The sequence below is a fragment of the Musa acuminata genome, chromosome BXJ1-2 (genome assembly GCF_036884655.1).
Source record: "Musa acuminata AAA Group cultivar baxijiao chromosome BXJ1-2, Cavendish_Baxijiao_AAA, whole genome shotgun sequence".
Lineage (NCBI taxonomy): Eukaryota > Viridiplantae > Streptophyta > Magnoliopsida > Zingiberales > Musaceae > Musa > Musa acuminata.
In genome coordinates this window covers 21,256,676-21,480,000 of record NC_088328.1, presented here as the reverse complement: position 1 = coordinate 21,480,000, position 223,325 = coordinate 21,256,676, and the positions used below count along the sequence as shown (strand labels likewise).

Here is a 223,325-nt window from a genome sequence, read left to right as displayed (position 1 = left end):
AGAGATATTAAATCATGGATATAGTCAATCTGGTATCCTGGGAAATGTTGAATCTACATCAAAGTTGAAATTGTTTAAGAACAATCCGTGGAAGGCTAAAAATGAGGAGCTTCTTCCGTTGAGGAATGGGTTGTCATATTACCTTGACTCAAAGGGAATAAGGTGGTTTGCTCAGGTAATATCTATTTCCATCCAAATGCACTAAATGGAGCCTACATTTAGTGTATTCTTGTGTCACCATTGCATTTGATGATTTGTTCACATATATATAGTAGTTAAAGTAATATTGAGCTTTCTGTTACTTTGTGCTTCTATCCTTCTTTGTGTGTAAACCGAAATGCAACAATAGCATTTTATCTGTATCCATTAACCGTCCTATATTTCTTGTCTTGGCTTGTAGAACATAACCGAGGTATCATGTTTGAGCAAAAATTTAAATGCTTCTCTAAACGACAGAGATATTTTACAGAAAAATAGTAGTACCTCAGAAGTTCTTTTTGTCTTCTCTCTGAATGATAGAGATTGATGCTGTCGTCTTGATGTGTTTGATCAGGGAGTTAATGGTTTTACCGAGAGAAGCAAGAATTGTTTTAGCCATGGCGGATTCCAAAGGAATATATTGGGATCACAACAACAGATGCATTTTGTGCATTCCCTCCGAATTGCTTTCTTGCTCATGTTGAGTTTTATTTTAGTCGGTAAGTTTAACACCTGGATTGCTGGCACTTATTAATGTCTCTGTTGCAGCAAATTAGTGGGTTTCTGCAATAAAATATAGTGAATTGATGGAGATATAATACATCCCTATATGAACTTTACATCTAATGGGGCTCACATGTCAAGAAACAGATAATATGCCTTTCCTCACAAAGTTATGTTGAAACATATTTACCAATAATATGCCTTTTCTTTGCTCACTAACTTATTTAGCTTTGATTGGATTATACTAAGACTCTTCTTGTACTATGCAGTACCATTTGTTCTTTACTCCGCATGAAGAGATCCTTGGTCATTAAAGAAGTACGAGGTACGTCGGTTGTCGTAATAGCTTTCAGATCTCTCTTTAATTTTAAATGATAAAAGTGATGACAGAATTTTAGATTGTATCTCTAGATGTTTCATAAGAACATCATTTTGGCCAAGATCCCAACGGAGACCAGATGATATACAAATTCAATCGACAACATATCTGGTGTAAGCTCAAAAAATAGATATGCACAGTGTGATCCAAGTTTTGGAACCTTGCACATTATATATAGTCAATAGCATGGTAATTTTTCCTACATCAACACAAACATACATGACAAGCAATGTTTTTTTTTTTTTGTGTATATTGTTTTTGGGTACATGTTTTTTGTTATTGTTGTTTTTTTTTTTTTCTATCAAAGGGAGGAAAATTTAAAAGAGGTGTATATTTCGTTGACAAAAACAATGAAGCAGAAATTGCAAGGATGCTAGCAGACACTAAGATCTACCAAAGCCACCATCTACATACAGTACTCATTAGGCCTTCACTTCTTGTTGAAACCCAATCTGCCATCCAAGGATTTGGCTTATTGGATGAATGACTATTTTAAAATGGCAGAATAAAAGTTTAGTGTCCTGTGAAGGCAAGCATGGTATATTACTTCTCGAAATTAATTGACTTTTGTTGCGTTGACTCGGTTTGCTTCCTGGTCTAGAAGTGGAAGTTTCGCTGACCAAGACGACGATGGCACACAAGGTTAGATCAAAGATGGGATAGCAAATAGCCAACGGCCCTGATCTCATCATCAACAACACAACAGCATAAATTTCCCTGCAGCACAAGTTGTGTTCTCATATTGCGTCAAAAGCGAAAACAAAAATGAAAGGATTAAACGCATTTCTTTGCCGGCCAAGATATGTTTTAGACTTGAAATTAATGAGATTAGGATGATCGAACCTTACTATTAGACAGCGAAGGATTTTATGGAGAGTGCCATTTTGTGTTGCAATCATAGTAGGCACAGACAGTAGGAAATCGATATCATTGGTAAGGAATCGATGATTGATAATGATGCAAAATAGTCATTATATTCGCCACAGAAACAAACACTTGCCTCGTCGCTTTCATGGAGTCATGATACTCAGGGAATGGCACTTTATATGAATGGATGAATTAATATGACATATCTTTTACCACTTTATAATGAATGCCAAATCGTTGGCTTCGATAGCCTGCATTTGCTCTTCATTAAGAATTATCTCTATAAAATCTTGCATAAATTTTAGCGATCCACTAAATACTGAAAAAGACTGTTCACTGCTGTCTAATCTTAACGGTCTTAAACGATCTTCCAGAAACTAAACGCGTATCCACCTCTTCTAGAGACAATCTAAAAGTACGATAATACCCTTCTCGCTTTCCGTCTCGTGTAGTATATGACGCCCCACGACGCTGCTTCACCACCGCGTAACCCCTACAGCAGCAGCAGCAGCAGCAGCGAACCCTCTCGTACCTCTTCTCTGACGTCGTCCTATTGATGGCTGACTCCGACAACGCCTTCGAGTTCTCCTTCCTCGCCCGCCACCCGGCGCCGTCTGCCATGTGCGCTGCCGACGACGTCTTCCACGGGGGAATGATCCTTCCTCTCTGCACCGCTCCTCCGCGGAAGGGAACCGGAAGAAGTGGCACCCGACGGCATCCGGAAGACTTCGCCGAGGGCTCTCCACAGCACCACGGGTTATGGGGCGGGAGATCAGGGAAGGGAGAGTATCACAGGCTGAGGAGCGCGTCAGGGCATTCTGACGCGAAGGCACGCCCGAAGCCGCGCCCGAGGTGGCACGTCTGCGTGCTCGGGTCGGCGATGGTGCCGCCGACGATGGACATGGACGACATCAGGATCCGGCAGCGACGCCTGGCTCCGGCGGGGGACTCCGGCGCGTCGGGCGGTGGCGTGAACCGAGGGGCGTGGAAGCTGCTGCGCTCGCTGAGCTGCAAGGGAGTCGAGAGCGCGGGCGTGGCGACGCCGCCGTTGGGCTTCTTCTCGCACGTGGGCATTTTGGGAAAGACAAATACCGGTGGCTGAAGTCTGACGTGTAGATCACGGCACCCCGGAATATGTTCAGAGGTGATTCACCGGTCTGGGCAAGCGAGCGCGACGCTTCATAACAGTTTTGTGCTTGTTTTCATTTCTTTTAGTAGTTAGAGAAATACTGGTATTAGAAGCTACCGTCGACGTTATAGAAAGGGAATGGCGGCTCCACAAGGGAACAATTCATCCACCACCGAGCGGGGTTTGACACTACAGCACTGCGACACGCAATAAGAAGACATTTTGATGCATGGTGACTTGCTTGTAAGATTATACTATGTTTGCATTGCACGAAACGACTACCACTGTTTCATATTCTCACAAGCAGGATCAAGATAAATGGTAATGACAAAAAGAATCAACGTACACAGAAGATTAACATAATAAAACCATTGACATGTATCACAAGCAAAGGGCATACATACAGCATTGGAAAGTATCAAGAAACAAGCCTAGGTGTTGATTCTCATGTTCCGAGTTCTTCCACTATTTCCCCGCCCCTTCCTACGTATATATAGACTTTTCCCGAACAAATTTGCCTACTAATTAATACAAATAAGGGCATACATTACATGAACAAAAAAAAAAAAAAACTTGTTAGATAGTTAAAAGAATTAGATGATTGAAGTGTTGCCCAAAGGCTATACTTGATCTGTGGCAGAGGTTTCTGAAAAGAGAGTCCCTGCATGAGAGCACTTCCAGGAGAAAAAAGAGAACCATGCAGCAGCTCACCAAACATCCCTCAAATACCTTCCATCCATTTGCAGACCCTTCACCATGCTTTCAGTCTTGGAGCTATCAAGAGAACCCTATAAAACATATGAATTGGCTCAGCAAATAATGGAGTTCATCCTAAAACAAGGGTTTTTGTTTGAGACATCCAGAATCATGAACCAAGGTTTTTAATTTCATATCATACCGGTCGGTACGGGTGATATATACTGGTTCGCTAGTCTATCGGCACACGGACCGCCCACTACTAGGCGACACCAAATATTTGGCCCTGTATCGGGCAATACTGGGTTGTACCCCGAGCGATAATAGTTGAAACCGAATATTATTGATTTATATCGGTTTTAAAACTGTTAATTTGACCATCAGAGGCATCCTAAAGGGTTTTTAAGCAGATGCTATAGAGCCTACATGACGTAGACACAAAACGAAGCTCATCGTATTCACAGTCGTCGTATTATAGAGAATCCTACGGCCAATAGTAGTAGAGTGATAGTTGGTCATACTTTTCCGAGCAATAGTATGATACGGAGCAACAGATCAGTAACGAAAGTAGATGTTCTGACATTTACCAGTACATGCCTTAGGAGTCACCTCGAACACATATGATTCACGACGATCAATCTACGACTATCATCATATTGATACACCAATAGCATACGGTGTATCAATATACTATCGTGGGATCAATTCCAGGATTGAGTCTGATAAACATATCATATTGATATACAGATACATAGGATCGAGAACCTCGATCCACCACCCGTAGAGTCCTATCATTCGTTTTGATGATAAATTCAGGTAAATCTACAGTTCTACACATGTAATTACTTAATTCATTTGAATCTTAAAGTTTAAGTTGCATGCAAAATAATCTAACAATTTTTTTTTTTTTTTTGCAGATATCTCAATATTAACTGAAGGACGATTTGGAACGGACCGAAATTACGAACCTTATACAAGGCTATTATTCAAAGCTCAAAAAAGATATATGACACTATTCTTACCTAATTTACATTAGTTTTGCTAAAACTATACTAAATGTATATTTATTTTTAACTTAAAAATCCTATCCTAGCTTTTTTTTTTTCCAGATATCTTCATAGGGTTTTATGCGTATTTTAAGCATACCGTCAGTACACCTTGGTATGTACCATATCGAGCAAGGCTCGATACGCTGATACGGTACGAAAATGTGAACCTTGTCTCAAACCAACTATAAGCTAGTTTTTCTTGCCTGTAAAACCAGATGGTAGAATTTGGAAGTCGAGAATTTTTGAAGGGATGTGACAATACAAACAGAGTTTACCTGTCCCTGAATGATGGTATGAAGAGCTCTGTGGACATCTTTAGCCATACCCTTAGAATCACCACATACGTATATATAACCACCTTGAGAGATGATATTCCAAATGTCCGATGCCTGAGAACACGAAGTGACATAAATTGGATCGAACTTAAAAGATGAAAATTTGACAGACTAAAAAGGTCTAAGAAATTTCATAACTCATCAAATAAGAGAAGCAGGAGCTTATGTAAACCTTTTCAGCCATCTTATGCTGCACGTATTCCTTTGTCGGACCCTCCCGGGAGAAGGCAAGAATCAGCTCAGAAAGTGCCCCAGTTCCAACAAAATTTTTCAGCTCATCCTCATAGATGAAGTCCTGAAGAAGTCTCATAAAATACATAAGAGTGCACTGAGACAAAGACTAGAGGCTACAGCAATGTAATTTGCTAAGTTCTACTCTGTTACCATACCATTTTGCGATTCCTGCATCCAAAGAAAAGAGTAGCATGACCAAGTTGCATTCCGGCCTCCATCAAGGCCAACCTTTCCTACAAAAGCAATAACCAATACTGTTAAAGCCATATCCTCCTGGAATGTTTTAATTTAACGTGATAAAAAAACAGAGAAATGCATATGCAGAATATGAAAATTTACACAAACCTGCAAGAACCCCCTGAACGGTGCCAACCCTGTCCCAGGTCCAATCATGATAATTGGCAGAGAGGGATCTGAGGGAAGTCTAAAGTTTGACCGTCTCACATAGATAGGAGCCCAGCTACATTCTTGACTCTCTTCAAGTGGAACAGAATGCTGTAAATAGGAGTTGCAGTGTCACATAACATGAAAAGACACCAACTGAAGGACCATTTATTAAAGACAGCAACACACCATCTAAACTTGCTTCAGAATATGCTGGGTGTACCAATTATTCAGATAATAAGAAAAAGGGAAAAAAAAAAAAAGATATTGAAAGTATACAATGCAATATAACCTGTCTTTTCTGATATGCTATACAAATTGCAAATTGGCATTCAGTTTGACAAATCATATCCACCAATTATTGGTCCCACAGCTAGATAAGCTTAACACAGATCTAATTATGAAAATCAATCCTATCAATTCTACTCCAATGACTTTGGTGATCCAATGAAATACAGCTGATTCGATAGATAAAAAGAGTATGCAACATATTCCTCCTCTGTTAGCGTACTTTGGGACTGAAAATCAAGGTTCCTTATATGCTACTGATGCACAGCTACAGATGAGATTTTGCATGCAGTGGTACATGAAATATGATCCAATTGTAGAATATTTCACTAATTATGAGTTCAACTCAAAATAACATAAAATGGTCGGAAAGTAATAAGGGAAAAAGTACCTTCATCCAAGTTGAACAGACCCCTTTGTGAATCCTTCCTGTTGGTGTTTTTTCATATACTAGAGCACAGGTCACATGGATTCTAGTTGGTGCCATCCTACAAGAAATGAAGTTTATCAACTAAATTGTCATGGGGAAGCATATCAAGTATAGAGCCAGTTATGCTGCCATCAAAGTTAAAGCATCTGTCGGCTCTAGTGAGAGGTCAAGAGTTTGATCCAATCCTCTACAAGTTGCATAATTTCCCACAATTATGGTGGATGATTCCACTTGGTGGTTGAGCTTTAATAGGATTAATGGATCTTGTACCCAGCTTATGGCCTATGATAACCATGTGAGGCCTTGTGATCAGTTTGCGTGGCCTAAAATCCATTCACAATTAAAAAAAGAAAGAAAAAAAAGTACGGAACTAGTTATTACTTTGGAGAAGATGATATTGAATAATATCTTGGCTGGAGACGGGGTGCAACTGCAGCAAAGAAAACTCCTAGTGGAGGCTTGGCTGAAGAGAATACAGACATTACTTCAAGAAGGCTCCGCTGACTAGCCACAATCCACTGAGAATATTCATCCTGCACCATGACAAATGTGCATGAACCTTAATAGATCAAAATGAACAGCCAGAAAATAATACCAATCAACCCTTTCCAGCAGGAGAAGCCAAAAATCTAAGTCGCTCTGCTTCACTTGGATCAGATGCATACTTAGCTAATGCAAGCAATGCACTCTGCATAATTAACAAAAGAAAAAAAAACTTGAACTTAGTATTAATAAGAAACTTAAGAAATGCTAAATGTAAATTTAAATAAAATGAAATTTTCACCTTTTTGGGTGAATTTAGAAGATCTGCATATCGGGTAAGTGCAGTTCTTAAGGTGCATGGAGATGAGAAAGGAGGTGACAAAGAACCACCACTAAGTGGTGTACCATCCTCTTTGTCAGCATGGATTGAGAAATATGTGTCCGATGAATAACCTAACAGTCTTTCTGCCTCTTCTACTGTATCAGTGCAATTCTCTGTAAATACACCAACATGGTCTCCGGTTTCATACCTGTCGAAACAGCATCATGATAGTGGGTTGAAGAAATCAACCATCACAGAACTCTCCAAAGATAAGTGGAGAGAAGAAAGAAGGTTGAGAATAACATTCAAGTGACAAACACCAATATCAATTCTTAAACAAGCATGCAACTGTCAACTTCAAAAACCACACAACTAAACTTATCAATAATAACAAAAGAAACTCAAATAAGCAATGAAAAAAATGTAATACAGGAATCCTCAAACTAAAAGGAAAAGAGAAAAAAGATCAACAGGTTTATACTATGTTAAGCAACAAGCAAAAACATTTACTATTGAAACAGTAGAAAGATAATACGGATTCACACAACTATGGGATCTTATATCTGACACTTAAATATGATATATAACCCTAATAGATATATGTGTTTCAATTCATAAATAAAAGAAAAACTATTAATTCTGACACAACTGAGATTGTATCCATACAGTTAAGAAAAACTAGTGAGATTTTGTATTATAGAAAAATGAAAGCCAAGAAAGTATGCAGAGCATTATTAAGCTATTCTTCTAAGTAAAATTAATCAGTCACGATATAGTACAAGCATGAAAAATGAAGGCACTTATATGCCTGGAAATGCATAACAGGTACCATTGCTCTTTAACCAGGAGGCAAGGGAGCAACGTGACAATTTGCAGGAGGCAAAAGTCTCAGTTTTGCACTTCACAGTGCAGTTTTCTTACAGGGAAATACTTCTGTTGCGTATTTTTGAACTTATATAGCATGTTTTGGAGAATCAAATGGACACAAACAAGAAATGACTATTTATCAGAAGGAAAAGCAAAAAGAACCGCAAAGCTTGAAAAAGGTTAATTGAGGACCAAAGAATTTGCAAGACAAAGGAGTACCTAATGTTTAAGGGAGGGCACACAGGATTTCATCACAAAGGAACAGCAGATTTCAGCTAGAAATATGACCAGGTAAAAGGAAGCAATCAATAGCAACAGGATAACTGAAAGGAAAACTGAAAAGAGGAGCCTTTTCTCGCACAGACACATTGACAAGATATGTCTATTCATGATCTGGTCACAAAGTCTTTTGTCAATGGCTGCCATGACTTGGTAGGAGAGTGCCAGGATTTTCTTTATCCAGAGAAGACATGTATATAAATCTATACTTGTGGAATCTGGAGAAACCTTCTAAATTAACAAATTAGACCATGCAATACCCCCTTAAAGATGCAAACATAGCTAATTTAAACAAAGAAATAAGAAGCATACTACACCTCCAAGAACCGAAGAGTAAGAAACTTACACAAGACCGGTGCCAGCAATGCCAAACTCCAGGTGGATGCAGGACCTATCTGAAGCTGGGGTATGGAGCTCCCGACGCACAGCCACATTAGCTCTTGCATGTCCACAATGTACAAAAATCAGCCTTGTTATGCATCCAAAGACTGGTGTTGATAAATAGAACTTGCCAGTAAAATAATGACTACCTGCATGGATGTTGCATGTCATGCACTGCATGACCATTTGCAAGACTCCAACTCTTCTCTAAGTTTGCCACATCTTCACGGTTTATGAAAACTACTCTGTATTCAGGAATAGCAACTGTATAAGGAGTAGATGCACCAGAAACATTATCTTCATCCCGAAGCAACTGATCTAACTCTGGCCATAGAAGCTCTCTCCTGAAATAGTAAAGTTGTTGTCAGCATGAGAAAATAAAATGCAGCACATACTGCAATATCTATTGAATATATAGCTGAAATTTGTACCATGCACTAAAGTCATCTTCGATACATTGATCATCATCTCCAAGTCCCACAGAGAGAAGGCGCTTCGCACCTAAATTAAATGAGAATATGAACACACCTTTAATGTGTTGTATTGTCTGCAAATGTCACAAAGTTAATGGCGTTGCTATAGAGGACAGACAATTACAAAAACCATGAAAATAAAAAAAAACAATGTTATCTAAATCGATTTCATCAACAATATGTTCCAGGTTACTGACCTCTTACATGAAAATCAAAACATTGAAACAGAATATGCAAAGATAAAAGATTTGCGTATGTTCATAATATTTCTAAAAAGAGATGCATGTCATGATCCAACGTGGAGAACATATCAAATTTTACTTAAGTTGAAAAAAAATCAGGAAACAACAAATCATTCAAAAGGATGTCATTCATTACATAGTAGCATGTGAAACTAAACAACTCACGATCAGATTCAGCAGCGGTTGCCCATATCTACCAGCCACCAAAAAACAAGGACTCAATGTATGCATGACCATCATAAAAAGAATATATACATTAAGCATCCATTTAACACATGGATGCTAGAAAAACATAATAAACATAAAACTAGACAATACAAGCCAGAACATCAAGCAGTAGGCCAGCCCACTTATCTGTGACAGAACAACTAGCTCAAACACTTCAAGTGTTGTGATGCTAGAACCAGATGTGGAACTGGAACTTTTACCCATCAGAATAATTGGACCAATCAGAATGCAATCAACATGCACAACTTTGAGCTCAGAAATTTGTTAAATTCAGTTTATATGTTTCAGCAAGAACTTGGCATATTTTCCTAATTAAAGCTAAAGGCTATCACATTATAAAAATCATTATGTTACAAGCTAAAGTGCAGATTGTGGCAAGAGAATCAAAACAATGCAAAAAACAACCATATAGCAAGGTTAACTAGATAAAATAGACTACCCTGATCAGCGAGGATCTCATCCACCACCTTCGCAACCTTTCGATATGAGTTATGCCACAGAAGAAAATAAGTCAGCTGAGGGATGGATCAGTTGAGATCTCAAAATTTCTACAATAATGGCAAATAAAAACCTTATTGAAATGCTCATACTGCCTGTTGCCTAGACCAAACACAGAATACTGAAGATTCTCTAACCAGTTTCCATGCTCCTTACCCTTTGATACCAAATACAACAATTAGACATCAGCAGAAAAAGGAGCTATAATATGATATGGATTTTGTTTCTTCAACCTCTGTAAACCATTTATAGAACCGAGCAGCATTATCAGTAGGCTCCCCATCTCCATAACTGTAGTCTCCAAACAAAATATGATCAAACTACAACTGAAAGTGTAATTTGAAAGAAACACGTCAAGGAGACAGAGAAGCTCTAACTGACGTAGCCAAGAAGAACAAAGCTAGAGTCTCTTTCTTCAACTTGTCCTCATACTCATCATCATCAGCTGCATAATCGTCCTACCAGACGTCGCAGTCGTCAAAAGCAAGCCGTTAAAGATCAATCAAACGCATGAGGATGCTTCAATCATAACAACAATTGGAGTGGGGAAAGGGGCGTTACCAAATCAACGACTTTAAAGGTGGCTTTATCGTATCGAGCTTTTGCCTCCTCCGCAAGCGCCTAAGTCGGACAAAATACACGGTAAGAAAAAAAAGCTAAGTTTATAGAGATTCAGATTCAGATTCAGATCCGAAGCCAACTATACCAAACCTTAGCGAAACCCTCTGCGGTGCCGGTCTGCGTGCCGAAAAAGATGGTGACCTTCTTCCTCCCGTAGTCGGCCTCCGGCTCACGGTCTACCTTCACCGACAAGGGCTTCAGCGGCTCAGCCGGCTTGCTCGCCTTCTGCACGGACGACCGCCGCCAGAGGAAGATGAAGGTGCACCCAAGGAGCACAGCGATGGAGGTGGCGAGTATCACCGCCAGCTCCGCATCCGGCGGCGCGCCCTCGCCTCCGGTGAGGATCGCCGAGATGAGTTCGAGCGGCGAGGGATTCGCCCGCTCCGGCTGCATCTTCCCGCCGGCGGTTTCCTTTCGAGCCGAGATCGAAGCGGGTCCCTCGATGGATGGAGAACACACACACACACACTCTCTCTCTCTCTCTCCCTTTCTCTTAGGGGTCGATTATTACTTCTTCTGGTTAGTTCGCGGGGAGAGAAGAGGATCGGTGGGAGAAGAGCGGAGGATTGGTGTGATCGGTCGACCACCTTTCGCTAACCAAATCACCACCGGCCTCTTACCGCCTACCCGAACCAGTAACCATGGTTTGAAGAATATGCCACTTAGCGAGGCCGAATCAGCCATGGAGGAAGATGACGTGCCGCTCACCCAGGTCAAAATCTCGGCACCCATGTCTTAACAAGCGACTAACGTTACGAATATCTCACGATTCAAGATGCCGTCTCAAAAAGCGTCGGCACGATCAGCCTGAGATGAGAGGTAAGCTAAATCGAATCTTAAGTCGGGGAACGGTTACTCTCCCAATTAAACTGTAGGGGCTTATACATGTACATGTAAAGGGAGGTGAGACGTAAATCATGATTTAAGTCGTGGAATTCGCGCCTTCCGTGGCTCTCGATCGTAGGAGTTTTAATTAGAGGTGAGAGGTAAATCATTATTTGTCATTTTGAATTGATTGTAGGAGTTTTAATTTACATAAATCTATAAGATTTTTTGGGACATGTAAATAGACCTGATCGTAATTTAAAAATATTGGTTCCAATTTTCAGATTTTGAGAATCGAAATCAAATCATATAGGATTGATTCTGGTTCCAACGATATCGATTCCAGCTTGAACCATTAATTTTTTCTAATTTTAATAAAATAATTAAAAATGAAAAAATTTTAAAAAAATTCATAAATACCGATTTCGATTCAATTCGAAACTAATGAACCATCAAGTTAATTTGATTTTAATCTAAATCGAATCATGATCTAAATTTTAACAAAATACTTTGTATAAATTAACCTCTGTTAACATTTATTCATATTAATATATAGGAAATCAAATTCCTCCCAATAATCTCGTGTCTCGTGAACCAGTGATCGTTCTCCTATTAATATATAGGATTGATCCTCTTATTAATGTATAGGAGTCTCTTTGATTCTCTATCTGTTATGATAGTTGACACTTTACAACATATATTATGAGAAAAATTATTTTTTTTAAAAAAAAATACTGATGGTGAATATAAATTTATATAGATTACAAAATATGATAATTATATAATTTTCTCAATGAATAATAAATATAAAATATTTATTAAATCATGAAATATCTTTATTATTGATTGAATCATGATAATATATTATTATAAATTTTATGATTAAGAATAATGATAACATAGTATCAAAATATTGAAATGATCAAGATAATTTTATCATGATTTATTTTTCTCAATAATATCTTTTCTAATATACCTCCACAAGATGATGCTTCTATCGAAGACACCAATCTTAAACCAAATATAAGGAATTGATGGTGAAACAAAGACTTCATAAGAGCATATGCAAGTTGACTAGAAGATGAGATTGAAAGACACATGGTTTACCATTTTGAATCTTGTCACAAATAAAGTGAAAGTTGATTGTTATATATTTCGTTTGAGAGTGAAATACATGATTATCACATAAATATGTTGCTTTGATACTGTCATAATATATAGATAAAAGATTGTGATAAATAGTTTATGTAGCAATGATTGAATCTAATAAAATTCAATAGTTATAGAAACAATTGCTCAATATTCCTCTGTAAAAGATCTTGCAATACAGAGTTATTTCTTGAAACTTCAAGAGATTAGATTATGACCGAGAAATACATTATAAGCACTAGTAGATATCCCGTCATCCTTATTATCTGCTTAATTAACATATGAAAATGTATAAAGTAATAGAGAAGAGTCCTTTCGGAGAAATAAGTCATGATCAATAGTATCCTTTAAGTACCGAAGAATATATTTAACAATTGTCTAATGATTAGAAGTAAGCTTATACATAAATTGAGATAATTTATTTACTGTATATATAATATCTAAACGAGTAAATATCAGATACTATATATTTCTAATAACTTAACGATACTTAGTGGCATCGCTAAGATTAGCACTATCAAATAGGATAAGAGGAATATTTATAGAGATTGGCGTATTAACAGTATTAGCTTCAAGTATTTTGGTGTGATAAAAAAGATCATAAATATATTTTTTGTGAGAAAGAAATAGACTATTTACCATGTAAATTACTAAACATCAAGAAAATAGTCGAGGAACTTAATGTTGGATAGAAAACTTGTTACCAAGCTGCTGAATAAATTGATTAATTATTATTGATTTAGTATCAATAATAATTAAGTCATCCACATAAACTAGTAAAAATATGATTATAAGAATAAATAAATAATAAATTATCAAATTGAGAAATATGAAATCCAATCGAGACTAAATATGTTTGAAGCTCATGATACCAAGCACGAGGGGCATGCTGGAGACCATAAAGAATCAAGGGAGATTATAATTAATAAAGCATAAAGGTTGTCTCATGAATATATCCTTGAAAGACCATGAAGAAATATATTATTCATGTCCAATTATCAAACTACCTACAAAAACAAGACATAAATGAGTTATTGGTGGCTTTACAATTGGGCTAAATATGTCATGGCGGCTTCGACGTTGATAAAATTCTTTTGTAACAAGTCTTAAATTCATTTACATCCTATAAGTTATTGACTATATTCTTTAGACATTGCTGTCGAAAATTTTGAGGACTTGGTTAACCGTCAAAGGCTTAAAAATAAATTTTTGGGATTGTTTTATGAAAATAAAGTAACGTTTATTTGGTTTAAATACTTGATTTTTTTGGATCCGTCCATATCGTGCTATAATTACCTCTCTCTCCTCTTAAATCATTAACTATACAGCCTCTACAATATACTTTTGTGAAATGTGGTCCAAGCTTACAACAATATATGCTAACTAATCTCGTGGTCACCTCATCAACTTCAAGAAACTTTTGATAGTTCTATATCTTTTGAAGAATTTCATGATAAGCTTTCTAACTATGAAGCTTATCTTAAATGAGAGTTATCACCTTTTGATGCTACTTCTATCACCGTCAATTTTATTAACAAAGCTAATTTTTACAATAAAGGCAAGATCTACAATACAATCATTCAAACAATCATTTTGAAGACAACATTCAATAATGTTACAATAAAAGTGTTAACAAATCTGGTCAAGAATTCAACAACAAAGTTACCTATCAAATATATGACTTGCAAAGCCATGTTTCTAAGAAATATCATCTCATTTGAGTTGTTATTCCATGGATATTTTAGCTTTCATACCCATCTTATTCTACATATCGTGCTACACCACCTACTCGGATTTTGTTATCCCAACACCGCGTGCTAACTTTGTTGCTCAATCTTTTCAACCTTTATCAAACTAGCTTATTGGTTTCGAGGATTCTCATCGTGTCATGTCTTATTTGAATAATCTATCTCCTAATTTATATTATGATGGTTTAGATAATATCATAATAGGTAATGATAAATGTCTCAAAATAACTCGTATTGGTTTTATGAACCTTTCCCCTTTCTCAAAAACATTTTTAGTTTCTAATGTTCTTCGTATTCGAAGTAGAACCCAATATTTATCTTTAAATTATATTCTTCTAATAATAATTTTATTGAATTCTTACATTCTTCATTTATTACGAAGGATCTCAACGTATAGAGGCATATCTCATGAAGGAGCTAAATAGAGATGGAGTTTATAAGCAGACAATTGTTGCACTATCCAAATCTATCTTTGCTTTGGCCACAATCAAGGCTTCATTTCAAGAATGGTACATTAGCTTAGGGCATCCTTCTTTTTTAGGTTCTAAATTATATTATTTGAATTTATTTTTATCATCGTCATAAGATTAAAAGAGAATAAAATTGAATATACCAAGAGATATAGTTTGTGGATATAAGTTTTATAGGAGCTTGAACTACACCATTAATGAAAATAAGAGTATTTTCATAAATAAAAGAGTTATGAGATGAGTAAAAGTGGAGAAGAAAAAGATTCAAAATCGCTTACAAGGAGGAGGTACAAAGCAAAAGTTATAAAAAAAAGAGATACAGTAATAAAAAATTATCATACTACCTTTAACCACAAGAAAAAAAGGTCTAAAGTAAAGAGGTGTAATACCTTCCGAGCACTATTAATCAATAATAATAAAAAGAGGATTGAAGAAAAAAAAAACTCAACAATTATGGCTCTTATATGACAAAGAGATTACAAAATATAATAATTACGTATTTTTTCAATCAATAATAAATATATAATATTTATTAAATTATTTTATTTGTGAGATCATATTCAGATCACGATAAATCATGACATAATAAATTTTATGATTTAAAATTATGATAAAGGATCATGATAATTTTATTATTATTATTTAATAATATTTTTCTTAATATATTACACTAGAACGACTGTAGAGGGAGAACAGTAATACACCCTGAAAGATTGTGGAGAGAGAAAAAGATAGAAATGTTTTCTGTTCCCTTCAACATTGGAAATGAAGGGGACGAGGGATGATGGATGGTTGGATGTCGACCAACCATGTCAGATTGGACTTCGTTTCAGATTGCTCCCAATCCACCCCAAACCACATCTCTACGCTGCATCTCCTCTCTCACTCTCTCAATGGAGGGAGCTCTCTTCTCGAGCCGTCCAGCTTTCCCAACACAGACATCGAAAACGCCGAGAAAACCCTCGACCAACCATCCAAAGTTCAACCCACCACCACCTCCTCCTTCTCATTCCGTCCCCTTGGACTCCCTCCTGCACCATCTCCAGCATCTCACTCAAGAGACCTCCACCACTCTCCACCCTCCTCAACCAACCAATAAAAATCCCAACTTTCCTTCTTTGCGCCTCGCTTCGACCACAATTCACCGCGAGAAGGCAACTCCGGCGTCGCGCCCACGGCTCGCCGGCAGCGAAAATGGTGTTCTGTTCCTGCGGGACCCTCGCCTCGGCTTCCTTTCCGGCGCAGGCAAGTCTTTGCTTAGATCCATCGTCGAACAGCCTCCTCTTGATTTGGTGTCTCTGCTGGAATCCAAAAAAGATGAGATTTTTGGCGTGGATTGGGTCAGCCTCCTGAAGGCGCTCGAGATCTTGGGCAACTGGGAGAAGGCTCTCGCCTTGTTTGAATGGGCTGGATCCGGTTCCAATGCGGAGGGATCCAGGTTAGACGCCCCGGCGATCGAGGTGGTGATCAGGGCGTTGGGTAGGCATTCGCAGCACTCGATCGCCTCGAAGCTGTTCGACTCTATTCCTCTGGAGGAATACTGCCTTGATATCCGCGCTTACACTACCCTGCTTCATTCCTTGTCTCGGACTGGCAAGTACCGCAAAGCGGTCGCGTTGTTTAAGCAGATCAAAGCCAAAGGGTTATCGCCTACCTTGGTCACCTACAATGTGATTCTTGATGTATATGGCCGTATGGGGCGGTCTTGGAGTAAAATTTTGGAAATTTTGGATGAAATGAAGAGCAGAAATGTGGGTATTGATGAGTTCACCTGTAGCACTGTCATATCAGCCTGCGGAAGGGAAGGTTTGTTGGAGGAGGCTTCCATATTTTTTGAACAATTGAAGCTGCAGGGCTATGTTCCAGGCACCGTCGCATACAATTCACTGCTCCAGGTGTATGGTAAAGCTGGAAAGTATCCGGTGGCCATGGGGGTATTGAAGGAAATGGAGGACAATAACTGCCCAGCAGATGCAGTTACCTACAATGAGCTCGTGGCGACCTATGCTAGAGCTGGCTTTTATGAAGAAGGGGCAGCAGTATTAGACGCAATGGCTAGTAAAGGAATCATGCCTAATTCTGTTACCTACACCACTGTGATTAGTGGATATGGAAAGGCGGGAAAAGAGGATGAAGCTTTGGCTTTGTTTGATCGGATGAAGAAGTTGGGTTGTGTTCCTAATACTTGTACATACAATACGATTCTTGGAATGCTTGGAAAGAAATCAAGGACAGGGGAGATGTTGGACATACTCTCCGACATGAAGTCTAATGGTTGTGTCCCAAATAGGGTCACATGGAACACAATGTTGGCTATGTGCGGGAAGAGGGGAATGGAGAATTATGTCAGCCAAGTATTTGATGAGATGAAGAAATCAGGAGTTGAGCCGGACAGGGATACCTTCAACACCTTGATTGCTGCATATGGCCGGTGTGGGTCTAGCACCCAAGCTTTGCAGATGTATGATGAGATGGTCAAGGCAGGTTTTAGTCCTTGTACCACTACATACAATGCACTCTTGAATGCAATAGCTAGGAAAGGTGATTGGATAGCTGCGGAGTCTGTCATATTAGATATGACGAAGAAGGGCTTCAAGCCTAATGAACTTTCATACTCTTTGTTGCTTCAAACTTATGCTAAAGGAAGGCATATAAAAGGGATACAGGCAATTGAAGAAGAAGTTTATGATGATAAAATATTTCCCAGCTGGGTGATTTTAAGAACACTTATTATTGTCAACTTCAAGTGTAGAATGCTAAATGGCACAGAGAAGGCTTTTGAGGAGCTGAAGAGGAATGGTTACAAGCCTGACTTGGTAATCCTTAATTCTATGCTTTCAATTTATGCAAAGAATGGGATGTACGATCGTGCTCGTGAGATGTTTGACTTGATTCATCAGTTTGGATTGCGACCTGATCTCATAACTCATAATAATATTATGAACATGTATGCAAGAGGTGGAGAGTGTTGGGAAGCAGAAGACATACTCAAGCAACTTGAAAAGTCAGGACTAAAGCCTGATGTAGTGTCCTACAACACTGTAATTAATGGATTTTGCAAGCAAGGTCTCATGACTGAGGCCCTAAGGATTCTATCAGACATGATGGCTAAAGGAGTTACCCCTTGCATGGTCACTTACAACACCTTCATTTCTGGTTATGTGAGCAAGGACATGTTCAAAGAAGCTGATGATGTTATTAGCTACATGATACAGCATAACTGCAGGCCTGATGAACTAACCTACAGGATAATTGTTGATGGTTACTGTAAAGCCAAGAGATATGAGGAGGCTATGGAGTTTGTGTCTGGGATCTTAAATATGGATTCATCTTTTTCTGAGCAATCAGTGAATAAGCTAACTCTCCGGGTAGAAGAGAATAAGTCTCGGCATTGATCCGTGCTCCACCATTGCTGTTTGCATATTCTGGTAGTGGGTCACCCCAGTTTATGAGGATCACTTTAACATCCATATGATAGGCTGCCAGTGTTTGTTGATATTTAAATGGAGTTCCTTTAATGTTATATAGTCTTGCCTGTATTTGGGTCAAAATATCACTCATTTCTTATACCGATTAATTCTATCACAATTTTGTCATTTGTCCATTGTATTTCAGAAACTTCATGCAGATTAATTGCTTCTGTAATTAATGTTGCAACATTTAGAATCATGGGTTTCTGAAGCAACTTAGTTATAGGCTTTTCATTTAAAAGATTAAAGTAGAAATACATGTTCTTTATGCATAGGATGACTTATTTTTCTAGTTATAGTTTCCATATCACATAGAGGTGAGGTTTCCTTTTCGTGAAAGCATGGTAGTGAAATTATGTTTTCTTTTTTTTTCCTGAAGATTACTTGAAGAGCATAGAGAACATAGACTATAAGCTTTGCCTTTGCGGAGCATTTTGGTTCAACTGGGTGATGTTTAAGCTGTATGTTTAGGAGCAGAATTTCAATGATGTAGGCTTGGCGGCACCATGAGTATAGCTCTAGGCGAGGAAGGAAGCAATATATTGGTAGCTGACTTTTCTATCTACTCTTCCATCTACCTACTGTTTTCCATTTCTAAACAACAACCAGCCCCTCGGAGCAGCTAGCTATTTTTTCCATCATGTAAGAACTCTAGAAGTTTACAGTATGCTTTTTTCATGTATTCAATTGTTTTTACCTATTGTTTGCCTTTCAACGTATACTGTCTGAAGAGTTACCTATTTAATTGCATAATTGTCTAACATTATTGAGGTACATGCATCTGTTTTTTTTCTTTTTTTGCTACTGTAAAGTGTTGATTGAGGAAATTATGCCTCATATCAAAATGCACAAATATTGTCATATACTTCATAATTATGTTATATCTGCTTGTTACCTGAGGTATATGTAGTATACTTACCAATATTTTGCACATATGCCCCGAAAGGTAGTTGTTTCCTTTTGTACTGCCTTCAAAATTTTACAATTTTCTTGTATACACTTCTAACATAACATTTCATATTAACACTTCTTCTGGACATGGGCCTCTTCATTGCATGCCATAATTTCTTTAGACTTATTGCAGATGCTTTGCACACATTGGTAGGCAAGCAGGAAAGTTCATCATTAAACAAATTCAACCACTTCACTGGAGATAATTGTTTCTGGCTATTGACTAGTTTTAGATAACCTGATTTTGAATCACCATTTGGATATCTCAAAATGAAGAGATAGCTAATTACATCCTTTGAGGTCTGCTTAGACCATCAAGTAAATCAGTCCAAAAGGGCAATACAGGAGAAGGATGTCCTGTTTAGCTTGAGTTTACTGGCAACTGGACAAGAGGCAGTCCCTGATCAAAACCAAAAGGGTGTTATATGGTTAGTTTCCCACTGTTTTTTAAATTGGGTGAACACCACCTATGTAGAAGATTCCACACTATAGGTACAGCAGCATGCCCTGAGTCTCAATGTTGTATAAAGTTTCCCCTATGCATTATAAATGTTAGAAAGAAGAAAGTACAAGCAACACATAAATTTCAACCCAAGTTTATATAAGGTATGACAGGGTAGCATTTTTAGTGCCGAATCATTGTGACTATTTTGTTATCACCTTTTCTTTCTCTTTACTCAAAATATATCACATATGCTTCAGCAATTCTACCATTTTCTGGGGACAATTGGAGAATTGCTGGAACAAGGTTTAGTTGTAAGAATCATTCAGATGATGGTTTGGTCTTTATCTGGTGCACTAGACAGCAATGTTGTTAAGTTCACTTCCATGAAAGTTTGAGATTATTGAAGAGCAGCAGAGTTTGGGTATCGCATTTCTTGTGACTTCTATTTGATGCACTTGTGTTTGTCAATCTATGATCTACTTTACTAGTATTTAGTAAATGAGGCTGCACAGTGGTTTGTCTTTCTCCCTAGTTCCAATTAAGGTGACCATTATCTGATGTTCCTGAAAAATACAATATCATTTCAGTGCACAATTTCACCTTTAATTCATGTAGGTTTGAAGTGCACGCAAGATAATAGGCTGTGTAAATTAGGTCTTGTGCTTGTCTGTGTACCAGTGTAGCACTTGAACTATATTGGTTGTGTTTGAACTACCTGATATGGTGATTGCGCATACCAAATTGCCCTTCTCAACTCATATTCTACAAACTTCTAGTACTAAGATAAGGTGAAACAGGAAGACAGGGTATAGATAGATATGCATGCAAGGTTGGCCAGTCCAAGATTCCCCAATAGTACAATATGGCAAAAAGTGGGAGGAATGATATAGGGGAAGCCTAACAAAGCATTGTATCTTTTCTCTTTTTCTCTTGTGGCTACACAAGGCCAGTCCTACAAGTGATGCCTTTGATGACTTTACAGGTTCCCAAGGTGCTTGGATTTGAGAGGAAAGACCAAACAGGAAATGGGTGTTGCATATCTAAAGCTAGTTTAAGACATTATTTTATTTCATTGCCCCATTAATTCCATCTACTGGGGCCTTGCACCACAAACACTGAATGCCAAGGCAACTTTTCTCAAGGTATTCTTCTCACTAAGTGAACAGGTCTAAGCCACCAGAACTTGCTTTCTCTTCTGCAAAGCTTTTACTTCTAACACTACTAATTCATGTGAAGACTTTTAATTTGCATAGTCTCAGTCCTTCCGAAGATGTGGATATGGATAGAACTTGAATAAGTCTCTTGGTGGTGGTTGGCTCCATTAATAACATATCATCATCTTCTGTTATAAACATAACATATGGATTTTATGGATCAAGTTCACAGCTAAAGCATATGAGCTACTTTCAGTATTAGCTTTCCAGTTTTTGTTTTTTGGTCATAAAATGCACTTCCAATCTTGTGTTTATGTGTTCCTCTCCTGAATTGTAATTTTTGGTGATGGTGGTTTATGATTTTGGTATTGGAGTGTCATCATCCCCACATCTTGTTCTTTTGTAGCATCTGTACTTGCCAGGAATGGTTTCAGAGCATCATGGATTTTGGAACAGTTGCATACTGGCAGGCTTTTTCCACAACATTTAAGACTCTGCTCATGGCTTGTCAGCAACAGCTAACTACATTACTAGCACGCTTCTTATTTGGCTGTCAACCTCAAGTTGATGTGCCAATGAGCACAAAGGACTCAATAGCATGCAGTGACTGATATCACAGTTCTTTTTGCCTTTGGGCTACAAGATTTTTCTGCACCATATTAACAAGGACCTTTGATGCTTGACATGTGCTGTCCCCATTCACCAGAATGCAATGGATTTACATGAATCACTATCTGATATCATTTTGATGCATAACATAATGTTCAGCTGATTGAGGTACACAGTATCACCATAGAGTTTTTTTTATGTTGTTGATGTTATGTTGAGTACATAAAAAATATTTCAAAGATGCTGTCTAGAAGTATTGCTACCAGATCAGCTGATAAAGATAGATACGTGGGGCATAAATCATCCATGTTGACAACTTGTTCTCACAGTTTCAAATGCATGAGAAAGAAAGCAGCCTTCTCCTTCATTTGTTTGGCAAGCAATGAAGCCAATTAGTACACCAGCAGAGGAGATGCACCCCCAGTGGGTGAAAAGAGGTAAATGTGTTTGGATTAGATGATTTGGCCAAGCTTCTTTTTCTCTTTTTCTCCCACCCACTTTTCATTTATCGTGTCTGGTGCTGCTGGTCTTTTGTGAGGTCAAAAGGTGGTTTTAGGAGAAGAGTTTCATTGAGGTTCTTCACAGGTTGGTATTCTGATTCAGCTTGTACTGCCATAGCATGCACCACTCATTTTGGTTGAGTGGAGTGTCTATGTCATCTAGTGCTTCTGATATTATTAAGATGCGTACTCTTTGGTATCTGACAAATCATGAAGATATCTTCTTTTAGGTTCAACGTCTCATATTCTGCACTTTATGTTTGTGCAATGAATAAATTACTCAGCCCATTTGGTCTGCACACAGAGAAAGAAAGAGAGAGAGAGAGAGAGAGAGCATGATGCTGCTTCATTTCTGTACGACCGAAGGCATCCTTTCAGCTAATGTAATCCAAGTGATGATACAGAAAGGCTTCATATCAAAAGATGATTGAGCTTGCATTGCATCATAAAGAAAAGGCACCATTCAATCATGGATCATAGTAGAACAAAACTTTGTTTATCTTAGAAAAAAGTTATAACCTACTACTACTACTATGTCCTTGATGAGAGAGTTCATCTACATGATCATGATTCTGCTTGTTTCAGGAAGAGGCATCCCTTCCTCTATTGTAAGTTCAAACCCTTGCCGGTTGGTGGCTTCTTCGCAGAGGACTTGCACCTTCTAATTTTCCTGTCACGGTTCCAACTCTGCCAAGGGTTTCTCAACAACACCCTTTGTTGCTTAAAGTGGGTGTTGCCTGACTCACACACCACCGAAGAGTAGGCAGCCTTTGCCTGCATGAACAGGCATGCTCATCACCTGCCCCAGGTCTTGTTCAACCTGCCATATGATGTGCATGAGCTTTAAGCAGTGGAGCGGTAAAGAACCTTTGCTACACATTATGCCAGGATGAAGATGGAGTTATTCTAATCCTCTTTCTTGCTTTCAGCAGCCACATGAGTGATGGATGCATCAGACCTTCGAGTGTCGACGATGCAGATTTCCTGCGATGGTGATAGCCGTGGAAGCATGGATCTCGCTTGCCTTTTGTCTCATGCTGCTTGCAAGTGATAACTACGGTCCAAGATGGAGAAGACGCATCCTCTCTCATGCTGCAGCAGTGAGAAGCCATGAACTGTGCGACCTATCTGCATCGAAGAGGATCTGTCACAAAACGTAGAAAGTGAATATCCCACAACCTTTCTCGGATTCACGCAGACGTTGACCACTGGATTGCCTAACTTTGACTTGCGACCAGGGTCAAAGCGCTTGTGCTGGCATCGAACAAAGGACACAAGTAAACTACGAAATATGCCTACCGCGACTGACCAGATCCCTACTCCGGGTTTCAGCGGTGCACATGGGACTTGACGGATTGAGAGCCGAACACCGTCGGTGAGTTCAAAGATCAAAGTTCTCCATTGTCCTTGAACGGCGTGTCATGCATCGAAGAGAAGAAAGAACGATACCCTCATTCAATTGGCACGCGTCCCTATAAACATTTCAATAATGGTGGCTAATCCGATTAAACATTTCACAACATTAATCGTATCAATATCATCATCATCATACCTCATTTCATGCACGTTGCCCATCAATGCATCGGTCACATTTGCAAGCTATTAATTATATGTACATATGCTAAGCAACATAATATAAAATATATTTTGACCTTGTCTTATATCCTGGTCTAATCTTCTCAAGATGCCCTTTGGCTCTTCTTATCTAATAACAAAAAGAAGATGACCTTTGGCTCATACATAGAATTTGGAAGAAGATGAGGATGGCCTTTCTTCAGTCTATAGTCGATTAGGACATTTGTGGACGCTGCCATCCTTTGGAAGGGCAATCTTTAAGACTACACATATAAAGCTTAGAGATAGATGCATACCAATTCAGCATCTTATATGGATCACATAATAATTGCCTCATTTCTGGTTTGGAATGTGTCCATATATATATATGGTATGATGTTCTCATCATCATCATCATCATCATCAATATCATCAGCACTATATTATGTAAATTTTTTTTATTAAATACCTAAAATATGTAAATTTCACATATTTCAAAAAGGTATGATGGGCACATTTGTGGTCGGTAGATCACATTTGCTCATAAAAAGAAGAAACATTCAACATAATATATGCTAGCTACATTGCCCCCATTTCCTTATTTCCAACTATTGATATGTGATGTTGAAACTTGTATTTAAATATGGTCTTAAGATGACTTTTTTCCTATTAAATAAAAAGGGTGGGACCCGGCTCCATGTGTATCGGGTCAGATTCCAATAACGTGGACACATGATCACATGGAAATCTTTAATTAGTGTTCCAAAATAACATTAATGACGGCAATAATAATAATAACAACAACATACATCGAGCATCGAGTTGATACTTAATGCGGGACGATCGGACGACGCCCGGCATCACCCTGACGAATCAACGGTTCTGATTCGCCGCGAGACGGCGGACCGCCCTCCCATGAACGTCTCAGACGTCTCCTTGTCGAGGAGACCATCGCAATTATTGCATGATTTCTTACTCGCCGAACCGCCACTTCTATAGTCGCACGCGACCGCGCCCCCTCTCAAAGTCAAATACCAGCCTATAGGTCTGGCCCCCAACTGAAGACCAACGCGGCGGCACCACGTGGCCTCGCTTGCCCTCGGGCCCACCCGCCGCGTAGGGTCGGCCCGCTTTATTTCCTCTAATTAATTTTCCTTGTACCAAATCCCGTGAATGTGTTCGCTTTGCGTAATATGTATAGAATATCACAACCGTTGATTTTAGGTCAAGTTGATCTGAACGGTTTAGTTACGGTCGCAGAAAACAATCCGTGCGGGGAAGGAGGAAGCGATTTTACCGATAGGTGGCGGTGCGCCCCTCGAGGAAGGGCGCCGCGGGCCACCGACAGGTCAGCAGGTAAAACAAGGCAAGCGGCGGGGCCCGCCAATTTTGGGGTCGGGAAGGAGTATAAAAGGCAGCGTCGGAGTCCGCTCCACTTCACCATAAGGGGAAGTTTCCCTTCTCTCTCTCTCTCTCCTCTTTCCGCTTCGCATCTCCTCTGTGAAGTTGAGGGAGGGAGTGAGCGAGAGGGAGAGATCGCTCGTGCGCGAGGGCTTTGGGTAATGGTTGCTTCTTCGACGTCGTAGGGTTTCTTCTCGTGGGGTGGTTGTTGTTGTAGCGTTTCTCCTCGTGGTCGGTGCGCGTACGTCGTGGTGGGAGGAGAGATGGCCGGGGACAAGGCGATCAGCTTGGAAGAGATCAAGAACGAGACAGTGGATCTGGTGAGCGACTCTTACTCCCCCTCTTCTCTCTCTCGGTGGTTCGGTCGGTAGCTTTCGGTGCCATTTTAGGTCGTATATGGGCTTATTTACAGAGCTTTTGATCTTTTTCTCTCTGTTTCTTTCCCTGTAACGATTAGATGATGTTTCCTTGCTTCTGATTACGAAGAAGGGTTTCTTTCTCATTTGTGCAGATCTGTTGTTATCGTAAGGTTACTCTCCGTATTCGACCGTATTAATGAATTTGTTTGACTTAATATTCTATTTCAGATTCCGACAAACTCTCAACGATATGTTTTATTTATTATCATCTTTGCATCGATTTCCACCCCCCCCCTTTTTATGTCTTTCCAAACATACGTCATTTGAGTTCATATAGTTTGAAATCTTGTATCCGCTCTTGTGTTCTTCCTTTGAGATTTCCAATTTCTTCTCCTCCTTCGATCAAGACACGAAAATACGGTAATATTTGTTAAGATTTCATGGTTTGATTTCACTTCTGGGACTCTTCTCTCACTCTTTGAATAAGTTAGTAAGATAAAAAGAGAACTTTCACTGTTACTCTGCTGCTCCTCGTTTGGAATCCGGAGATTTCAAGTACTCCAGTTCGTTCTAGACAGTCCGCTCGTCCGTCTCTCCGCTGACACCTTTGAACTCACATGTCAGTGCTAATTGCGGTTCCCAATTATATTCGGGCGAATTTTTAGAAAAAAAATCTAAATTTTTCGTAGAGTATCGTAATTTTAAATCCCTTTCAGATATTATTTTTTTGAATGATCATCCTATCCTTGGTATCGCCATTCACCTCGTTGGCCGCCACCCTTCGCCCCACCGATTGCCTTTCTGATCACGTACGACTTCGTGTACGGCTAGCTCTGTTGGTGGCCCCGTCCCCTCTCCTTTCTTATCGCCAGTGTTTCTGTGCACGAGGTGGCTCTGTCGATCGCTCCCCTCCTCATCAGGGCAGGTCTCATTGGCTGCCTGTGCCTTCGCACATAGGTTGTCTCGTCGGTCACTTTTCCCCGCGCACAGGGCCTTGTGTTTGGCGAGGGCTGCTCGGACTAGTGTGGGCGCCCACACCCGTGCCTGCGACCCGTCGTGGTGGCGATGTCGGTCCCGCGAATGTAGGGATAAAATAGTTTTTTTATGTGATTAATACAGAATTTTTTAAGTTAAAACGTTCAGTAAAAAAATTTCAAACTTGATTTTTTCCGAGGTTTCGCCCAATATCTTGGAAATAATCTCTTTTCTTGTTCTCGAGATATGATCTTACCCGACTCCCCGTTCGATCCTCGATCAACGTTATGTTCTTTGTTTCGTACGTAGAAAGCCACCGTCCCACAATTAAGACAGGATGGGCCATTATTTGAGATTATTCTTTTTTGGACGTCTGCAATGGACGATTCCGTGGACTCGTTTACAGTTCCGTATCGGTCAGGTTTAGAGGGTCTGGAAAAGATAGGTAAATTAAGAGGCTTTCTGCTGTTGGATGACGCGATTTTGTCTTGAGAACTTTTGCCAAAAAATTATTACGGAAAATTCACTTTTTTTTTTGTTTTGGATCTTTTGTTTCGATTTTGGTCGATGACTTCTTTTCCTTCGATCTCAGGAACGGATTCCGGTCGACGAGGTTTTCGAGCAGCTGAAATGTACGAGGGAAGGTCTCTCGTCAGCGGAAGGAGCCAACCGGCTTCAAATCTTTGGCCCCAACAAACTCGAAGAGAAAAAGGTCGAAATTTTACTCTCTGCTATTGAGTTCATGTTCCTCGAACTGAGAGCTGAACGAGTTTTTTCTGATCTGCAGGAGAGCAAAATCCTCAAGTTTTTGGGCTTCATGTGGAATCCCCTTTCGTGGGTGATGGAGATGGCCGCTGTCATGGCCATCGCCTTGGCCAACGGTGGTGGGAAGCCCCCCGACTGGCAAGACTTCGTCGGGATCGTCGTGTTGCTCGTGATCAACTCCACCATCAGTTTCATCGAAGAGAACAACGCAGGCAATGCTGCGGCCGCCCTAATGGCTGGTCTCGCCCCGAAAACAAAGGTATGGACTGGTTTGAAAAGACGACCTTTTTACATATGATGCTAACGTAATGAGCTCTCTCTGGTTTTTCTTCTCGTTCATCCATCCTGTTGATTTGACGGCTGCAGGTGCTCAGAGATGGCCGATGGAGTGAAGAGGACGCAGCCATTCTGGTTCCTGGTGACATTATCAGCATTAAACTCGGAGATATCGTCCCCGCTGATGCGCGCCTCCTCGACGGGGATCCTCTAAAGATCGACCAGTCTGCGTTGACCGGAGAGTCGCTCCCCGTCACTAAGAATCCGGGAGACGAGGTGTTCTCTGGGTCGACATGCAAACAGGGCGAGATCGAGGCTGTTGTCATTGCCACCGGTGTGCACACTTTCTTCGGAAAGGCAGCCCACCTCGTCGACAGTACAAACCAGGTTGGCCATTTCCAGAAGGTCCTCACGGCCATTGGTAACTTCTGCATCTGCTCTATCGCGGTGGGAATGATCGTCGAGATAATCGTCATGTACCCGATCCAGCATAGAAGATACAGGGATGGGATCGACAATCTCTTGGTTCTCTTGATCGGAGGTATACCGATCGCTATGCCCACCGTCCTGTCGGTGACCATGGCTATTGGGTCGCACAGGCTATCCGAGCAAGGTGCCATCACAAAGAGGATGACCGCAATAGAGGAGATGGCTGGCATGGACGTTCTCTGCAGTGACAAGACCGGCACACTGACGCTTAACAAACTGAGCGTTGACAAGAACCTCATTGAGGTCTTTGCGAAGGGTGTGGATAAGGAGTATGTGGTCTTGTTGGCAGCAAGAGCCTCGAGGACGGAGAATCAGGATGCTATCGATGCTGCCATGGTCGGGATGCTTGCAGACCCAAAGGAGGTCAGTCGATGGATGTGGTTGATGTGTCTACTGCTCACACTTTCTAGTTGACTATGCTGGTTTTGACCTCTACTATCTAATGTACAGGCGAGGGCTGGTATAAGGGAAGTACATTTTCTCCCCTTCAACCCTGTCGACAAAAGAACTGCTCTTACCTATATTGATGCTAATGGCTCCTGGCATCGTGTGAGCAAAGGTGCTCCAGAGCAGGTAATTGGTTCTTGGTATCGTCTTATTAGCCTTTGCTTCTCAAAGTAATCTTATTGGTTCTATGATTAACTTCTCCAATCGGATTAGATCGTTACCCTCTGCAACTGCAAGGAAGATGTCAGGAAGAAGGTTCATGCTATTATTGACAAGTTTGCTGAACGTGGGTTGCGATCACTAGCTGTTGCAAGACAGGTTTACTTTTTCTTCCGGCTATTCAAAATGACATCGGAGTCGATTCCGCAAGACTCACAACAAATTTTTGCCTGTGCTGCAGGAAGTTCCAGAGAGGCACAAGGAGAGCCCAGGGGCGCCATGGCAATTCGTTGGACTGTTACCTCTATTTGATCCCCCAAGGCATGACAGTGCAGAAACAATTCGCAGAGCTCTCAACCTTGGTGTCAATGTGAAGATGATTACTGGTATCTACTTTTTCTTGATTATCATTATATCAACTTGTTTAGTATACTTCTCCTAACATAATTGTTCTATCCTCAGGTGATCAACTCGCTATAGCCAAGGAGACAGGTCGAAGGCTTGGAATGGGAACCAATATGTACCCTTCCTCTTCATTGCTTGGCCAAAATAAAGATGCATCAATTGCTGCACTTCCCGTAGATGAACTGATAGAGAAGGCAGATGGGTTTGCAGGAGTATTTCCGGGTAGGCTTGACCATTTCATTTTTACCGGAATGACAGTTGTGATTCTCGATCTCGGGCAACATATCAATCTTCTTTCATCCTGAACAGAACACAAGTATGAAATTGTGAAGAAGTTGCAGGAGCGGAAGCACATTTGTGGAATGACGGGGGATGGAGTTAATGATGCCCCTGCCTTGAAGAAAGCTGATATTGGAATTGCCGTTGCTGATGCCACAGATGCCGCTAGAGGTGCTTCTGACATTGTCCTGACCGAGCCTGGGCTTAGTGTGATCATCAGTGCTGTGCTCACCAGCCGAGCTATTTTCCAGAGGATGAAGAACTACACAGTCTGTACCGATCAATCAATGATATAGCACCTTTAATTCTCATCGTGGTTTTTACATCACTGACTTGGCTTTATGATCTTGTTCCCCTGCAGATTTATGCCGTCTCCATCACCATACGTATTGTGGTAAGTATTTTACATTGCCACCATGGAGCATGTAATTTTTCGTTTTCCTGATTCATTATGTCCTTCTCTTTATGTTTGGTTCTGATTAGCTCTAAATCCTTGCAGCTCGGTTTTATGCTTATTGCACTAATATGGAAATTTGACTTCTCACCTTTCATGGTTTTGATCATTGCCATTCTAAATGATGGTAAGTTTAGACGACAAACATAGCTTGTTTCATTCTCTTCTTGTTTCTAATCAGAATTTATGTTGCCATTTTGGTATTACAGGTACAATCATGACAATCTCCAAGGACCGCGTGAAGCCATCTCCAATGCCAGATAGTTGGAAGCTGAAAGAGATATTTGCTACTGGCATTGTTTTTGGCAGTTATTTGGCGTTGATGACTGTTATTTTCTTCTGGGCAATGAAAGAAACTGACTTCTTCTCTGTAAGTAATCTTCTTCATCCTCGTCTCACTTGAGAATAAAATGATGAATAAAGTTTTATTATAGCTATGCAGAAGTATGCAATGTGAAATTTGCTTCTGATACAGCAGTCACTGGAAATAAATGGTAAGTATAACATGATCTTTTGGTATATCTTGGCAGGATAAGTTTAAGGTGAGATCGCTGAGGCATAGTGAAGATGAGATGATGTCGGCTTTGTACCTCCAAGTCAGTATCGTTAGCCAGGCACTTATTTTCGTCACTCGATCACGCGGCTGGTGTTTTATTGAACGCCCTGGGCTTCTCTTAGTCACCGCTTTCATAATTGCTCAGCTTGTAAGTTTTTATTTTTTTCCATGTAGCTTTTTTCAGAACATTAATCTCTTAGCCATTCGTGATTTCTGAGCATGTAGTGCTCTTTTTTGCTCTTAATGCCTTTGTCATCAATCTGCTTTTAGGTTCATATTCTAAGATGTATCTTTTGATGCCTTTGTAAAAGGATTATATCTTACTGCGCAGCCTTTTTTGTCACAAGATGTATCTTAAGATTCCTTAGTGTGAAATCATATTTTCTTTGATTGAGGAGCACCATGTGTAGTATAGCAATAAGGGGAAAAGTGCAGCTGGCACAAGCCGGAGACTAAACCCCAAACCTCTCTCTCTCTCTCTGAGGAAGGAGGTGCAGAATTTTCCACCTAGCATGAGAGGCCAAAGAAAGCTTTGATACTTGTGTGTGATGCAAATGCATCATATTCTAAATGTATTATTTTCTGGAACCAATTCTGATCATCCGCGTGTCTGAACTCCTTGCAGGTTGCAACTCTTTTAGCTGTCTATGCTAACTGGGCCTTTGCAAGGATCAAAGGTATCGGATGGGGATGGGCTGGAGTTATCTGGCTTTACAGCATCGTTTTCTTCTTCCCTCTCGACTGGTTCAAGTTCGCTATCCGCTACGTTCTCAGTGGAAAAGCTTGGGATAACCTCCTCGAGAACAAGGTACTAAAATTTCTCGATTTGTATTTGAAGCTGCTGTTTAATCTATATTGTGTCCCTTCGTTGTTGCCAAACTCGTCCAAATTTGCAGACCGCCTTCACTACCAAGAAGGATTACGGTCGGGAAGAGAGGGAAGCTCAGTGGGCTATGGCACAGAGAACTCTGCATGGACTCCAACCCCCTGACACTGCCAACCTCTTCCCAGAGAAGAGCAGCTACCGAGAACTTTCAGAGATTGCTGAGCAAGCCAAACGGCGAGCTGAGATTGCAAGGTACGAGCATGCGCAGAGTAATAGAGTCGGAAAACCTCAGCATGATGCTGACGCCTCCCATGTTCATGGTCATTTGCAGGCTGCGTGAGCTGCACACTCTAAAGGGACACGTGGAATCGGTGTTCAAGCTCAAAGGGCTTGACATCGACAACATCCAGCAGCATTACACAGTATAAGAACCCTACCTGGAGAGCGTCGAATGATGCGAAACGTGCAGATGGAAGCAGGCGTTCTTAGCGTGCGTAGGTCGGAAGAGGAAGATCCTTCATTCATCATGCAGTTGTTGTACTCGTTTTCGCTTTCGAACAATCTCCAACTGATGTAAGCCATGGAAATGGCGTTGCTGTTTGTCAAGATGCAGATATAGATGCAATAATCCAAATCTGCTTCTCTTTTCTGCTTCTGTCACAATCAATCATATTGTTTTCAATTTTATGGAATGATTAAAATATTTTAGATTAATATACAACACGTAAATATAATTCAATTATTTGGGATTTGGTTTTATGGGATGTCGGATTAATAATGCTATTTTACTAGTGGCAGCCTATTGGGCCATGAAATGGACCAGACTGAGGGCTTCCGTGCGATCTCACATTTCTCCCAGTGAACCATAATTCATATAATTATATATATAATCATATATATATATATATATGATTATATATATAATTATATGAATTATGATCTGTACCGTAGATTATGAACGATCTGAGACTTGTTAAATCCTACGACTGATATTAAATCTATCTGTTCGATCTAAACCCCAACGGAGGAATTGAATCTCCAAGCCCTTAGCACGAAGAGACGATCTCTGCTTCTACAGCCAGCGACTCTCTCCAAAGATACGATTGGCGACGGTTGGTGATCGACGCCCCAACACCTCCCCCTTACGCTCTCTCGATCTCTTCCCTCCTCCCTTTCCCGCTGTGCTTTCCCCTCTTCCCTTCTATCATCTCCCTTTCCTAACAACTGACGCTACTCCTTTCACCGGCAACACAACCCCTTTCTTCTTCTCCTTTTCCTGTCTTTCTCAGGCAGTCCCTCCCTCCCTCCCTCCCTTCCTCAGCCGCCACCGCTTGATAGCTTTACTAACTTGTACTTTGAATGGATTACGTTGCATTTCATCCTTTATTTATGTGCATATAGCGTTCTGAGTGTTCTATGTTTGCCAACAACTTTGTATGGACTCTGTTTCCAATAGCTTGGTGGTGGATAGCTTGACCGTCAATAAGCAGATTCGGGTCAAGAACAGTAGCTGTAAGTTTAAAGCATTGATTCCTTTCTGCTCCATCTCTTCTTCTTGCTTGTTTCATCTTAGATCAGATTGGTTGGACTTCAGAGTAGACATGTGTATGGGTGATAGAATGTTTATGACAAGTTACAATCTTGATGCAATTTAAACTTCTCTAACTGATGGGAGAACTGATATTGTTGTTCTAGAAAAAACTTCTATTAGATTTAATAATATGTTCATTAGATCTTAATGTCACTTTGAATGGCATGTGAGAGTATTGATACTACTTGTTTCGAGTGTCTTAGATGTTAATTATACTAGACCATGCTTGATGTTGACTAATGTTGCATTAGATGTTAATACAATATCATTACACTTGTCTTTCCCTCTGATATTTACTTCTCCATTGGTAATTCGGTGTTCTTGTAAACTGATTTTTATGTTGTGTTGTGACTCTTATGCCCCCTCACGCTGAATTGTTTGATGTCACTGCCATTGCTCCATAAATTTTGTGCACTTTTAATGCATGATACTATTTTCTATATTATTACCCTAGTAAGAAGTATTAGTCCTTGTTCTCAACATCAACAGAAATTAAGTTGGACTGAATTTTTGTTTTCTAGATCTTTAGCATCGTAAGATAAGTAATTAGTGCACTGTATATCTTCTTGTACACGTTAACACCTTGTATCTGTTATGAGGTCTCATTCATCTTCTTCTGCAATTGACTGATTAATGCACTGTATATCTTTCTTTGTTCTATTTTTTTGTATCGTTTAATGGTTCTTGTTGAACATAGCCTGGCCATATTCTCGAACCACCCGCCATTTTATAGTTTAATGCACTGTATATCAATTAAATGTTATTATAATTAACATAGGATTGCTTGATCCTAAGGTCGAGTTGAAAAAGTATAAAAAAAAATCCTAATTGTCTTACTCTTGCCTTTGCCATCAATGGAATACCTTGGAGAAGCGATCAATCCTGCTGTTACGAGATCTCATTCTCTTCATTTTGGAGAAAGCAATGAGCCATCTTGCTGTTGATGAGATTCCTGTAATGGCTTTGTTTCACAAGTTCTGAACGGTGGATTACAGATAAGAGGTAGGATCAAGATCCCTTTAATGGCTTTGTTTCATGAGTCAAGCGTGGATTACTGAGAAGAGGTAGGATCAAGTGAGCAAGTTTATTGAGCAGAATATGATGTCTAGCCTTTTTATTAATATGTTTTGTTCACTGGTTAATTATTTTCTTGGATCGTTATAATTCTCTGCATGTGGTTTCTTTCTTATTTAAAATCATGATTTAGGGTTGCTTCTGAAGCAAAATTGTCTATGAATCTCTTCGGTATTCCACTAGAAACTTCTATATATCAATGGACAGATACAAGCACACCTGAATGCAATCATATGGTTGATGCAAATTGATGTTCTCTTTTTTCTTCAAATTATTGTTACTATATTTAAGTAGTTTTAATTGTCGCATGAAGTTTGGATCAAATGGCTGGAATTTGATGATGCTTCTCCTGTTAAACACTTGTTTTATTTGTGTAAAGCCATGATCGTCCATTTCTCTTTGTTGGAGCGCTTTCAGAGCCTAGAATCTGGACAACCTATTGGAACAAGAGTACATTGTTACTAACTTATGTTGGCATGCATTGGATGCTTTGTTTCTCAAATTGCTTGTAAGATGGTATCAAAAATTTACGAGGGCATGCTGATATATGTAGAATTTCTATGACTTCTTCCTGAAATTTTCTACCAATCCATACAGTTAATAGTAAAATAGGTTGCTTTAACTTCAGTTTCAATTTAATACTATTGCTAAGATATTTTTCTTTTTTATATTTACATTATTCATCTTAGTGTGCATGAAGATCTATTATTATTTTTTTATAATTTGTTTCTTACTATTCATATTTTATATGCATGAAAAATTTGTATCATGCAATGGGACACGCTTCATGATCCAAAAGTTATGAACTATTGAAGATGAAGAGGTAAGATTCTTTTTTGTATTAACACACTAAAAAGGAAGAACAAACACATTGGTAGAGAACAATCCAAGAAAATAATGGGCTGGTTACCGGAATTGGTGTTTCTTCAATGCATCTTATGCCTAACCATTCACTATAAATGGTCATTATTGTTTGTGGACTCTCATACAAGAACTTTTTGTTAAGTTGTAGATCACACGCAAGATTTGCTACTTCTTAATTGCTCATGTTTTATCTGTAATCATTTATTAAATATTTTATTTAATAATAATGTAACCATTTTCATTAAGTTCATCATTCATTATAATCAATTTTTTCATTTATTGTGGTTTAAATATTTTTATTTTTCATTCTAAACAAATTATTATTATTAAATATTTTATTTAATATCATTAAAATTCTTCATTATGATCCAAACATTACATATTTGAATTAATTATTGAATGTTATGAGTTGATGATAATAAATGTTCTTGATGTGAGAACATCTATATAAACGAGAGTTTTGACCCTTGGGCTCAACATCTCTTTTAAGTTTAAAGGATTTCCTACACCATCTAAAGCGAGAGTTCTGAGTCAAGAAGTGTCAAAATTCAAGAAGAAACCGTTGTTGGAATTTTTGATAACAATGGCTGGAGGCACACAATTTTGTTTCCGCATTAGTTTTTTCTTGTGTTTCTATTATAATGGTTTAGAAACATATTTTGATATCAAAATTTTTAATGGTTGGTATCAGAGCCAATTGACCTTTGCCTTGATACGAAAGAGTTTTTAATTTTATACCATGAATATGATTTGATTTTGGTTTCTTTTTGAAACTTCTTGATATATTTGATGTTGAAAATATTGATGATATAATATTTTAATATTTGGAGTCGATAAAATGCTCACATTATATATGCATATTTGGTTATATTAATTTATGCTTATGAGTCAATTTTATATGTCCAAAATGTTTAGTGATCCATATAATCTTAATTAATTAAGAATTAGTCACAGCATCCTTAATTAATTAAAATTATATAAAAAGTTAAAATAAGGATCACATAAGTAAGTAGACACCATAACTGATTATATTCAATATAATAATTATTATCCCATAGAATCTTTTATTATATTCATATAATTAATCAGGATAAAATATTATATTATTTTCATAATTTACCCACGGGAATTATGAATTGGAATATAATTTGATAGTTTTATCATAAAGATTATTTGAATATATTTGAATTAAAATTTTAGCTCACATACAATTTTTATGTCATGAGATTCATATTTTTGGCATGTTTCACATTGGTTAAACATGCAATTTAAACTATTAAGCCTTAAATTTTAACATAAACATGTTTGATTTTATACAGTTTCTCAAACTGTTAATTTCTCTGATATTCGATGTGATATTTCCGAACTTAGTTGTGATAACTAAAAGATATTGAAGGAGAGGATTCTTCTCCATTTACGGTGGGTGGATATTGATTATGCTATTAGGAAAAACGAACCACCTACAGTCATTAATATCAGTACTCCAACTGAGGTCGCATTATATGAGTGATGTGAGCGATCTAATCGGCTCAGCGTAATGTTTATTAAAACTAAAGACAACTGCTGGCATATGTGGTTCTGTTGACCAACATGAGAAGGTTTGAGACTTGCAGCAAGCTATCGATGAACAATTCGTCACTTCGGAAAAGGCACTAGCTAGTACCCTAATAATGAAATTCTTATCTCTTAGACTCACCAACATAAAGGGTGTGCATGAGCATATGATGCAAATGCGAGATATTGAGACTCAACTTAAGAAGCTTGAGGTTAATATGTTAGAATCTTTCCTGGTGCACTATATTATGAACATCCTTCCATCTCAATACGGGTCTTTTAAGATTTTATACAACACACATAAGGACAAATAGTCAATCAATGAATTAATGACCATATGTGTTCAAGAAGAAGAGAGGTTAGTGATGGAACTAGGTGAGAGTACATTGGTGGTAACCATTCACGGGAAGAATAAAATCGACAAAAATCAAGCTAATCAGAAAGCTCATTAGTAACGAAAATGTAAAATACCACCCCAAGCTAATATTAAGAAAGAAGCAAAGTATTTCTTTTGTAAAAAAAAGGGACACATGAAGAAAGAATGCATAAAAGTCCAACAATGACTTGAAAAGAAAGGTAAACCAATCTCGTTTATGTGTTATTAATCTAATATGATTAATGTTATATTAACACCCGGTGGATTGACTCTAGATCAATAATCCATATTGCAAACCCGGTGGATTAATGTTATATTAAAAAATTTCAAACTTGATTTTTTCTGAGAATTCGCCCAATATCTTGAAAATAATCTCTTTTCTTGTTCTCGAGATATGATCTTACCCGACTCCCCGTTCGATCCTCGATCAACGTTATGTTCTTTGTTTCGTACGTAGAAAGCCATCGTCCCACAATTAAGACAGGATGGGCCATTATTTGAGATTATTCTTTTTTGGACGTCTACAATGGATGATTCCATGGAGTCGTTTACAGTTCCATATCGGTCAGGTTTAGAGGGTCTGGAAAAGATAGGTAAATTAAGAGGCTTTCTGCTGTTGGACGACGCGATTTTGTCTTGAGAACTTTTGCCAAAAAATTATTGCGGAAAATTCACTTTTTTTTGTTTTGGATCTTTTGTTTCGATTTTGGTCGATGACTTCTTTTCCTTCGATCTCAGGAACGGATTCCGGTCGACGAGGTTTTCGAGCAGCTGAAATGTACGAGGGAAGGTCTCTCGTCAGCGGAAGGAGCCAACCGGCTTCAAATCTTTGGCCCCAACAAACTCGAAGAGAAAAAGGTCGAAATTTTACTCTCTGCTATTGAGTTCATGTTCCTCGAACTGAGAACTGAACGAGTTTTTCCTGTTATGCAGGAGAGCAAAATCCTCAAGTTTTTGGGCTTCATGTGGAATCCCCTTTCGTGGGTGATGGAGATGGTCGCTGTCATGGCCATCGCCTTGGCCAACGGTGGTGGGAAGCCCCCCGACTGGCAAGACTTCGTCGGGATCGTCGTGTTGCTCGTGATCAACTCCACCATCAGTTTTATCGAAGAGAACAACGCAGGCAATGCTGCGGCCGCTCTAATGGCTGGTCTCGCCCCGAAAACGAAGGTATGGACTGGTTTGAAAAGACGACCTTTTTACATATGATGCTAACGTAATGAGCTCTCTCTGGTTTTTCTTCTCGTTCATCCATCCTGTTGAATTGGTGTTTAACTTAATATATGTTAATTCTAACTAGTTTCACTCACACTTATCATTAATGGATTTTTTGAATGGGTATTTGACTCAATATATGTTATCTTTTTTTTATTTTTTTCAGGAGTTTGGATGTTTCTTGTATTTAATGCTTCTCATGTGTTTATGGTCATGGAATTCACCAAGTAGTATGATAATAATTGCAGTTCAAGTTTCTCTTCTATAAGCTTCATTAGGCAAATGTTAAATAAACTCGTGAGAAGGTTCAATGGATCCCACTGTTCTATTTCTACCAGTCTGCATGCAATTTAGTTGATCCAACTCAATGGACCAATCATCAATCATCTTGTTAATGTCATTTTGTGATCATCTCCATCTCATCATACATTTTTAATTAATACATCATTGTATAAAGGAGAGAGCCCCAAGTGTAGCAAAATCCACTTGTACGTATAAGTCTGGAACCTTATTATAGCAGTGTTAATTTGATACCATAGCCAAACTTATAATTCGGAGGAGGTCCCCCAGTGGAAGAGAGCCGGAAGCAAAACACAAAAGCAAATATCTTCTACTACATCAGCAGCACAGCACATGATATAGATTTTTTGGATCTGATCTACTTGGTGAACTCTATGAGCCAAGCATAAATAGATATGTAAGTGGCTTTGAATCCTACGAACCCAGCTTCTTTCGCCAGTGCCTCTAACTCATACTGTGTCCTCTCTCTTCCTCCAGTGTACGTCATCATTCCCATGTCCAGTTCAAAGATGCCTTGCGAGTTTGAGTATTGCTCCGGACTCATGGGAAGTAGGTATTCCACAAGTATCACCTTCCCTTTCTTTGGAAGTGCCTTCCAACAGTTCTTCAGTATTCTGGCGCACTGCTCGTCAGTCCAGTCGTGAAGAATCCACTGCAATTTCAATTTCATCCCGAGTTATCATATTTTAGTGATGATAGGATGCTAAACCTATTGCAAATTGATGACGATGATGTTCGTGTCATGTGAACATAGATAGCATACGTCTCAAGTTATTTCGAGTGTGTTTGCTTTTATAAGCAAGCTTCAATTGTTGGATATTATGTCTCATGTGATTCCAAGAGTGTTTTTTTAATAGCTACGATCTCAAACATCGAAATGTAATTAACAAGTAACCTTCATGAAGATGGCGTCTCCTCCACTCGGAACGCTCTCAAACATGTCGCCACTGACGTGCTCTACACCTGAAGTCGATGCATCCCAAGTATGTTAGTCTACCTACTAGGTAGGTACTGTAATAGTATCATGTGTCATATAAATGGCGGACGACCTGGGTAGGGTGGTGCGCCGGATATGACGTGAGGGAGATCGAAGTTGATGCCCTTGATGTGCTGATGCCCCGAGGTGATCAAGTGGAGCGTGGCGCCGGTCCCGCCGCCGACGTCGACGAGCACTTTGACGTCGTCGAAGCCGCGGTAGGTCTCCAGCAGTTGCTTAATCAAGATGGTGGAGTGGTTCCTCATGCTGTCATTGAACAGCTTGTTGTACCGTGGATCTTTGCCGTGGTGCTCGAACGCCGTCATCCCGTGAGCCTTCTTGAACGGGATGCCGCCCTCCAACACCGCATCCTTCAAGTAGTAACTGCGAACGTTGACCAAACAAAACCAATCAACTGCGCATTCCTTAATTCTACAAGAGAAGAAAAATACGTGAATGTTGTTGTTGTTGTTGTTGTTGCCTCCTTAGATTACCAGCTCTCCATGGTGATCTTATCATGCATCAACAAGGTAAAAGCGGCCATGGACACGCCGTCCTCGTTCGTGGTCAAGTACTTGCAGACAGGCGCCGCACCGTACTTGCACGCGGGGCGGCCATCGACGCCGCTGGCCTCGACAGACCAACTGAGGATGCCGTTGGCGGCGAGCAAGCGGAGCATCCGGTCCACCATATCGGTCGCCTGAGGGTTTTCGGTGGGCAGCCCCGCCGCGATGTCAGCGGGGCTCAGCATGGTGCCGGGGCCGGCCTTGACGATGGTCTCGAGGAGCTCCAGCTCGATGGCTACTTTAAGAGTCAAGGGAAGGCAGTAGCCCATGGCGAGCCTCATGGCGAACCTGCGCGCTTCCTCCTCCTCCTCCTCTGCGGTCAGCTGCAGCACGTCCTTGGCGGCCTGCATATTGCCGGTTGGAGTGGCTTATAAGTTGGGAGACAGAGAAAGAGTAACAGAGGAAGGGTATAGTCCTTGAATGTGAAACCGGGGAGGAGGAGGTCTATCTTTATACCGTGCAAACCCCTCTGCTACAACAACCTCCATTGAATCCATACCATAATTAGATTAGATGGCAACCTCGGTCGAGTATAAGATGACGGGCAACACACACTCATCTACGCCTTAATATGGCATATATGCAAACCGTGGTCGAAAAATTGTGTTTCGAGGGCATGACAGTGACAGCATGTTCTAGTCATCGATATGTTTCTGCATGATGTTTACCACGAGATATGACATGGTAAAAGGACCATCTTGTGATGACCCCCATACGCCGTCTCTCGAAAATGACTTCACCTCAGGAGCTGCGGAGATAAATACTTCAGGCTTTGTTTTGGATAAAGAACACCCAAACATTTCAGCATTTAATGATGCGTAATTACAAGTATAATGATCTGTATGATACATGCTGCAATCCTGTCTACTTGCTGAGCATAAAGAAGAACACAGGGTGTTCCATTAGATCATCACCTCCGACTAGGAATACTTATCCTCCTCAAGATGACTGACTGCCTTCATAAAATTGCATGGTTTCGAAAAGTAACAGTGTTTGGGGCAAAGGCGTAACAGTGTCGCAATACGTTATGACGGAGAGAGGTGACCGAGCACGTACTTGTCGCCACCCCTAAGGGTTGCTCTTATCGTTAACATTTAAATGCATGCCTATCCATGCTGCATTTCATTACCTGAGAGCGTAAGAAGTTGGTCAACACGTCCACGCCTGCATTAAATGAGACATTTGGTCATCTGCGTGATAGTCTGGCCACCTCATAGCCATGATCAGGAGTCGTGAGCCTCTCTGGTCGTCTCCTCCTGCAGGCACCTGCACATCAAGGGCATCAACTTTGGCCACCCTGTTGTCATCTCCGGCGCACCACCCGCCCCGGGTTCGCCATTTATTATCAGGCATGCGTCACTGTCACAGTGCCTACCCTCTTACATGGAAGCAAAAGAATTCATAAACTTGGAATCCGTTGACTCCACGCAGGCGTAGAGCACGTCAGCGCATTCGGGGTGGAGGAGACGCCATTTTCGTGAAGGTCGATACTTACATTCTGCTTACTGATTTGATGTTTTAGGCATTGGTTAGGCGTCAAACCAAACTTATCAAAAGGACACGCCTGGAATCATTTGAGAGACATGACATCAAACAATTGAAGCTTATAAATGAAAGAGAACACTCTTCAAACTACTCGAGACATATCGACCAAAAGAAGAGGGCAAATCGAGTGTATGCCATACATACTGTCATCCACGTTCCAGTAATCACCATGTGAGTGGCAATCCGACTGTTAAGTGAGCGGGACTGGCCACATACGAAGACTGTAAAGTCAACTAAATATTTAGGTCATCAATCGCACTCGGTAGTAAAAGCAAGTTTCCAACAATATTTCGTCACTGCCATTATCGTAATATAATTATAATTTTTTGTTAATTTTCACAAGCCTATCCTTTAAAAAGATTATATTTTCTATTTCAAATTTTCATACAATATGTGTCTCGCCACATATTAAGATTCTCTACATATATTCATCCGAGTGACATCCATCTGAAAATTCAAGATTAATTACTTAAAACTTCAATATGTATCTAGTTAGTTCGAGTTAAAAATAGACACAAAAACCTTAATATTTTTTCAAGCTACAATGGTATTAACAACAGTTATGCTTTTAACTGACAGTCAAATGACGTATTAACTAATGAAGAAATATAGAGGAAGAAGATATGTTAGACTAACTAAAACGATGGGAAAAAATTATATAAAGAAAGAAGGAAAAATGTCTCAATCCTCGGTTACAACATAGGAGACATATCATCCTCATCGTCCTCCTCCTCCTCTTCATAGATGGAGTTATCATCTATTTACGTTTGACATCCATATTAATCTTTATCGAGATAAATTTATAGTAGAATTTTCATGATTGGACTTACAAGCAATTGTAAACATAAAAATCACACTATTACGTGAAAAATTTAATGTTAAATTTTAAAATCAAATAATAATAAAGTTAATTTATGATACGTACTTTTTAATAACATTCAGAAAATTTTTATCTAATCTATGAATCGTCATCGAATCCAAAAGATACAATGATGTTAATATGCAACAAGAACTATACTCGTCTTGATAATACTAATAAGATTGCAAAGTATTTAATATATATTTTTATTTTTATTTTTATTCTATACCATGCTCATGTAGATTGATTCCTTTTTATTTAAATTATTTTAGGAAAATGAGCCCTTTTTTATTCTTTTTCTTAGACATAAAACCCAACAAAGAAAAACACTTATTTTAAATTATAAAAAATGATTAATTAGCGAGTTTGAAGAGTCGAAAACATTTAATTTATGGATATCGTTGGAGTGATGACATCTCTAATGATTAATTAGAGAGGTATTAGTGAACATGCATAATATGATTAAAATATAACCTAAATTTTTAGCACAGACATATTCTTTATGATTGCAGTGATTCAAGGACTTGAGGTTAGGACATATTTTTTGGGATTCATCTTAGTTAGTGTTGTCTATTGCTAGACATGGTACATAACGAACATTTGCTTCCATATTACAATTGATGTTATGATTTTTGTCTAACATGATCTATAAACTTGTTGGTCTTTACTAGTTTTCCAATGTCTCTATATGATATAATCATGACATCATGAGGAGGAGGAGGAAGCGCACAAGCACCCCATGAGCCTCACCTCCCATGAGTCCTAAATAGCCATCGAATAGACCCAACATTTAAATCGAACAAAAATAAATAATAACCAATAAATTAAATAATAGATACATTCATAAAAATAAAAATAATCTTAAATTTTTAATATAAATATTATGAAATAAAAAAATAATGACATAAGTACAACCTTATAATTTCAACTTAAATCGATCGAAAAAAAAAAGAGCTTAGTTAATCGAAAATACATCTTTTAGAACAATTGTTCGACTAAGGCCTCATTAGATACTTTCAATGCTTCATAAAAATTTTGATATTTTTGGGTGATAATAGACCTAAGTTACACTATTTTTGAATGGGATCCAAAAATAATGTAACACATTAAAAAATAGTGTAACTCACATCCTAGCTTTTAAAAAATATTCAGAAAAATCTTACAAATAACTTAAAAATACATAAACGAACCTTTTTTTCATTTTGATGCTATTAAAATAAATATTTCATTTATTTCAACCCTTTAAAACTGTGAGATTCTGATTTTTTTTTATTTTACCCAAGTTAAGGTGAATTTACAATGCTCTACGGACAAAAATCACTTGAATATTATTATGTAAGTTTTTTTATGTTTTAAGGATGCAAAAAAATTTTAATGACATGAGTTGTACTGTTTTTGAATAAAGCTACACTATTTTTGGATCCTATTCAAACAATATAACTTCCATCCCATCATTTTCAAAAAAATAAATAAATTATTTAAAAACCTTAGAAATAACTTTCAAAGGACTCAATAATCAATTTTCTATTTTGAAGGCCTTAATATATATATATATATATATATATATATATATATATATATATATATATATATATATATATATATATATATATATATATATATATATATATATATATATATATATATATATATATATATATATATATATATATATATATATGTGTGTGTGTGTGTGTGTGTGTGTGTGTGTGTGTGTTAAAATCCAATGAAATCAATAACAAAGTAATTTTCTGTCAAGACATGCATATACACGGCATGCAACTTAGTATAACTCATAAATGAGTCTTAGTTCTTGCACTACAATGATAGGAGAATCAAATATATACAGTTTTATCATATCTAATGAACATATTAATTTTTTTTTTTTGCTTTGACATAGATTCATATAATAATTTTAATCTTAACATGGATTCATGAGAAAAAAAACATAAATTCATGTGGTTTTACTATGCCGAAAGAACATCAATCAAACATGAAAAAGATATTAACAATTAAATTCATGTAGCTTTACCATGCCAAAAGAATATCAATCAAATATGAAAAAGATATTGGCAATCAAAAGAGGAGGATGAGGATGTAGGAAAGTTAAAGTTCCCTACCTTAAGCTTTTGTAAGTGATCCTCTAGTGTCTCCCCTCCTCCTTTCTCAATGACTACTTCGTATCCCATGAAAAGAGGATGGTGACTATAAATTACGAGAGAGGTAATCCTAAGTTTCTTATTATATCAAATTATAATATTATTTTTTAAAATTAAAACTAGGGTATTACATTCCCCGTATTTACAATATTAATACTGATTAAAATTAGAATTTTACATTCCCCTTTGATGTCGGGATGATGATGATTCATGCACACTGGGGGAGAATGAGAGGACGAAGGAGGAGTGTGAGGCTGTAGCGAAGAAAGCAGGGTTCAAAGCCACTTACGTATCTGTCTATGCTTGCTCATGGGGATCACAAAAGTAAGATCAAAATCTGCCGTCGTGCCACTTATGTGGTAAATAATTTCTTCCTTTTTGTTTTCAGCTCTCTGGTTGACCGGCAGACCTCTGAAACATGCACGCTATGATCTGAAACTAGACTTGGCTACACAGCTACAATAAGATTCCCAAAGCTGTATGTTTAAAGGGATTGATTCCTTTTGTTTTCGGTAGGGGTGAGGCATGCTCGGGATTGACTTATTGGTCAACATGATAGCTGTTGAGTCGGATCCACTATTAGAATATAATTACCGCAGCCCGATACATCAAACCCTCGTTTATTTAGGATACCAAAAGTGTAGAAAGTAGAAGCACAAGAAGCAGCACCGATTCATGTTTTCCATTCTACTTGGTGAATTCCATGACCCACGTATCTGCAAACAAATGAAGAGCTTTGAATCCGGTAAACCCACCGTCCTTTGCCAACCCTTGGAACTCCTCCTCCGTTCTCTCTTTTCCTCCGATGTTGTAGGTCGCCATGCACAGATCTAACTGGAAGATGCCTTGGTCTCTCGGAGTCGGCTTTGGAACTGCTGGAAGAACACATTCCACCACAATCACCTTCCCTTTCTCCGGCAGAGCTTTCCAACAGTTCTTCAATAGCTTTACACAATTCTCATCGCTCCAGTCATGAAGAATCAACTGCACTTGCACAACAATCCACGAGTAACTCGTTATTTGCAAAAAGAATTTGAATGAATTACTTGTGACCGCGATCCGAAGAGACCTGACCTTGAGAAAAATGGCATCTCCGCGGGGAACAGCTTCGAACATGTCTCCGCTAACGTGCTGCACACCTGCAACCGCAAACAATATTAGCACGTAAGCCGAGATCTAATAGAGAACAACCCTCCTTCTCAGATAAGACATGGATCAAGAGCGAACCTGGCAGGGGTTGTGCTTCGGAGATGACATGCGAGAGGTCGAAGTTGATGCCCTTGATGCGGGGGTGCTTGGCAGTGATCATGCCGAGGGTGGTGCCGACGCCGCCGCCGACGTCGACCAGCACTTCCACGTCGTCGACGCCGCCGTAAGTGCGGAGCAGTCGGCTGATCATGATGGTGGAGTGGCTTTGCATGGCCTCGTTGAACACCTTGTTGAAGCGTGGATCGGTGCCTTGGTACTCGAAGGACGACATCCCGTAGGCGGCCATCACTGGTTCGCTGCCGTCCAACACTGAATCCTTCACGTGGTGCCTTGTCACCCAACGCATCAGTGTTAGTTTACTGAACCAAGTGAAGTAGATCCTCCTAAACTATATCTAGCTAGCTAGAGAGAGAGAAAGAGAGAGAGAGAGAGAGAGAGAGGGAAGAGGGTTACCATAGATCCATGAAGACTTTGTCATGATGTAGCAAAAACATTTTCACAACAGAACGATCGTGATTCTTGGTGAAAAACTTGGAGATGGGTGTCATGGCGTACTTCCGCGAGGGGCGGCCGTCGGCGCCGGACTCGACGGTGCAGCCGACGATGCTGTTGGTGGAGAGCAAGCGGAGAATCCGATCGACCCAGATGGGTGCCTGCGGGTTGTGGGTGGGCAGCCGAGCGGCAATCTCCTCTGGGCTCATCACCTTTTCTGGGCCAGCCGTGACGATGATCTCGAGGAGCTCGAGCTCGATGGCCACCTTGAGGACCATGGGGAAGACGGCGCTGCATGAGAACTGCAGAGCCCGAAAGAACACCTCCTCATCATCTTTGTCGGGTGTCGGCTGCCCCACGTCGTTGGTTGCCTGCATTTTGCTGGTTCGGTTGATAACAGAGGAGACTTGTCCTGAATTTAAAGTGTGCAAATCGAATAATCTTTTAATTGATTGAATAATCCTTTGATTGATTTGATCACGATGGAAAATATTTAATTTTTTTATAAAAATAATAATTCGTTTACAAAAGAAACAGTGTGAAAGGAATTATTCCTCTCTTTCGATTGAGATTCAATCATAAGAGGAAATAATCCTTTGATTGATTTGATCACGATGGAAAATATTTATTATTTTTTTAATTAATTCGCTTACAAAAGAAACAATGTGAAAGAAATTACTCTCTCTCTCTCACTGATTGATTTGATGATGAAAGAAAACATGTATCGGATTTATTTTCTTATGCTTAAATTTAAAGCGGAATATATATATATATATATTTTTTTTTGTTTATTATTAATGTTCGGGTTTTACTTAGTACATACACCACATTGTTTATTTTATGTATCTCATCTGTTCCAAGTGTGGAGAGGATTACGATTTCAATGTCATAGGAGTCTTACTGAGCCTCATATGGGATTCTCGTTCATTAAAATTAGACTGATGCACATACAAAAATACGTTTAGGAGATATAAAAGGATGATTTTGGTACCAGAGACTAATATCTTTACATGCCTAAATATGATTTGATCATGTTGAATCCATGGTTGCCGTAACTTTCATTTTGTGTAATAATAATAATAATAATAATAATAATAATAATAATAATAATAATAATAATAATAATAATAATAATAATAATAATAATAATAATAATAATAATAGTGATTTTTTTTAAAAAAATATTTTTTAAATTTTTTTCTAAAAAGTATCCCACATTTTGCTTTTTATATAATATTCTTATTTTTTATAATCCAATAAGTGTCCTTTTTCGTCATCACCTCAATCGTCTTTCTAAATGAAGATTTTTTTCTTTGAAAGTTAACTCTTGTGTATTTACATGTTTCATGATTGGAGCGATCAACATTATACAAAAAAAAAATTATGAAAACTAAATGATGAAGAAAAGATTCGATCATAAGATTTTGCAATAAACAATCTCAGTACATATTGATTCTATACATTTCAAAAGATTTTTACTTAAGAATAATCTATAATACAAAAAATATTCAATCAGGATTGAAATCTAAAATTATCATAAACGACAATATTATTGAATCGAATATCTCGAACATCATCGTAAAATCTTTGCATGAGGATGTCGTAGCATTCATTATATGAGCATGGGGAGAGATAATCTTAATAAAAATTTAATTTACACCTTTGATATATTTTATCTTAAGTGATTGGACCATCTAATCTAACATCTTCTTAAAAAAAATTAAATTCATTTTGAATTCCACTAACCTGTTCATCACTCTATGTCACCTTGAGCTTTAAACATCGAGCCCCCACTGAGATCTCCATTGTTGCAGCATGCCATTCAACACTCCATCGTCGACCAGCAAACGATACCTACCTGTAGATTGGATTGAATGGTGCATGCATTTCATATCGATTGGAAGTTTGTCAACCAACAAGTATCGATATCACATGCACTACTTGCATGTCAACCGTACCATATCAAATTCGCATGTACTAAAGCAACTTCACTTGTCTCCTATGTCACTTCAATGGTGGGTGAGCGTTGCGGTACTTATCCAATCCCAGAGATCCTTTGATACCACCAGCTTCATCATCTACTTTGCAGCTGGTGCCAAGTATGGGATCCATCAAGGCAATGTACGCTACGAGCCCCGATGAGGACGAGGAAGCGCGCACGTATGCTGTGAGTCTGGTAATGGGAGCCTGCCTCCGCGTGACTCTGAAGGTGGCTATCGAGCTCCAGCCCCGGGAGATCATCGTCAAGGATGGCCACAGCGCCCAGCTCAGCCCCGCCCACATCGCCACCCAACTGCCCACCGGGAACCCCCATGCGGCCGATATGGTGGATCGGATCCTTCGTCTGCTCGCCACCTACGGTATCTATAATTCACATATAAAATAAGTTTATCATCTAGATTATTTTGACAGCTAAAAGTTTTTTAGCTGAAATAAAGACTTAGTTATAAATAATATTAATCAATTTTTTTCAATCTAATTTATACTGAAATAATTTAATAATAAAAATAGTAATCATAATATTTATCAAATATTAATCAACATAAAAAAAATTAATATGATAATTGTAATCATGATAAAAAAAATAAATATTATTTAATAATTTCAAATATATACATGGGACTAATCAAACAAATATCTAAGAATAATAATAAATTTTTTAATTATTATATATAAAATTTTATTAATATGTTATATGAGAAAACTATAAAAGAAAATCATAATTTATATTTAAATCGATCAACCTTATTGAGTAGGCTCAGACTATCCAAATTAGGCCGATAGATTTGAGCCAAACAATTACTCAATTAAACTCATCAAAATTAAAATTGACCAAAGTAAAAAATAATCAATATTTGACTTTTCTAGAATTCGATTAAAGCATTATTGATCGAATATAAATCCAATCAAGCAGTCAAAATATAATCACGATCAAATATGATTAAAATATTATATTAAAATAACTCAGATTAATTAATTTTATAATTAAGGACATAAGCTAAAAAAATTAATTTATAAGGGGTAGAACTATAATTTTGCTTAGGATATACAATGAAAATATTCAATTTCTAAAGGACATAATTGAAAAGTAAAATTTAAGAACGCGGATTTTAATTTTTTTTATTTCTAAGGGGTAAACAATTTTTTTTTACTAAAAAGCCTAATTCTCATGTTGTAGTCACCATCGCGTTCCATCGTGCCCATGTGCACGAGTCTTATCGGCAATCAATCGACCATCTGCATATAGTGGCGTAACTCTTCTCACATCCCGACCTCATCGATCGTCATGCCTTGCTGTCATGTTCCTCATCGGTGGAACACCTCCGTTGTGCACTTAAGTGTCACCGATGGATCATCATATTGCGTGACCGTGCACATGCATCAATCAATGACCCCCACGATCATCGCAATGCATGGTTATGCCCATGTGTCCGCTACACAACCATTAGGTACCATGGCTTTCGGCTTCCAATTGAAGCCGGTCACAACCAGCAAACGTCGTTGTGTCGTTGCTGTATCGTCATAAGCAATGATGATCACGACAACTACCATAGTCGAGGCGCTATTGCAGTTGTTGCACATAGTGGTACTATAGTAGTTACTTGCAACCAAGGTAGAACGATCGCCACAAGGCTGTTGCAACCTATAGTACTTTCGTTATGTATGTAGTCGTTGCTCACGACTAGGCTGATGATCACCAAAAGTCAATGCCTTCAACAATACTATCGTCAATAGCAAATTGTCGATAGTGGTCCATCGATCAACCACAAGGAACCTCACATTGCTCGCAAGCGGGTGATAGGACGGATTAGATAAAAAGCAGATCGACAATACAAATAGATCATTCAAGCATCGTAAATTAAAACCGAGTAATATCTTTTCATAAACAAAAAGTGCTAATAAACAGATCTAAATATAAAATAGATTTGAAATACTTTTACGATCTAAAATATTCGATTTCAAAACATAATTTTAATACTAACTTTAAGCATAAAACCATGATTATGCTATTGTTATGTAAAAAACTTTAATGTCAAAAATTAAAATTAAATAATAATATATGAAATATATGATGTATATCTTTCGATGTCATTTAGAAAGTTTTTATTGGATCTAAAAACATACCATTGTCAGATCCAAAAGCTTCAACGATATCGATTTACAAGGAGAATTAAATTATCCTCCTTTTTTTTTATCTTTCATAGGATCGAGCATAAATTAGACAACAAGAGATGAAAAAAGATTTATAATCTTTCAATGATTGTTTTCTCCCTAATAAATCATATCCTTTTATAAATGAAAATAGAAGATCTAGGATAATAATTAGAAAAATCTCTCCTATCAAAAAAATTCTTAAAGAATCATATTATAATTGAATTTTTTTTCTATTAATCAATAACTGTAATCAAAATTTAATCATATATATAATATATCTTGCTAAGTTAGACACGATCACAAATCTAACACATAGTACACCTCAGAGCCATGCCTCCTTTCACCAATAATCCCCACAGGAACATGAACCATCCTTGAAGTGATGAAACCTGTTAATATCCCTGACCACTATCTCGCGCTCCATAAGTTTAGATATAAGCTTTGTCGCCGAATGGCAGTTCACACATGCACGAAGGTTCTTCATAATCCTGATGGTTGTTCCCGGAGCAGTACTGATCAAGCCAAAAGCAATAGCAATTATCTCACTGTGATGGAACATAGAGTTTTCCCTCAGCTCAGAGCTCAGATGAGGAGCAAAGCCACATTCCTTCAGCTTCCTCTCCAGTTCAGCAATTACGACAAAGATCTCCTCATATCTTGGGTGTGACATCTCCCCTGCACGGAAGCAATGAAGCTTACCGCTGATATGAATCTCACTGCAACCAATTGCTTTAGTCACACGCCTCTCTTTCATCAACACCCTGATCCTTGCAACATCACGCCACATGCCAACAGACGCATATATGTTGGAGAGCTTCACATAATGCCCGGCGTTGAGAGGCTCTAGAGCAAAAACACGTTCAGCTGCATACTCCCCCAACCTCACATGACCATGAATCTTGCATGCATTCAGTAAAGCACCCCAAACAGTTAGCTCTGGCTTCATTGGCATGCTCCTAATAAACTCGAAGGCCCCGTCAAGGTGCCCAGCACGAGCAAGGAGATCCACCACGCATGCATAATGCTGATGCCGAGGCTCAATCCCGTAATCTTTCATGGAGTTGAAATAATTCCAACCCTCCTTCACAAGGCCTGCATGGTTGCAGGCTGATAGGAGCCCGACGAAGGTGACATCATTTGGCCTAACCCCAGCTAGCTTCATCTCATCGAAAAGTCTCATAGCTTCATGTGCACGGCCATGCAACCCATACCCCATTATGATTGCACTCCAAACAACTACATCCTTGTTCATGATGCGCTCAAATATCGCATGGGCACGCGCTATGTTTCCACACTTGGCATACATGTCGATTAGAGCTGTGTTCACAAAAATGTCATCTTTCAACTCGCTGCTGTTAGTGTAGTCCTCCATCCGCCTAGCAATTTCCAAGGATCCGACCTGCGCACAAGCCAAAATTGCGGACCTTATCGTGATTGAATCAGGTCTGATCACCCTCGAGATCATCTCATGGAAGAGCTCTACAGCTTCACTGGCATGGCCATTCTTCGCATACCCAGAAATCATTGCATTCCACAGAATCACATCCATGGAGGTGACCCTGTCGAACAACTGCCTTGCAACAACAACTTGACCGCATTTTGCATACATTGCCGTGAGCACAATGATCAGGTCCGGCTCATCCTCAAACCCACCTTTGATGACCAAACCATGGACAGACCTTCCGTGCTCCAAGTCCTCCTCGTCCATGTAGGACTTGAGAACACTAACGAGGATTATGAAATCAGGGCGAGCATCGGATTCCAACCGCATTCTCCTGAATAACTCAAGAGCTTCAAGAGGGAATCCATTCTGAGTACAACCTGATAGAATCGAAGTCCAAGAGACCACATTCCGAACGCTTAGCATGTCGAAGACGGTACGGGCACCGGCAATGTCGCCGCACTTGGCGTACATGGCGATGATCCCATTTTGGACGAACACGTCGGCTTGGAACCCGAGACAGAGCACCTGGGCGTGGACGGTACGGCCGGCGGCGTGAGACGGTAGGCCACCACAGGCCTTGAGGACGGGCGGGAGGGTGAAGCCGTCAGGGAGGATGTTGGAGCGGAGCATCTGGCTGTAGAGACGGAGGGCGTCATCGAAGGCGTTGTGGTGGGAGTGGAGGCGGATGACGGCATTGAAGAGGCGGGGGTCCTCTGGGTAGGGAATTTCATCGAAGAACTGGCGGGCGTGAGTGAGTCGGTGTGATCCGGGGGCCGAGAGCAGGAATTTTGCGGCGAGGAAAGGGGAGCGATGGAGGCCGGAAGAGATGAGAAGGGCGTGGATCTGGGCGAGGTGGGCGGGGTGGGCGGCGAAGGAGAGGATGGAGGCGACGCGGTCGATGATGTCGCCGCCGTCCACGACGGTGACTGGGTGGGCGGAGGTGGTGGCTTTGGAGGACGAGCAGAGACGGGGAAGGAGGTAAAAGCAGGTCGGTCTCCGGCGGGCCGAGAAAGTCGCTGTCATTACGGCGCTGGCATGGCGGCTGTACTATCAGTTCTCGTCTTCCCTCCGGTGCATAGCAGCTATTTGATTAAATTCCGACTCTTGGTTCCGCGAATAAGAGTTGCAGTTGGGTGGGCTTTATATCAGCTGGACCCGAAACCAAACCCAAATTTGGTGGATTGGGTGTTGTTGAGGTCGAGGACGGTATACTTCCGCCAACTCCCCCCGCCGACGCAATGGTCGCGTCTTGAGTCGTACTACAATATAGGAGCATTTCTGCGTCCATTTGATGTCTGATTAATCATCAAAATCAGATCATCTCAAAGACACCTATTTCGACACGTGGTCGGTGTACATCCTGCATTAATTTTCGCGCATCCATTTGCCTAGTATTCATGTAATCATTTAAATATACAGCAGCAAAATGCAAGCATCGAGTAATGACAAAAACGATTGCACATTTATTCTTTGTTGTTTGATAGCAGTAAGTCTCACAGCACTGGCTATTTTTATCTTAGGGTCATGTTTAGCGAGCCTACAGCAATACAAATAAGAAAATATCTCTTCGACATCACTCGATCAACATGGATCATAACTTAGTGAATTCCAAGGCCCAAGTATAAAGAGTTACGTACCTGGCTTTGAGTCCTCCAAACCCTGTTTCCTTTGCCAGGGTCTCAAAACTCTTGTTGGGTCCTCTCTTTACCTCCCAGCACAGCCAAAAACACCTTGGGAGTTCAACCTTGACTCAGGAATTGACGGAAGGATGTATTCCACCACTATCAGCTTCCCTCCTTCGGGCAGTGCTTTCCAGCAATTCCTCGATATTCTTGCACACTGCTCGTCATTCCAGTCATGAAGAATCCACTGCAGTTGCCAAAGAAGCACGGAGAGTAATAATCTCTGCGGATTACAGAGAGTGATCTTGCTTAAACAATGGCAGAAGAACTAACCTTCAAAACAATGGCGTCGCCACTTGGAACGCTTTCAAACATATCTCCACTCCTGCATGCAACTTGAACCATTCCTTTATATTCCAAGGCATATATATACCTATCATGGAGAAACAAAAGAAAATTGAACTGTGGGGGACCTGGGAAGGGTGGTGCCTCCGAGATGACATGGGGGAGGTCGTAGTTGACGGCCTTGATGTGGGGGTGCATGGAGGTGATCATGTGGAGGCTGATGCCGACGCCACCACCGACGTCGACGAGTACCTCGATGCCAACGAAGGCGCGGTACACCGCGAGCAGCTTCTTCATGATGTTGGCGGCGTGGTTCCTCATGAACTCATTGAACAGACTGTTGAACCGGGGATCGGTGCCGTGGTATTGGAACGCCGGCATCCCGTAGTCCTTGTTGAAGGGGATGCCACCCTCCAACACCGCATCCTTCAAGTGGTACCTGGCGTTGTTACGCTCATTTATGAGATATATATAGTCTCTTTATTACCACATTTCCATGAGGAACTTATCGTGGCCATACACACACTGAGCGGCCATGGAACCACCATCGTCATGCTTGGTCAAGTGCTTGCAGACGGGGGTTGCGCCGTACTTCCTCAAAGGCCGACCATCAGAGTGGGTCTCGATGGTGCAGCTGACGACACGGTGGGACGCGAGCAAGCGGAGAATTCGATCTACCATGTCGACCGCCTGCGGGTTCTCGGTCGGCAGCTGGGCCACAATATCTGCGGGGCTCAGCTTGGCGCCAGGACCGGCCTTGAAAATGATGTCGAGGATCTCGAGCTCGACGGCCGCCTTTGGAGTCATGGGGAGGATGCTGCCCATCGCCAGCTGCAGGGCGTGCATTTTCGCCTCCTCGTCTACGTCGCTGACGGATCCCATTCTTGCCACGATTTGCACAGGAAATGATGCAGTGGTGGTAATGATAGTGATAGAAATGAAATAGAAAGAAAGAAGATCGTATTGTTTGAAACAATACACAATACTCATTTTAGAAGGAAGAATTTTCTTCAACAGATAAGGATTTTCCTTAACAGATTTACGGTATAGTTGTAAAGTGGCCAACTTTGTTGTTTGAAGCCCACAAGTGGCCAAACCTTTATTGATAGATTTGTTATACCATTTGTTCTTCTTCTTAGATTTTTAACTGACTTGAGCTGTGATTGATGGTCCTGGCAACTTGTCCTCACACTTGAGATATAACTCATAGTTAGTCAACTTATCATAGAGTTCTTCAAATGACACTGGTGAATCACATGCATGTATTGCTGCTGCTAAGTCTTTGTACTTGTCTCGTAGGCCGTTGAGGATATGGACAGTAACTTCTTCATCATTAAAAAAATAACCTATCAAGGCTAAGTTATCGATGATAATCCTTATGTTATATAGATAATCCCTCTATCGTCATGAGACTAGACAGAAGACTAAGCTTGTGAGTGCGGGAACGATTAGCTAGGGTGGTTTGCAACTTGCACCAAGCTTCGGCAGCAGTGTCACATGAAGAAATGAGCGGGGCGAGGGATCCAGCGACCAAGGCTTGAATAGCTTGAAGGATGAGACGATTCTAACATAACCATAATTTGTGGTCCGGATTTGATATTGGACTAGGTGTGCCTAGGATGTTGAGCATCGCCGATAGACAACGAAGAGAACCATCAACATAGCCTAGAAGATTATAGTCAAATAGTAGATTAGAGAATTGAGCACGTCAGGATGCGTAGTTGCCACATTTGAATAATTTAAAGGGGACGAGGGTTGCTGCATTTATGGAGATAAGGCCTATATATGGGAAAGTACTATAGTTCCCTGCAAGAACAGAAATGGAAGCATCAGAGATAGATTATGAGTATTGACAATGATCAATATTGTGTAAAGCTGCAAATCTCTATGCAGTAGTGCTGCAGTCTCCGTGCAGCAGTTTTCTGTAGTCTTTGTGCAGTAGTTTTCCGTAGTCTCTGTGCAACAGTTTTCTACAGTTGTGAACTTAGAAATGGTTCTGAATGCTGCTTGTCGAGGTGAAGAAGGTGGACTAGGGGACAGCAGCTTAAGAGAAGAGCATATCACTGCTGCTACAGCTGCTGCTGCAGAGAGGGCTGTTGCAGTTGCTGTGGCAAAGAGGGATGCTGCCGCTGTAGCAGAGAGGGCTATTGCAGCTACTGCAGCTGCTGCGACAGTGAGGGCTGCTGCGACCGTAATAGAGAGGGTTGCTGCAGTTGCGGCAAAGAGGGCTGCTGCAGCAAAGAGGGCTTCTGCGGCTACGGCAAAGAGGGCTGCTGCGGCAAGGATGGCGGCAGCGGCACTTCTCGCTCGAGCGAGATGCGGGAACTAGGAGGAGAGGTCGCTGGCCTGGGAGCAATTGCGAGGCTGCATCGGCTCTGCTTTCACAGGAAGAGGCAAAGGAAGGGCGATAGTAAAGAATGCCATCGGCCGAGGGAGGGGAAGAGGGCGCGGCGTGGTGGCCCTTGTTCAACTTCGAAGGAGGCCGACACAAAGATCCTGGAGGACGTCCGTGGAACACGCTGCAACGATAAGAGCTCGACGGAGGAAGATGCTGCTGTTACTGTCGCCTTTCTCCAAGGAAAAATGCCGCACCTGATTGACACGGACTTAGCTGGTTTTGCCTAAGTCGTGCGGCACCCTTGCGTGTCCGTCCGCAAAGGTCAGCCTCCCCAAAGCCTCCCATTGTCCCTTAAGACCACCAAAAGAGAGAACGGGTTAGAGAGAACGCCTCAATCGGGATCCACAAGCAAACATCTCCGAAAAATACTTTATAGACAATGCAAATTACAAACAGACTTTACAAGCTCTGAACAGTGGCACAACAAAGGGTAAAATGGTCCATTACAGACCGAAAGCTCTCGCACGTGTCCACATGACACAACCTTTATTTACAAGCCTAAAGAGGCCACCAACACAACTAAAGTGGGACTATTAAGCCTTCGGTCCCCCCTCTATATTCTGTACAAGGCATGAACATGCCAACAGACACGGACATATATAAGCATTACATCAAACATCCTGTTTCAAAGTTTGTCCGTGACATTCTCCCCCACTTATCCCTTCGACGTCCTCGTCGAAGCCTTTGTGAACACTACAACTCTTCGCCTTTGCTGAGTCTTCAATCTTCCGCTCCAGCTGCAATGCGCCTCCTGGCTCCCAGCTGCTCTCCACTGCTGTTTTTGAGTAGTCGAACCTTTGATCCGCCATGTTGCTTTAACTCGCCAATGACTCTGACTCTGGTGTGGGGTTGGCTGAGTTGTGTTGATCCTCGTTGATTCCTGCGGATCCACCAAATGAAGGAAAAGACCATCCTTACTGCGCCAGTCTCTCAAAATTTCCACATGCTGCTTGAACTGGGTGGATGCTTGTTAGAGCTTTAACGAGCATCGCCTCGCAAACTTCTGAAGTTTTGGGTCCTTCCTCCACAAAATCTGCTCATTGACTCTTCTTTCAGTTAGTTGTCACATCCAAGTAGGTTCGCATCACTTCCGCTTTCGATTGGCATTTCGTTGGGAAATGAAGCGGACAATCTACTCTCAGTAGCATTGATCACCGTTGGTGAGGATTTGACAAATATTGTCTTCCATTATCTTCGAAGGGTCTTTGAACTTGTGCAGAGCTCCTCTGCTGGATAGATAAGAGAATTGGGGTACTCGGTTTCGCCCATTCTCTTAAGAGTTGAGAAGGCAAAGGTTACTTGACTTCGCCCGCCTCCTCGAGGTTGTACTTCATGCATCGAGCTGGTTACTGGCCTTCGTCTGCTCTTTGCTCACACTTCTGAAGCACTTGAAGTGTTTGCACTCCTTGCGTTGAGTTAGCTACTGTGATTCACCTTCTCAATGCCATTGAACTTCTGGAATGCAGGAAGTTTTCACCCCAACTTGGAGTAATTCTCTGATAGATGAGGTCGACTCTGGGATTGTACCGTCTTCTCCATCAACCCTGTCGCCTACTCCACTGAGTAGCAAAGGTACAGCACCGCGTACTGCCTGCTTCGTTCCTTGGTCGTGCACTCTTTCATGACCCGAAGTCCTTCACTTACGGCTATCTTGATGAGAAACTTGTTGACACCGGTCTTACGAAGTTTCTTGGCCTCTGCCCTTCAGCCTTGTCTCGGTACTTGGAGATTGCCTCCGCATGCTCCACCTCCTCGGCCCCGTTCACGACCAAGCGCTCTCCCTCCGTGAGAGCAAGGGATCAATGATTTTCACGGAAGTCCCGCCTCTGCGGTACCATGGCGCTGTCATGCCCATGGCCCTACTATCCGTCGCCTCGCATATGCATCCCTTTTCTTCACGATCAGTAGATGCCTCCGTGGCACTCCTCTGAGTCCACCTCCATTCTGACTGATACTTGATTTTGGGTAGCTAAGTCCCTCTGGACTTGTCGTCGCTTCCTCGCCCCTTTCGACCCCCTGCTTCAACACCTCTGTGTTCTCCAAGCAGTCTGTTTGGTCGATGGAAAGACAGACTGCAACTCCAATGTATGGCCTCTGCCATCACGTTGTAGGGTTTGCACCGATTCTGTTCTCCTTAGCTTCCTTGGTAGCAACGTTCGCTTAGTCGACCTTGTCCTCTGACTTGTCGGGCTCCCTTAAGCGAATATGAGCTCTGGAGCAGTCCAACTCTCCAGCTGCTTCGATCATACCTCTGCATGATCAAGTTCCTCCCATGGAACTCACTGGTACTTGCATTCGAACTTTTCCCTTGGTGGAACCCAGCCCTCATATGTTGATGACCAAGGTTTTCATCCGATGCAAAATTCGGTGCACGCCCTGAAGACCCGCCTCTGCGGTACCATGGCCTTCACTCCTTGAATCCATAGCCCTTCTTGCCGTCGTGTTATTCACCAAAGCGGAGCTCCCAGTAGCTCCCGATCATACCTCCATATGATCTCATCCCTCACGGGACTCAGTCGTGTGTATCGCATTGCCACGAACTGTTCCACCACGATCCGCTGCACCATGTCGCCTCTTGGTGACATCTCCATTGCATTCTGATCCTTGTGGAATAAACTCGAATTGTGAACCTTCCATGTGTGGCCTCTGCCAATACATCGCAGGGTCTCCTCCACCTTCGATTTTGTTCTCTCCTTTGGCAATCGACCTTCATCCACCCACTCCTGGGTCACACCTAGATGAAGCACCGCTCTAGGACAGTCCGTCGCCTAGTAGCTCCCGAAGTCCACTGACTTCACTATAATTTGTGCACCGTTGTCTGGATCCTGGGCCTCTGCCCCTACCAGCACAATCTCCGCTGCGCACCGCTTCCTTCATGGCAACTTGAATGGCAACACTGTGGCATATTCTTCAAGAGTACCCGCCTCTGCGTCCTCTTGCCCCGTGCTAAGGCCTTCTGTACCCAACTTCGCCTCCGCAAATTGAGTCGCCTTAGTTCCTCCTTCAAATGCTTCTCCGAGATAAGGTGCATGTGCCCCGAAGCTCCCTTCGTCTTTGGCACCATGCAAGATGAGTCTGCTCCGTCAGAATGAAGGACCCATGGAACAACATGATCCTACTCTTGCCTCTACCAGAGCTCATGTCCTTGACCTCTGTCTAAGAAAAGCACTGTGCCTCTACTCCATGTTCCAACTTCTCTACTGGCTCCCTTCATGCGGCTTGGGAACTTCGCCAAGTTACACCCAAGTTGCTCCGCTCCTCGTTTTCGCATTGAGTCGATGGTGGTCCTCGCTCCCACCATTCCACGGGTCAGCCCTCCCTTGAGTCCGATCTTCACATCGACTCCAAGTGTGCCTTCATTTAAGTTGCTTCAGGTCGCTCCCCCACTTGATCTCCCAATGCATCCACCAATGCATTCTCTCGAGCGAGATTATGCGACGACTCCTCGCCGCTTGCTCAGTCCATCGAGCTTCGTGGAGTTGTTGTTTGTTGAGGTACTCCTCCTCAACTTGTGAGGTCCGTCTCACATGATTCTCCCTCCGGAGAGCCGGGACTTATCCCTCCTGGATAACTGTCCCATTGGAGCAACATCTCTCTTCATTTCGGAGACCACCATCCCCTTGGACTACTCTGATCTGCTGAACAAACTATGCATTGTTCTGCCTCCTGCAAACACACTTGCTAGATTGCGACTCCCCGTCAATACAGCCCCCGCTGCACCCCTCAAGGCCTAGCAACATGCTGAACTCTTTGCGCACTTCAGCCTCCTACGGACGTATCCTTCACATGCCGAAGAGAAAGTTTCAATGCTCCATGGCGCCGAGTTTCGGTCACCTTGGGATGGCCACGAACATTCCATCGTCCGCATACAAGCCCATACATAAGTACCAAATTCTTCGAGTTAGCAATTCCCCTCACCTCTGTGAGCTTTGCATAACTCTTTTGGTCGATGAGCAACTCATTCCACCTTGGATGGTCTCATTCTTGCCAAGCGCCTCACTTGCCTAGAGCACCATCAAGTATAGTTGTCAACGTTGAGCCGTAGCTCAAACTCAGCCATCCCAACCTTTGTGCGCTCCACATTCTTCCAAGCTTGCCTGTTCTCGTGGTGCCTCTTGCGTGAAGGGTTGGCCATTCCTCTGAATGCCAATCTCAGATGCCCGCTCCTCTGAGCGACTCCTTTTCCCTACATCTCCATGCCCGTTTTCCCGCAAACGGTCGCGCGTGTGCTGACTGCCCTCAACGCAACCCCGCTAGGTCCCCCACGTTTGTATGTAAAGTGTTTCTATGAGTGCTTGTCCCGCTCTGATACCATATGACACGGACTTAGCTGGTTTTGCCTAAGTCGTGCGGCACCCTTGCGTGTCCGTCCGCAAAGGTCAGCCTCCCCAAAGCCTCCCATTGTCCCTTAGGACCACCAAAAGAGAGAACGGGTTAGAGAGAACGCCTCAATCGGGATCCACAAGCAAACATCTCCGAAAAACACTTTATAGACAATGCAAATTACAAACAGACTTTACAAGCTCTGAACAATGGCAAAACAAAGGGTAAAATGGTCCATTACAGACCGAAAGCTCTCGCACGTGTCCACATGACACAACCTTTATTTACAAGCCTAAAGAGGCCACCAACCCACCTAAAGTGGGACTATTAAGCCTTCGACCGCCCCTCTACATTCTGTACAAGGCATGAACATGCCAACAGACACGGACAGATATAAGAATTACATCAAACATCCTGTTTCAAAGTTTGTCCGTGACATGATGGCGACGCCAGGTGCGGTCACGGCGGGAGCAACGACGGAGGGGGGGGGAGCGACTTCGAGATGTTTAGAAGTGACCTTCACAGTGAGGAGGAGCGACTTCGAGATGTTTAAAAGTGACCTTCACGATGAAAGTTCTGATACCATGATAGAAATAAAATAGAAAGAAGAAAGATTATATTGATTAAAATAATACACAATACTTCTATTTATATATGGGTCCTCTCATCATGTAGTTGGGGAGATCTTGACTATTGTTAAGATTATTATCACAGGAGATTTATCAGACGGAGGACCAGAAGGATCAGAGAAGGATTTGAGCTTTTGGAGTAGAACCCGAGAGACCTTAGGAGATTATGTTCACCGCACTCTTTAGCTTCAACATTAGAAATGTGTAGTTCCTTCATGATTTATATTGCACAACCATTATATGGAGGTAGGTGGCGATGCCCTCAAAATTCCTCATCCACAAGTATTTTAACGGAGGGGCTCAACTCATGCACCGTCTTCTTCTGATCAAAACTCTCTTAACGAACGAAGACTGCTGGCCACAAATCTATATATCCACAAGCTCTGCAGTCATGGTGAAGAAGGCCACCAAGGAGCCACCCACAGCCCACAGTATTGATGTTCCACTAAGCCAGTCCTCGCCCGCATATTAATGCACAATAAACTAGCGAGACCACACAGTCTTTTGCTCCCCGACAACATGTGAAATCGACATTAGATTATTTCTGCTCATATCGATCACCTAACAAGTCGTCTAAACCGCGGTATCGGCCACTTTCTTTTAATGTCTTTTCCTCGGAAAAGGTAAAATACTAGAAGGGGAGCACGAATTCCAAAGACACCACCGCGGTGGCTTTCTCTTCGACCTTATCCTTACTTCTCGGTGGAAGGAAAGTCGGAGGGAACCCTACGGTCATAAACTACATTATTCTTGATCCATTTGCTCACAAGAGTGCGCGCCTTAGGCCTTTATTTAAGGCACATCCCACCGTCCTCCACTCTTCACACCCTCCTTCCATAGCTAGCTCTCGGAGAAGATGGCCGCCATGCTCGGCACCACCCTTCTCGCCCTCTCTCTTTTCCTTCTCAACGTCGCCGTCAGCCACGGCGCGCTTCAGTTCGGGTTCTACACCGGCAAGTGCAAAGGCACCGACGTGGAGACCGCCATTAGAGGCATCGTTGCAGCGCGCTTCGCCAAGGACCCCACCATTCTCCCTGCTCTCCTCCGCATGCAGTTCCACGACTGCTTTGTCAGAGTAAGCTCGTGTTAGCTTAAACCGGATCGTGAAACGATCTGCACGCAAGCATTGCATGCGTTTGGAGCATTTCCACCTTCTTCACCTGTATATATCTTCCTCTTAAGGGCTGCGATGCTTCGATACTACTGGATGTGCCCAACAGCGAGAAGCAAGCAGGCGCTAACCAAAGTGTGAGAGGCTATGAGCTGATCGATGAGATCAAGGCAGCTCTGGAAAAAGCATGTTCTGGGGTGGTTTCTTGTGCTGATATCATTATTGCGGCTACAAGAGACGCTGTGGTCTTGGTAAGTGACAAAGAAAGTATACTCGATCTGCTGGTGTTGAAGATAGCCATCGTACTAAAAGTTCATTTTCTTGGACGAACTAAGGGTGGTGGACGGCGGTACGAGGTCCAAACAGGGAGGAGGGATGGCACCATCTCCCGTGCTTCAGATGTAAATCTCCCGGGGCCTTCCATATCAGTCTCCGACGCCATTGGGCTGTTCAACGCCAAAGGACTTACTGCAGAGGACACGGTTTTACTCTTAGGTAAGAGTTTATCTCCAAGCTAAATGTAGGATTTTTGCTTTAGCCAAATTAATCGGGGGATTAATTATAATGATGTCATGCAGGAGGTCACACGGTTGGAGTCACCCACTGCTCATTCATCTTGAGTCGCCTGTACAACTTCAACGGATCCGGCAAGCCCGATCCGACCATGGACCCTGCTCTTGTGGCCACTCTGAGGCGCCGGTGCCCTCAGAATCTAGTAGTCGACAGCCCTGTCAACCTGGACCAGAACGCTTCCAGCGCCAACACAGTGGACGACAGCTTCTACAAGCAGATAGTTGCGAAGCGGGGCGTGCTTCAGATCGATCAGAGGATAGCCTTGGACGCTGCAACCGGCGCCACCGTCGCGCTTCTTGCCGGCGGGCGGATGGACTTCTCCACCCGGTTCGGCAGTAGCATGGTCAAGTTGGGCGCCGTCGAGGTGCTCACCGGAACGCAGGGAGAGATCAGGAGGTCCTGCCGAGCCCCCAACAAACGGACGCAGTCGCTTGGTGGCGATCCATTTGTGATCGAGCCGTTCGTCCAAGAACAACTACAAAGCAGTGCTGTCGTCCCACAGTGATGGTTTCAGCTTTGTTTATCTTGCGCCGTCCAATAAAATCTTTTGTCGCCGATCCAATCGTCGAATCCTACGAGCTGTTTGTTGCCTTGGGCGAGCCGAACCTTAACAGGAGAAAAAGATCAAACACCTGCAGCAAGCTTTTCGTGCATCGGTCTGATTAAAGATTTTTACCATTATTATTAAAATAATATATTTATTGAATTAAAATTAATAACTCTAAATGTTTAAAATCAATTTAATGTATTTATTGAATTAAAATTTTAGATTTTTCATCCCTATTAATCAAAAGAGAATTCCGTAGGCACAACGAATCCACGAGATGAGAGAACCTCAAAAAAAAATAAGAAAAACTATTTCACGATTGTCTCGAATATAAATCTACTCTCGATGACATGAATAAGAATGACAATAATTTATTTTTATCGCTAAGATATTAGCAAGAGTGGAGACTACGAGTTAAGAAATTATGTAAAATATTAGTTGAAGCAAACAAAATATAAAATTGATCAGTCAATTCAAATTCAACCGAACGAAATTAATTGGTCAATAAATTAGAATGGAATTTTGTATTATTCAATCTACGTAGCCAACGTTAAAGCTGGCACAGTCACAAGTCTCCTTCCTCATTTAATTCTCTCTTTTTTCTTTATCCAGGCTGAACACGAGGATACAACCGAATGTCATACCAGTCAAACATTTCCGTTCTAGACTTAGCGAAGGTCAAACACATCATATCACAGCGGTGGTCGACCGCAGGCTGCCGCCGCCAGCAACAACGAGACTTTTCCCGTCACAATGAAGCTATTTTTTTAGATACACTGGTCATGTTCACGTCCAACTCGAGAGTCCGACGACATGGCCTACGTCAAGTAAAAGACTAACGCGCTCATACGTAGATCGGCACTCTCGACGAAAATCTAGCGCTGTCCAATTTCGATTTGTATTTTAGATGGAGGGGGCTGTACGTTACCCTTACAAAATGATACTACTGTTTATGGACTCAGAATGCGATTGTCAAAGAGATAGTTACTCCATCAATTCCGTATCCTATACTTCAATATTTTGTAGAACATTACCTCGTTGTTAGTTACGTTTCCCATCCAAAATGTTGATTCCGTCACGCTATCATTTTGTAGTTTTGGTCAAAGAACATTAGTAACCTATGACTAGAATTATTTGTTTATCATAGCCTTGCATCTTGCAGAATCGGTAAAAGACTTCCTCGACTAGTAACATTTTGATTTCAATGCATCATGGTAGGTGAGGTCTCCGACGCATATAAATTCCCTTCCAAACCCTCTTCTCTCCCCACTCCAAAGCTCGAACCCTCCTTCCTCTCCTGCTCCGCCATTGTCACCGCCTCGCCAACGCTTCCTCTGCAACCCTTGGGGAGAATGGGATCCATCAAGGACGTGCTGCAGCTGACCCCCGAGGAGGACGAGGAAGCACGCATGTACGCCATGAAGCTGGTGATGGCGTCCTGTCTCCCCATAACTCTCAAGGCGGCCATCGAGCTCGATCTCCTCGAGATCATAGTGCGGGCCGGTCCCGGCGCCAAGGTGAGCCCCGCCGACATCGCCGCCCAGCTGCCCACCGACAACCCGCGGGCCGCCGATATGACCGACCGGATCCTCCGCCTGCTCGCTGCCCACGACATCGTGCGCTGCAGCGTCGAGACCAGCGCTGATGGCCGGCTTTTGAGGAAGTACGGCGCAGCGCCGGTCTGCAAGCACTTGACGAAGAATGAGGACGGTGTATCCATGGCTCCCATGTGTGTGTATGCCGTGGATAAGGTCCTCATGGACGCGTGGTAATTTACAGACGCTATGTATATATAAGGTTCTCGTGTCGAGTCGAGATCTAACTAAATGAGATCATGGCAACAACAACGGCAGGTACCACATGAAGGATGCGGTGTTGGATGGCAGCATCGCCTTCCACAAGGCCCACGGGATGGCGGCGTTCGAGTACCTCGGCATCGACCCACGGTTTAACAGGGCGTTCAACGAGTGCATGAGGAGCCACTCCACCATCCTCAACAAGAAGCTGCTCGAGATCTACCGCGGCTTCGACGACATCAATGTGCTCGTCGACGTCGGCGGCGGCACCGGCGCCGTCCTTCACATGATCACCTCCGTGCACCCCCACGTCAAGGGAATCAACTTCGACCTTCCTCACGTCATCTCCGAGGCGCCACCCTATCCAGGTCCATCATCGATTACCTTCTTTTGGTATCAAACGTAAAGACCTTTACTCACTGGGTGGGTTGGTCTGCAGGAGTGGAGCACGTAAGTGGAGACATGTTTGCTGGTGTTCCAGTAGGCGACGCCATTATTCTTAAGGTCAGATTGAACTGCTACATCGACTTACCGTGATACGTAATCAATTCTGATGCCATGTGGAAATTATATTGCAGTGGATTCTCCACGACTGGTCTGACGAGGACTGCACCAAAATATTACAGAGCTGTTGGAAGGCTCTGCCAGAGAAAGGGAAGTTGATACTGGTGGAATACGTGCTTCCAATGATTCCCGAGCCAAATCTGACCTCGCAGAGTGTTTTCCCCATGGACGTGGGGATGATGATCAACTTCGGAGGGAGAGAGAGGACTCAGAAAGAGCTTGAGGAGCTAGCAAAGGCGGCAGGGTTTGCAGGATGCAAAGCCACTTATATAGCCATCTATACATGGCTTATGGAGTTCACAAAGTAGATCAAATACTTCTATATATATATATATATATATATATATATATATCTTGTTCTACCGTCGATGCATTTGAATTCATGTTTGCTTTTGTTTTTTTTTTATATTTTTGGGTCTCTAAACCATCTAAATAAATTTTTGTAAGGGATGAAATTAAGATTTTATTCCACTATCATAAGACTATTTGAAAAGGGTATATAAAGTGTACCTTTCGATATTATTTATAGAGTCTTTATCTAATCTATAAGTGCATTATCATTAGATTCGAGAGCTGCATCGATATTCATATGCAACAAGAACTATACTTATTTTCTTCTCTTTTATTATCCTTCATATGATCACTATAAATTATGTATTATGTATCCATATTAAGTTCCTTAGAGGTCTTATCTATTTATAAGCAATAGCAGAAGGTTTAGAATAAAAAATTTTGAGAGTTTATCATATCAAATTCATCAAGTAAGGAATTCTACTATTATTTAACTTACTTTATAGATAATATCACATAATCTAGCATCTTTTTGATGCGAGTAATAAGCTTAGCGAGGAACCAAAAAGTGTACCGAGATTCAACAAGACAAACTGATTCTTTAGGTTTACACTCACGTACGTCTTCTTTATACTTGGGTCATGGAATTCATAAAGTTGAGACATCTCTACCTTTTGTTAGTGAATATTATCTGGTATCCAAAATAATCTTCCATCTCTATCTTGTGTTGCCAATATTATATTATCCAAATTAATGCTTTTATAAGAGTCAGACGCATTGCAAACTATCCTTTTTCGTTATATATATGTATTAAACAAAAAGAAAATCCCACAGCCGTGTTTCTCATAAAGTTGTTAGATTGATAGGTCAATTTATCGTGTCTTATTCTTATAAGAAGATAAATAGCTCCTACTTCTTCTCCTTCTTTTCCCTTGGGTCAAACTTGAAAGCTACATCGACTTATAATGACGACGTCATGTGCTTATAGCTAATGTCACAGTTCGAAGAAACATTTTGAGCCAGATGCCACACGTCGGTGGGTGAAATGGACAAGTCAACGGTGACCGATCGCCATTCCCGCTCGAGAATAATAATATTCAGGGATGTGATTCAACATCCGCTTCAACAACCGTCTTATTAATGAGCCATGTGCTGCCATGTGATGTGCTGCAACGATGTATAGAGTCTCACGGGTTGATCATGGATGGCATGTACCGTATGAGCCCCTGCACCATTGGGTCACCAAGCATTTCACAAGTGCGTTGTGGGCTGTCGCACACATTCCACCACCTACGCGTCTTATCTCAACTCGACGGGAGTAATCATCATATTCCCCTCGGAAGCATTGTGACTTGACGCCCAATCACCGAAACTAACAGCGGCGCAGCACCCGCCACGTCTGCCATCACCGTCATAGGCCAGGATAATACTTCACATCCGACGGCTCACAGGAGCTGTAATAGTCATTTGGGAGCTAAGATGATGATCACATGTAATAGAAAATAAAAATATAAATGAAGCAGTTTGCCAATGTGTGGGCCCCATTTCGACGGGAAGTGCGTCCCATCGTCAGGCGCCCATCACAGCCTTGAATGCCTGATTCCCCACATAAATGTCATTTAAACCCATGGAGAAAGGTGAGCATAAAGAAGAACACGGAAACCTAAGATATATGCTTTGTAAATCGTGCAGATACTAAGCCTTGGTAAAGGATACAACGGGACAACCGTGACATTGCCCTCTAAATTTGAACGTTACAATCCGATCCGAAACGTAAATTTAATTCCTCCGCACGATTCTTTTTAATCCATTTCTTTTTTACAACTGTGCCTAATTATGTAAGCAAAGGAAATACGAGACGATTGCGGAGGGCAAGAGCGTCATTTGAGCCTGCCCAAATCGGCCAGCTTCCTTGACCGGTTCGGCGCCAGGACGGCTGGGTTCCTGTGGTGGATGGAATTCGCCGGGCTACGGAGGTCGCCGGAAAACACCGCCTCTGCAGGATGGCTTCGCCGTGATTCGGGCCCGAAGCTGACCAGCGGGCTCAGACACACAGAGAAACCTGAGACCGAGCTGACGCTGCGGTGGTCGCGATGGGTCGCCGGGAACCGCCGGATCGGCATCGGAGTCGGCCGACGCCAGTCGTCACTGAAGTACCCGCTGCAGTGGTCCTCGTCCTCGTCCTCCATCGCAGGCGACATTCCCCTCCCCACCGGCCGGCACGACCTCCGCACCCTCCACGGCGGCTCCTCCTCCTCCTCCTGCGCGCCCGAGGAGAGCTGCGTCGTCTTCTTCTTCCTCCGACGGCCGCGGATCAGTGCCGAGAACCAAGAGCCTGATGCTGATTCCTTGGGAGCTCTCAATCCGGGCTCCGCCGCGTCCGATCTACTGTGCCCAAATAGGGTCCTAAAAATGGAGAACCTGTGCCTGCGGCCGCCATCGATCTCCTCGAGCCTTTCGCCACGTGAGGCGGCGGCGAACGTGGGGCCGATCTGGGGGGTGCTGAAGAACCGCTGGTAGTGGTGGAGGAGGCGGAGGTGGCCTGGCGAGGAATCGGATCCGACCGATCGGCGGTGGGAGATGTAAGGGGAGACGGGTCGGTGGAATTCGTGGGGATGCCGCAGCGGGGAAAGGTCAGGCCTCCGGCGTACGTGGTAGCGGTTAGCGGAGAGCTCGTTCTGGGCGACGATGAGGGCGAGGAGTCGCTCCCGGAGGCAGGAGGCGCAGACGCCAACTCCGTACTCGTTCGGGTGACTCTTGCACTTCATCGCCTAGCCGCCGTAGCCACCTCGCCAACGCTACTCCCCCTTCGCCCGCAGCCTCCTGCATCGGCGACGCCCCTTCCTACACCCTAACCGAATCCGGAGCACCAGCTTCGGATACAGCGAAACGGCACTCTTCCTGGGTCGTCCGTTTCACGAATGCCAATAAATCGACATTTTATATTCAAACGGTCGTTGACGTTATCCGACGTAGTAGTTTAAGACGTACGACAACCACAACTACGGAAGTGGAGCCACTACGTGAATCGTAACCTATTGGATGACTTGTTCAGGATATACAATAAAAAAGATGTACCCGAGGATCAGAATACCTCCGATCGATGTGTCACTCGTACTAAACTGGTAAGTGACTGACGGCCGGAATATTAGAAATAATCTTCTACTCGTTTGTAGTGTCCCAAAACCAATACCTTCTCATGAACGGACAAAGGGCATGGGGGACGAGAAAAAAAATCCAATAAGATATGGAGGGTATAGATGCGGGTAATCGTTATTAGTTAGACGTCATACCAGGATACATGTACTTCTCTCAAGTCGGGCTAAATGTACCTAAATGCCCTTCCGGTCGTGGGGTGGTGTTCGCTGAAGGCGAGGGTATTACGGTAATACAAGGCAGTGATATGATATCCATCAGATGTGGAACGGACGTTAGGGATGGGAAGAATAGAGGTGTGGTGGAGCGACACCGAGGAGTCACGATCTGCTAAGGAAACAAATAATAAATGGGTGGGAGGCAGGACCGCGGCCGATTTAATTCTGCTGCGGTGGCAGCACCTGTCGCTGACGTTGCAAGTCGCGGGGAAAACAATAGGGGGAAAAATAAAAGATAATATACGTGTAGATTCATAATATATATATAGCTGCATTATGCCAATAAAGCATATCGTATGTACGCCTACGGATATCGAACGCGTCATCCGCCGGACCGCTGCCTTGTAATTCCTGGGCCGTATGTATGTATGGTTTGAATTAAGGGATAAATTCACTTCGAAATCTTTCATAGTATGGCCAGACGAGTTGGAAGAAATGAAGAATTTTATAATGCGCTTTGGCTCCAAACTCATCGGAGCAATGGGGCTACGGCAGACGATGAATCCATGGAAATCCTTCTTATGTAGTGGTTGGTGCTGAGCGACGGCAAAAACTAGCAAGATTCACGTAAGAGGAAAATTATAAAGCGATGAGATCGGAATGATAAAGCGAACTCATCATCAGAGCTTAACAGCGCATCCGAGCAAACGTTGCTATCGCAGCCATGTCAATCATTGAATATTAAATAATCCGAAGATAACTGAAATGAATGATAAGAAAATGATATAATTTAAATAATTTATTTAAGTTATTCTTGCACTACATAGAGACAAATACAAAAGGCATATGGTTTCAAAACTTCATGAATGTTAAAAAAAAAAGTCGTTGATGTCTTGGTCGGTCCAACGTGATTAAAACCCATATGTATAATGTTACTCGAGGTACTTTAGAAATGAAAACATTGAGCTCTTGATATGTCATTTGTATAAAAATCGAGGTTGAAAGAGGTTTATCGACTCAATCCATTCGACACCTAAGTTAGTAGCCAAAGGTATATGAGTATGAATGCAAGTGGTTAAAAAGTGATCATCATTTTTATTATGTTGAAGATGAGATTTTATATATAGTCATAAATGGATGAAATATTTGATGAAATATTTTACAAGGAGATAATATCTAATCACCTCCAACAATCTCTCTTAGCCTTTTATTCATGCGAGCAACAAGAGAGGGGACACTTTATAACCGTTTGGCTTGGACCCTTATCCACATGGGCAAACAAGCGAAGGGTGAGCTCTATCTTCCTCTTCTACCCTATACATCATATGGAAGTGACGTGTCGATCGATTACTAGATGATGATACTCTTTCTATCATTTATCCCCTCTCCCAATGAGTGTTTTGAGGACTCTCGCAAGAGAGATCCGAAGTGCAATGTCTAGTTCATCCGACACGTTAAGCTTAGACCTCATCAATTATTCTCTGACTTCGAGCATTAGGCAAACGCTGATAGGGTTGAGAGGCATCCGATCTGCGCCTCCAATTGATGACCTTCGTCCCTCGGTAAGGGGTAATCCCTTGACTTATATTTTGTTCTCTTTATCGTTTATTCCCCCTCCAAGGCATGCTTCAAGGGCTCTCATAAGAGGGATCTGAAGTGCGATATCTAGTTCAACCAACACATTAAGGTTGGACCTCCGTAATTATTCTATGACTTTGAGCATTATGTGGACGTTGATGGGGTCGGGGGGTATTTGATCTATGTCTTGAATTACTGACCCTCGTCTCTCGATAAGGGGTCGTCCCTTTTTAACAAGCTATCTTTAATACTAAATCAATCATTACCGATGTGAACTCGATCTTCCTTAGCATAGAGGTTGGAAATGATGAGGATCGATTCTCTAACCTTCGCGGCTCAATGGTAACGAGAAGGGAGGGTCGAGTGCTCGGCCCTCAAATCTCGGGTGGAGTTAGAGGCCAGGTTTCCTAACCTCCATAATTCGAGTAGAGGTGGTCGAGTTTTATAACCTATCTAATTCAGTGAGGACTACAAACGAGAGGTGCGAGGGCTACTATCAGGTTTCCCAACCTCCACTCAAGTGGAGGAGGGGGTTTGATTTCTCGATTGCCATGCCTTAGAGGAGGAGGGGGGTCATTTCCCAATCTCCACACCTCGGGTGGAGATGGACGAGATTTTTTTACCTTCATATCTTGGGTGAAGTTAGGGGTCAGGTTTCTTGATCTCCATGTTTTGGGCAAAGGAGAGACCCAGCCTCCATGACTCTGGTGAAGGAGTTTCCTAACATCCATGCCTCGGGCAAAGGGGGTTAGGATTTTTCAACATCCATACATTAGGCGGAGTTATGGGTCGGCTTTCTCGACCTCCTTGGCTTAGTGAGAACTACAGTAAGGGGTGCAAGTGCTGCTAACGATGGTCCATTGTCGACTTGCCCCTCTTCATATGCTCGCTGTCGAGGCGGGCAATGAGAGAAGCCAAGGTACGTAATAGGTGATGCGGAGGTAAGCTCCTCCTCTACTCATCCCCAAGGGACCCACATTAGACATTAGGTCCATAACAAGGACATTGTGAAGCCCTTTGTAGCCGACCAACTTATCTTCTTCTGCTCGTTGTGAGGTGGGCTATGAGAGGAGCCGAGGCGAGCACCAGACTAGAGGTGAGCTCCTCCTCTACTCGTACATGAGAAACCCACAATGGGCAATGGGTCCACAATGGAGATGTTATGAAGCCCCCCATTGCTGACCTACCTCTCTTCTTCCGCTTACCTTGAGGTCGGTTGTGAGAGGAGTCGAGGCAGGCTGCAAGCAGTGCTAAGGTGGGCCCCTCCTCTGCTCATCCTCGAGAGACCTATGTCAGGTAATGGGTCCATAGTGGGGATGCTACAAAGGCCGCATTATCGATCTGCCCCTCTCATCATCGAGGGAATCACGTCATATAGCAAGCCTATAATTGAGATGCTATGAAGCCCCTCGTAGTTGACTTGTTCGTCTTCTTCAAGTCATCATGAGGTATGCTATGAGAGGAGACGAGTTTGGTTGCAGGCGGTGTGAAGGTGGGCTCCTCCTTTGCTCATCCTTGAGAGATCCACATTTTTATTACACAAGATGAGTTTTCGCGATATATGCCTCGGACATATTTTACATTATGCCTCCTGTCATGATGGATTTTCTTGTTATGTAGGTTAGCTTTCTCGACTCACGTGTCTAGGACACATCTTACCTTATGCCTCTCATCGTGGTGAGTTTCTTATTACACATGTTGGATTTTTCTGGTTCATGCACCTCGGGTACATTTTGCCATGTATCTTACGCTATGTAGGTTTTTTATTACGTAGGTTGGGTTATTTTAACCCTTTCACCTCGGACATATTATACCTTATGCTTTCTACCATAACATGTTTCTTATTATGTGAGCCGACTTTTTCTAACTCATGTATCTCGGGCATATTTTACTTTGTGTCTCCTATTATATTGGGTTTCATCTAACATGAATCAGGTTTTCCTCAATCATGCACCTTGAGCATATTTTGTCTTATGTCTTTCGTCACAATTGGTTTTTTTTTACGCGAGTTAGGTTTTCTCATCTCAAGTTCCTCTAGCACATTCTGCCTTTTGCCTTTTGTTAAAGTGTGTTTTTTCTTATGTGGGTTGGGTTTTTCTAACACATGCCTCGAGCATATTTTACCTTATGTTTCTCACCACGGTGGGTTTTTTATTATACGGGTTAGGTTTTCCCAACTCAGGCCCTTTGTTGTCAAGGCAGAAGTTTGACACTTGAGGCATAGCCATCTCGACCCGATCCTAAGGGATGCCTCAAGAGTATAACTTTCTTAAGTTCATAATATGTCATGCCCTTGACAACACCACCCTTTTTGTTATTTTGAGGCGAAAGGTTCCGACCTCTTGTTCATCAAAAAAATTATCACCATGTGGCAGGTCGACACCATCACTCTCAATTTGTTAAATGTGAATATGTCTTTAATCATATTATACATCGAGGGGATATCCACTACAATGAATTCAGTTAATATTATGTTGATATAATGTTCATCACCAAATCTGATATACAGATTCATAATCTTGAGAGGCATGATAAAGTCTTTAGTAAACCTTATAAGTAAAGAAGTCATTAGAGTAAGATTATTAGTTGACAACTCTAAATTTTTAGAAAATATCAAGATAGAAAATATCAACGGAGCAAACTGTACCAATCGTAATCCTATTCAGTCAAACATTGATCATCCTCTTAAAAACAACTAAGACATCACCATGATTTCGATCAAGATACTCTATCTTTTCCCTCTTGAACGTTATCTCCGAGTCATCATCTGTTCATGAGTGTTTTTCAATGGTAACTCAATGATAAGTTTTATAACCCAAAAAGTTGTCCTCTCCCCCCCCCCCAAGGCAAGTCCATCAAAGATAACATTAATCTACCTTTCCATTAGTCTGGGGTGCGAGTTTCTAATGCTTTCGGACGAACCGCTTGAGGTGTCTCCTCAATCTACTCCTTTAGGTTAAGACACTCGTTTGTATTGTGATCGTAATTTAATAGAACCAAAAATATTTGAACATATCTCTTTTCACCAATAGGATCTTTATCGGGTGAGTCTTTTAAGAGTCTCTTCTCTTTTACCTGTAAAAAGACTTCAGTTTTAGTTATATTTATTAGGGTCAGCTCAAAACTTGGGTGAAGTAACTAGGGTCATTTGTTTCTCTTTCACCGCGGTGACCTCAGGCTCGGGGATGATTGTGGTCATTCCTACTTTGGTCTTTTGCGTGACTCCTTATGCTTACCCAAAACTATTGCCTTTGTGGTGATGCATTAATTGATCCTTTGAAATGCCTCTTGTATAATTACCAGTGGTCTCTTTATCAATGATCGAAAGAGGTAGGACTTTAGCTATATCATAAAGGTCTATATTATTAGTATCGGATGGGCATCTAGAATGTATCAAATCTCGCTCGTGAACCAAGTGACAAAATCTACAAATATTTCTTCCTTCGCCTACTTAAGACCAAAGAGTATTGCTACTAAAGGCCACGAGCATATGTTCCTAAATAAGTGAAGTTCAAACTTCCTCGTAAATTGAGCAAAAGAATTGATGGAAAGTAGCTTCATGCGGGTGTTCCATTCTCATGTTAAGCCTCTTAATATAATCCAAAAGGTGTAACATTATAAGGCATTCGAAGTATTATACAATAACATTTGGGCACAGAAAGCTATAATATGCTCTGTTAGGTTGGCATTGTCATCAAATGCCTCCAAGGATGGACAAAAGCTCATTGGAATTTATTCCTCCTGGATTTTCTAAGTGAACAACGATCAACCCGAGGTAGGGTCTACTAACGCTTCCTCTTTTGATTATTAGAACTCTCATCATATCTCCAAATGTTGGACTATCTGTCACAGTTAGTTCCATAGGGAATCCTTTTTCAAATTTATTGATCGAGCCTCAGATTCAGACAGGGTAGAGTGGAGGTGCGGCCTGCTGAATTCCATGGTTTGGGACCGAAGTACTACATACATGAAAACTATGGTAGAAAGAGGTTTCTTAATCCAATCCCTCCAACGTCCAAGTTAATAACTCGAGGTGGGTGACTGTTAATGCGAGTTATCGAAAAGTGATCATTCCTTTCATTGTAATGAAGATGAATTTTAATATTTAACTATGAAGGGACGAAATATTCAATGGATTGTTTAATGGGTCGATAACCTCTAATCGACTCAAACAATCTTATTTTAGCTTTTTATCTAGGCGGGCGACAAGAGAGGGACAATCTATAACTATATGTCTTAGACCCTTATCGACGTGGGCAAACAAACGAAGAATATTATTTATTTTTTTCTTTTATCCTAGACATCATATGAAAGTCACCAATCGATTGACTGCTTACTATAGATTAGATGCTCTTCTTGTTAATAATAATAATTATTATTATTATAATTATATCACTCGGAAGATACTATTTATCGGGCGATTCTCGATCCTTGTGAATCACCAAATTAAATATGCTAAAAGGGCTACAATTGAAAGAGGGAGTCAACGGAGGAAAATTTCTTTTTTGCTCCCAAACAGTGATAGTGTTGGTACTATGTCTTCCTGAAGTATGCACCAGACAACCTCACAATTGCGAGACTGCAAAAACACGATAAATCATGTGAAAGGATAATCTTATCGCTAATTGAGTAAAAATACGATATGAACTTTTAGCCAAATCTTGAGTATCCAAAAGCGGGTCATGGCAAACGTACGAGGGAGATCTAAGAACAAAATTAGCCACCTCATGTCTACATTATTCTCCAAAAGCAACCTCTCTCTCTCTCTCTCTCTCTCTGACTCTAACGTAAAAGAGTTGCTCAAAGAGAAAGATAGAATGATACCTAAAAACTGCATGGGTGCAGCAAACATAGACTTCTCGACGCAATAGAGCAAATCAGTAAAATGGTTTCGAGAAAGAATAAATGCTGCTTGATTTTTACTAACACATTTCCGGTTCAAGAACTGACAAAACAACATAAAGAATCGTTGAACTTGAGCGACAAGAAAAAGGCAACATAAAGAACAACATAATGAGAGTGAGAATTGACACATGAACAGCAACAAAATGAATGGTCTCAACTACTCAGCGAAGTGGAATGAAAGGATGGGGAAGTAATACACCACAGGAGAAAGACTGAAGCTCGGGGAGTGCATCGCAGCCGCCAGGCCAACGACGACAGAGCAATTCCCTATCAAGAACAGAAGAATGGGAGTAGTGAAATTAATACTGCAAGTTCAAAAATATGCATACAATAATGAACCAAGAAAAAAGTTCCATGATAGTGGATTATAATTCAATTAGACAACCCATCCAGTCCATGTTTGTTATAATAAATGGAGAATTTTGGAGAAAAATCTTGTTCTAGAAGATGATTTATTTATCACGCAAGATAAAATCTAAAACACTCTATCGTCCCAAGTTACCTTTGCAAGTGAGGGATTGGTCGTGCCTAAAAGGATATCTACTTCATTCAAATCATACTTGGTGATAATGTCGCGTATGCTTGGGGTCATGAGAATACTCGACAATATCATATCAAGGAATGTCATTATGAGATCTCAATGACTTAACTAATATTCATCTCTGCATACAAACTCGTACATTAAATATCTACATGAAAGAGATAATTAGAATCGGTTCAAAGTTTTAATTGATCATTTTTCTCTAAATGATAATTTTCTTTAAAGTAAATATAACAGAATATAAATATTTAAAGAACAAAAATGACAATGTTTAGCAAACCAGTAAAACTATGGTTCTTAGTAAGACTAAATACTGCTTGATTTTTTATGAAGACAGTTCCAATTCAAAATCTAACAAAATAACATCAAGAATAGAAAGAACAACGATATGATCTAACCAATACAGATCTGATAAAATGTATCACGATGTCGAAGAAATTACTGATGGATATCCGAAACCGATATGATCTTGTTTGGCTCCAAATTGCCCTTGAGCAGCATGCATGTTAAGTAGTAATGAGCCATTTACTTTGTAAGTTAATCTGTAATCATCATTTATATCCTATGTAGCTCTATTATTAAGGGAAGTTGATGTTATTTTCAATATCTATATTTTTTTTATTGATCAATTTATTTTTAATGCAGGGATTATTCTCTTGTATTCCTTCTATATAAAAACATGTAGACTATGTCTCGTTTCCACCATCAGTATAAGTTTTTTTGGGTGTAGAAGGGCCTTTAATTAAGATAGTTGTGGCAGTACAATGAGAAAGTTCATTCAATTCAGCTGCATTTTCCCATTTGTATCACCTGAGATGTATGATTGCATCAATTACCATACCAGCTTACTGGTTTCAGTAAGCTCTTGGTGTTGGTTCCAATAACTCCACCAAAAATAGAGGAGTTGGCCTTACACTCTCTACTACTAATTTTACGTGAGGTAAATGAGAGACCATTCTTTTGTTCGCTTCGGTGTGCCAACGTGAAGCCAACTGCTACAGGCGTCATGATTGACACCAGTGCTATTATAAACATCGAGACACAACCTTTCGATCCGACGGCAGCGGTGGTGGGTCAGGAGCATCGGACGGCGTGACGCGATTGGACGGTGGAGGAGGAGGAGGACGACGCCGCAGTGGGTCCTGCTCTGGTTAACTGTCGCCACGCCTCCTGCGGAAGGTGACCGCATCGCGGGACCCGCGGTCGGCACCACGCGGCGTGTTGCCCACGGTTCGGTACGCTGAACTCCGTGCTTCCTTGATGATTCGTGCGAGCATCGGATGGATCAGCGGGGTCGAGCCCACGTTGCGGCCTCTCCATCACAGACGTCGGTTCGGACTCGGATATGTTCTGGCAGCTTCCGATACGCGGGGCCCGCTCCCCTTCCTTGGGAGCGCGCCACGCGTGGTGAACAATGTTTGAGCCAACGCAGCGGATCTCCACCACCACCCATAAGAAACAATATAAATCCCCCTTCCCCGTCGGAATCAATCGATAGGCGAATCCAATCCGCAGGCAGATCTGGAGGGAAAGGTGCGATTCTAGTCCTCCAGATTTACTCCTTTCTTTGACCGCAGGATACAAATGTTTTCGATCTAGTCTTTGTACCCAAGTTTGGAATCGAGCGATCGGAATATTACCCTTTTCTCTTTTTCTGTTTGGGGGATTACGAACAGTTTTTTGAGGATGTCGTTTGCTTTCACTGTTAATTACTGTATCCAAGATTGTTCTTTCGTTGTTTATTCTTGTCTTAAACATAATATACGTATATGCTCTTAATTCTGTTAGAAAAAAAAGGTAGATCAGCGTTCTTTAGTGACATCGAGAGGGATTCTTGAGTTGTGTTAAAAGTTCGCCAGAATGAATTGATTGAATTATATCATGTAGTATTGATTACGTACAATTGAATTTTGAATAAATAGAGAAATTGAATGAGGTATAAATCATATAAATAACTTTTGCCGATCTTTTTATATTTCAGACGAAAGAGGGATTTTCCATCAAAAATTTGGTTTTTGTTAGAAAATTCATCAATATGGCTATTTGTGTACATATATTAGGAAAATGAAATCTGGGTAAAAGATTCATGTAGCCGACAGTTGGAACTTACGAAGACTTTTGTTGTTGTTGTTGTGAATCTGATTTAAGCAGTTGCTCCTCATAAAAGGTAGCTGAGTCTTAAGTGTCCCCAGTATGACTTGAATGCTCTCTATGTTTAGAGCAAATAAGAAAACAATATAGGCATATCTATGCTTCAGACACCACCTACATTTGTTTCTTCTAATTCCTTTGCTTTTGATCTCAGGATACTTCTTTGGTTTCGTTATGCCATATTTCTTCTGCTGTTGTTGAATGGTGCTCCTACATGTCCTAGAACTGAACACCACCACTAGTTAGTGTAATGGGTGAGATGATGGATATAAAAGTTCCTAAGGAGGTTGCCAAGCCCATGACCGTCTACGTATGGGACATGGACGAGACGCTTATACTGTTTAAGTCCTTGTTGGATGGGACGTATGCAGCGGCCTTTGATGGTTTGAAGGACACAAGAATCGGTGTTGAGATTGGGAAGCGTTGGGAGAACCACATCCTTCAAGTTTGTGATGAACATTTCTTCTACGAAGAGGTTAGTTTGTCTAAAGCTGCTACTTTTCTCTCGTTTGCTTTTACTCTGTAGATCTTGCTGTCTCTGTCCATGATTTCATTAGGATGGAACCTTGTTTGATCGGTCACCATGGACCCTCGGCATTCCTATCAACTTATTGGGGCACTGACTGATTTAGAGGGCCAAGCAACATCTTGATGGGATGTACGAAACTCGAAATGGCATACATTTAAGGGCTGATCTAGTAGTTAAAAATTGGCAGCTATAAGAGTTCAATTTGAAATTACGAGTGTATAAAATAGTTTTTTTCCTCCATTTTTTTGTGAGCACACTGGTCTTAATCAAATTTTGATTTCCTATCCAGCTAGCCCATGCCAACGTCAGCACACACGTCACCTTTTATGTAGAATATGATCTATGAATAAGAAGTTTAGTGTTTGTCTCTCTATGTTCCTGGCACTACTCATATTCTTTCTCACTTATGTGTTGCAGATTGAAAACTACAATGAGCCATTTCTTCATTCTTTGAGTGAATATGATGATGGGCAAGACTTGTCGAATTATGATTTCAACAATGATGGGTTTTGTTTTCCATATGATGATTCCAACAAAAAGAAACTTGCATATCGACATCGCTTAATTGCACAGAAGTACTCACAGGTGTTGAAGATAGTTTTTATTTTTCAGTCCTTTTCATATAAAAATGTCAAAATGATTATTACATCTGCAATACCTCTCTGCATGTCAACTTTCATTACAAGTTTCTGAGAAAACAAAGATAAGGATAAGAGTTGCAGCACTTCAAAATGCTCTTACAGTACTTATTAGGCCCATCTTTTGAGGAAATACTTTCATAACACTTAATTATGCCTGATTTTTCCTCTTTTACTTTGAACATTTCTTGTAGTTTGCTAAAGTTGTTCCACCTTAGACTGATTGATTCAACTTCTTAGTTGAACTGTCTTGTCTACGGGTTGTCGCCTCTTCTCTTTTCTGAATATCTTTGAAGCAGTGTTCTATCTGACTCTTCTTCACAGAATTTTTGGCCCGCAAAAGCTTTTGATATCATGTAAGGACTTTCTATTGCTTGTAAAATGCTAAAGAGCATGAACAGAGTTTTAATACTGTGATGTCTTTGCAATCCAACTGTATTCACCGTATTGTCACGGACAAACTTTGAAACAGGATGTTTGATGTAATGCTTATATCTGTCCGTGTCTGTTGGCATGTTCATGCCTTGTACAGCATGTAGAGGGGCAGCCGAAGGCTTATAAGTCCCATTTTAGTTGGGTTGGTGGCCTCTTTAGGCTTGTAAATAAAGGTTGTGTCATGTGGACACGTGCGAGAGCTTTTCGGTCTGTAATGGACCATTTTACCCTTTGTTGTGCCACTGTTCAGAGCTTGTAAAGTCTGTTTGTAATTTGCATTGTCTATGAAGTGTTTTTCGGACATGTTTGCTTGTGGATCCCGATTGAGGCGTTCTCTCTAACCCGTTCTCTCTTTTGGGGGTCCTAAGGGACAATGGGAGTCTTCGGGGAGGCTGACCTTTGCGGACGGACACGCAAGGGTGCCGCACGACTTAGGCAAAACCAGCTAAGTCCGTGTCATATGGTATCAGAGCGGGACAAGCACTCATAGAAACACTTGACATGCAAACGTGGGGGACCTAGCGGGGCTGCGTTGAGGGCAGTCAGCACACGCGCGACCATTTGAGGGAAAACGGGCATGGAGATGTAGGGAAAAGGAGTCGCTCAGAGGAGCGGGCATCTGAGATTGGTATTCAGAGGAATGGCCAACCCTTCGCGCGAGAGGCACCACGAGAACAGGCAAGCTTGGAAGAATTTGGAGCGCACAAAGGTTGGGATGGCTGAGTTTGAGCTACGACTCAACGTTGACAACTATACTTGATGGTGCTCTAGGCAAGCGAGACGCTTGGCAAGAATGAGACCATCCAAGGTGGAATGAGTTGCTCAACGACCAAAAGAGTTATGCCAAGCTCACAGAGGTGAGGGGAATTGCTAACTCGAAGAATTTGGTACTCATGCATGGGCTTGTATGCGGACGATGGAATGTTCGTGGCCATCCCAAGGCGACCGAGACTCGGCGCCATGGAGCATTGAAACTTTCTCTTCGGCATGTGAAGGATACGTCCGTAGGAGGCTGAAGTGTGCAATGAGTTCAGCATGTTGCTAGGCCTTGAGGGGTGCAGCGGGGGCTGTATTGACGGGGAGTCGCAATCTAGCAAGTGTGTTTGCAGGAGGCAGAACAATGCACAGTTTGTTCAGCAGATCGGAGTAGTCCAAGGGGATGGTGGTTTCCGAAACGAAGAGAGATGTTGCTCCAATGGGACAGTTATCCAGGAGGGATAAGTCCCGGCTCTCCAGAGGGAGAATCATGTGAGACGGACCTCACAAGTTGAGGAGTACCTCAACAAACAACAACTCCACGAAGCTCGATGGACTGAGCAAGCGGCGAGGAGTCGTCGCATGATCTCGCTCGAGAGAATGCGTTGGTGGATGCATTGCGAGATCAAGTGGGGGAGCGACCTAAAGCAACTTAAATGAAGGCACACTTGGAGTCGATGTGGAGATCGGACTCAAGGGAGGGCTGACCCGTGGAATGGTGGGCACGAGGGCCACCATCGACTCAATGCAAAAACGAGGAGCGGAGCAACTTGGGTGTAACTTGGTGAAGTACCCAAGCCGCATGAAGGGAGCCAGCAGAGAAGTTGGAACATGGAGCAGAGGCACAGTGCTTTTCTTAGACAGAGGTCAAGGACATGAGCTCTTGCAGAGGCAAGAGCAGGATCATGTTGTTCCATGGGTCCTTCATTCTGACGGAGTGGACTCATCTTGCATGGTGCCAAAGACGAAGGGAGCTTCGGGGCACATGCACCTTATCTCGGAGAAGCATTTGATGGAGGAACTAAGGCGACTCAATTTGCGGAGGCGAAGTTGGGTTCAGAAGGCCTTAGCACGGGGCAAGAGGACGCAGAGGCGGGTACTCTTGAAGAATATGCCACAGTGTTGCCATTCGAGTTGCTATGAAGGAAGCGGTGCGCAGCGGAGATTGTGCTGGTAGGGGCAGAGGCCCAGGATCCAGGCAATGGTGCACAAATTACAGTGAAGTCGGTGGACTTCGGGAGCTACTAGGCGATGGACTGTCCTAGAGCGGTGCTTCATCTAGGTGTGACCCAAGAGTGGGTGGATGAAGGTCGATTGCCAAAGGAGCGAACAAAATCGAAGGTGGAGGAGACCCTGCGATGTATTGGCAGAGGCCACACATGGAGGGTTCACAATTCGAGTTTATTCCACAAGGATCAGAATGCAATGGAGATGTCACCGGGAGGCGACATGGTGCAGCGGATCGTGGTGGAACAGTTCGTGGCAATGCGATACACACAACCTGGTCCCGTGAGGGATGAGATCATATGGAGGTATGATCGGGAGCTACTGGGAGCTCCGCTTTAGTGAACAACACGACGGCAAGAAGGGCTATGGATTCAAGTAGTGAAGGCCATGGTACCGCAGAGGCGGGTCTTCCGGGCGTGCACCGAATTTTGCATCGGATGAAAACCTTGGTCATCAGTATATGGGGGCTGGGTTCCACCAAGGGAAAAGTTCGGATGCAAGTACCAATGAGTTCCATGGGAGGGACTTGATCATGCAGAGGTATGATCAAAGCTGGAGAGTTGGACTGCTCCAGAGCTCATATTCGTTTAAGGGAGCCCGACAAGTCAGAGGACAAGGTCGAGTAAGCGAACGTTGCTACCAAGGAAGCTAAGGAGAACAGAATTGGTGCAAACCCTACAACGCGATGGCAGAGGCCATGCATGGGAGTTGCAGTCTGTCTTTCCATCGACCAAACAGACTGCTTGGAGAACACAGAGGTGTTGAAGCAGGGGGTCGAAAGGGGCGAGGAAGCGACGACGAGTCCAGAGGGACTTAGCTACCCAAAATCAAGCATCAGTTAGAATGGAGGTGGACTCAGAGGAGTGCCACGGAGACATCTCTACTGATCGTGAAGAAAAGGGATTCAGATGCGAGGCGACGGATAGTAGGGCCATGGGCATGGCAGCGCCATGGTACCGCAGAGGCGGGACTTCCGTGAAAGTCATTGATCCCTTACTCTCATGGAGGGAGAGTGCTTGGTCGTGAAAGGGGTCGAGGAGTTGGAGCATGCAGAGGCAATCTCCAAGTACCGGGACAAGGCTGAAGGGCAGAGGCCGAGGAACTTCGTAAGACCGGTGTCAGTGTGCTTCTCATCAAGACAGCCGTAAGTGAAGGACTTCGGGTCATGCAAGAGTGCACGACCAAGGAACGAAGCAGGCAGTACGCGGTGCTGTACCTTTGCTACTCAGTGGAGTAGGCGGCAGGGTTGATGGAGAAGACGGTACAATCCCAGAGGCGACCTCATCTATCAGAGAATTACTCCAAGTTGGGGTGGAAACTTCCTGCATTCCAGAAGTTCAATGGCTTTGAGAAGGTGAATCACAGTAACTAACTCAACGCAAGGAGTGCAAACACTTCAAGTGCTTCAGAAGTGTGAGCAAAGAGCAGGCGAAGGCCAGTAACCAGCTCGATGCATGAAGTACAACCTCGAGGAGGCGGGCGAAGTCAAGTAACCTTTGCCTTCTCAACTCTTAAGAGAATGGGCGAAACCGAGTACCCCAGTTCTCTTATCTATCCAGCAGAGGAGCTCTGCATAAGTTCAAAAACCCTTCGAAGATATTGGAAGACAATAGTTGTCAAATCCTCACCAACGGTGATCAGTGCTGAGAGTAGATTGTCCGCTTCATTTCCCAACGAAATGCCAATCGAAAGCGGAAGTGATGCGAACCTACTTGGATGAGACAACTAACTGAAAGAAGAGTCAATGAGCAGATTTTGTGGAGGAAGGACCCAAAACTTCAGAAGTTTGCGAGGCGATGCTCGTTAAAGCTCCAACAAGCATCCACCCAGTTCAAGCAGCATGTGGAAATTTTGAGAAACTGGCGCAGTAAGGATGGTCTTTTCCTTCATTTGGTGGATCCGCAGGAATCAACGAGGATCAACACAACTCAGCCAACCCCACACCAGAGTCAGAGTCATTGGCGAGTTGAAGCAGCATGGCGGATCAAAGGTTCGACTACCCAAAAACAGCAGCGGAGAGCAGCTGGGAGCCAAGAGGCGCATTGCAGCTGGAGCAGAAGATTGAAGACTCAGCAAGGGCGAAGAGTTGCAGTGTTCACAAAGGCTTCGACGAGGACGTCGAAGGGATAAGTGGGGGAGAATGTCACGGACAAACTTTGAAACAGGATGTTTGATGTAATGCTTATATCTGTCCGTGTCTGTTGGCATGTTCATGCCTTGTACAGCATGTAGAGGGGCAGCCGAAGGCTTATAAGTCCCATTTTAGTTGGGTTGGTGGCCTCTTTAGGCTTGTAAATAAAGGTTGTGTCATGTGGACACGTGCGAGAGCTTTTCGGTCTGTAATGGACCATTTTACCCTTTGTTGTGCCACTGTTCAGAGCTTGTAAAGTCTGTTTGTAATTTGCATTGTCTATGAAGTGTTTTTCGGGCATGTTTGCTTGTGGATCCCGATTGAGGCGTTCTCTCTAACCCGTTCTCTCTTTTGGGGGTCCTAAGGGACAATGGGAGTCTTCGGGGAGGCTGACCTTTGCGGACGGACACGCAAGGGTGCCGCACGACTTAGGCAAAACCAGCTAAGTCTGTGTCAGTATGTTATTCCAATCTTATGCCCAAGTGTTCTGTCATACAGCTTTGGAATATTAAATTTTCAAAACTTGGTAAGGCATCTGTCTGTGATTGTCTTGCAGAAATATGATGTGGTTATTGGTTGACTTTGCTACTACTTATGATATTGTTTACTCTTTCTAAATTTCCTTCTTTTTTTTTAATTAGCACCTAATTCTCTCATCAAATAAAGATTTTTTAGTCATGAATAGATGCAATTGGCTCTGATTAGGGTAGTGTCTTGTCAAAAGCAAACTATACCTTATTTGGTTAAGCTTTGAATTGGAATTATTGAATTATGGACCTCATATGCGGTCAAGCTTGGCCCATCTTGGACTTTGGTCCTTTTTTTATGGAAAATGAGTACAACATGAATTACATGGGTTTTCTTTTGTCATAATTCTTACTTCGATGATATGCTTACTGCTACATATCCAGAAATATGCAATTTAATTTGTTTGATTAATGTAACTGTTTTATCCCTGTTTTTATGGATAGGACATCTTAATGTATTTGATAGTGGACTCTCGGTTAATGCAGGGTTTAAATAAGGTACTCGACCAAGAGATGATTAAGCTTTGGAATGATTTATACAAGTCGACTGATAACTATACAGATGGTTGGCTTTCTTCTGGTATGTATTTTGACTACAATGTTCTTCTTAATGTACATACAACTATCAATTGATCATGGTTTAGTACTCTTTTATGTTTGATCTCATTATGTTTGAAATATCAATCCACCTAATGCAGGACCGAGTAGAAAACTACTAATTTATATAATGTTGTAGGAGAAAAAATTTTAAAAATTATGAACCTTTTGTGTATTGAGTGTTTTTTCTTTTCAAGACCTATGTTCCCAGAGAATGATGAGTATCAACTTGGATATTCAATATTATTATGTTCTTTGTGAACATATTATGAATTTTGTTAATGTAGCTGCCTGTTGCTGGCAACTTTCTATAAAAAGATTTCTGCAGCTAAGGCCATTAAAAAAGTGAACTATTAAAGCACTAAATCTCGACTTGATTCTTCAATTTCTAATAATAAAAAAGATCAGAATCTTCCACAATCGCAATGCAGTAGATTTTGCTGTCTTGTGCTCACCAGTTTTCACGATATTGATGCTTTTATCTTTATCAGCTTTTACACAGTAAAAGAAATTTTAATTTTTTGTTCATTGCAGGACATGCATTGTTGGAGCAAACTATGGGTAAAACTAGCTTTTCAGCTAGTGATCTTCCGTCAGATATGGAACCTGGATCTATCACAACCAAATGTCAAAATATCAATGTCTTAGTCACTTCAGGAGCCCTGATTCCCAGTCTTGCCAAGTGTTTGCTTTATCGGTTGGATGATGTAATCTCGGCTAATAACGGTAAGTGTTTTCTTTTTTTTTTTCCTTTTTTTTGTTGCTTATTTCGATATGGATAACTGTATCAAGTTTTGTTTCATGGTTCAGAAACTTAGGGGGAAAAATAATAACAATTTAAGGAGAAAAAAATTGGAAAAGAACGGATCAATGTGGGTTACAGCATACTGGTTGACATATGGAAATTGCTGAATCTGAGTTATTAAATTGGCTATACTGAAGGCCATAAAATTTAAGTGTGTGCATATTTTTTTATACTTTCTGCATGAGATACACATCTTGTAAACTAGGTCTATTTGTTCTTAGTTCAGAAAATTGAGATTGTTCAAGGTTTCTGGATACGGTATGCATATGCTCAAACTCATAAACTCTGGTCTTGTTAGCCCTTCTCCGGTCTTTCTTAGATGGATAACTTGGTTCTCCCATGGAATGGCAATATAAAATCCATTTATGTGCCTTATGTTACTAAATGCATATTGATGTAGTAAATCGAATAATCACATATAAGATTTGCACTGCATGGGAGAACTATGTTTAGCGCTGTTTAATATGTGTGATCATGTTATCCCATGAATCATGATTATATCTCGGAGCATAATCAATTGTGTATAGTTGAATGTTTCCGTAAGAATTGCTAAAATTTACATTGCTCCATAGTTTACAGCTCCTGGGAAGTAGGGAAGCTTCAATGCTTTTCATGGATCAAAGAGCGGTTTGGTGGCCCGAATGTCCGATTCTGTGCAATTGGAGATGGACCTGAAGAATGTGAAGCTGCCCAAGCGATGAGATGGCCATTTATCAAAATAGATCTGCGACCCAGTAGCCCTCATCGGTTTCCAGGTCTTGATATGAAAATGGTTGGGAGCTATATTGATGTGATATACGGAGCAGCAGATGCTGGTGCAGAAGAAGAGAAAGAGTAATTGGATGCCACACATCCACTGAACCTGTCCCTTTGTTCCCAAACTGTGACCAACTCTTCTGCTTTCTTCCAACTATGATCTGAATGAACGAATCATGGATTCACGAGCTTTTTCCTGCACATAAGGATTTGAATAGAGTTGCGAGGATAATTCTCTGTAAATAGCCATCCTTTTATTGGTTTTTTCGAGCTTTATGACCAATGCTAGCTGCTTACTCGTGTAGTTTATGTAGCATAACTATCCATTGCTCGAATGGATGGTTAATTTTGTATAATACAGTAGAGATCTCATTGTGAAACTTTCATATTATATATTATATTAATATGACTTGAAACTTTGTAAATTGAAAATTTTAGGTCAACCATCTTTCAAATTACTTCTCCACATTTATTGAATTGATGTGACTCTCACATAAAAGGGAGATTGATAGAATGGATGAAAGAAACATTGTTCCACAGGGTCAATGAATCAAGCCCCAAGCTTTGCTATATGTACATTAGATATGGGTCCAGGTTTCTGTGATGTGGAGTGCAACCACTCTGAGGATGAGATTTGATTCTTAAATTTTAATTTAGTCATCTAATAATCAAAGTTTTAACTAATTAAATTAATTATCATTCTTCAAAACTTTAACCTTTGGTAACCCTAAAAAAGATGAGGAGGAATAAAATGCTATGACTGAGCTATGTTGAGTCGACCTTTACGTAACCACATGGAACTAAACTAACAAAAATTACTGCACACGGTTATGTTGAGTCGACCTATCAAAAATAAAGCTCTTATTTATCCTCAGAATATGGAAATTTACATAAATAATGAATAGACAATGCTAATATATTATTGTGTGACAATATTTCTATTTTATCGATTAGCAAAAACTAATTGGTTGCCATCAGCCAAGTCATAAGCTTCTCTTGCCTGTGTATATTTACTCACACTAATGAACAATCTTGCAGACTCAAAGTAAGGGAAATATCGAATTATATCGACATTTTGGCTCTAAAATCCAAGCTTAGCTGATTGAAAGAGAATAAGCAATAAACCTTATATTTTCCCCCCTTTTTTAATGACCATGACAACTGCAACGTCAATAAATTTTAATGTGAACAGTGCTGTTCCTAAGTAATTCTCTTGCATACAGAGGTATAAGGCAAAAGATTGAACAAAAGTAAACAATAATGATAATAATAATAATGACAAAACTTAATGATTTTCAAGCGATCATCTTAAGAACAATTCAATCTTGTTTGCCTTAATCTACAACCTAAAGAAATCTGAAAACATCCTACAGTCATGACAGACACCATATGAATCTCTTGTGCAGGAGATTAGTCAATTAGAAAATAAGATGTTGGCTATTCATTTATGTGCAGGCAGATGCACATCAAAGATCTTTAGGACGTCAGAGAGATGTTGGTTCCAATAGAGCATCACAAGATAGAATCAACACTTAAGGTTAATGTTTCAATAAATTGACATTATGAACACATAGCATGATTTCAGTGACATCTTGCATGCTACCTGTTGCATGCCACTAGTAACTTGCCTTGATATCTGAAGAAAGAGGGTTATCAAGCCAATGTTTCATCATTTTCACAATGTTATGTTATTTTTGTCTGAAATGTTGATCTTGGAACTATCAAAAATGAAGAGGAAAAGAAAAAGAGCAGACATCAAAATGCATACTTCAACTCAATAGCTTCCATCTGTGGTACATCTGAACTCTTGCAATTAAGATTACCATGCTAATTCATGCAAAACCTTATACCAAACTTCATTTGAGGCAGATGCAGAAAGAAAAGGGACAAATTTATAAAGCATGTCATAGAATTTGCATCAACCAATCAGCATAATGTTTATCATCTTTCAATGGACTTGTTTAAAGCTGCCAAAGCTAAAAGTCCAACTAAGTCATGTCATATTGCTAAACTTTAAACAAGGAAAAGAGACAAATCATTTGTATGTTTATATACGATGTATGAACTGAGTGGGAATGTTGCTGAATGGGTTTCAGTTTTGTTGATCCACTGAGGATACAGTGACGGAAGAACAACTCACATCAACTTTCTTGTGAACATTCATGATCAAACATACCTCAGATGTGATCAGAATAAAACAGATTTAGCGAGTTCGACGCACATATATAAGCACTCGAGAGAAAGCTAATTATGTATTAATCCAAAAATGATTGTCTCTGAAGCAAAAGAGAAAAAAAATTAAGCTTCTGGCAAAAGCATGAATAAGAATTTTAGACAACAATTAGGTGACAAATCATAAAACACCTAATAAGAGCAAAGATATCACCTATACAACACGCATTCATCCCCAAAACACATACAAAAGAAAAAGGAGCGAAGATAATAACCCAAGAAAGAAGAAAGAAAGCATAGAATGGAGATCATGCCATATGATGTACTGCAACTACATGACTTTAAGTAGCAACAGTGCAAAAAGAAAGGAAGTTTAAGACGATCTAATGTAAGTGCCAAGCTTTGCAATAAAGTGGTTCTTGATTTCTCTTGCTTAATAACAAAATCTGCAATGATAAGTCCGAAAACTATCCCAAATGTTCATATTTTTATATGTCACATATTTTAATCGTGAAAAAGAAATGTTCAAGGACTAATTGATCTTCAGATAAGAAAGAAAGAAAGAACAACGACATATCTACGGACGAAATGAATAGATCGAGTTCGAAGAGTACCGATGTCATAGGTTCACTACAGACTCAACATCTACTTCTTGTTGCCGTCAATGGGACTTGGAATCTAAGGTTTTGTCATGTTCCAAGAAGTTTAGATTTCCCATGCAAGGATATATACATTATATAGTCCCTCTGGAAAACAACAGCACATGCACACGTGAAATCATTTGAAATCCACCGGATGGAAGAAATAACATAAAACAACACAAAAACTCTATCAGAACATGGCTTTCGGTGATCAAAATATTATAGAACACCTTAAACATGATCGTTTGGTGAAGAAGCATTATAATTTAGGAGATGAGAAGAGAGTATTTTAAGTCCATGATTTGTGGAAATAGAGTAGACTTTCGATGAAGAACAGAAAATGACGGCATCGCAATAAAAAAGATATGCACATATGTTTTATTGAAGAGACATTACAGTTTAGGAGATCGAAGGAGGAGGGAGAGAACGATAGCTTAGCAGTAGTTTAAAGCCCGTGATAGAGTAGAGTTTCCATGAAGAACAGCAAACAACATGGTCTTAGGGAATAGAAGACCACACATCCTCGTACACTACCTAACATAGCAACGATTCCACTCACAAGTCTCCGGCAGATGTTGATCTAATGGTACCATGACCGGCGGATCAGTACGGCGGTCGGCTCGGGACGGCACTCCCGGGCCAGCCGCCGTGTCCGTCCACTGGCCAGGGCGGCATGCTGAGCGGCAAATTGAAGAACTGCAACCCTGACGAGGGGTCTCGAAAGGAGGCGCCGATGCCGGCAGTGGTTGCTCCACCAACGGTCGGGCTCTGAGACATGGGAGGATGTATCTCTAGCTGCGGCTGCTGCTGCGGTGGCTCCTCCTCCTCTTCGAGCGGCAGCCGCTCGTAGGCGACTTTGGTAAACGTGGCGCCGATCACTATCACCGGTCCGGCGGCGATGAGCTCTCCGACGACGCTGCCCCCGATGACCTGCCCCTGGCCGCCGACCAGGAAGATGGTGAGGCTTGTAGCGCCAGGGGGGGCGGGCGGGGGGAGGAAGGAGCCTGAAAGGGACAGGATCTCGTAGTGTCCATGGAGGGAGACGATAGGCGTCCCCGCGGAGGGGGGCTGACGGAGGGTGACGTTGGTGACGGCGCCGCTTCCGCTGAGGACGGACACGCCGCGTTGGCGGCGGCAGGCGTAGGTCGCGATGCAATCGAAGACGTCGCACCCACTGCCGACCTCCAGGATATGCGCCCGCAGGGTGTTGGCGCTCTCCCGGGTGATGATCACCGGCGGCTTCGGCCTGTTCTTGGAGCCCGGCGGTCGACCGCGGGGGCGGCGCACGACGACGTCGCCAGGGCCAGCTGGGGCCGCGAGCTCCAACCCCTGGGATCTCGGCTCCTCAGAGGAGGCGTCGCCAGCCTCTTGTGCAGGGGGAGATTCGTCGGGGTCGGGATTGAGGTGGGGAAGATGGAGGTGGAGGGGATGCACGAAGCGGGAGGCTGTACCGAGGTCTAACCCGGCCATGCCCGGGCGGCAGAACAAAGTAGTGCAGGTCAGGAAGCTTTTCTGTAGTAGATTAAGGTGGAAAGGATAAAAAATTCTTCATATAGGTATAATACTTTATATGTATATGTATGAGCGAATCAAAAGGAATAGAGTAGGGAATTTAAAGTTGTGGAAGAGGATTCTATCTACATCAAATGAACCTAAAGGCTACAAGAAAGGTGTGAAGAGAGGTGGAGCGGTAGAAAGAGAACTACAAGAGAGCTGAGAGCTTGACAGAGTCAAAAGGACTTCAGAGACAGAAAAGGAAGCTGGGGAGTGACTACTGCATTGGAGTTGATGATATTTGGACAGGATGGTGAGGGCCGAAGGGGAAGAAAGAGAGGTGGGGGTGACATTTTGGTGTCTGATATAATGCCACAACGTGATGGTGATGTCTATGTTTGCGGAGGGATTATATTAATGGTGGAATAGTGTTATATTGTTTGTAGACTGGGACTTCAAGGGAAGGATTAAACTCAGGGTTCAGAGAGAGAGAGAGTAATAATAATCTACAGCACTTGGGTTGATGCGATGACCATAACATCTTGAGGATTGACTTGGCTTCGAATGAAGGAGTATACCACACAAGTTCTTGCGCAAGACTTCCACCATGTCGATGGTTTTGGGTTCTTAGCTCTGTTTGGAATGTTTCATGTTTTATTGAAGTCTAAATTAGGTTGTTTTATTTGCTGGTTTCAAACATAGCACGCACCAAAGGATAAATGGGAAACGTTCTTTCTCTCAAATCTATCCATTTACTGGAGGAAGAAATCTGCTCTGAACTTAATCTGATTTGACCTACGAGTGATGCCTCAACCAACTTGGAATCTTTCATATTAAATATTTCAGGCAATTTGTTTGATATTGACAGTCACAACCTTCTTTCTTTTCTATTACATCTTCTTATCTTCGTGTCTAACATATATAAATATTATGACGTTGCACTAACAAGCAATAGTTATAAAGACTAATTTTCCAAGAAGATTGAATTTATTGTTACTTACAGATGGAAGATCAAAAAACCCCTCTTTGTTATTTCACCAACTATATTTTTGGTGCAATTAAACGCAGAAAGAGAGGACGGGTTTTGTGCATGAGACTACAATCTAGAGAGGATCAATCGGACAGTCTTCCAAATAGAGAGGGCTATTCTCGTGCCTCTAACTTTGATCGCATAGTGCCATGTGTTGGGACAACATCACGTGGTAGCGCTAATGGTGTCAATCATTACGATGGCAGACAACAAAAGCTCAGATGCGTAAAGCTAATACAGGAAATTAATTAGGCGTTAATAAAAGGACAGAGGGATAATATACAGAATTCCAACTCGATCCAAGGAAAAATGGATTACATTTAGATTCGCATTAGATCTATCAATAAAATGCACCAATCTTAAACATTCATTATCTTAACCTCCCTTTGAATCATTGAAGTCTGCAACTCGGAGGAGGGACGAGGAGAGGCGGCTGAGAGGGAAAAAGCTGGTGCAGGGCGAGAGGATGGTGGTAGCAGTTCACGTGCACCTCCGAGTCAAGGCAGTGGCGGGGCAGAGCCACCGTGGCCCTGTCGGCCACGAGCACAGCCCGTCGCTTTCCTCGGGAACGCCTCTATCTCCCCCTTCCCCATGCAACACGCATTGAGAAGCGTTAAGCGGAGAGGGAGACGGTGCGCGCCCGCAGATCCCGGGCAAGGAGTGGAAGGGAAAACACAGTGTGACTTTGTACTTCAGATGGATAGAAGTAGCAGGTGATCGAAGTACATGCTATGATAACATTCAAAGAGATCGTCTCATAGAATGTTTCAGCTGAGAGAGCATCCTGAAGCACTTTTGGACTGCTCTCGCAACATCGATTGATGTCTTCGATACAAGTGAAAGGGAAAATACTGGACATGTCAACACTTCAAACAGTCGTCCGAAGCAGAAATAGGTCGTCTTATATTATAATTGCTTCACAACAAACTGGACACGCATACAAATCATATAGTACGAAGGAAAGCAGCTTTACATCTCGTGGTTTGCAAAGAAATCAAGAGTTAGAGGAGGACGAAAGGGTGGCAATTAGCGTTGTACATATACTTTTTCACCTGCTCTTCATCAGCTGCTAACACTACAAAGCGCAAACATGTTGATGTGAATGGCATTCTTTTTATTTTTCGGATCAAAGCACTATTGGTGTGGATGTGACGAGATTCTCTTCTTGTTCCTCCGACTGGCCGTCACGAAGACCATGGCCCTCACCCTCGTGCTCGTTGCTACACTCATTCGCCAGGATTCAGATGACCGGGGCCAACGGCGATGGTCCGACGAAGGTCCCATTAGGGGTAGGGGTAGGTACCTTGCACCATCATAACTCCACCTCACATGTCAATCGTCAAAGGGACAGAAGACGAAAGCTTCTTCTTGTTCAAGATAAACAGCCCGTGAAATCTACTGTCAAAGAGGACTGTCATCTCGATCCATCTTTGGGCTTGGAAAGATTCGCCAGATACATTAACCTTCAAAGAGGAGGCACCACCTAACTTCCTTCCATCATTTATGGTGCCTAGATTTTGGGAATATGCTCGAAAGAAAAATGATGACTTCCACAGAATCTTGAGAAAGCACCTCTCACTGGATGATCTCAATCTAACCTGGATACTAGTATCAAAAGGTCATACGAAGAAAAGGAAATCTTGCTGCAAAAACAATTCTCCATGGATTACAAAAGGCATTATAGCTATAATTAAAGAAAACATATTATATAGTATCAAAGAACTGTATTAGAAAATTCAGACTAACTACCGATCAACTTACCGTTCAGCAAGCGAAGAGACATGCTTAATTAGAATGGTAGAGTGAAACAGTAGAATATTGTGCTGTCAAGTGTCAACTGGAGATTATTATTGCTCCAGATACTGAAGATGTCTGCATTTTATACGCATGTTAGATAGCAACAGTGCATAAAAGATAGGGAGTTTAATGCATCAGTTAAAGACAAAAACGCAAGCATATGTGAATGGATTTATAACTTAGTAAAACAAATTCAGGGATTTTTCGATAAAATAAGAACACATGACTAGCGATATTGAACTAGGAAGATTGTGTGTGAATCTTGTGAATAAACCTACTAAGGCATCAAAAGATCCAGCATAGAAAAATGAAAACCTGTCCGGGAAATAGCATTATCACGTATTCAGTTTACTGCTTGTATGTTATGGTAAATAACTTTTTTAGCCGTGGCCTCGGGGTCGTCCCGACTTGGTTTGGGTCCGGAAGGCGGGGATCTCCGTGGGGACGCTTCTCGGGGTCTCCCGGCGGCCGAGCACGGTGGTTCGGGTCGGGAGGTCGGGTCGGGAGATCGTATCGGTAGGTCGGGTCGGTAGGTCGGGTGGGGAGGAAGCTCCGCCGCAGCCCCGGGTTGGTAGTTCGGGTCGGGAGGAAGCTTCGCCGTAGCCCCGGGTCGGTGGTTCGGGTCGGGAGGAAGCTCCGCCGCAGCCCCGGGTCGGTAGTTCGGGTCGGTGGGTCGGGTCGGGAGGAAGCTCCGCCGCAGCGCCGGGAAGAGTCGACCCCGTCTGGCACCTGCACAAAGGTCGGGCCGAGGCGCTCGGCCCGACCCCTCCGACGGCCAAGTTAGCGATGTGGAGGGGGTTTCAGATGAAGAAGTGTTTGGAGTCGCCCCTTAGGCGTTGTCTGTCTCCCCTCTCCCCTTTAGCATGCGAGGGTATTTATAGGGAAGCTTACTGTGCTTGATGTGCCCCCTTGCAGGGGCAGGTAGCGTCTGACACTGGCATTGGCGTAGCGTGCGAGACCGAGCCTGAGCAGAATGTTTAATGTGCGTCGGTCGACATTCTGATCCGTTTAACCAGGTGTTGAGGCGTGATGCGTCATCTGGGACAGGTGACGTCAGCCCCAGTCTTGCCGCCATTATTTCCCTCATCAGTTGGTACTTAGAATCATGAAGGAGAACTCATTTGGATCGAATGACAATGTGCCTTGTAATTAATTGATGAGGCGTATTGATAGGAAATGATAGCTTCAGTATGAAACAAGCAATTCCTTGAGAGACAATGTGTCACCCACCATTCTTTTGTTCTTGATTTACTCGTCCACGGGAACTCTAATATGTCCTATGATTTGTCATTGTCTGACCACACCAAAATTTCCTTGAAAGATACTCGTCGCTGACATTTGACTTTACATGTGATCGCATCAGCAATGAACAAGCAATTCCTGAATCCCACGATCTCGATGAACTTGGTTTAGAAGGGAAAAAAATCTTCTCTTCTTCCCAAATACTCGCCAAAGAGTCAATGATGGTGGCGTGTGAGATCCACCTTCTAATGCGAAACTAGTTATACTTTCTAATACGAAACTAATCAAAATAGTTGAATCACGTCTAATATATTATTATATTTGTCTAACATTGTCAACACGATTAAGATTTGTTCTTCCAATTTTATTAGTAATCCTCGTGATATCTAATTTAGATTAAGACATTGTTTCCTTTATTTTGTTGTACTCAGCATCAATGTCTCTTTCCTCTCCCCCCCCCCACTCTTCATTCTTTCCTCTTCCAACATGCTCTTTCTCCCCTTTTGTTTTTACTCATTAGCCACTTTTGCTTCCTCTGCCTTTGGTGTGCTTCCTCCTCATCTATTTCCTCCCCCACCTCTGTCTTCTTAGTCTTCTGTTCCTTTGCCTCCTCCCACCTCCTCCATCTTTGCCTTATCCCTCTACATCTTCTCCCTTAAAATTTAAAAATTATTAAAAATAATACTAATTATTTTAGAATTATGTCATAATAGTCTTATTAAAGTTTTTATTGGTTTAATATGAAGTTGACTAAGGTATAACTTGAAATTGAACTAAGTTATACTTGGATCGTTGAATCTCTTAAATAAAAAATTAATTTTAATAATTATTTATTATAAAATTCCTTCAAAAACTAAAAAAAGGATATTAATCCTACTAGAATTATATTCTTATGGTTATGTGAAAATTTATATTAGTTTAGTAGAAGTTGATTAAGTTATGGTAGAAATTTAACTAAATTACACTCGATTGTAGTATTTATTTAGTAAATTTTATATTTTGATAATCATCAAAAACTAAAAAAGTGGTACTAATTATGTTATATCACGTGCATGAGTTAACGTGTGTAGATGGAGCCGTTGAGAATTTTAGCTAACGGCCGGCTTAAGCATGCATGCAGTAGCAGTTCCCTCCCACTGAACAAAAAGAAAAAAAGAAAAATAAAAATATAAAGAGGAGCCTTCGACGTTCCTATAATCTCACGCACTCGGGTCCCACGCGGTTTTCTGCCCTGTGGGTGCCGATCAGTTCGTAAGCACCCGTTTAATACCCGTGTTATTATTGGAAAGAGAACTCCACAGCCTCCCATGCCTATCGGGAGACCAGGTGGAGCCCAACGTGGAACCAAAGCCAGTCAAGGCATCACCACACTTAGAATCTTTTAATGGTGAAGACACCTTTTCTTTTTTGTATAAATTGTTTTTTTAATTCAAACCTTCGAGAGACCGACCCATTTCTCGCATTTGTCGCCGAGATCCGCGTTCCTCTCCTTTGTCCCCCAAACCCTAAATCTTGATCCCCATTTCCGGCTAAAGCTCGCTCTCATTTCCTGCCAATCCATATCCGAGGACAAATCCGTCGTCCCTGCTGCGGGCAATCCTCGGGTTCGCCTCGTCGTCGTCCGCCATGTCGCGGGCTAGGGTTCCTCGCCCCTCTCGCGGCGCTCGCGGGGAGGGGCGTTCGGTATACGACAACTGGGAGCGCCTCGTGCGCGCCACGCTGCAGAAGGAGCAGCTCCGCACCTCCGGCCTGGGTCCCGGTGGCCGGCCCGCGGAGGGGATCGCCGGCGCCGTTCCCCCTTCGCTCGTATCCACCAACATCGACCATATTCTGCAGGCCGCCAACGAGATCGAGGATGAGGATCCCAACGTCGCCAGGATTCGTGAGTGTTCTCTTTCTAGGATAAGAATCTTTAAGTGCTAATATTTTAGGTGGGGATTTGCGTTTGTGCAGCCTGTCTACCTGTTCTTGGAAACCTGTTTCTAGGGTTCGTTTAAATTCTTTCTAAAGAATATAGATGCAACGATCCCGTTAAAACAGCTGGTTGCTCTATATCATCAGAGGCTACCATGTGCTACTAGTCGTGTAACATCCAAACTCTGTCTATCTTCATGTCCCATTCTTGACATTCTGTAAGCTGGCTATTATACCCGCCTGTAAGGTCCCAAAATTTGAGTTCCCAAAGTTTAGCTACAACTTCTATAAGTTTGAAAAATAACACGCTCTTAAGAATCGTAATGATAATTAGCAAAATTCTATTTTGTCATATTGGATATCGTCTTTGTTGATATTGTCCAGTAACATCATATAGTTGTTGTATGTTAGGCTTTTCTGGTCATTCAAAATTATTCTTTGCAGTGACAAATGTTTGATAATTTTATTTGTTGTTTTGGATAAAATCACAATATACCTTCATGATCGTGGACTCATCACATTACATCATTCTCTTCTTAGGCTATGTTGTTGTCTTCTATCTTCTAACTTGTCTTCTTTACACTATCTTGTAATTTGCTTTGGTCTTCCTTACGCTTTGTAGTCTAAGTACTTTTAAGTTACATCAACCTTCCCTTCATTTGTTCCTTTGATGTTCACATGTCCTTCTCTCTTTCCTAAATTATAGAAGGATCCTTTCATGGAGAGTGGTCATGAAGTTTTGACTGGAAAGTTACAGTGTTAAATTTATATGAAACCACAGGTTTTGAGTCACGTACAGTTTGGTTACCACAGAACCTTGATATTAAGGGGGTCTATTGAGTTATTGAGACCTTAGCTCAGCTGTGGAATTACCAAATGTTTGACATTGTCTGTTAATGACGATTGTCTGGTTCAATTATTCAGATGGCCTTAGTAGGGGATGCCACTAGTCTGAAGTAAAACTGGGTTCACCTGGTGTCCTTGGTCGTTTTGGTTTCAGGGGTTCGTGGTCTGGATTTTCCAAAATTACCTTTGTTTCTCTTTTGGGTTAACAAGATTATTAACACAATAATTTCTTCTTGATTTGATAAACTTCTATCATCATCTTCATTATTGTTTCTAGGTACATACGATGTTTCTAGGTGTATTACCCTGTGCATGTAGTTTCTGATAATAAGTGATGTAAGGTCACTTTAGTAGGAACTGAAACTCTTTTAGGCCAAGAGTACATTCCTCTAGTCTGTAGATGTTATTAAAGTAATTTTGCTTGTATTCAATGAAAAGAACTTCTGTTTGGAGGTTTAAATATATTGTCTTCTCTTGTCTTTAATCTGTTCTCTTATCTTGTCTTTTACTTTTGTACACCTTGTATTTATTTATTTTTCATTACATGTGGCCCATGATTCATTGGGTAATGAGCATTGTTATTTATTGTGTTTGTAGACTCTGTTTTGCATATTTTGTTTCTTTTAGCTGATTTAGATCTTATTTATTGCGGAAGGATGTATTAGTAATAAGAAATGAACAGCTAAATGTCTTAAATCAGAGTGTGCTCAGAAGCTAATTAAACGGGTTGTTGTGAACATTCCAAATTAAACAACGCGAAAGTTCTATAAATATTTTATTCTTCTTGAAGTCTATGCAGAATAATTCTATGTTTAGTTTCTGGTATGATTTGTCTGCATTTTCAGTTCACTTGGGATACATTGTGTTCAAGTTTCCACTTTCTGAAGGTCTAGAGTTGGGAATATTGCTTCAAGTGTTGAGATGTGCTTTTCTGCTCGTTGGTTTATGTTATTGCTTGGTGAATTTCCTTTATGGTTCCTTCTGTCTGTGTGCTCTATTTCCAAGACATCCATTGTTGTTCTTGTGGAAGGAGGTTTTTGAATCTCATGTTTTTTCTGCTAACTACATTATTTATGAATTATGATTACTGTTATCTCAGCTCATGTTTCATTTTATGCTCAGTTTGTGAACAGGCATATACAATGGCACAAAATCTGGACCCTAGCAGTGCAGGCAGAGGTGTCCTGCAATTCAAAACTGGTTTGATGTCTGTTATCAAGGTAGATAATAGTATCTATATGGAATTTGGTTGTTCTATTTGGTTGTTTTCCAATCACGTATATTTTCTATCATTTTAACGTCATTAAGTTTTAATTTGCTCATGTTCTGCAATTCTGTGGATTTGACATGACCTATTACAGCAAAAACTTGCCAAAAAGGATGGAACTGCAATTGACCGTGGACACGATATTGATCTCTTATGGGAGTATTATGTGAGGTTTAAGAGGCGTCATCGAGTTGATGATATCCAGAAGGAGCATGAAAGATGGAGAGAATCAGGAACCTTCAGCACAGAGTATGAATTTTGTTATCCCTTAACCTCTAAAAGGCTCAGTAATTTTTTTGAAACTAATAGGCATGTTTTTCCAGTGCTTATGTACTCTCCTCGTTTAAAAATTGTCCTGACACTGCTTATCTATTTCTTTCATTCCCATGATGATCAATTTAGTAGGTTGTTTTCTTGAAATCCCCTTTCCATATTTTCATTTTACATGTAGCTCCAGAATATGTAATTTAATTGTCGTTTATCAACTTTATCTTAACTTTGATGGCATAACTCTGGTAGATAGTGTTTCACAAACAGTTTAATGAATTATCGAGGAAGAAGGAAAGAATAGTTGCCTATTTGCTGCCTGCTTGCGGTGATGGAAATATGTTACTGTCTCTAGGATCATAAATTTAGATGTGAGAAATTGATTATCTTATAAAATAAGTCTTTAAGGACTGATCAGACTTTCTGTTTTCCTTTCTTCTCTGATCCATGTGTTCAGGTTATGGTTTATTACTCCAATTTCTTTAGTCCTTTTCTCTTTTTTTTATTACTTTTTCGATCTGTTATAATGTCAGTTTTACTATATGCAAAAGTGTCATGTAGCTGGGATGACTGACACCAGTTCATCTGCAGTTATCAAAAAACTTTTGAATGACTATTAATTGTTTTAATTTTTACTAATTAGAAACTGTGTATACTTTGCAGTATTTGGTGATTCTTGTCGAAGCATGCTAATCATTTTCTTCAAAAACAGGATGGGAGTGAGAGCTGTCCAGATGAAAAAGGTTTATGCAACTTTGAAGGCTTTACTTGATGTATTGGCGGTGCTTGCTGGAGAATCAGCTTCCGATGGTGTTGGTAGACTTGTTATGGAAGAGGCAAGTAAACTTTTATGTCATAAGGGTTGATTTGTGCATTCTATCATATTTTTGTCTAGAATTAAGAATTTGCTACCTCGTTAGCTAGTAGGTTATAGCAAAACATAAATGTCAGGGGTTGAATTTTGACTACAAATTTGTCAAATGCTCTGATATGCCAATTCATCTGGTGTTGACCTGTGACATTGTCTCTTGAATTAATTAGTCATGTTGCCATCAATAAATCTGAACTTTGAGAAAAGGATTTGTGTAGCCGATCCCAGTTGTTAGGGAAAAGCTGTTTAGGATATCACTGGACACTGAACTTCTTGTTTCTGAGTTCTGAAAATTATTTAAGAGATTTATTTTGGTTTATCAGGTGATTATATGTTAGATTATCCTTGTTGCTGTGTAATTCTTTTTTCTTGGATTGTTTCAGGTGAGAAAAATTAGGAAATCTGATGCAACATTGGGAGGGGAACTAATGCCCTACAATATTGTACCTGTTGATGCCCCCTCTTTAACCAATGCTATCAGTTTTTTCCCCGAAGTATGTATACTCTTGTACTATTATGCCATGATGATTTATCAATACAAAGAGCAACCTATTTTTCTTTGTTAATTGAAATGTTTTTCTTTTGTGAAGTTAATGACTAATGAAAAAAGTTAGAATGCAACATCATGGTTGTCTTAGTATCCTTATCTGTATTGTAGTCATAAATGATGAGCTGGATAGAATTGATGGTGTGAATTAATTATTATCTTCTGCTTTATTCTGTTATAGTTTATGTTGGTTGCTATTAGATCGTAGCTTTTATTCCTATTACTATCCAGTCTTTAAAATATTTAATAATAAATGATCAACCTGCTAGAAATGATGGTGTGAATTAATCATTTTCTCTATAGTTCATGTTGGTTGCTGTTATTTATATGGTTTTAAATGCTGCAGTACAGGAACATATGGATCAATATTGACATCAAATTTTTTTTCTTGTTGGTCTACTGAGGCATTCCATACTCTACTGCTCGATATGTACTTGTCTGCCATGACTCTGGTATGGTTTGGCGTACCATTAGGCAAAATCAAGTAATTTTTTGTTATTAGTTGACATATAATTTATCCAATGTGATACCTCTCAAAGTTGAAGGATGGACAAGGAAGAAGTGGAATTAGAAAAGAAATGATGTTAATACTCATGTATCTAGTAATAGGTATCATACACGCAAAAATGTTGTCACAGCCACCAAGACACGTTTAGAAGACAGTAACCATATAAATAGCCCATCATTTCTTGGATTGGAACCAATAAATATTTTAGTTTAACTTATATTATTTTTTTAACTTGTTTGATTCTTACAACATAAATTTAAATGAGTAAAATATTCCAAACACTTGATAAAGTGATAGATAAAAGCTTTTAATATGAAATATATTTTTCCGCTGAAGTGCTATCAACTTTTTTTCCACTTTGCAGTTGTAACTAAAGTTCTTGTTGCACTGTAACCATGATTCATCATCTTGAATTTGTTTTGGATTTACACCTGTGCACATAGAGATTAAGTTCGCTGGAAGTTCTCTCAACCCAATGTAATGCAATCTTCACAATCAACATTTAGTGGACGCCTTGATCAGTGTAGTGCAATCTTCAGAATCAAAATGAGATGGCTAGGCGAGAGAGGTTATTGGAATTGAAGAACAGAGATGGTGGAAAGAGGGACGTAAGAGTCAACGGAAGTGGAAGTATGATGTTCTTCGTAAATTTGATTTTTGTCAGAATGAAGTGTACAAAGCTGAAATGGTGGGCTTTGCCGAATTCAAAAGGGAGAGAGATATCAGTTTCTCCACAGAAGGATTTTTGGTTACGTAAACTTCTGGTATTAATAACTGAAAAATAAAAAAAAAGACCTTCAGATTTTTAAAAAAGGACATCTGGGTTTACAATTTCCATACAATCATGGTGGAGTTAGGAATGAGATACCTGAGCTGAGTGGAATATGACATTTAAGAAGAAAGATGCTAGAAAGTCAGAGGATTTGATGAGATAAGAGTGATAGAAAGAGTTGGAAACTGATTCAAAGAGTGAATATATACATTTGGTTTGTTGGAAAGATTTGAACATGATAGAGGATAACAAAGTTTTCATGTCTTTTTTTTCTATTGATGTTCTGGCATTGGTACAATATATATGTTGGGACATCAGATGAGATGATCATGAGATTAAGTTTCAGTAGTAGATTGTAGGAGAGTCTGTTGTTCATTTTGAGAAAGATTTGGTTGTAGATGAAGAAATCTAGAGAGAGATAAGAGAAAGAGAATGTGATTAGATGTTTTTAAGTGTGCTGTATATTATATTCAGTTTTTGGTGGTTGTAGATGCTTGAAAAATTAGATGAGCTTCTTGTAAAGCCTAGGAACCACTGTCACCCATAAATCCTTATTCTTTCAATTTTCACATGAAAACATAAAAAATTCTCTCATCACTGGTTTTTGCTAATTATAGTAGATAGATTGATATTTCTTATTATTTTGATAGATTGATATTTCTTGTTTTCTTCTTCATGTTGCCATTCTGTTGTCATATTGCATAGGTAGGTGCATGAAGATTTTGATATATGAAGCATACTTGACGAACTAGAAATTTAACTGATGTTTGGCTGTAGACTATTGGATACTTGACAATGAATTTGTTTCAAACCTCTGATATCCCCACAATAATATGTTTTATACTGTTTTACGTGCACACTATATTCCATATTCCTTGTTGGAAAAGAAAATTAATCTGGCTACTAAATTCATTATCGTGTTGTAATTCGTGCAGGTTAGAGCTGCAATATCTGCAATTGGGTACCCTTCAGAATTCCCTCGGTTTTCTGTTGATTCTCAAGTTTCTCAGCAAAAAAATCAGGATATGTTTGATTTGTTGGAATTCGTTTTTGGCTTTCAGGTTTATCCTTATTCTTTGGCCACTTGGTAGAATTTTTTTAATCACTTGAGAAAGGATATCCGTCTTGTCTTGCAGATGTGTCTACTGTCTAGTGCACAACAAACTCTTACTTGACTTTGGTTTTTTGGTTTATTATGAGTGTTTGGTCTGGGGGTTAACAACATGAAGTAGGTAGAACTTCATTTTTTGCATAGCTAGGTTGCACGATAATATCTTAATTTGCAATGTAATATGTCTTGTGTAAGAAACTATATGTATGATTTGCATTTTGTTTTATTTTTGCATTTTGTTTGATACCATCAGTTTCTGGAAAATGATCTTGTAAGGTGGTTTACTTTTAACCATCTTGTCATTGTCCAGTGATTGGAATATGGGTGCCACCTTTCAATTATCTATATGATCTTGAAATACTTGTTGAAGTTATTGTTGTTGAAGTTGAGAGTACCTTGAAATACTTGTTGACTATTGCACTTGTGCATCCAATTCTTCTGTATGTATCCTTTTCTTTTTTCACACACCTCAAGTCCTTCAGCTTGTCAAGGTCACATGATGATTTCTTCAAACATCAAAGGTATCAATTAATACATGGTACTTTGTACCGGTGGGATAGGTGCAATGGGAAAACAGGTACTGGGTTCTCCTCATGCTAGGCAGTGAGGATGCGGACAGGTTTATTTTCCTTGCTGGGGACTTTTGCCATTTAGTACTCTTTTGAGCTGTTAGTGGCAAACAAATTAATTGCGATGCTTTTGAGCTCTATTAGAAGCTACGTTGAGCTTCTTGAGCTTGGAGGAGAAATCTCCCTCCTGCTGACATTCTCTAGGTCCCTCCTATTGATTTTCTTTTGAGTTTCATGAGCTTTTCATATTCGCCATGAGATCTATTCAATTTATTGAAGAAGCTTAATTGCTAAAGGAGAAGCTTCAATTGAATCTCTTCAAGATTAGGTAAACCTGCTTAATCTTTGTTTAAGACTTAATTCAGGGGCTTCATTATATTATGAACTAATGACTTAATTAGAACTTGATTCACGGTTATTTATGGCTTGTTCCTTATTGATTGAGCCTAGATCCACAAGGTTTGAGGCTTGATTTGTATGAATGGTGCCTCATCCTTGCAGATGGAAGCTTCAACCACGAGGATGAAAGCTTGATCTTGTGGGTCTAGGCTCGATATGCAAGAATAGGCTTGATCTTTGCAGATGGAGGCTTGATCCTTGCAGATTGGAGTTTTGTTGGTTTGTGGTCATTCTCATATGAAGATTTATCAACATAATCAAATTCATAAATTATAAGAATAATTAATTCTTAACAAATAAAATTTGATCCACGAAGGTGTATAAAGGATCTAGGACCTAGCATAAATCTGGGCAACATCTATACAGATCCAAGCGGAACTAGCCTAGATCCATTAAGATCAATGGCTAGATTCATGCCTTTATCCTTGTAGATCGAGCCTCCCAATCTATAAGAATCAAGCCCCATCCATAAGGATCAAGGCGCTCATTGAGCCTAGACCCATATGATCGAGCCTTCATCCTTGCGGACGAAGCCTCGATTTGCAAGGATGAAGGCTCCATCCGCACGAATCAAGCTTCCTTCCTTGCGAGTCTAGGCATGATCCATAAGGGATCATAAATGGTCATGAATCGAGTTATAATTAAGTGGATTTACCTCATGTCTTCAAATTGAAGTGTCCCCTTTGTTAATCGAACTTATTCAACAAATTTAAAAATATTTTAGTAGGAGAGAAAATGTTAAGAATTTGGAAGCTCAAGACACTCAAAAGAATATGAGATGGAGGGACTAGGAGAATATCAGTAGGAAGATCTCTTCTCCAGCTCAAGAAGCTCAACCGAGTTTCTGATAGAGCTCAAAAGCATCTCTTTTGGGCACGGGGTGGTCTGGGTTACTGTTCCTCATTGGATTGACATGTACTGCCCAGTACATATGGGGCTGACCGTTACAGTGTACCATGGTTTGGTGGACTAGTTATTTAAGAAAGTTTTTAGAATAAAAAAGATCCCCAATGAATGAAGAATTTTCTCTTTTGATGGTAACATATAGAAGGAAAATATAAAAAGTTACTCTAATCGTGAGAAATTGACCTAATGAGCCATAGTGTGCAACTTATAGAAATAGTAATTGAAGTATATTAGGAGTACAAGATGGGTATTTTTGTTAAGCAACTTATTTTTTTTTGTCGAAAAGATCGACCATAGGTACTATTTATTCATTAAGACATATAATGAAAAGAATATACAAAGAAGAAATACTTCAACATGACATCTATTCACATAAAAAACCTTATGATATGGTTCCTAGAGATTTGTCATGATGGCTTTTTTAAGAAAGAGGGCAAAGGAGTATCCTGTAGTTATATCGGTACAACAAAAAATATGAATGATAGTGTTGTGTTGCCATTATTATTAGGGTTGTAGGTTTGTGTTGTTTCTATGATCTCAAAGTTACCCGAATAAACTGTTCCAATTCTTCTCTTTTTTTCACATTGGCAATGGATGGATATACTAGCCATTCATATGATTGTTCTGCATGGTGTATGTTGTTGTTGAAGATATTTTTTGACTGGTAGAGAGTTCTGCTGGATGTAAATCTGGATTCGATTCATGACACCATATTTCAGAAAATAAAGTTTTAGACCAAGTAGGACTATGTTTAAATATATTAAATGCAATTAGCAGTGCTAAAAAAAGTCTGTAGTGTGTCCTGAAGACATATGGAATGTAAGTTATTGTGCATTGAAGTTTTAGTTATATTGGATGTATTAATCAATGGAAGAAGAGACGAAGATGTTGTCCACAGAGTTAAATGGGTTTGTTAAAATGGAGAGGAACATGAAGTTGAGAGTTCTTCGTGATTATTATGTGCTTCATAGACAAAAAAAGTTGTGAAATAATTGTAAGACCAGTCATTTACCGTTGATCATAGTGCTGATTTATTAAAAAATAACATACAAAAAGCTAATGTAAATGTGATGAAAAATATTGAGGTTGACGTTTTAAGTTATTGAAAAAGATATTATAAGAAATGTTTTCATTTGCAAACACTTAAAGTGATGAGGAGCCATTAAGATGTTATATGTTGAAAGAATACATGCAGATTGCCTACTTAGATGTGGTGAGTCATCTGGTGTAAGTTGTGTCATAAGAAAACTCTAGCTGAAGCATAAATTGAGACTTGATTGCCCTTAGTTTAATTAAGAATATTGCCAAAGCAGAATTCAATAGCAGTCTGTTCAGTTAATTTCAAATAGTTGGGACGTTACGGCTTGTTATTGTAGATAAAGTTTCAAAAGCTGGTGGGATCAGTATGTGCGAACAGGTATTTATAGGTCTGACCAAAATACCGACATCGAAACATATATCTTGATTTCAGTACATATACTGTTTTTTTTTTTTTAAATTTTTTATGTAATGATATAAACTTATAGATGAATGTACCACTCGAAATAATGGTACTATATTGGTCTGATAGGTTTGTGGAATTGCTATCTTTTTAGAACCTTGGTATGTAAAATGATGAACAATGTACCATAAAACTTGTCTCTATGGACCCTGAATGCTAGTAAATCTGAGGGGTAGAAATGACAAAATATTGCCCATTGTTTATTTTAAGGTGCAAGAGTTGAAGTCACCCTGATGCTATTAACTTTGGTTAGCAAGTAGACTTTTAGTTCTTTCCTTGTTCTGTGGTGCTGTAGCTTATCAATTATATGCGTGTTTGTTACTTTGTCTATGGTGAAATGACAAACACATATTTTTGTTTTACAGAAAGATAACATCCGCAATCAGCGAGAAAATGTCATTCTTGCATTAGCAAATGCTCAAGTTCGGCTAGGCTTACCTGCTGAATCAGAACCAGTGAGTAATTTTATCGTCTGATGTTATGACAAGTTGAATTTGTTGCTGTTTGTTTCTTACGTTCTTGAATATTGGATACATATTACGTAATTATTTTGTATATGAGTGTATGACTGGTTTTGTAAATCGTTTTTCTTGTGCATTCATTAGTCAGCTGCCAAAATTTATTGATGCCTATGAAAAATGTTCTAACTCACTACTTCATGCCGCCAAGTTGTTTCATCCCCCCAATGAACCAATGATTGTTTGGCACAAACGAAGGTTTTGATAGATGCAGTGTTCCTATAAGTGCTAGGGACTATAAGGCATCAAGGTTTCTAATGGCCCTAAGTGTTCACCTAAGCAAAACAAGGCATATACCTTATAAAAACTATAAAAGTATAATAAGGATAAATGTAATCATTTAGATAAGATTTTCAATCAAAACAAGAACCTCATATTGTTTTGCCAGAAATATTCCACCTTGGGTAGTTTTCTCACAGAACATGCAATGATGATACCAGAGATCTTTTAGTTGTACTTCCATCCAGAATTCTTTTAATGTTTCTTGATGATTTCTCTGGCGTATTTTAGTTGTTCGTGTACTTTAAATGTAATTTGGATTGCCATGTTAAATTGATTAATTAAGACATGGAGCTCGGGAGAGAAGAAGAGGGAGGAGGAAGGGAAGATAAATTGGAGGAAGGAGTGGAGGATAGTGATGACTACTATTTTTGGCTGTAGATAAAGGAGATAAAAGAGGGGAAAGAGGAAGTCAGAGAGGGCAACGATATCTGGTGCAAGGCTTTAGAGAGAGGAAAAAAGAAGATGGTGGAGGCAGCAGGGTGCTAGTCACACATAATGGAGAGGGGTAGAGAATAATGAAGAAGAGAGAAGCAAGGATGGTGATAATGGAGCATTCACAAAGGGCGTGGAGAAAGTAGGGGAGGAAAAATGGAAGAGGGAAGAAAAACGAAAGGGAAGGGAGTGATGAGAGGAGTACAGGTCTCGAGTGGGCTTGAGGAGGGACTAATTGCATTGCTTGGTGGTACTAGGGTTTAGATTGGTTCAGAATTGAGATGCTGACCATCTTGGGTTTGGGTTGGGTTGACCTCACCCCAGGTGAGTACTAGGACCCCAGTGCCTCAGCTAAGGCGCTTGCCTAGGCGGCATCTAGTTGGAGGTGCCTTGCCCAAGGTCCATTGAGGTGTTCAAGTCTCACTTTGCCTTGCTAAGCGCCTAGGCGAGCACCTGAGAGCCTCTTGACATCATCGGTTGGACTATTTGTAGGTGTACCCATTTTTTGCCGTCACTTTTGCCAACTGTATAGTCAGATGAGGCCTTTGGATTGGGTCAATCTTTCTGTGCTATTTTTGTATTCATGGGTTTTGTTTTATCTTGTTGCAAAGGAAACATACACTTGCAGATTTAATGATAGAAAATGATAAAGAATGATGATAACCATCAATTAGCAATATTTATTATCTTGTTGAAACATTGGTTTTCAGCATTTATATGTTTAATTAATTCTTTTGAGATCATGAATAATCTGGGTGTAAGAAAATATTCCATTTTTTTTTCTATCAACAAGCTCTAGTTAGATCTCTTAGCAACGTATGCTGAAGGGAGGATCAGAATGTTTGGTAGTTCCTTCTGTATATGTTTGTTCTAAAACATTTAATGGCACTGTTTCATGGAGCTTCATTGTTGGACTACATGCATAGGCAGATGTTGTTTTTTTACTCAAGTGGATGAAGATTCTTGCTTTTTTTTTTAAAAAAATTTGAAGAGAGAAATTTCTGTAACTTCTCGTCAGGACATTTGGTCTCTTTTGGTGGATTGTATTGCAGGTATAGGAAATTGAGCTATGGTTATTTTTGTATGATATACCTCTTAGACATGTAGAGATTCTAATCTGGTCATATTGACATTTATTCATGTAGATAAAATGTCTTAAGCTAGTTTTTCTTTAATGGAGAAAGTCGTTGGTCTGTTTTCCTTATATCTGAGTCATAATATTTGGATTTGATGAATACTAGGCAACTTTTAACTGCACTATTATGGTTGGGAGTATGCCTAATTTGCACGGAAGAAGAAGCTTCATTATAGTGGTTGGAGTTACTAGAATTGTGACTTCAAGTACAATTAACACAATTTCCTTCCAACTTGTACATAGTTTAAGGAAAAATCTGAAGACATTGGAAGCTCTGTATAGATGTTTTGGTTAGAAGCTAAGAAAAATATTAGACTTAGGTGTGGACATAAATCACATAATGCATAGAGAAGATTGATACTAGTGATTACAATAGGCGCTCGGGCGAGGCAAGGTGAGGCCCGAGCGCCTCGCTTCATTTCCAGGCGGCGTGCTTCAAAGAGGCGCTGCCTGGGCGCTCGCCCGAGCCCAGGCACCGGGCGCTTTGGGCGAGCGCCTGGGTTAAACCAGGCGACCAAACCATATTTTTAGGTCTGGTTGGTCTCCGGTGCTTTAGTTGGTTCAATCGAATCAACTAAATCACCGATATCATGCTTCCTCTCGTGATTTTTCCGACTTCCCCAACCCAACACTCGCGATTTTGCCATCGAGATTTCTTCTCCGCTGTCGCTGCTCTCTGCAGCCGCTGCGACTGTCACTGCTCGCCGCTACTGTCGCTACTCGCCGTTGCCACAATCGCTCCTCGTCGCTGCTGTCGTTGCTCCCGCTGTCGCTTGCATCTCTCACTCCCATTCTCGCTGTCGCTCGCCGCTCCCCCTGTCGTCGCCACTCCCACTCCCACTCGAGCTACCGCTGTCACCTGCTACCGCTACTGTTGCCTCAGCAGCCTCGGTCTTCTCACACTCTTCTCATTATACTGTTAACGGTATATTAACAGTATACTGCTAACTGTATACTAATAATAGTATTTTTATTTATTGGATTAATAATATATTATTTTGATTTTAATATTATTATTATTTATTTATTTAAAATTATTGTTAGGTTTCAGAATAAATGGCAAGTGTACAAAGTAATTCAATAGATTTGATGTAAAATTTTATTGTTTTGATTTTTGAGACTTTTTATTAATGTGACATTGTGATTTTGTACCTGATTTTCTTAATTTAATAACATATTTTTATTTAAATAATTATATTTATTAATTATATTATATATTTTTATATTTTAGCGTCTTTCTTCGCTTGGGTGAGCGCCTAGCGCCTCGGGCGTTTTTGGACCTTAGCGAGGGAGAGTGACATTGGCATACTGGTACAAAATCACTGATTGATAGGTGCTATATTGTTGCCGTACTAGTTTGAGAGAGAGAGAGAGAGTGACATTGGCATTCTAGTGTTTGATGGAGTTTCTGTTGTTGATTCCTTTGACTTTTTGCTCCTTAGGTAAGGTGTAGTTGATTTATTGTAGGTGGATTGATGTAGGAGGGAATCAATCAAATTTATGTGGCTTGCTCTGGTTATTTGCGTAACTTGTCATTGCTCTTTCCCATAGTATCTTCTCTGCATCATTAGAAGCCGTCAGAATTAGTAAAATTAGACAAGAAAATGTGGAATTATTAAATTTAACCCGACTAACATAACTAAAGTGGTTCCAAGAATTTTCTTGATTTTTGTGGCATATATTGTAACATCATTGACGATTTTCTGATCTTGTGTTTGTGCCTTCTCCATTTTTGAGAAACATTTTTCCTCATCACATGATTCACTCTTAACCTTGTGTATGCTAATCTTGTAAAAGACATGCATCAGGGTTGTCTTCACAGTTCTTCCTTCTGTTGCCAAAAAAATTCAAAATGTCAGAGCTCATGAGGTCTTTGCTATTGTACTCTGTCCGGTTAATTTGTCTTTCAGTTTATACAAGTCATTCTAGGCTTTGGAAAGTAATCCCTGCGTTTTGCTTTTTATATCTAGGCATTTTCCCTGGAAAATTCTGTTTCCATTTCCTAACATGAATTTCAATTGCTTCATTGTTGGTGGATATTACATCGTTTGAAAAACACCCTGCATGAGGGTTCCTATTGGGCATTGATTGTATATTCATAGTGTAGAAGCTTTATGAGCTTACTGCTGACTTTGCTTTCTCTAAACCTGGCACTATGGTTGGTGCTTAACATATATCTATTACTGACAAACATCCTTACTCTTGATTATATTAGTGGTTGCAGCAATTGGCTTTATGCATTTCTTCATGTCGATAAACATATTGACCAGATTGAGCATTTTACAGATCCTAGCATTAAATTGGATCTTTTTTCTTTGAAATGTAGAAAGTTGATGAGAAGGCTGTCACTGAAGTTTTCCGCAAAGTGCTAGACAACTATATTAAGTGGTGCAGGTACTTGGGTGCGCGAATAGCTTGGAACAGGTAAGTCTAAATTTGATTTGCTTAAGATAATATCTGTCCCTGGGAGATCGACTAGTATCAAGCTTTTTTGCAGTCTGGAAGCACTTAATAAGAACCGGAAGGTCATCTTGGTTTCTCTGTACTATCTTATCTGGGGTGAGGCTGCTAATGTCCGCTTTCTTCCTGAGTGCATTTGCTACATATTTCATCATGTGAGTATCTTGGACTTGTAGTACTTTGCTTTGGTATACCTAATTGCTTAATATTTGCATGACTTATGTGATATGAACCAGGGTATCTATAAATAGCTCTCACTATATCAAGAACCACTGATTGTTGATGTTGAATAAATGTTCTACAATATACAGCAATGTATTTGTATCTCTGTTACTGATGCCATTTCTATTGGCATGTTCTAAATAACTTCTTTTTGATTATCTTTCTATTATGTTCGTTTGAAAGGTTTTATTTAACTATTTTGATCATTTGGCATGTAAAATTAAGTCATCTGATTGGGCGTTATGCTTGTTGACGAGTTCCTTTTGTGTCTACAGAAAGTGCTTCATGGTATTACCTAGGGACAATGAGAAATTATATAGAATTTAATATTTTTGGTCCTGCACATTAGTGGTAGGAACTTTTTGGATCAAAATGAAAATTTCATTTCTGTGTTTGTTGTCTTTTTCTTGCGTGTCTTATTAACTATTTTATATCCACATTTAGATGTTGTGCCAACTTTTGATTTATGTTTGCAGATGGCAAAGGATTTGGATGCAATCTTAGACTCCCAAAATGCTGTTCCTCCTAAGAGTTTTATTTGCGCTGATGGTTCTGTATCATATCTTAAGCAAGTCATATTTCCTATTTATGAAACTATGGCAGCGGTGGGTTCCTATTAAAGTGACTTAAAATCTTTATTTTACTTCTGTGGTATGATTGAGCAGAATCTATAGAGTAGCAATATTTTTTGACTGGCTTATGAAATGTAGATATGAAGGATCTCAAAGTTTAATAATTTGTTGCATGCTTGACTGTACACTTGTAAACTTGCTTAATTGTTGAATATTGTTGTCAATTACTGTATAGCTGTCTGAATTGTATTAATTGTTGAATTAATATTGTTGAATATGGTTGCTTAATTGTTCATTTGAGATTGCACTTTTCTATAGTTTTTAATTGGCATGTGTTTGCTCTGAGATTTAGAAGTTTTTAATAATTCCATATGTATCATGTGATACATAAGTGTTGACCTGTACTTTGTGAATGATTTTGGATTTGCCCTGGTATGGTAGGCCTTTATAATAATTACCACTTGTGGCAAGACAAGCATGACAGTTGCGCATTTTTGAACTGCTTGTCCTTGTGTAAAAAACTAACGGGTTGAGTTCCTCCTGACAAATTGCATGAGGCCTGAGCAATCTGGTTCACTAATAACTGTCAATTATTTGTTTTCTATCATTTATCACTTTTAGTTTCCTGGTAAAGAAGATGATTTTACTGGTCAACACCCCATAGTAATTATGCATTTTTAAATTATGTCACAAATGCTGCAATGTTTACCTATTTACTTCTGAATTTTAAATTGGGAAATACACCTTGAAATTTTGCTTTCAGTTAATGATTCAACTTTGATTTATTTGCAAATTTTGTTTGATTGGCCTTTGAGCTTCGTAGTTTGAACTGTTTGTTTAATTTTACATGCTTTTCACATGGCAAGAGATTCATGAACCGCGTGTTATTTGAGCTTCTTCCTAGTTCTGGTTTATGCAATTCTGTTTGAACATGAATCATTGCCATGAAGAAAAGGATTCATTCACCTCATTCCTGTTTGTTTGTTCCATAAGGTGAAGTGAAATTATAAATTGTTCTTATTTGGAATTTTATAGTAATCCCTATGTGCTTTTGTTTCTTTGTGGTAGTCATTAACTGTATAGCCATGTGTGCTGCGTGGTAATGAGCATCATAACAGGGGAGTATTGCATGCATAGATTTGGCAAAGTGACATGTTTGTCCTTGCTCTATAAATGAATCTTTGTTTTCTGTGAACTTTAACTGTAATGGCAATAATATTAAATTTTAGTTTTCAGCAATTGTGAAGGTGTAGATTTCATGTGCTACCTATTATGTTTAAGATTATCCACCTGGAGATTGGTACTAATAATAAGAATATGTAAATTCCTAAAATACTTGATTGAAACATATGTGCATAAATATATGGTGACTAGTACAATAAGCATTTACGACCACGGTCTGGGAAGTTATGTTGGTAGGCATATTCTTGTGTTTCTAGATGCTGATTTGTTATTTGAAGTTTTGAACTAATGATTAGTAGGTTTCTGTAGGCTGTTAACAATTTTAATGCTGAACCAGACCTGCTTTTTGAATAAAGAAATATCAAATTTATTGTTCTGATTAAACTTAGTTTTTATAAACTGATTATGTAGCAAGCTTCGTGATCACTTGCTTGGTAACCATTCTTTAGATACATTCATATGTTAACACCTTGATGCAGCACAAATATATATTCATGCCATCATTCAGCATACCTTAATTAGATTGACTAGGAATATACACAAATTTATACAGCGAGGTATAGAACCAAAGAACTTGAAGCTGTTAGTTGATATAAGGAGGAGCAGAAAGGGGTTAAATTGGATAATAACATAATGAGATGGGATAACTGGTTCTTGAACTTGTTAAAATTCTCATTCCAGTATACTGAGTAATTATTATGACGATGACAAGGTTTGACTACATTCTATGCTTTATTTAGACCGCCCCTTCTAAGCTGTTTGCCTGTCATAATTGAGAGGCTTAACTGTATGATTAAATCGAGGGGCTAAATACTCTTTTTAATTTTTTTTAATTTATTGTTTGTTCTGGCAACACACAAGGTCATCCCAATGCCTTAAACGTCTTTTCAAACAAATTTTGAATTGTATCATCTATAATCATCAGAAGTATTTGATGACATTTTCAGTCTTGTTTTCTAATGTGCGTACTGATATTCAGGAAGCTGCTAGCAACAATAATGGAAAAGCTGCGCACTCTGCTTGGCGGAATTATGATGATTTTAATGAATATTTCTGGTTTTCTTTCTTTCTTGTTGTTTATTTGATTCTATCAATCATTATTCGTTGGTGGTGTTTTTATTTATGCTGAACCTGTAGGTCTCCTTCTTGCTTGGAGTTAAAATGGCCACTAAAAGATGAGTCTTCATTTCTCCTCAAGCCAAAGAAGTGGAAGAGGGTAAACCCTAAATGCTATTCTTTCTTATCGCATTCAATATCTGTAGATTGTGGGTATCTAGCAGAATAGTATTAAATTAGATGTATCTCAAGTCATGATAGAACCGGCTTCTTTCTGCGTTTTATCTGGTTCTCAAATTGGATATAAACTTAGGCTGTAATTGGATCTTGGTTCTCAAATTTGTTCATTTCATTTGCATTGCTATTTGCCTTATGTAGGCAATAGAAATATTTTTGCCATTTGGTTCTTATAATATTCAGGAGTCTTCATTGTTTTCACTTTTCAGAAAATTCTATTGGATTCATGTTTAAACTTGTTCGCCATGATTTAATTTCTAACTGTTAGGCCTTTGCTTCCCATGATTGTATTCCTGTTCAGTTGCCTAAGTATTTGAAGTATATACTTTCTACTAAACAAGTTCTGTGCTCTTGATTTGCTTAAAGTGCTACACTTGTTGTTCAAGTAGCTATGTGTGCTTCCTTGGATCTCACCGTATATCTTGTTTATGTCCTATTTTCCAAACCATTTTTCTGATATTGTATGTCTGTATACCTTTGTTTTAGCTGAATGCAGCTTTTATATCATTTATTTATGTGCTTGCTTTTAGCGACTGTGCTATTTTGTAAATCTGTTTATAAGCTTTATCTATGAATCTTGTTTTTTCATCTTCCTGGTCTGCTTTTTGTGAATTTTGTTGTATATTAAGTCTGTGGTTGCCTTCCAGTCTTTTATTCTTGTGAGTAGACTGAGTCGATGGGTGTTACATGGTGAAAGTTGTTTTGCTGATGCACATAATAAATTCTCTGCTTCTTGATGTTATATATGCCAGTGATTGCAAAAGGCGCTCGGGCGCTCGCCTAGGCGCTCGGGCGAGGCGAGGCGAGGCCCGAGCGCCTCGCTAATGTCCCAGGCGGCGCGCTTCAATCAGGCGCCGCCTGGGCGCTCGCCCGAGCCCAGGCGCTGGGCGCTTCGGGCGAGCGCCTAGGTAAACCGAACCAGAATTTTAGGTCTGGTTCGGTCCTGGTTCGGTTGTTAGTTGGTTCAATCGAACCAACTAAATCGATATAACCCCAACCCTAACCTGCTGTCGCTGCCGATCCCGATCGCGATCTCGTCGCTCGCTGCCGCTGCTCGCCGCTGTCGCTGCTCGCGCCTCCCGCGAGCCTTCCCGATGCTCGCGCCTCCCGCGAGCCCTCTCACTGCTCGCGCCTCCTGCGAGCCCTCCTGCTGCTCGCGCCTCCCGCGAGCCCTCTCGCTGCTCGCGTCTCCTGCGAGCCCTCCCGCGAGCCTTCCCGCTGCTCGCGCCTCCCTCGAGCCCTCCCGCTGCTCGCGCCTCCCGCGAGCCCTCCCGCTGCTCGCGCCTCCCGCGAGCCCTCTCGCCTCCTGCGAGCCCTCCCGCGAGCCTTCCCGCTGCTCGCGCCTCCCTCGAGGCCTCCCGCTGCTCGCGCCTTCCACTCCCTTTCCCGCTGCCGCCGCTCGCCGCTGCCGCCGCTCACCGCTGCTGCTGCCGCTGCCGCCACTGCTACCGCCGCTCGCCGCCGCCGCTCACCGCTGCTGCTGCCGCTGCCGCCACTGCTACCGCCGCCGCTCGCCGCTGCTTCCTCGTTTCTCCGTCAGCAGGTTTATACTGTTAATGTGATTATATTTATTAATTATATTATATATTTTTATATTTTTATTTAAAATTTTAAATAATTATATTTATTAATTATATTTTATATTTTTATATTTTAGCGCCTCGCTTCGCTCGGGCGAGCGCCTAGCGCCTCGGGCGTTTTTGGACCTTGGCGCCTTTTGGCGCCTAGCGCTTTTTAAATCACTGATATATGCAAGGAATAGCATGAGAAACTTCTTCATGATTTAAAAGTTCCATAATGTATTTGAGATTGTAAGGTCTATAGTAGGTTTTCAATTAAATTGTTCATAAAGGTTGATGCCATCTTTGTCTGCTCTGTCGATATTATGTTATCAGCTGTGGGATTTTATCAGGATAATTCTCTTATGAAAGGTGTGAATTTAAGAATCTTTAACTAATGTCTCTTATGGCACTCTTTTTTTATTTATATTGTTTCTTGTTTAATGCCTTTATTTTTTCTTTAAAAATATGATAAAGTCTTGATTGGTTATAGTGGCAGTCTTGATTGTTGATGTGGTAGCTTCTAACCTTTATATTCCCCAGTGGGTTATCAGACTGTTGTCACCTTGTCAATGTAATTTCATGGGCAATTTCTGAAGGTTATGATGAGTTATGTGTTGAAACACATCCTCATTAGCTAGTCATTTATCCACTAGATATAGCTTCATATGGACCTAGGAATTATACACAATATGTCTTGTTTGTCTTAGTGTTTGTTGCATATGATAAAAAATGCATTATATCTATGGCTTAGATGACAGTATGCAGTTTGCTAAGCTCCAGCATTTTTGTTTATTATATTATCTTTATAACTCATATCTTTTTCTACTTGAAGATTATTGTCAATATCTCTGTACTACATTATTTTTATATTTCAGCATTCTGTAATCCTTTTGCAATGTAATCATTTGTTGTTTTCTTTGCTTCTGACAGACCGGGAAAACTGGGTTCGTTGAGCACCGTACCTTTTTGCATTTGTATCGGAGCTTTCACCGGCTTTGGATTTTCCTTTTCCTGATGTTCCAGGTTTGAGAGCAAGGGATTCCTCGAGTGGTTGCATTTAAATTTTTTTAAGAATCTGTATAATAATTTAATCCTGTTTGTTCTATCATTTAATGCAGGCATTGACAATTATTGCTTTCTACGATGGGCACATTAACTTGAATACCTTCAAAGTAGTACTTAGTGTAGGACCGGCTTTTTTTATCTTGCACTTCATTGAGAGTATGTAACTCTTTATATACCAAATTTATGTGGTTTCTCTTATCTTCCAACATTTTTCCTTAAAGTTTAATTTTAGCAAGTGCTTGTGTTTTAGTTATTTGTGTTATGTTGTTTCTTAATGTTTGATTTTTTTTTAAAACACTTTTGCAATTCCTCATTTTGCTTGTAGGCTGTCTGGATGTCCTACTCATGTTTGGGGCCTATAGTACAACCAGAGGCTTTGCTATCTCAAGATTGATTATAAGATTTATTTGGTTTGGCTGCAGTTCTACAATTTTGACATATCTTTATTTGTAAGTTATGTGAATTTAGTGCTGCAAACAAATGAAGTTTGTTAACACCAACGGGCAAAAACTTGCTCATACTTTTTTGATTTTCTAAATCTGAGTTCAGGAAGGTTTTGGATGAAAGAAATAATAGGAACTCAGATTCAACCTATTTCCGCATATATACCCTTATTTTGGGTGTTTATGTGGTTATTCGTCTGACGTTTGCGGCATTAGTCAAGATTCCAGCTTGCCATACTCTCTCGGATATGTCTGACCGGTGGCCTTTCTTCCAATTCTTCAAATGGATTTATGAAGTAATTTTATTTTGTTTCTTTCCAATATGATCATTTATTTTTCAATCCTGAAGATGAATCTTTATATGCGTGCATTTATTTGAATTGTTAATTTTCAGGAACGATATTTTGTTGGGCGTGGTCTTTTTGAGAAGACAAGTAGTTATGCCCGGTATGTACATATTTTCTTCGTAGCATAGTAGTTTATTGTTTACTAGGTTGAGCTGATTTGACACATCAATAATTTACCAGTGAGGCAATTTAGGCTTCATGAACAAGTATAAATGCTCAGCAGTTTTTAGGGTCTAATGAAATTTGTTAGTTAGGAAAAACAAATGAAATTGGTTTAAGAAATTTTTTTGAAGATGATTCTTGTTCTTATGTTTGTGAATTGTGATTACTGCTTTTGTAGTTATTTAATTTTGTCTCTTCTCTTTTTCTTTATTTCTCTCTTAAAGTTTCTCCTCGTGATTGCATCAGGTATGTGTTTTACTGGATGGTCATACTTACCTGCAAGTTTTTGTTTGCTTACTATCTCCAGGCAAGCAGATTCCTATCCATTTATTTTTGTTGTTAGTATGAACGAGTTTTATTGTTTTAAAGAATTTTATTTTCTTGTGTATCTTCCTTTTTCTCTTGACAATGTCTTCCAACTTTACTCAAATTTTCAGATTAAGCCGTTGGTTGATCCAACAAAAGTAATTGTTGAACTGAATGGTTTGCAGTACTCCTGGCATGATCTTGTGTCAAAGGGTTAGTTTACTGCCTGAAGATTATCATGTGTGTTGCCTTTCTCACTTTCTCAGTTGTTTATAGATGATAAAATTTGTAAGATGTTTCTCACTAAAAGAAATACTGTCATATTGTTATAGTTTCTCACCAATTTGAGCCAGATAAGTCATTCTCATTTGGTTTTAAGGAGTGTGCATTGTAGGTTGGATATGTGCGTGAGAAGAACACCCATTTTTATTGGTGAAGATGAGGCTTAAAGCCCCTAAGATATGCAATTTTGTTTGGCCTGCATGATTTTAGGTTTCATCTATCTGAAATAGGGAAACAAGAGCTTATTACTACATTTGATGTATAACATTATAACCACTCTGTTGCATCTAAAACTTGAAAAATCAGAGAAATTAAAACAAAACTAGGAAGGAATTTGTGTTTCTGTCGTGCTTATAGATGACTGTGTTCAAGATATAAGAGATTATACATAATCCTATACATAACAATGGCTTGGAGGATTTGCATAACCTAGTATCGCAAGCATGAAATATAATAGAAATAATAGAGTCATGAAGGTTTAAGAGGGTGGTAAAGAACACAACCAAGCTTAATAACTTGAATAATGACACAAAATAGGAGATTCAACTGGCCATTTAAAGGAGTATCTATTCATTGATTAAAATCTGTTATGCTCGCAGAAAGTGTTCAACAACTTCCATAAGCTTCAAAAAAATGCAAAAAATGAAATCTATGAATTACATTTTTAAAAGGTATAATCACAATTATGCTAATAGTTTAGTCCTAATCATTCCATATGACGTTCTATGAGTATTGAGATATGAAACAAACCTAGATTTGCATAGTGAATTATGCTCGATGCTTTAAGGTCATGAAAGACATGAAAATCTCATCTCATAAAAAACCTAACTATTTGGATTGTTGACAGCCAATTACTATGGACATTAATCCTAATCACATCATTATGACCTTTTAAAAGAAAACAAAATAGGATGTAATATCCCAAATGATAAAAAATTACCACTTTGACCAATTGGTTTGATGGATTCTTGAACTCTGAATAGTATGAATATTTATCTTCTTTCTTTTTGTATCAATGCATTTTTACAATGAACAATCAGGACCTTTAAATTATAAATCATCTAGAATCCTTTGTTTGATCTTTAATTTTTGTTGATGCAAACTGCAAACCATTTCTCAGACCATACGAGGCCTGGCTGTTAAATATGTTTTTCTCACCACCTCTGACTTGGATCCAAAATTGTCCTGGATGGTAAATGATACAGTTGGTACCAAAATCATAATATGCTTAAAGTTTGCTGTTTAATTTGGCACTTATGTCTTACAGCATGTGATGTCTGATAAGTAATTGACTACATGCATAATTGTTCAAGGAATCAAGAACCAGTACATGCTGGCCATATCAATTAACATGGCTTGATTTGACCCTATACCCTTATACTGGCATGTGGTATAATGGCAATACCGATGTATGCTGCCACTTCAACTATCTCTTCCGATGCTTTTATCTTAACAATATACTTTTACATTCCATGCCATTCCTGCCAATTAGTGCCGATTGACATGGAAGTCCTTGCTTGTGTTTTCTGTCTATTGACCTGACAACATCATTTGCACAATTGCAAATGATGGCATAACACATTGCTAATTGTTTTTGTTTTTGTTGTTGTATCCATTCAGGTAATAGGAATGCTCTGACTGTCCTTAGTCTTTGGGCGCCTGTCTTTGCTGTGGGTTTCTATCTGCTTTGTTGGGATGCATATTTGTTTAGCCTTCTGAATATGTAGTTGAATTTCTCTTTTCCTTGCTATAATAAAATCATTTTAATGACTTCTAGATTTATCTAATGGACATCCATATATGGTACACCTTGTTGTCTGCTCTTGTTGGTGGTTTATTGGGTGCATTAGGTCGCCTTGGTGAGGTATTCTTTCATTTTAGTGATTCTTGTCTCAGAAATATCACCATACATGCATTGGACTTTAACTTGCTTATGATAATGGTATTTTTGGCAACATGACAGATACGGTCTCTCGATATGTTTCACAAACGTTTTGAGAGTTTTCCAGAAGCTTTTGTGAAAAATCTAGTCTCATCCCAAATGAAAAGGTTGCAACTCTGAGCCTCCTACTAATTTTTTGAGTACATATTTACTTTATATTGTGGTCACTGATTTCCTATTAACTTTTTGTAGAAGTATTCCAAATAGACCGCCTGCTCAGGTAAGATATTTCTTTTTCCCTTTGTACAGGTAAATGGTATCAGAATGTTTCTACAATGTTTTTACTGATTTTTTTTCTTTTTTCTTGTACCAGTTGTCCACATATTACAATATATTTTTTTACTGTTTATATTTTGCTCTTAGTGGTTTCTTTGACAAATATATATTCTGTATGTGCACTTTTTTAGTAAGAAATTCTTTTGGTAATTTTGTTTTCTGTCATCCCCTCTTAGAGTGATGAGTTAGTTTTTTGAATTTTAAACAACTTGAACACCTAAATATTGCCACTTCTGGGCATGAAAGTATACCAAAATGTTTTTGGCAGATCACAATTTTGTGTTGTGCTGGTTGGCATGCCCTTGCCGCTGACATAGATTAAAAAAAAGCCTACCCTTGTATCAGTGCCTCTAGCATGAATTAACATGGTACGGTTTGGCTCAAGCTGACAATGGCAATAGGCACATCAATCCTAATCATTTATAACAGTACTCCTTGACAAATGGATCCCGTCAATGAAAGTATGTATTGTAGTTCTATTTGGTCTTTTCGTTCTCAAGCAGTAAAAATCTGTGATGTGTAACTAATTAGCAGCACATTTTGTTATAAATAATCCTTGGAAGAAGTCTTTGTCATGTTTGTTTGCTTGTTGTGTGTGTGTGTGTGTGTATATAGGGATGCTTATTATAAGAAAAAGTAAAAAACAATGTGACATATTACAAATATAATGAATACAAATGTTTGTTCTTTTGGCTTCTCCATCTTTGTGGATTTTTATAGTAAACCTTCTATATGTTGATGTTCACTTTTATGTCTGTGTGTTTTTGCAATGTAATGAATTCCCTTTGAAAGCAGATTATTATCAAACTTGTTGTGAAATTGATCTGTCATGAATATTTTATAGGAAGTTTCTGTAATTGAATGAATACATTTTTGTGTAAGGTTCTTGAATGATACAATTACTTATCCTTTGCTTTTTGAAGCTACTGTTTGTTCAGAAGTTTTGTGCCTTTTCTTGGGAGTCAACATGATCATGATATTTGTCATAATATTGGATTTGTATAACTATATGCTTTCACTTTGTTTGGAAGTTTGCTAATATATGCTAGTGAATTGGTTTCATGGAAATTCATTTGTAATTGATTCAATTAACCAATTTTCTAATTGCTTTTGTGGGAGATACATATGGTAGGAACCAAGGTTCGAAATTTCATACCGTACTGATGTATCGAGCTTTGCTCGGTATGGTATGGTATGTTATACCGAACGGTATGCCTAAATAAATATATATAATTAATATAAAAATATAAAAAATATTTTTTAATAAAAAATATAAAAATTAATATGTAAAATATAAAAATAATATAAAAATATAAAAAAAGGTGTATGCAGCCTTGGCGATGTCACCTCCTCTTCTCATCACCTCATCTACGACATTCGGCGAAAAAGGCGACGAAGATGTTGAAGGCCGCAGACGTCTCCGACCTTCGGTGAAGAACGCGGTGAAGAAGAAGGCTGCATAGTCACAGACGAGAAAATGAAGGAGACCGCCTCTTCCGTTGCTATAGCCATAGCCTTCTTTGATCCCCGCGCCTCCATAGCCTCCTCTTTACGACTCTCCTCGTCGTTACCTTCTGGATCGGGATCATTGAGCGAGGGCAGTACCGGATCGGGATCGAGAAAGGGCGTGGAAACAAGTTCGTGCCGAGGTTCTCCCGATTCTCCCTCTTCTTCGAACACTTTCTCCTTCTTCCTACTTCGATGCTTCTTCCTCAGCCTCATCGCAGCCAGGCCGCTATATCGAGTGGACTGCCCGGTAGCGGGCGGTCCGCGTACTGGTTCATGGGCGGATTGATACGTATTGTCCGTGTCGGGCGGTACGATTCGAAATCGTAAACCTTGGTAGGAACAATGTCTAACTCTGCTACTTCATATGAAGTGGAAGTAGAAGTCTTGGGAGGGAGAGGGAACATAGTTAACATGCATGCTGCTGTATCATATTAAAAAAAGCCTAATCATATGCCCGAAGGTTAGAAGATCTTGCTTTAATATGTTAGTAAAGTTTATAATCTTTGTCTATCAACATGAAATGAAAAAAAAAAAAAAAGATTAGGCAAAATTTGGCTTCTCAGGTACTGCCAGATAGTAAGAAGGCCGGTTGGCCTATTACTTGTCAGAAATAGAGGTTAGTATGCTCCTGTTCAAATGACTTTAGATGGGTCAGACTAGGGTGCTTCAGGCAGGCTGAGTAGGCTTTGGAAGATCCAAGCCATCTGTATCATGACAACATTATGATGCTGATCCACTTCAAAATTATCTTTTTCATGCTGGGAACTTCAAAAAATTAATGTGATGCAGTAGCTATATATTTAATACTTTTGCCACAGTAACTTTATCTTTGAAATTTACTTATTAAACCAATTCTTGTTTCCTTTCAATATTGATTGGTATACCTCAAATTTTATATTAGTTTTAGGTGGTAGGGAGAGATGCCATCCTTCCCTAGTATCCAACCATAATGTGACTAGATATGTGAATCTTCCGAAATGGCCTGCAATAGATGTTGTTAATTGGTTGTGCCAATCTGAAAGAGCTAGAAACTCGTCAATTCTTTGATTCCAAAGCTGCCTTATTTGCGTTGTTGGCTATTTTCTTTATCTTTTTTGTAATGATATGGTGGGACCATCTACCCGCATTTCATTTTGTAAATAAAATAAAGGGAATTGGTAGGCTTGCCTGCAGATCAGATATGGCCTGATTTCATCTGAAGCTTTGTCTAGTTTAAGTTGGATATGGTTTAGTGTTTTGAAATGTTAATCCCTTTGGTAACTTCAAGCCATTACTTGATTAATAATTGCATAAAATATGAACCAATCTTGATATTATCTGTTTATGATCCAATCACATTAGTCATATGATAATTTTAGTACCATCATGTGATTAGTGGTGGCATGAAAGCAGTGATTTAAAAAGCGTTAAGTGTGAAAAGGTGCTAAGGTCCCAAAATGCCGAAGGTACTAAGCGCTCGCTAGAGCGAAGTGAAGCGCTCTAAAATATTAAAATATAAAAAATATAATATAATTGATAAATATGATTATATAAATAAAAATATGACATTATTAAAAAGATCTAAATTGTCAAGTTATATTATCCATATTCTAATAACAAAAATGTCAAAAGACTCAAAATAATAAATTTTTATATTAAATTCAATCATCATTATAATCTACATCGTCTTTCTCAAATATATCATAATCTTTTTCTTCCTTTTATTCATCTTTATCAAAATATGTTTTCTTCTCTTCGACAATGGCAGGAGATGAACTGGAGACTTTTGCACTCATTTTTTCCTTTGTCATCTGCATTGTATATGTGTCACATCCTGAAATTTTTTTTTTCCTTTCCACACATTCAGGCTAAGTAGATAAACATCACTTTATTCATTATTCATAAGCCTTTATTACAATTCATTTATTGATCAAATCACAAATATAAAAGTAAACATAGTGGTGCTAACTTCAAGAATCATCCTAGCGGCTCTACCTAGCGGTAGAGGAAGGTCAGCCCTCCATTGGAATCCGATTTAGTGCTAGAGGGAGGTTGCTTTGAAAATAAAATACAAAGAAAATTCAGCAACGCTGAGTATGAACCCCAAAAGTCAACTCAAAATGAATACATGATCAAAATTCAATCATCCCATTGGCGTATATCAAATACCCGAAGGAGCACTCCCCCAACAGCGGATGGAGAGGCTTTATTCTACAGGATGAGTTTGTGTTCTCCCAATAGCGGATGAAGGCAAACTCATATCGCACTCCTAATAGCAGATGGAGTGGTGTCCCGCACCCGCCATAGTGGGAACACGTTCCTCCTAACAGCGGATGGAGGAACCATCCAGCCGCCACGTCTGACAGCTCGCTAATCCTCGAAAGGAATCGCCCTACCTGCTCTCGGCAGGAAAATAACATAATCTTACACTGGTCATGTCCATATCGGGATGAAATAACACAATTAAAACATCTCTTTCAAATATCATCAATATCAAATAATATAAATTAGCCCTCAATTGACTTGAACCCTAGTTCAATCGAGCCAATTGAACTTAAGTTACTAGAACCTAATTGAACTGATCTTTAATCCTCATTTAACTGGTCTGGAACCACCCTAGACTAGTATAATTTGGACTAGATTAGGTTCAATTTAGGTTAAACTGACTTGAGTAAGTCAATAATTCGGAATCACCCTGAATCGATCTAGACTAATCAAGTTTAGTTTAGTTCAATCAATATTTGGGCTCAAATCCAACAATAATATTTGGCTGAATTGGGCCAGCCACCATCTACTGGTCATGTGCATTATATATGACTAGGCATGTATCACATAAAGCTGGCCCAGCTTTGGCCCATGGATTGGTCATGTGCATCGCATGTGACCACCCATGATGGTTGGGTTTGGTTAGCCTACGAGCCAAATCCTGACCTGTGGGTTGGGCCTGGTCTACGGGCTAGGCCTGATCTACTGACTGGGCTTAGCCAGTGGGCCATGGCCTAACCTATGGGTTGGGCCTGACCTATAAGCAATTTCAATCCAATTAATATCTAATTTCATACCACAACATATATTTATTAGCAATATAAACAAAAACATAATAATGTATTAAAAGATAGATAAGGAGATAAGCTTTAATACAAGGAAATAACATTCTAAATTTGAATAGAAATCATAACATATTAAAAGATAGATCGGGAGATAGCTTTAATACAAGGAAATAACCTTTTAAATCTAAATAGAAATCATACTTTCAACACATGTATAATTTCAACATATTATAGTCAAATAAATTTTAAATCATTTATAATAACACATTTTAAATTTCAGATCAAAGAATAAAAAAAAAAAAATTTAGATAACATATTTTAATCTAACAAAGATTTTAATCTAGATAAGATTAAAGATAAACTGTAATGCTAGGAAATATCATATAAAACATATAAATTTTTAATATGTTTAAATATAAAATAAAAGTCTTAAGCAGGATTAAAAATATTATAAAAACTTCAGTAAATTTTAATGCAACAATATGATTTTGACATTTAAAGAATTGATAAATATATTTCAAACTACAAAATATTCAACATTTAAAAAATCAAAATAAAAACTAAAACTTTTATTTTCAAGGAAGGTAGAAAAACCTACCTCTCGTCAGCAGGGTGTAACTCCTCTTTCCTGCTGCTGCCAAGCTCGACTAGGTGATGAACGAAGGAGAGAAATCCCTCCCCTTAAATAAGAGGAGGTGAGCCTCAATTAAAGAAAATTTATTTTAAATTTTGTATTTATTTAATATAAATTATTTTCATTTAATATACTAACAAATATGATATCACCCTATTTGAATGCTCAATAGTTATTTTCTAATTCGTATTAACAAACAAGGAAATAGATTAAGATTTCCTTAAATTACAATGACAAGTAAGGAAAAAATTAATTCCTAACTTAAATATTTAATGTGATTACAATATGTCTGTAATTCTCCAACACCTGAGGCTCTTGTCATATCTCTCTATATTAAGCTGTCATCTTTGAATACATTCTCATCTTTGACATCTTGCAAGTTTGCACCCATTCCTCCCCCCAAACCACTCATTTAAATCATCAATGTCTTGTAATGAGATTGGATCAATGTTATTTCGCAAATCATGACGAGCCTTTATTGCTTGATTATACTTTATATAAATAAGATCATATAATCGTCGATGCTCTAACCGATTTTTTCTCTTCGTGTGAATCTGTCATATTATATAGTTTAAAAAATATTAATATATCTATCTAAAAAAGAATAGATTAATTGAAACAAAAATATTTTGTGATCTTTATATGCTCAAAGACACTTCAGTTTCTCTCACAACACGTAGAACTACAAATCAAACTAAGAATTTTTATAGCCAATTGTTACAAGTTCGGGATGAAATTTCCAGATAGACTCCACCATTCTGTAGCAAAATTTACTTTGTTATTAATAATAACATACTATACATAAAATTAATTATATAAATTTATTAATATCGGGGATGTAGTTGTCCTTGATCAAACTGTCATTGAAATTCCAAAAAGACCATTGATATCCTTGTATAAAGATAATTTACTTTTGATCTTATCTTGCATCTTAAGGTTTGGAACCAATCTTGTAATGCACTGATATAACCCATTTACAATTTCTGCATCAAACTCAATGGATGTAAAAGAATTATGGAGCTGTATCTGTCCTTGGCTTGACTCGTAGTACCAGTCAGTACTGGTGTACTTACACATGGTACATTGGTGTTTCAAAGATGGAGGAGGAGAAGAGGAAGGAAGAATAGGAGGCGGTGGAGGAAGAGGAGGAAGAGGAAGGCGGAAGAGAAGGAAAATGTGGAGGAAGAAGGTGGAAGAGGAAGAAGGAGAAGACGTAGTAAAGAGGAGGGAGGTGGAAGAGGAGAAAGGGGAGAAGAGGTGGAGGAAGTGTAAGGCGGGCGGTGGTGGGTGGCGACGAGCTGCTGAAGAGAAATGTGAAAGGCTCATGTTCGGGGTGAAGAGGGCTTGCACTAATGTTTGTTTTTGAATTTTTTTTAAAAGGTCAGGACCGGACTGTGCCAACTGGAGGCGGTCCGCATACCAGTTCACCTCAGACCAGTGCGTACTGTCCGTTTTCTATCGGTCCGAGCGAAATGTCAATCACTAGACATGACATCTCGGTGTGGTTAGTTAATGCCATTATCTGCTCTGCATCTTGACCAAATATATCATCTGTTGCTTCTGTTTTATCGTTGTAGTAGTTAACTATGTTGGAAGTTTATTGTGATGTCTTGATTAGCCTCACATTTGAAGTGGATGATCTGTTGTCTACTATTAGCAACATGGGCTTAAGGTGTTCGGCTACATAGTATGAGGTTTGTCTGCAATTTATTGGCTAGTAGACCTTTCGGTTTTGTTGTGACATTATCAGCCTCAATTTATAGCAGACCCTTCTCCTACTTTCCTAATGAGTCAACCATATCAGGTTATGTTCAATGTTGCAATATTCATTGGCTTATACAAGGCAATGCAGAGAATTCATGTCCAGTACAAGTTTGATGCATCAGTTTGTTATGCTTCTTTTCTTAGCGCCCGTCTAGCACATCTTTCATGAAATGTGCACATTTCGCCCCCAAGAACTAGTGTCACTCTTTTGGTCCTCTTTTTTCGGTGCCATCTCATCTGGCATTGTAACTTCTTGAACCTTCTAATACTTTTTTCTGATATGTATGTTTTACTTAGATGACGGTTGAGGTAAGTGTCACTGTATCAAATTGGTAATTGCCGCCACAGGAGCTGAAGATGAGGGGAAGGGAGGTGGAGAAAACTGTAGAAATGTTTTCGAAGTGGTGATGGAGTTGCATCTGATGGAGCAAAAGCAATGGTAGTGTGTCCTGTAGCATTATTGGGTCAATGGGCTCAGACAGAGTGAGAAGATATGGAGATTGTGGAGCTGACAGTGGAGATGCAATGATTTGTTTGAGGCAGTGGAATGAGGTGGCAAATGCTGAAAAGCAGAAGGCATGTGAAGGTGGAAGATTATTCAGAAAAGAAACAATAGCAGCCATCTCCTGTTGAATAATCTTGATTTTCATAATCAACAAATTAGTATTCTTTGATTTAACCATCAATAGTGTATGATATTAGAATCCCACATTAACCTGAAGATCATACATAGATCTACTGGCATATTCCATGCCTGTTCTGCAGGTTTTTTATCCAAATTATGCTGAGGAAACCACATTCTACTTCCATCAGGTTGTACTGCATCATAGGTTTGTGACTGGAATAGGTTATGTTCTGTGTCAATCTCTACAACTCACAATGGAAGTTCTCTTTTTGGTGTTTTTTGAAAAAAAATCTTGTTCAGGTACTAATCAAGAAATCTCTATCTTAGAGGTGAGTAGAAAGACATGTTTTGTCTGAGTTCACCAATCTCTGAAGTATGAACCACTGCAAGTTGTAAACAGCTGAACTGTTTCAATTTTCCTGATTCTTTTGTCATTATAAGCAGTCACTACTTTTGGTGTTGTCATGTTCTTAAAGCTCCAAAATTTATTTGATTAAGTTACAACCCATAATTAATTTATTTGCAAAAAGAATATTTTATCCTTTTATTGATATATGATCTTATGATGCCTATGGTGTTCCTCCATTGTTTACCTTCAGGATTCTAAAGATATGGACAGGGATTTTGCAGCGAAGTTCTCTCCCTTTTGGAATGAAATTATCAAAAGCTTGCGGGAAGAAGACTACATAAACAACCGGTAAATGCAATTTCTAAGATGTGATTCTACTTGCTATGGAACTTCTGTTTTGTGAATGCATTGAGTCTCTAATTTTTTGTCGAACTAGTTAAGGCCTTAAGGGCCATTTTGTTTTCATGGTTTTTGACAGAGAAATGGATTTGCTTTCTATTCCAAGCAATTCCGGGACCTGGCGGTTGGTCCAATGGCCTTTATTTCTCCTGACCAGTAAGGTTTGTTGTCAGTAGTAATAGTTCCTACTTTCAAAACCCTATTGCAATTATTTTTCAATTGATTCTAAAACCTGTTTAATGTTTATAGATACCATTGGCAATTGACGTGGCTTTGGATTGCAAAGATACACAAACTGATCTATGGAGCAGAATCTCAAAGGACAAATACATGGCATATGCTGTTAAGGAAGTCTACTACAGTATGGAAAGGATTCTGGTTTCTGTAGTTGATGGTGAAGGGAGACTTTGGTATTCTATTGCAAATTTCTTATTTCTTTTCAGAAATGCATAATTTTATTACACGCGAATCTTACATATTTGCTTGATGGCAGGGTGGAGAAGTTATTCCAAGAACTTAATAACAGTATCTCAGTGGACTCACTGGTAGTAACTATAACGCTTAAAAAGCTGCAACTGGTGTTGACAAGGTTCTCTGCCTTGGCTGGGCTTCTTGTGAGTCATCTGAGAACTAGTCCATCTGCCTTACAGTTGGTTGCTAGTTCATGTAAAAGAAACATGAACTGCTCATTGTTTCATCTATCACCGTCTCTCATGTTCTGTGATGTTCTAATCTTGCTTTATGCCTAGTTTTGTTACATTAATTTGGATGCTTATTGCTAGGGCATAAAACTGGTGACTGTAAAATTTAAGAAGAATTGTCAAGGATGCGATAAATGATTTAACCCACAAACTTGAAACAAATTGAATGTATTGCAAAATTTGAAAATTTTACAGCATACAAATCCTTTGTTTCAGGGCATTTTAAGTATCCCACATGTCAAGTTTTGTATTTTGTTACATGTTGATCTTGTAGTTGTTTGTCTATGAATTGTGATGCTAGCATAAGGTTTCTATCACAAAACAAGTTACGAAAAACATACGAAAAACAAAGCACATGATAGTCAGATTTGTTTTTTGTTATATGCGCTTGAGGGTGCGTAAATTTTGTCACTACTGTCCTAGTCCCATGCTGATGTCATTATTCAATTGTGCCTGCACTTCTTAACATCTTGGTCTCTGTCTAATATATTTGTGTGTTAGATGCTGTTTGATAGCTTGTTTTCACACTCCTTTTTATTTTCTAGTGGTTTTCTTCATAAAAAGAAATATTATGCAGATAAGAGATGAGACTCCTGAACTTGCCATTGGTGCTTCAAAAGCTGCACATGAATTATATGATGTTGTCACTCATGATTTCTTGACCTCAAATTTGAGGTACCATTGATCACTTGGCCATTATAGTGACACGTAATATGCTTGTGGTATCCATACAAATATTGCCTAGAATCCAATGAGTTTGTTTATCCTCAGTGAGCAACTCGATTCTTGGCAACTTTTAGCGAGAGCAAGAAATGAAGGTCGCCTCTTCTCTAAAATTTCATGGCCCAGGGACAAAGAAACTGTATGGAACCTTCTTACAGTTCACAAGTTAGTGCTTATTATCAATAATATATATTGCTGGTTTACTTTGTATTTTTCTTCAGAGAGAACAGGTGAAACGGTTGTATCTACTTTTAACTGTAAAAGATTCTGCTACAAATATTCCAAAGAATTTAGAAGCCAGAAGGAGACTGCAGTTCTTTGCAAATTCATTGTTTATGAACATGCCGTCGCCGAATCCTGTTTCTGAGATGATGCCTTTTAGGTATTTGTTAAACATGTTGGTAGTGTTGCAAATTTTCAAAGCATTTTTAGTGTAATTAAGATTTTACTTGTTTGGATTGTAGTGTTTTTACTCCATACTACAGCGAGACAGTACTCTACAGTTATTCAGATTTACGCGTTGAAAATGAAGATGGGATTTCAACCCTTTTTTATCTTCAGAAGATCTTTCCAGGTGATCCTTCAGTTCTTCGTGAGAACTTTTATGATTTATGTGGTCTGGCGTATATAATTTTTACTGAATGGCAGTACAAAATTCAACTTTATATTTCAAATCCATTGTTTACTGTAAGTTTAGAATTTATACTACTAGTAATACTTGCGATTTTGGACTTTGAATCAGGGTTCTCAATTTCGATTTGTACCGTCCAATATGGGCGTACGTACCAGTCCGAGACGATACTGGTACACGGATCGTCCTCTACCGGGCAGTACCAGTGTTTTGACCGGTACCGAGGCGTATCGACCGGTATCGAGACGTACCGATCGGTACCACCCTGGATATTGACCGTTTCTAAGGCATACCGATCGGTATGCCTTGGCGTGATAGGTGAATGTATTTTTAAGGTTTTAGGGTGTACCATCGGTACGCCCTAGCGTACCGACGGTATATACCGGTACGTACCGTACCGATTAGAGCTCAGTACGTCGATACGGACCGGTATTCAAAACCTTGCTTTGAATAATTCGTTGTAGATATATGGTTTACGTGATCTGAGGAGTTCCTACATGTGTTTTACAGGTAATCCTTGTTTTTTCTAGAGAATTATTTAAGTTTTTCATGATAATTTCTAGCTTGCTTATCAGCTTATCTAATATTTACATTTTAGGAACAATTTGATCTGGCTTATGCTCCTACTCTATCGACCATATGATTTTCAGAGTTTGGGTGAATCGATATATAACACATTTTAAATGATATGCTTATTGGCTTATTGCTACTGATTGTTAAGGTTCTGTAGATGAAAATTCTTTGTGACACCATTGTTCCAAAAGGTTGATATGATGGAGAACATGATTGCCATTTAATCCCTAATTTCACTACACTATGAGTAGTCACATACTGGTACATTATTCTGGGTCATTGTTAGCACCATATCAGCTGTTGTTAAGATGTTCCCTAAGCACCATTTTTTCCTATAAATTGGTCTTGTTTACTGGTCTATGCATTGCCTATCACAATATGGTTATACTGGTTGCTCTTTGCAAATTGGCTGATGTAGGGATATATGTTGATGTGGCCAAAGATTGATTTTCCATGAATAGAGGTATGTTGAGGTTAGCATTCTCATGATAAAATTAACATGAGGATTTTTTTTTTCTTCCCCTAAGGTGTAACGGTTTATTCAACACACTATTGGTGTAGGGTAAAGATGTCTAGGTGCGACTCTTTGGAACTGGAGTAACTCCAACTATCGTGCTCTTATTTTGGTCTCTGTTTTACTACTGCCATTCTTAAAACTAAAAAAAACTAAAAAAGTATTTTTTTTTGCTTTAATCCTCATCTACTCTTTTATCTTTGTTTGTTGGCTTTTCAAAAAAACATAGCTGAAGACCCTTGCCTTTGCTCCAAATACTTTCTGGTTTCCAACCCTCAGAAATTGAAACAAAAAAATTCCTAGAGCTTTGAATTCCAAAAGGTACTATCTTTTTAACCATAACCTATAGATCCAAGTTGTCTGAAGCAAGATTGTAAATGTTCGTCAAATACTGGTTTCAACAATTTGTCAGAAGGATACAATACCAACATACTGAGTGGTACACTGAGTTGTGTTGCTCAGTATCAAGGACTGCTGTACCGCTCAAAACGATATGAAACAGGCAGTGTGTACCGTCCAGGCGAAGGTCGGTTCATGGTCCATCTTGTTTTGGGTGGCCTGATTAAAATAAAAAAAAGAAAAAGTGGTGGGACTCATCCAACTCAGCGTTAAAAAAGAAAAAAAAACCAAATTAGGGCTTGTGAATGTGATTCCTCTTCTCGCATATGATGCTGTTGTTGCCGCCGTTGCTGCTATTTCGTGACGTCACTGTCGCCACCGTTGCTTCCTGATGTCGCTGACACTACCGTTGCTTTGCGAATCCTTGGTCGTGCTGTTGCCGTCGCTGCCAACACCATTGCCCTGCATTCCTTCTTCTTGATAGGGATGCTCCCACGTCTTCTCCTCATCTTCTTCCTTCTCCTTCTCCAATACTTCTTCCTTCTTCATTTCCTTTCTCCTTTTTTCTCCTGTATATCTCCACCTCTCCTTCCTCTTCTCCCTCTATTTATTCCTCTGCCAAACACCGGTATATACTAGTGTACCATGTGTCGGTACATAGGTACTGACCTTTGCGTACCTATGCGACAGATCGCCGAAATGGGCCTGGTACCCGAAACGATGATTGTTGCTCAGTATTACTGGAAAAAGAATAAAAAAGTGATTTACTGATTCATATTATGTTGTATGGTCTATCACCGGCCTTTAGTCAGATCAACAATGTACCAGTCTGACCAATATAAAGTATATTAAATTATGGTGTGGAGCAAGTAGCATCCATCGTTATCATCAGAGCCCCTTTAAATGCTTTGTCCTACATGATTGCCAAACTGCTCTGTGCTGATGCAGTTTGCCTTTCCATGGATTTTGTGGTGCGTGGTAGCCCATGTCTGACGTTTGATGTGATATCTGGTTCTTAGCCTACTAGCATAGATGGTAAGATTACATTTGATTGGGAACAAGGCATGACATAGATGGTGGTGTGACAGATCATGGTGCATTTTTGTGCCTGTATGTTATTTATTTTATACGTAAATGCAAAAATGAATCATTTGAACTAAACACTGTGATTTTCTTTTGGCCTTTGAATTGGTTGTTGACTCATTGAAAACAACCTGAAACATGCTTACTTCCAACTTACAATGATTCAATGCGTATCAGCCTACCGTTTTAACATTTATGAATTTTTGTTTTGAAAGTTAATTTTGTTTGTTTTTTATGCTTAAACTAGTGAGTTGGTAATTGACACCTTCAAATTATGCAGATTGATTGGCTAATGACCTCTAGCATCTAGCAATTTTCTGAAGTAATGGTGTTTGTTCTCAAGTTAATGTAAATAGTAGATCACTTTAAAGCTAGTCATGGCTTATCTGTTTTCTGCTGCAAAGCCTACCATGCGTTCTGCCTTTGGTTTACCTGCCAAGATCATTCTGCTGGTTATTAGTTATCACATAGAAATCAGTTCCTTGGTTATGATTATTTGGTGTTGTGCTTCCACCTCATGACCACATGTTGTGGTCCTTCACTTCTATCACATGATAGTTGCTTTGTGTGCAAGCATCCTTGTACAAACATTTCTGTGCACATGGCATTATCTTGTGCAGATAAAACATCAACTTCTAGAAAGTTCTTATGCTTCGATTGTGAGATATTAGTTTTAGCTGGCATGCTCATTGGGATGTATTCACTCTATGTTGATTCGCTTCAGATATTCATATGTCCTGTATGACATTAACATGAATTCATTTACTGATTCAGTTATCTTGCCATGTTAGTTTTATTAACAAATGTGGTATGGTGATTCGTCTGATTTTTTAAAATGTCATCTACATTAAATAATTTCATTTCTTCATCAATCTTACATGATCAATTTGTTATTTTAGATGAGTGGGAAAACTTTCTAGAGCGAATTAAATCAACTGCAGATGCTGTTGAAGATAATGATAACCTTGAATTGCGGTTTTGGGCATCTTATCGCGGCCAAACATTGGCAAGAACAGGTTATTGTGTTTCTTTGCTACCTGAATTGCCTGTTGGCAATCGTCTCCTTTTTTCCCCCTTGTTTCTTTGACTTCCAAATGTTAAGCCTCCCTTTTATTAGCTCATCTACTTCAGCTGCCATATCATGGCTATTCTGTTGCTTTCTTCTTTTGCTCATGTGCTATTAACAATTTCATGGCGTGATCATGTAGTGCGTGGTATGATGTACTACAGAAGGGCCCTTATGTTACAAAGTTATCTAGAAAAGCGCTATCTTGGAGGTACTTTCTTGTTGCTGTTCATCTGCCAATCTTTACCAGACCTGTAATCTTTATTGTGATATTTTTCTATATATTATAATGTGATATTGCAGGAATTGAAGATGGTTATTCTGGAGCTGATTACATGAGTACACAAGGATATGAATTGTCTCCTGAATCGCGTGCCCAAGCTGATCTGAAATTTACGTATGTCGTCTCATGCCAAATTTATGGTCAACAGAAACAAAAAGGGGCTCAAGAGGCAGCCGATATTGCTCTCCTTATGCAGAGGTTAAATAAATTCTTATCTTTGAAACAAAGGGTTTGCCTTTGATATAGGCCGTTGAAAGTCATAAATGTTATTGATATATGTTAAAATTCTCTGACTTTTGTTGTCATTATGGATTTTATAATTGTGAAATTTTGGTTTTCAATTTGACAATTTGGACATTGTAGATTTGCAAGCCTCTAGAATTTTTGTAGGAATTACATGCTGCAAGATATTGATTGTTTCCAACTGCTGTTATGAAGGTCCATCCAAGGTGCACTTATGTATGATTAGCATGGATACTCATTATGGAATCCTCATTTTGGTCTGGTTTCATAGGCTTCAATGAGTGCGTATTATCTTTCACGTGTTGTGGGCTATTCGAAAATGCTATGGCAACTAAGAGATGCCTATATATTCTAATGCATACATCTTTCAAAACTTGCTTTCTTTTATCAAAATCAAGTCTGCCTGTTTTCAATAATTGAATTTATGTGTTGTGATGCATCATAATTGAGCTGCCTGTCAGTGGGGCTAACTGTTCGTTGGGATAGAACGAAAAAACGCCATTGCTATCTTGATTTATTCGTCTGCCTCTTTTTCTTTTCATTTGTTTTTCTTGCTCTGGTTTCCTAGCTCCTATTACTGTCCTTTTATGCAGGGGTTTGATGTGTACTGCCCGGTACGGGTGGTACATATCAGTCCGAGAGGATACCGGTACGCGGACCGTCCTCTACCAGGCAGTACTAATGTTTTGACTGGTACCGAGGTGTATCGACCAGTACCGAGATGTACCGACCGGTATCACCTCGGATTTCGATCGTTATCGAGGTATACCGATCGGTATGCCTTGGCGTAGTAGGTGACTGTATTTTTAAGGTTTTAGGGTATACCATCGGTACGTACCATACCGATCAGAGCTCGGTATGCCGATACAGACTGGTATTCAAAATCCTGCTTTTATATTGTTGCTACTTTCAATTACATGTTTTTTCTTCTCTTTGTTTTCTTTCTTAATTTGTAATTTCTTTTCTCCTGCCACTCTTCAATTAATCATTGCTTTGTGTTCTTGGTTTTTCCATAATGTTACTTTTGATTCCCCTGTCCGTTCCTTTTTTTTCATCTTCTCTGTCATCTTTCGGTTTCTTTGCTCTTGAAATGAAGTATCACGATTTCACCTCAGTAGAAAAGAAAGGATGCAGAGGAAGGATAGATGCCTTGTCATCATATTTCTATATGCTCACCATCTGGCATAAGTTGAGATAGAGTGGAGATTTCCTAGAGGGAGAGGTTATAGGAAAGAAAGTAGCTTTTGCCTCTAAGGGCGATATGGATGTCATGTTAAAGAATGGAAACGCAATGTAGGGCCAAAACAGGGCCCATTGCTTACTTCAAGGCTGTGGACAATTTTCTTTGCCTTTGCTGTATTACTATAAATATAATAGTCGATAACTGCCATATTATCTTTGTATGTTGTTCTTTATTTATTTTCAATAATCTTATTGGTGATTTACTCTTTTTTTTCTCTTATATTAAAATCTTATTTTTCATATTTGATATTTTATTTCCGTATTTCTTTGAAAAGATAGATATCTTATGGAATATGAAGCTAAAAGAGTTTTTCTGGCATTTATATTCAGTTTTTAAAAATTATGCTTTTGTTTTTGAGCTATTTTATCTTGATCCACCATATCTTATTTATCTAGTTTCTCGTCTTTATCCTACCGTCCTCTTGTTTTGGTTCTATTTCTCCTAGCTGACTCATTCCTAATTCACATTTTGATCCTGTATATGTTGGTTGAAGCTACTTTAATTTCATCCAAGGATCCGTTCCTTTGCTGTCTGAATGTAAATAGATAATTTTCTGAAATTTTGTTTTTGGAATATCTTATCATATCTTTTTTATGTTAAGCAAGTGACTAAGGTCCAAAGGGTCTCTTATATTAAATTTTGTTTTTCTGAAAGTTCGCCCTGTGCCTTGGTTCCAAAGGGTCTTGGCTCTTAGTGTTCCTTGAGCCTTTGAAAATTTTGGTCCTTGTGCCTTAATGTTCCTTGAACATTTTGGTCTGTGAACTATGGATGGCTGTAACTCTTTAACTTTTTTTGCAGTATGTCAAAGTTCTTTTTTCTTTGTCTTATTGTGTGTGTTGGTTGTTGCTGTGCTGAATGATTATTGCCCTGTCCTGTTGCTTGAATTCCAGAAATGAGGCTCTTCGAGTTGCTTTCATACATGTCGAGGAAAATGCATTAGCTGATGGAACAATTTCTAAAGATTTCTACTCAAAGCTTGTCAAAGCTGATGCTAACGGAAAAGATCAGGTGCACAGGATACCACATTAATGGTTGAATTGGTTTATCTTCTTTTCCCATTGTTCATTTTTTCAGCGAAGTTTTTATATTTCCAAGTTATTCTTGTATTTGTTATACTTAATAAGGTGCAGATTAATTGTCGTGCTTTATTTCATTATTTTATCATCTGTATAATATTTGAAAAAAACATATTTTGGTACAAGTATTGACAAATTTGTTTATTGCTATTTTAGCCTGGTTGCTGAAATCTGTCCAAAGCATGATATGCAATTTCGAATGGTATTGTCCGGTACGGGCGGTACGTATCGGTTTGATGGTATACCGGTACGTGGACCTCTCGCTACCGGATGGAACGTGCTACAGGGCTACAGTATTATACTGTAGCAGTGCTACAGTACTACAGTAGAGAGAGAAATATTTAAAATTTGGCATACCGCTTGGTATACCCTGGTGTACCGCTCAGTACTTGGTACCGTATCAAGCCAACCTCGAAACACTGGTATGGTACGGTATTGCATATGTTGGTCCAAACTCCAAAGGATTAATGATTGTGTGTTTGTAAATTATCTGATTGAACCATGAACAGAATAATTTTGCTGCTCTATGATAATGTGTTTGACATTTCTATTTTGTTACTCTTGAGGACTAGCAGAAATCAAGTGTGAAGTGTGCTTATATGGACCTCTTAACCATCCCAGAACTTTTAACCGTTGAATATCCAAATGTAGGTGTGGGCTTTTCAATGAATACATAGAATTACTTTGCTAAACAACAATATGAACTTGAAAATGATCATGCAAATGAAAATGGGAAATGATATGTCTTCTGTTTGTAAAAAAGAAATCCCTCTTGTTGCTTCCTTTTGTACCTGGAGTGGCTATTTGACAGGCTATTGTACCGACATTAATATATTCAAATATGCAATTTGTATGCCCTGGAACATCTTTTTGTTAAGTCAGAGAGAAGCATGCTTTAGTTGAAGATTTAATATGATTTATTTTTCTCAAGCCTTCCAATTTTTCTGTTGGAAAGTTGAGTCTTGGATGAGTTTTGATGTGGCCACTAGAATATCAACACAAATTCATTTTCTTTTTTCCAAATTCAACGTAGCTTCATGTATTGATCAATGGGTCTTTGCATTTCGTGATTGTGACACACTTGGACTGTAGTTCATTGATATTGCTTTTTGTTGTAATAAAATTTGAAATTCCAAATCACAACTTTGACTAGGCATTTTGAGTTTTTGATTTTGTTCTACTCAACATAACTATGCAATTGTTGCAACTTGCTATCATATGCTAATTGGCAGTTGTCTTTCAAATGCTTTACAATTCTATTTTAGGTCAAGTGTAACTTTTATTACACCATGTAATGTCCTTTCCTTTTCATTATAGTCATAATTTGTTGTAATTGGCTGGAGAGTTCTTTTTCAAAATATTTTCTATCATTGATATTTTGTTTTCGATTTGTTATTCTTTAATCATTTTTTGTGTGCCTTAATACCATCTAGGAAATATATTCAATCAAGCTTCCTGGAGATCCCAAGCTCGGAGAAGGGAAACCTGAAAACCAGAATCATGCAATCATCTTCACCCGTGGGGATGCTATTCAAACTATTGACATGAATCAGGTTGCTTTGTGATTCATATTATTTCAGACTAGTTCATCTGCCACTAAATTTTAATTTTAATCAATTTAGTTTTTAAGTTCTTAATGAAGGTACTAGGTTATATAACAGAGAAGGCAAAAGAACTAAGTCAGGAAAGTAACTAGTACCAAGGTTTCATATACCAGTTGAACTGGTACATATTGTTCTGACCACGGACCACACCATGCCATATAGGTTGGTACTGCTGGTATTTAGATCTTTATTACTTTACTAGTGAGACCAAATTGTACAAGGCGACATACTGCTTGCGTACCAGTATGACCAGTTGCCTAATGAGGTGTTGGTCCGAAATTTGAACTCCTTGCATAGGACTATATAAATTTTAGCGTATGTTTTATTTTTCTTGTTGAGTGTTTAGCAGTAAAATAATATGTACATCTCCTTTTTTGTCAGATTTTGTAATTTCATTGAATTAGAATGCAAGGGTAGGTAGGCAACACTATATTAAAAATCATGTTAGCACTAGTTGGCCCTGTTGTTGCTAGACATAGTCTTCTTGGAACTTACAAAGGTCAGATTCCATAATAAGTGCGATACCGTACCCTTGATTACCGACTACTTTTGGATCAGCTGTCTGCATGGCTACTTTTCTGATTTGGAATATCTCAAAGCCATGGTAATCAACTCTTGGTCTTCCTTTTCTCATCATGATTCTCAAGTTTGAACTTTTGCTGTGTATTACATAATACATATATTTATATATCAATTAAATTACTGTTCTGGATATAAGTAAATTGCCTCAAGGAATTAATTGAAGAAACCCTAGATGACTCATCTTCTAGGAGAGTGCCTCATAGAATGCAAATATTACCAATTTAGACTAATGGGCTGTCTATTTGCTGAAAAATTAAATGGCTTGCACCAGCAAAATTTTCGACCTTGCTTGTTTGTTGCAACCGGTTGTGAAAACTGGTTTAACCAGTGTTTTCGGTATACTACTGATATTGATATGGAGCATTAGTTCTGGTTACCATACCTGTGTGCTCAAACAGGAGATAAATTGACTTCACAACAGTAGAAAACTAGCATGTGTTGCACTAGTTAAATATTTTAATGCTTATTGATAAACATTTTTAGGTGGTTACTTTTATGTTTGCATGAATTAATCAGTTTAGTCACATGTTTGTCTATGTTCCCGACCTGTTATCAATCAGTAAATTCCATCACATGATGCAGGACAATTACCTAGAGGAGGCTATGAAAATAAGGAATCTGCTAGAAGAATTCAATGGAAAACATGATCTTCGAGCTCCTACTATTCTTGGTGTGAGGGAGCATGTCTTTACAGGAAGGTTGCTGTCTCCAGCTTGTCAGAATTCCCTTTTTTCTACTGTTCTAATTCTAGCTTCTCTAAGTATGTTTATTATCTTGTCAGTGTTTCATCGTTAGCTTGGTTCATGTCCAATCAAGAAACTAGCTTTGTTACATTGGGACAACGCGTTTTGGCATATCCTCTCAAGTAAGTTTTTCCATTTGAAGCTCTTGTTAGAGCTTACTTTCAAATTGCAAAATTTTCAGATCCTCAGAGAATTCCATTTTTGTGTTTTTGTGGGTCAGATGATGTTTGCCATGTTTGTTGAGCTAATTGATGTGGAACTGTGTAGCTGATAGAAATAATTGATGTGGAACTCCACTTCACTTTCAAAACCGACATTTTTCTGCTTCAGCGCTCGATAGAGATTAAATTACCGTTTAAGTATTCTTTAAAAAAATTATTAGAATATTTCACTTGCTAATCATATTTATATTACTACCTATTTTATTATCTGCTTCATAGTTAATGATGGCTGGTTAGTTAGAAGAGATTGATGTATCTATTGTGATTTCAACTACCATGATGCTGTCAGCATATTAGCATTCAATAACACCAACATACTTATTTGTATTAGTTGGTGATTACCTTTTTTGTGTTGGTGTATTGATTTATACTAAAGTTTGCAATGCTGCTTGGTACGGTTTGGTATCGATGGCATTTGCAGATCGGACAATCTGCCAGCTCACAAACCTGGGTAAACTGGCAGTACACTTGATACAAAGCCTGTACTACCTGGTACAAGGCTTGTACTGCTTGGTGACTTCCTTTTTTTCATTTTCCAGTCTTTTTTAGAATGCATCCTAACTCGGTTCGTATTGGTGTATGGCACAGTATGTCAGTATGACTCGGATCTATACTGGTCCCATCTTAGATCGGTATGGGACTGGTATTTGAGATCGTGTGCCTTGACGCATACCATATTGTATTGATAGGTATGTAGCTTATCAAGGTTCATGGAATTTTGTGTATGTAGAAGATTTTCTTACAACTTAAGGTGAAATCTATGAACTAGAGTCTTGTCTAAAGAAATTGATGTTGTCAAATAATTGAGTTTGGTATAAATTTGTGAATTTATAATTTTTTTTATCCTACAATTCGTATAAAATTGTGGGTATCTTTTCTTGTATACATCTTCCGTATATCTCAATATCCTACATTCTACCCTAGCATGTATTACAATGAATGTTTAAAATCTTGATCTGAAGCCGATCTAACTTTGGCAGCCGGAGCAGTATGAATCCGGTACAGACCGGTGTATTGACACTTGTACGGGTTAATACCATCCAGACTGAGAAAGGGAGAGCAGAGGGGAGGAGCAGTGGAAGAGGAGGCATGTCAGAGAGTGGCAACTCTTATGAGGAGGAAGTGGTAACGGTGATGCAGCAGAGTCGCGGAGAATGGAACTGACGAGGAAGTGGTGCAGCCATGAATGAGGAGATCCTGCTGTGTGAAAGAGAGGAAGAAAGGGAGCATGATGGGAGAGAGAAAATAAAATTTAAAAAGGTAAATCGGACAATTGTCAGAAGTTCTGAGAAAATAGGGATACCGGCAGTAGGCTTATTATTAGTGGTACACCCAATAAGGTAATTGATCCGAGAGAAAACTGATGGTCCATGTACTGCTTCCTGATTGGACCAGTAAGTACTGGTTGGTGGCAACATATATGATCGTTTTAAAAATTTTGATTACAACTGCATCTGCACGTCAGTGAGATGTGTCACTATGAAGGCCTTCCACTTACATGAACCTAGAAACCCATATATAAGACCACCTATAAATCAAGGTAGATTACACTAGGGACAAACAGATGTGCCACTATGAAGGCCCTCACTTGCTGTCCTCTTAAAATATCATGGTCAACTTGAAGCACCAGATTTAGATCCTCCAATCATGAGAGAGTCGGTTTTTCCTAAAGCTTCTCTCCATACAGATCTTATCTACATTCACATGAAACATAATAGTCTTAATGTGAAACATATTAGTCTTAATCTTTGCTTTAAAGCACTTGTTCAATCAATATACTATGTTCTGTTGTTACATTTTGGAAAAAAATTATGAACTGTTAGTATGGATCTATGACCTTCTCATTTGTTTGAGTTTTTTTTAGGCAAATTATATGCAGCAGCGTGTCCAATATCATTTCACTAGGTAAAAGATATTAGGGGTTGTTTTTGCAGGTTGGTAGATCTTGTAACATTAGTGTCAGATTTCCTTTTACCTGTTACTCCTTATGTCTTGATCTTCACATTTGCTGATGTTCACTTTTAGAGTGATTTTTTATTATGAGACTCGGTAGTCATCTTTTTCACTCTTAAATTGGATCTTCTTGTTCATACATATTTGTTCTGTAATAAAATGTATGAGATCATTTGGTTTAACATCCTCTTTTCTCATTTTCTTTCTTATCTTTTAATAGGGTTCGTATGCACTATGGACATCCAGATGTTTTTGATAGGACATTTCACATAACTAGAGGTGGCATAAGCAAGGCATCTCGTGTAATCAACATCAGTGAAGATATATATGCTGGTTGGTTTCATGAACATTTGGCATCCTTTACCCTACAGTTTACACGAACTCCCTTTTTGCTATTTCTTTTATGTACAGTAACAAATTAGAAGTGCTTTTTTATTTGTTTTTGGATCTGCAAATCAACATAGTTTTCAAGGTCTAATGCTGTTATGCTGCCAACTTTTTTAGATTTGTTTCGTCTGCCATTGGATTATGCTGCCAAATATACTAATGTATGTTGGATAGGTGCTGCTATGCTAGTTCCTGTAATATCTTTTGGTTAGATACTAGTATTTGAATTATTATTATTATTAACAATGTTGAAAGTATGTTGCCAGCATGTAATTGTTATCTTTCTTGTATGCAACTAAGACTTGCGCTATGTTTGCCAGAAAACCCAAAATGGATTCTATAAATTTACTTAAAGAATCTAATTTGACTTTACTGTAAGGATATTGAGGTAGCTATAGTTTTATTCATTTGACAAATGAACTATTTGGATGACCTAGATTAGCTTGCAAGTTGCAGAAAGTTTTAAATGATTTCAAAGGCATATAGTGATACCAAGGTGTTTGTTGAATGATTCCAGACTACTGAAGTTTCTCCTGCTTGTACCAATGCTTTTTCGGTTTCTCATATTGCCACTTAATCTTTTAAGGGCCACTCATCATAATGAGACATGGTGGCATGGGCTTTGTTACTATTGATGCAAGTACAGGTCCTCCTAACTTCTTGTATTCAAGGTTCAATTTGCAGCACGGAATCTTCATGAATGAGGATAGTAAACAGAGACTGAAAGGTGGTAGAGAATAAATCTGAAAGGAGGATTAGAATTTGTAGAAATGCCATGAAGGATATGGAAAGAAGACAACTATGGCTATTGAGCCATAAAGAAGCTTATTGTTTCATACTAGTTTCATCTTTGCATATGATAAAATATTCACAACTTATAACTAGCCTCATATTTACATTAAAAGGTGTCTTTAGAAAAAGGAAATAGAGATTAGAATTAGGTAATTATATCTTTTCCTTTCAAGATGTTTATTATAGCTTTCAGTTTCTTTGTTTTCTGTTGAGAAGTCTTAATTTTGACAAATTCAAGGTTTGCCTTATCGGTGTACCGATCGGCCATTGGTATGGTATGTACCGATTTATATCAACGTATTGCATGTCGATATGGCAACACGTACCAATGGCACGAAAAATGATCCAAAAATTCTTGAAAAATAGAAAAAGATAGATTAGGATTTTTAAGTTGAAAATAAATATAAATTTAGTATAATTTTAACAAAAATAATCTACATTAGTAAAGAATAATGACATTTTTCAGGCTTTGAGTAGTTTTACGGTATGTTCCGAGTCGTTCTTTCGTTGATATTGAATTATTTACAAAGAAATGATTTGAATTGTTAGATTATTTTTTTAAAAATTAAACTTTAAGATTCAAATAAATCTAGTAATCAATCGATGGATATATCCCGTTCTTTCACCAAAAAGAACGATGAGACTCCATAGGTGGTGGATCGGGGTCTTCGATTTTATGTATATGTATATTAATTTGATATGCTTGTCGAATCCAATCTTGAAATTGTTCTCACGACATAGTATACTGATACATTATATGCCATTGGTGCATCAATATGATGATGATTGTAGTCTAATTGTCATAAACCATATGTGTCCGAGGTGGCTCCTGAGGCAAGTATGATTGTGGCATCTGTTGGTACAGAGCACGGAGAATATCATAACTTTTACTTTTGCCATTGATCTGCTATTTCGTATCATAAGATCGAGCACCGTACTATTGCTCAGAGACGAATGACCATCACTGTGCTGCTGTTAGTCGTAAATTCTCCATAATACGATGGCTGTGAATATGATGAGCTCCGTTCTATGTATATGTTGTGTCGGCTTTGTTGCATCTGCTCAAAATCATCCACTGCTTTTCCTTTCGCCTTCCATGTATAAACTTGATTAGTACCTCGTCGAGTTCCATGATTTGAATCTTGGGTGAGTTTTAGAGAGTGAAAATATTTTGTTTAGTTAATCCTCAAATTTGATTCAATCATCTAATTTAAGTATTAATCCTCCTAAATTAGCCTCCTAAATTTGATCTAATCTACAAATCGTAGTTTTGTTGAGTTTAAGAGAGAAATTGTGAGAATGAGAGAGAGATGCGAGTGAGAAAGAGTTTGAAAGAGTTGAAGAGTTTGAGAGAGTGAAATGGGTTGAAGGAGGCGGGGGGAGGAAAAAAACCCTTTCCTCCCGTTCAAACGATCAAATAGACTGTTTGAAACTTGGCAATCTTAGCCCTTGATCGGTATCGGCCGAAATCTAACCATTACTGATCAGAACGATTGGGTTTCGACTATTCCGACTGGTATAGATCTGGTATCGCTCGATACAGGATCATGTAATGTGTACCGCACGTTATAGTACGGTCCACATACCGGTCTCTTGTCGGACTAGTATGTACCGCTGATTCCGGGCACTTTACCATGGTGCAGTGGACTTCGGACAGATTCACTAATTTTGAGTCGTTTCTGGTGTTTGAAAATTTTTAGTTTTTTGACCATGCTGGATTGTGATTAGCAGTTCTAAACCCAAAAATTGTTGGAAATATTCTTTTAATTAAAAGATTAATGCCTGGGATATAATTCGATGGTTTAGCTTGATTTTTGGCAGTCTCAGCCCCAAAAATCTATCCAGACTGTTACTTAAATTCATAGGCATTTTCAGACTAAGATAGCTGATCCCAATTTATTTAAGCTTGTCTAGAATGAGTTATGTGGTCAGTTTTGTAATGGGTGATTTATCTCCAACTGGCATACTTAAACCTCTCTTGAGAATCCTACAGCAATTTTGTAAGAGTAAATGAATAAATTCTCTCCAGGCAGTCAGTGCTATTAATTTATTTTTCTAAAACAATATTCATCTGCTTGTAAATGTTTAGACTAAGTGTTTGGCCAGGAAAACATGTAGATGAAAGCATTGACTTGCAAATTAAGAAAATCTGAAATGAGTGAAGATAAATAATGTTTTCCAATTGATTCAAGAAATTATATAGGAACAAGGATAATGCATTATTGAAGTGATAACATTTTTGTAAAATGTAAAATTTTAATAGTAGATTATTCAATCACATGGATTCTTTGATGACTGATTACGATGTTTGTCAAGTAGGATGTCTTATTCTATGGTTTATCATTGAACCTATTGTTGGAATGCCTAAGTGTTTTAAGGTTTCTTGCAGGGTTCAATTCCACATTGCGACAGGGCAATATTACACACCATGAATATATTCAGGTTCTGCTTGTGCTATCTTTCAGTGAATTATAATGGCATGTTTGCTGAAAACTTTGTCTTGTAATAGGTTGGAAAAGGCAGAGATGTTGGGTTGAACCAAATTGCTCTTTTTGAGGGTAAAGTAGCTGGTGGAAATGGAGAACAAGTGTTGAGTAGAGATGTTTATCGACTTGGGCAGCTTTTTGACTTCTTTAGAATGTTATCTTTCTTCTTCACAACAGTTGGTTATTATGTTTGTACTATGGTACTAATTTTCCCTTTATCTTTCTGTGTGCCTTATATGAATTTTTGAAATTATTTGGACTGTGATCTATGGAACTTCCCTTCTTTCTATGCAGATGACTGTTCTTACTGTTTACATTTTCTTGTACGGAAGAGTGTACCTGGTAATTCCTGGCTCAATTATCAAGTATATCTTATTGAGTTACACAGAAACGATTTATTATTAATTTAATTTTTCATTTTTTTACATATTTTAGTGAATTTTTTTTTTATCATAAACAAATTTTGTTTTTTTTTCTTACTGGTCAATTATATATTATAATCCTTGTTTACCCTAAATCAAGTCGTCTGAAACTTTTTAGGCACTATCTGGACTAGATTCTGCAATATCAACGAAGGCTAGGATGTTGGGCAACACTGCACTAGATGCTGCTCTAAATGCTCAGTTCTTGGTTCAAATTGGAGTTTTTACAGCAGTACCAATGATAATGGGTTTTATATTGGAGCTTGGATTAATGAAGGTCTGCCTGGCTATTTCTGTAGTTCTTTTCCCTTCTTGAAAAATATTTTAATAAATTTTGTGGATTTAGTGTTCCTAGTCTGCTTATGCAGTACTGTTCTATAGAACTTGTTGTCATTAGTTGCCTCTTCATTTTATTATAAAAGATAATTAAGGAGCAGTTACCTTCCCCATTAAGTAATTCAGGAATTGGCTACAAGAATTATAACATGCACAGCCATTTAGTATAGTGTTCAAGATACAAAATATAATTTTGTTTGAAGTAATGGGCCAATAATTTCAGATTGTAGTAACTTGGAAGACTGTCAAGTTTGAATCTATGACCATTCGGAATGCTGACTTTTTTAATATTGGTTGAACTTTTTGATTCATGTTGAAAACCATGCAGGCTGTCTTCAGTTTTGTTACCATGCAACTCCAGCTTTGTGCAGTTTTCTTTACATTTTCTCTTGGAACCAGAACCCACTATTTTGGTAGAACGATTCTTCATGGAGGTGCCAAAGTATGTACTCTTACCTGTTGAACTTTTTGTGGTGATTCTGCCTTCTCTTAATGCATAATACTCATTGATTTTAACAGTACAAGGCAACTGGTAGAGGCTTTGTTGTTCGTCATATCAAGTTTGCTGAAAATTACAGGCTTTATTCAAGAAGCCACTTTGTTAAGGCGTAAGTTCTATTATCTTCCAATCTTCGATGTACTTTTGTTTGCTTCAGAGGAATCTTTTATCTTAATATACATGAATGGTTTTGATTTTTGCAGACTTGAAGTTGCACTTCTTCTGATTGTCTACATTGCATATGGATATACTAGAAATGGTGTATCTTCGTTCATTCTTCTCACTGTCAGCAGTTGGATCCTCGTGATATCATGGCTATTTGCACCATATATTTTCAACCCTTCTGGATTTGAATGGCAGAAGTAAGTTTCTCATGAAATTAATTATAAATGTGATATTTTCAATTACTTTGTAATTTGCAAGTATCTTGATTTTTTAAAGTCCTTTTTCTTAAGTTGAGTTTTCTATGTTTGTTTTTTATGAATGGTACTGTTTGATATCTGATTACCAGAACTGTCGAGGATTTTGATGATTGGACTGCTTGGCTTCTGTATAAAGGTGGAGTTGGGATTAAGGGAGAGAATAGCTGGGAATCTTGGTGGGATGAAGAGCAGGTATTTTTTTTAGTTTTCTTGAAATGCTTAATATGCATTTGTGCTTTATCATGTGGACCCTCTAATCTCCTTCATCATGTAATATATAATATATTCGATTATATCTTATATCCTGTCTCTTTGGTTTTCAGAAAATTAATTATTGAACTGGAGCTGCAGCTCGTCTTGCAACATTAGCTGTTTTTGAATAAATTATTTTAAAAAACTAAATGGTCTTAAAATATCTCTTACTAAAGATATTATTTTGTTGTTCTGGTATTTTCTTTTGATGGTCTTTAAACTTCAGTGCTTGTGTTTTGTTGATTTTGGTATGGTAGTATTTGGCTTAAAGTGAGCCTCTTCTGGCCCTTTTCATGTGTCCTTTAAATGATGACATTGTCTTAAAGGAGCATGTCTTATTAGGTTGATAGTGCTGTTTTTGTTGTAAATATTTAATGGGCTTTTTTTCTCTATTTATTTATCCTGTCCTCTTAGTGGGGTCAAATTCGCTTGTTCCATGTCTTCTGACAATGGATGGCGTTGATTGCTGATGGCTTTACTTGCTTCTAATAGTGTGATCAAATGGTATGGTGAGTGATGAACAGTGTATATTTATTTACCATGACTAGTAAGGTCCACTCCTTAAGTTGACTGGTTAACAAAATTACCAAATTGGTTGATACGAAATAAGTCTGGTTTGTATATATGACTCGTTAAACATTTCTGTTGGATTGAATTATCGGTTCATCTCTCCTCATCTCAGATTATTTATGTTCTTCAAACCTAGTGCAGTTTGTTGGACATGGCATTTCAATTAATCCATGTTTTGTAGTTTGTTTAGGATTTTGGCTTTGATGTGTTCTTGCAGATTATCAATCTTGTACTGAGAGCTAAGAAGTCAAAATTTAGTATTGAATGATGTTTACTATCCTATAAAGATTTCTTTAACCATGATTAAATATCTTCTTAATTTTAGTTATATTTTGTTTATGAGTCATATCAAAATACTTATAGGGAATATTTTGGAAATGTTTTCTTAATTTGTAATATATTTTGTCGTGTAGAGTCATATCCAATTATAGAGGGAAAATTTTGGAAATTTTTTCTTAGCGTATCTGATATTTTGTTCTGTAGAGCCACATCCAAACACTTAGAGGAAAGATCTTGGAGACTATCTTGAGCCTCAGATTTTTCATATTTCAATATGGAATTGTCTACAAGCTGCATCTCACTGGAGCTGATACTTCACTCGCCGTAAGTTTTATCCTCATAACTACTTGACTATTAGCAATCGCTGGGACCAATTGAAGTTTTATATTAGTGGTTCTACTGCTATCTTTATCAACAAATTAAGAATATGACTTTCTCATAGTGTGTATTGTTTCAGTCTTGTACAGATTTATAGAACTGCTTGCTTCATGTTTTTAATTATCTCATATGCACCACCTTCAAATAAGTACTCATAGTTTTCATATTTATTCGATTATTACTGCTGAATATTTGGGCATAATTGTGGTGGAAGAAACCATAATTACTAGTAGATGATAGAAAAATGTAAAATTTTCAGATTAGAGATACTTTTATTTGCATTATTAGGTACTTGTATTTGCATAATTAGGATATACATCTGATAATAAACTGTGGCACTAATAGTCAAATGCTAGTTTTCCATGGTATTAAGATATCTTTTATAAGGTTTTAAATATTAGTACTGGTACTGGCACCCATAGTAGAATTTTACCAGGTTGATATGTATCTATTGGTATGGTATGCTATGTCTACAGATAATACACTAGTAAGAAAAAATATTTAAACTTATTGTATTTTTAGGTACATTGTAATATCAGGAAGTTATGAGGGTGTAGTTGATGTAAATAATATTTGAAACCTAGTTGTCAACATTGAAAGCTGAGGCACCTAAGATAGTTGGGTGAATTTGAGTCCAAAAGACTTCAGGTAAGAAAAAGTGAAAGCCCAATTGAGCTCAATATCTGAGAAACCCAAAAATTAAATCCATCCTATATCAACAGATAAAATAGCAAACTTATTGTGTGAAACACAAACGAAATACAGAGAAAATGCAAACAAATGAGTCATTGTCTGACAGAATCTTACCAGGTGATATGTATCTAATGGTATGGTATACTTTGCCTTGATATAGTACACTTGTAAGAAACTAAATATTAAAGATTATTGTATTGTCAGTACATTGGTATATCACGAAGGTAAGAGGGGTGTAGTTTGTTATAGACAATATTTGAAACCTAAGTATCAACAATGAAAGCTGAGGTATCTAAGATGGGTGAACTTTACTCCAAAATACTTATAAAGTAAAATGTCAAAGCCCAATTGAGCCCGATATTTGAGAACCCCAAAAGTCCAATCCATGATATCATATATCAACCGCACAAATACCATATTCAATGTATGAAAGCCAAAGTGAAATAAAGAGAGAATACAACAACAACAAAACCATAAGTCTCAATTATTTGGGATTGGCTACATGGATCTTTTGTCATCACTGAGATATGTAAAAAGCCATATGTTTAGTTAAGTTCAGGATACTTAAATATTTATTTATAGTTTATATTAAAGTAACTATAAATACTTATTGAGCCCTTTATCTTGCCTGTTCCCCTTATCTTGGGAAGAAGGTTGAGATGAACATAGACTTCTGCTTCCTAGATTTCTCCTTGTTTCCAAGCATAAAGTTGAACCTTTTTCAAGTCGATGAAGTGGGAAGAAGAAATGTTGTTCCTTGATTTTGCACTAGAATAAGATTACAGTCACAAGTTTCATATAAATCTCTTACATTGGCAAGTGTCGGACTGCCACATCAATGTCAGTGGTTTCCAAGCATGTTAAAAGAAGGCTCACTTATGGTCAAAGACACTTGCAATGAGGCAAATGAGTAGAGATGGTAAAATTGCTGTTTTGGTTGTCTCAGATTGACACGGAACTTCCACGAGGGCAGGAGGCCAACGGGTAGAATTAGTAAGGATTGTTGCGATAGTTGGAATAAATTGGCTTTTATTGTCCTAGAGAGGAATTGTGATGCATCATGCCAACCTTTAATACTGTTGCTGATGTATAGAAAGGTCAATCTCGGGCCCATGTCGATCAGCACTAGAATCTGCAGATAGAGTGGGGTTGAAACGTATGGTGCCTTTAGGCATCAGTATTTGCCTGTCCATGGAATGACAATTCTTGAGAAGCTGACATTTGTTGGATATCCTCTAGGTCCTAGCTTATGTCCTTCAAATGTAGCTGGATGGCCAATGTAGTTACTAGGCACCAATCTCTAGTACTATAGTGGATGATTGCCAACAATAAAAATCAGGTGGCTAACTTTGGATAACTTCAACCAACACCAATACTTTTACCAATTAACATCCTAGAAGATTTCACAAATCCCTTCTCTCTTAGTTTTCTACTTTTCAGAAATATATTGGTTGATGAATTAGTAGTTGTCATTTTTGATTCTTTAGTCCCTTCAGTATTTATATACCTGTTATGTTTCTTGGCTTATTTACAAATGGTATTCAAGCTCTTATTTTTGCAAGGTAGCCACGACTTATATAGGTGAATCCATGGAGGGTCATCATTGACTAGCTTTCAAAAAAGTCTTTTTTATTATTATCCCAGCTTATGGAAGCTATTGCACACTTAGCAATCAATTGTAGCGTCTATCTGTAGATTTCTAGTATATTGCATTCACAACAAATGCATGTATGTGCATCTCTGTCGAGCATAGTTAAGGATGCAATGCCTAAGTTCCAGTGCCTATGTGAGCCATCCAAGGTGGTCATATGCTTCATACGTTTACAAATTTGAAAAATGCTTGCAACATAGGCTTCTGAATTTGGCAACTTTAGCTCATATATCCAGTATTTGGATTGCACCTCTGTTTCCATCCATCCCACAACTAGACTCATTGATACTAGGGCATGCAAACAGGCTGAATCTCACCAACCGATTATGAAATATTTTGTTGAGCTACACATCACCTGTCACGTAAGCTTAATGACACTAATGTTAATTTTACTGTGAACATTGGGTCAATGGATGACCCTTTGCTTTTTGCAAAAAGTTCAGCCAGAACTTAACCTTGTAAACTTATCCTTTTGCACTTTTGTTTTTTAGCTTATTATACTTCAAAATGATTCAACGAGCAACTTTGTTTTACATAATTTCCAAAGGACATCACTGGCATGCAAAGCACAGGGTTTCTGCTCACTGGTGTCAATGTCATGTCCGGCAAAGTGTGTCAGCACACCCTTGGCACAGCATGTATCTCAACACCAATGCTGCGCTAACATGGGACATTCCATCTGGTATAAGCCAGCATGTTCACCTTGTGCAACCCTTGTAAACTATAGCAGCTTGTGTGACATAATATTATTAGCAAGGAGTGCAGTTTCGGTTACCGTGCTGGTCCATAGCCTAACAGGTACAGGTCCAACATACTGTAATACCATTGGGGGAGGGAGAGGAGGAGAGGAAGAAGAAGGAAGAGGAAGAAAAAGAAAGGAAGAGGAGGAGGTGGAGGAAGGAGGGAAGGCATACTAAAGTGAGTGGAGCACATCGACAGTGGCAAGAGGCGACCGTATGAGCAGTGGTGGGTGAAGACCTTGCTAGGAGTCGTGAGGAGTCAGGTCTGGCTGAGCTCTAGTTAAAAGGGGTGCGTGTGTGTGTGTGCTGGTTGGACCAATAAATACCAGCTGAACCTGCTGGTTTAGCAAACCATGATTGATAGTTTTGTTTACTACACTTGCTGTGTTTCCTGTCATCAACTATGATTCTCTTGTTTGCCCCTCGAAGTGTGCCCTTGGTAGGGGTTTTAACATTTGCACAATTTAATCCAAAGTTAGCTTGCAAGTACTGGTATTATCTGCAAAAAGATAAGGTATCTGTATTCACCATCATCAATATTTTTTAACAGAATTTGAAATGGTTACTTAGTCCATATCTCTTTTTTCTGGTGCTGAATGGTTCCAACTTGTCTTTCCAGATTTATGGTTTTTCATGGGTAGTTCTGCTTCTAATCGTCATGATATTCAAGGTGAGGAACAACATGCCTGCTTTAAAAGTGAAGAATTAAGTTGCATTGCATTATGGTTCTTATTTTGCCTTGCAGGTTTTTACCGTTAGTCCAAAAAAGACACAGATTCAGCTGATGATGCGATTGACGCAAGGAATCGCTGCTATAGGACTCATTGCCGGACTTGTTCTAGTTGTTGCCTTGACAAATCTGACAATTCCTGATTTGTTTGCATGTGTGCTGGCAATTATACCAACTGGCTGGGCCATATTGTGTGTAAGTCTAAATTGATCACCAATTTTGTATCATGATTTTTGCCTGTATAGCATATGCATTTGTGTTTAATACTTTGCCTCTCAAGAAGTCTTTTTTATGTGATTTTAGCAAGCACTAGGTTCCAGCGAAAAGGACCTTTTGTTGTGCATCCATTTTTAGTTTTGTTATTTTGAGTGTTACTAATGCATATGACTCCTATCTGAATATATTGGAATCAGTGGATTATTTTAACATTAGGATTTAAGTTTCAAACTATAACAGGTGTTTGTTTAGGATTTTGTCAGACTCCAAAATTTTGAAACTAGGTATATTTTATATGGAGTCCTTTATTTCAAGAAGCTCAATATCAGTAAGAGTAGTAGCAGAGTTCTTTCGCTTGAGAAGGTTTTGGGCTGCCAAAGTGTCTGAGACTGAGCTATGTTATTCTGTTTTCCCATCTGTGTATTAAACTTTCTTTAGTTTGGTGGCCCTTGACCTTTTTCTATCTGTGTTCATGATTCTGTTTATTTTCCTCTTATTCTAACTTTCTACTGAAGATGCATTTCAGCTGTTGCTATGTCACTAGGCTCTCTCAAAACATTGGGTCAGTTTATTAAATCTTAATCTCTGTTTGTAATAATCAAATTGGACTTGCCACTGAGGTTATATTGGTGTCTGGTCTAATCCACCTTAATTTCGAAATCTGTTACTCTCAAGTTTTTAATGCTTATTTGAAGGATCATAGTTACCGAGAACATGGAATGTTTTGGGTTGTGTTACTAGTTAAGGGAATACTACTTAGTTTGCTCCATTATTCTTGAGGGTTCATATCAGTTGGTTTTTTTCTTTTGGGTTTGTTGTGTATAAGAGCAGCACTTGTCTACTTGCTGTGCTGATTAGATATTTTGATTTCAGTGGGTAGCACTTGTCTATGCATCTGATTAATTTAATAATAATGGTAGAAGAAGTGAAAGCTATGAACTCTTTGTTTCTTATTAATTGTTCAGTGTTATCTTGATTTGGGCTTTTCATGGTAGCTTGCAGTGCAGGAATGCCCACAGATTTATTTGTCTTCATTTGGCTTATATCTAGAAAACACAGTTGAAAGTATTGGATCCTCAATTTCAGTATTCTGTATGGGGTACAATAATCATTGAAGATGAAATTTTTTTTTACTGTGGTTAGGTATAGGTTACCATAATTATCTAGGACCTATGGTTCTATATAGGATATCATAGATATCCAAGACGAATGTATCTTCAATTGAAATTAGGTAGTGGCTGCAGTTCCAACCAGCGATTTCAATAAGCGCTCGGGCGAGGCAAGGCGAGGCCCGAGCACCTCGCTTCATGTCCAGGTGGCGCACTTCAAAGAGGCACCACCTGGGCGCTCGCCCAAGCCCAGGCGCTTCGGGCGCTTCGGGCGAGCGCTCGGGTTAAACCAGGCAACCCTCGTGCTTTAGTTGGTTCAATCGAACCAACTAAAGCACCGATATCAGCCTCCTAGCATCCCTCTCTCGGCTTCCCCAACCCTAACCCTGCTCGCGATTCTGTCGACAACATTTCCTCTCCGCTGTCGCTGCTCTTCGTTGCCACTATCGCTGCTCGCCGTTGCTCCCGTTGTCGTTGCTCGTTGCTATCATTGCTGCTGCTCTCAGTTAGCAGCATCAGTCTTACTCTTATGTTGCGCTCTCGCTACCGCTGCACGCTGCTATCGCTACCGTTGCCACTATCACTGCTTGCCGCTGCTGTCGCTGCTTGCCATTGTTGCCGTTGCTTGCTGTTGTTGTCTTACTCTTACACTTCTCAAATCAACTCGATAGTATACTGTTAACAGTATATTAATAGTATAATGTTAACTGTATATTAGTAACAGTATTTTTTATTTATTAGATTAATAATATATTATTTTAATTTTAATACTGTTAATTTTTATTATTTGAAATTATTGTTATTGTTTTGAATTTTGAGACTTTTTGTTAATGTGATATTGTGATTTTACAAGATTTTCTTAATTTAATATCATATTTTTATTTAAATAATTATATTTATTAATTATATTATATATTTTTATATTTTAGTGTCTCGTTTCGGTCGGACGAGTGCTAGGGCATTTTTGGACCTTGGCGCCTAGCGCTTTTTAAATCACTGGTTCCAACATGCATGGAGGGTTCCTGCTAATTATGAGAAAAATAATAATTTTTATCTTACTTCATGTTGATTATTCAAGTTCCGTTATTAACTAATAGAGTCTAGCACATATAGCTTCCACTTGTGTGGGGGGTCTAGGGTGGGTCAACATATGTATCTTGTCTTTTCAAAGCAAAGAAGCTTTTTCTGAAACTTGAACCTTGGTCTCCCAAGTTGCAAAGTATCAATTTTGCTATAGCACCAAGTTTCACCCTCTACCTTTCTGCCTTTGGATTGTAGACCTGGGATAAAACACCAATATGTGGTAGTGTAAGTAGCTCAGTTTGAGCATCAAGATCTTGAAGTATGATCCTATCAACTTTCATCTGTAATTATGGGAAGCATCTTATTTTGGTGTAGGTTGAATTAAATTGCAAATCATTTATGGTATAGAAAGAACGGGACAAAGTTATTTATAAATAGGTGAGATGAACTATATACAAACAGCTTGGAACTTTCCTGCAACCTCAAATGAGAGTTATCTCAGGGCAGTACTGAAATTGTGTAGATTCTGTAGTTAATAGTTGTAGAATGAGCCACTCATGATTAATTCTCTCATGTATGATGACTTAATATCTGAGGAATCTGAGCAGACCTTGAGCAAATCAAGTTTTACATACTGAGCGTATAATGGAGTTTTTTAGTTGCCATCTTCCCCTATACGAGAAAAATTGGAGTTGATAATCATTTGTGCTAGATATGGGTATCTGAGGCAGAAATATTAGCATTGTTCACTCCTTTGGTAACATTTTGTTCTCCATTTGGTTGACTTTTCTTTTTTTTCATCTTTTTGTTTAACATGTCAATCTTGTTTTCTTTTGCAATTCTTTTTCTTGTTTTTTTTATTCTTCATTATGTGTTTATTTGTGTCCAAATGAGATATGTTAGACTGAATTTGCACTATCTGGAACAAATTCTTGTCTGAGAAATTACATGTTCAGTGCAAGCTTAAAGAATAGTAGTTGCTGAAATGTTGTTGTACTCTTGAAGGCCATTTGCTCGATTAACTTCGCATTACTATTGGAACCCGTGTAGTTTCAAATGGTTAGTAATCTGTTGCATAGGTCATAGGCAGCTCACCCAGCACTAGGGCAATGCTGAGAGCTGCGGCTAGGAAGGGGCATCTGAGGCCATTGTGAATTGCTAACTGTCATAGATTCATTTATATATTGCAGCTTTCTTGCATCAATAAATTTGCCTCTACCACTTATGTCTCCTCTGCTTGGCAGCTGGCTATTGCATGGAAAGGCCTAGTCCGAACTCTGGGATTATGGGACTCTGTTCGTGAAATTGCTCGAATGTATGATGCTGGGATGGGCATGGTTATCTTTGCTCCTGTAGCATTTCTATCATGGTTCCCATTTGTGTCTACCTTCCAGTCTCGGCTTCTATTTAATCAAGCATTCAGCCGAGGGTTGGAAATCTCCCTCATTCTGGCAGGGAACAAGGCAAACGTTCAGGCTTAAAAGAATCTTTTGGGTGTCAACAATGAGATTAAGGCATATTGATGTTTCAAAAATATTAATTACCTTGAGTTGTGGCTTGCACTCTAATCTGCAAAATGTATTGCACTAGAGCAGTGGTGTTACCAATTCGAACCCCAAAAGCGGTCTCATCAATTGTCCTTGTATGTTATTTCATATTTTCTGGTGCAATGTACAGTTTCATTTTCTGGTGCAATGTTAATTTTATCTTTTTATGATGTGCCATTTATGTCCCTTTGAAGGTACTGATGGATTGAGTTCATAATGTATTTTATTAAAATACACTTTTTGACAACTGATGGATTCATCGTCATCTCCATTATGTATATGATTTCCTTTGGTAAAATTCTGTGTTCCACATGCTCTGGGGCTTTCATGCTTGAATCAGTTTCTTGGTCCTGATGACATTGCTTTTTGGATTGCCATGCAGAATGTGGCATTCAATGTTGAATGAGGCTGTGTTTATTGATGATACATGTGTAAGATGACATGCATTGATCTAAGTTGGATGAATTTTTAATGTAGTATGGTACGGTTGTGGTATCGGTCTGGCTAGTGTTTGTTACATGGCAGAACTCTAATGCTCGGTTTCCTTGTAGGTTCCGTACGGTGATAATGGATTATATTATGTGGAGTTTGTAGAATATGTTGTGTGGATTATATTCTAATGGGGTTTAGTGGAGTTGGGTACATATTCCTCGAGGTTCATTGTTGTGACATTACTTTTCATACTTTTTTTTTTTTTTTTCGATCAGTATCTTTTGATACTAAACGCCAAGAGGTAATCTTTATGTTATTCTTTCAACTTGTATATACTAGTGTAGATTTAGAATTCACTTTTTCAGATCGATGCCACATCTCGATGTTGATTTTGTTCAAATTTTAGGATGCTTAGATTGTAGAATGAAATCAGAATCCTAGTGAATACGAGACCACGGGTTGATCACATCACGAAAGGGCAACAGACAGGAGAAAATAGAAAGAAATACAAGGCGTTTCTCATGTCCTTTCCTCTAATGTTTTGTAAGCTCTAAAGCATTCTTAATCATGTGTCATTTCTGCTCTTACAATATTTTATCTTTTGAGACAATCGTATTACTGGTGATAATGCTGCTTATGACAAGTTTTTCGATGCATGTACATGGAACTCTAATTTAATCATACTCTCATCAAATCGTATCTTCTGACACGTTCATTGGTCTGTGGTCTGTCCTTGAGGTTCCTTTGATCTCATCAGCCAAACTGGAGACAACATAGAAATGGTCGATGAAAGGTCTTTTTATTAATCCTTTTGATCCTCTACAGAATTACTTCTCCGCAAGTCATCTTACGGTGGCAGGTCAGTTCACTCGCAAAGAAGTAAATCATTTACGACGCTTATACATGTGAATAGACTGACTCTATATAATAACATAAATGGACTGGAAATTTAAGATACAATATGATGATTGGTTTACGAGTCAAAATTATGATTTGGATATTATATTCGTCGATCTCATGTGCTGCTTCATTAGACCAATCATCAATCAGGTCATCCATCGTACTCTCTAATCTCAGTGGCAACTCCAAATGGCACCAGCCGATTACACCTACAAATTGCTACTGCCAAATATCCATGAAACTTCCCTAAGTGGATCCCACGAAGCATGAGCAGCAGGTCCAGGGGTGAGCTGGAGACCCAAGGAAAACACATGTAGGAAAGAGATGGCAAAGCGGATCACATCCATATCCATGTGCGAGCTATCCTGTTGCTGGCCTCCCTTTGTCTCGGCCATGTCCTCCTTCCTCCCCCTTTCTTTTTACCCACATCACTTGGATCATCTCAACCGACGTCAGCGCTCTGTAATCTCCATGGGGGGGGGGGGAGACAGTCGTTTAGATGCTTCGTAGGGTTGTCCGGGAGTCCAATATGCACAGGATTACCTTTTATTTTACTTTTGCGTGATCGACCTGTTTTCTAACAACCCCAGAAATGTGCTTTCAAGCCACCAGCATCATCACTTTTTATGCCAACGAGCTTATTAGCTGAAACAAGTCGATGAGACTAATTGTTTTAGCTTTTCATTCAAGTAAGTTCCCTAAGGTCTTTCTCCCACCCCCAACCCCAACCCTCCTCATCTGATCCATTTAATACCTGCCCCAGAAACAAACACGAGGCCGAGAAGCCAACGAAGGGGCCTGTTGGGGTAACCGGACAGCGGCATCTACCTGAGTGGGACGTCACAAACAAAATCCAGCACACCCACTGGCCACCACCACTCTCTTATGTTTTCAGCTACTAAATTACCCTCTCTCTCTCTCTCTCTCTCTCTCTTGGTTGCAGACTGCAAGTGCCTTTAAATATCCTCAGGAAAGTGGCAAAACACAGCTTACTCATGATAGAAAAAAAAAAAAAGTGTGATCACATCATCTCAAATGTCTCCTTTTATAACTTCGATCTTTGTCGGATTGGAGACAGAAAGAAAAAATCAAAACTCTAGCTACTATATTGAGGACTACCTCTCTCTCGGCAGCAGTGTCTTGAGAAAAAGAGAGTTATTACGGGACTCTTCTTACGATTTACGACCTCGGAAATAGAGAAAGAAAAAGATGGGGAGCGATGTGTGCTTCTTGTGAGGTGGGGTGGGGGGTGGGGTGGTGGGGAAATGGGACTGTTGATCTGACACCTAATGAAACTATTACTCGCCTCATTACTTCCTCTCGGCCTTCTTCTCTACCACCTCACTCTTTTCCATTTTCCTTTTGTGGTGGTGTGCGGCACGGCATCCACCGCGTCCTCCTTCCGCCCTTTACCCTGAGCTCTCCGGCAGCTCCCATTGGTAGCGTCTCACTTGCATCTCCCTAAGCCACTAACTACTATGTTGCCCGCCAAAGCCAAGTAAGCATCCTTTTCTCACCAGATCTGTGAGAGCTTCCTTCTCTTCTTCTCCTCTACTTCACCAAGCTGCCGCCTTTCCTAGTTTCTTAGGGGTTTTTTGGTACGATTTGCTTTGGGTTTGTTTTCAGTATGGTTTTTTTTTTTTTTGTTCTTGTTCTTGAAATGCTTTCTCTTCTGAAAACCGGACCATTGATGCTGTGATCAAGATGCATTTTTTAGCGTAGGTAAAGCGGTACCTACACATGCTGCAATCTGACCGACTCTTGTTAGATTGGATGCTGTTTGCTGATTTGTCTGATCTAAACGTGGATCTTTAGGCCATGTTTTGCTGGATATTACATGGGCTTGAGCATCAAGATTCTTCTTTTATGGTTCGCTATTGCATTTCTACATTTGGGCAACATAGTAGTGATGTATGCAATGCTATTAGGTTCCCGAGTTCGCTGAATATGACATTTGTTGACTGATTTAGCTGTGGCTCCTAAGATAGCTACTGATTTATGCGATAGATTCATACACTTTTTAGGATGATCTGTATCGGGGATATCTTGCATTGCTTTCCTTTATGTAGTGGTTTTATAGTCTGGATGAAAGAAAGCTTTGGTAAATCTGACCTAGCGCAGATCCGGCCTATCCGAGGCTTCGAACGGCAAGACTACATCGGCAACCCCCAAGGTCAGCAAGGTACCTAGTAGAAATGGATCCACCAAGTCGGACTCTGGTTCCCCTTCTCCGGCACAAAAGCCATCTTCTCCTGTGCCAAAAGTATCTCCGTCTGTGGCAAAGCCATCTTCTCCTGTGCCGAAGTCACGCTCTTTGCTTGAGCGGTCACCCAAGTCGGCGGAGTCCAAGCCGCCGATTAAGAACAGTACAACTCCTGAGGTAAGAACACAAACAAAATTTACATGTTAAGTCCAGGTCTTCTTTCTGTGAATCTTTTTAAGATCATGATTTTTGGTTGTAGAAATCAAATCGAACTTCAAAAGGCTCAGAGCTGCAAGCAAAGTTGGATGCCATTGAGGAGGATTTGAAGAGAGCAAGAGAGCGGTTGGCTTCAGCCGAGCAGGAGAAGACCCAGACTTTCGAGGAGTTGAATGAAGCTAAGAGATTGGCCAGTGAGATGAATGAGAAACTCGAAGCCGCAATTGTTGCTAAGAAGATGACCGAGGAGATCTTGGAGATTGAGAAATTCCGGGCTGATGAATTGGAGCAAGCAGGCATTGAAGGCGCACAAAAGAGGGACGCAGAGCATCAAAAAGAACTTGAAAGCATCCGAAATCAGCATGCTTTGGATGCTTCGACACTGCTTTCTGTGACTCAGGAACTCCAGAAAGTGAAACTTGAGTTAGCTAGTGCCAACAGTGTGAAGAACACTGCGCTGAGCGAAGCTGATGATGCAAAGAAGATTTCTGAAGTGAATGGAGAGAAGGTGGAGGCCTTGTCCAGAGAAGTGATCCATTTAAAATCCTTGCTTGATTCCAATCTGGATAATATGAATACAGAAGCAGCAGAAATGATTAAGAAGTTGAATGTGGAAATGAATTGTTTGGAGCTCGAACTTGAAAGAGCAAAGACAGCTGAAGAGAAACTACCCAAGATGGAATCATTAGTTGAACAGTTACAAATGGAAGTGACTGATGCGAGAAAGGCTGAATCAGATGCTTGTGAGCAAGTTGAGGAGTTGAAAAAGGATGTGGCATCATTCGAATCTAGACTTAAGGAAGTCAACCAATCTGAGAAGTCTGCAACTGAATCTCTTGATATCACGAGGAAAAAAATGGAAGAGTATGCCACTTTACTGCAAAATGCTGAAACTGAGATTGCTGCTCTTCAAGGAAAAATAGAATCCATGGAAATTGAGGTAGCTAAGTACAAAAATGATCTCAAGGAATCAGATAGGAAGCTTGATTTAACACAGGAAGAGACAGTAAGCCTCAGAAAGACAGTTGAACTGTTAAAATCTGAGGTTAAGAAACTGGAGGAGGAGAAGTTGCAGGTGCTCGACAAGGACAAGATTGCTGCTTCAGATATCGAGAGACTGTTGGAAGAGAAAAACAAACTCGTTCACGAACTTAATACTAGTAGAGATGAAGCAGAAAAGGTTAAGAAAGCAATGGAAGGTTTAGCTTCAGCATTGCATGAAATGTCTACTGAAGCCAGGGAAAATCAAGAAAGGCTTTTGGCAAAGCAAGCTGAAATTGAAGATGCCCAGGTGCAAATAGAGCAATTGAATTCAGCTATCAAGAACACTGAAGAGAGGTATGAGGTCATGCTAGATGAGGCAAGATATGAGATAGTTTGCCTCAAGAAAAGTGTCGAAAATTTTGAAACAGAAGCCAGCAATTTGAGCACCGAGTGGGACACAAAGGAGCTACACTTTATTAATGCCATCAAAAAATCAGAAGATGAACTTTCTTCCCTCAAGATGGAAATGGCAAAGTTTGTTGACTCGCTCAAACTAGCAGAGCAAGAAGCACAGGCAGCAAAGGCAGATAGCGTTGAGATGTTAAGCAAGTTGAAACAAGCTGAATCTGCAGCCACTGCAGCTTATGAAGCAGCAGAAGAAGCAAAGGCTGAGACTTTGCGGCTAAAGGAAAGGTTGTTGGACAAGGAGAATGAACTGCAGAGTATCACTCAAGAAAATGATGATCTTCGGGTCAGGGAAACAACTGCCCTGCAGAAAATCAAAGATTTGTCTTTGCTGCTTGAGGAGGCCACAGCCAAGAAAACTGAAGAAAAGATTAGGCTTTCAAAGAGTGAAAAAGAATATGACGTACTGCCGAACATGCCTCAGGAAATAAATAGTCGTGAATGGGTACTAAATTATCACTCGGATGACCAAAAGCCAAATGTAGAGAACAAGAAAGGAAACCAAAATGAGGAAGAGGAAGATCCCATGGATATCGTGTCAAAAGGTTTAGCATCAGAAAAGGACTATGAAGCAGAATCAATAGATGACGATGCAGATTCGAAGTTGGACAGTGGTAGCTTTGATCAGATAAATAGCATGACAGAGAGCATGGACTATGGAACAACCTCACCCACCAAGAACCAGGAGCAAAAGAAGAAGAAGCCTTTTCTACATAAGTTTGGGACTCTGCTGAAGAAGGGCAGCCATAAAACCCATAAGTAGAAATAGGAGCTCAATCGCAGGTAGTGTATCACATTGAGTCTCACATACTACATATCGTGCTTCTTCGATGCTTCAGTATCACTTGGATTTTCTGATGCTTCATCAAGTGCTTGTCTGAAATCCTGTAACGAACATAAAGATTTTAAGGGTATCTTCAGTTCCATTGCCAGATTTTAGTTGAGGAGAATTGTACTACATTTTCCTTTGCGCTTATAGAGAAACGGTATATCTTTTAAACCCATCACATATCCAATGAACTCAATGTAATTATTTTATAATGCCGAACTATTTTTATTACATGTGAGCTAAAATTTTCTTATCATTCACTTCATGCTGATTAGTGACTCTGTCTGCTGTTACGATATGTTAATCCTCTAATTTTTCTTTATGTCTACCATTTGACACATCTTGATTGTGCTACCACTGGAATTGTTTAGGTACAGCATAAACACCAAATTTTTAGTGATAACTTCGTGGTTATATGTTAGGCACAAGTGAAATAACTTGTTACTGTGCTGTGGCTAAGAGTACTTACAAAGCTGCATACTGTGCATAATATTTGTCTTCTATTCTCTCTTTCAGAAGCTTTAATATACTAACTAGATCACAGCAAGTTTGAGTCATTGCATTTGCTCCCTGCTACAAATCCTCTGCTCCATGTGCCCACGAAGAGTCTGTGACTAAAGACACTTCTGTAGCCAGCTTGTTTGCATCTTCTGTTCTCCCATGGAGTTTGTGGCCGGAAACAATGTCAGCATTAGAATCTACCGAAGACATTACCACACAATCAGATTTGACGAAGCTTCCTACTATTGGCTTTATGGAAGTTTGTAGCTGTGAGATGGTCAATATGATGAGTCCTTTTTTGGCCCTTCTTTGACTTCTGCTGCCAGCCACTTCAACCGTTCTTTCTGTTTGTTGTGATGCTCTAAAGATTCCCCATAGCAACTTTTCTTTCATGGAAAGAGGTAAAACTCAGATTTGCTTTGATATATCAAATGATCAGATTTTAAATTTTTAATATGGCTGCATATTTGATTTTTTTTATATTCGAATATAATATAAGGAATCATATGGTCACTGAACAATTCCCACAGACTTTTGGATAAGAAAAGGCACCTCATTTTGTTCCTTGATCTCTGAGATTTCAGTTTAAGACTATCTGGTGAACTAAAACATTAATCCAAATATTTTGGAGCTCTGTAACTCTAATGCTTGTCTCTTTGGTGCTCTGGATGACTTGTCTCTTTAATCAAGGTCAAACCTTCAAATCTATCTTCTCAATAAATTAGCAATCTCCAACCCAACCAACTATTATCGAGTTCATCAAATGTCCCAAGCTTTCAGCTGCACAATCCTACTTTCTCCTTTCAGCTCCACCAAACCAGAGATTTGTTAAAAGAAGATCATGTATAGCATCTCTAGTCTTCTATACATTTTGAGTGGGAAGAGAAAACTGTGCTTATGTATAGCAAGGCTTTACATCAAAAAATGATACCTCAAAACCTATCAAACAAGTTGAAGTTTATGCATTAGGCCATGGCATTTGGCTGCAAACACACAAAGAAAACTTGTCAATATATCCATTGCGTGTAGGTAGAAATTAATGTGGAAAGAGAAGATTAAAATGCTTACTCTTGTATTTCTTTCCAGCCAAGATCACTGATGAGGCTATCCAAGTTTAGGTTTTCCCAAGCCTCAAATGGTGTGAAGGACAACGAATTCGCGTATGTACTATCACTTAGCTTGAGCAGGTCAACATTCTCTGCCTCGGAAGAGGCTGAAGCGAAGAGCGGAGTAGAATTTGAAGCTGGCGATGAACTGGCGCTCTGACGCTCTTCTGTTCTCGAAGCACTCCAAGCTGTAACCCCTCCTTCATCCATACAGAAGCTGGAGTCCGGAACAGGTTGTGAGTCCTTGTTCCAGTAAGGGATCACCGAAGCTGAATTCTGAAGGTTGAATGAGCCGCCGAGGCAGCCGTCACCGGCTTTGTAGTTTGTGTGAGAAGGTGATCCGAAGAGGTTCATCAGGTCCATGTTTGAAGTGGAGCTGCTTGTCAGGGCTTGAATCAGGCTCTGCACCAGGAGTGCAGCTTCTGCCTGTAGCTTGAGAGCGGTTTCCAAGTGGCTCGTCGTATAGCCAAGATTACCAGCGGAGAGCAAACTCGAGAGGCTCGTCAGCAGGCTGAGATCCGTTGTCGGCCTATGGGTCACCGGATCGATCCCCATTCGCATGAGCTTCTTCCTCAGGTGCGTGTTCCAGTAGTTCTTGATCTCGTTGTCCGTCCTTCCAGGTAACTTCGTCGCGATCGACGACCACCTTCGACGAACAATCGTGCTCGGTTACATCTTCTCACACAGCCAATATGTGAAGCTAATGAAGAAGAAGATGGGAATTCATACTTGTTTCCGAGAAGGGAGTGGAGGTGGACGATGAGCTGCTCCTCTTCCTCGGTGAACTTGCCTCTCTTGATATCAGGTCGGAGGTAATTGGTCCACCGGAGCCTGCAGCTCTTGCCGCAGCGGTTCAGGCCGGCCAGCTTGGGGATGCGATGCCAGTGCCCCCGCCCATGCTTCTGCACGTAATCAATGAGCTTCCTGTCCTCCTCCGGTGTCCATGGCCCCTTCTTCACGCTGCCCATCTCCTCGTGACTAGGAGACCTCGCCATTGCTGCTACAATACCAAGCAGTCTCTTGGGTTGTCTGAGAATATATAGGACAAACCCGATGATACAGAGAAGTAAACGCAAAGCAAACAGCCGACAACACCGACATTAAATATCGCTGGCTTGGCTTACCAATCGATGTATATTTCTGAAGAGAAGGATATATACTGTGGAATTCACGTTCTTTTAATATCTCCATGCATGCATCTTCTGATCACGTAATCAGGGTTCTCATTTGGAGATTGAAGGAATACCGAGGACTGCTTGTGATGACACCTCTGCAGGAGAGTAGCTGAGGATTAGGTTCGCCATGCCACTTGACAAGGGTTAGAAGTCAAAGAAGGCAGTGGATTCTGCAAGGCAATGCCGAGGAAGATTCATACACTTGTTTCCCTCTGTTTGACACGGCACTCACTCTGCATTTGATTTGGGATCAAGAACTGAATTAAATGATCAGGAAATGTCTGATTTGGCAAGGAGAACAGAAGTAATTAAAATAACACAAGTAATTAGTCGATAACAGTGCTGCTGTAATGATGCTGAACATCTTTTTCTTCGAGTTTCTAAATCACTAAGAGCATTTGAGTCGGATCGGAAGGCGAGAACAACATTCTTTGAAGTGTTGTAATGGGTGATTCAAGTGAAAGTGGATGTTCATTGTGTGTTACAAGGAATTCTAAATCTCGGTTAGAGAGCAAACTGACCTAATTAACCAGAGCAAGTTAGTGGTTTAAGCAAGCTGGGAGATCCATTGTCAGGTTTTTACCCACAGAGAATTATCTTTGCAGGCTGATCAACTTGCACTTGTTTTTGTTGCCGTATGAAGTGCTGCAAGTGCCTTCACGGCTTGGTGTTCTTATGCCTGCATGCATCAGTAGTTAGAGGCATTTTATATTGTATCAGCATGAGAAACCCCACCCCACCCCACCATCATAATTGTTCAGCTCAAACTCTGTAAGTGACTGAGAAAGAATCAAGAATAGCAGAGTTCTGGTTAATGATTTCCTTTTCAGTCTAAGATTCTGTAGCAGTTGGATCAGAATGTCCAAATTCTGATTGATCTACATCTGAACCTTTTTTCTTCTGCTCAGAATGAATCAGTAGTTTGATGAAGAGACAAACTGATCTCATGCTATTCTCTCCATCAGATCTTTACTAGGGTAACTACTTCATCTTGCCAAGTAAAACCAATAATACTGCCTTAAGAAATCCGATTTAAGTTTGCTCTGCAGTCATATTCTGCAAGTTGTAGTGCAGTCAGTGTTTGGTTTCTGAGATGCATAGGTCAGATTAGAATACACTGCTGTGATGCTGCATCATCATCTTTGCAGTGTACTGCCACAATAACAAAAGCAAAACTAAGTGTTTATCTCATTTTTCAGTGGTAAACATGAAACATCCACATTGCTGTTGCTTCCTTGTTACAAGCTGTCTTCTTCCACCAAGAAATGGTGCTGCCAACTATCTTATTTCCACCTCATAAACATCAAAACCATGAAGCAATTCTTTAATTTTCTCTATCATATTAGATGACCATCAACTCTCAAAAGGCCAAGATAAATCAGAATGATGAAACATTATGAAGAGTGGAGGAATTTTTTTTTTTTTTAAATTTGAGGAAACGAACTTATCACCGGCCAATGCATTCATCTCTACCAGTTATAAATCCTTCAAGAAAAAAATTCTGCAACTCAAGAATGCCATTGGAAAGAGTTTTGTGCACATCAATCACCATGAACATCTGAAACAACTAATCTATTGTGTGTTAGACCAGTATAGTCATGAGGAGTTTAGCATGTGGATCAAGCAATGTGTCACCCACCACTGACCACTCCTTGAAAAGATATGTGAACTATTCAGTCATTTTCATGTTAGCTGTGCCAACCATTTATCAACCATTTGAGATGTAATCAATCATTCAGCAGCATATCTCACCCTCCCACTGGGATCCACCTTAAAGCCATCACCAAAAGCTTGTGTAGATCTTCTTTTGTGTCACCACTTTCGTCACCCACATATCAACCTCATAATGTATATATATAATAATATTCAAGCAACTTTCATTTTTCTTTTCCTGATATGAAATGAGGAGGCAGTCTTCGGTTTCCTCTTTGATCCCGCTGTGCTGCTAAGCTCCCTCAACAAGCAAACTATAGAATTCCTACGTGCGTTTACTTGTCCAACAACGATAAAGAAATCACCTTCTCTTTTGCTGCTCTGAGGCTGATGCCATCCACAGTTCCCTCTCAATCAGCAGAAATGGCTGAAAACATCTTTGATTTGGGAATTACAACGTTTGGAGAGCCATATCTTTCATTCTCCAACGTGAAGTTTGCATCATTAAGCAGTGAATTCTTCTTTGATTTTAGCTATTCTAAAGAACACAACTTTCTTTGTTTTGAACTCGGATTTCCATTGCATTTGTACAGCCACATTTCTTTTCTATACGATCGAACTCACTGAATTTGGTTTCATTTTCCGAGGATCAAAATGAGAGCTAAGCTTGTGATTTATTTTGTCTCCTTCCACATGGTTGGGGTAATTCTTGTTGGCATGCTAAGATATGCTTCTGACATTTTTTAGTGTCATGAACAAACACCGAAAGCCTCGTACCGGCAATCACGGATAAAATGCGTCGATCCATTTCGGTAGGTCATCATCATGATCCATCCTTTCAACAAACAAAGTTGCTCTGATTAACATGTTTTTGCTGGTTCTTCATATTGAAAGCATCCTCAATTCCTCATGATCCATCCTCTGAACAAACAAAGTTGCTCCAATTAACATGTTTTTGCTGGTTCTTCAGATTGAATGCATCCTCAATTGCTCATGATCCATCCTCTGAACAAACAAAGTTTCTCTGATTAAGATGTTTTCTGCTGGTTCTTCAGATTCCAACACCATATTGAATGCATCCTCAGCCACAACAAGAAATCAAGTCAACCACAACTGGGGAAATCTATTCAGGAGCTCAAGTCTTAGGATTTGGAAATAGAAATATGAATGCATCCTTAGCCACAACAAGAAATCTCAAGTCAACCTCAACTGGAAAATCTATTCAAGAGCTCAAGTTGTAAGAATTGGAAATAAAAATATGAATGCACCCTTAGCCACACCAAGAAATCAAGTCAACCTCAACTGGGGAAATCTATTCAAGAACTCAAGTTATAGGATTTGGTAATGGAAATTTGTAAGAATTAGCACTTAATTTCTCCAAAACAGGGGAACCACTCTGGTAAGAGCAATCTTAATTGCGTTGCAGCTTTGAGCACTCCTCTGGTTCATCATGACACTGTTTCTTGGCAAACAAGGACTCAGTTATTATAGTATATATGCTCACTAGATGTGTTCTCGGTAGGTATGAGTTGCTGAGAACCGATGCCATCAAGTTCCAACTTCAAACGCACAAAGACTCTGTGCAGATACAGTGAAACATGCCCTTCACATTGTCAATTCTTTGACTCAAGTACTTATGGTACATCTTCCTTTATTGACTTCAGATCAATACAACTCTCTTTCAACTAAAGCATGCATCTACTGTCATTCTTCTGCAATATTTCTTGCTTATCAGTCTCTTCGTTGCTTATCATTATCTAACATTTCTGCAATATTCACTCTATTCTCTTTGTTGCATATCATCCATTCTCTTGGAGGACAAAAGATGAAACTAATTTTTCTTGCCTAACATATTATGAGATATTATCTTATCTAACATTGTATCAGGGGAGAAAATGAATCTTTAAGTCCAAGGAAAAAAAGATTAAGGGCAGTCTTGGTTGATACTTTTAACATTTTATGTTTTTTTTACTCCTAAGGAGTAATGTAGTCCTAAGGGTTTCTGCCTTCAATGTTGTTGTTTACTTATAACATAGGATTATAATTTACTCAATCAAAACCTAGGAGCATAAAGAAATCTGGGCAGCACACAAGGAACCCAAACAGTACATCACAAAAACCTGTACCATAGGAGGTTTCACAATTAGCAATTAGCTTTGAATTTTATTTAGAAAGACAGTCAATGGCTTCATAATTACACTTCACATTACATTATTGGATGATATAAGACCAGTTAAGTAGAAAAAAGAGATCAGCAGCTTCTGCATCAGCAGTTAACTTGAAGTCACAAGCTAATGCTTAACCTATGCAACCAACCCTAGTTAATGAAGAGTCAAAGTCCTGTAAATTGATTTAATGTTCATTTTTGTGGTTCTTATTTAAATGATTTAGTTCTATGTTAAAAGCATGAAAATGACTTGATTTTCTTGGTTACCACTAAACAGGACACTTCAAACTAATTTTCTTCATAAATACTTTTTTTTTTTACAAGCTATCATCTATAGTATTTTTCACTCTTTTCTAGAAATTATTATATTCTTACTCTAAAATGTTGTTTAGAGTTCTTTAATTGGAGAATTAAATAAATAGCATAGAAAAATATGGATCTGGGTGTTTACAAAAATGAACTTACAAGTCAGAAAACATGTAGCATTTTAGAGGATGTTGCTTAGAAGGGAACCACTGTAACATTGTCATGCTTGCACAGATGAACAAAAGAATAACTCATGTAGCATTGGAATCATTATCCCAACATGACATAGTCTTGCTCATCATTTGCATGCAATCTGAACACTTTCCTGTTCTTGTTGTGATTGTAAGAGTACAATCCAACATGCCTAGGCATTATTCTAATGGTGCCAACATGCAACATCATACGAATCCAATATAAAATCTCACCAACCTGCATACCCTTTGCTGTTCTACCAACTCATCAATTGCTTCATTAGTAGGTGCTCACATAAGGAAGAAATGTAAAGATTTAGCAGTTTGCTTTGCATGTATTTTTCATCCATCTTGATGACTAATGCTGCTTTGTAGCCGCAGCAGGAAGCAATTTAGACAGATTTTAGTCACAATGAACATAACAATTCACCTTGTCTCTAGTATGCATGCTGTGGGCATAACTGATGCACATTGGTGGCCTTCTGATGCAAGAGTTTTAAGATTCATACGTGAAAGGAGGTAAAATGAACACCAAGATAGTACTAGTGTGTTCATCAACTCAGGAGAATGAGAGGAGCAGCAAGCCACAGAGAGCACTTGAACACTGAGAATAACAAACAGACATAAGACATTCCTCTTAGAATCGCATTGCATGAGTTGACCACCATCTTAGTTTGAAGACACATTACACACTTGAACATGTAGAACAACAACCATACATAGAACATCCCCATCAAAATTCCATTGCATGAGCTGATCACTACCTTAGTATTAAAATATTACAAGGTTCCCATTTGTTGAAAGAGGTCCTGATTTCCATTAACTTACTGAGTTCTGGGACCATATGTCTGCTACAGAGAAACCAGGTATTGATGCATTTGGATTCTAGTCTATCAAAATAGGTCTATCGGAACTTAGACCGTTATTAAGACATTCAGCTGGGAGATCTCCTCTAAGAAGTTGAACCCGAAATGTAAAATTCGTATCGTCCATGAGTTCAAAGAAGCAGCAATCTCCAATCTTCAAATTGTTATCATTCACAAAATGTTTCCATCCACCATCGAATCTTCTCTGGGCTCGATCTCCGTAATATCTCATCTCCCATATCTTCTTCTTGAAGTGAAGTGTTAAAGGGACACAGGTGTTTGGAAGATGTGGCCAAAATTTCTTTGGAATTGCCTATAAAATTTAAAAAAAGATATAAAACGGTATAAATCACCTGTGTGGCATCTAATGAACAAAGCAGCAGATTCACTAGAAATTAAAAGAAGCTATATTCAGGATTCTGGTACACTGAAGCACCTTGGAAGCTGTAAGAACACATTTCAGCAACTCCCTAAAAACAAATAGGTTAAATCCAAGATAGAACTGATCACCAATATTAAATATTGTCACGACCTGAGTCTGATGAGCCAACTAGCCAATAACTCCATTTTGATCCTTCAACCACGGACTAAAATGCTTAAGCAAGAATTGTCATAATACACTCATCAGACCCATATAAGCCAATCATAGTCATTGCCCACTTCCGATGTGGGACTAAGTAGGGTGTTACACTATCCCCCACTCAATTAGCCCTGCCCACGTGCCGTGATGAGTTCTTGCTAGGTCGGCTCTGATACCACGCCGTGATGAGTTCTCTGACTCCATCCATGGGTAACCTTTTCCTACTCGAGCTCTCTCACCCTGCCCAAATGCTAGGTCGGCTCTGATACCAAATATCACGACCCGAGTCTGATGAGCCAACTGGCCAATAACTCTATTTTGGTCCTTCAATCATGAACCAAAATGCTTCAGCGGGAGTTGTAGTACACTCATCAGACCCATATAAACCAATCATAGTCATTGCCCACTTCCGATGAAGGACTAAGTGGGGTGTTACAAATACTGCCTCTTCCATCGTGTCCACAAGCACAAGGCTTAGTTCACCTAAGGATTTTTATTTGTAGTTGGACTTCTATTAGAACTTTGTCAACTGGTTGAGCAAAAGAGTACAACTGAACTCACTCTTAGTTTTTATCTGATGAAAAAGTACAGAATCATCAGATCACCATATGATAGTAGCTAAGACTGATAATCGCTTTAGCTCCTATTCTCTCAATTAATATAGTTAGGTCACTGAAATAATTGTTTCAGGATGAGAAGGGTAGTAGCTAATAATGACAATCATTTTAGTTCATATTCTTTCAATTAATATGGTTGGGCCATTGAAATAATTGTTTCAGTATAAAAGGGTATTGAAATGGTTGTTTTGCTTCAAATCAGTTCAAGAGTATGGCAAAAGTATGACATATCATTAAAATTATTCAGAGTTTGACAGAATGCAGCAAGACAAAAAGATTCTTAGATGTTGGAGAAAATTTAGAAGAACCGCATACCCAGGATTAATATAAAAGGAAATTACCAGTTGATATGGGCGCTGGACTTGAGACTTTGACATAATGATTGAAAAGAAGGGTTTTCCAGAAAGTGGAACAGTTTTTTCTTCTGCATCAGATATATCAGGTTCTGATGGACTAGGGGAAGAAACATCATCTTCATGATTATTCTCTCTATTTGTGCTGCAGTTCGATACATGGTGTCCAGCTGCATGTCCAATCTCAAGGTATCAGATGTTGAAATCAAAATTTACAAATTTCTCATTGCAAATCAGCAGAAAGAGATAAAAAAAGTAGGAAACGAAAATTCTATATCACTGCAATATATTGTTATCTATAGCACCTTATTTTGGATAATTTGAATTGCTATCAACCATCGGATTCACTATCAATGCATGAAAATGTAATAAATCACCTACACTAAATTTTTATCTATCTAAATCAACATTTGACAAAAGATTGCTACATCATTCACGAACAAGCAGATTATTGAATGACTTTTTAGTATCGCCAATTGCGATGCATCTACAGAAAATCCGACTGCTGAGAGTAAGATAGTATAGATAACAACTATTTAACAGTGGTATAGAGTTTCCCTTCCATATCTTTTCATATACCTGAGCTTTCTTATTTATAAGAAAGTTACATAACTCAATATGAAACTATAGAAGTCAAATTCATTAAATAAATAGAAAAGAGACATGGAGATGTTCTACCCGTACGCAACAGCAAAGAGACTTGGAGGATGTATATACCTGGATGGTTATTTGATTCTTCAGATGTAAGGCTGCATGCTGCCAGAACTACAGAAGAGTCTGACTGAAAAGATGTTAAAAAAGAATCAAGAATGAAAATGGTTAAAGATACAAGTGTCATGCTCTTTAGTGAAATGTAAATGCCCAATATGAACGGTGTGTCCTCATATTTTGTCACAATTATACATAGGACAGAACCCTAATACATTCAATGCAAAGATCCCTCTTTGCCTGCTTCACTTACCGAGCATGAATATGATCCATAAGGGAGTTAAGAACCAAAGATTTAAGTTTCCAAAGTTTGGTACCAAACAAATCGAAATTTAGTTACCAGATTGTGCAAATTAACCGTAGATCTCCTTGCCTTGAGTCCTCATAGCTCTCCAAGAAAAGAAAAGTTTCCTATTCTAAACACTGTGCCATTATAAGATGTTGAACAAATTCAGCAAAACAATACAAGAAGATTGATCACAGCTTAGCTAGTTTGACTTGTGGGATAGAACGCGTACAATGCATGTATTCAGAGGAAATGATATCTGGCCAACAAAGATAAGGGAATGTTGATCAATTTAAATGGATCTTACAAAAGGTGGATCTTGTCAGACATAGTCTACTCACACCAGCAATAACATACAACAGAAAAACAAGAGCTCAAAGGAAGAACACCAAGAAAGATAGGACGTCTTCATTAGATGCATAAGGTGAGTTGACTTTAGTAATGAGTGTCAAAAGATAAACACAATCGTATTGGAATACTTGCATAAGCTACATCAGAATGGATTCGGTAAGTTTAGTGGCTATTAACTACGAAAAAGTGAGATTAAGAGAAGAAAGATCCTTCACACCATGCGCCACCTGCACACTTGTTTTTGCTTCCTTAATTTCTAAAGGAAGTCGCATTAATTTCTAAGCCTTAGGACAGAAACAATAATAACAACTAAGAAAGTCACGGAGGAAAACATGAACATGTAGACTACTAGATTTCCCAATGATTTAGTTTAGGAAGCACAACAATGAAGAAAAAAGGTCTCATTTATGCACGCTTAAGTGCTGATCAAACTACAGCAAGCATCAAACAAAGCAAGGAAAAGAGGAGCATTTAGAAATAGGAGGTAGGATAAAGCTGAAGAAGGGCAGGAAACGCGAGCACTCGTCACCATTGGGCCTTCGGAGGCGGAGATTGCTGAACAAGACTCCACTACCACCTCCTCTAACAAGAGACCGGCCCCGTTTCCCGGCCATCTCGCCGGATTCCAGATGTATTGTCCGGCTGCAGTAACTTCACAGCCCTCGAAACCCGCGCTACCGCAGTCTTTGTAAAAGTTGAAGTATCCCCTGCGCATCTACCTATTTTGTGATTGGAGGACAGAGTGGGACCCGTGAAACATCTTCTCCAATCATACGAAACGGGTACATGAAAAGACGTAACTTTTGGTTCTCGGATTGGTCTTAAGACGGATCACGTGTCCGACTTCATTACCGCTAATATTCAGGCATGTCGGCCTAAAAAAGAATTTACTATTGGGCTGAGCCCGTTAATGGCCCATTATGTCATGCGTTCACCATTAGCTTCCTTTTATTGAATTACCCGCTTCCCCGACTCGACTCACGAAACCAATACAAATGCTGTCGACGCTGAGCCCGTTCGCTGCTGCTGCTGCTCCTACTCTTCCCAACCCCTCCCACTCCCCTCCCCATTTCTCCCCTCGCCTCCTCTCCCACCCTTCCTATCTCCTTCTCGATCTCTGCGCCGACCGCCGCGAGGTCCGCCTGTTCCTCCCCCAAGTCGTCAAGCGCGGACTCCACCTTGAGCACGTCTTCCAAACCAAGCTCGTAGCCCTCTTCTCCCGCTTCGGTGACCTGCACGATGCCACCCTCGTCTTCGGCTCCGTTGAGGACAAGACCGACGAGCTCTACCACTCCCTGCTCAGGGGCCACGCCAAGCACTCCTCCCTCGACGACGCCGTCGCTTTCTTCCGCGCCATGAGGCGCGCCGGCGTGCGCCCGGCCGTGCACAGCTTCACCTACCTCTTGAAGGCCTGCGGCGACCGCTCGGACCTGTGGCGGGGCAGGGAGATACACTCGCAGCTGATCGCCAGTGGCTTTGGCTCCAATGTGTTTGCCATGACCGCCGTCGTAAACATGTATGCGAAATGTCGCAGGATCGAGGAGGCGAGGAGGATGTTCGATAGAATGCCTGAGAGGGACTTGGTGGCGTGGAATGCCATCGTTTCCGGGTATGCGCAGAACGGGATGGCAGAGAGGGCTTTGGAGATGGTGATAAGATTGCAAAAGGATGGTCACAAGCCTGATTCAATCACCCTCGTCTCGGCTTTGCCTGCCTGTGCCAATGTTGGATCTTTGAAGATCGGGAAAACCGTTCATGCTTTTGCTATGAAGGCTGGCTTTGATTCTTTGGTGAATGTCTCAACTGCTCTCGTGGATATGTATTCAAAGCGGGGGGCAATTGAGACCGCAAGGTTGGTGTTCGATAGTATGCGGCTGAAGAATGTTGTCTCGTGGAATTCTATGATCGATGGATATGGGCAAAATGGGGATGCAGAGGAAGCCTTGAGACTGTTTAAGAAGATGATGGCAGATGGTATCCAGGCCACAGATGTTACCATAATGGGTGCTTTGTATGCCTGTGGTGAACTGGGGGATCTCGAGGAGGGGAGGCATGTTCATGAGTTGCTTACAAGAACTGGCTTCGAGTCTGATGTTTCTGTTCTGAATGCACTCATCACCATGTATTCAAAGTGTAAGAGAATTGATCTTGCTGAAGATGTTTTTGAGAACATGCCGGTAAAGAGTCTTGTGTCTTGGAATGCTATGATCTTGGGCTATGCACAGAATGATCGTGTTGAGGATGCTTTGAGACTCTTCAACAAGATGCAATGGAAGAATGTAAAGCCAGATTCATTCACTATGGTTAGTGTAATTCCTGCACTCGCTGACATATCTGTCTTGAAGCAGGCAAAATGGATACATGGCTTGGCTATTAGATTGTGTACGGACAAAAATATATTCATCATGACTGCTCTCGTAGATTTGTATGCCAAGTGCGGGAGCGTTCGTATAGCACGAAGACTCTTTGATGCAATGGAGGAGAGGCATGTCACGACATGGAATGCGATGATAGATGGTTATGGGACGCATGGTTTTGGGAAGTCTGCAATTGACCTGTTTGAACAGATGAAGAGGAGCTCTGTGAAGCCAAATGACATAACATTGCTGAGTGTTCTTTCGGCTTGTGGTCACTCTGGTTTAGTCCAGGAGGGGAAGAAATACTTTGCCAGCATGAAGGAGGACTATGGCTTCGAGCCTAATATGGATCACTATGGTTGCATGGTGGACCTGCTGGGCCGTGCCGGGAGGCTTGATGAAGCTTGGGACTTCATTCAGAAAATGCCAATCAGACCGGGTATTAGTGTTTATGGTGCCATGTTGGGTGCTTGTAAGATCCACAAAAATGTAAAGTTGGGAGAGGAGGCAGCACAGAGATTGTTTGAGCTAGAACCGGATGAGGGAGGGTACCATGTTCTATTGGCTAACATCTATGCTGCAGCTTCAATGTGGGAGGATGTTGCAAGGGTGAGGACTATGATGGAGAAGAAAGGGCTGCAGAAGACTCCTGGTTACAGTTCAATCGATTTGAAGAATGAGATACATACCTTCCATTCTGGAAGTACTGATCATCCACAATCACAGAAGATCTACACAAGATTAGCTAGGCTAATAGATGAGATTAAAGCTGTCGGCTATATGCCTGATAGTGATTCTTTACATGATGTGGAAGAGGATGTTAAAGAACAGCTGCTCGGAACACACAGCGAGAAGCTTGCCATTGCATTCGGGCTCATAAACACTACACCAGGAACCACAATTCAAATACGAAAGAACCTTCGTGTCTGCAACGATTGCCATAAAGCAACCAAGTTCATATCTCAGGTCACAGGTAGGGAGATTATCGTGAGGGATATGCAGCGATTCCATCATTTCAAGAACGGGCAATGTTCCTGTGGAGATTATTGGTAGCCAGTGTTTCCACTTCAAGTGGAACTACAGCTGCTATTTCTTATTGTATAGGCTTCATGTGATTGTTGTTTCTTTTGAGTTTTGGGGTGTTGATGACCTTCAAACAAATGTATTACTCATTCTATCATTATAAGAATGTAATACGTCTAAAGTGTAACATGTTCCCTTGCAGTATCGATAATTTGATGAAAGAATGACAATTTATGTGACAGACTTTTGCTAATGTCACGCATACTTTTTGCTTGAAGGAAGCTGATGGAATTTGGATTATTATGATCAGTAAATAGCTGGTACTAACTTGCTGAGACAAGAAAACAGATCAACTCAAAGAGGGACAGGCAATTGCATTGGCAGAACTATTTGTCTTGTTTGTCAAGCAGGTTCGAACCAAAAGAGAAGTTTTAGCAATCATGCAACCTGCAAACTGCTACTACCAAGACAACTCAAGACAACCATGAAGGTGAGAGCTAAAACAACTTACTGAAACCTCTGCCCAACTTCATTTCTCCTCCAGGTTTGGGAGAGGCTTGTCAACTTCATCGAGCTGCCGGATCCAGGTAGTCTGCTCCAACACCAATGAACAATCGCCAGCAGTGTGCTGCAGGGTGTTACGGAGATCATTCTTGCTGTGGTTGCCACCGTTGTGCTCGTCGGGGACGAAGACGCCGGTTTCAGGGTCAGGAGTCCAGTACTTCTCCGACCCAGTATGCATTGTATCATTAGATTAGATGATTCTATTTAATTAAGTAAAATATATTATAAATCTGAGTAGTTATCAGTTAATAGAAAAGAATCTACTTATGATAAGATTCCATCACTATGATGTTACTTAGATCGCCTCGTCCAGCAACACCATCGTCGTACCAGGTCGAACAGCTGCAAATTCTTCGGTGGTGTTCGAAGCATTGCACAGGCTACTATAACATGTAAAACTGATGCAACCTCGCAACTGCCACTGAGGAAATCTATAGCAGTTTGAAGGATGATGCAACTCATACAACCATGAGTAAGTACAAACCTGAGAAGAGCTGCGGCTTAAGCAGGACCGGGCAACAGCTGGTTGCTGGGGGAGCCATTAGCGAGCAGTCATCTGCTGGAGCAAGCAGCCATGGGAACTCAGTTAGGGAGGCAAGGAAGACTCCTGCTTTTATCAGCAGAAAGAAAGCGTAAGAATAAGAGAAGAAATGTCGAGAAGGGAGGAAAAAAGATCGATTCCTTCTTTTACCTGTTAGAATTCTAGTTATTTAGTGTCTTCCCTGTTCCCATCCAGCTGACAACTTTCTAACAAAGAATAAGATGGTGACCAATTCAATGGATTGTTAGCTTGGAAACACTTTGGCAGTGAAACCACAAGGGCACATGCTAAATGTGCTTCCTATTGTTTATGTCCTTGACATCAAGCAACATTAATACCCATGAGATTGATACGCAACAAAAGATACATGAGGAATTTGGAGGTCAAACATACATATCTGTTTACTAATTATTGACTTCCTATTCCAACTGTCAGAATAATGTCAACATCCATGAGAAACATAATGAGGTAAAATCAATCTCTGCTTATTAATCATTATCACTGCAATAAAATGTGAATAAAAAACACTTGTGCAAATCAAGATGATCATGAGCAGATATAGTACTTTCTTCCAACACAATATCACCAGAACAGTCACAAAAGAGGTCCTAAGATGAAATCCATAGCTGAGGATCAACAACAAAACCAAAACCTTATTTATTAAACAAGAAACAACTAGCACATAAAAGTTGCACCAAACAATGCCTTTTACCTTAAGATTCAGTTGATCTTACAATGAAGTTTTGGCAGGTTATAGGATTCATCACTACTGGTGGCCCTGCAGTACGAGGCCAGGCCTGAAACTTCTTGTCGGTGGCTTCCCACCATTCATTATCAGCTACAGTTTATGGTGTTCTGTCTGGTTTTGAGAAATGCATATGTTAGATTCAACTTTGTTAAAGATCATATGATACAGAATCAGAAGTTTAGCATAAATTATATAATGACTCGGGCCTGATGGGCTAACTGGCCTATCAACTTCGTTTTAGTCTAAACCACTGACCAAAATACTTAAGCTGAAGTTAATAGTAGTACACTCATCAGACCCTTATAAGTCAATCTTAGTCTTGCCCACTTTCGATGTGGGACTAATCAGGAATGTTACAATCACCCCCACTCAAAGGCTTGACGTCCTCGTCAAGCCCCAACATAACCCAGATCAGGCCCTAGCATAGTGCATGTGAGGCGCAGCTCAGTGGTGGCTTCACGCCGTGACGAGTCCTCTGACTCCGTCTACGGGTAGCCCTTTCCTACTCGAGCCCCCTCACCATGCCCAAATGCTAGGTCGGCTCTGATACCAAATATAATGACTCGGGCCTGATGGGCTAACTATTGAAGAGACACTCGAGGCATCTTCCAATTTACGCATATCTTATGCTTGAAATATTCTTAGACACATGCCAAATTGATAAGTACATAGATGCAGAAATTAAATATATGGTAAGGGATCAATAGGTGAAGACCCAAATGCCAGAGTTACAACAAATGACTACCAGGAGTACATTCCAGAAGGTTCTGACAGAAACAACATGTCATTGTTGAGATAGTCTAAGAAAAGATGGTGATCGCTTGCTTTTGCTGAACTTTTTCATGCCATCTTCAATCAGAAACATGCAGGAATTCAGAACGTGCAATTGTACTCCAATTACAATTAAGAGATCAAAATAGGCTATAAATCTATCACCAAAGATATAAAATCTGCATATTCCCCTTTATCAAAACACCTAAAGTTGAACTCTATTGCACGTACACTCAGAAGTTCAAATACAATTCTTAAGCAAACTCATGTTCCTTTTAAATCATACATGATATACACTGGCTGCTAATACTAGTATGTTTTTTCTATCTACATCATATGCTTTCCAACACATTTCTTGCTGAACCACACTAACTCTTGATGAACATTCTAACATCTTGTAAGTGTTGAAAAACAACAGAAACTGGGACCAAATATCACTTGAAAATCTATATTGGAATGTTATGCGACAATGTTCTACAAGAAATCATTACAAAGTATGCATTCTGAAGTCTAAATAATCCCTTGTCCTTCAGGCCGGCCTTCATTAACAGTTCATTTCTAACAGCAAGCCACAGAAACAATGATTAAAGGTATCTCTTCAGATGTCCAAACTACCTAATTCCATTCAACAAGTGGCCGTCTTTTCTTTATCCAATTCATGCCAGAGACTGGGGCAGTAAAAAAAGAAGGCAGAAAAGATCACATCTGACCGAGAGTAATCAGCAGTACGCCGAAAGGAAGGAAGTTTTCGCCGCAAGATCAAGCCCTAGATCAACCAATGGTGGAAGATGAGAGCAGAATCCAGGGGACCGAGCGATCGATCGATATATAGAGCGCGTAAATCGAATCAAAACACGAGAACTCACAATGGAAAAGAGGAAGGAGGAGGGAATGGATTTGCAGCTCACCCGACTACGGATTCCCAAGCTGTGCTGCCCTTGATCGGTGCATCGAAGCGGCCAAAAGAGAGGACGACGGGGATAGCGGCCCCCTTCCGTCCGACTTAAGTGACGACTGGAGTACCGGTGAGAAACACACCGTGACGAAGGGTGCACGGAATCCGACGGCGTTGACGTGTGTTTTCACAAATTCGAATAAAAAGAAATTATAAAAATAGAAGCAATTTTTCTTTTTATTACCAAAAAAGAAAAAAAAAATTATAAATTAAAAATTAATTTATAAATTCTTCTTCCAATTATAATCAAATATGAATTATTTGCTAAATTAGTGAATCGATTAGCCCGACGATTACTCTCTCACCAAATATGAATAAAAGAGAAGCAAAATTAGAACAATAAAGTCTTGTCCTTAAAAAATAAGTCATCACGATCTCTTTATATATACAAAAGAAATAAATACTAGACCAAAACACAGATTTTCTTGTAAAAAGAAAAAAAAAAAGGAAAGCAAATAATCATTTTATTATCATACATTCTACGGGACTTCGATGCATTGTTCCTTTGCACCAATGGCACATAATCCCCCAAGGAATAAATAGATGTGAATGTCACAACATTACAAATAGAACTACTTTAATGCTGCCACGCAAAACGTATAGATCTTTATAAGACACAAAAACATGCAAATTGTCCCACATCTAATTTTCTTTTCTGAAGTCTAGTCAGGATATATTAATTACATTGATGTTGATCATACAACAATACATGATGTTCGTGCTGTGGCACAGATTACAATTGAATGATCTTTCAATGGATAACCCCTCCAGATTGTCCTGAATATTGCAGTTGAATGCTGCCAAATGCATGATCCATCACTAAGAAGATAAAGAACAATACATTATAGCTAATAGTCGACTACACTCTGTGGTACCAAGACAGAGCCGCCGAAGACGGCAGCTGGTTTCAGGTCATGTAGGATGCATATCTATCTCCACATACCTAGGAAGAATGAGAGAAAAGAATGACCCAGAAAATAGTAGCAAGTGCCATCTTTAGGGAAATTGCTGCCGGTTATAGGTATCCTCATGCACAAATACTGGAGTGGGTTGAGTCTGGGGTGGTGTGTGAGGATGGCCCAATGCGATGCCTTGATTTTGTTGTGCATTCCAGGACTGGGTGTTCTTTGCTGAATACGATGAAACACAATATACAATGCCAAAGGCAACACTTGCAAGAGATAACACGTGCCTCCTGAAAATACTCCAGACTTGATGATAGCAATAGTACAAAGGCTATTATGAAAGTAACCCTGCATGATTGAAGAAAAGAAAATGATAATTAAGTTACTGGCCTGAAACAATGCAGATATCAATTTAAATAGAAAAAACCTAGCGGTAGAAAGCAGCAATCATTGATTTAATTTAAAACAGAACAACTGCTAAAAGTTTGACAAACTAGTTTGTCTACTCCAAGCAAGCAGCCAACAGACCAAAGAATGAATCAAGATGGCAGAGCTTTCCGTGCTACATGTATGTTGTATTTAAAGCATGCGTGTTGTTTAACCCACCAAACAGAGCGAAAACTGGAGCATCACTTGGCACTGATACAAGCACCATTTGAGTCCCCTGGCTATATCTTTTGCAACTTTATCTTCATTGACAACTTTATCTCAGATTAAGCAGTCCATGAATAATCATCAGGTGTCTATTATGACAGTTAAACAGAATTTTCACTCTAGAAACTAATAACTTATACTTGCCAAACTAAGATATTAAGCAGTTAAGCACAGTCCATCTATCACCCCTACCTGCATTTCTAGATGTCATATTTTCATTTCAGGTCATTTCATGGTAGCAAAGCTATCAGTTGATGCCAGAGCAATTGTAGTTGTACCATTGTATCATGTACATTAAAGTCACAAAAAGCATTTGATTGGCAAGGAACCTAGCATACCAGAAAAATATAGGAGTAATGCTGTCAACTCTACTACAGAAGGATGTGGTTGTTACAGTATGTGAGACTAACATTTCAATTTCTCCATTTTGTGTTGGCTTTCCAATTGCTGCCAACACTAGTCACTATGAGTTGAAAGTCTCACAGGCCAAACCATGGTTGTCAAGTGCTAAAGTTATATTTACACCACTTTACTGTTTGCAAGTGTGTGTTAGCACATCCCAAGTGTATGGACCAACGATGCCAGTAAAATTTGATATAAGATTTATCAAATCACATGGAGCATAATAGTTCCAAAGAAGACTTCACTGGAAACAGTACAAAGGACTACAGTTGCTCTTAGTTTGACCTGCAATAATACCCTTAATAGAGTTGAATGATAAGAAAGGATTCATGAAGTGAACCCCAGATAGTTGGGATAACTTCTTGTTGTCGTTACTTTTGTAAGTAAGCCTCAGTGAAAAATGATACTTACTTGCACTGGATACAAAATAATAGATATCCAACAGTAAATATTGCTGTAAGGATAGTCATGCCTAGAACTATTAGTATACCATATCAAGGTTTAGTTAATTAGGGACCAGTTACAGTTCATACACAACAACAAACAGTAAAATTCTCTTATTCATGTTAACTTTATATAGGTAGCAGTCAAGAAATTCATGTACCTCAAAAAGATGCACCAAAAAAGGGACAGAATCATGAGTAATAAAGAGGAGAAAGTGATGATCCTTGCAGTTGCTTCCAGGCAAGGAATCTAAATTACAGAATCCCTAAAACAGAGAGGATTATCCTATGAGTTGTATACAAAATATGCCTTCAACAAAATATAAAGTATTTGAATATGTTACCCTACACATGAAAAAATAGCAGCAGTCTGCAATTATCCCATCAAGTTACAAGTTTTTAAGGGTATGATAACTTTGCATCTTGTAAATTGGCTAAAGGATGACCAAAAACCGACGAACCTCAATAAAGCCAATTACCAAAGGAACCAGTACCACATTATTAACTCCAAGAAACTTGTAGCTTGCTTATTGTTTTTGTATATACTCTGCAGTATAGTCAAATGCATTACCAATAATTACCATGCCTAAGAAACTAATTTACAAGAGGCACAACAATTTATGTTGTATGGATTAATGTGTCCATGAAAAATAAACTTATAGGTTCTGAAGTTACCAAGTAGCAATAAAGGAGATCAACCCTAATGTCCAGTTAGCGTCTGATGGATTTGGATACTTTGTACAACAAATACACCCAGATACAGTTTTTATGATGGCTTGAGCTATCATAAGAGCCACTGCTGCTAATAAACCCAGAGCTAGTGCGGGAGTCCTTGGGTACGTGCATACAACTAGATTTGTTGTTTGCACATCAGAAACCTGCAATATAGAGATGGAAGGAACAAATATTACACTTGATAAAAAGGCAACAGTTCTAATGGCTCAATGAAAATTCCTTAACCAACTTGCAAGCTTATGTTGTCATATAAAGGAAAAATATATGGCATCTCATTGTGGCAATAGAAGAAATAAAGAGATCTAACAAAGATGACGTAGGCGGTGACACCCCCACCTCATTTTTAGTGTGAAAGATGACGTAGAATTATAGATATTGATTTTTGACATCAACAAAGATCCATTTAGACAAAAGCTATTAGACCTTGTCATGAATGAACATTGACTAGCAGTTCTCCTAGTTTATTTAGGCCAGCCCAGTCAATCATGATAAGGCTCATCAGTGTGTAGAGATGCTTGACAACAATTTATTTAACATACATAATTAGAGATAATCCAACAAAGAAAAACATGGAATCATAAAACAAGTAGTGACTAAGGGAAGTTTGGGCAAGAAGTACCCTATGACAAAATTTAAAAAAAAAAAATCCAATCAGCAAATAATGAGACCTGTCTATTCATGAAGCACCTTAAATTAATGCAAGCAAAAAACACAAAAGTGTATTTTTCAAAATTTCCCCTAGATTCTATAAGATAGGTGAAGGTGAAAATTTTAATTGTATTTGAACTATCATTCTTGTCTCTCCATGGACAATATGAATCTAAATTATGTATTCAAACTGAAGTACAGATTCATAATTAATCTATAATTCCACAATGCAAGTGATGTTAGGACACATGACCTTAGACTAATAGAACCTAGAGGTTCTCTTAGTATCTGTGAGATGAAATCAGCCAGTATCTTGTCATGCTACATTATAGTAACATCACATAAGAGTAATCAAATACATTTCTGAGACATGGAACTTTGTTGAAACCTGTTTTATAGCCTCTCTCCTTAAAACAAATTTAATGCAACTCCCTCCTACTACAATGCAGAGTCATACGACTCCTTTCCTATCCTTGTGCTCCAGAATCAGCAACCTTTTGGAGCCATGACATGTACAAAAACATGATCATTGCAGTTGAATCAGGAAGATAAAAGACAATCAGAATCAGAACATAAAATGGCTTGACATTCAAATCCCTTTATCGGAAAACAGCAGTCACACCTGGATAGAACGCTAACCTGCATATAACCTTCCGGAGAGTAGAAACAAAACTTGACAACTGACAGCAATCCATAATGATTACAGTCCACCCTTACGAACGAAAGAAAACACAACCAAGGGACCTATAGATCGGACCTTTGCCATCGAGAACAGTAACGGAACTGGAAAGAGGCCTTCTAATTCTAATCACCAACATCCAGACTATAAATCCTACAAATCCAAATGCGATAAAGGGGTCAAAGGTCATCGTTGTAGCTGGTTCCAAGAGAACAGCTTCCTTATAGCACCAAAGCCGCGTCTTCCAAGAAAGACCAAGAAAATAGAAATCATCGAAGCTCTACCACGCATTTGCAAGTACAATGGGAGGAAACAGTGACAGCACCTACAAATGAGCAGAGTCTTCGCAATGAAAGTTCTCTGCATCAGGGAATGGTAGAATGCCATGATCAACAAATCACGGAGATCAGGGAGAGAAAATGAAAGCGAAAAGGGATCGTCTCGGTATGCCAAAACCGTGATCCTTGTGGCCTCTGCGGCGAAGCCGAGCGCGGCGGAGAGGAGGCCGAGGAAGCCCACAGCTGCGCAGACCATCACATTGTTCTTCTCCATGGCCACACTGGTGGAGGAAGTCTGCAAGTAGGCGGTGACACCCCCAGCTCACTTTTTAGTGTTGACGGCGTCAAAGTTATATGACATATTAATAAAATATTTTTTACAGAAAATATGCAATACTATATTAAAAATATTACTCAATAAATGGAATTTTAAATTGATTATTAAATAAAATATATACTACTCAATAAAATTATGAACCAAAATAAATTTCTTAGAGGAATTATTGGATTACTGGAAGAAATATAAGAATGATATTCCATTTTTTTTTTTATTGTGTGTGTGAATTAGTAAGTATTCATTTTGTTATACCGGAAATCATGATTGATTAATTCATTAGCAATAATATAAAGACTAATATTGTTCTTACATGGCTAATCGCATTAATTAATGTGCCATTATATTCCCTTAACTAAACCAGCTCCGCGGAGTAGCTTAACGCTTGCTGGACCAACGCGGCGGGCCACGTGTCTCGACCGAGGCCAACGTGTCCCTTCCCTTTGGTTGAGATAACTAAACCCCACCGTGGATATGGGGCCCGCAGATTTCACCCAATGACAAAGTGTGAATTCCCTTCGCGGTGACGGGGCTGGCCAGACGAGAAAGACAAGTTGGATCTGGAGCTACTCGTAAGACACGGCGATCACATGGTAAGCGCTTCATCCACCGTCCATTTACTTCTCAACGTCTGGGATCGAATCAGGCTGTGGGACCCGACGCAATTACAATAGGTCTCTTCCCCCGCCTCACTTCGTTTCGACTCGGGCTTCTCCTTCCACTGCTGCGGCTTCCTCTCCGATGTCCACAGGTACGCTTTCGACTCGATTCCTCGGTTCGATCCACTGCGTGGTCCTTAATCTTTCTCGCTTTGGATGCGATGGATGATGTTTACCTTCTTCTTTACTTGAATTACTATTCATGGCCTTCCTAAATTGATCATAACGAATATTTATACACGATCTTTGTTGGCGGATGTTATAGTTAGGATCCCCGTCGGATCGTGATCTCATAGTGTTTTTTTCTTGGGAGATCTTGGCTATATAGATTAGGGTTTAGGTTCTAAATCTGAATTCGTTGTCCATCGAGCTTTGTACGTGGATCTGGTCTTCATGTTAATTGAGAGCATCATGATCTGTTTCAGTCTTGTGATCATCGATTGGTTTGGCGGTGCAGATAATTTGAGCAGGATCTGATTCGTCACTTGCTTCGAAGAACACTATTTGATTCTTTTCTTTCTTTATGGTTCAGTTTTTCATCCTCTTGAGTTCTATATCTCTTGAGTTTTAGATTCTTGAACTAAATTGGCTGTTGGTTGCCTTTTCCTTTATCTGCACGGAAACCTTCCATGATTATTTTTTGTCGTTAAATGCGTAGGCTGAGTGATCAGAGCACTCTCACTATCTTACTAATTTTGTTGCTCTCTCTCTCTCTCTCTCTCTCATTGTATATAATTTTACTTTATCTGATGAATGGGATGATGGGAATATTTTTGTTGTTTTAGTTTATCAAAGAATAGACCTTGTTGTCACTTGTTTTGTGACAACTTACCAGGTATATTTTGGATAATCCTTTTTGGTAAACATTGTTGATTGATGATATTATTCTGATTGATAAAAATAAATTGGGATTAATTTAAATCTTGGATATCTCAGTGATAAACTTTAGAAGCTATGGATTTTACACTAAGTTTGATGCATGGTATATAATTTTGAATGTCATTCGGTACGAGCGGTTTCTCATGAAGTGTTCAGATGTCAACAAGAATAATTATATCAAGGACTTGCCTCCTACTATAATCAATCAAAATATACCACTTGTCTTAGTTACAAATAAGAAAAATAGGGAGAAAAAATAACATTGGTAAAAATATCTAAGAATACTGAAACATGTATAGTTCTCAGGTTGATGGTGTCAGAAACGGCCATCAATTTCCTACTTATATTACTTTTTTTTTTGGTGATGCAAGAGAAAAATCAAAAGGTTATCCATATACTAACTGAACTTACAACTTCTTCAGAGTTTTTTATTCTAAAGGACATCACAGCGACCACACTATATCACAACATCCCCTTTTACTTTAACCATCTTGCTTAAACTTTATAAATAAACCTTACATCAATCTTCCCCTCTTGCTTAGCTGAGTATTAGATCGATCTAAAACTTCTCGTCCATCTATTTCAAATATACATCAAACCAAGGTATGTAATACCGTATCGTATCGGTGTTTCGAGGTTAACTCGATACCGAGCGGTACACCGGGGCGTACCGAACAATACACCAGGACGTACCGAACGGTACACCAAGGTTTATCGAGCGATTTCCTCTTACTGTAGCACTGTAGTACTGCTACACCATAGCACTATAGTATTGCTACAGTGTATTACTATAGTATTGTAGCATGATCCATTAGCCGGCAGTCCGCGTACTGATATGTCATCGAAATCATAACTCAGAGAGGAGATCAGATCTATCTCCTGAGATTCTATAATCATGCAGATTTATCCCTAGAAAGCATTCTGTGAACTGCTGTTTCAATAAATGGTTTCTTGAGATTTTTAGTAATACTGCAGCGATTGAAAATTTTAGATGTGATTGACATAGTGTAATCATCCTAGACAATATGGCTAAATTATGTCAAATTTTCTTCTTGATTATTTTTTGTTGGTCATACTACAGGTTTTGCAATTTTTCTGATTTTATTATTATTTAGTGGACCAGACCCACAATAAATTAAAAATTTTCAGGTAAAGATGCAACCCTTGGGAAGAGAACAATCAAATTATCCAGGAAAGCCAACCCCACCCTTTCTAGCTGCTCCACAATCTTCAGGTCCTGGGGTTGGCTTGGGGGCAATAGGCGCTCCACAAACTACATCTCCATTTGTATCTTCGGGGCCTTCCATTGGCACACAACCTTCTAGCTACAGAGATCCACAACCATCTATCAGGTCTAATATTCCATCTTACCTGGCACAGGATGCCAGCATTTATCAGCAATCACAAGCCCCAAGATTTCTGCCAGATGCTCAAACTTTTCCTCCCATTAGTCAGCCAGTTATGCTTCCTACTGGATCTTTTCGCCCCCAGTCACAAATTCCGGTGGTATCAATGGGTCCTCCACCACAAGGTGCAACCCAGTTGACATCAAGGAGTAATATGCCTCAACCATTAGAGTCATCATTCTCTACATCAATGGCTCCGCCTCAACCATCTTTGCATGGATATTCAAGTGTGCCCCCAAGATCTAACATGCCTCCATTTCATCCAGATACACAGTTTCATGCTTCTAGATCAGTTTCACAGCCATCAATGCAGGCTTTTTCATCTTCCCATGTTGCTCCTGTACATGGTTCTCCTTATCATTCTCACCAGAGTCATGTATCTGCACCGCCTCCAATTCGAGGTCCTCTGGGTTTTGGTTCAAGGGAACAACTGCAGCATCCCATGGCAGGGCCACCTATGGGAGGTCTTCAAGGTCTGGTTGAAGAATTTGAATCATTAACTGTTGGATCAGTACCGGGGGCTCTCGATCCTGGGATTGACACCAAGTTACTGCCAAGACCTCTAAATGGTGATGAAGAGTCAGCTAAGATTCTGGAGATGTATCCACTGAATTGCCATCCTAGGATCTTGCGGCTAACAACTCATGCAATACCAAATTCTCAGTCATTGCTTTGTAGGTGGCATTTGCCTCTTGGAGCAGTAGTTCATCCTCTAGCAGAAGCTCCCGATAAGGTAAAGTGTTTTTTTTGGTAGTTTAATAGGCACCTGTTGATATCCATGTGAACCTCTTGTCAACTATAATTCTTCAGGAAGAGGTGCCAATTGTCAAATTTAGGCCAGCAGGCATCATTCGGTGCCGAAGATGCAGAACATATGTAAATCCATATGTGACATTCACAGATGCTGGAAGGAAGTGGAGGTGCAACCTTTGTTCTTTGCTTAATGATGGTGTGTAAATCTTGGAGCTTTCATTTCCCGAGTTCAAAGCGTTCAGTCTTGCATTTATGCACACCTTTGTTATTTTGCAGTGGTATTAATTTGCCAGTCTATACTTCTGCTTGTTGTAGGACTGATGTTTCATGAGATGATTATTGCCACATTTGGAGCTTACATTCATTTCATCTAATTTCCCTTGAAAACTGTTGCAGTTTATGCAATTGCCTCATATAGAACAGGCTATCTGGTTAAATATGATTGAGCAACTTAAGGGTTCGAGTTTTCTAATTTCATTGTCAGACATCACAATGAGCAATAGAACTTTTTGTGGCTTCTAACAAAATTTTCATAGGTATCCTCTGCCTCACATTAATTATGATTCATCTCTTCTAACTGGTGCATCTATAGGATTCTTCTATACATGTCTGTAACATCTGCTACCCTCATTTTGTTCTTAATTTTAGTTATTATCTATTCACATATTGTTTCTAGTAACTCCATGCATCTATGTTAACATCCTCAAAAAGATGGAGGTTGCTAGAGCTGGCCAACACTGTAAAATTTTTACAAAACCCTAATGCTGAATTATTTGTGGCCCTTGTACTATGTAAGTTCAGATGCAAGGATGATGATGTTGCAACAACTTTGTGTATGTTAGGTGATAGCTTTCAGCATGTATTACTTGCATGAACTTCAAATATTTGAAAATTATTAGTTCTGTTGTTTGGTATTTTATCCAGTTTTCACCTGGAAAATTCTTTTTATCAATGTAGATATCTCTCTTTATAAATGTCCAATATATTATCTAAGAGAATATGAATTGCTTCTGTTGGAATTACACCAGAAAGTATGGCATTTGTATATGCTAGGTTTATGCTGGTGGGATTTGATTTAAGTGGCTTTCTTATAATTTTGGTTAACAAAGCATGCCATCTTTCTGATATTCCCAAGTCTTTTGGAACATGCCCTTATTTATATATATATTCTCGTTCAGTGCCTGGAGAGTATTACTGTACTCTGGATGCCAGTGGCAGAAGATGTGATTTGGACCAAAGACCTGAGCTATGCAAGGGCAGTGTAGAATTTGTTGCTTCAATGGAATATATGGTTCGGCCACCAATGCCACCTCTCTATTTTTTCCTTATTGATGTATCAGTTCCTGCAGTTCATTCTGGATTTTGCTTGAGGTAATTTCCAAATTTGTTGAGACTTTCCTCATTATTCAAAATTCTTTTCAGATTTAGCTATATGAGCAAGCTATAACCGTTTATTTCTTGGTACATATGGACCTTTGAGTTTAGCTTGACCTCAAATTTTTTGCAGATTGTGGCAAAGACCATCAAATCCTGTCTTGACAGTCTACCTGGCTTTCCTCGGACACAAATTGGCTTTATCACTTTTGACAGCACATTGCATTTTCATAATCTGAAGGCAAGTGGTGTAGCTGTTTAAAAGTCATGGCTCCATGTAGTTGTTGCACGAAAATTTGCCTGTTGTTTCTGGGTGCTTTTGCTTTCCCCCCTAACATAATTCTTTAGGACAATCAACCTTGTTATTGATTAACATTTTTATTGCTTTTGCCAGTCTTCTTTGGCACAGCCTCAAATGTTGGTGGTAGCTGACCTGGATGATGTATTTTTGCCTCTTCCTGATGATATTCTTGTTAACTTATGTGATTCTAGGCATGTAGTGGATGCATTTCTAGATAGCTTGCCGATCATGTTCGAGGGCACTGCCAATGTAGAATCTGCCCTCGGGTCTGCGCTTAGAGCAGCATTCATGGTTATGGTACAATGTTGTTTACTTGGTATATTTTTATTTTTGTCAGTGCAGGGCTGAGTGTAATCCTTGATTTACAAGTTTATGTTGTATCCTTTCTGTGACAGAGTCAACTCGGAGGGAAGTTGCTCATCTTTCAGAGTGCATTACCGTCTCTTGGTGTTGGCCGCCTAAGACTTCGTGGAGATGATCTTCATCTTTATGGAACAGATAAAGAGCATACCTTAAGATTACCTGAAGATCCATTTTATAAGCAGATGGCTGCTGAGTTTACAACGACGCAGATTGCCGTGGACATATATGCTTTCAGTGAAAAGTATTCTGACATTGCTTCTTTAGGTGACAGTGCTCAAATTCTTCATCCAGTGGTTATATATATAAAGTTTTGGCATTTTAATTTTTCTTTACCTCTCTATATACTTGCTTGAGGTAAATTTACAGGAACTCTGGCCAAGTATACTGGTGGTCAGGTGTATCATTATCCATCTTTTAATGCTGTTGTTATTCACCATGATAAACTTGGCTATGAGTTGGCTAGGAACCTTACAAGGGAGACTGCCTGGGAAGCTGTGATGCGCATAAGATGTGGGAAAGGTCAATGATAGGATGTTTTTTTCCTTCTATAGTATTTCTTTAATTTCTGCTGTACACTGGTACTTAATATTTTTGGTTCCGTTTTATTACAGGGGTCCGCTTTACAACCTATCATGGGCACTGTATGCTAGGATCAACAGATTTATTAGCCCTTCCTGCAGTGGACTGTGACAAAGCTTTTGCTATGCAGTTATCTTTGGAAGAATCCCTCATGACATCTCAGACTGTATATTTTCAAGTTGCCCTGTTGTATCCTTTTCTTTCTTGGTGCATCTAGAGTAGTTTGCTAAGTATGCTCACCCTTATGCTTTACTTTTTTGTCTAACCTATCTAAAATGTAAATTATCTATGGTTAAGAGGTGAAGTGCTGGGATGAATACTGTGATCATAAATAAGCAACTTTTAGGCTTGGACAAAAGGACACTTGAAAAAACATACAAATACATTTTCTTTTAATGCCCCTACATAATCCTTGAACATAGAGCAAAAAAATAGATGAGTGGACCATATTGTGTGCATTAAACAATTTTATCTCCAAGAAAAGCATCATTGCCACCATTCTAGTTGACATAAAGATAGTCTTTGTTGTGTTTGTGACAGTTTGCCTCTTTGTTAGTTTCTATTTCCTTTCTTCTGAAGTTTTAGTTCTAAAAGCAGTAAAACTTCTTAATTCACTCGTCAAGTGTGAAATGCCCTATGTATAAATTTGACTTGTTTGAACGATTCCTGTTAGATTTGCTAGTTGCTGATGCTATTTTGTCTTGTGGCACTCCTTCGACTGCATAGTTTGCTTTCATAATCACTCTTGTTTACCTTCGTCATCACTCATTCTTCCACTTGTGTTCAGTTTCCCATATCTACAGTAGGTTGGTTTGAGGGAATGGAGCTTCTATGTTGTAGCATTTTTTTTCCTCATGCTAGAATAGTTTTCATAATGAACTTGTAAATCAGATAATTGAAGACCTGCTTTCTGGTTTAGCGAGAAGCTCAACTATTTTGTGTTGTTCAAATTTGCGAAATCAACTATTAAACTTTCTTTGTCATTAAGACATCAGAACCATGCTTTATGGTGCAAGAGATGCTCCGTGGATCCTTAGCTATGAAAGATATACTTCCTCTTCAGGTGAAAGGCGCATTAGAGTCCATACAGCAGCTGCACCGGTGGTGGCTGATCTTAGTGAAATGTACCGTCGAGCAGATACCGGAGCCATTATCTCTTTGTTGGGTAGGCTTGGTGAGTAAAAACATCCAATATTTTGGAAATGAACTTTTATTCTAGTTTCTTATGGCAAAAAATCCCGCAGCAATTGAAAATTCGGTGTCTCAGAAACTTGAAGATGCTAGACAGTCGATGCAGTTGAAGCTTGTGAAAAGCCTTAAAGAATATCGAAATCTTTATGTTGTCCAGCATCGGTTGGGTGGAAGACTGATTTATCCAGAATCTTTGAAATTCTTGCCGCTGTATGTATTGTCTCTTTGTAGGTCCACAGCCCTCCGTGGAGGGTATGCTGATGTTCCTCTGGATGAACGATGTGCTGCTGGTTACAATATAATGATACTACCTATAGGCAGGATGCTTAAACTTCTTTATCCTAGCTTACTTAGGATAGACGAAAACCTCCTGAAGGTATTTCTATCTCCTTATCGTTTCTCTTTTTTTTTCTTTTTTTTTTCCCACTTGAATAGATCTTGGCTTGAACTTCTTGTTGCATATTTGATTGCAATAGATTTTATTATTTTAATTAGAAAATAGATGTTTAATAATATCTTATTCAAATAGAGAATTTTTTTGAAATATAAAAATATATGTTATCATTATGCTTATGATTTCAGACAAACTTATCTTGTTGTTTTCTGTAAAACTTGATTTGTTCAGAAGAGTGCTATGGCATTCCAAGTTTCCAAAGCACAATCCATTTTGTAATGTGGAAATTATTGCTTTTCTTGTTAACTTTATTTTTTTCTCCCTTGCAGAATCAACAGGAGATTCAAGAACCATCAAAGCAGTTACCACTGACTGCCCAAAGTTTAGATCCCAAAGGCATATACATTTTGGATGATGGATTTAATTTCATTATTTGGTTAGGTCAGATGCTTTCATCTGATTTAGTCAATAATATACTTGGAGTTGAGTTTGGCTGCTTCCCTGATCTATCTAGGGTAAGTTTCTTGCCATAGGCTTTGATTGTGTTGTTTAGTTGAAGTAGACAAATTTATTTTGGTATGAATTAATCATATTATATTGAAACTAGCTTAGAAAAAATGTCATCATACATTACTGACAAATATAATGAGGAAAAACTGTTTAAAATTGTTGAGCTTTATATTTACTACGAACTACAGCATAAATTGTTGATCAAAAAGATCCTCTGGTGTTTATGCCTCTCTTTTGCTTTGAAGTGTTACTTCTGGACAGCATTATTTCAGTCTAACTTGTCGCTAAATGGTTGTAGCCTAAAACCTTTAGCAGTCAACTCTTGCAAAACTAGATGGAAACATGCTCTGTTTGACATATCCTTGTGCCCTTACTCCCAAAAATATTTTGCCAAGACTATTAAGAGGTCCCATGTTGATTCATCGACCGAAAATAGGCAGTATTGAGAACTGCGCCCTTCCATCAGGGGCTGTAAGTTGGTGAGATTCTGTAGTGTGACATGTCTCCTTCTCTTGCAGGTTGTAGTTTCTGAACACGACAATGACATGTCAAAAAAATTATTGAGGATATTGAGAACATTGAGAGAAAAGGATCCTTCGTCCTATCAGTCATGCCATCTGGTAAAGCAGGGTGAACAGCCAAGAGAAGGCTTCATGTTTCTTGCCAATCTTCTCGAGGACCAGACTGCCGGATCCAGCGGCTATGTTGATTGGATTCTTCAGATATTTAGGCAATCACAAATCTCATGAAGAGGAGGGAGGGGGATGTTTAATAACAGTACTCACTCCGTTCCATGCTGTGTTCTCTGAGTCTGAAGGTATTTGATCATCCAAGGCACAATGAAGTTTGAATCAAAACTTTTGAAGATCAAATCTCACATTCAGCCTGACTTCCTTTGGTAATCTGTTTTCTTCTTTATTTTACTTCTTTTTCATCTGCTTTCCTTTTTTTTCTCTTTACCTCATCTTGAATAGAAGTTTCTTCTGTGTCACAATATATGGTTTTTTTTTTGTGGTAAATTATCCACCTCATGGATTTAGAAACAGAATACTTGATATGTATTTATTCTTGTGACCTTAAAATGATATATTCTCCATCAAGGTACCATACAAAGTACACGCTGAGATTGCATCATGTGTAATGGGAAACAGATCTCTTTTTTAGTTCTTTTACACAGTGATGACATCCTTTCTCTTGTCCACAAGAAGTCACCATGATTTCTGCAGCATGTGTAGCATTACACTTTTTTTTGTATGTTTCTTTTTACATACAACAGAATATGAAGTTTCATTTACTAAACTACATTTATTTTTATCATTTTTGTAGCATGGGCATAACAAAATAGGCTGTAATGTAATGTTTCTTTGGGGTCTCATACCTTGTGAGCCTACCCATGAGAACAAACAACACTTTCATCATTTGATGGCTCTCATCTATGCCTTTGCTATTGAGCTTGTCCCTCCCAAGATTGCTCTCTCCTTTGGCCATCAAGTGAGCAAATGTTTCCAGGCTTTAAACCTTTAAATGTACTTCTTGTAGGTTTATACCAGATGACTAAGATAAAAAAGACTACCAATGGCACACATCAGTAACATAACACTTGTTGCATGCAGCTACCACATACAGTTTCAGTGCATGAAATAACAAGAAAGCAGACATGAAAATTTCCACTCCACCAAATCAGAGAGATGACATCAAAATGCAGGCAAAGTTCCTGCTGTGCCTCGTCCGATGGAGGTTTAAAGATGGCATCCAAAGGTCGAAGTACTTCTCCCTCAATCATCTGCCAAGATAAGGATCATAGATAGATACCATGTAAGAACAAGAATTACAAGTATACAACGAATCTGAAAAGGACTTACCATTAGGGGACTTAGAAGAGGTGGTCGAAAAGTCCGAGGAGGACATCGGGAATGAAATCGAGAGCTGGGTTGTGGAATATGATGTTCGGTTGGATCTATCTTCTTCCATATCGGACCAAGAGTCTCTTGTCTTGGGCCATTCGTCGAAGAAAGGTCGGAGGAATTGGCTTTCTTGCTTCACAGACTCTGGTGAATTGAACTCACCCCCAATGAATGAGTGTTGTTGCTGCTCCGGCTGTCGTGACATTGAACTGATTGTTACGTGCCCGAGATCTTGAACCGACTGAAGCTGAGTGTACGCACTCTGCAGAGGAGAAGGATCTCTAGCTTTTGAAGATGGAAACAATGACACTCGGGATGGCATCAAGTGCCATGAGCTGTCAACTGGGTCCATTCCAAGACCCCTTGCACTACCAGAGGCTTCCGAGAAGAAACTCTGCTCATCAACTCCGGGTTTAACACCAGAGAAGTACCTACAGGTTCCAGTTGAATGAATTACTACTGATAATAACAACAGGCAACTGATTAGGGCATATAAAGCATCAACTTTATCCTAGTGAACCCGCTTAAAATTACTTTGAAACTCACTACTAAACACACCACTAGTTTGCTGCTTTCTTACAATTTTTTCTCATGGTGTTGCTTCCCCTACATGTACCCACAACTATTCTCACTTCGGGCAATTAAGTTCTACAGCAAAAGAACTAGGGTACAGAAACCATAAAAGCAAACGGATTCAAGCATGTTTATGCAAGAACTTGAAACCAACACGAGATGCTTAAAAGTATGGTCTATATGTTGCTTCACTCGATGACTTAAAGTCACAGTAAATCACCCTCATTGGCTGAATAAAATGATGATGTCCTGAATGCACATGGTGTGTATTCCTGTAAAGTATGGCATTCAGATATCTACAAGCCAATTGAGTATCCAAATTGGCAAACCCATTTTCACTAGGCACTATAAGAACACCCGATAACTATGACATCTGATGAGTTTGAGAGTAAATGAATATTAATGATTTCCGGAGAAGATCATTATTTTCTTTTTTGAACTATGAAAATTAAAAATATGATGACATTTTCTTCCTGATGTGGAAGTTGCTTTATTGAAGATATACTTTTTTCCTCTAATAATCTCAAACTCCAAATTCAGAGATCCGTAGGGTGCATAATGTCTGTTAAAATCATAGTATACACCTAATAGAAATTAGCAGTAACAGAAGCTTGTTACTTCCAAGGCATGTTCCTAAAAATCCTCTATGATAACACAGCAAAAATTAGACAATCATGCATAGAACAGGCTGAGATAAGAACCATGTCGATGAAACAATTAATATTTTTGCTACTTATAACCTGGAAGCAAACAGGAACTATTTTCAAAGTACAGAAAAGCCATTAGTCAGGACTGGAAGCACAAATGTCGTGTTCTACCAATGATGTTTAGTAGATGTCATCTCTATCCCCATAGTGCGAAAATGTCTGACAAAATCGTAATCGTGCATAACCTGAATGACTGCTTAACATCCGGCTTCCTCTGATGCAATGATTACTAGCCTTTGGCATTGCCTCATACTTCCACAGGAAAAAATAGACCATGAAAGAATAGCACATTACCTGTTCACATATGTTAAATGACGGCATAGAATCAACCAATCTCACATTCTGTACACAAAGGCACCTCTGAAACAAAGCACAAATATGCTCAAACTATACCTAGAAAAGCTGTAAACACAATCTAACTGGCTGTGAAACTAATTTTGTGATTCCTCCAGCTCTGACAACTAAAACCTTCCTAGTTTCATGTAGTCAGCAACTTAAGTCTCAGATTGTCCCAAGTGGACAAAAAAGATAATAGAACACAATCAACAAGTCGCTACAGCACAAGTGGAATACCAGACTGCTGTGCACAATGTAGCTATGTTTACCAACAGATAAGCACAGATGATGTCAAGTGACCATTCTAATAAGATTTGCACCATATATGCAAACAGAAACAACCAGAGAGAAATCCTAATACTGTTATGTGTACTGCCTCTTCAAGAGGGGGAAAGAAAAAGATACCTGTTACCATAAGGGCCAGGGTCCATGGGCAGATGCAATGAGCTGGAGGCACCAAGGCACAAACTTTGTCTACCGCTGTGACCGGCAACGGAGTACTGGGGAATGCTCTGCAAGCCTCCTCCACTGCTGACACTCCCACTGCTCCCGGTGGGAGTTAGTGATGTGGTAGTAGATGAGGCCGACTGCAATTGGGAAATGGATTGTGATTCCACAGGCTTTCTTGAACGGTTGCGGCCACGATGCATGTGGCGCTCGCAATACTTGGAGTCGGGATGTGCATCCTTGGAGCACCGCCACTTCTTCCCATCAGTTCGACGGCACCGCCCTGGCTCTGGATCCAGCTTCTTTCCATAGTAGGAGCAGTAGGCTACTGAACTCGACAAACACCCAACCATATCAACTTTCATGAAAGATGGGTGGCTGTATGTAATCAGAAAACCAAGATCCTCACCACAGACTAGGAGGAAAATTCAAGGAAAGGCACCATTTTCCCCATTCATGTAGCTAATTGGATTAATAGAAACTACATCTCTATAGTCTATACCATGCATTTTCCAAACAAAAACAAGTGCTGAAAAATCAATGAAGATTTCATAAGTCTTAAAGCATAATTTTCACTGTATAAACCATTTATTTCACAGGCATACAAGAAGAGCAAAAATCTGGTTAACATAGCAGCAGAACCAAAATGATCTGATCCAGGGAAAAAGATGAAACCGAAAAACGAGAAATCAAGCTGATCAGCACTTGCAGATGTACTTCATTTCTTGAAAAAAGCACTGAATATTATAAAAAAACAGAGCACAGTGGCATGATATTAAAGGAGAAACCTATGATCAGGACAATTAGTACAGGTAGACTATTTAATTCTTGAAGCCCTTGGCATTCACAAAAGAAAAAGAAAAGAACCGATAAAATGTTCCCTTGTGCAAGAAAAATTAGAGGAAGAACCACTAAGACCGCTCGATCCCGAGAAGCCACCAACTCTAAGCTTCAAATGATTCAAATCCATCAGGAAAAGGAGAAAACAGATGTGTAAAGTTCGAATCTTTCGATCTTTTGATGGTTTCGATCACTAGAAACCATCAAAAAAACAAGAAAAAGCGCGATCTTGATACTTACTCCATCGCGAAACCTCAACCAAAACCATCAGCGGTAACCCAAAAGAAGGAAAAGAAAGACCAAAGCACACGGTAAGATTCGCTTACGCGCAGGGTGATGATAGTATCGGCCAGGCAAGGCCTCAAAGCTGCGCCGGATGGGAATCAGGAGCTCCGGCGGCACGGGCACCCCCGCCGTCAGGTACTTATAGATCAGCGCCTGGTGCTCCAGCTCCTGCCACTGCGCCGCCGTGAACGGCGGCCTGCCCCCCATCCCCCCCGCCGCCTCCCCCACCGTGCTGTTCATCTGCCGGGGAACACCAAAAGCCCGAAGAAACACGAGACCCAGAAGAACAAGAAGCGAAAAAAGAAGGCACCTTTGACCTCACTCATGGCGGAAACCGAGACACGCGGTCGGCACTCCCGTCGGCAAGCGCGAAGAACACAGCTTTGCCATACCCGAGAGTAAGTAAAGAGGCGGTTGAGGTGAGCGTGAGAAACACACACAGACACAGACCGGTAATCAGCTGCAGAGAGAGGCAAGTTCTTATAGACCGCAGAGGAGGTGGCTGTTCTCTTTAACACAACTATACACGCATATTAATGGTGAGGGTGTGAGGATGGGATGAAGAAATGGAGAGAAACAAGGTGGAGGCGGTGGTGGTGGTGGTGGTTGTGTGTATGGAAGGGGGTGGTGAGATGGAGCATTGCGATGGGAGGGAGAAGGGGGTGGGCTCTGTCTCTATCTGCAACTTTGGGTTTCTCAGTGTGTATTGGGAAGAGAGACAGTATCTGTTTCTGAGCAGGAAAGAAGAACTATTTAAAGCAGACAAAGTTTTACATGTTGCTTTGTGATATTTTAATGCCTCTGCATCTCATGCACTCATGCAGTAAATGTAGTTGTTGGGACACTCTTCTCCTTCAATTCATTCACACTCTACCTTGTAAGTGTAGATTAAACGATTCACTTACAGTTGATTCTTTGAACATGTCAGGCAGTCACCTTCTCCTTTATGCCTTTGTGGCTTCCAAATGGGGTTTGTCCTTATATTTCTTTTCAATGAAAGATTGATATCAACAACACCAGCTGCTTGAGTATATGAAGGATTTAGGCTTAGGAGAAGGGAGACAGACAGACAGACAGCTGCTTGTGTCTGATGAACTAATTGCTGCATACTGCAACTTCACAGACAAGACAAGCAAATACAACGTTGCATCAACATTAATTCTGAGATATTTTGTCTCAGGAACATAAGATACTGGGAAGGATGAACCCTAAAGTTCAAACCAAGTGGGTGCCAACTTTGGGTCAAATAATTGGGCAGCCTTCCATGGGTAGCAAGTGGATTCTATCACTTCCACTGCCCCCACATCTCTTTTTTACTTGAGTACCAGCAGCTCCTCCAGCTGCAGCAGCATGGTAAATTTGTTTGCTGCTTTGCCAATCTCCACCTTCATCCCCTCAGCCATGACTTGGCCTGCACTCCTCCAGGATGTGGAGGAGGGCCCGTCCCTTTCTCTTTGTTTGCTGCTTTGCCCAACCCCAAGCAACCAAACCAAACTCCACCAGTGCTAAAGGAGAAGGGGAGGAGCAACCGGAAGGCCAAAGAGGGTAAAAAGAGGAGCCCTGTAAGGTTCCACAGCTCGGTGATGCCCCCTTCTCCGTGGCAGCAACCTCACGTGGTGGTAAAGCTGTGTTCGTAGCCGAAGAACCAAGAAGCATCACCTTTGTCGGTGGTTAAGAAACTGATGAGAGGGATGGAGGAGGCATATGATCAAGATAGGCCTCACTGTGGTCCTTCACAGGTTTGCTGCTCCTTGGCAATGATCATTTTACAGCCATTTATGTCATCAAATATATACATATATATATAATCGATTTATCTTTGCCTTGGAGGATGTGCAACATCAACCTTCCGAATCTGATTTTACTTGTACTGACGTACTACCGTGGTAAATTTTGACAAGGCCGATCTCTTTCATGGAGACAACAGGAGTGATGAACACACACGCACTGTTCTGAACATTTGAGAGCGTATGGGGAAAAGATATCATTCGCTGCAACCACTGTTTGAATCGAGCCTTGCAGAGCAGTTAGCTAACAGCAAGCACCAAGCAGAAGCTTTGTAGTATCAGACTACCATCTCAAGAGATGGCATGTCAGTGCTACTGTGCTCCCGAGCTGTGTGACCCAATCCTGCATCCACCATGAATCAGCTCAACTCAGTGAAGTGCTTCAGTACTGATTTGATCTGCATGGCTTGGCTTCTTGATCTATTAAAGCTGGTGACACAGAAATTGGATCTACCAGAAGAATGTTGGCTACAGAAGTCAATGATCAAAAAGAGAAACTGAACAGAGAGAGCTCCACCACACACGAAGCATTTTGTCCGAGCATTTGGGAGTTCTGAAGGTTCAGTGGAAGAAAGTTTCTGCAGTCTTTTGCAGCTCCACCACACAAGAGCTGCAGAGGAAGGCATTGAGGCTTTCTGTGTGGGAGTTGGACTGAATCTGACACTTCTGTTTGCATATTTGCAGCTGTTCTTTAGCGACAGCCTCCCAAGCCGGAGCTGAACAACATGTTTCTAAGTGGTTTGTGGCATTTTGGACATGAGCAAAAGTGTTTCTAAGTGCACTTTGCCGAGTATCTTCTGCAATCTAATGGGATTCACAATTGTTTTTGGACTTCTAAAGCACTTTGACGGATGAGAAATTTAAATAGAAAAAAGGAATTCTATGTGAAAGAAAAAAAATATCTTAAAAATTAGAATTTGATTGTTTATAAATGATGGAAAGCCAATGTGAGAAGAACACTCTGTTTTTTCAATATATATATATATATATATATATATATATATATATATATATATAAAAGCAGAACACTCCGTTCTTTAAGTACGAGCTTACAATGAAGTGCTCCAAAATGGCCTGTCGATCCCCTTTAACGTCCAATTCAGAAAGCAGGGTTTTAACTCACAAAGAGCACAGAAGGTAGACATGAGAGGGTTCCATGACGTCATACCTGGTCGTTACATCAGGTGGATACGGTGTTTCCTGTCTCGACCCAACACTCTCACTTCCCGTAGCTACGGTTCCATCATCAAAGCATTCAGATCCTTCTCGGTCTGCTATCCTCGTAGGAGGAATCGACGATCGATGGCTTCCCTCTTCTTCCTCTTCGTCCTCCCGTTTGTCGTCGTCCTCGTCGTCCTCACCGTCATCGTCCGTCCCCGCCCCGTACGGATCCCCCTCAAGGGCCGCCATGTCCTCATATCCGGCGGCTCCAGCGGCATCGGCCTCGCACTCGCCCGCCGCGCCGCCGCGGAGGGCGCCCGCGTCTCCATCCTCGCCCGAGATCCCGACCGCCTCCGGGACGCCTGTGACGCCATCCGCCTTGCAACCGGCGTCGACGCCGCCGCGCTCGCTGCCGACGTTCGCGACCCCGAGGCTGTCGCCTGCGCCCTCGAGGCCGCCGGTCATATCGACGTCCTCGTCTGCAACCATGGCGTCTTCCTGCCGCAGGAGCTGGATCGGCAGAGCCTGGAGGAGGTCCGCTTCACGGTCGAGGTCAACCTCATGGGCACGTTCCACCTCATCAAGGCCGCGCTCCCCGCCATGAAGCAGAGGGCAAGGGAGAGTGGCCTCCCGGCTTCCATTGCCATCATGTCCTCCCAGGCCGGCCAGGTAATTTGCATTACTAACCTCCGAAACCATATCGATTTGGATTTCTCGTCCTTTATCACCTTTATATCGATCCAAAGATTTAATTTTTCTACGAATTCTGAGATCGTCTTCATCAAAATTTATGCCTTTTCCAAAGATTTCTTCTTGTCGATTGTGTTATGTTCTTCCAGGGCATGTACTGACAGCACGAGTGCAGGTGGGTATTTATGGTTACACGGCATACTCAGCCAGCAAATTTGGGCTTCGAGGCCTCGCAGAGGCATTGCAACACGAGGTTATTGCTGATAGCATCCACATAACCCTCATATTTCCTCCTGATACAGAAACACCAGGGCTTGCTGAAGGTGTAGAACACTGTCTTATGCTTTTTGTTTCCATTTTTGTTGATACTTATCATACCACTCATACCACATTAATTCAGAAGAAGATATGAATGTTTAGGTTCTTTGTGCGATCTCTAATGGGTTTTGCATTTAAATTTGGAATCTCATATTGTACTTAGAGATATTTTAGGTAAGTATCATTTTATATGCAGTATTTCTCTTGGAAAGATTGTTACATTTTATGACTATCATTCAAATTCATTTTTGGCCTTTCTCGTATCGACAACTGATTAAATAGTTGCTCATAAAGATTGCAGATGAGGTAGTCTATTTGGTAGGTTCATATTCATAGTAGGTTCAGACATTTTCACTTAGGATAGCTTTTTGTTTTAGTATTCATATTTACATTTTACTGATAATGTATTTCAGGATTATTTATTGTATCAATATCGAAGTAACATACCATATATGTTTTATTGATCTTATAGATTATTTTAAACTATACTATATTTTTCATGTGTCACTTATTATCTTTATCTTGACTCTTCTTTTCATTTTTGGGGATGGGGCGCTTTGCTTTGTAATTCTTTTATTTTTTGTTTAGTTGATCCTCAAGCATAACTCTGATATGGCAACCATCCAGGATGTTATTTAACTTCCCAATTCTTTCTACTTTTAAGATGAGGAAAAAGTTTGAAGGCCAAAGGGACATTGTTTGGCCAAGAAAATTTCCTCCTCAGTGCCAAGGTTTTTAAGAAGTATCTTTATAGCCAACATGAAGCATATGTTATATTCTGCCGGTTTCCTTATTGTCATAATTATGATCTGAAGTTTGTCACTAAAGCTTATGTCTAAATTCAGTGATCGACATGTTTATTTAAAGATAAGTACAGTAGATAATATAGTCATTACTTCGTAACTTTTGTGGAGGCTAAAGTGTGCCAAAGCCATCTGTTCAGGCAAAAAGTTGTGAGATCATTTTTTCTGTCATTAAAAGTTTCACGGCACTCGATAATCAAGTGTGCTTTCTGATTGCAGAACGGAAGAGAAGACCAGATGTTACAAATATGATAGCAGCATCTTCAGGTGGGATGAATGCTGATGATGTCGCCCAGAAAGCTTTACATGGACTCAAATCTGCACAATTTGTTGTTCCTTGCAACTTTGAGGGAACCATGCTATCTATCGCAACAGCTGGTTTGTCTCCTCAGAGATCATATCTCATGGCATTTATCGAGGTACTCGGTGCTGGTTTTATGCGCTTTCTAGGCCTGTGCTTCCAGTGGAATTGGTTTAACATCATAGAAAAGTGGTACACCAAGAAGATCCCGTAGTTGAGAATGTCTTCTCTTGCTGCAATCTTTTTGTGGAGGTTGCTCTATTTTCCATAAATAAAAGTAGTATGTTGTTTGATGTACTGCAATGGGATTCAGCAGATTTATTTTTGCATTTTTTTGGTACAATTTGTATTCAAAGTGCCATATGTTGGTTGAGTCACAAGATGGCCGCATTCAAACAGAAGTGGAGGATTGTTTGTCGATTAACACTGAAGAAAAAGTGGATGCAGGTATCCGGTTTTTGAAAACTTGAAACTCTTGAAATTACTGATGATCGTTATCTGTTAGTAGTTAGATCTAAGCATTCTGTATAAACTATTCTAATGGTGATAATTTCTGTCTAGTGAATATTATAGCAATCTGTTTTCTTCTGCACATATGTCCCTACGTACCTCTTCCTTTACCAAGATCATTTTCATAACACAGTAAGAGTATGGGTTGATAGTCAAATGAGTTTGGAGATAGAAAAAAAGTATCAGAAACATAATGTAATTTATGGCTGAATGCAGCAGTACTTTCAAGATTATGCTTGACGTCTATTAATTATTTGGCAACATATACAGACATTGTTGTTTAACGCCTACTATAGTGCTTCATCTACAAGTGTCTTCTTCATCAATTCTGCTAACTGAGTTCAGCCAGGATTCTAAGATCTAGCAATGCGAATTTGCATTCTGCATTTTCAAGAGGGAAAAGTCAAGTCGGAATTATGACTATAATTTTTAAGTTTGCTTTGATCTTTTGCACATAGCTCTCCAATGCAGAGGATGGTTAAATTGTGAAAGATCTCTTGAAGCAGAACAAATATTGATCCTTCAAGCAAAAACTTCAGATGAATGCTAAAGAAATCCAATTTCGATTCAACATCACAACACAACTCCAAGCATGAATGATGTACAAAGTTTTTTTTACCCCAAAATTGGAGAACACAGAACATGTCACAGAGAAGATAAAAGGCCCAAGAAAACCAGAAAGAATTGCATGAACTGCACAAAGAACAACAGCATCATGCGTCATTAGCATTCCTTTATTCTTCGCCTAAATATGAACGGTAACAAGATCAATAAGCTTTTTTATTTTGCTGAAGCTATTACAAAATGCTGTGATCTGATTTTGACCATATTTCTGCAAAATGAATGACCTTTTCAGAGCCTTTTCCTCTGCACAAGCCAATACCATCTTATCAAAGCTTCCCTCCAATGTAGTCTTCTATCTTTGTAAAAAAGATTTCAGGCATAAAGAAGAAATGGCACATCATCTTGCTGATCCACTGTTGATACAACAACAATAGCTGTCACCATCCAATATCAGTATGTAAACATGCAAAAAAGAGGTCATATCTGCTCTCATCAAGCTCTTGTACAGACAAGACTCTGGTACAGGACACCTTCAGTTGCAGCCGATCCTTGGTATGCAACCTTTCTTTTCGCTGCTAACCCTGCAAAAATAAAATAGATGCCTTGGATGATTTAGAGGTTCCCCATTATGCTTCATGAATTGTGATCTTGACATCCGCTATAGAAATTTAGTTAATAGAAAGAACTTGACAACTATAATATGTTTGCGAATAACGAATGACAATGTCTGTTCTATGGGACAGAGTTTCAGAAAGATTTTTTCATGAAACATCTATACAATGGATGATTTGTCATGCATATATGATCCTTTTAAGCTCAAATAGATGCAGTGAAGATGAATAATTTGTCTGGAAGGTCAATGTGAAGAAAAAGTCAACTACATCACAAATTAATATAGGTTTTTTAGATAAAAATGATCAAATTATGAAACTGAAGATAATGTCATTTTTCTTTTACTTCTATATGCATACAAGAGGCAATTATTACATACTGACATACTGATAATGTCATCAAAAGGTAATTATGGGGAAAGATGATAACAAGATGGTAACAGGAGTCAGAGAGAATAAGAGAAGTTTAGAATCAGTAACATAAATGTGATTGGAGATGGCACTAATAAAATGTACATGCAGCAGAACGTAACATGGTCACACCAAACATGTTCCTAAAAGAGAAGAAAACCTGACTTCTACAGGTAGTAAGTACTATTTCAAAATTGTGCAACTTTTTCTTGACAGGTTCAACGAAGGCATGTAAATGTAGTAATAGTATTCCAGAACAAACAGATCTTGGTTAGTATGGAATGGGCATGTTGAAGAATGAGAACGTAAAACAATCACATGATTATAAAATTATTAGGCACTGATATTTACTTTGTCTATAGTTGCTTGCAAAAGGTAGGGTTTGGTTTGATGTTTCTACCTCAGTTACAGGCCTTAAAGATGAGGTAGTCTTACAGGCTCTCTTTTCCTGTTCTGTGTTCTTGCCTTTCTGAGATAAACTGCTTCAACATTTCCTCTTTGATATCTTGGAACACATTTTGTAGCAGAAATTTTCGTAATAAACTAACAAAGGAGAGGCATCTTTATCGATGATTAATCAGCTGGCACCCTCCATTATGAATGTAAGATTGTCTAGTTCTTGGCATATCTTCTCAATGGAAGGATCTGATTTATCATTAGATACGAAGGAGCACATTTTCCCCTTCACCTCAATCCAACTGCACCCAGTCTGTTTCTTTAGACCTCGGTCTTTCATCAACATTCTAACACTTTCGGCACTCTTCCACATTCCTTTTGCAGCATACATATTTGATATAAGAGCATGCATTCCTCCATCAGGAGGTCGAGCATCCAAAACCCTTTTTGCAGCTACTTCTCCCAGCTCCAAGTTCCCATAATATCTACATGAACTTAATAAAGTTTCCCAAGCAGTTGTTTGAAGCTGTACTGGTATTTTTTTGGTAAATTCATGAGCTTGAGTAACAAGGCCAGATCTTCCAAGGAGATCAACCATGCATGAATAATGTTCGGGTTTGGGAATAAAATTCCAATCCTTTTGCATAGAATCAAAATATTGACACCCTTCGTTAACCAAACCTTTATGAGAACATGCGAGCAAGAGGCTCAAGAATGTTGCATGATCTGGATTAAACCCATTTCGAATCATTTCATCGAAAAGCTTGAAAGCTTCCATTGCGAACCCATGGTAAGCATATGTTGCAATCATGGCATTCCATGTGATAGTATCCCGCTTTATAATGCACTCAAATATTAGAGCTGATTCACTGATCAACCCACACCTAGAGTACAATGAGATTAATGAACTCATGACCAATGCATCATGCTGATAGCCAACTCGAATCACACACAGGTGGACCATTCTCCCCCAGCCAAGAGCAACAAGAGAAGCACACACTGAAATTACCACACTGAATGTGCCTTGGTCCGGCTTAAATCCCTCTCTGATCATATTACAGAACAAAACCAATGCCTCGTCACTTCTGTATCCAGAAATCAATGTGTTCCATGAAGTCTCACTTCTTTGTGGCATTTTATCAAACCAGCATTTTGCACCAGCCATATCATCCTGTTGAATGTAACCCTGCAAGATAGTATTCCAGGACACTACGTCTCTATTAGGCATGTCAGCAAACAATCTCAGAGCATCCTCCAGCATGCCATTCTGGACGAATCCTCCCATCATCGTGTTCCATGTCATGACATCATGATCAGGCATCTCATTAAATATTCTCTGTGCAGCTTCAATATTTCTGTTCCGCAAATAACCATGCATAAGTGCTGTCCATGACACAATGTCCTTTTCAGGCGTCTCATCGAACAGGTGCTGAGCAAGCTCCATCTTCCCAGCTCGTGAATAACAAGTAATCATTGTGTTCCAAGAGACCACATCCCTTTGGGTCATCTGACCAAACAAATCCTCTGCATCCTTGAGACGACCTAGGTCAACATACCCAGATAACAGAGCGTTGCAAGTGGAAGTCGAATGACCTGCAGCCTGATCGAACAAAACCCGTGCCTCGTTAATGAGTCTGTTCTTCAGGTAGCCAGTAATCATGATCGACAACGAGACGTTGTTCCTCACCGGCATATCATCAAACACCTCTCGCGCCTTCCCAATCTTACCATTGTTGATGTACCCTGACACCATCGAATTCCAGCAGATCACGTTCCTATCGGGAATTCTGTCGAACAGTTCTCGCGCCTCGTCTATCAGCCCGCACTTAGCATACCCGGTCAGCAGCACGGTCCAGGAAACAACGTTCTTTCTGGGCATCGAGTCGAACACCCGCTGCGCGTCGGCGATCCTGCGATTCTTGACGAGGCCGGTGAGCATGCAGTTCCAGGTGATCAGGTTCCTGCGCGGCATTTGCTCGAAGAACTGCCATGCGCTCTCCACCTTGCCGTCGTTGAAGGAACTGGTGATGGCCGAGTTCCAACGGAAGATGTCGTCACTCCTCCGCAACTGCGGATTGGACGCGGTGGTTAGAGATCGACATGGATGGTCGAGGAGGAGGTACCGAAGTGAGCAAAAGGCCGATCTATCTCTGACACACCGAACTCGAGAGAGCATGTCGTTGGGTCGGGAAGAACCATGACGGGCGTGATCGCATGATTCCTTGGTCGGACCGAACCACCCACCCCTGAAAGGGTACGGTAATGATGACGTCACCTCTCACATTGCTGTCGAGTGGAATCCAACGCGAATAAATACGATTTGGGCAGAATGAATCTTAAAAAACAAAGAAATTATGGGGGTGACGTGTCCTGCTATTCGGATATTATTTTTTCTATTTTTATAAAATAAATAAATAATGAAAGTAAAAATTAAATGCGGAAGAGCTTGCCTTGACATTGGCTTGGAAAGAGGACTTAGTTGGATCCGAGTAATATCCAATACTAATAGATTAATACTAGAAGAAAGGCCTTTAAGATCCCCGAGGACTTGAGTCCAAAAAGTCTTATCTCAATATCTTCCAACACCCAACCAACTCCAACTATCCCGAATTCTCTTGCTTTGACTCTCCATGGTCAAGGATTCTGCTCATCGATTGGTCCTACCTCTCCATTTACAATTCCGGACTCCACCATTTTCCAATGACTCTTCCCATATTCAACTCTCAACCAACTCCCATCCGACACCATTTACTCTAACATTCCAAGCTCCTACTCCATCCTTTGTGCCCACTCGCAGCTTGGTAGTTGCATCTCACCTAGCTCATGCACCACCAAAAGAGAACTCACCTTTGCTAGCCCAAAATTCCATTCCACTGCCAACACCAAAGATTCCCAACAAGTTAGTTGCCCAATCGACTGATCTCCCAACTAAGGTTCGATATCACCTCAATGAAATATACCGAGAGCTAGATGACATTTGAAAAAAAATAAAACTAGAAAAGTAGTCTAAGGAGGATTCGTATTTATGATTTCTATTTGTAAAGAAAATTAACGAGAAGCCAATGCCCCTAAGAATTCCAACTCCATAGAACATGTAGCGACATTTACATCACAAATGACACTCTACGAAATCACTAACTCTCTCGAGTGTTAAACTTTTTCACGACCTTGAGAGATGTGGTGTAAGAGTGGTTCATTGAATTATCGCCAGAGTCCATTTCATATTTTGGATAATTGGCTATGAAGTTCAAACTTAGTTTCATCAGCTATCGAATAAGCTCATTATCTCTCTCCTGGTTATTTTCCAAGAGAAGAAAGAATCATTGGAGAGATACACTAAGAGATTCAATGAGGAAGTATGATTAGTGCAGACTCTAACTCCTTCTATCCTCATAAGTGCCTATATAAATGGCTTATAGTCCTCAAGATTTTTCTATAAAATCATCACCCAGCCACTAGGAATATTTTCAAATCTCTTGGAAGAGGCTAATCAACACATTTTTGTGGAGTTAGTTATTGCTAGTAAGAAGAGGGTTGAACCCAAAAAGATAGTGAAGAGAGATCTATATCACCATTAGAGCCCTATCGAGATGACAAGGAGCAATAGGCCGCGAAATGACAAATTACCTCCTTGACATGATTTCACACCTTTGAACACCTCCCATATTAAGAGTTTATGCAAATTTAGGATAAAGAAATGTTACAAACCCTAGGGCCACTAAGTGCATACTAGGAGAAATATGATAAAATATTATCGATTTAATCAAAATCATAGGCACGACATCATGGACTTCCACACCCTAAAGGAGTCGATTGAGAAGTTGATCTAAACAGGGCACCTCAATTAGTTCCTCCTCAAGGTCTGTGAAGCTTCACCAAGGCCTTGTTAGTCAATCAAAAAATAGGTCAATGCAATTGTCAGAGGATCCATTGTAAGAGGCAATAGTGCATCAAACCCACTGTAGGAGGCAGAAGTGCATCAGTCAGGAAAGCTTATGTGAGATAATCCTAGCCCATGAGGCTTCGTCTTAATAGAGATTAGCTAACTATGTTCAAGGGAGAGAAAACAGGGCGTTTATATCTTGAGCATGATGATGTTCTAGTGGTCTTGCTCAAGATAACTCATTGGTTAGAGTAGTTGAGTTGTAAAGCAACCATAAAGAGCTAAGATAATGATATCTTATGTTGAGCACTTTGTCAAAAAAATGTTATGCTTTTAATCCAACAAATGGATCTATGAGAACCATCATTGTCTAGCCCACACGTTGAGGTAAGAGAGCCTTTGAAGGAAGTCCCTCTCAATCCCATCAAAGCATATAGTCAGGATTATGACTATCCTTTTGTAGGGAAATCTAGGGGTGACATCACATGTGCAGCGGAAGAACAAAAAATAAAAACTCCAAATTTTTCAAAAATGTGCTCATCGTTGTGTGTAGATTAGTGCACAAAATTTATAAAATTGAGAACCATAAGTAAGATAATTATGTTATCTAGGGATATCATATATCCATGAATCCCTATAGATCTATATGAGAGGATTGAGGAGGTCAAAGCGTCCTCCTCTCTAGTAGTGATCCACATAGTAAGACTACGATAATCCTCCTCGAATCACTGCCTAAATCTCCATACCTACTATCTAAGGAGGAGAAGGGGAGAGGAGAATATGATGTGACAACCAAAAAGCATCTAGCTTATCGGTATTTGGTTCCCTCCTATTTATAGAAGACCCTTGTCTACTTAACTCTAATTGTCTTTGCCTCCTCTACCACTCGACATGTCATCTCATCTTGTCATCGTAGGTTAATCGTATTCACTTGAAACTTGTGATCTAATCATCTATCCGAGCTTGGAGTTGGACCAACTCATCCACTGCTTGAGACTTCTTGACGATCATGCCATCTCGCTCCTTGAGAAGTTTAACTTCTCGAAGAAGGTTCCCCACAATGATCACTGAATCCCGAGCTCAATCAACGATAGAGGTCGTAAGTTGTTAATGTTGCATGTGATGAGCCAAAATTAGGAAAAAGCAAAGTTAATGAATAGAAGGAAGACGGAAAATGCTTACCATAACTAACTCCTTATGCTTGTCAAAGAGGGGTCCTCGATGAGCCTCAAATACACACGTGTGACACCCTCCTCCCTTTAATAATTGGTCGGTAGTGTTCTTGACTGATCTCTTTCTCTCGGTAGGCTCTTAACAACTTACCTCCTCGGAAGGCCACCGATTTAGTGCGTCCACCACGTCAGCGGACAATAATCTCCAAGATCCTTCCTTGGATATTCATATTTGTAAAAAAATATAAGAATTCAACAACATCGAAAAGGAAGACCAAAGGTTGGCCAACCTCTTCCTTGGATATTCATAACGCCCAACCATGTCACATGCCACTGTGCCCAACTGTGTCGACCTATTGCGTACCACTACGCCCACCCGTGCCCGCCCATCGTGCACTATTGCACTTGGCAATGTCGGCCCATCCATGACATAGCTCCCAACTATGTCGACTCATTGTGTGCCACTATGCTTGCCTTCGCCAGCCTATCATGAGCCATCATGCTTGATTGTGTTGACCTATTATGCATCTATAGTAATATCGAAAATTGGAACTAATCAAATAATACTTCCTAACCAGATGCCACTACGCTTCTCAACCCAAGAAGTAAGGGGCATATGTTATGGTAAAAATAACATGGTTGATACAAAAGCTCCAAACAGAAACATGTCAACCTTCCCTCGACACATCGACTCCACTACCAATGAGCCAATATTGAGTGATTGCTTTTGTATTTTCGCATGAGGAACATAATAACTATCTAAGTTTAATTGATGCGGTCCACGTAGTTGACATGTTGGTGACACCTGACCAACTTGCGAGTGAAGTCTCGTCGACATGTAAGTAGTGCCTAGCTGACATGGAAGTTGTGATACAATCTACCATCAAGCACTCACTACTAAATGAGTGGCGCAAACGATGAAACCTACAGTTCAAGTAGAGAGCAATTAGCACAAACGATGAAACCTACAGTTCAAGTGGAGAGCAATTATGATAATCTTCTACCTCATTATTGCATGAGCTGTGCAATAAACGAACCTGAATCTCTACTATAAAAGGAGGCATCTAGTCATATCTCAAAACATTAGTATGACATATCTAACAAATCTACTAATTTAAGCATCAAAGAAGCATTCTCGAGAAGCTTGCATAGGAGCTTGCCTTGACAATGATCTACCTCATTATTGCATGAGCTTCGCAATAAACGAACCTGAATCTCTACTATAAAAGGAGGCATCTAGTCATATCTCAAAACATTAGTATGACATATCTAACAAATCTACTAATTTAAGCATCAAAGAAGCATTCTCAAGAAGCTTGCATAGGAGCTTGCCTTGACGACGATCTACCTCATTATTGCATGAGCTGTGCAATAAACGAACCTGAATCTCTACTATAAAAGGAGGCATCTAGTCATATCTCAAAACATTAGTATGACATATCTAACAAATCTACTAATTTAAGCATCAAAGAAGCATTCTCGAGAAGCTTGCATAGGAGCTTGCCTTGACAACGACTCCAAAAGAGGACTTGATTAGATCCGACTCGGCTTAAAGCTCGGACAACCAAATTTGACACTAACATGTATCATCCAATCGTATGTCAAAATCAAATTGCATGTTTGCTAATGTTCTTAGACCATGATTTTTATGAATTGAACATAAAAAAATACATCGTATTTAAAACATAGGTAACGAGAGGTTAAATACAAACTCAAAAATGGTAGCTTTTATTCGGAAAATATCAGTTGTAGACAATAGAGTCAATCGTAAATCTGAAATTGTTTGCTTGTTGCCTGCAGGAAATCCTATAATCTTCCTCGGACGCTGACTGCTGGAAATATTATCAATTATCTGGTCATGAAATTGGAGAATTTGATTAGATATAGCAAAATAAGAACATTGCAACACAATCTTGTTGAAACAACAGAAAGGATTCCATGAATCACATACAGTTACATTAGCACATAAATATAATATCATGTGCTTTTGCATTTGAAATTTGTACAAGAATATGCATGTACTTCGAGACTTTGTAAATTAAAATTCTCAAAACTTAGAAACGTGCAGTGTGGAATGGGATTTCAAATCATAGCAGTACGACAAACAATTTCATATAGCCCATGAAAAGATAAATATGCAATATATGAATGTCGCAGGAACGATTCAAAAGTTCTAATAGAGCCGAAAGCAACAGACATGACAGAGATGAGACCAAGAAACCTGGATTCACTTATAGCCCCCACAGACGAAGAAACCTTAATCGAAAATTGTTTTCACCTAAACTGCACTTCTGGTGGTTTGCAAAATGAAAGTAAGAGTAACTTCCCATTCGACATCACAGATCAGGTACACGCTCATCAATCATCATATTCCTTTGATGCTTATAATATAACATATTATCATGCCATATCTCATCACATGGAGCTAATGCAGATCAGGGACATGCTCATCAATCATCATATTACTCATTGTTGATGCTTATTTATCATGCCATATCTCATCACATGGAGCTAAAGACCAATAATGATGGATTCCTGCACATTTGGCCATCAAAGGGCAATCTCTGTTAGTTTTTTCTTTTCCCTGACGGTACAGCACTATGCAAAAGGCAAAAAGGATCGGTCAAGCTAAATTTGATTTTTCCATACCCATACAATTTCTTATCCATACGGTCAACTTTAAAATATAGATCAAAGAATATATACAAAAAGCTTAAATTTAGTAATGACTGCTGTTAATTTTTTAAAGCAAAATTTCATACTAGGAAATTGCTTACATGTTCCCATTTGGATGATAATTTCTTTAAATTCAGATGTGTTATGAACTGAAATTTTTTTAGTAAAGGATCTATATCCTAGCTGATGTTGAGACCTACTAAATAGTTTCTCCATAATATATGACACTAAAAAGTTGACCACAAGTTCTTTATTTTTATTCCCTCTGTTGTGGCCACTTCTTGGTTAATGTGAATTTGTATGTTTTCATATTAAAGGTCACATTTTCTCTAGAATGAGAACTCTCTGAAAACTGAACTTCAACCTATTATTAATTTTGATAGTCCATACAAACATTTTCAATCAACTAGAGTGAAAAAGAAAGCTTTGTGGACAGTGGCTTATCTCTACTAATATTAGATAGTGAACCTACTAAAAGACACATGATGAACATTGATGAGAATACAGAAGTTATCTGGAAAATAAAAGTTATATGCAATCAATAAAATATTTGAAGAATACAATCTAAGAACAGCAAGGCAAGAAAGAAGCAAACCTAATTTGTCTTTACTGGCTAGCTACATCAATTGATTTATTTTCTCGAAGCAGTATTCGGCACATTTGTGATATGGATTGGAAGCATTTATGCAACTGGGGTGGACTCCCTCTCTCACATCTATCTTCAATCCCTCCCTTCTTTCATTGTGTGCGGCAACAACTATAGCAGTTTTTCAGTTAGGATTCTCCCAAAGAAAATAATCAAAAGCAGTCAAGTGAGAAGCACACCTGCTTTGCCTCCCTCTGTTTGCTTCATTTCTTTCATCTTCTGGAAACAGTATTCAGCACACACATGGTAGGGGTTAGATGCATTAACACATCTAGGATCCACCATCCTGTTATTCTCCATCCTCACACCAATTTCTGCTGAGATCACAATCCAGACGGTCATAATTACATGAAACAAAGTCTTCTTTGTCACAGCAAGGGTCTCAGGAAAAAAGTAAACAAATTGGCAAAAATCCTAACGTCCGATAAGTCATCAATCCTACTGGCGAGAAGGAAGAAAATAATCAAGAAAGCTCCTAAATATCTACTAGAATTTTGGACAAGTAAAATACTGGTAATTCAAGAAAAACAACACCTGATTGCTTCTCCCTTTGCCTTTTCTCCTCGGGATTTCTTGGAGAGCAATACTCGGCACACTGATGAAATGGATTGCTCGCATTTGGACATGAAGGGTCAAGAATTCTTTCTGCAACTACAATCCCTCGATTCTCTTTGCATCTCTCCTCATTTTGAGCTGGGACAACTACAAAGAAAAAAAAAGTCCTACAGCACATTAAGGCAAAGAAGGGGATGGGTAACAAGAAGAACCATGGAAATAACCACACTTGAATTGCCTCCCTCTTTGTGTTCCATCTCTTCCTTCTTCTCTTGGTTACCCTCCATCTTCACAACACTGTCTACTGAAATCACAAATCAAACAGTGACAACTTTATGAAATTAAGCTTCTATGAAACTGAAATAAAACAATTAAATTAGAAATTTTCCATAAATCTAATAAGAAACAACTCATATCGGCAAGAAGGAAAGAAAAAAGCATCACAAAGCACCTAAATTTCTTCTTTGAATCAACATGTCACATCCTAAATTTATAAAAAATAATAATCACCATTTTGTTATTCATAATTTACAGAAGACATTCCTTTTTCTTTTCATCCTTGAATTTAAATCCATATCTTTACAATAGTAAATATTTTATTCACTAAAAAAATGATCACATCTTTGTGGTAGGACCACAAGTGACAAAAAAGTCTCTTCCACCTAGGCCTTAGATCTATTATAAAGTAATAGATTATTTTAAAAATAAATATAAAATAAAAAAATATCAGCAATCACATATGCTGGTAGGAATCTTTAAAAAATTATAAAACTAATCTTCAGTATTTGTGAAACATATACAAATATCAATAATTTAATAAGAAATGATAATATATCAATTCATTATAAAACTCATACATCAAAAAAATAATGATAATTCTTTTTGTAATAAATAAAATCATACATCAATCACATGTAACACATACATAACAGTCAGATAACAAAGGTGTACATCACACTCGATGGTGTACTCTCCCAACAACGGATGGAGATGCATACTCCATAAGATGAATTCCTCTCAATAGTGAATGGAGAAACTGTCTAACCGTCACGTTTGACGGTCCCCTAATCCCTGAATGGAATCGCTCTACCTGCCCTCGACATGGATACATAAACAATTATGATCATTCATTTATATTCATCTATTCATTTATGCATACATCTAAGAAATAGTATAATAAAATATTATGAGGGACCATGATTAATGTATAATCTGCTAGACTATGTCCATAGGTGGCTCTGCACTATGATGGACGCGTAGCTCCTTTCACAGGTTGCATTTCCAATGTAGATCACTAGCATAATCACATATACTATATGGTAATTAGATCAATATCATAAACTTCAAAAAGTAAGAAACCAATAATCATTTCCAAATAATACTTTCAGATAAAACTTTTAAGTTCATCAAATCATAAAAACATAAGATATTAATCTCCTAATAGTCCTTAATCAACCAAAATCCTAATTGAAATGACATAATTGACTTAAACCAAACTTAATTCAACTAGGACCTAATAGAATCAATCTCAAATCCTTATGGAACCGGTCTAAAATCACCCTAGACAGATCTAATTTAGATTTGATTGATTTCGATTAGGTCAAGTAGATTTGAACTAGTCAAGTTGGTCTAGGATAATCTTAACTCGGCTTGAACCGATTAAACCTATCTGATTCAGTCAATTAACAAGCTCAAACCAATAAAGGGAGAGGAAATCAGACTATGTCGTATAGTACCCACTAAGTCTTGGACGGCACATGCTTGTCCCAAGTAATAGATTGGGCTGAGGTACAATGGGCTAGATAGAGGAGCGACGATGTGTCTAGCATCAATTGCATAGCTGGGCAGGCTTAACTTCATAGACTGGGCTGAGCCTTATCACTAAACTAGGTCATGCTTGGCTCACGGGTTGGGTCATGCCTTGACATATGAGTTGGACTATGTATGGTCACATGGGTTGGGTCATACCTTACCACATGGGTTAGACATGGGCTGGCTCCTACTTGGCCACATGGGCTAGGTCATGCCTGGCCATATGGGTTAGGTTATACCTTGCCACGTGAGCTGAGTCGTACATGGCTACAGGAGTTGGGTCAACCCAGTCTAGCAAATCAACCTAACTCAGGTCAAACCTTAGTTAGACTCCTCTTATCAAATTAAATTTTAATATTTTAAATTATAAAAAATAACTCAAATCCATAAATTAAAGAATTTAAATTCTTGATCTTAATTTTAAAACTAATTAATATAGAAATTCATATATAATTCTTGAAACACAAATATATCTAATTAAATAAATTAGAACTATTATGTTAATCCAAAAATAAAAATTTTAATAATTAAATCAATCTTAAAATTCATTTAAACTTAAGAGCCCATTATACGTTAAATAATCATTCTAACATCACAAATCAATTATTATTATTTATTAATTATAAATTTTTAAAATTAAATATATTATTATACATCATAAAATTATAAAAATTCTAATATTAAAGATTTCAAAACATGAATCAAAACTAATTAGAAAAGACTAAAGTATCCTATCTCTCCTTGGGATCCTCTCTTTAGGGAATCCTCAGAATGAGGGACAAGGAGCCTATAGGAGTAATAATTTAAAATTTATTTTTAAATTTATTTTTATTTTACCTTCATACATAAAAATAAAAATATAATATTTATTTTTTATGATTCACACATAAAATAGAATATAAACTATTTACTTTCTAAAAATCACATCACTTATTAGGAAATAAATTAATTAATAATTTAATTGATTGAAAAAAATTTTAACTTGTTCGCATGATTAAAGAAATTAATTTAATCATTTCCTTAATTATATTACATAAATAAGGAAGTTAATAATTTAAATAAAGTAATATATTATTTATAATAATGTATTTATATTAAGGGAGAAAATTATCGGTGATTACAAAACAATCCGTAACCCACAAAAGAATCAGACCTGATCGCTTCTCCCCGTTTAGTTCTTTGACTTGGGGACTTCTTGGAGAGCAGTACTCGGCACACTGGTGGTATGGATTCGAGACGTTGCGACACGAAGGATCCATATTTCTTTCTGCAACTACCATCCCTCGATCCCCTTCACGTCTCTCCCCATTTTGAGCTGCAACAACTACAAAGTTCAAATTTTCAATGCTCGATACATAAAAAAGACAAAAATAGAGCAGATCAAATCAGAGAAGAAATAAAGAAAGGAGTCAATAGGAAGAGAAAAGGAAAAAAAAAGACCTAATTTCGGCCGCGGGCTTCGCGGCTTCAATACATGAGCTCGCTGGACGCAATACTCCGCGCACACATGGAAGGGATTGGAAGCGTTAACGCAATCTGGATTCACCCTCCACTCCCTCTCCATCCCCCGTAGGCTTCGATCGCCTGCCAGGAACAAAGAAAATGCTGGGGGCTTCCTCTTCGATTTCGAGCTATAACAACAAGAAAATTCAAGAATCCTCCTTTCTTCCTTTGGATGCTTGCTAGTCTGGAAGATAATACGAGCCTCGAATTCTCGAATGCGATTTGGGAAGAAGACGGAAAAGGACAAAGAAGACAGATGGGAGGAGGACACGAGAAGGAAATAAATGCCGTCATTGGTGGGCGGCGCTAAGGTCAACCACAGCTTTGATAATTTCGATCCAACAAACGACTCAACTCACGACACCGTAGAGTGGAGTTTTAAGCGGAATCTTACATAGTGGCTGAAGTCGTTCGCTCGAAGCATTTCGGTGGTTTCGAGCGGCGCCCGCTGGAGGCACGTTTCATACCCGCCCTGCGACATCAATTGCGTCATTCGCGTCGAGGAGATAGCGACGGGAAGGCACGAAAGGGCCTCGCAATGGATCGACATTTTTCCTCAAATAAATACATGCGTAGTCAATCGAGTGAGAATGCGTGTGTGAACGATAGTAGTGGTCGTCATATAAAGGTTTGGGTGGATAGAGTTCGATCCGGCCCAGTAAACATGTGGCCGGGCCGGTGCCGAGACTGAGACCCGTCATTCTTCTTTAGGGCATCGTCTCCTTGGCAAAACGTCCGTCGTGCGCGATCTCTCGCCTTCGATTCCATCAGCCGAACGGCGATTCTCTATTCTGTGATCCAGTAAGAGGCCTGATCATGTCGTTTAGTTTGGTAGTCTCCTCTGCCATTTCTGCAGGCTTTGTTCTTTAAGAATTGGGGTTTCTTATGATCCCCGATGTTTTCTCTATTGTAAAGTGTCCATGGTTCGCCGAGAGCAAGTCGATTCTTGAGTTAGATGTGGATTTGGTGAGGACGATCTAATATGTTGTTATAAATTTCGTTTTTGCATCGTTGAGTTCCCTCTTTCTCGTCCACTATTCTTCAAGTTAATAGCTTATTTTCCTGTTAATTTGGTCTGATAAAACCATTGCTGAATACTGACCTTGTGAACTTCGCATACAGCGGGCTGATCTATTATAGATATCAAAGTGCACCTGCTGAATATTTATTACAGATATCAAACTTTGATGCTTCTTTGTTAAAATTGCTAAATGCAAAGTTTTTTATTATGATAACAATATTGGGAGTGGAAGTATTGTTTAGTATGTGGTAAATTGTAATTCTTGCTTTTGTTTTAGTTTGATAACTAGCAATCAACCTATTTTTTGTGTTTATTTTTAGGCGATGATTAGAAATATTTTGAACAACACATGGAGGAAAGGAAGCCATGCAATGGATTATGGAGATAGGACTCTTTCATTTGTTTGTCGGCGTTGTTTCCATGATGGAAAGGTGACTTATTGGTGCTGAATTCTGTTCTTTCCCTTCTTTTACATGCATTTTTGCTGGTTATGTACATCACACATGTTGTGATTATTCTTTTTATCTTATGTCATGCACCGATGAAGACTGAAATTGGTGATTGTTCTTTTTCATTTCATTTTGATGTGATTATGTTATTTTACAGAAACAAATAGTTCTTTTTTGTGTGATCTACTATAATTGTTTCTAATTGAGATTCCAAAGTAGAATAAGAATGAAATGGGGTTAGAACATGTACTTCACAATGTCAGAAGGTAAATTGTATCAAAACTAAGCTGTCAAGTATCTTTACTTACAAATATTCACCCATTTACATTGATTCCTTTGAGGGCCCTATTTGCTGATGGACTGGAATCACTGAACCAACTTGGTAGATTTTTTAACAAATTAGTATGTTTTGATTACAGAAAGTTGGACTATATTATGACTTACGAGCCAATCCTTGCAACAAAATAGAATATTTAAGAAGCCATGTGGTGCGTTTACCTGTAGATCAACAACCTTGGTTGAAATACTTGACAGAAAACCATTGCTTCAAAAAAAAAAAAAAAATCTTATATACTACGTAATGAACATTTAATTATTCAGTAATATTTGGTGATGATATTCCAGAAACATATGTATTCAATTTTGTAATACATGACTCCCATGAAATAAGGTTCATTCGTAAGAGGCTGCTAATCGAGCATACTCTAATCTATTGGATTTAAGAGTTACATGATGACCATGCATACTCAAGAACAGGTTGCCCCAAAAGAAACCAAGTTTTGATCAAATGTGCTTCTGTTTTTGTGCACATTCTCCAAACCAAGGGAAGTCAATGTTGTTATCCATGATGGCATCCTCTTTATCTGTCCTCTGGTATCTTACTTGTCATACTTCTAGGCAAGGTTCAAGATCTTGGTCCAAAGTGTTCTCCTTACCTCCAACTGATATTTGCAACTATGTTTTTAGGATAAACAGTATGGATGCTGATTGGTTAACTATATGTGAAGGGCTTTTAATTCTCGTTTGGAAGCATCCCTATCTCAAGTTGCTTATCTGTTTAAGAGATGCTTTAACTTGAGTTCTTGTTGAAGGAGCATTCATTACAGTCATAATGGTGTTTTCACATGCTTTATAAAATTATTAATTGTTAACTTTACTAAACTAATAAATGATACAATTTAAATGATTTTTGTATCTTACCTCAGGTCCTCAGTGGCCCTAGAAGTTTCTTTGGTGTGGAAGATTTCTTGGATGATGACAACAGCAGACCATACACATACAAGAAGGAAAAGAGACCAAAGAGCCCACATAAACATATTTCATTCAAGCAGCGTACAATAGCTTATATGGAGCCCTTCTCGCTTGATGTCTACATATCCAAGCGGTTTGTCTCAGCTTCCGTCACCCATAGGGTGACATGCAAGCAGGTTGCAGTTGCAGGAACCAACTCCAAGGATATAAAGGCAGTTTTAAAGTCGAGATCTGATATACCTGCATGCTTAGCGGTTGGGCGGTTCTTAGCAGAGAGGGCAAAAGAAGCTGATGTATACACTTGTACTTACACTCCCAGGGAAAGGGACAAGTTTGAAGGGAAAATAAGAGCTGTTGTTCAGTCTCTCATAGACAATGGAATCGACGTAAAAGTTTATCTCGATTGATATTTTATGTGCTCGAGTACTCGATGACTGTTTTTCGGGTCAAAATTCCGAGAATTCCGGGTATCGATTTATCTTCAATGAGAATTTGGAGGTCCAATTTTTTGTTCTGAGTGTACTTATAATGGATTAAGGTAAGATGGAGAAAGTACCTTCGAGAGCTCAAGGTTTGTATCTGATGCCTACACAGCGAGATATTGGAGAAAATTTAAATTTCAACAGTAGTTAACAGTTAATCTCCACCAATTCTCACTTTCAAAACCCCAGATGCTGATGGCTGTGGACTATTATTGTTGAGCCACTGAATATAAGATATTAGAGGAAACTGAACCCTCCTTTTGATCGAGGTTCATGTTCCTCCAATTCTTACTTTCGGTGCCCTACATTGCTTATTCAAGTTTTTTGGCATGAACATTAGAGAATGTTGATCTGATTGTCTGATGTGTTTGATTGCCTCCAGTACCTAACATTCAGAAAAAGTCAACCAGGGGAATTTTCATCCATTGTTTTCTTTTCTTATTTTCTAAGGAGACTCATAAAAAGGGTAAGGAAAAAAGAATCTAGAAAACAACAAACCCTAAGTCTCTTGAGAGTTTGGG

At 39.5% G+C, this 223,325-nt stretch overlaps 21 protein-coding genes, 1 long non-coding RNA gene and 3 pseudogenes across 36 annotated transcripts in view; 12 read left to right on the top strand and 13 right to left on the bottom strand.

Moving 5' to 3' along the window:
• LOC135585713 (uncharacterized) overlaps positions 1-1,963 on the top strand; it is a 3,422-nt gene extending 1,459 nt beyond the window's left edge. The window contains exons 3-6 of one of the 3 annotated variants that reach the window (XM_065091552.1): positions 1-175; positions 554-698; positions 972-1,027; positions 1,683-1,963. The exon at positions 1-175 is cut by the window's left edge and continues 491 nt beyond it. In XM_065091552.1, coding sequence (XP_064947624.1) covers positions 1-175; positions 554-698; positions 972-997 — 346 coding nt within the window. In that variant the 3' untranslated portion in view covers positions 998-1,027; positions 1,683-1,963. Of the gene's footprint in view, positions 176-553; positions 699-971; positions 1,347-1,682 lie in introns of those variants that run through there. The other 2 variants (XM_009386529.3, XM_018821037.2) reach the window with 2 other exon arrangements.
• A 1,457-nt stretch (positions 1,964-3,420) lies between these two features.
• On the bottom strand, positions 3,421-11,543 carry LOC135598010 (NADPH--cytochrome P450 reductase 3-like; annotated as a pseudogene).
• A 4,330-nt stretch (positions 11,544-15,873) lies between these two features.
• Positions 15,874-22,290, top strand: LOC135597993 (pentatricopeptide repeat-containing protein At2g18940, chloroplastic-like). Of its 6 annotated transcripts, none has more exons than XR_010481468.1 (3): positions 15,874-18,507; positions 18,929-19,191; positions 21,506-21,973. XR_010481468.1 is itself a non-coding variant. In XM_065091516.1 (2 exons), exon 1 carries the CDS (start codon positions 15,889-15,891, stop codon positions 18,472-18,474), a length of 2,586 nt encoding a protein of 861 aa, XP_064947588.1. In that variant the 5' UTR covers positions 15,874-15,888; the 3' UTR covers positions 18,475-18,507; positions 18,929-22,290. The 6 variants fall into 6 exon arrangements, 3 of the variants coding, with proteins under 3 accessions (XP_064947588.1, XP_064947604.1, XP_064947598.1); XR_010481464.1 differs by having other exon boundaries at positions 20,928-21,973; XR_010481466.1 differs by having other exon boundaries at positions 18,929-21,087.
• Positions 22,291-25,207: 2,917 nt separating this feature from the next.
• On the top strand, positions 25,208-31,887 carry LOC103972227 (plasma membrane ATPase 4). The gene is made up of 16 exons (XM_009386494.3): positions 25,208-25,483; positions 27,090-27,209; positions 27,285-27,521; positions 27,629-28,390; positions 28,478-28,600; positions 28,688-28,792; positions 28,875-29,019; positions 29,096-29,260; positions 29,348-29,586; positions 29,679-29,711; positions 29,817-29,898; positions 29,981-30,141; positions 30,302-30,475; positions 30,953-31,135; positions 31,224-31,405; positions 31,485-31,887. The coding sequence occupies exons 1-16, from the start codon at positions 25,427-25,429 to the stop codon at positions 31,579-31,581; spliced, it is 2,865 nt and encodes a 954-aa protein (XP_009384769.2). The 5' UTR covers positions 25,208-25,426; the 3' UTR covers positions 31,582-31,887.
• A 6,598-nt stretch (positions 31,888-38,485) lies between these two features.
• Positions 38,486-40,068, bottom strand: LOC135612545 (tricetin 3',4',5'-O-trimethyltransferase-like). The gene is made up of 4 exons (XM_065108955.1): positions 39,598-40,068; positions 39,177-39,487; positions 39,023-39,090; positions 38,486-38,779 (listed from the first exon to the last, which is right to left on the bottom strand). The coding sequence occupies exons 1-4, from the start codon at positions 40,017-40,019 to the stop codon at positions 38,486-38,488; spliced, it is 1,095 nt and encodes a 364-aa protein (XP_064965027.1). The 5' UTR covers positions 40,020-40,068.
• A 4,836-nt stretch (positions 40,069-44,904) lies between these two features.
• On the bottom strand, positions 44,905-46,310 carry LOC135611463 (flavone O-methyltransferase 1-like; annotated as a pseudogene).
• A 3,989-nt stretch (positions 46,311-50,299) lies between these two features.
• On the bottom strand, positions 50,300-52,737 carry LOC135597980 (pentatricopeptide repeat-containing protein At3g12770-like). The gene has a single exon (XM_065091497.1). It carries the CDS (start codon positions 52,553-52,555, stop codon positions 50,429-50,431), a length of 2,127 nt encoding a protein of 708 aa, XP_064947569.1. The 5' UTR covers positions 52,556-52,737; the 3' UTR covers positions 50,300-50,428.
• Positions 52,738-52,864: 127 nt separating this feature from the next.
• LOC103973938 (tricetin 3',4',5'-O-trimethyltransferase-like) lies at positions 52,865-54,381 on the bottom strand (annotated as a pseudogene).
• Positions 54,382-61,669: 7,288 nt separating this feature from the next.
• Positions 61,670-63,095, top strand: LOC103972200 (peroxidase 60). Its single transcript, XM_009386456.3, has 4 exons — positions 61,670-61,924; positions 62,032-62,211; positions 62,296-62,455; positions 62,539-63,095. The coding sequence occupies exons 1-4, from the start codon at positions 61,706-61,708 to the stop codon at positions 63,036-63,038; spliced, it is 1,059 nt and encodes a 352-aa protein (XP_009384731.2). The 5' UTR covers positions 61,670-61,705; the 3' UTR covers positions 63,039-63,095.
• A 1,258-nt stretch (positions 63,096-64,353) lies between these two features.
• LOC135612538 (caffeic acid 3-O-methyltransferase-like) lies at positions 64,354-65,881 on the top strand. The gene is made up of 4 exons (XM_065108949.1): positions 64,354-64,848; positions 64,934-65,244; positions 65,316-65,380; positions 65,455-65,881. The coding sequence occupies exons 1-4, from the start codon at positions 64,433-64,435 to the stop codon at positions 65,746-65,748; spliced, it is 1,086 nt and encodes a 361-aa protein (XP_064965021.1). The 5' UTR covers positions 64,354-64,432; the 3' UTR covers positions 65,749-65,881.
• A 1,494-nt stretch (positions 65,882-67,375) lies between these two features.
• On the bottom strand, positions 67,376-68,636 carry LOC103972194 (uncharacterized). The gene has a single exon (XM_009386432.3). It carries the CDS (start codon positions 68,497-68,499, stop codon positions 67,612-67,614), a length of 888 nt encoding a protein of 295 aa, XP_009384707.2. The 5' UTR covers positions 68,500-68,636; the 3' UTR covers positions 67,376-67,611.
• An 8,834-nt stretch (positions 68,637-77,470) lies between these two features.
• Positions 77,471-87,064, top strand: LOC135597967 (eyes absent homolog). The gene is made up of 6 exons (XM_065091483.1): positions 77,471-77,602; positions 78,375-78,695; positions 79,167-79,334; positions 84,950-85,043; positions 85,595-85,786; positions 86,438-87,064. Exons 2-6 carry the CDS (start codon positions 78,471-78,473, stop codon positions 86,701-86,703), a joined length of 945 nt encoding a protein of 314 aa, XP_064947555.1. The 5' UTR covers positions 77,471-77,602; positions 78,375-78,470; the 3' UTR covers positions 86,704-87,064.
• A 2,697-nt stretch (positions 87,065-89,761) lies between these two features.
• On the bottom strand, positions 89,762-91,236 carry LOC135612533 (AT-hook motif nuclear-localized protein 23-like). The gene has a single exon (XM_065108940.1). It carries the CDS (start codon positions 90,902-90,904, stop codon positions 90,038-90,040), a length of 867 nt encoding a protein of 288 aa, XP_064965012.1. The 5' UTR covers positions 90,905-91,236; the 3' UTR covers positions 89,762-90,037.
• Positions 91,237-96,446: 5,210 nt separating this feature from the next.
• On the top strand, positions 96,447-157,545 carry LOC103972167 (callose synthase 10). Its single transcript, XM_009386389.3, has 51 exons — positions 96,447-96,879; positions 98,880-98,977; positions 99,119-99,273; positions 100,004-100,127; positions 100,546-100,656; positions 102,925-103,050; positions 106,841-106,930; positions 111,169-111,266; positions 111,340-111,457; positions 112,001-112,129; positions 114,258-114,334; positions 114,416-114,494; positions 117,064-117,156; positions 117,252-117,354; positions 117,524-117,647; positions 117,748-117,937; positions 118,036-118,088; positions 118,397-118,457; positions 118,588-118,669; positions 120,359-120,408; positions 120,516-120,602; positions 120,702-120,787; positions 120,873-120,900; positions 129,117-129,214; positions 129,345-129,426; positions 129,515-129,675; positions 129,759-129,879; positions 130,544-130,641; positions 130,738-130,828; positions 130,911-131,071; positions 131,154-131,263; positions 134,729-134,845; positions 135,038-135,106; positions 135,199-135,376; positions 137,555-137,672; positions 139,174-139,293; positions 140,509-140,624; positions 140,708-140,791; positions 143,064-143,176; positions 146,412-146,464; positions 146,532-146,708; positions 146,803-146,850; positions 147,049-147,207; positions 147,595-147,708; positions 147,786-147,874; positions 147,969-148,127; positions 148,277-148,379; positions 149,493-149,612; positions 153,370-153,420; positions 153,496-153,675; positions 157,073-157,545. The coding sequence occupies exons 1-51, from the start codon at positions 96,624-96,626 to the stop codon at positions 157,307-157,309; spliced, it is 5,745 nt and encodes a 1,914-aa protein (XP_009384664.1). The 5' UTR covers positions 96,447-96,623; the 3' UTR covers positions 157,310-157,545.
• Positions 157,546-159,980: 2,435 nt separating this feature from the next.
• LOC135597948 (WEB family protein At3g02930, chloroplastic-like) lies at positions 159,981-163,579 on the top strand. Its single transcript, XM_065091459.1, has 3 exons — positions 159,981-160,205; positions 160,829-161,087; positions 161,170-163,579. The coding sequence occupies exons 1-3, from the start codon at positions 160,186-160,188 to the stop codon at positions 163,336-163,338; spliced, it is 2,448 nt and encodes an 815-aa protein (XP_064947531.1). The 5' UTR covers positions 159,981-160,185; the 3' UTR covers positions 163,339-163,579.
• Positions 163,580-164,729: 1,150 nt separating this feature from the next.
• Positions 164,730-168,940, bottom strand: LOC135597952 (transcription factor MYB93-like). The gene is made up of 4 exons (XM_065091465.1): positions 166,136-168,940; positions 165,741-166,040; positions 164,974-165,657; positions 164,730-164,888 (listed from the first exon to the last, which is right to left on the bottom strand). Exons 2-4 carry the CDS (start codon positions 166,004-166,006, stop codon positions 164,864-164,866), a joined length of 975 nt encoding a protein of 324 aa, XP_064947537.1. The 5' UTR covers positions 166,007-166,040; positions 166,136-168,940; the 3' UTR covers positions 164,730-164,863.
• A 2,168-nt stretch (positions 168,941-171,108) lies between these two features.
• LOC103973921 (B3 domain-containing protein Os04g0386900-like) lies at positions 171,109-174,979 on the bottom strand. Its single transcript, XM_009388598.3, has 4 exons — positions 174,794-174,979; positions 173,637-173,700; positions 172,908-173,089; positions 171,109-171,682 (listed from the first exon to the last, which is right to left on the bottom strand). Exons 1-4 carry the CDS (start codon positions 174,977-174,979, stop codon positions 171,389-171,391), a joined length of 726 nt encoding a protein of 241 aa, XP_009386873.2. The 3' UTR covers positions 171,109-171,388.
• Positions 174,980-175,259: 280 nt separating this feature from the next.
• LOC135611417 (pentatricopeptide repeat-containing protein At1g11290, chloroplastic-like) lies at positions 175,260-177,883 on the top strand. Its single transcript, XM_065107159.1, has one exon. It carries the CDS (start codon positions 175,260-175,262, stop codon positions 177,672-177,674), a length of 2,415 nt encoding a protein of 804 aa, XP_064963231.1. The 3' UTR covers positions 177,675-177,883.
• A 112-nt stretch (positions 177,884-177,995) lies between these two features.
• Positions 177,996-181,719, bottom strand: LOC135597937 (uncharacterized). 5 transcript variants are annotated; one of them, XR_010481457.1, is made up of 5 exons: positions 181,135-181,719; positions 180,884-181,034; positions 179,462-179,608; positions 178,900-178,955; positions 177,996-178,815 (listed from the first exon to the last, which is right to left on the bottom strand). It is a non-coding gene; the product is annotated as an uncharacterized LOC135597937 (long non-coding RNA). The 5 variants fall into 5 exon arrangements; XR_010481458.1 differs by having other exon boundaries at positions 180,979-181,034; XR_010481455.1 differs by having other exon boundaries at positions 179,462-181,034.
• A 5,276-nt stretch (positions 181,720-186,995) lies between these two features.
• LOC103972128 (protein transport protein SEC24 A-like) lies at positions 186,996-195,824 on the top strand. Its single transcript, XM_065091439.1, has 13 exons — positions 186,996-187,052; positions 188,989-189,978; positions 190,056-190,194; positions 191,177-191,369; positions 191,484-191,613; positions 191,767-191,970; positions 192,069-192,300; positions 192,403-192,555; positions 192,648-192,804; positions 193,662-193,789; positions 193,860-194,182; positions 194,530-194,715; positions 195,229-195,824. Exons 2-13 carry the CDS (start codon positions 188,995-188,997, stop codon positions 195,457-195,459), a joined length of 3,060 nt encoding a protein of 1,019 aa, XP_064947511.1. The 5' UTR covers positions 186,996-187,052; positions 188,989-188,994; the 3' UTR covers positions 195,460-195,824.
• A 128-nt stretch (positions 195,825-195,952) lies between these two features.
• Positions 195,953-200,528, bottom strand: LOC103973894 (growth-regulating factor 5-like). The gene is made up of 4 exons (XM_018822062.2): positions 199,844-200,528; positions 198,636-199,005; positions 196,573-197,045; positions 195,953-196,493 (listed from the first exon to the last, which is right to left on the bottom strand). Exons 1-4 carry the CDS (start codon positions 200,040-200,042, stop codon positions 196,486-196,488), a joined length of 1,050 nt encoding a protein of 349 aa, XP_018677607.2. The 5' UTR covers positions 200,043-200,528; the 3' UTR covers positions 195,953-196,485.
• Positions 200,529-202,832: 2,304 nt separating this feature from the next.
• On the top strand, positions 202,833-205,454 carry LOC103972119 (3-dehydrosphinganine reductase TSC10A). The gene is made up of 3 exons (XM_009386332.3): positions 202,833-203,419; positions 203,616-203,763; positions 204,781-205,454. Exons 1-3 carry the CDS (start codon positions 202,892-202,894, stop codon positions 205,074-205,076), a joined length of 972 nt encoding a protein of 323 aa, XP_009384607.2. The 5' UTR covers positions 202,833-202,891; the 3' UTR covers positions 205,077-205,454.
• Positions 205,455-205,965: 511 nt separating this feature from the next.
• Positions 205,966-209,632, bottom strand: LOC135581789 (pentatricopeptide repeat-containing protein At4g02750-like). 2 transcript variants are annotated; one of them, XM_065091416.1, is made up of 2 exons: positions 207,310-209,632; positions 205,966-206,517 (listed from the first exon to the last, which is right to left on the bottom strand). In XM_065091416.1, the coding sequence occupies exon 1, from the start codon at positions 209,528-209,530 to the stop codon at positions 207,536-207,538; it is 1,995 nt and encodes a 664-aa protein (XP_064947488.1). In that variant the 5' UTR covers positions 209,531-209,632; the 3' UTR covers positions 205,966-206,517; positions 207,310-207,535. The 2 variants fall into 2 exon arrangements, with proteins under 2 accessions (XP_064947488.1, XP_064947482.1); XM_065091410.1 differs by having other exon boundaries at positions 207,359-209,632.
• A 4,394-nt stretch (positions 209,633-214,026) lies between these two features.
• Positions 214,027-219,946, bottom strand: LOC103972089 (uncharacterized). Its single transcript, XM_009386293.3, has 7 exons — positions 219,539-219,946; positions 219,252-219,422; positions 216,516-216,590; positions 216,266-216,433; positions 215,911-216,048; positions 215,681-215,842; positions 214,027-214,261 (listed from the first exon to the last, which is right to left on the bottom strand). Exons 1-6 carry the CDS (start codon positions 219,660-219,662, stop codon positions 215,703-215,705), a joined length of 816 nt encoding a protein of 271 aa, XP_009384568.1. The 5' UTR covers positions 219,663-219,946; the 3' UTR covers positions 214,027-214,261; positions 215,681-215,702.
• A 315-nt stretch (positions 219,947-220,261) lies between these two features.
• Positions 220,262-222,836, top strand: LOC135581782 (uncharacterized). 3 transcript variants are annotated; one of them, XM_065091395.1, is made up of 3 exons: positions 220,262-220,402; positions 220,943-221,053; positions 222,277-222,836. In XM_065091395.1, exons 2-3 carry the CDS (start codon positions 220,946-220,948, stop codon positions 222,727-222,729), a joined length of 561 nt encoding a protein of 186 aa, XP_064947467.1. In that variant the 5' UTR covers positions 220,262-220,402; positions 220,943-220,945; the 3' UTR covers positions 222,730-222,836. The 3 variants fall into 3 exon arrangements, with proteins under 3 accessions (XP_064947467.1, XP_064947460.1, XP_064947459.1); XM_065091388.1 differs by having other exon boundaries at positions 220,294-220,432; XM_065091387.1 differs by lacking the exon at positions 220,262-220,402 and adding an exon at positions 220,428-220,567.
• The last annotated feature ends 489 nt before the right edge of the window (positions 222,837-223,325 follow it).

Bases quoted from the DNA above. Each gene is read 5' to 3' on its own strand.
- LOC135597993 (XM_065091516.1), top strand. From the start codon at position 15,889: ATGTCAGATTGGACTTCGTTTCAGATTGCTCCCAATCCACCCCAAACC.
- LOC103972227 (XM_009386494.3), top strand. From the start codon at position 25,427: ATGGCCGGGGACAAGGCGATCAGCTTGGAAGAGATCAAGAACGAGACA. The intron at 28,601-28,687 runs GTAATTGGTTCT...CAATCGGATTAG, and splicing joins GCAAAGGTGCTCCAGAGCAG to ATCGTTACCCTCTGCAACTG. The intron at 29,020-29,095 runs GTATCTACTTTT...TTCTATCCTCAG, and splicing joins CAATGTGAAGATGATTACTG to GTGATCAACTCGCTATAGCC.
- LOC135612545 (XM_065108955.1), bottom strand. From the start codon at position 40,019: ATGCAGGCCGCCAAGGACGTGCTGCAGCTGACCGCAGAGGAGGAGGAG. The intron at 39,488-39,597 runs GTAATCTAAGGA...CAACGTTCGCAG, and splicing joins AAGATCACCATGGAGAGCTG to TTACTACTTGAAGGATGCGG. The intron at 39,091-39,176 runs GTCGTCCGCCAT...CATCGACTTCAG, and splicing joins CGGCGCACCACCCTACCCAG to GTGTAGAGCACGTCAGTGGC.
- LOC135597980 (XM_065091497.1), bottom strand. From the start codon at position 52,555: ATGACAGCGACTTTCTCGGCCCGCCGGAGACCGACCTGCTTTTACCTC.
- LOC103972200 (XM_009386456.3), top strand. From the start codon at position 61,706: ATGGCCGCCATGCTCGGCACCACCCTTCTCGCCCTCTCTCTTTTCCTT. The intron at 61,925-62,031 runs GTAAGCTCGTGT...CTTCCTCTTAAG, and splicing joins TCCACGACTGCTTTGTCAGA to GGCTGCGATGCTTCGATACT. The intron at 62,456-62,538 runs GTAAGAGTTTAT...GATGTCATGCAG, and splicing joins GGACACGGTTTTACTCTTAG to GAGGTCACACGGTTGGAGTC.
- LOC135612538 (XM_065108949.1), top strand. From the start codon at position 64,433: ATGGGATCCATCAAGGACGTGCTGCAGCTGACCCCCGAGGAGGACGAG. The intron at 64,849-64,933 runs GTAATTTACAGA...CAACAACGGCAG, and splicing joins AAGGTCCTCATGGACGCGTG to GTACCACATGAAGGATGCGG. The intron at 65,381-65,454 runs GTCAGATTGAAC...ATTATATTGCAG, and splicing joins GCGACGCCATTATTCTTAAG to TGGATTCTCCACGACTGGTC.
- LOC103972194 (XM_009386432.3), bottom strand. From the start codon at position 68,499: ATGAAGTGCAAGAGTCACCCGAACGAGTACGGAGTTGGCGTCTGCGCC.
- LOC135597967 (XM_065091483.1), top strand. From the start codon at position 78,471: ATGGGTGAGATGATGGATATAAAAGTTCCTAAGGAGGTTGCCAAGCCC. The intron at 78,696-79,166 runs GTTAGTTTGTCT...TATGTGTTGCAG, and splicing joins AACATTTCTTCTACGAAGAG to ATTGAAAACTACAATGAGCC. The intron at 85,787-86,437 runs GTAAGTGTTTTC...ATTGCTCCATAG, and splicing joins TGTAATCTCGGCTAATAACG to TTTACAGCTCCTGGGAAGTA.
- LOC135612533 (XM_065108940.1), bottom strand. From the start codon at position 90,904: ATGGCCGGGTTAGACCTCGGTACAGCCTCCCGCTTCGTGCATCCCCTC.
- LOC103972167 (XM_009386389.3), top strand. From the start codon at position 96,624: ATGTCGCGGGCTAGGGTTCCTCGCCCCTCTCGCGGCGCTCGCGGGGAG. The intron at 143,177-146,411 runs GTTGGTTTCATG...GGTTTCTTGCAG, and splicing joins CAGTGAAGATATATATGCTG to GGTTCAATTCCACATTGCGA. The intron at 146,465-146,531 runs GTTCTGCTTGTG...GTCTTGTAATAG, and splicing joins CACACCATGAATATATTCAG to GTTGGAAAAGGCAGAGATGT.
- LOC135597948 (XM_065091459.1), top strand. From the start codon at position 160,186: ATGTTGCCCGCCAAAGCCAA. The intron at 160,206-160,828 runs GTAAGCATCCTT...GACCTAGCGCAG, and splicing joins ATGTTGCCCGCCAAAGCCAA to ATCCGGCCTATCCGAGGCTT. The intron at 161,088-161,169 runs GTAAGAACACAA...TTTTGGTTGTAG, and splicing joins AGAACAGTACAACTCCTGAG to AAATCAAATCGAACTTCAAA.
- LOC135597952 (XM_065091465.1), bottom strand. From the start codon at position 166,006: ATGGCGAGGTCTCCTAGTCACGAGGAGATGGGCAGCGTGAAGAAGGGG. The intron at 165,658-165,740 runs GTATGAATTCCC...TGTTCGTCGAAG, and splicing joins CACTCCCTTCTCGGAAACAA to GTGGTCGTCGATCGCGACGA. The intron at 164,889-164,973 runs GTAAGCATTTTA...GTGTGTTTGCAG, and splicing joins GGCTGGAAAGAAATACAAGA to CCAAATGCCATGGCCTAATG.
- LOC103973921 (XM_009388598.3), bottom strand. From the start codon at position 174,979: ATGCGCAGGGGATACTTCAACTTTTACAAAGACTGCGGTAGCGCGGGT. The intron at 173,090-173,636 runs GTATATACATCC...TTGGACATGCAG, and splicing joins AGAATCAAATAACCATCCAG to CTGGACACCATGTATCGAAC. The intron at 171,683-172,907 runs GTAATTTCCTTT...TAAATTTTATAG, and splicing joins TCCAGCGCCCATATCAACTG to GCAATTCCAAAGAAATTTTG.
- LOC135611417 (XM_065107159.1), top strand. From the start codon at position 175,260: ATGCTGTCGACGCTGAGCCCGTTCGCTGCTGCTGCTGCTCCTACTCTT.
- LOC103972128 (XM_065091439.1), top strand. From the start codon at position 188,995: ATGCAACCCTTGGGAAGAGAACAATCAAATTATCCAGGAAAGCCAACC. The intron at 191,614-191,766 runs GCAAGTGGTGTA...TGCTTTTGCCAG, and splicing joins TGCATTTTCATAATCTGAAG to TCTTCTTTGGCACAGCCTCA. The intron at 192,301-192,402 runs GTGACAGTGCTC...GTAAATTTACAG, and splicing joins TTCTGACATTGCTTCTTTAG to GAACTCTGGCCAAGTATACT.
- LOC103973894 (XM_018822062.2), bottom strand. From the start codon at position 200,042: ATGAACAGCACGGTGGGGGAGGCGGCGGGGGGGATGGGGGGCAGGCCG. The intron at 199,006-199,843 runs GTAAGCGAATCT...TGTCGAGTTCAG, and splicing joins ATACTATCATCACCCTGCGC to TAGCCTACTGCTCCTACTAT. The intron at 197,046-198,635 runs GTATCTTTTTCT...TGGAACCTGTAG, and splicing joins CCTGGCCCTTATGGTAACAG to GTACTTCTCTGGTGTTAAAC.
- LOC103972119 (XM_009386332.3), top strand. From the start codon at position 202,892: ATGGCTTCCCTCTTCTTCCTCTTCGTCCTCCCGTTTGTCGTCGTCCTC. The intron at 203,420-203,615 runs GTAATTTGCATT...GCACGAGTGCAG, and splicing joins TGTCCTCCCAGGCCGGCCAG to GTGGGTATTTATGGTTACAC. The intron at 203,764-204,780 runs GTGTAGAACACT...TTCTGATTGCAG, and splicing joins AACACCAGGGCTTGCTGAAG to AACGGAAGAGAAGACCAGAT.
- LOC135581789 (XM_065091416.1), bottom strand. From the start codon at position 209,530: ATGCTCTCTCGAGTTCGGTGTGTCAGAGATAGATCGGCCTTTTGCTCA.
- LOC103972089 (XM_009386293.3), bottom strand. From the start codon at position 219,662: ATGGAGAGGGAGTGGAGGGTGAATCCAGATTGCGTTAACGCTTCCAAT. The intron at 216,434-216,515 runs GTGTGGTTATTT...TTTTCTTTGTAG, and splicing joins CAAAGAGGGAGGCAATTCAA to TTGTCCCAGCTCAAAATGAG. The intron at 215,843-215,910 runs GTGTGCTTCTCA...AAACTGCTATAG, and splicing joins AACAGAGGGAGGCAAAGCAG to TTGTTGCCGCACACAATGAA.
- LOC135581782 (XM_065091387.1), top strand. From the start codon at position 220,487: ATGATCCCCGATGTTTTCTCTATTGTAAAGTGTCCATGGTTCGCCGAG. The intron at 220,568-220,942 runs GTGAGGACGATC...GTTTATTTTTAG, and splicing joins TTGAGTTAGATGTGGATTTG to GCGATGATTAGAAATATTTT. The intron at 221,054-222,276 runs GTGACTTATTGG...ATCTTACCTCAG, and splicing joins GTTGTTTCCATGATGGAAAG to GTCCTCAGTGGCCCTAGAAG.